At 38.2% G+C, this 288,358-nt stretch overlaps 9 protein-coding genes, 1 long non-coding RNA gene and 1 pseudogene across 20 annotated transcripts in view; 6 read left to right on the top strand and 5 right to left on the bottom strand.

Annotated features, from left to right (window-relative positions):
* The first annotated feature begins 13,595 nt into the window (after window positions 1–13,595).
* LOC141362929 (NAD(P)(+)--arginine ADP-ribosyltransferase 2-like) lies at window positions 13,596–14,857 on the top strand. The gene has a single exon (XM_073865209.1). The coding sequence runs from the start codon at window positions 13,626–13,628 to the stop codon at window positions 14,295–14,297; it is 672 nt and encodes a 223-aa protein (XP_073721310.1). The 5' UTR covers window positions 13,596–13,625; the 3' UTR covers window positions 14,298–14,857.
* A 5,275-nt stretch (window positions 14,858–20,132) lies between these two features.
* Window positions 20,133–26,172, top strand: LOC141362837 (uncharacterized; annotated as a pseudogene).
* Window positions 26,173–27,038: 866 nt separating this feature from the next.
* On the bottom strand, window positions 27,039–28,560 carry LOC129436571 (ecto-ADP-ribosyltransferase 5-like). The gene is made up of 3 exons (XM_055194780.2): window positions 28,459–28,560; window positions 28,069–28,184; window positions 27,039–27,997 (listed from the first exon to the last, which is right to left on the bottom strand). The coding sequence occupies exons 2-3, from the start codon at window positions 28,123–28,125 to the stop codon at window positions 27,254–27,256; spliced, it is 801 nt and encodes a 266-aa protein (XP_055050755.2). The 5' UTR covers window positions 28,126–28,184; window positions 28,459–28,560; the 3' UTR covers window positions 27,039–27,253.
* Window positions 28,561–67,440: 38,880 nt separating this feature from the next.
* LOC141362853 (NAD(P)(+)--arginine ADP-ribosyltransferase 2-like) lies at window positions 67,441–69,296 on the top strand. Its single transcript, XM_073865108.1, has 2 exons — window positions 67,441–67,573; window positions 67,658–69,296. The coding sequence occupies exons 1-2, from the start codon at window positions 67,517–67,519 to the stop codon at window positions 68,414–68,416; spliced, it is 816 nt and encodes a 271-aa protein (XP_073721209.1). The 5' UTR covers window positions 67,441–67,516; the 3' UTR covers window positions 68,417–69,296.
* A 3,464-nt stretch (window positions 69,297–72,760) lies between these two features.
* LOC141362782 (inward rectifier potassium channel 2-like) lies at window positions 72,761–74,316 on the top strand. Its single transcript, XM_073865016.1, has one exon. It carries the CDS (start codon window positions 72,943–72,945, stop codon window positions 74,251–74,253), a length of 1,311 nt encoding a protein of 436 aa, XP_073721117.1. The 5' UTR covers window positions 72,761–72,942; the 3' UTR covers window positions 74,254–74,316.
* Window positions 74,317–80,346: 6,030 nt separating this feature from the next.
* LOC129436574 (BTB/POZ domain-containing protein 17) lies at window positions 80,347–88,572 on the bottom strand. Its single transcript, XM_055194784.2, has 3 exons — window positions 87,747–88,572; window positions 84,359–84,644; window positions 80,347–81,739 (listed from the first exon to the last, which is right to left on the bottom strand). Exons 1-3 carry the CDS (start codon window positions 87,829–87,831, stop codon window positions 80,665–80,667), a joined length of 1,446 nt encoding a protein of 481 aa, XP_055050759.2. The 5' UTR covers window positions 87,832–88,572; the 3' UTR covers window positions 80,347–80,664.
* A 533-nt stretch (window positions 88,573–89,105) lies between these two features.
* On the bottom strand, window positions 89,106–98,226 carry LOC141362919 (coiled-coil domain-containing protein 137-like). Of its 2 annotated transcripts, XM_073865199.1 has the most exons (7): window positions 98,115–98,226; window positions 97,817–97,962; window positions 90,573–90,700; window positions 89,859–90,078; window positions 89,639–89,718; window positions 89,488–89,567; window positions 89,106–89,404 (listed from the first exon to the last, which is right to left on the bottom strand). In XM_073865199.1, the coding sequence occupies exons 3-7, from the start codon at window positions 90,619–90,621 to the stop codon at window positions 89,216–89,218; spliced, it is 618 nt and encodes a 205-aa protein (XP_073721300.1). In that variant the 5' UTR covers window positions 90,622–90,700; window positions 97,817–97,962; window positions 98,115–98,226; the 3' UTR covers window positions 89,106–89,215. The 2 variants fall into 2 exon arrangements, with proteins under 2 accessions (XP_073721300.1, XP_073721299.1); XM_073865198.1 differs by lacking the exons at window positions 97,817–97,962; window positions 98,115–98,226 and adding an exon at window positions 91,392–91,562.
* Window positions 91,639–220,891, top strand: LOC129436579 (uncharacterized). Of its 4 annotated transcripts, XR_008641865.2 has the most exons (4): window positions 91,639–91,776; window positions 92,222–92,384; window positions 162,773–162,831; window positions 163,026–164,656. It is a non-coding gene; the product is annotated as an uncharacterized lncRNA (long non-coding RNA). The 4 variants fall into 4 exon arrangements; XR_008641868.2 differs by lacking the exons at window positions 162,773–162,831; window positions 163,026–164,656 and adding an exon at window positions 181,073–181,708 and having other exon boundaries at window positions 91,641–91,776; XR_008641867.2 differs by lacking the exons at window positions 162,773–162,831; window positions 163,026–164,656 and adding an exon at window positions 97,872–98,103 and having other exon boundaries at window positions 91,643–91,776.
* On the bottom strand, window positions 105,442–132,168 carry LOC129436577 (platelet-derived growth factor subunit A). Of its 5 annotated transcripts, none has more exons than XM_055194791.2 (7): window positions 131,546–132,168; window positions 130,863–130,962; window positions 123,618–123,743; window positions 120,526–120,716; window positions 111,679–111,808; window positions 111,086–111,213; window positions 105,442–107,734 (listed from the first exon to the last, which is right to left on the bottom strand). In XM_055194791.2, exons 1-6 carry the CDS (start codon window positions 131,606–131,608, stop codon window positions 111,131–111,133), a joined length of 693 nt encoding a protein of 230 aa, XP_055050766.1. In that variant the 5' UTR covers window positions 131,609–132,168; the 3' UTR covers window positions 105,442–107,734; window positions 111,086–111,130. The 5 variants fall into 5 exon arrangements, with proteins under 5 accessions (XP_055050766.1, XP_055050765.1, XP_055050764.1 ...); XM_055194790.2 differs by having other exon boundaries at window positions 105,442–107,731; window positions 120,526–120,719; window positions 131,546–132,148; XM_055194789.2 differs by having other exon boundaries at window positions 120,526–120,719; window positions 131,546–132,143.
* On the bottom strand, window positions 146,881–250,416 carry LOC141362918 (cAMP-dependent protein kinase type I-beta regulatory subunit). Of its 3 annotated transcripts, XR_012368485.1 has the most exons (12): window positions 250,232–250,416; window positions 241,370–241,540; window positions 239,686–239,777; window positions 190,503–190,564; window positions 186,668–186,714; window positions 185,458–185,514; window positions 180,444–180,602; window positions 171,888–171,948; window positions 167,891–168,012; window positions 153,126–153,207; window positions 148,886–150,260; window positions 146,881–147,997 (listed from the first exon to the last, which is right to left on the bottom strand). XR_012368485.1 is itself a non-coding variant. In XM_073865196.1 (11 exons), the coding sequence occupies exons 1-11, from the start codon at window positions 250,406–250,408 to the stop codon at window positions 150,088–150,090; spliced, it is 1,203 nt and encodes a 400-aa protein (XP_073721297.1). In that variant the 5' UTR covers window positions 250,409–250,416; the 3' UTR covers window positions 148,041–150,087. The 3 variants fall into 3 exon arrangements, 2 of the variants coding, with proteins under 2 accessions (XP_073721297.1, XP_073721298.1); XM_073865196.1 differs by lacking the exon at window positions 146,881–147,997 and having other exon boundaries at window positions 148,041–150,260; XM_073865197.1 differs by lacking the exons at window positions 146,881–147,997; window positions 185,458–185,514 and having other exon boundaries at window positions 148,041–150,260.
* A 1,856-nt stretch (window positions 250,417–252,272) lies between these two features.
* LOC129436582 (dynein axonemal assembly factor 5) overlaps window positions 252,273–288,358 on the top strand; it is a 40,134-nt gene continuing 4,048 nt past the window's right edge. Inside the window, exons 1-12 of the mRNA XM_055194805.2 lie at window positions 252,273–252,839; window positions 254,769–254,953; window positions 255,236–255,360; window positions 255,631–255,749; window positions 263,512–263,744; window positions 267,726–267,956; window positions 277,147–277,290; window positions 277,369–277,537; window positions 278,068–278,215; window positions 282,243–282,393; window positions 282,789–282,945; window positions 286,792–286,983. Of these exons, the coding sequence (XP_055050780.2) occupies window positions 252,308–252,839; window positions 254,769–254,953; window positions 255,236–255,360; window positions 255,631–255,749; window positions 263,512–263,744; window positions 267,726–267,956; window positions 277,147–277,290; window positions 277,369–277,537; window positions 278,068–278,215; window positions 282,243–282,393; window positions 282,789–282,945; window positions 286,792–286,983 (2,386 nt within the window). The 5' untranslated portion in view covers window positions 252,273–252,307. The remainder of the gene's footprint in view (window positions 252,840–254,768; window positions 254,954–255,235; window positions 255,361–255,630; window positions 255,750–263,511; window positions 263,745–267,725; window positions 267,957–277,146; window positions 277,291–277,368; window positions 277,538–278,067; window positions 278,216–282,242; window positions 282,394–282,788; window positions 282,946–286,791; window positions 286,984–288,358) is intronic.

Here is a 288,358-nt window from a genome sequence, read left to right as displayed (position 1 = left end):
ATACGATCCCTCTCATTCATCTCATTCATTAGGTTGTAACTTGTACCAGTCATTCTCTCTCTCTTTCTCTCTCGTTCGTTCAGACTCAAAACAGCGGCTCGGTCAGTGAAGGGCGTATTCATTCAGTAGGTTGAGCCAATCATATGCTCGGCCACAGCTTATACTCGATTGCCATTGGCTCGTAGTTTTGTCACTCTTTGAAGGCGGAAAGAAAGCCGCGCTTCATTTGCCCGTGCTCCTCAAGAAGGGAGGGAAATTTCAGTGAACGAGAAATATGAGTCAATGGATGGCGTGAACGAGAACGATTCGTTCACCTAAAAGATTCGTTCAAAAAGAACGATTCGTTCACGAACGTAACATCACTAACTACAACAATTATTATCATTATTTTTTTTAAACATGCTATGATTATCATAGGCTAGATTACCAGTTTTGCTGTCCCTTTAAGAAAGTAAAAAATGATAAAAAAAAGTTATTGCATGTTTACATGTACTTTTCATTGTATTTTTAGCCTAATACGATTCTTAGTAATGCCATGCACAGCTTACTCATTCTCACCATGTGCTTTTTGAGAAAAGATGCATACTTAACACCATCTTCATCTGTGGTTTCCCTTTCACAAATTGTTAATTTAGCTGTGGATTGCACTCTCAGCATGTATTTTGACACTTTATTAAAAGTTTGTTTACCATTGAACCTCTGAATGTTATGCCTGCATTACACTAATGAAACATGCATTTAAAACAATACTTGAATGTATTTTATCTACATACAGGGAGTGCAGAATTATTAGGCAAGTTGTATTTTTGAGGATTAATTTTATTATTGAACAACAACCATGTTCTCAATGAACCCAAAAAGCTCATTAATATCAAAGCTGAATATTTTTGGAAGTAGTTTTTAGTTTGAGCTATTTTAGGGGGATATCTGTGTGTGCAGGTGACTATTACTGTGCATAATTATTAGGCAACTTAGCAAAAAAACAAATATATACCCATTTCAATTATTTATTTTTACCAGTGAAACCAATGTAACATCTCAACATTCACAAATATACATTTCTGACATTCAAAAACCAAACAAAAACAAATCAGTGACCAATATTGCCACCTTTCTTTGCAAGGACAGTCAAAAGCCTGCCATCCATGGATTCTGTCAGTGTTTTGATCTGTTCACCATCAACATTGCGTGCAGCAGCAACCACAGCCTCCCAGACACTCTTCAGAGAGGTGTACTGTTTTCCCACCTTGTAAATCTCACATTTGATGCTGGACCAGAGTTCTCAATGGGGTTCAGATCAGGTGAACAAGGAGGCCATATCATTAGCTTTTCTTCTTTTATACCCTTTTTTGCCAGCCACGCTGTGGAGTACTTGGACGCGTGTGATGGAGCATTGTCCTGCATGAAAATCATGTTTTTCTTGAAGGATGCAGACTTCTTCCTGTACCACTGCTTGAAGAAGGTGTGTTCCAGAAACTGACAGTAGGACTGGGAGTTCAGCTTGACTCCATCCTCAACCCGAAAAGGCCCCACAAGCTCATCTTTGATGATACCAGCCCAAACCAGTACTCCACCTCCACCTTGCTGGCATCTGAGTCGGACTGGAGCTCTCTGCCCTTTACCAATCCAGCCACGGGCCCATCCATCTGGCCCATCAAGACTCACTCTCATTTCATCAGTCTATAAAACCTTAGAAAAGTCAGTCTTGAGATATTTCTTGGCCCAGTCTTGACGTTTCAGCTTGTGTGTCTTGTTCAGTGGTGGTCGCCTTTCTGCCTTTCTTACCTTGGCCATGTCTCTGAGTATTGCACACCTTGTGCTTTTGGGCACTCCAGTGATGTTGCAGCTCTGAAATATGGCCAAACTGTTGGCAAGTGGCATCTTGGCAGCTGCACGCTTGACTTTCTCAGTTCACGGGCAGTTATTTTGCGCCTTGGTTTTTCCACACGCTTCTTGCGACCCTGTTGACTATTTTGAATGAAACGCTTGATTGTTCGATGATCACGCTTCAGAAGCTTTGCAATTTTAAGACTGCTGCATCCCTCTGCAAGATATCTCACTATTTTTGACTTTTCTGAGCCTGTCAAGTCCTTCTTTTGACCCATTTTGCCAAAGGAAAGGAAGTTGCCTAATAATTATGCACACCTGATATAGGGTGTTGATGTCATTACACCACACCCCTTCTCATTACAGAGATGCACATCACCTAATATGCTTAACTGGTAGTAGGCTTTCCAGCCTATACAGCTTAGAGTAAGACAACATGCATAAAGAGGATGATGTGGTCAAAATACTCATTTGCCTAATAATTCTGCACTCCCTGTATTAGGTTGCTGGGGGTTTATGATAATAGAGACACTCATGTCTCGCAAAACACTAACTTAACAGTAAACTGATAACACATGAGATTAAGCGAGTATCAAGCAAACGTGAGCGTCTCTTTTATCATAAACCCTTACAATGTGTCTTTAGCAGGCACGTATTTGCATGCACAATGCACATAGGTTCACATGACACACTGAACATATATTTTGACATGACGATCCACACACGAGTTTCGCATTCATGCCTCCTCGGAAAAGAAGTCACGAGCCGCCACTGGTGTCAGGGTCTGAAAATACCTCTTTGCAAGAAGCAGCATATTCAACATTATTATCTGATTATTGCTTCACTCCCTACAGTTGTCTCCCATTTTTACCCCTATTTATTTTGTGTGTTTCTCCTGTCCTGTGTCAGACCATTCTTTACTCAATGCATTCTACCTGACTTCTTTGTTGTCTTGTTCCAGTCTTGACACCATCTTGTGTTTGCTGTTTAGGCTCCAATGCTACTTTGTCTCGTACCTGATCTGTTTTACCATTTTCTCTTAGGCGCTGAGGTCAAGTTCAAATCAATCACCTAAGCATGCAGAGAGCTTTTACAAACATTTGTGAAAGAATGGGTCGTTCCCAGGAGCTCAGTGAATTCAAGCGTGGTACCAATGATAGGTTACCTCCTTTGCAATAAGTCTATTTGTGAAATTTCCTCACATTTGAATATTTCACGGTCAATTGTTAATAATTTTATAACAAAATGGAAGCAATTGGGAACAACAACATCTCAGCCACGAAGTGGTAGGCCACGTAAAATCACAGGGCGGGATCAGCGCATGCTAAGGAGAACAGTGCACAGAAGTCGGCAACTTTATGCAGAGTCAATAACTACAGATAGAGCTTCATGGAAGGGGCTGAGCAGCTCCATTCAATCCTTATGAACCTAGAGCAGTGGAGACATGTTCTCTCGAGTGATGAATCTCGCTTCTCTGTCTGGCAATCTGATGGACAGGTCTGGGTTTGGTGGTTGCCAGGAGGACGGTACGGACTGCATTTTGCCTAGTGTAAAGTTTGATAGAGGGGGGATTATGCTGTGGGGTTGTTTTTCAGGGGTTGGGCTTGGCCCCTTAGTTCCAGTGAAAGGGACTCTTAATGTTTCATCATACCAAGACATTTTGGACAATTTCATGCTCCCAACTTTGTGGGAACAGTTTGGGGATGGCCCCTTCCTGTTCCAACATGACTGTGCACCAGAGCACAAGTAAGGTCCATAAAGACATGGATGAGCAAGTTTGGTGTGGAGGAACTTGACTGGCCTGCACACCAATCCAATAGAACATCTTTGGGATGAATTGGAGCGGAGACTACGAGGGAGGCCTACTTGTCCAACAAAAATCCTATAAACATACTACTAAACCTTGTAGAAAGTATTCCAAGAGGAGTTGAAGCTGTTATAGCTGCAAATGGTGGGCCATCTCCATAATAAACCCTATGGATTAAGAATGGGATGTCATTCAGGTTCATGTGCATATAAAGGAATGCCCAATATTTTAATCAAAAGGCTGTGGAAACAGAATAATCAGATTTAAAACAGATGAAAGATAATTTTTAAACATAAGAAAACATCTCTAAACATATTTTCCTTCCTTGGTCAAAACCTCATTCACACCATATGTATACTTCATTCACACTATACTCATCATGATACTCAGCATACTCATTCTCACCATTTGTTTTCTCCAAATAACACTTTAAAACACTTTAAAATCCCCACATACATGACCAATGCAATAATGACCTGAATTCTTCTGATGCCCTGTTGCTTTCAGTGTTTATCTTTCTTTATCTGTCCTTTGCTGTCTATTTTTATACCTCTATAACATTGTATCTATCAAGCTCATTCAGGAAACCCTGTGACGTCAAAGCTGCAGTACTGCAATATGGCGTTACCATTTAATTGAAAACGGTAACAAAACCTTTGTATTTACATTTAATATAAAATGATTTATATAATAGAGTAGAAGTCCATTAACTGAAAAAATTAACTTGTCTGACTGCTTCATTTCATCAAAGCTCATTTCACCTTTAATTTGCAAAATATACACTTAAATTCTGAATGTTTATTTTAAAATACCCAGAGGTCACCGGTGCACATTGAATGTTGGGATAGCCAAGGCTGTGAAGGATACATCTATGGACCCCTGGTTTCATGGAAAAAAATGCCACATTTGGAGGCTTGCATGTGAAGGAGCCTTCGAATTGGGAAAGCCTTCGTCACAGCCTGGTGACGTCATTGGCCTTCAATACAACCTTGGAAGGTCACAGCCCCTGAACAGGCATTCACTCCCAGGATCCATAGATGGAGGCTGGTTGTTCACAGAGCTCTGTGTCCAAGCACATTAATAGAGAGGTGAAGGGAAAGAAAAGATGTGGTAGAAAAAAGTGTACAAGCAAAAGGGATAACCGCACCCTGGAGAGGATTGTCAAACAAAATCCATTCAAAAATGTGGGGGAGATTCACAAAGAGTGGACTGCAGCTGGAGTCAGTGCCTCAAGAACCACTACGCACAGACGTATGCAAGACATTGGTTTCAGCTGTCGCATTCCTTGTGTCAAGCCACTCTTGAACAACAAATAGCACCAGAAGCGTCTCAAAGACAAAAATGACTGGACTGCTGCTGAGTGGTCCAAAGTTATGTTCTCTGATGAAAATAAATTTTGGATTTCTTTTGGAAATCAGGGTCCCAGAGTCTGGAGGAAGAGAGGAGAGTTGGTCCACTGTGTTGGTCAACGCAGCCGTATACCAGGAAGTTTTAGAGCACTTCATGCTTCCTGCTGCTGACTAACTTTATGAAGATTTCATTCTCCAACAGGACTTGGAACCTGCAAACAGTGCCAAAGTTACCAGCAGGGGCGCCGCTAGCAATTTTGGGCCCTATGAAAGAATAGGGGGTCAGGCTCCCACCATACCCATTTCGCACCAAACATACAATCCAACCTACTGTAGCTATTCAAAATCTTTGTCTGTAATTTAATAATACAGAACTATTTATTTTGCTATTGTTATGACCACACTTATCAGTATTTATAGACACCTACAATGTCTGCAGCTAAGATAATTTATTGTGCAATGTAAATTTAATTGAAAAATACAGTACATTAATCGAATATTCAGAGAAAATGCAACGTTCTTAAAGATTAAAGATAAATGTGACCATGCCTGTGAAAACCCAGCTGAAGTATTTATTTGTGATTTACTGTTTTCCACATAAACTCATCCTGTATAATGTAAAGAACATTTTTTGAAAGTATAAACTTGATATCTGTAATGTCATGTCAGCGATTAAAATCATAGTGAAATTAATGCTTGAAATTAAACTGTGATGCTTTTTATTTCACAATAAGATTTGAGACTTTAGTCTGATTTTCACATGCAGTCTCAGTGACATACTTGAGCTGTTACACACACAACATTGTAACATTTAAAAATGGCGAACAACAACAATGCATCTTTTCTATACCTTATGCCTCAAATAAGACTGGGTCAACAATGCTTGACCAAAGTCTGTATTATAATTATTAGCATTATTTATAAGGTAAAGAACAAGTTTCACACACCAGCAGCTTCAGTAAAGCAAAAATAACGACAGATCATTGAAACTGTGAACTTTGAGAAAACAGCTATACTGTTATTAAATGATTCTTCAGACTGTTTTTTAATCAACGGGGCTCTAAAATGAAATGAATGACAACTATAGCAGATTACAACATAGATTTCCATTGATTTCTTAGCTGTTGCAAGGTGAGAAGCTTTAATAAACATAACTGGACTAGTTTAGCCTTAGTTGCATTTCAGTTTTATCACAATCAACTCGATTCACGACTGCATAAAAATCCTTCTTTGGCATATTGCGTTACAAAACATTGAAGTGTGTAACCGATCGCATTTCTAGTTTATGTTAATTAGCTTATACGGGCTACGTTAATTGAAACAGCTTATAAGGCCTGACTTCGCGTTAGAATCATAACACAAAACAGGGAACGTAAATCACCTTGTTTATTTTTAAACTGAGGTGAACAGAGCGAAGACTTTACAGTGGAAAGAAAACTGCATTGTATTGCTCCAGCGTCACATTGTGTAAACTGCATTTATAGTAAGGAAGTGCACATATGCAGATATCATAGCAAATAGCAGTAAATACACACACCTTGCTCTCTTGTGAAGTTCACGCGCACTGTGAGACCGTGGATTGAAGACGGCGCTAACACGCAGAGTAAAGAGGGGGGCGGAGCTAAGAGGGCTCAGCTTAAGGGGGTTGCGTTTGCGGCACAGTCCTTGGGTAGGGCCCTCAAAAGTTCATGGGCCCTTAGAATCGTCCTAACTTTTCCCCCCTTTACGGCGCCCCTGGCTACCTGGTTTAAGGACCGTGGTATCCCTGTTTTAAATTGACCAGCAAACTCGCCTGACCTTAACCCCATAGAAAATCTATAAACATTTGAAATATATCAGTCGATGTAAGAATATATTTAATAGACACGTTTCACTTTTGAATGGAAATAAATCAACTTTTTCATGATATTCTAATAATATGACCAGCATAAGTAGATGTTGTTTTACAGATGTTCACATTCAATATTCAGGGCTGATCATGTCTTTTTGTGTGTTAAGAAATTATGACGTTTTCTTAGAAACCTTTGGCCCGCCTACTACTTTCTAAAGTATAAAACCCCCATAGTTTCCTCCTTACTGTCACTCTTTGTTCTTGCAAATGAGATCAACACTCTAGGTACTGTTTGAGTGCATAGTGTCATTTGGGACACAGCTACAGCTACTTCGAAATCAAAGATGACGTATCATCGCTTCTTCTGGTGGCAGTTTTTGAATGAGTGTACACCTGATATTTACAGCGGTTTTATGATCACTTTTCCGTCTTCACATAAATTTATTGTTTGACCTCTGTACACTTTATGTAATATTTTAAGTACTTTTTATCATATCATCATAGCAAAATAATACCACAATATATAATTTTATACCCTAATATATTAAGTTTCACCTTCTGCCAGTAGAGGCACCAGTTCAATCTGTTGGTCGTATTTGGGGGAATGAACAAAACAACCAAAATAATCGTATGGGTTGAAGAATAAGTTTCACACAGTTCAAGTTCAAGTTCATTTATTTGCAGAACAGCCACAAGACTGACCAAAGTGCTGAACATTAAAATCAAACCATAAACACATAAAGCAGAAAGAAACATACATTTAAAACCAAAGGAATGACAGCTAAACAAAGACCAACTTCAGTATAATGGAATTTGAATAGGTCAGATCAAAAAAGTGTGTTTTTAAAGGAAAACTACACCGTTTTTCAATATTTTACTATGTTCTTACCTTAACTTAGATGAAATAACACTCATCTCTGTTTTTTTTTCAATGTGTGCACTTCATCTTTGTACAGTGTGTCGTGAAAGTGTTAGCATTTAGTCTAGCCCATTCATTCCTATGGCTCCAAACAGGGATGAATTTAGAAGCAACCAAACACTTCCATGTTTTCCTATATTTAAAGACTGTTACACGAGTAGTTACACCAGTAAGTATGGTGGCACAAAATAAAAATTGGCGATTTTTTAAGTGGATAAAAAAGAGGACTATATTGTATTGCGGAAGAACACTTAGTTTGCAGCACTTTGACCTCTGGCGCAGTAACATTATATACAGCAATAACATATACACCAAGGCAAGGTATACATCTACAACAGCAATAACGTTTGACCTCGGTTTATGTATTTAAGGGTTAAGAGATGATTTTGCCCAATGCCGTTATTTACTTGACAATCATACTCTTGTCTTGATTTGAGCAGTTTTAGTTTCTTATACACAACAGATCATGTGACTCACTGGTGTCTCTTGTACAGCATCCATTAGGGGGCGGGACTTCACATCAAGTGCTAAGCCTATGGGACGTTTCACAATTCAGTAATATACTGAGAAGCTTACCCACTCATATAAAGCCCTAAACATATTTCTAGTCGTGTTTACTCTTTGTCAACATTAGACTGGTCGATATGGCTGCTAACCATCCCAACATGACACTGCATCATAATGTATGTTTGTATGTCTGGTCTGTTGTCTTGAATTGCTGATTCTGTAAATAAAACCTCACTGTATCAACCAATTGATGTTGGGAAAAATGTGCACTTTTAATGCCAAATATCTAATGTGTTATCTAATGTAAAATGTGAAACAAAAATGTTAATCAAATTTGCTGATCCACTTCAGATACAGTTTGGAGTTAGACTCTGCTACAACAATGTTTTTATACAAAAGTAAGACTATCAGGGTTAAAAGTATCACAGGTTAAAAAGGTATTGTATGTTTACATGTACTTTTTACACATAGGCCTAATCTTTTATTGTATTACAATTCCTATTAATAGTCTCACCATACACAATTTACTAATTTCCACCATGTACTTTTTGAGAAAATGTGTAAAACTTAACACTACCTTTGTCTGTGGTTTTCCTTTCACTCCTCTGTTAAGCCCACCCCCTACTTTCAGCACAAACCATGAACAAATACTGAACTATTTGACATTGACAGCTTTTTGTGCCAATTGTGATATCTTCAGCAAGAAGACACTTGGGACTTTATTAAGAATTACGTTTATTAAAAATATAAATATAAATGTATAAATGTTTACATATTGTGGAATTGAAATGTTATACACAAAATATATTTCTGTTTTATAAAAAAAATATCTTATACATCCACAGCAAAGCAATGGTCTCAAAGCCGTAGTTCGGTAGCACTTTATTTCCAGTTCACCTCGGTAGCACTTTATTCCAGTTCACCAGTCTTGTGTAGCCAGACCTTCAGTACTGTTTGAGCTGTAAACTAATACTGACATCATTCAGATCTCACTGATTTAGTATTGGGATATCCAGTAATTTGGTGAAAAGGCTATGGAATATTGGAAAAAGAACAGATGAAAGATGTTACAAAATGTTAAATATTTTAACAGCTCAACACCTTTGCCTTCTTTGGTCAATGTGTGATTTAACCATCTCACTTTACTAAATTATGGTGTATTTTTATCACACTGTGAAACAACATTCACACCATACTCATCATGATACCTAGCATACTAATTTTCACCATTTCCTTTTCATTTGTGGTTTTACTTGCTCATCTTGTTAATGTTGCTGTGGATTTCACCAAGAAAGTGTTTTCGATGTTTAACAAAATTCAACATCAAGGAAGGTTAAGCAGATTTGCAGAATGCAATACAGGATGGACAGACACTCTCACCCCACTGCACACATGAATCAAATATCTACAGTATAAGGTTACTGATTTAATTACTTTTACCTAAACTAAACATTAAAGTCGTTAGTGCCGACATATAGCACCAATGTGCTCACGGCGAGTTTGATTCCCATCTCTGAGGTCCTTTGTCGATCCGGTTCCCCTATCTTCACCCAACACTTTCCTGTCTGCTATGCACTATGATGCCTAAAAAAAGTTTTTTGCCTTGCATTAGAGCTACAGTAACTTGCTCTAAATGGACTTTTGACGCCTAACCATATAAAACACACAGTGTTACCAATTTATATATTTCTTTCTCATTACAAATGTATTAACTAAAGAAGCCTTTTCCATATCATTTAATCAACCTGATCTCACAAAGTTCTGTGGGATAGTCACTGAATTTTTTGCGCATTTTTCCATGGCATTCTCACGGATCTCCACATTTTTCCGTGGCCCTGCTACGGACTGTCTTTTTCCGTGGCATTCTCATGGATTGGTTACTCAACTGCTTTTTCCTATTTTCAAACCATTTTCGCTTCGGTTTAGGGTTAGATTTGGTGTTTGCATTAGTATGTCACTTTAAGTATTGGTTTTTACAAATTTTTCTGATTTATTCTTTTATATTTTCTAAACTTTAAACAATTGTCGCTTGGTGTTGGGGTTAGAGTTGGGTTTTGGTAGGGATGTCATTTCATGTAAATCTAACCCTAAACCGAAGCGAAATGGTAAGAAAATAGGACAAAACAGTTGAGAAACCAATCCGTGAGAATGCCACGGAAAAAGACAGTCCGTAGCGGGCCACGGAAAAATGCGGAGATCCGTGAGAATGCCACGGAAAAATTCGCAAAAAATTCCGTGACTATCCCACGGAAATTCGTGAGATCAGGCTGGTTTAATAATGTAGGGCCAAATTTACTAACAGCTTAATACCATAATTTTGGCATTAAATAACGACTGTCAGGATTTACTAAAGACGGGCAGTGGATCATTAGCGCTGAAAAGCTGAGGTCTAGTTATTTTGGCAACTGACCTTATTTCATAAGCATTTCTAGAAGTTTCCCTTTCAGATGCAAAATTTATGGAAGGAAATTATTTAAAGTGCACCTATTTTATTGCTAAAAACTATGTTATGTGTTCAAAAAACACATTATTTTCCATATACCGTAGCTGCAGATTTCACTCTCTTCCTGAAACTAACAGATTTGAAAAGCTCTGTGTTCCTGATTGGCCAGCTAATCTGTACCTTGTGATTGGCCTGAATACCTCTGACGTCTCATGTTTGAAAGATTCGGTTGCTAACAGGAGTCAATTTACAGGCTGTGATTCCAAGCAAGAGGAACTATGATAATGTTGGTCTTGTCTACATCACCAATCCCAGGAAGTAAACTGTTGCCTACAATCCATGTGTTTGTTGTAGTCCAAGAAAAGAGATTTACGTTGGAGATGATAACTCACGCCATCGTTTACCTAGGGGATTGTACCTTTTGCATATCATTAACATGCACTAACACACACTTACACACCAAAGGAAATTTAAAATCATGAATTGGATAATTGACGGTCTTTAAATGATTCTGGAGGCAAGCAGAAATTATCAAAAACAATGCTTACAGCACGTCCCTCCTGCTTGACATCAACAGATGTGTTCAACCTCAAAGGGTGCCAGAAGAAGACAAGGTGATGGATGACATCAGATTAAAGGGAGAGCTATTTCATTTTTGTTTTTTCAAAATGTATGAGGGTCGCAAGAGAAAAAGTGTCTACGAATTGTATGATAAGAAGAGAAAGGCCTCTGAAGAAAGAAACAAGACCAGAGTGTTTTTGGGAGAATATTTCACATGCTGGCGTGCGCTAAAAGCAAAGGTTGGGCTTCCCACAAGAAGTTTCTACTCGACAGGTAAAGTTTGGCATGCTATTTGGAGAAATTCATTTAAAATCATGGCTAGTAAATGTTGATGTAAGCTATGATCTTCGATGCTAGCCCTGGCACAAGTCACGAACTGCACAGACTTGGTAAACATGCCAACAGCAACTTGTAAACAGAGCGAAGAGAAGAGGCTCGTGCATGCTCTCTCTCGTTCACGCTTTTCAAAAATTCTGAAAAATCTTCCGCTATACCTTTAGTGTTTACAGTGTTAGCTACAGATTTTTGATTTCTTGACTGGCTGCCAAACCTCTCTTCACACCATGCTCGCCATCTCCCCTCGTCTTTGAAAAAATATATAAGAATATTTTCGACAAAGTATTTGATTCAGAGGTCCATTTAACTGTAAAAAAAATATGGAAGTAGTGTCTGTGACATCACCCATACTGTAGGTTTTTTATTTAGCTATTAGTAAAAAACACTTTTTTTGTACCAGACTGTAAACATGCAAAGTTGGGCATTTTAACATGGGGTGGTCTATTGGATTGTACGGACTCCCTTTTAGAGCCAGTCTGTAGCGGCTAGTTGACGAATTGCAGTTTAAGTCACTTCAGTCACAAGATGTGTGGACTTCACAATATAGAGACCGGAAGGTTGCCCCTTGGTTTAGCCACTAGGCCAGACACGTAACCATGATAATCTGCATGCATTCAATGAAAGCGTGTATTGTCATCAAATAACAAGTTTTTACATTAAACCATGGTTATACAAATGCTGTTTTTAAACTATCAACCGATAAAATTGCTTTAATGTCCGATACAGATTATTAGCCGATATATTGGTGCATCTCTAATCATAGTTTATATTTCAGTAAGAATATAGTTAGGGCTTACTGCATTATTATTCATGTCCTGTTATTGTAACGTAACCAAATAAATATGTACAAAGTATGTACAACTAAAATAACCTGAAATAAAACTGCTTATTGACTGTTGCTGTGTTAAGCTGACTTCAGTCACTTATTAAATTAAAAGTTTATTTCACATTTTCTGCAGCAGGTAATAGTATTTTAACTCTCTCAATGTCTCTCTAAGTTATGCTTTGATCGCTGTCAAAGTGCAAAAGGAAAAAATGTTGCTTGTTCATTTCCTGTGATGAGGTGTTAAAGCCCCTCTCTACAATGCAGGCCAAATGAGTTTACCGTATATGTTCAAGCTTGTAGTTTTTAACACACTGATTTTACTTTTCTCTGCTCTTTTTGATGCTTTTTACAATTTTGTGCCTCGCAAATTTTATTTTAATATTTCTTACTTATTCCCATTTCTACATTATTTTTGTTGTTTATTTTTACATGCACCATGAAAACGCCTTGACACAAACAGATTAAAAAAACTGTGTGATATAGAATTCAGATATAGATGTTGTTATCTACAGATGTTCACATTCAACAGCTTAGAAACCTTTGCCCCTCCTACTACTTTCTATTGGTATAAAACCATGGTAGTTTCTTACTCACTGCCACTCTTTGCTCATGCACTTAAGACCTCAACATTAAATATTTATGTACTTTTGTACTTATTTAGCTAAACTTGTTACTGGAACAAAATCACCTGAAGGTCTGAACATCTGAAAAGGTTTGTAACTGTAAATGATTATGTTGGTGAATTGATTGTTAGCAGATATGATTTGATATTTCTGCGTTAAAGAAATATGTTTGTTTTTAAAAGTATAAATGTTTTAAATGGCTTTTAAGGCAAAATGTTAAATGCTTCCTTATTCCTCAACTGGAAACTATAAGAAGCTGTGATCTGCAGTTTTGTATTGTGCAAAGATTTTCGATGTAGGATTTTGGCTTTCTAACACAATGTTGTATTTATTGTCCTGCAGTTTCTTGACCATATTATATTCATACCTGATCTCCATTGGTTGTGCATCTATAGGAGTGAGACTACATCAGGATGTTGACCACTGCAGCTCTTATTCTCATTGTCACCAGTAAAGTTGTCCTAGGATGGGTAAGATTGTAAGATATTAGTCTGTATATTACTAAACAATTATGATTACTGATTATCTGAAATTATTATTTCTCATTGCTACAGGATGACAGAGAGCCTGTTAAAGGAGAGGTATATCCATTAGATATGGCACCGGATTCAGTTGATGACCGATATAATGGTTGTGCAAGTAATATGGAAATTCTAGTGAGAACCAAATATCTAATCAAAGAAATCACTACAAACATATCTTACTTTGGGGGAGCTTGGATGTATAGTACAGGACAAATCTCTGGACCAGATAAATTGAAAATGCACCATTTAGTTGCAATTTATACGTACAGTATTTCTGGCCTATATACAAAGTTTAATCCCGATGTTAGGACAGGTAGAAAAAAATACAAAGATGAGACATACACGTGGTATTCACTTCACTTTTTCTTGACAGAAGCAATACAGATTCTTAAGAAAAAAGAAAATAAATGCATAAAAACTTATCGTGGTACCAGACTTACATTTAATGAAACTGTTCTGAACAAACACATTCGTTTTGGCTCATTTGCGTCCTCCTCTACTAAACAGGAAGTAGCAGTGAAATTTGGAAGTGAATCATGTTTTGAAATCAATACTTGTTATGGTGCTGATGTGTCAAAATACTCCCAGTATCCTCATGAAAAAGAGGTGCTGATTCCTCCATATGAGACATTTCAAGTCACTGCTATTATGAAGAAAGATCAGAAGAAAAGTGCTTGGTGTAAGACTGTGTTCATGTTGAAGAGCTCTGGATTTAGAAGTGACTTAAACTGTGCCATGTATTAGTGAAACCCCAGATAAATCACAATGCCGGTTTCGCTGGCTGATTGGCTCTTACATCTTCACTGATTTAGCTTTTTTACATGAAGTGTTGCTGTCATACTAACATTTCATAAATCAATCCTGATGTTTTTTTAAAGGTCAAATCCTTAAGAGCAATAACATAATCCATGTTCAAAACTGTCTCCTTATCTTCCTCTGATTCACAGTGGTACGCTTATAATAATGGTCCAGCTTTCCTTAATGTCAGTATGACTTCATTCGATTTCAGCAGCATAAGTATTTAAAGTAACCTGCAACTTTATGTTTTAAACAGAGATGATAATAGAGAATCAAAAGATAAATATTGCAGCTTAAAGGACCTTGAATCAGGATTGTTTAAGTTTTTTATTTAGATTATATGCTGAATTAAATGCAGCTTAATACATTTGATGGATAGTTTATGTGTTGTTTTGTTGCATACTTTGCCATCCTGCTTTGAATACATGCTTATTATATAAATGTTTTAAATGTAAAATTTTATGTAAGTAGTTCTTATTAGGTGGGTCTCTGAAATAACAATTTATTTTGATGACTTACATCTATTTGTTTATGCATCACTTTGGTGTTTCTGTTCTCATGCCAGATTTGCATTTGTTACAAATGAGCTAATAAAATGTCTTAAATCAATATTATGTCTAATTTTATTTTTAAATAAAGTCTTGAAGACATAATTTTCTTGCCCTTAAGAAAATTAACCATGGTTTTATTAGACTATTAAATGACCATGTTTATTTGGTAGGTTGATTTGTAAATACCAGTCATATCTCACGCGCAAACATAAGTAAATCACGTTGCGTGAATAATTTAAATACTCTGAAAGGGAAACTCCTGCATATGCAGTAAGGTCAGTCGCAAAAATAACTAGATCACTAATTATCCACTGCAAGTCTTTAGTGTAATGGTTTACAAAGGATGGGACCCAAGTGCAAAGGTAAAGGTGAACTCAAGAGTTTTAATAACCAAAAGAGCCCACGAGGGGGAAAAAAGACAAAACAATAACAATGACCAACTAGACTAAGACAAGACAACAGCACAATGACAAAACTACACAGGATTAGACTTTCTTGACTTGACAACTATGTTTCACATAGCAACAAACCAGAACACACAAATGATACAAACGATTCAGCACAGGACAAGACACACTGGGGCCTTAAATAAGGGAAACTAAACAAGATAACAAGGGAAGTTCAGGTGCGGGGAGTTAACCAATAATGAATAACTAACAAGGAAACAAGGGGGCCATGTGCACAAACAAAAGGCCATGTGCTACAACACAAAACATGGGTACTGCCACAATCCTGCCACATGACCATGAATTACTATGAATAACTATAACAGACTGGCAGGATCATGACAGTACCCCCCCTTTAAGGGGACGCCACATGGCGTTCCCCAAGGGGTACACAAGACAATGGGCAAGACTATGACTAAACATGACCACAGATATGATGAATATAAACTAGAATAAACAAAGTCCAATGTGACAAACGTAACTAATAATACTGAAACAAAAGTTCATAAAGGTGAGCATAACAGAGTCCAAAAGAAAGTCCAAGGAGGCTTGGGCAAAGGCCTACACAGGAGTTGTCGCTGCTGGGCAGACTGCAGGAGCTCTGGCTGTGGCTGGGCAGACTGCAGGAGCTCTGGCTGTGGCTGGGCAGACTGCAGGAGCTCTGGCTGTGGCTGGGCAGACTGCAGGAGCTCTGGCTGTGGCTGGGCAGACTGCAGGAGCTCTGGCTGTGGCTGGGCAGACTGCAGGAGCTCTGGCTGTGGCTGGGCAGACTGCAGGAGCTCTGGCTGTGGCTGGGCAGACTGCAGGAGCTCTGGCTGTGGCTGGGCAGACTGCAGGAGCTCTGGCTGTGGCTGGGCAGACTGCAGGAGCTCTGGCTGTGGCTGGGCAGACTGCAGGAGCTCTGGCTGTGGCTGGGCAGACTGCAGGAGCTCTGGCTGTGGCTGGGCAGACTGCAGGAGCTCTGGCTGTGGCTGGGCAGACTGCAGGAGCTCTGGCTGTGGCTGGGCAGACTGCAGGAGCTCTGGCTGTGGCTGGGCAGACTGCAGGAGCTCTGGCTGTGGCTGGGCAGACTGCAGGAGCTCTGGCTGTGGTTGCGGCCAGGCAGACGGCGGTGACTGTGGCCGAGTTGACTCACAAGTAAACAGTCAATAAGTGTCCATGGTGAGTCCACCAATACCTGCTGGGTCCCTGACTGGCTGAATCGTTCTGTCATGGTTTACAAAGGATGGGACCCAAGTGCAAAGGTAAAGGTGAACTCAAGAGTTTTAATAACCAAAAGAGCCCACGAGGGGGCAAAAGACAAAACAATAACAATGACCAACTAGACTAAGACAAGACAACAGCACAATATGACAAAACTACACAGGATTAGACTTTCTTGACTTGACTATGACAACTATGTTTCACATAGCAAACAAACCAGAACACACAAATTATACAAACGATTCAGCACAGGACAAGACACACTGGGGCCTTAAATAAGGGAAACTAAACAAGATAACAAGGGAAGTTCAGGTGCGGGGAGTTAACCAATAATGAATAACTAACAAGGAAACAAGGGGGCGGGGCCAGAGACAAGACACTGCAGCACACTACACAAACAAAAGGCCATGTGCTACAACACAAAACATGGGTACTGCCACAATCCTGCCACATGACCATGAATTACTATGAATAACTATAACAGACTGGCAGGATCATGACATTTAGTAAATCCCAGCAGTTGTTATTTAATTATCAAAGAAAGCATTCCTGTTGTGATGTATCTCCATTGCGTGGAAAGTTTTATCGATGAGGAGGCATGCAAACATATTTTACAGACATCCTCATGAGAAACAATTTCTTTCCGAATACTGAGGGCTTTAGAAACCTCTGACCCACCTACTACTTTCTAAAGTATAAAACCCTTGTTTCTTTTCCACTGCCCCTCTCTGTTCATATGAGTGCTACACCTACATTGTAGGTGCTTAACTTATTTCCTAAAGGTTCACTTTAAACCTGGAACGAAAATCACTTTAAACCTGGAACGAAAATCACCTGAAGCCAGGCCTGGAGTGGGTAATCGAGAGAACCGGGAGAATTCCCGGTGGGTCGCTTCACTTTTGGGCCGGTCGAGGTTTTTTTTTTCACGTTAGTGAGTCTATCTTCTCTTAAATGACACTTCACACGTTTCGCATTGACACTGCAGCGCGCAGCCTCTGCATGGGTTGTACCATGTGAAGGAGTTTTCCCCTCCCATAGAGTTGGTTCGGTCCATAGCACGTCTTTTCCAAAACTTTTCTCCGGTAGGCTGGGCCGGCCCTACCGTAACAATACGCGTCTGAGAGGAGGTGGGCGTAAAAAAACAGGTTGAAGAAAAAAGCCATTGGAGGAGGATGCTGCCAAATGTGCCAAACTTACAGATTTATTTTCAAGAGGACAAACAAAAGTGACAACAGGTAACTTAAAGAGAAATAAGCCTAGTAATAATTAGCATTAGCAACGTAATTATTCGGCTAATACCATTGTCAAACTATTTACAAGCCAACATTTTTTTAGTTAAAATATTAGCCTTTTGTGTATACATGCGATTCATAGACTTTGCAAATATTATGCAAGCAGTTTCTGAGCAGCAGATAAGCCAGTTCCCCGCTGAAAACGAGGAGGCAATGAGTAAACAATATGAATTAAAGTTATTTAACCCTCAGGTTGTGTTCAGAACCCTATAACACCTTTTGTGTTCCCAGTCAAAAATGACCAGCCGAAAAAAAGCTTATAAACGACTTGTTATGCTATATATTTACCCAGTATTGGATTCAATATTTTTTGTCAAACTGTTTTCTTTTTTAATTAGGACTGGGTTTTATATTTCAATTTGCACCTGATTAATCATAGGCCTAATAGCATTAGCAATGCTAATAATTTATCAACCTTTCCTTGTGGAATAGACTTTAAACAGGGCTGGGTTATTTTTGACCCATAATGGGTAAATATTGGACAGAACACGCTGCTGGGTTAAAATTGACCCAATACTGGGTTGTTTTAACCCAACTGTTGGGTTATTATAATCCATTGTTGCATAACAGCAACCCAACATTGGGTTATTTTTAACCAAGCATTTGTTCTGTCCAATATTTACCCATTATGGGTAAAAAATAACCCAGCCTTTTTTAGAGTGTAGAGGAATATTTTTGTTAACTTCTCATCTTAAGTGAAAATTTATTTAACTTTTACCTTACTTGTTAAACCATGATATTAATAAAAACTATAGTAAGAGCTGAACTGTTGCTTTATTTATCCAATTTGAAAAAGTGCTAATTTGGAATAACACTATGGAAAAAGTGGGCTGCTCTCGGGCCTGAAACTCCCGGGCTGAAAAGTGGCCCCACTTAAAGGTGCCATTTGTAATAATTGAGGTAAAAGATTTTAGAAAGTTAGCTACACGCATCAAAAGAATGAGAAGAAATAAGGGCAAAGATGTCATTAAAAAAATGACAAGGTATAGTGCTGCAGAAATATCAATCTGAATTAGCATGCTAAATTACTAGCTACAGCCCGACTGGTGTTGTAATACCAGTTTCGACCATGGGAGGCGGTATGCTGGGCCACGCACATAACTGCCAGCCAAACTGCAATACACGAATAAGTCGCGTGTGTGGGAGTACAGCCCTCTACTACTACCGCTGCATCCGAAGCTGACTTGTTGACTTAAGAAGCATGAAGGCAGCTCAGAGAAATGCAATTCGGACAGCCATGGATTCGGACATGCCTTCCTGCCTTGCAATAGGGTTTTCGGACGTATTTCAGTTCAGGGAAGAGAGCGGAAGAATGGCTAAAGCAAGAGACATTTACCACTACCACAACCATTTGCTGCAGGGAACAACGCGCTCAAATAAAATATGATAAATAAAGGAACCGAACCAGAGTAAATACTGCCACTGCTTTTCATCGCTGGAGACAACTAATGGACATGAAAGAAATGAGGTTCGACTCCGAAATGACAACATTTCTTTTCGATTGGTAAGTAAGATGCTGTTAGTATTTTGCTAAAAGTTCACTTATAATAGGCATTGCGATAACCTATGCTCAGCTTGTACATGAACTACGGCTTTGTGCAGTAAATGTGGCTCCATCTGAAAGCAGCTAATGGCGATTCACTTTTAATCAAGAAACCGGCTTCACTGACGAGAAGCGCAATGACTATCGCATGCAAATTATCGCGCATCCTTAGCTGTTAGCGTTTAATAGTTAGCTCTATGGATCCGATCCGGTTTTCACCCGTTATCTACCAAGCTGATGCTAAAATGTAACATTAGCTAAGAAGCTTGAAATGTCTTCGATGATAATGAACACCAAATGGACGCACAACGTTTCGGCAGACCGCACCAGCAGGCCTTCAGCCTGTCCAGGTTGTGATCAAGATTCTGCTGCCAAGCCTCAATAATTTTTTCGCTCCGAAGATCGCCGCAAAGCAGCCTGCAATGCACTGCACGATGCAACACATCCCAGCGATACAGGTTTCCCATCCAGCTCAAGCATGTTTCCGCCAGCGGTGTTATAGCCCTGCTTTCACAAACCTTTCCGTCTAATTTCTAACCCTTTCCCCCGTCTGTGGCCTGCGGCTCCACAATCGGGCTCGAGCACGAGGCTGCCTCCGCTAGCAGCATATGCCCGGACGCCCCTACCTTTTCCCCCTTGTTTTCATATAATTATAAATCAAACCGGTATGACATACATACACAGCACACATTAATTCGTAACTTGCATCAATCATAGTTTAAAATAAAATTGGAATCGGCCAAAGCATGTATCAGCATGTCACAATTAAAGTAAAACTGAATTCTGAATTAGCCAAGGAAATTGGAACCAGTGCATCTTCACTTGAATCCCCCACCTCAAATGCCTCTTTAGATAACATCCTCCAAGCTGTATCCCCCAGAATCCTACAAACCTACCCAACCCCTTGAAAGAGCTTCAAGACCTTCTACTCTTCTTACAAACTGTTTTTCCTGATTTTGTCCCTACTCACCATCTCATTCATATCCTACCTCAATCACCACAAGAACCTCAAAGCCAGCTCCATTAAAGGATACCTAAGTGGAATCCAAAATTTTCCACAAACTTCTTTTCCGGCTCACCCTCTCCAGTAATAGCCAGCACCCAGACATCCACACTCGTTAGGAATCCAAAGAACCCACCCGTCCTGATGCAAGACAGCCAGTAACCTTAGAAATACTCACCATATGCATCTCCACCCTTTGTCAAGATTTCCACTCCACTAACACTACCCTCATACACTACGCAATGTTCATTCTGGCCATCACTTGCAACTTCAATCCAAATAATCACCCAACAGTTTCAGATCTATCACTTCTGGACAATGATACCATTTCTTATTCCATCAAACAAAGCAAGACGGACCAAATGAGAAAAGGCCATTCCATTTACATCTTCAACTTCCAAACACCAATTCAACCATACCAGACTCTCCTAGTATATCTACATTCCAGAGACTCCCAGGCTAGATCCACATTAAACCCACTCTTCACCGATGACTTAAATCGCCGGGTTACACGCTTCCGGTTCCAAAACACCTTAAATCTGTCCTACTCCTATCAGGCTTCCCAGCAGACCTCTTCTCCAAAACCTACATTCGATCGAATCGCTCCAACATCAGAGAAGCTCAACGAACTTTCATCAGCGGATCCCACCAGCTCCAAGACCACATAAACTATCAGACTTTATCCACTGCCGTAGCAGTGTAAGACGCCACCCAATTGGCATAAATTCGAAGTCCAATGGCGTGGTGAAGGTATCACGTATTCTTTTCGTCCGTAGCGCTTCTAGAAGAATAATTCCATTTATTTAATTTGTTTCTTTGACCTCTGCGGTTAAATTATAATCTGACTCCAATTTATAAGTTACCAATACTATTCTGATGCTGATCATAATTTATAAAATTATTATTATATTTATTTAGAATTAATTATATTCACATAGGGAATAAGGTGTAATTCTGAAGGTGCTAAGGCAGTTCCATACAGCTGGGCATAGAGGCATTCTCCTTCTAACTTAAGTTTAAGTTAGAGGTTTCTCCAAAACACATTGAAAATAAGAGGATCCATCTATGTTTTAGCTTGAGGTTTCTCCATCTAACCTTAAAACGGGGAGGCAATTACTCCAGTAATATTTTCAATAGAGGCAATTCTCCTAATCTATGCCCCCTTCAATACATAACTTAAACCCTGAAAATATAATAAAGATTTGACAAGTTTTAGAATGAATAAAGATTAACAATTTATTTTGCCAGACAGGTTACACTTAAATCAATCATTTGGTTATTCAAATCAACCAATTACAAATATATCAAAACATTCATTAAAAGATCAGCATAGAAAATGAAACAGTATACATAAAATACAATCATACCTGGCAATTCAAGACACACAGCAGTGTGGGAAGATCTGACTACAGAATGCCTCCATTATGTTTTAATACACACACAAAGTGTGGGAGCTCCTGGTTACAGGATGCCTCCAAAAGGTTTGAATACACACAGAGTGTGGGAGCTTCTGGGTACAGAATGGCTCCCAGAATATTTTGCCAGGCCACCTTTTATACACAGCTCGGGAAAACTACCAAAATCTAGTTTGACCTGTACCAAGTGATACTAAAGAACACCTGGTCAAAATCCAGTTTGACCTGTGCCAAGTGATACTAAAGAGCACCTGGTCAAACTAGCTAGGAGTATCTTGGCAACTGGTCAAACTAGCCAGAAATATCAAGGCAAAACCCCACCTCTACAAGAAATGCATCCTCTATCCAAAGTTCTAAAACCTTAATCTTATAGAAATTAGACCTTTTTACTCATCGCACCATGACCTTTAAAATAATACTAAACATTAATATAAAATTACAATCTTAGAACCACAAAATATGTATACATTACATCATATATTTCAGCAGAAACTCAGTGATATGAGCCTAAAGGCTAAATGTGCAAAAGCCTTTGTGATGAAGAGATTAGGAGCACCAAGAGTTTCATGTCTGTAACCAGTTCCACCTAAGAGTCAAATTTGGGTTAGCAACACCACCTGAGGTTTAATTGTTTTATAGTGTCTTTTCATATTATTTAACATCCAGTATTACAGTAGTGATGTTTCCTCTGCTCCCGCAGGAGCCCCCCCCCTTTTTTCCCTGCACTCTACTAACCTCCACTGCTATGGAAGTGGTTTCCCTCTGCTCCCGCAGGAGCCCTCCCTTCCACAATTTCTCCACCGCCACAGCAGTGATGTTTTCCTCTGCTCTAACATCAAACCGCTCCCACATCAGAGAAACCCAACAAACCTTCATCAGCGGATCCCACCAGCTCCAAGACTGTATAAACTATTAGACTTTATCCACTGCCGCAGCAGTGACATTTCTCTGCTCCCGCAGGAGCCCCCCCTTTTTTCCATGAACTCTACTAACCCCCACTGCTATGGAAGTGGTTTCCCTCTGCTCCCGCAGGAGCCCTCCCTTCCACAATTTCTCCACCACTACAGCAGTGATGTTTCCTCTACTCTCACATCAAACCGCTCCCACATCAGAGAAACCCAACGAACCCTCATCAGCGGATCCCACCAGCTCCAGGACAACACAAACTATAAGACTCTCTCCACTGCCACAGCATTGATTTTCCCTCTGCTCCCGCAGGAGCCAGATTTTTACTAAAATCCATTGCCGCAGTAGTGGTGTTTTTACCATCTCCCGCAGGAGATCTGTTCTCCATTGCTGCAGCGGTGTCATTTTCTCTGCTCCCGCAGGAGCCCTGCTTTTACTAATCCCCACTGCAATAGCAGTGATGTTTCCCCTGCTTCCACAGAAGCCCTACTCTCCACTGCCGCAGCAGTGACATTTCCTCTGCTCCCGCAGGAGTCCTGTTTTCCACCGCCGCAGCGGTGTTGTTTCCTCTGCTCCCGCAGGAGCCCTGCTTTCACTAACCTCCACTGCTATCACAGTGATGTTTCCCCTGCCTCCTGCAGATGCCTGTCTCTCCACTGCCGCAGCAATGTTGTTTCCTCTGCTCCGCAGGAGCACCGCTTTCACTAACCTCCACTGCCACAGCAGTGATGTTTCCTCTGCTCCCGCAGGAGCCCTGCTTTCCACAATTTTCCTACACTGTCGCAGCAGTGATGTTTCCCCTGCCCTCGCAGGAACCCTATTTTCACAGCGGTGCCTTTCCTCTGCTCCCGCAGGAGCCCTGCCTTCCACTAATCTCTACTACCATCGCAGTACTGTCTCCTCTGCTCCCGCAGGAGCCATACATTTCACAAATTCTCCACTGCCACAGCAGTGATGTTTCCTCTGCTCCCGCAGGAGCCCTAATTTTCACAATTTCTCAACTGCCGCAGCAGTGATGTCTGTACTGCTCCCGCAGGAGCCCCACCTTTCACAATCTCCACTGCCACAGCAGTGTCACTTTCCCTGCTCCCGCAGGAGCCCTGCTTTTCACAATCTCTGCTCCTGCAGGAGCCCTGTTTTTCCCAACCGCCGCAGCGGTACTATTCCCTCTGCTCCTGCAGGAGCCATGCCTTCTCACATTCTCCACTGCCACAGCAGTGTCACTTTCCCTGCTCCCGCAGGAGCCCTGCTTTTCACAATCTCTGCTCCCGCAAGAGCCCTATTTCTCCGCCACCACAGCGGTGCTGTCTCCTCTGCTCCCGCAGGAGCCCTGCTCTTACAATTTCCCCACTGCCGCAGCAGTGATGTCTCCCCTGCTCCCACAGGAGCCCTGTTTCTCCACCGCCGCAGCGGTGCTGTTTTCTCTGCTCCCGCAGGAGCCCTGCTTTTCACAATTTCCAACTGTCACAATAGTGATGTTTTCTACTATCCCGCAGGAGCCCCGTTACCTCCCAATTTACATTCAGCAATTTTTTGGGGGGGACACACACAGTTCCCGGCTGCTGTCCGATGCTAGTTTGCGATCTTTTGGGGGATTGTTCTGGGTTCGGGCCTAAGGCTGAGCCCGGAACACTCTCCCCGCCAGGAAGCGCTCTGGGCTCAGTCCATTAACGAGCTCGGAGCCCTGTCCTCGGACAGCACGCCAAATATGCATATTAATAACTCTGTTCTGAATTATTTGTAAGTGTGAACTCGTGAAATTATGTTTTATTAACAAAGTTTGGGAGGAACACGTTTAAATAATCAACCTAATCACCTCAACTATGACCAGCTGTTGACAATCAGCAATCAGCTATCCACCTGATCGGCATCAACAGAAACCTATATAGACTGGAAACCAACTCACCCTCATTCCTCGATAGTTTCAGCATCCCTCCACCTTCCCTTCTCCGCACGATTGCATAGTCACCTTACTAACCAGAACAGGGGGGATTGTTCTGGGTTCGGGCCTAAGGCTGAGCCCGGAACCCTCTCCCCGCCAGGAAGCGCTCCGGGCTCAGTCCATTAACGAGCTCGGAGCCCTCTCCTCGGACAGCACGCCAAATACGCATATTAATAACTCTGTTCTGAATTATTTGTAAGTGTGAACTCGTGAATTGATCGTTTTAAAAGTAAAACCAAATGCTCCCTCATTCCTTAACTAGAAACTATAACAAGTTGTGGTTTGTATGCACAAATTTGGTTGTACGATTTTGGCTAGTAACACAATATTGTATTTTTGTCCTGCAGGTTCTTCTCTGTACTTTATTCATATCTGATCTCCATTGGTTGTGGAATCAGGATGTTGTCCATTGCAGCTCTTATTCTTATTGTCAAGTAATGTTGTCCTATAAGGTCATTTTGAATTATAAGTCTGTACAATTATGATTACTGATGATCTTAAGTTATTTTTTCTCATTGCTACAGGATGACAGAGTGTCTGTTGAAGAAAAGAGATATCCATTAGATGTTGCAGTCAATTCAGTTGATGACCGGGATGATGGATGTACACAGTACATGGAAAACAGGGTGAGAACAAAATATTTAATCAAAGAAATCACTGCAAACATATCTGTCTTTGGGGCAACTTGGATAAGGAGTTCAGGAAGAATCCCTGGACCAGATGGATTGAAAATCCAGCATTTAATTTAACATTTAACAATACCGAAACAAAAAATTCAGATGGTATACACTTAACTTTTTGCTGACTGAAGCAATAAAGACTCTAAAGAAAACACAACATGGGTGTAAATTAACTTATCATGGTGCCAAAGTTATGTTTAACCAAAATGTTCTGAACAAACATATTCGTTTTGGCTCATTTGCATCCTCCTCCCTTGAACATGAAGTAGCAATGAGATTCAAAAAGGAATCTTGTTTTGAAATCGAGACTTGTCACGGTGCTGATGTGTCAAAATACTCACTGTCTCCTGATGAGAAAGAGATGCTGATTCCCCCGTATGAGACATTTAAAGTCACTGATATAAAGAAGAGAGGACAGAAAGGTGTCTGGTGTAACACTGTGTTCAAGTTGAAGAGCACTGGGATAAAAAGTAACTTAAGCTGTGCAGTGCTCGAACTGATTTTGCCAAGTGGTTGATGTCCTCAGGGCAACATATTGTGTTGACCCAGGGACAACATTTTTCTGAATAAAACCTATTTTTAGAGTGTACTTGTTGAAGTGGATCAAAAAAAATTTTTTAAGTTGTCCTAAGACAAAAACGGTATTGATTTTAAAACAACTTTTATGAAAGGTTTTGATTCCCTCCAAATGTTGACTATTGTACTTAATTCTGTTTGGTCAGTGGTTTTACAGTCTATTGTGGTGGTGACACAATAACAACTACTGTTAAAACTCCTTTTGACAGGTATGTACGGCTTACATGTTTAATGTGTCACTTTACTGTCTCTGTTCAGGTTTAAATTCATTACCAATGAGCTTATAAAATATTTTAAATCAATATTTTGTGTATTATTATTAAGTTGTTTATTATTCTATGCATGTTCATATACAGTACGTCTTGTTTATTGATATTACAGCAATATCCCACCAGATGGCAGTGTTACAAAGTTGAAGCTGGGTGAATTTGCAGTGTGTTGTGGTTTAATGAATACAGTCATGTAGCTCTCCACTCAGTGAAATTTGAATACACCAACATAAAGAAGGAATATGACACATATTAGAATAAATTTAGAACGGTTATTAAAGTAAATGTTGAACTCCTCTCATCACCATCATCACTATGCAGTATACAGTAGGCATAGTAATGTAGTGTGGAGTGCATTATACAGTTTCATTTTCCGAAATGTAGTGAAACTTGCATTCATACATACAGCAATGTCCCTCTAGATGGCAGTTTTACATAGTTTCCTGAATGCGGCAGTGTGTTGTGGTTCAGTGACTAAAAAGCTCATTATAGTTCTCTGCAAAGCCTCGACATGCATGTAACCCACAGTAGCAGCACAATCACCTAAGAAGATGCAGCAGCTTGGCTAATAAATCCACAAACAAAGAAGAAGCAGTAGCTTGTTGTGTACGATTTGAGAAGACCAGCAGTGATGAAGGTAAATAAACAGTGACTTTTGTTGCAGTTTCAGTTAAATCCCTGCTGAAAAATGTCCATGCTGGTTTGTGTACTGTATCAGTTCTTATGTCAACACATGGCAAATCTGTCTAGAGAAAATACAGGAGGTACTCTCAATAACTGATATTTGTTTATTTTTAACCAAGAAAAGTTATAGATTGCAGATTTAACAAAATTAGATGTTAGTACAGAAAGCAGCACAGTACAAAGATAAATGAATAAAGATGTCAAATACACAGTTGCCTGCATTTCCACCCTTGGAAGATTTTGCATAGTTAAAAAACACTTATTATTTTATTATAATCAAGTCATTTCAATTTACTAGATATTCATCCCTTTGTTTGTTAAAAACAGAGGAAAGCAGATTGTAAAAACAGCAATTCTTTCAGTAACACTTCTTTTAAAACAGCAATATTTTCTTATAACAACAGAAAGCCAGTGCCGTCCCTTCTATACTGGTTTCTCTTTGTTTTTGGTACCACTGCACAGTTTAAATTACTATATTTTCCAGTGCTCTTCAACACGAACACAGTCTTACACCAGTCAGCCTTCTTTATAGCAGTGACTTTAAACTTCTCATACGGGGGAATCAAAACCTCTTGCTCATGGGGAAGCTTGGAGTATTTTGACACATCAGCACCATAACAAGTCTTGATTTCAAAACAAGATACATTTCCAAATACGCTTGCTTTACGAAGAAGAGAGGAGGATGCAAAACTGCCAAAACGAATCTCTTTGTTCAGAACAGTCTCATCATATGTATCTTTGGTAAAACGGTATGTTAAGGTGCATTTTGTTTTTTTTAGAGTCTGTATTGCTTGAGTTAAGAAAAAGTGAAGTGAATACCAAGCGAATTTCTTTGTTTGGAATTTTGTTTTACCATTCCTAACATCCTGATTGAATTGCTTATAAACACTACCACCAGTGTACACATAAATGGCAATTAAATTGTTTCTTGACAAGTTATCTTTTGGTTCAGGGTATTTTTCTTTCCCATCATTCCAAGATTTTTTGAAAACATTATTTTTGGAGATTTCTTTCTTTAGATATTTTGTCTTCACCAGGTTTTCCATTTTCTCTGTACAACCATCATACTGGTCATCTACTGAATTCACTGCCATATCCAATGGATATATCTCTCCTTCATCAGCCCATCTTTCATTCTGAGAAATAATAGCATATCATCAGTAATCATGCTTGTGCAATAATTTACAGACTCATAATTCAATCTTACCTGTCCTAAGACAACTTTAGTGGTGACAATGAGAATAAAAGCTGCAGTGGTCAACATCCTGATTTAGTCTGAATCCTCAGATGAACAACAAATAGAAATTCAGTTCAATGAAGAAGCTGAAAGACCACAAATATTTGTAAAAGTGATGTAACTGCCAATGTAAAATCTTAAAACCAAAATCTATGCACAATACTAAACTGTGCACATCACAGTTTCTTATAGTTTCAATGTATAAATATTGAACAGCTTGTTTAAAAAGCATTTAATAAATTCTTACTTTTCAAAGCACAGACATTCAAACTTATCATTATTCTGTAAATATGTAATTGTTACATCAGTTACAATTTTACAGGTATCCTTTGTGAGACAAAAACATTTACAGTAACAAACCTTTTCAGATGTTGAGACTTCAAGTGATTTTCAGTCCAGGGTTTGATTTTCAAGTTTCAGTATATGAAAAAGTTCATATGTTGAGATCTCACATGCATGAACAAAGAGTGGCAATGAGAAACAATTTCATTGGGTTTTATATTATTTCAAAAAAATAGGCGGGTCAAAGCTGCCCAATGCATGTGCATGTTTCTCACAGTTAGTTTTTTGTGTCAGGATGTTTGAAAGCCACAAATAGATTTTTAGCTACATCGGTGAGACTAAGAGCAGTGACACAAGCTCATTAATATGTAGCAAACTGACTAAATTTGGGGTGCAACTTCTAAGTCTATCAAAAAGTAAAATTAAAAGTAAAAGTCACCCAGCTGTCCGACTCACAGTTACCAAGCGAGTCGAAGTCATCACAGATGATCTCTTCTCACAGCTTTTAAAAGACATTGAGAGTGCGGAGTATTTTAGTTTGGCATTGGATGAATGCACCGACGGCACAGGCATTGCACAGCTTTTGGTCTGGGTACGTTTTCTCAAAGGAGAAAAATTTGCCGAAGAAATGCTGGAGGAGAGGACATTTACATGCGCTAAAAAACTTTTTTCATGTCCAGGCAACAATATCAATCTTAAAAACCTTGTTTCTGTGACTACAGATGGAGCTTGTTCAAAGTCGGAGAGGTTTAATTGCTGTGCTCAGAAAAGATCCAGAAATGTCGGCATTCTTTTCCATATAGTTGCATTCTGCTTCAGGAGCAAATTATGCAAAAATTAAGAGCGCCATGCACCCAAAGAGACTCAAAGAGTGAACTTTATTCTTGCACATGCCCTAAAACATGGACAGTTCTGATCGCTCGTTGAAGAATATGAGAGTGCATATATGCATGCCGATGTCATCTGCAAGATAAAACTGTACTTTCCCACATAGTTTTTTTAGATGTGGAAATATAATTAGCATTTCATTGATTTCATGAAAAACAAGTATTGTGCTGTTTGTGCAGTATTTTATAAAGATGTAAACATCAGTGATGTTTTGTGCTTATTAAGCTTAGAAGTGATGTGCAGTTATAGTTTTCTCATACTCCTCTGCCATGCAATACCATGCTTTATCTAGAAGACCTGGAATAAAAAATGGTTAAATAAATTAATATAAGCGAGTGGCCCTCTGTGTCTTACATGGTCAAAATGTGGCCCTCTAGGCCCTTGAAATTAATAGTATATCACCATCACTTGCTTTCAGATGGAGCGGCATTTACTACACAGAGCCGTCAACATGATCTCACAGAAAGTCGTGTTGTAGTCACAAAAAATTATTAATGTCTTCATGTCCATGGCATGAAATTCAGCTTTTTTCGTGCCTTGAGCACGAACGTCTTTTTCGTGTCACCTACACAAATTTCTATAAATTGTTTTTTGTGTCCGTGGCAAGGTGGTAATGCGGGTGTGCATTATTTTCAAATAATTCAATTATTCTGCCTATATCACGGTTACTACAAATATTGCTCTGGTGCATATTTTGTAGACATTTGACAAGTTAGGTGTGCGGTTATCGAAAAAGAATGCATATCCGTGGAACATTTCTCAACCAGAAGAATACAGCATTCAACAGACCCGTGGTCTGAGTGATTTTAATGGCATATTTTTGATGAATGTTTTATTGTTTAGATACAGTATGAGGGTACCCGTTTATACTGAAGTTAGAATGTGCTACAACAGTGTTTTTATAAAAAAGACATGTTAACTATGACTATCAGGGTTAAAAGTATTACAGGTTAAATAGGTATTGTATGTTTACATGTACTTTTTACACATAGGCCTATTCATTTAATGTATTACGATTCTTATTAATAGTCTCACCATACACTGCTTATTCTCACCATGTGATTTTTGAGAAAAGATGTAAAACTTAACACCATCTTTGTCTGTGGTTTCCCTTACATTCTGTTAAGCCCACATCCTACTTTCAGCACAAACCATGAAAAAATCTGACATATAACTAAACTATTTAACATATAAACACAATCTTCTGCAAGAAGACACTTGGGACTTTATTAAGAATTAGGTTAAAGGTAGGGTAACAGATTTGATCCTGAAACATTTTTTGTTATGCTGGTTAAAAGTCTCCTGACATCCTGATAGCAATCACTGTGTTAAGTTGTTAAAATGTATTTGTAGAAATTTATGTAATCTGTGAAAGCAAAAACTGCCTGGATCAGCAAGAGCAAAAACCAAAATTAACATCGGTAACTTTACTTCTTTACCACGAGATGAAACAGCGGGGGGTCTGAAAGGGTCGTTGCACTGTTTATTTTGGTAAGGTAGGTACGCAATATGTTTGTATTGAGATGGATTCAGATATTTTACTTTGATAAAACATTGTGTTGCTTATGAAATTTGTGTTTGTTTACGGATTAGCGTAACAATATAGTTACTCCATCTACTACACAACCGAACGTGTGCTTAAACTAATTCTGATGTAAACCAGTTGTTTATGTTGGTTATTTTGGAAGTGTTATTCGACTTTGTACTGCAAAGTTTTCTCACTGGTGAATGAGACATGAGATGTGACCGTCTGATCTGTGCGTGTTCATGTGTTTTGAAAGAGGCGTGACTTTGGATGGCGATTGAACTTGAGGGTGGGATCGGGATTTCATTGCTAGACGGCTACCGTTAGCATTTTTCAAAATGTGTTACCCTACCTTTAACTTAAAAAGAAAGAAAGACATAAATGTATACATATTGTGGAACTGAAATGTTATGCATAAAACACATTTCTGTTTTATAAAAAATAGCTTACACAAAGCAAAGCAATGGTCTTAAAGCCATGGGTCGAATACAGTTTTTTTTTAGATTTTCTGTAAGCTTTTTACTTTATCATGACACATTATCAAATAAGGCCACCGACCTTCTCCAAATGCCCGTGGAATCCTGATGCAGAATGGGGTAGAAAAAGCTATACACTGTCAATTATCTGTTTACATGTGGCTATTACCTTTCTATTATTTCTAGTAAACATCAACATTTCATTTCACTTTGTGGACTTCAGAGGCTGCATCTTTTGAAGGATTCCAGCCTTCGAATTGCGATGCACCTAATATTTCGGAGTTCACTGCGTACCAAAGTTCAAGTCTGGTGAACTTTGACATGCAAATTCGTATCACGTAGAGATAAGTGACCAGTAGGAAACCAGTTCATCTTTCTCTCTACTCAGTGGCGGTTCTAGACCATTTCCACTGGGGGGGGGGATTCTGGGGCCAGTTGTAGTGTTGGAGGGGCCAGTTACATTTAGACCTTATTCTTGTCATATCATTTTTTGCACCGCACTAAAGGCATTAACAGGCAAAATACCATGTTTTTAATCATTTAACAATGTATTTGCATTTCAACTTTATTTTTTTATTAGGATTACATCATTCAGTATTAGTCACAAATTGAAATTGCATTTTAATTATATTTTTATATTTTCATTATATTTAGTATCAGTCACAGTGACTAAGAACATTTACTCATCCTCATGTTGTTCTAAACTTGTATGAATTTATTTTTTCTTATGAACACAAAAGAAGATATTTTGATAAATGAAAAACCAGAGGTGGACACTACTTGAGTATTTTAATTACATTTTCCAAGCTTCTGTGCTTTATCAGAGTGTTTGTTTTGGAAATTTTTTTTTTTACTTTTCTTTACTAAAAAATGTTCACTACATTCTAAAGCATAGAATCATACTGTGTATTTATTATATATTGCATATTAAAATTGATTTAATGCCTAATTACATAAAAATTGTATACTTTTACTTTATTGAGTAAAAAAAGTTAAAGTACCAGTGCCGGTCCTTCCTATACGCAAATTACGCAATTTGCATAGGGCCCCGCACCACTAGGGGGCCCCCTTGATCTCAGAATTATTTAAAATTATTATACCAAATAAAAATTATTATTATGTTTAATGAAAACAAGTCGCTATAATTAAAATAATTTGCAAACTTCCCAATTTATGCGGGTTTTTAAAAAAACTTAATGATTTCTTAAATCACTGATATCCTCGGACAACATGCAGGCAGTTTCTCAATCCGAAGGCTGCAGCCTTCAGAGGTCACATTTGTAGGCTGCATATGCGTCATAAAAACGTATTTCAGAATATTAAAAATTATAATGTTGACTATTATTTTTAGTTAATGGTTAATTGTTATATTATGCTTATGACTTGCAAATGAAATGCTTATTTAACTTAAATAAATCAGGCTTGATGACGTATGCAGCGCGCATATGCGACATCCGGAGGTTACAGCCTTCAAATTTAGAAACGGCCGCGTGCATGACGCAGAAGAGTGATGTGGTAACGATGTGCATATTATATGCCCACCATTGCTTTAAAACGAAGCTATCCGTCTGGGGCAGAATAAAGGGGAAAACGTGAAGCAAGGGAACAAGATAAAGGATTTGCGCGAGCAGATTACAGTCAATGCAAAGACGCATCCACACGCGCCCGAGCATGGGGCGATGCAAATAACGTGAATTGGGCGACGCAATTGCCGCGGAAACACGCGCTTTTCCCTTTGAACTTCAAGAACGCGCTCTCGCGCAGGATAATTTCACGAGAGAGAGAGAGAGAGAGAGAGAGAGAGAGAGAGAGAGAGAGGTAAGAATGGTGCCCACGTCGAGAAAACTTAATAGAAGACTTGAAATTTGTAAAGGATTAAAGTATATGTCCCTCGTTTAATTACAGTAATTACAGTACAATAATGTATTTTGATTACACAAATCAAACCTAACTATATGATTGTTTTAGCTGCTGACCAGCATAGGGAATCTCTATGGCTAATTTCTAAGACATGTTGCTGATACAGTACTGTGTGTTGTACCTTTTCTTGTTAATTGAGTCTTTTTGGGCATCTTATGCCTAGAATTATTCAAGGAGATTGATTCTTTTAACTTCCTTTAAAGTTTGGTCAATTGTGCATAATGGCATGTGCAACAAATGGATATAGGGTGTCAAACTCATAGATTTGCAATATTTAAAATCAGACACTCTTTTAAAAATATTTGGGGTCAACCTCTGGGACAGCTTTAAAGGGACACTTCACCCATTTGCATTAAGCTTTGTATCGTTAGAACCCCAGTCATGTTTTTTGAATGGTCATGCATAATTTTCTCAGTTGCCGCTGAAACAGGAGAAATACAGATTTCAGTGTTGCACTTCCTTCTTTCAATGATGTAAAAATCATAATTTTGTCTTTGTTGAGGGAGTAAGACTACAAACACCCCTTTTCTCGGTCAAATATGACACACTTTCAATAAAGATTAATGTTTCTATGGGTGAAATGCTCTTTTAAAGCTGAAACTTATTAAATCCTATCAGAGGTCCAGAATGTCATTGAAACACACCAGTGGCTTTGCTGTCATCAGTATTAAACATGTTACCCCTCAAAGTACCCCTCCCCACAGAGCCCTCCACCCACATAACAAATCCCAATTTAACCCCTGTGTATTAACAGTATGTATTTATATTTAATTTAATTTAATTTGATTCATTACATTCATTTAGATCAGGTAAATTTTTTAGTGTTTCTCACAACACATTTTAAATCAAAACAACTTTACAGCAAATACATGTTTCATGTTATAATCAGCAAGTTTATCAGTCAGGGTTTCAAAGTAATGTGCATATGGGAATAATATACAGCTATAAGATAATACACTATGTGGTTAGTTAACAACTACTAAAAGCAAGATTGACTGGGTTTTACCCAGATAGCACAGGTACGTCTGTAAGATGTCTGGTAAAGATCTGGAGATCTGGAATACATCTGGTGTGTAAAAACATCTTATAAAGGAAAAGAGCTGCTTTACATACATTCTAAATCAAAAACGTCTTGCAAACATCTTCAATATGTCTATATGACATCTTTTGGGAGACGTCTCACAGACGTATTGCAAATGAGAAAACAATCTAAATAAGACATCTTGCAGATGTAAACGCAGACATCAAATAGACGTCTCCGAGATGTATGTGTGCTATCAGGGACTGAATGCACACTAACAGAGGGCCCCTCACAAAGCTTTGCTTAGGGCCCCCCAGCATCTAGGACCGGCACTGTAAAGTACAAACAATTACTAGATGTTTAATGTACTTAAATATTAAATATAAACCAAAAACTTGAAATTATGAAATGCAGTGATAAGTAATGTAGTGTAGAGTAAAAATTATGATAATATGTTTTGGAATGTATGTTTTCCAAAGGAAAACACTAATAAAATACGAATAATTGAAAATGTACTTTTATGTAGAAAGTAAAAATACTTAAGTACTATACAACTCTGGTTAACAGACAGCTGATAGTGACCACTGACGTGCCTTGGGTTCATCCCACTTTAGCCGGCAGTGGGATGGGCCTTGTTAGGTATTGTAATTTGGAACACTTGTTCACTCCTATTTAAACCTGTGTGATGTTGTAATGGGTGCTCTTTGTTCTGTTACCCCTTTTGGCTTTTGGTTAATTTTTGCGGTCTCCGTTTTGTTTATTTTGGTATGTATTAATTTAGTTATTTTGGACGTTTGTGCTTGTGTTAATTATATAGTTTTATTTTAAAAGATTATATTCTCTTAAGTGTTTTATCCTTGTTTAAAATGTTTTGAAGTTTATTTTTGTTAAATAAATTCCCTTTGCAAAGAAATTGTTTTCGTTGCCTCCCTCATTTGTCACGGCGTGAGCCGGTCGTGACAAATATGGGGGCTCGTCGACCGATAATTAAGAACACCGGACTTTCATTATCTTTGAATTTGGAGTTTGAATGCGTGCGGGATTTGTTTGTTTAGGAGGCTTCGAATAACAATATTGTTTTGCACTACTTAAATTTAAAGCTAGATAACTAGAAGTTTTGAGGACTTGAGTTATTATTAGCCTATGTTGGTGGAAATTATGCCGCAATACCGCTATTAAATTACAACGAACGGTAAGTTACAAATTATTTGAATCCTGATTGAATGTTTATACTATAGACATTTATCAGCATTTATTTTTTGTAACATTGTGGTTATTGTTTCGTTTTGGTAATTTTTAAGGGGTAACAGAAATGTAAATATGACTTCCAATATTGAAGAGTTTATTCGTTATCCGTCTGAAGATTTGTTAAATGATTACTCGAAGGATCAATTGTTAGCGCTAGCAAGCCATTATAATATTGGTCTTTCTGTTGCTGATAAACGATTAAAGGAAAGTTTAAAATCAATTTTGATATCTGCGTTGGTAGAACAGAATGTCCTTAAATCGGATCAAACCGCATCTATATTTGAAGGTAGTACAATGTCTCTAACTTTTGAGCAACAAAAAGAATTGCTTTTGTTGGAAATGCAATCTAGGGAAAAAATCGAAAAACAGAAGATGGAAGCAAGGTATGATATTGAACAAAAGAAGTTAGAGCTAGAGCGTTATAAGTTGGATTTGATAAATGCGGGTAAGTTATCAAAAGCAGCTAAGAGACTTTCTATGGAAGGGGATGATCCGTGTCTCGACTTTGATGTAGTCACCAATCTAAGACTTGTACCAAAATTTGAAGAAAAAGACGTTGATACCTTTTTCTCTTTATTTGAGCGTATAGCTAATACGAGAGGTTGGGCAGACTCAGAGCGGGTTTTGTTATTGCAATGCGTTTTTACTGGCAGAGCGCAGGAGGTTTTTGCCTCGTTGAGTACTGAGGATTCTGAAAGGTATGAATCTGTGAAGTCAGCTGTTCTAAGGGTTTATGAATTAGTGCCAGAGGCGTATAGGCAGCGATTTAGGAATTGGCAAAAATCGGATAGACAAACACACGTTGAGTTTGTAAAGGAAATTCAAACTCATTTCAATCGCTGGTGTTCTTCCTCTGATATTAAGACTTTTGATGATTTGAAAGAGTTGGTTGTATTAGAACAATTTAAAAATTCAGTACCACCTCGTATTGCTACCTTTGTGACTGAAAGAAATGCCTGCACTGCTTATGATGCAGCAGTTCTAGCTGATGAATATACTTTAATTCACAAGAATCAATTTGGACAAAAACTGTTTCGAGATACAAGACGGGAACATGATTGGTTCGTAAATGACAAGAATAGGTATAATCCTGATAATTTTCCTAGGGGAAAAAGTGTACGACCATCTAGTAAGGGTGAATTATCAGATGTGTGTAATTACTGTCAGGCTAAGGGCCATTGGAAAAATGAATGTCCCGTGCTAAAAACTAAAGCTCAATATTCTACCCCAAATAAAAAGTCTAAAAATGTAGCTTTAGGGGCAAATTCGGTGGCATTAGTAACATCTATCTCCTCGTCTTCTGAGTTAACAGAGGTGGGTAATGATGAAATTATGGATTCTGGTTTTTCTCCTTTTGTTACAGAAGGTTATGTTTCATTAGTTGGCTCTAAAGAAGGAAGATCAGTTAAAATTCTTAGAGACACAGGGGCAACAGAATCATTTATTTCTGAAAATGTCCTGCCTTTTTCCAGTGATTCATACGCTGGTACTAATGTTTTGATTAAGGGAATAGGACTAAATGTTGTATCAGTTCCTCTGCACAAAGTTATGATGGTCTCTGATTTGGTGCAAGGAGAGGTAATACTTGGAGTACGGCCCTGTTTACCAGTGGTAGGCGTGGATATTATTCTGGGAAACAATTTGGCTGGGAGTAAAGTGTGGGTAGATGAACCACCAGCTTTGGTGGTGTCTCCTTCGCTAAATTCAGATACATTAGACGAAAATGCTCAGGGTTTTCCAGATGTGTTTGTTTCTTCTGTTGTAACTCGGGCAGGTAGTAAGTCCTTATCTGGAACTGAGACAGAAGTTAAGAGAGAAGGTAAAACATTGGCTGAGGTACCATCAGTTTTGAAAATATCTCGTAGTGATTTTGTGAAAGAGCAAAAGGCAGATGTATCCCTTGTGGACCTATTTGACAGAGTTCTCCCTCTAAATGTACTAGTGGATACTCCTTCAGGGTATTTTTTAGATGGGGAGGTATTAGTCAGGAAGTGGGTGCCTCATGGTAAAGACTTTGTGGGAGACCCAATTATTCAGGTTGTGGTTCCACAGCAATTCCGTGCTCTTGTATTGAAAACTGCTCATGATTCCTCAGGACATTTGGGGGTCAAGAAGACTTATCAATTAATTTTGAGAAATTTTTTTTGGCCTAAGCTGAAGCGGGATATATCTGCATATATTAAAACCTGCCACACTTGTCAGTTGACTGGCAAACCAAATCAGACATTAAAACCAGCGCCACTCTATCCTATTCCAGTGTTGAATCAGCCATTTGAATATTTAGTTGTGGATTGTGTGGGTCCATTGCCCAAGTCTAGAGCTGGTAGTAAGTATTTACTTACCGTAATGTGTCAGACAACCAGGTTTCCGGCTGCTTATCCTTTACGTTCCATTACGGCAAAAACTGTGTTAAAACATTTGACACAGTTTATTTCTTTGTTTGGAATCCCTAAAGTCATTCAGACAGATCAGGGATCAAATTTTACTTCGAAGATATTTGCTCAAATTTTACAGCAGCTGCAAATCAAACATCAGAAAGCTAGCGCCTACCATGCGCAAAGTCAGGGGGCACTAGAGCGCTTCCATCAAACTCTGAAGTCCCTTTTAAGATCTTTCTGTACACACATGAAGGCGGACTGGGAAGATGGTTTACCCTGGCTTTTAATGGCTGCTAGGGAAGCTTCCCAAGAGAGCACCGGGTTTAGTCCAAATGAACTTGTGTTTGGGCATTCAGTGCGTAGTCCGATGTTACTATTGTCTGAGGATTTGAAGGGTGTTGATCCACCAGAAAATTTGTTGAACTATGTGAGTGATTTTCGCAGGAGATTATATGAATCTTGTGCACAGGCTAAAGTGAACCTTGGGCGTTCACAAGATAAAATGAAACGGCTTTTTGATCGAAGAGCAGAACTCAGAGTTTTTCAACCAGGTGACCAGGTAGTGGCTTTGATTCCAGTTGTGGGATCCCCTTTTCAAGCAAAATTTCAAGGCCCTTATACTGTGTTACGACAGATTTCAAATTTGAATTATTTGATTGAAACTCCTGATAGGAGGAAGAAAACTCGTGTGGCTCATGTAAATCTTTTGAAACCCTATTATGCACCTGATGGTGTTAAAGATTTAGTCTTACCCTCTGAAAACTTAAAGAGTTTGCAAGTGAAGCCAGTACTCTCTGCTGAAGTAGAGAAAAAAGCATGTTCAGTTGATGTTGTTTCTGTGCCTCTTGTGGATGAGGAACTGGAAATTGATGAGTCGGTGACCCAAGGCTGTTTAAATAACACAGAAACCCTTGGAAAGTTAGGGTCGATGTTAAAGCATCTCTCTGTTGACCAATGTTCTGATATTACTACTTTAATAAATGAATATGTGACTCTTTTTCCAGATACTCCCACCCAGACAAATCTCCTTCAGCATGATATTGATGTGGGGGATGCCAAACCGGTGCGTCAGCAATATTACCGGGTACCCTTCGACAAAAAGCGAAAGTTAGAGTCTGAGGTTGAGTATTTGTTAAGAAATGGTTTGGCAGAGCCGTCTTTTTCAAGCTGGGCATCCCCTTGCATACTGGTTAATAAAGCCGATGGCTCTTATAGATTTTGTACAGATTATAGGAAGGTGAATGCATTAACTAAACCTGACTCGTTTCCGTTACCGAGAATCGATGATTGCATCGATCAAGTTGGATCTGCCACCTATGTTAGCAAATTTGATTTGCTAAAAGGCTACTGGCAGGTGCCTTTAACACCTAGAGCCCAAGAAATATCTGCATTTGTAATTCCATCAGGATTATATTCCTATAAAGTTATGAGTTTTGGTCTTAGGAACGCTCCCGCAACATTCCAACGGCTAATGAACAGAGTTATTGGAGGCATAGAAGGGTGTGCTGTATACTTAGACGATGTAGTCGTCTGTAGTGATACTTGGGCGGAACATCTAATTCGGATTAGGGCTTTGTTTGATCGGTTGGTTGATGTTAATCTTACTGTTAATTTGCGCAAATGTGAATTTGCTAAGGCCACTATTACATATCTTGGAAAGGTTGTAGGCCAAGGTCACGTCCAACCGGTCCGTGCTAAAGTGGTTGCTATCGATCATGTCCCTACCCCTACCACAAAAAAGAAGCTTATGAGATTCCTTGGGATGGTGGGTTTTTATAGGGGATTTTGTCCAAATTTCTCTACGGTGGTGGCTCCACTTACCAACCTCCTTCGACACAAGGTCAAATTTGATTGGTCCACTGTGTGTCAGAGAGCATTTGAGGATGTTAAATCTCTCCTCACTGTGTCCCCAGTGTTGGCTGCACCCAAGTTGGATAAGCCATTTAAATTACAGGTTGACGCAAGTAATGTAGGAGCGGGATCGGTCCTACTCCAAACCTCAGATGATGGTGTGGATTGTGTTGTGGGGTACTTTTCCAAAAAGTTTAATTCTTACCAACTGAATTACTCTGTGATAGAGAAAGAAGCTTTGGCTCTGATCTGGGCACTGAAGCATTTTGATGTTTATGTGGGTTCCTGTGGAGAACGTTTGGTGGTATATACCGATCACAATCCTCTCACATTTCTTCATTCTTTACAGAATCCAAATCAGAGACTCATGAGGTGGTGTATCTTTCTGCAGGGATATCACCTTGATATAAGACACATTAAGGGAACTGACAACGTGATTGCGGATGCTCTGTCACGGGTATAATGTGAATTGTTATGCTGTGGTTTTCCTGTTTTCTTTCTCCTTCCCAATCTATCTCTGATCCTAGGGCCCGAGGTTGAGGAGTGTGATGGGGACGGAATCCTGAAATTTGGAAGACTCCATGACATCATTGTATTTGGGAGTTATTTCTGTAAAGTCTTGATGTTAATTAATATTTATGGACATCCCAATTTAGTTAGTGGGGGGTTTTGGGTTTTTTGTTTTGGGTGGTAATCCTGGGTGGGGGTACACTTCAGTGTCTCTCTGCAGTCCTTGTTTTGGGGTTGTTGAGGATGCTGAGTTCAGTGTTTAAAGTTGCCCCGAGCTCGGCAAGCCACTGAAGACTAGAGAGGCCAAGGTAGAGTTTCTATTTAGGTAGGAGGTTGGGGTGTTCACTTTTGGGATTAGTTTGTTTAATTATTTTGATGCGTATATGCATCAATTTTAAGGGGGAATGTGTGACGTGCCTTGGGTTCATCCCACTTTAGCCGGCAGTGGGATGGGCCTTGTTAGGTATTGTAATTTGGAACACCTGTTCACTCCTATTTAAACCTGTGATGTTGTAATGGGTGCTCTTTGTTCTGTTACCCCTTTTGGCTTTTGGTTAATTTTTGCGGTCTCCGTTTTGTTTATTTTGGTATGTATTAATTTAGTTATTTTGGACGTTTGTGCTTGTGTTAATTATATAGTTTTATTTTAAAAGATTATATTCTCTTAAGTGTTTTATCCTTGTTTAAAATGTTTTGAAGTTTATTTTTGTTAAATAAATTCCCTTTGCAAAGAAATTGTTTTCGTTGCCTCCCTCATTTGTCACGGCGTGAGCCGGTCGTGACAATATGTTTTGGAATGTATGTTTTCCAAAGGAAAACACTAATAAAATACGAATAATTGAAAATGTACTTTTATGTAGAAAGTAAAAATACTTAAGTACTATACAACTCTGGTTAACAGACAGCTGATAGTGACCACTGACTTCCATAATAGGAATAAAAAATATGATGGAATTTAATGGGTACTGTCAATTGTGTGCTTACCATAATTTCTTAAAATGTCTTCTTGGGTTCATCAGAAAAAAGAAAATCATACAGGTTTAGAACAATGTGAGGATGAGAAATTGACAGAATTTTCATTTTAAGGTGAACTATCCCTTTAAGTGCACTTATTACTTTGCCTGTCTATCTTAGTATTTTTCACTTTTCCATTATTTGCTGATGAGAATAAATTTATATATTTATTTTACCACCTTCATTTTTACACTTTGTTATGTCTTTATGTTGTTGTTATTAGTACTGTTTCTGTTTCGCGTTGTTTTCTGTTGCATTCTCACTGTCTATTAATGGATATAAAAAACAACAATCGCAAAAAATTTTTTTTTTAATAATTTAACACCCCACATTTAGTGGGGCCACAAGGAGGTCCAAGCTTGTTGTCACAGGGGCACTGGCCCCCGCTGGCCCCTCCCTAGAACCGCCACTGTCTCTACTGAAAAGCACAACTGAAAAGCACAAATGAACGAAGTGGTATTGACGAACTGTTCCCTGCCTATATTCACAGCAACGTCCGACAAATATCTGCATGTTTAAAGTCGACTCTAGTGTAACCGCTCCTTTATGCATGGACATTAGAGCTGCGCAAGCTTGTCTGGAGATATGACGGACATGCTGTTTCATAATAAAATAATTAATGTCCAAGTTAAAATATGCAGTTGTCCCACAAAAAAGTATCAATGTTCCTAGACCATTTATTTTATAAAACAGCCTTTAGATATCAAATCCAAGCCCATTGACCCTTGTAATGATATATAGTTTGACAAGTTTCTTCAACAATATAATACATGGTAGCCTTAACCTACTTTAGGCTACCAAAAACACCTCAGGTCCGCCCATGTGGATCTGTTGGCTTAACAGGTTTGGCTGTGGATAGCACCCTCTTATCATGTATTTTGACACTTTGTTTTTGTTAAGGGTTTTTCCGATTCTAGTATCCGAAATGCCGCCAATACCACAAAAAATCAATTTCTTAAAGAAGACCTATGGCCCGCTTTTCCACCCCGCCCACTTTTTATTCTACGCTCTTCCGCATTTTGAGTTTATTTCCGTTTATAGTTCACTATGGCTGTTTCTCAATACCAAAAATGCAAAGAACAGACGGCGTTCTCGTGAAGACTGGTCTTGCCAGGCGACCTTGAAAGAACAAACTCAGAAGGTTGCAATACACAGAACGCACTTGTGAGAATTTGGACTTTGAAAACGCGTCTTACAGCCATTAGAAAAACAGGTTTCCCTCGCAGAAGGTTTATTTTTCATACAAATGTGCTAATAAAAGATATTAAATAAAATTGTGTTTTTATATTTACTCATATAGAAATAGCCGTAAAGTCACTACTTTTGTTGTAGTCATAAATAAAGTTAGTTTTTTCGTCAAAAGAGTAACTTAATTTAGTTACGACTCAATGCGAAATGGTAACGTATTGTGGTAAAACTGCTGACCAATCAAAATGCAGAGGGTAAAGATCTCTGGACCTGGATCCAACCCCACCCCCTGGATCTGGATCCAACCCTGCCCCCTGGATGTTGTGTTCTACAGTGAGGTGCTACTGAATTAATTTGCAAGACTTAGGGGCGGTTTCCCAGACAGGGATTGGCTTAATCCAGGACTAAACCTTAGTTTAATTAGGAAATATAACTAGCCTAGGAAATATAAACATGCCTTACTAAAAACATTACCTGTGTGCATTTTAAGGCAAAACAAAGGGCACTGATGTATTTTAAGATATGTAAGTGCCAGTTGTTTTCAATTTGGACAGCTCTTAAAAATGTTTTAGTCTAGGACTAGTCTAGTCCCTGTCTGGGAAACCGACCCTTATTCCTTCAAATAAATCTTTTAAGTTTTAAGGGGAATCTGCAGAGCTCACAAATAGTTTTATAAGAAATTCCTGACGGATAACATCTGGTCACATTGTAAAAGTTTATAAATAACTATTCACAACAGGTAACATCTAGGGGCGGTTTCCTGGACAGGGCTTATCCTAGTCCCAGACTAGAGTGCATGTTTGAGGTGCCTTTATTTAAAAACATTTTGCACTGACAAATATCATTGCCATTGTTTTGTCTCAAGATGCACACCAGGATTGTTTTTGTAAGGTATGTTTGTAAAAAACGACTTAAATGTCCTAATATGATTAAGACCAAGTCCTTGATTAATCTAAAACCTGTCCAGGACCCCCAACCCAAAAAAAGGATTATAAAATAACTATATGGACTAAGAAACCTTTTTTTTTTGTTCTTCAGAAACAAAGCAAGTATTGTTTGGGTTTTGGTAAACAGTAATGGATTTGAATGGCATATGAAATATTTTTACATACAGTATGAGTGAACCTGTTTATTCTGCAGTTAGACTGTGCCACAATGATATAGTTATTATTTTAAAACATGCTATGATTATCATAGGGTAAATTAACAGTTTTGCTGCCCTTTAAGAAAATACAAAATAATACAAAAATATTGTAACCGGTTAAAAGGTATTACATGTTAACATGTACTTTTTACACATGTATTTCTAACCTATTACAATTCTTATTAATCGCCTCACCATACACAGCTTACTCATTCTCACCATGTGCTTTAAAAAAAAACAGATGTAAAACTTAACCACCTTCATCTGTGGTTTCCTTTCACGTCTTGTTAATTTGCACTCTTAGCATGTTTTTGACACTTTGTTTGACACTTTCTTAAAAGATTGTTCTTATGAAATGATATCTGATATAAATCCACAAACTATGAAAAGATGACCATTTAACCTTTGAACATTTAGGGGCTGGACACACCAAAGCTTTTACGCCCGTGGCCGGCGCATGTTTTTAACTGTTTCTAATGGAAGCTCAGTGTTTTTCAAATAAGCTAGCAGCTAGCGGTTTTCTTCCGCGTGCTTGCCTGTCATTGTGGATTTTTCTCCATGTTATCTTATTAATTATCTGATTAATTGCCTCCCTGCACCTGTCTTTGATTTCTTTCATTATTTTTTCCTTGTTTTTCTCCTGGTCACTCAATGCATTCTGCTTTTTCTTGTCACAGTCTTGCATTTATGCGGTTCAGGCTCCAATGCTAGTTTGTCTCGTACCTGTGATATGTTTTTAATCATTTTCTCTTAGGCTTCGCAGTCAAGTTCGCTGGCTACATCTAAATCTAAACTAAATGTGTAACTAAAGCCCAATAAATACTTCTGCGTCAGTTGTACTAGGTAGCCTACGCATAAATGGGAATCATATAGCCCAATTTATACTTCTGCATCGGTTTTACGCTGTAGGCTACACATAAATGTGAATCCTACAGCCCAATTTATACTTCTGCATCGGTTTTACTCTGTAGCCTACGCATAAGTGTGAATCCTACAGCCCAATTTATACTTCTGCATAGGTTTTACTAGGTAGCCTACACATAAACGTGTATTCTACAGCCCAATTTAACACTCTGGGGTCGACGGCGGCGCAGGCGGCGCAAACTCTTTATGTTTCAATCACTCTGCAAAGAGACTTAAATTACTCTGCTGATTTTGGACATACAGATATGATTTATACATCATTTAAAACGTTAAAGTGTCTAGTTTTTTTCTGTTCACTCCCAATAAAAACAGAATGTTGTGTTTTTCGCAAAATTAAGAAAATAAACATGATGCGCATTTTGTTCTCTCTCCTTCATTGAAGTCCTTTTAGAAACGCGTCAGAAAAATTTACTGTAACTTAACGAATACTTGTCCTAGAAACAAAAGATAAATGTCTACATAATGCTTGGAATGTCTCCTTTTAAATTATGTAAATGAGATCGAAAACATATATTGTCATTTGGTGTAAACTGTATGAGAAGGAGGAGAGGTACCGTCTTTCTCCTGTTACCTGTTTAACTGTAATGAGATGAGATCGCCACACCCCCCCGCTATTGAAGTGAATGAGCAGAGACATCCATATGCATAACTCGTGCCTCCTGCAGTCAATGGATACGCAATCCACAATCCAGTCTCTCCATTCCAAACATGACATCTAAATCCTTATTTACTTGCGTTTGTGTGTCAGTATCTCCAGACGCGAGTGTTTTCTTTGTTCTTCCGTCAAACAGTTCACGCGATTGGAACGCACATACACAAACACATGAGTCAGGAAACTCGACGCGCTTTTTGGTATTCTTATAAAATACGCGATTGCAAACAGTACAATCCTTATTTAGTTGCATCTAAGCATATATCTCTGCACAGCAAGTTTATTAAACACAGGATCACTCGCATGTGCACACGTTCACTGCTTTCATGATCAACACGTGAGGTTATGGCGGCGGCTGTAAACAAACATTGATAAGTTTATCACGCGTGTCCCTTGTTGTGTTTCTACTATAATGATTACAAAAACACAAATAAGAGTCCAGACAACGATAGGCAGTTGTTCTTTTGAGCTTTAACTAACCCTGTGTTCAATTTACGATGGCCAAACAGTACCTTTACCATGATAAGGCTACTATGGTTTTTAAAAGGTCACTTATACTTGTGAAATTAATAGAAAATATTTCAATAGAACTATATATATATATATATATATATATATATATATATATATATATATATATATATATATATATATATATATATATATATATATATATATATATATATATATATATATATATATATATATATATATATATATATATGTGTGTGTGTGTCCTTTGCTTAACCCACTATTCTACAGTGCAACAGTTACTGCGAAAGATAAATATATACAAGTGTAATCTTCATCATACCTAACATTATTAACATGTTTGGAGGCATAAATGGCATAAAATGTTTGGAAATATTGACAGCAGAGAAATATTTTCTACATTAAACAATGATAGCAATGATTAATAAATTTTTTTTACAAGAATATTTTAAGAAACCAATCATTTTATGACTGCTATACTATATAATCTCAGTCACAGTTACTGCTAACTGTTTATGTAGTGTCCTAGAGTTAAATATTAGTAAACTAAATATTAATTTCATATCTAAAAAAATACAGAACAGTATAACACATACATCTGTTGATTTTCTCAGCAACAATGCAATTCTATAGACTTGACAAGAGGTTTTCCTGAGATTTTTCTTCTAATGTTTGAGACCTGACAGGGTGAGGATGTAGTTTGTCTTACCTCCCTTAAACTCATCATCTCTCCTTTCTGCTTCCCTTTCCCTGCTTTGCACAAAACATTTCTGATGTCCATCTACAGAAGCCAATAATGATCGAGTCAAAATAAGATTATCAATATTATTTAGAAACTTACTTCTCGTCATGTTTTCATAATTACTTACTCGCGTGGCGTCACGGATGAACGCAAAGACGCGCGTGGACATGGATACATGCGTGCAGGCGTCATTGCGACTGCTTCGCTTTTAAAAGCGTAAATTGGGTAACTACATTGCATATAGATCTGTTTTTGCCGCTATTATCTTTGTAAAGGAATACACTAGTTAACTGCTAAAATTTTAACTTGAGATTTACACCTGGGCACAAAAGATTTACACTGGGGCACCCAGTGGCGGTTCTAGACACATTTCAGTAGGGGGGCCAAGGAGGGGCCAGTGTTTCACCAGAGGGGCACATTAAAAATGGCAAGAAATGATATTTAAAGATTATAGGGGTGGTTACAGGAATTAGTTCAAGACAGGACTAGGTCTTAGTTTATTTAATTAGGAAATATAACTAGTTTTAACAAACATGCCTTACTAAAAACTTTACTTGTGTGCATTTTAAAGCAAAATTAAGGGCACTGATGTATTTTAAGATATGGCATTGCAAGTTGTTTTCAGTTTGTACAGCTCTTACATTTATTTTAGTCTAGGACTAGTCTAATCCCTTTCCGGGAAACCACCCCTTAAACTTTATTTTACTTTACAATCATATAAATAAGAGTGAGTGCAGGTGCAATCAGCTCCCTTGTTCAGTCAGGGCACTGTGATTAGGGAGTCTGCCATTACACCAAACGTTAGTTACCTAAAAATTCCATGCAACACAAAAAACAGTGAGCATAGATGGTCCCTATGTTCCCTTACCGGAAATCACTTGACCTTTTCTAAAGCCCTCCAACCGAAAAACATGCAAGCCTACTCAATAAACTTTATGATATGCAAACTTTTATAAAGAAAAATTTTTGTTTTAGTTTACATATAAACACACATTGTGCAAACATTGCATTTCAAATATGTTTGTGATATGTTTGATAAACTGTAATTAAATAAAGGTTGTATTGAGCAGCTGCACTCTGATTGATTGATTCGTTGTTATGGAGTTATTAAATCATTATTTTTAATTTTGTTGTCATCAATTAAATGTTTCATAATAGTGATTTTACTAGGATTTCTTTAGTCCATGCAACATTTAAATTGTCAATTTTACACAAACTTTATTAGTAAATACAACTTACATTTTATTTGTTGACATTACTTAACAAAGCTATGTGGAACCCACTTGACAAAGTTTTTTTTAAGTAAATCCAACTTTTTATTTTTTTTAGTGCAGATGCATTGGTTATAGAGTTAATTTGATCAATACCACATTTTCAATGACCTTGTTCTTCTAATAGAAAAATGTAGTTTTCAATTTTTAACTAAGCTTTTATAATTTGTTATAGTGAAGTACAAGAAGGAAAGTTTGTGTTTTGATGTCACTGATAGTATATTATTTTACTCTTTTTTTCAGTGGGTAGCCGTCAAACCCAAAATCTTCCTTATCAAAAATCCACCACATGCTGTATGTGTTTGTCATGAATGTAGACCATGTATGGGCCGCTGTGTGGAATGGACTCCTTACCGTTATTTCCTCCTATTTTAAGACTTTTTAAACTATTTAAACGGTTATGAGAAACTGTTATTAGTGTAGTCTGATGGGGTGCAGGAGTGCAGCAGTTATGAACCAAAAGATGCTCATTGTAGTCACTGTTCAGTCCAGCGATGTGTGAAGCACAGTAGTCCCTTTCACACATACAGTCTTTACTGGTAATTTACTGGTAAATTGCAGTTAACATGTCATGTGTGAACAGAACCTTTCCGGTAAATCAGTGCTCCCAATTTACCAGTAAGACAGGTTGTAAGATTAACGGTAATTTGCCGGTAAGCGCTGTGTGTGAACGAAAAATATAGCATTACCGGCATTTAGATGACGTCAGACCGCACGGGCCAATCAGAAAGTTTTTTATACAGGTGACGCGGTTTCCCCCAGACTGTTTACAGACGTTTCCACACACATGTTGCTTAAAAGTCGAGCACACCTGAAGTTAACATCCACATTTCTTCACCAAAGTTGTTTAAAACAGCTTACCATCTAATTGCCAAATTGCCGACGTCCTTAGCACACCATCTGTGAAGCCTAATGTGCAAACGCGCAGGTTCCGTTTGACGCCGCCATGTTGTTTGGTCACGAGCAACTTCGCGCCCGTTTGCCACTGGCCACAGATGTGAAAACAACAAAATACGGACCGTGGATATTAAGTCATAACCCGCCGTTTACAAATACGACACGGACGGAGCTCGCCGGCCGCGAGCCACAGGTAACTTCCGCTTTCTCTCCGAATTTACCGGTATTTTGATACTGATGTGTGAATGATGTCTTACTGGTAAAAAGACGGAACGTCACTGCATGTGTGAACAGCACATTTTTGTATTTACTGGTAAATTCATTCTGGTAAATTCATGGTAATTTACCAGAATTACTGTGTGAAAGAGGCTAGTGAAGTCGTCTTCTGCTTTAAATACAGAGTCAAGGGGCTCTGACCAGGAAGATAAAGCTGGAAATTTATCCATGCACCAAATTCAGATCAGTTTATTTCATTTAACATTGAAAAGTGCTGATCTTCAGCGTTTGCTGATTTATCATGAAGTAACCACACTTATGGTGATAAGACCAAACATGCAATATCCAATCTGTCTCCTGGAAGACCACTGACCAACCCTAATCTGATCCAAACATATCTGCCAGTAATGTTTAATCTCACAGATCTTTATTAACTGATCGAATTTAAGAGTTTTTTTTTTTTGTTCTTATGTATGTAACTGCAGTGGAGTAAAATGATACTGAAATAAGATAAGTCAAGATCTGATGAGATGTGCCTGTATGTGTCATTTATAAAAGAGATCCATAAAATGTTGATTTTTTTTAACTTAATTTCTTTATTTATTAAGAAAGTAATATATTACTTTTTTGCATCTTCTGTATAATTAAAAAAAACTTTTTATTTTTCAGTCTATAATGCTGAACATGCTGCTAGTTTGGAGGTGGAAGCAAAACTTTTGTGATGGCAGTGATGGTAAAATGTGTATTTGCTGGTAGCATTAAATCAATAATTTTTTTAGGTTAAAACTAAATTGACATTAACAAGACACCGAACACCGCTTTGGTATAAAGACCAGAATACATGTTTGGAAAAAAAAGTTCTGTTTGTGTGTGTGTGTTGTCTATAAACAGGGATGGATAAAGACAAAAAATCAGCCGACAATAAAATAATTCAAAAAATAATTGAAGGAATACATATTTACAATGAGCACTTAACTCAAATTACTAGGGCGTAATATTTGAGCAAGTGCAGAACCAATTCAAATGACAACACTGTACAGTACTGTATGTTTATAAACTTCTTGTGGAGTTTTGTGTGGGAGTGAAGGAAATCATATTGCAATCGGTATTTGCCAGTCCAAACCTAAATGTTTTTTATCATGGAGCTTTTCAGCGCCACCTTTCCTTGTTGGTTTGTTCAACAGGCAAACTTCCTGATTTCAGATCAGTTTATTTAAAGGGACACCATGAAACTTTTTGGCCACTAGGGGGTGCTAGACACGTATTTTTCACTTCTAGCGCCCCTAGAGCCCACAAGCACCGCAGCACTGTCGCAAAGGAAAGGAACTGGCCAACCTTAAAACTAAACTAAAAACTAAACATTTAAAACGCTAAACGATCAACATTTTGAGACAACAGGGAGAAACGCAGTCATGTTACAACTTTCTGATGAGGAACTCGTCGTGGCAGAAGCCATGTCTCAATCTGAAGGTTGCAGCCTCCGGATGTCGTATTTCTAAGCTGTATACGTCATCAAGACTGTCTTATTTCACAATATTAACAATTACAAAGTTGACTATTATACTTAGTTAATCGTAAATTGTTGCAGTATGCTTATGACTTGCGTATGTAATGCTCAGTTTACCTTAATAACCCAGGCTTGATGACGTGTGCAGCCTGCATATTTGACCTCCGGAGGCTGCAGCCTTCCAATTCAGAAACGACCAGACGTATTTCCTTGCCTTTTTCCAAACAAATATTGTTGCATCCTCTCTCTCTCCCTCGCCACCAGGATTTTCCGCAATGGCGCTCGTTATTCCTCTTTTTTGTGTGAAAATCGCTCCAAATCCAAGTAAACCGATGCGTTTAGGTCTGCCGCTTTGTAATACGTCACGCGAGTGACAGCGGAACGCAGCAAATGAGGAAGAGAGAAGAGAGAAACGCTCGGATCTGATTGGTGAATGAATAGGGTTTGGTTTTACACTGTGAGCAAGTTTGAGTGCTATAGCATCCTGGATTGTAATGTAAATATCATAGACACAGTAAAAGAAAGGTAAATACGTGAACACAGCATCTGAATACAGGGAACTATATGCAATATAATCGCCGTAATTTATAAAGAAGATCGCATTTATGTATGAATCAACAGTTTATATAAAAAATTGCCTTAAAGGGGAATCGAACCCGGGTCGCCCGTGTCATAGGTCCGTGACACTAAAGACTGTGCCACAGAGTCACATAATAGAAACTGCTCTCTACACTCCTTAAGTAGCCTCCAGCGAAATTCACGTTAAAAACAAATTGTGTGGAGGAAGTGACGTAGGCCGTAAAGCAGTCGAATTTTGTAGTTTTTTTTTGTGCTCTGGTTACTACCAGAAACCCTAAGTTTTAAAATACGAGTAAAAGTGATACAGACCCCGTCAGGCTATGGTAGACATGTCATTCAACCTATTTAAAGTCGATGTACTATCACAAGGGTCTTGAAAATTTATTATGAAGGTTGAAAAATTACATGGTGTCACTTTAATATCTAACTGCATTTAAAAGGAAGTGTTGATCATCAGCTTTTACTGATCTACACTCTTAGAAAAAATGTGTTAAAAAACACATCAAAGTTGATTCTGGGACAACACATTAAATGTGTTTTCCCGGAATCCACCCATCCCTGTGTTATTATTGAAACAACAAATTTTGGGGTGGTTTCACGGACAGGGATTAGCTTAACCCTCTGGGGTCTAAGGTGTTTTTAGGGCCCTGGGAAGTTTTGACATGCACTGACATTTGTGCTTTTTTCAGTTGCTTAAAAACATATTAATGGCAAAAGTCTCATAACACTGTGTTCAGCACAAACTGGGCTACAATATTATATAATCAACATGTATGTACATGTTTGTATTTTTGAGAGAAAAAGGTTTATGCGTGGTTTTTGAAAAAGCAACATTTTTAAGTCACTGATATAAGTCCACAAAACTCATTCTAAACATGTTTTCCCAAGACTTTTCAAAACAGGATCTAGTAGTCTAGAGTTTTTTCTTCAAAATGATGTGAAAAATCATTTGGCCTGCTCATTCACATAAAACAATATATTGATTTACAATTTCTAAGACACTTTTGCTTGGGAAAGGCTGTATGCGTGGAGGCGGGAAAGCTCCTGAATAATCAGTGATTGACAGCTGAGAAACAAAAGAGTTGAATAATGAGCCACATAATGAACCTTGTGGGGATGTTCAACAGGAATGTAACTTTCTCTGTAGTAAAACCATGATAAGGTTTACTTTTCAAAATAATGTAAAAACACACACACACACACACACATTATATATATATAATATGATGCCGGTGATGCATTGCATGCATGATACATAAAGCTCTGTTCTCAGTCATTTATCCCTCTGGCAGTACTTCCTACATTTCCCATCACTGTGCCGTAATGCTACGTGATGATGTTTCATACGCCAATTGGCTGCGCGCCGTTTGCAGTGAAACCAGCGTGAGAAACCATGGAAATGAACTGAGCACGTCCACAAAAGAAGAAGAAGAACGAACAGGCAGAGCAGGGAGGATAGACAGGCTGCGTCCGAAAACTCTAAATTGCTGCCATCTGAGGCAGCTTTCCAAGGCAGGAAGGCATCAAGGCATATACGAATTAAATGTTAGGTGCCCCCAGTGGCGGTTCTACACAGAGGCCAAGGGTGGCCCGTGCCTCTGTAGACATGTCCCTGGCCACCCCTGTGGCCACCCCATGCTGACCAAATAAAAAAGTATAAATTTATTTTGATTTTACACGCGAGCGCCAAAAGCGGAACTATTGCGACGCAACGTTCTACACGGGCAAATTAGAGCAGCGCACCCAGCCTCTCCCCTAGGACCCCGATTGGTACCTAGCACTAATGCCTGCTCAAAAATGTGTGATTGCGATATCTCGTCTGCGTAAGCGGTCTAGCAAGTTAATTATGTTGTACAAAATAGAAGCATAATTTTTTTTAAATAAATGTTAATAAAAAATAATATAATAAACTAATATTCATGTTGCAGACACGTCAGTACTTTTGTGTCATCATCTGCTTTACGAAAACCATACTTTTATTTTTACAAATTAAAAATGTACATACCTTACGGAATATATTTTTTTAATAGTAAAAGTGTAGTAATCATGGCTTATAAATTATCATTTAAATGTGTGATTCAACTATGTAGTAATTAGGTTTTGTATAAGTAATTAATGAGTAAGTAATTGTATAAGTAGACAGTAAAAAGTGGAAATGGTACAGAATATAATATTTAAATAATATGACACAAGCAATGTGTCGATCTCCCACCTATAGCCTCATTTATATAGGCTACTACTATATGAAACATCATTTAAAAGACATCAATTGTCATGGTTAGTTCATGTTATTTAATACCATATCGGTATACAAGTAAAGTCATGTTCTTTGGCTAAATGTTATATTCTTGTCCTTATTTCTTTTATTCTCCTGGGGGGAGTGGCTGGGTGTGTGGAAGGGGTTTTCAAGATACCTCCTTGAAATGACTTTTTGCAGGTTGGGATGTCTGCATCATACACAGCTCACCACCACAAACAGCATCAATGTATAAAAGCATGTAAAACTGAAAACAACTTGCAGTGACATATCTTAAAATACATCAGTGCCCTTTGTTTTGCCTCAAAATGCACACAAGTAATGTTTTCAGTAAGGCATGTTTGTTAAAACTAGTTATATTTCCTAATTAAACTAAGGCCTAGTCCTGGCTTAAGATCTCCCTGGTCATGGCACAAGTTGATCTAAACACAAAGGACAATTAGTCATCTCCAATTCACCTGACCTGCATGTCTTTGGACTATGAAAGGAAACCGAAGCACTCAAAATAAAGGCCTCTAAAGTTGTCTTGTACCAATACACACTGTGAAAAAAGCTACTGAAATAAAGTTAAATATGAATGAAAAGGTGACTGTTAATTTGTTAAACTCAACTTCTTAAGTCACTTTCATTCTGTTTAGTAAAGAAGAAGCTAGTTTCAAATTTGCTAACTTCTTAGTGATAGTATTACAACTCTTCCACGTTCTTTTGGTATTTTATTTGTTTTTTGTTAGTCATCGCGCCTGATATAAAGCTGTCAAACCACGGACAGAAACTGTTGCTCAGTCATGTTCTTGTAGTAAACTAGAGGATCAATGTGTCAGGTACCACAGAGATGGTCTGATTAAAGCACACGATTTAATCTTGCATTTGTATGGGCACAATGGTGAAAAGTCTAAAATTACAATAAACCAAACCAAATGTCATGTTACTAATGTCATGGTCCTGTCAGACATCCGTGCTAGATTAGGTCTGAGTGCATCTGACAGGACCGTGGCAGTATCATGTTCTGTGTGGGGACATGTGGGATCACATTCTGTGTGTGGCTGCCACATGTCCCCGGTGTCTTGTTGCTGTCGTGATCTTGCCAGACCTTAGTGTAGATCAGGTCTATGTTCTGTGGGCAAGGTCAGGACAGCAGTGTGTGTACGTGGGAACACGTGTGTTCACATCATATCTGTGTGACACGTGTTCCCAGTGTTTTGTGGCTGTCATGGTCTTGCCTGACCTTGGTTATTATCCAGAGGGCAGGACCAGGGCAGCAGTGTTTTATGTGGGAATACGTGTGTATTCACATCATATCTGTGTAACACGTATTCCCAGTGTCTTGTCACTTTTACCCTACTCCCTTATGTAATCATGTCTTAAGTGATTTATTATGTTCACCTGTTCCCCATTGATGTGGTGTCTTTATAATGCCCTTGTGTTCTCTGTGTGGTGTGCGTGCGTTGTTCGATGTTTGTAGTTGCTGTGTTTGTGTTCACCAGTTTCAAATCCGAGTTCTTCTCGTGTTCTGTTTATTTTGTGTTACAACACAGTGTTTCTGTTTCCCTTCTGTTTTTACCCCCTCGTGGGTGTTTTAGTTTATGTTAATAAATCATAGTTATATTTTCTTACATCATCTTGCGTTTGGGTTCATCTTCTGTTATTTTCCATTATCCGGTAAGACCAACCGTGACATAACGCACGCACCCAACAGAACCCAGCGAGATGTTTGCTGGCAGCCGCCTGGCGATACGGGGAAGGAGATCCCGCCCCGCATACGAGTCGGGGTACGAGTGTTATGACCCACTCGTATGCGGGCCCGAAGGTAATGCCAGGCGGCGCCCAACCGGATCGGCTGAATCCCGCCAGACTCAATCAAACCCGAGAGCCATCTGGACCGGGGCTGTCAGACTGGGGAGGTCGCCTCCCGTCTCTTCGGCACCGGAGACCACGCCTTCACCAGAGGTCCGTCCAGTCTCCAGACGGAGAAGGAATAGGACGAAGGGGGCTTCGGAACCGGCACAACCGGAGACACGTCACACGCCGGTGCAGCCGGAGACTCGTCACACGCCGGTGCAGCCGGGGACTCGTCACACGCCGGTGCAGCCGGGGACTCGTCACACGCCGGTGCAGCCGGGGACTCGTCACACGCCGGTGCAGCCGGGGACACGTCACCCGCCGGTGCAGCCGGAGACACGTCACCCGCCGGTGCAGCCGGAGACACGTCACCCGCCGGTGCAGCCGGAGACACGTCACCCGCCGGTGCAGCCGGAGACACGTCACCCGCCGGTGCAGCCGGAGACACGTCACCCGCCGGTGCAGCCGGAGACACGTCACCCGCCGGTGCAGCCGGAGACACGTCACCCGCCGGTGCAGCCGGAGACACGTCACCCGCCGGTGCAGCCGGAGACACGTCACCCGCCGGTGCAGCCGGAGACACGTCACCCGCCGGTGCAGCCGGAGACACGTCACCCGCCGGTGCAGCCGGAGACACGTCACCCGCCGGTGCAGCCGGAGACACGTCACCCGCCGGTGCAGCCGGAGACACGTCACCCGCCGGCGCAGCCGGAGACACGTCACCCGCCGACGCAGCCGGGGACAAGTCACCAGTCGGCTTCTCAGCCGCAGGACTTTAAGACTTTTGTGCCCCATGGACATTTTGTTTCCCCTGTTTTTTCCCCACCTCCCCTTCATCATTTATTGTTTTTGTTAAATCACCCCAATCCTTTTGTCACCTATGTTTGTTTACCTCTGTTGTTCGTTGTAATGTTGTTGTGGTTGTCTTCTGTTGTTCAGTCTTTCGTTCCTCGTGTTTAATGTTTTTGTTTGTTTTTGTTTGTGACGTCTTGTATCCGTCTTTTAAGTGGGGGGTACTGTCATGGTCCTGTCAGACATCCGTGCTAGATTAGGTCTGAGTGCATCTGACAGGACCGTGGCAGTATCATGTTCTGTGTGGGGACATGTGGGATCACATTCTGTGTGTGGCTGCCACATGTCCCCGGTGTCTTGTTGCTGTCGTGATCTTGCCAGACCTTAGTGTAGATCAGGTCTATGTTCTGTGGGCAAGGTCAGGACAGCAGTGTGTGTACGTGGGAACACGTGTGTTCACATCATATCTGTGTGACACGTGTTCCCAGTGTTTTGTGGCTGTCATGGTCTTGCCTGACCTTGGTTATTATCCAGAGGGCAGGACCAGGGCAGCAGTGTTTTATGTGGGAATACGTGTGTATTCACATCATATCTGTGTAACACGTATTCCCAGTGTCTTGTCACTTTTACCCTACTCCCTTATGTAATCATGTCTTAAGTGATTTATTATGTTCACCTGTTCCCCATTGATGTGGTGTCTTTATAATGCCCTTGTGTTCTCTGTGTGGTGTGCGTGCGTTGTTCGATGTTTGTAGTTGCTGTGTTTGTGTTCACCAGTTTCAAATCCGAGTTCTTCTCGTGTTCTGTTTATTTTGTGTTACAACACAGTGTTTCTGTTTCCCTTCTGTTTTTACCCCCTCGTGGGTGTTTTAGTTTATGTTAATAAATCATAGTTATATTTTCTTACATCATCTTGCGTTTGGGTTCATCTTCTGTTATTTTCCATTATCCGGTAAGACCAACCGTGACAACTAATGACTATACAGGAAATTATGCCATGAGAGCTCTAATTGGCTGATGGCATACAAAGTCCTTAACATAGGACGTATATGTACAATTTAATTAAATATCTGAGATTGAAATATTGTTTGAAAAAAATGTATTGTGTAAGAGGACACTGATATGTGTGAATGGTTGTCGCCAGTGCTCTGTGCAGTCAATTGGTTTGGCAATAATCTCTACCACCAAGGGTTAACAGAGATATGATAACCAGATAAACATGAACCTTACAGTAAACTAATACTTTCAACATTCAACTTCACTGATTTAGTATTGAAATGTTCAGTATTTTAGTAAAAAGGCTATGGAAACAGAATAACCAGATGATTAAAACAGATGAAAGATGTTACTGTAAAAATGTACAGAAGAAAACAGCTTTAAACACCTCCGCCTTCTATGGTCAATGTGTGAAGAACATTCACACATACTCATCATGATACTCAGCATACTCATTGTCATTATTTGCTTTCTGAGAATAATTTTCATTTGTGGTTTCACTTGTACATCTTGTTAATGTGGCTGTGGATTCCACCAAGGCAAAGTTTTCAACATAAATTTGACAAAATTCAACATCAAGGTAAGATACGCAGATTCTCAGTGTGAAATATAAGATGGACAGACACCCTCAGCCCAATGCACACATAAAAATATCTACAGTATACAGGTGCTGGTTTGGAATCGGGTTACTTTTAACTAAACTAAATTGAACTATTGCTGCAAGTTGTTCTTACTGCATTATTTTGTCCCTCGCAATTCATAAATTATTTTTAGATCTTGTGTATGAGAACTTAATAATACTACTCATTTGCATGCCTACATTACTTTTCTACTATTGTTTATTTTAGTCTCATCTACAAGTCTATCTCTGGAAACATCCAGACACAGACAAATGAAAACGTGTGATATATAATTAAGATGTTATATAGATGTTGTTATACAGATGTTCACATTAAATATTCAGAGCTGATCAAATGTCTTTAGAAATGGTGAGGTTTTCATAGCTTAGAAACCTTTGACCCGCCTACTACTTTTTAAAGTATAAAACCCTCATAGTTTCCTCCTTACTGCCACTCTCTTTTCATGCATGAAATCTCAACATTCTAGGTGCTTAACTTATTTTACTAAAGGGTTAACTTTGAAATTGGAACAAAAATCACCTAAAGCCCTTAACATCTAACAAGGTTTGTTTAATGTTTTCATTTCATAAAGGATGTCTGTGAAAGAAATATCTTATCTTTTAAAAGCAAAACTGAATTCTCCCTCATTCCTTTACTGGAAACTGTAAGTTGTGGTCTGTATTAGGCCCGGTGCCACGAGGGGGCAAAAGGGGGCATTGCCCCCTCAGATCTGATTTGTGCCCCTCTGTTTCATTTTTGTATTCACGGTTACAAATAAAATGTTTAACCTTTTGAGTTAAATAATAATTTAACCTTATCCCCATATCAGATTTAGAATGTGACATTACTGCCAGATTCAAACGTCTTTCGCATTGGTTGGCGCTGAGCCAGACGGACGAGCTCAGCGCTGCATATATCAACACTATGCAGTGTTTTTAACCTCATAATGTTTATTTTATACACATAAGCACTGGTAAAACAATGGCCTACATTTAGTTTATAAAATACACACTGATGTCTGTGGAAGCAGCGATACAAATCTATTCAAATAAGATAATAATTTGCAAATAATAAATAAATATTATTTTCAAATAATAGTAATTTGCCGACGTGTGTTATTCATATCAGACCAACACAGTGTAAGTAACTATAAAGTTTACTCTATTGATATAAAGCATATAATGATACCTGTTTAAAAGAAAGCAGCTACTTAACAGAGCAAGGCCAGAGACAAACGTGCTCATAAATAGGAAATAATATATTGAATAATTTGTGCATCTTTGAATAACTGTAAGAATATTTCCTTTAAATATAATTTTGTCATATAAAGTTTTAAGAGATATAATGTTTTTCCACTTTTATTGCTTGGACTTGTTAATGCGGTTTACAGCGTGTTTGACGCATTTCAGTAATATTGCTGTTTTTCCGGTAATAATAATTCAATTTACATGTCAATCCTGCTTCCTCTTCAGTTTTATTAGTTTCATTATGTTGTTACGTTAAGTTATATGTGGATATTTATTGCCATATAAGACGTTCATTGCCGTTATATGAATAGTCTCATCTAATATTCAAATCAGATGCGGAATAATGTGTGCATCTTTGAATAACTGTAAGAATAATGTTGTGAGGATATTTATTGCCATATGACTATGAGAGGTTAATTGCCGTTGAATAGGCCTACTCTCGTCTATAATATGGAAATCACATATTAGGAAATATATAATGTGGTATACTGCAAAGTTACCCTGCTAATTTTTATTAATGATATATTTGGAGATAAATAAACCTTTCCATTCATGTCCTGACCACCATGCTAGAGATTTTAAACATCCTTAATCCACACTTACTAGTCTATTAAATAATATCTCATGATCTATCATCATTACTTTGTTTAAATTTTGCTAGTCAGTTTCCGTACTAAATATCTTTAACTTATCACTAGAATTAGGATACGTTCCAACAGCTTTCAAACTAGCAGTTATTAGACCGCTCATTAAAAAACCACACCTTGACCAGGGAGATCTTAATAACTTTAGACCAAACACAAATCTACCTTTTCTTTCTAAAATATAAGAAAAATTAGTGGCAAGCCAGCTACGCACATTCTTAGTGAATAATAGTACATATGAAAAGTTCCAATCGGGATTCAGGCCCCACCATAGCACAGAGACAGCGCTGCTTAGAGTTACAAATGACCTCCTATTAACATCCGATCGTGGTGGAATCTCAATCCTTATATTACTAGACCTTAGTGCATCCTTTGACACAATAGATCACACAATCTTACTCAATAGACTAAAAAACTATGTTGGTATTGTGAAGAACTGATGTCGAATGAACCCATATGCAAATGATATCGGGGAGTGAACATTGAACATTTATTACATGAAACAAAAGCCCACGAGGGGGCAAAACTACATAAAACATGGTATACAAAACAATGACACAACTTGAATAACAAGACTAAAAACTAAAATAAAGAACAGCATGACATACAGCATAACATGACACGAATGATCACAATGAACCAGCACAAGACAAGAGACAATTAAATTAAATAGGGAAACTTAACGAGGGCAACACAGGTGCGAGGGATGAACTAAAAATGAATAATTAACAGGGAGAACAAGGGGGGCGGGGACTAGAGACGAGACACCAGAGGCACATGCCACAATAAACAAGGCATGAGCCTCCACATGAAACAAGAGACTGTCAGAACCCTGCCATCACTATAAAACATAAATATAAAACAAGATTCTCGTGGCTGAGTCCTGACAGGTATCAGTGGTCAGGCGTTAGTCTGGTTTAGATCGTATCTAACCAATCCCTATCACTTTGTTTATGTAAATGAGAAAGAGTCATATCGCTCCCCGAGTTAAAAATGGCGTACCACAGGGATCAGTTTTAGGCCCTATCCTAATCTCGTTATATATGTTCCCTTTAGGAGACATCATCAGGAAACATAACATAAGTTTTCACTGCTACGCAGATGATACCCAGCTTTACATCTTGTCACATCCTAGCGAAACCCACCAGTTCTCTAAGCTAACAGACTGCATTAGTGATATTAGTGACTGGATGGCACGTAACTTTCTTATGCTAAACTCCAATAAGACAGAGATACTTATTATTGAACCAAATCGCTCCAAACATAATATGTCAGATTACAAGTTGCCCATAGATGGCTGCACTGTGGTGCCATGTTCCACAGTTAAGAATTTAGGCGTAATGTTCGACAGCAATCTATCTTTCGATAGTCATATCTCCAATGTCTGCCGCACAGCATTCTTAATCTTCCATCTTAGAAATATCTCAAAAATATGTCATATGATGTCTGCATCAGATGCAGAAAAGCTTATCCATGCTTTTATGACCTCTAGAATAGACTATTGTAACTCGTTACTTGGGGGATGTCACGCAAATCAGGTAAACAAGTTACAGCTGGTTCAAAACGCCGCCGCAAGAGTGCTTACTCGATCTAAAAAGTATGACCACATCAGTCCAATTCTGACATCTTTACACTGGCTAGCAGTTAAATATTGCCTACAATTTAAAATATAACTAATGACCTACAAAGCCTTAAATGGCCTGGCACCCTCATATATTAAAGAATTACTATCAGAATACAATCCATCACGCACACTGCGATCACAAAATTCTGGCACTTAATTATCCCTAGAGTACCAAAATTGTCTAAAGGTGGTAGATCCTTTTCCTACTTGGCCCCTAAGCTCTGGAATGATTTACCAAATAATGTTCGAGTATCAGACACAGTCGATCAATTTTAATCTAAACTTAAGACATTCTTCTTTAACAAATCATTCACATAAAATGTCCAGTAAATGTTCTTATCCCGCAATAGTTAGTTTGTCCAGAACAAAGCATTCACATAATTCATCTGGGTAATATACTTATGCCGCAATAGTTTGCCTGTCTGGAACCGAGCTGATTTAAACCACAATACTGTATGACACTTGCATTACATGTGAACGGCCCCTACGCCAATAGGATTCTGAGTCTCTCTCCCTGTCTTGTCCTCGACCCCGAGGACGAGACAAACAGACCCAGTTCCTGTTGCTGTGAAGGTCATCACACCACTGATCTACTGACCGTCCTTCATGCCTGACCAACGACTTGTCACGGTGCTGATGTGTCAAAATACTCATTGTTCCCTAATGAGAAAGAGGTGCTGATTCCCCCGTATGAGACATTTGAAGTTACTGATATAAAGAGAGAGGAGGAAGGTGCCTGGTGTAAGATTGTGTTCAAGTTGAAAAGCTCTCTGGATATAGAAGTGACTTAAACTGTGTTGTGGTATAAAGTACAGTCCCAGATATGCATGTAAAAAATGAAAGGTTGGATCAATTTTGAAAAATTACTTGGTTTTTGGTAGGTTTGTTTGAATAACTATAATTATAATCAAATACATGTTTGTATAACCATTTGCATGACGTCAATGTTTGAAATGGACACTGTATTTAACGAATCAAAAAACTTAGTCGGAGAGGTTGTAACTGCAGAGGTAAAATGACAATAAATCAAATTGTACAGGAAACTGATCTCATGACAGCTCTGATTGGTTGATAGCAGTACAGACCACATGTATCCACACAGTCCTTACTAAGGATTATTAAAATACGTACAACTATTTCATTAAATATCTGAGATTAAAATATTACTCATTAAAATGCATTTGATTAGAATACACTATCATATGAAGTGTGAATGATTATCAATGATTAAAGATGCTTTGTGCAGTCAAGTGGTGTAGTTATGATCTTAACCAGCAGGGGGTTACAGAGCCATGATGGCAAGATAACTATGAGCCTTGCAGTTAAAGGGATAGTTCACCCAAAAAATAAATCTGTCATAATTTTCTCACTCTTCATGTTGTTACTAACCTGTATAAATGTCTTTGTTTTGATGAACATTTTCGTGTTGTCTACTTTTTAGCATGCACACCAGCTCTCAGGGTCTAAACACCCAGTTTATACTCTGTCCCAACTATGCCCCCTAGTGCCCAAATATGCAGTTTCACCACATAGATTATTCCACAAACACGAAGGAAGATATTTTGAGAAATGTTTGTTACCAAACTGATAATGAGCCCCATTCACTTCAATAGCCGGAAAATTAATATTAAGTGAAAGGAGCTCATGAACGGTTTGCTTACAAATATTTTGCTAGAGCATGCATCCCCAGAAAAAAAAGTATATTTTCCGGCTCTACATATATGCATTTTAAGACAGCAGAAGACCAAAGAATCAGATAACTATAGATTTAAACCATGTCAGTAAATTGGGCCAAAGAACAAATATACAGTGCCCTCCATTGGGACAATAAAGGCAAAAAAAAAAATCCTTGTCTAAAAATTACAAGGTAAATATGAGACAAAAGTACAGAATGTCACATTTTATTTTTCACCTTTTTTAACAAGACTACACAATTTACAAACTTAATAGAACAACACATTTGGATTTTACAAATGTGATGAAGAGTGAAAAAGTCCTGATCAAGGGGCAACCTTCCGATCTCTCAGATGAAGCCAACATGGAAGTCTCTTAAACTTATAGTTGCCATCATGTTTCTATCTCTGAGGTCCTTTGCCGATATCCGAGGTCCTTTGCCGATCCCGCTTCCCATTTGCCGAATTTTAACGAATACAATGTTACAGATCCTTAAATTTTTGCCTGGCTGCCAAACCTCTCTTTACACCATGCTCACCATCTCCCCTCATTAAAGTAATTGTTTCAGAGGTCAGTTTAGCCACTAGCCAAACCGTTAAAGACCAGAAGTTAGCTTCAGGCCAGGTGCGTAACCCTATCAACGTGCATGTGCCCAATCAACCCGTCTATGGTCATCAAATATATAAAGTATGCATACACACTGAAACTGTGTCCAGTTATAAATTGGGGCCAGCGGACTTGCCTTGCTTACAAAAAAAACATAGAGACCGCAATTGGGTTTGCCCATGCAGGGCCCACATTAGTTTTGACAAGAGTGTGGTTAGATTTAGCCAGATAGGGTGGGACCAATTAAATACCTAATGGAATAAATCATAAACTATTCCTGTTGTTGTTGTATGGTTGTCATATTGCGAGTGACAGTTTAAAAACAACTAATATTATGCTGATAAAAATATGTTGGGTTTATTAATTCTGCTTCCATATTATTACAAAAATGCAATTACAGTACAGTACAGTACAGTACAGTGTATATATATATATAACTGTTTATTAGTTAATGTTTATTATAGTCCTTAATGCATGTACTTTTGTTAAGGAAATAATTTCTTAAGCTCATGTCTCCCTCTAGTGTGTAAGAAGTGATATTATATTTATATTTTTCATAAATTAATATTTTTCATAAACAATACTGAATACATCTAATTGTTTTATGTGTTTATCATGGTTTGTTCAAATAACTTTCATGATATGCCTCTGTGCTTTTTTATTTGCGCATCGAAGACATGTCACCCCTGAAAAACAAAACAAAATTTTTGAAAATTCTTCATATATATATTCTCTTCATATATATATATATCAGGACACTTCTTTATTTCATCCTCCCACTGGGTTATACATTGGCAGATGTAAATATTTACTTTTTTTTATTCATGTTTTAAATCAATGCCATTGATTTGTCTCAAGATGCAAACCAGTAACATCTTTTTCCAAGGCATGTTTATAAAAGATGCTTAAACATCTTCATTTAAATATGGCCTATAGTAGTCCTGGCTTTAGCTAAGCCTTGTCTGTGAAACCAAGACAATATGTGTTAATTAACAGGCATGAAATGAATAAGAAAATAAGGGCCATAAGTGAATAGGGGTTTTCAGCAATATAAAAATATTCCCAGAATGTGTCGGTAATGTGTCAAAATACAACACAGATCTTTCATTATGTGATGTTGAACATTTGTGGCTGCAATGAAAAACGCGATGTTTTTGTGTTTGTCTCTTTAAATGCAAAGAAAGCTTCTGTTCCCCTCCCCGTAAGTAGGGGGTAGAGCGCTTACACATGTGCTTTGGACTACATCAAAACATGTGTCACTGGCAGAAAGTTAGTCATGGGTGGGGCGTAATCTCATTGTGACATGAAGTTGATAGCGGATCCCCCAACAGCCTGTTTTGTGTGACTGTTGCTGTTTAAAGGAGATTACCTTATAAAATACCGTCATCAAAGACACCATTTGAAGATAAACGTATGTGTTTATGTTTGCACTTAAACTGGCAGACTGGAGTGATGAAATAATCTGGAAATCTATTAATAATTAGAATAGAAAATAATTAAAGACGATGTCCGGTGTTCCCTCTATGTGTCTCTTATAGTGTTTTCATCACGTTACGTTTATAATTTATTTAGAAAGATTCAAGATTTGAATGGGTTATACTGAAAAAGCAATAATATCACCATTATTTATCCGTTTTCTATTATTTCTTTTTAACTTATATCTTAACCTACGTCTTCCTCCTGTTTGTTCTAAAATTATGATGTTTACATACTTAATAAATATATAAATATAGCACACACATGATGTAATGTGTTATTAATATATAAACAGGCCTATGCATATTAATTTGTATGTAAACAAATTAAAAATAATAGTTTTATAATAGTTTTAGAACAAATAGGTAGGCTATAAATATAAAAAAACAGGAAAATGCTGAAATATTTAGAATACATGATAGTATTGCTTTATATGTACTTTAGCGATTTAATTATACTGTAAAAATAATTGATATATCAATAAAGAACAATACATATACATTACATACATACATGCACATATATCAGTAGCCAAGCCATTTAAACTTTTTATTTATCTAAAAAAATAAACTTAAAGCAACACTAAAGAGTTTTTGCTCTTTGCTCCCCCTACAGGTTAGAAGTGTAATTGTCCATTAACACTGTCGTGATTACTGCAGCATAGCTGGCTCTGATTGGATTGTAGGTCTGCCGTAAAGCAAGTTTTTGTAGTTTTCACTCGAACTACAGGACCGCGACCCGACTGTTGGAAACTTCTTTAGTGCAGTTTTGGCCGATAGATAGATAAATGTTTCGAGTGGATGAACGACTGAAACTTTTTTGGAAATGTTATTTTAAGGTTAAAAAACTCTTTGGTGTTGCTTTAACGTGATGAAAACGTTATAAGAAACATTACACTGAAGGGAAACAGACTTCGACAGAACACAAAATCAAAGTTTAACGCTAAAAAAATACTGCAAAGCTGTCACTTTCTGCCCCCAGTTGTGCTCCGCCCACAAAATGCGTCATCTCTGTTTGCAAACACGCAAATGATCTATTGATGGATTTGTATAATAACAGGATGTTCCTGCACACACACTGGCGACTCATTTTCTGCTAGAAACACATTTAAAAGTGCATTTTTAAGGATAGGGGGGCTTTAGCTTTTCATTAGTAGAGATTAACCGATATAAAATTATTCAACCAATTGATGATTATTCAGAGTGATATCTGCTAAAACCGATGCCAATACCGACAGTTTGGTGGTCTTTTGACCAGTCGCAATGAAATTAAAATGAAAAAACTATATATATAGTTTTTAATATTGTGGTATTATTAAAAAATGACTTATCTGTGAGCTTCATTATTTTAAAAAAATGTGTGTGTGCTCATAATCTTTAATCAAAAATGCAAATCTCCTCCCCTCCTCAAAACGATTCTCTCTTCACTTCCGGTCATATGGTATGGCAGGTGGGCGGGGTCCGGGAGAATATCACAGCGATTAGCAATTAGCAACACGACCCAACTTCAAACAATCCAATCAGATCTCGATGGGCCAATTCAAATTCAGCCCTGCCTTATTTCATTTCAGAAGCCGTTTCATTCGGATATACGTCACTACGGGGAAAATAAGGCAATCACTACTTCCGTTTCATGGCGACTTTAAAGTGTGAAATGCTTGTCAAATATGCAACACATATTCAAAATGTGACCTCTGCATTTAACCCATCCAAGTGAGTAGTGAACACATGCTTTGCAAGCCGTGAACACACACACAGACACACACAGCAGTGAGGGAGCAATTTGCTCAAGGGTATGTCGCAACCTGCCGGTCGCAAGATTCCAATTATTAGCCCATATATCGGTGCATCTCTAATCATTAGTTCATATTTAACTAAGAATAAAATGTAGGGGTCTTACTGCATAATTATTTATGTCCTGTTATTGTAAAGTAACCAAATAAATGTATGCACATACAAATAACTCAACCTGAAATTTTTTTTTAACTCTGTTGCTGTGTTAAGCTGAATTCTGTCAATTTTCATTCTGTTTATTAAAGTAAAGTTCATTTTTCATTTGCATCTTAACTCTCTTAATGTCTCTCTGGATTATGATTTGACAGTTGTCTTTGACAGTACAGTATTTTAACAAGTGCAGACAGAAACTGTTGCTTGTTCATTTCCTGTGATGAGGTGTTAAAGCCCATAGCAGGGCAAATGAGTTAACCCAAATGAAAAGTAAAACCTAATGATTTTACTTTTCTCTTTAATGCTTTATACCATTTGTGCTTTGCAAATCATGAATGATTATTAGTTCTGGTTTATGAGAACTTATTTTTACTTATTCCCATTTCTACATTATTAGTTGTTTATTTCTCCATCGGCGCAATGAAAACGCCCCGACACAAACAGACAAAAAATGGTGTGATATGGAATTTAAATATAGATGTTGTTATCTGCAGATGTTCACATTCAATAGCTTAGAAACCTTTGCCCCTCCTACTACTTTCTATTGGCATAAAACCCTTGTAGTTTCTTTCTCACTGCCACACTTTTTTCATGCACATAAGATCTCAACATTATTTATTTAAGTACTCTGAAACTTGTTACTGGAAGAAAAATCACCTGAAGGTCTCAACATCTGAAAGGTTTGGACCTGTAAATGTTCATGTTGGTGAATTGATTGTTAGCAGATATGATTTGATATTTAGAGTCAATGCTTGCATTAATATGCTTGCTTTTAAATGTTTTAAATGGCTTTTAAGGCAAAATGTTAAATGCTTTCTTATTCCTGAACTGGAAACTATAAGAAGCTGTGGTCTGCAGTTTTGTATCGTGCAAAGATTTTGGATGTCTTTCTAACACAATGTTGTATTTTTGTCCTGCAGCTTCTTGACTGTATAGTATTCATACCTGATCTCCATTCTTTTGCAAATCAGGATGTTGATCAACGCAGCTCTAATTCTCATTTTGACCAGTAAAGTTGTCCTAGGATGGGTAAGATTGTAAGATATGAGTCTTTATATTACTGTACAATCATGATTATTGATGATCGGAAATTATTATTTCTCATTGCTGTAGGATAACAGAGTGCCTGTTGAAGGAGAGAAATATCCATTAGATATGGCACCGGACTCAGTTGATGACCGATATGATGGCTGTACATACAAGATGGAAAACCTAGTGAGAACAAAATATCTAATCAAAGAAATCTGTGATTATAAAATATCTTACTTTGGGGAAGCTTGGTTGTATAGTACAGGACAAATCCCTGGACCTGATAAATTGAAAATGCACCATTTAGTTGCGATTTATACGTACAGTATTTCTGAGCTACACAGAAAGTTGAATCAGGATGTTAGGACTGGTAGACAAAAATACAGAGACAAGACTTACACGTGGTATTCACTTCACTTTTTCTTGACAGAAGCGATACAGATTCTTAAGAAAACACAAAATAAATGCATAACAACTTATCGTGGTACCAGACTTACATTTGATGAGAATGTTCTGAACAAACACATTCGTTTTGGTTCATTTGCATTTTCCTCTCTTGATCGTAAAATTGCAATGGGATTTGGAACAGAATCTTGTTTTGAAATCAAAACTTGTTATGGTGCTGATGTGTCAAAATACTCCCAGTATCCTCATGAAAAAGAGGTGCTGATTCCTCCATATGAGACGTTTGAAGTCACTGCTATCATGAAGAAAGAGCAGAAGAAAAGTGCCTGGTGTAAAACTGTGTTCATGTTGAAGAGCTCTGGATTTAGAAGTGACTTAAACTGTGCCGTGGTCTCAATTAAGCCAAAGATATATCACAATGCCAGTTTCTATGCCTGATTGGCTCTTACATACATTTCATTCATTCAATTAATTTCTTTCATTCATTTATTTTTTATATTAAGTGTTGCTGTGATTTTAATAACATTTTATAAACCAATCCTGATGTTTTTAAAGGAACACTGTACTTTTTTGAAAATATGCTCATTTTCCAACTCCCCAAGAGTTAAACATTTGATTTTTACCGTTTTGGAATCCATTCAGCCGATCTCTGGAGCCGTTTCTCAATATGCGTTCTTGTCTGTACTTGCGTTCTTGTGGACTTGTGAAACGTCATCAGTCGCGGCCCAAGTACTGTTCCAATTCAAAGTTCGCATCAAGCCCAAGTTCACATAAAATCCCCGGATGTGTTCTTGATCCGCCCATTTTATCGAGGATGCATCAGAGGAGACTTGTGTGGACTTATGACAGCGAAGTTTCCCAGAATGCATTTCGCGTCAGAAGTTCGTTCTTCCGAGTCTGAACTTGCAAATTCGAACTACGAAGGACACAAGTCCGAGTTTGGCGTACTTGGTATTGAGAAACGGCTTGGGTCTGGCGCTACCACTTTTAGCATAGCTTAGCACAATTCATTGAATCTGATTAGACCATTAGCATCATGCTAAAAAAAGTAACCAAAGAGTTTCGATTTTAAAACTTGACTCTTCTGTAGTCACATCGTGTACTTAGACTGACAGAAAATTAAAAGTTGTGATTTTCTAGCCAGATATGGCTAGAAACTCTACCCTCATTCTGGCGTAATAATCAAGGACTTTGCTGCCGTAACATGGCTGCAGGAGGCGCAATGATGTTACGCAGCACCTGAAAATAGTCTCCTTGGTAACTTTCAATAGCAGGAGACTATTTTGGGGCAAATAGGAAAAATGGGAACAATATTGAAACTCTTTGGGGTTTTTTTGCGCATTGATAATGGTCTAATCAGATTCAATGGATTATGCTAAAAGTGCTAGCGCCAGACCCGGAGATCAGCTAAATGGATTCCAAAACTGTAAAAATCAAATGTTTAACTCTAGGAGAGCTGGAAAATGAGCATATTTTCGAAACAAAAGTCCCTTTAAGGACTGTAATAAAATGTTTGTTTTTTTTAGATTATATGCTGAATTAAATGCAGCTTAATACATTTGTTGCATATTTTTTGATTTGTTTCATACACAACTTTGCCATCCTGCTTTGAAAACTGAAATGTATTTTATTATAATTTATAATAATTTATTTATTATAACCAATATGGCCATCATTTTCTTGCCCTTAGGAAAACTAACCATGATTTTATTAGCCTATCAAGTTTAATGACCATGGATTTTGGTAGGTTGATTTGTATAACTGAAGAGTTTCGTTGCAAAACGAAATAACCACCGTTTTGTTAATTGTTCAGAAATCTCGTTTTTTGGTTGTGCATTCCAATTAATTTCAATTCAACTGCAGTTGGTTTGTTTTGATTTAAACCTTCATAACATGATAAGATAATAATAAACATGTTTTGACAAAAATGTTAAAAAAATTGATTTATCTCGTTTTGCAACGAAACTCTTCAACTATTCTTATAAAATTATAAATGGTTGTATAACATTTATATAGAAAATTTTAGTTAAACCATGGTTAATTTGTATGGTATTATAACAAATAAAACCATAAAAACAGATCAAATGGATTAATTGTGCACCACAGATATTTATAAATAAACATTTAAACAGGTTAAATAACAGTATGTATTCAGCAGAAAGGTGTTTGTGTCTCGGTTTTAGTATTATATTTGACGTTTTGCATTAATATTACTGCTACAGTATAATATTGTGTTGCATTTTATTTTTCTAAGATTTAATTTCATGTAATGTTGGTTTATTCTGCAGCAGAGCATTGTACCTAAAATGAAATAAAACTTTCTGTCTCCATAAACTTCTCCAAAGTCAAAAACATCTTTGCTCTTATCTGTTAACACTGTTGATTGTGTAAGAGTTTTTCTGTTGTCGTCTTCTCAGTGTTTTGTGTGTGTTTGTACCAGTAAAACTTCCATCCAGTCGACTGATCAATGTGACACTTCAGAGTCACTGTTTGCTTCCTGTCAGTACAGATCCTTCAGTATCTGATCTGAGTTTAGGTTTTGATCCTGCAAGATAATAAAATACATTCAGATCCTGAAGAAACTTCTCTTTGAGTCTTTATTACAGTAATTACTGACCTTTAACAGAGAGAGTCACATGATCACTGTACTGTGAGGATGAGAGTCGTCCATCTCTCTCTCCTCTACACCAGAACTTATCCTGATCTGATGGTGACCTGATGCTCAAGATGTTTTCCTCAAACACTAAAGTCCCAGTTGTGTCTTCATACCACTGATATCTCCGGTTACTGCAATGAAAAATCAATCAAAATAAATCACCTTTAGTTCGTTTGAAGTCAATATTTGAAATGGAGTATGTATTAAACAAAGCAAAAAACTTGGAGATGTTGTTACTGCAGAAGTAAAATAACAATACATCAATTATAAATTTAAATCAAATGTCTATTGATTGTACAGGAAGCTGATCTCATGACTGATGTGCACATTTCAGCCACTAATTCAGTCCTGTCTGCGTGTATCCTCTTTCTATCTTGACCATTTACATGAGGATGTGGCGGCAGTATGATGGTACTTGCACATGTGTATTATAGGAATAAATTAAATGCTTATTGTTTGGGCCAGATTGCTGTCTGGATGTTTTTTGTATCGCCCATCACTGCATGAATGCTGCTGCCATTTGCACTGATTTCAGAACAGCCATCAGTATGAATGGTACATTGCAGATGCAACTGGAAAATGGTACTTTGGTCCTTTGGAAATCACCCTAGAAATTGTTTTGGTAAATTAGTTTCCGAACTAATCGGTGCTTTTGTCATTTCATTGTCTGTAAAACCATTTTTTTTAAACATTCGTGACCCTGGACCACAAAAACAGTCATAAGTAACACGGGTACAGTATATGTATTGTATGGGTCAAAATATAGATTTTTCTTTCATTCCAAAAATCATTAGGATATTACATAAAGATCATATTTTGTACCTACAGTAAATATATCAAAACTTTATTTTTTGTGAATGGATGTAGTTGCTTAAAATACAATTTTCTCAATATTTAGATTTTTTATATACTAACAAACCATACATCAATAGAAAGCTTATTTATTTAGCTTTCAGATAATGTATAAATCTCAATTTTGAAAAAATGACCTTTGGATGTTCAAGGTTGTTTATGGAACCATACAGTCAGACATAAAACATTTAAGTTTTTTTTTAAGAGATTGTATTTCTCAATGCATTGTGTTATCATGAGGGCAGGTTGGGCTGAGGGATGCTGTCAACACAACACCATCACAGCTGACATTACAGCATCACGGGGCGGAGATTCAGAGGATTTTGTGAAGTATTTATCGATCTGTTTGAGCTTTGGCCAACACACGGCTGTCCTTCCCTAGAGAACAACTTTAATCTCTCGAAATGTGCTAATATAAACCAGGTTAGGGACTGAACTCTTAAAGGTAAGTACTCTTTAGGTGTTTTTAATCTTTGTTTACTGGATAACTAAATGTAAATGTTATTGGGATCACTACAGACGAGCTATTTGCAGAACGCTGATTGTTAAGGTGCAGCTTTTTTGGCCATCTATCTATCTATCTATCTATCTATCTATCTATCTATCTATCTATCTATCTATCTATCTATCTATCTGTCTATCTATCTATACTTTTGAATAATATAATATAGAAATACATAAGCTATGCTCAGTGTGCTCTTGCTTTTATGTAATTTCTAAATTTAAAACCTTTTGCCCAAATTCTCTTAAATTTTGTGGCATTGTTTTCAATATTTACAATTAAAGAGTCCCATTGCATCTAAAAGTCCATACTGATTTAGCTGGCAGTAATAGAATAGCAGACAACATTGTATTGATCTTTTCAGATCAAAAGAGGAAATCCAAACGGTATCTACATGTGAAACATATTTCCATTTTCCTATATATAGTTTTTATTTTATTAAGCAAACAAAATAAGTCTTGTCTTATATTTTAAGGCTGAATGTATATAAATAATCTGTTTATTGTAATGTGCAGTGCTTTGAAAAAAACACTTTCTGATGTCAAGCTATGTCAAGTGTTACATCACTCGTGATATTCATGTCATTCAAAAGAAAATGGCTCCACCCACACAGAAATTTCTTGATAGTTAAACCTTTTAAACCCTCAAAAGTCAAAAATATAAATGAACAGATTTGCATGCCAATATAGATTAAGTGATTTGAGATGCTTGCTCTGTAATATATTTATTTTTGTCCATTTGTGATTCCCACAGCCCTGTTTTGAAGATAAGATCCGATGATTTGGTGAAAGATGATAAGATCAGATTAGCCTTCACTTGCTTGCCCTTACTCTGGAAACGTATTTTTTGCTTGTTGTTCCACGCAACAGTTCAAAAGTGTTTCTCCAACGCGTCCTCCAAAAACTCAGACTGTTTTCCGAAGCAGACGAGGTTCAGCCAGCTCATGCCGAAGTTATGGGAAGCGTGAGAGCGCACCGCTACAGCATAGTTTCATCAGAAGAAGGCGGTATGAAGTTGTCGCCCATCGCCATGCAAAATGGCTTCGGCAATGGAAACGCAGGTGGGAAAGTGCCCACGCAGAATCAAACGCAAAGCCGCTTTGTAAACAAAGACGGCCGCTGCAACGTACAGTTCATCAACATGAGCGAGAAAGGTCAGCGTTACCTAGCTGACATCTTTACGACGTGTGTTGACATTCGCTGGCGTTGGATGATGGTCATCTTCTGCCTCTCTTTCGTGCTGTCCTGGCTTCTTTTCGGAGTCATATTTTGGCTAGTCGCACTTTGGTCGGGCGATTTGGAAAATCAAGAGCAGATATGCATTTCAAACGTAGACAGTTTTACGTCCGCATTCCTGTTTTCTGTGGAGACGCAAACGACTATTGGCTACGGTTATCGCTACGTGACGGAGGAGTGTCCCTTTGCTGTCTTTGTGGTGGTCTTCCAGAGCATTTTTGGATGCATCATTGATGCTTTTATCATTGGTGCAGTCATGGCCAAGATGGCCAAGCCCAAAAAAAGAAATGAAACCCTCGTGTTTAGCTATTACGCCACGATAGCCATGAGAGACGGCAAGCTGTGCCTGATGTGGAGAGTTGGGAACCTACGAAAGAGTCACCTGGTGGAGGCTCACGTCCGAGCCCAGCTTCTCAAATCTCGCACCACTGCTGAGGGAGAGTTTATCCCACTGGATCAAATAGACATTGATGTTGGGTTTGACACTGGTATTGACCGGATATTTTTAGTGTCCCCTATTACCATTGTCCATGAGATCGACGAGGACAGTCCATTTTATGATATGAGCAAACAGGAACTGGAAAATTCTGAGTTGGAAATAGTTGTGATTTTGGAGGGGATGGTGGAGGCCACCGCCATGACCACTCAGTGTCGCAGCTCGTACGTGACGAGCGAAATCCTGTGGGGCCATCGGTTCGAGACGGTCCTTTTTGAAGAGAAAAACCTTTACAAGGTGGACTACTCGAGGTTTGAGAACACCTACGAGGTTCCCAGCACTCCACAATGCAGCGCTAGAGACTTGGCCGAAAAGAAGCTCATGAGGTCCAGTTCAAACTCTTTCTGTTATGAGAATGAAGTAGCCTTCATGGATAAAGAGGATACGGAGGATGACGATGAAGACGAGAAACAGAGTAGCGTTACAAGGGACAGTGTGGCCATGAAGGGATCCAATGTTGATGTGGCCACAGTTTCTAGTCAGGATACATTACCTTTACAGCTCACACCTTTTAGACAACAACCTGAAATGTGACAGGCTGATTTCATATTTGAATGAAAGGATGATTTATATATATAATAATGATGATGATGATGATGAAGAGTTTGGTCTACAGCATGCACGCAATTGAAAATGCTGGGGCAAGGCTATAGACTAAAACATTGTCGTTGGTTTTCAGGAGAACCCTAACGATACTGTAGCTGCAGGTGAAGGTTGGGTTGCAAAAAACTTCTCGGACACTATACAAAAGAAGTAACACACATTTTATATACAGCTCTGTTACAACTCCTAAGTTGCTTTCTACTGCATACTTTGGAAGGTATATTCTAAGACAGCATTCTTACTAAAATGGCCCCTATAAAGTGAGCAATTCAGTTTAGTTAAAGGGGACCTATCATAAAAATTTGACTTTTCCATGTTTAAGTGCTATAATTGGGTCCCCAGTGCTTCTATCAAAGGCGCTCTAAGCGAATTGACGCGTTTTAGACCATAAAACATTTTTTGTTACATACAGCAAACATCTCCTCACTATCTGCTTGCTGCCTGTCCGCTGATCAAACTGTAAAAAAACGCAATCTCTGTAGACAGCGTTCAGGCTCGACAAATGGCAATATCAACATAGTGGCCAAACCTAGCACAACAAAACATAACAAAGTGTTCCAGCCAATAAACGACAAGAAGGATTTGGGGGTGGGGGTTGGGCGCGTTCATGAAAGCACGGACGGGAGAGGGAGGGGGAGGCGTTAGCTAAGCTCCGTTTGTTTGAAAACAGTTCAAACATCAACAGGAAGTGACGTCGCACATTATTCGCTTAGAGAGCCTTCAACCTAGACAATGTGAAAAGAGCAATCCAGTAACTTAGTTTTGGTAAAGGATGTGAAAAAATTAGGTCATTAAAATTTTGCTCCCCTGATGATGTCAGAAAAGGATAATACCGCCCCTAAATCTGCACTATCCAACCACGGCACTGCCATTTAGTGCAGAGATCAACTCATTTGCATTTAAAAGGACACACCCAAAACTGGCACATTTTTGCTCACACCTACAAAGTGGCAATTTTCACATGCTATAATAAATTATCTATATGATATTTTGAGCTAAAACTTTACATACATACTCTGGGGACACCAAAGATTTATTTTACATCTTAAAAAAGTCTTGTGAAATGTCCCCTTTAAGTTTGGTTTTTGGAGGCTGTAATGACAATGAGATTGAACAGCAAATGTTTTCTTGTCATCTTATATCAACTATGCTATTAAATTAAATTAAATTAAAGTATTTAAAATACAATAAGGATGTATTTGTTAACATTAGTAAATAAAATAGCTAAGATTAATTAATAATGAACAACAGAGTTTTCAACTTTTATTAAATTGTGTTATGTCAGTACAATTGTTCATGTCGCATTAACTAATTTACAACTTTACATTTTGAAAATAAATTAGAAAATGCTGAAATTTAGATGAACTAAGATTAATAAATGCTGTAGAAGTATTGTTCATTGTTAGCTTAATGTATGTAAGCTAATGCATTAACTAATGTTACCAAATACAACCTTATTAGAAAGTGTTACCTAAAACGCTGTAAGTACTTACTGTAAGTAATATAAATGTTAACATAACCTCCATATTTCCATACACCATGTTGGGTCAAAAATGGGCCGGACCTAACACGTTGGGTTAACCTATGGTGGGTTGTTTCAACCCATCATTGGGTAAAATATAAACATTTCCTGGTCAATCTAACCCAGCGGTTTGAGTTTGTCCCGTTTTGATTTATCATTGGCTTAAAAAATAACCCAGCATTTTTTTGTGGTTGTTGATTAAAGCGAATACGTTTTTCAATAATGGCATTATTTAATTTATAATGTGAAAAACTATATGTTCACATACTGTTTAAAGAAACTTAGTTCTAAATCTGTTTATTTAGCTGGTCTCCTAACAGCTGTGACACTTTTAGGGCACTTCATAGTGTACTTCATAGTGTAGATTTACTGAAAATCATTGTGAGACTAGTTACTACGAGTTAGAGGAACTGCAAAAATGAATCTAAAAAGTTTAATTAAATCTCTAGCTGTTTGTTTGCGTTTTGTTACATTATGCAATGAAATTTGTGTTATAAAGTGTGGATATTCAGGCCACTTACAGTATATTTAAACATATACATATAACTAACTTGGTTATTGTGTGTTATGATATCAGTATTGAAGATTAGACCCACATCTCTGCTAGCTAATCTAGGCAACTTCATGTTGTTTTGTAGGAAAACAGAATGCTCCTCTTTTCATGTAATGCACTTTTTATACAAGCCCCAGAAATTATAATCATCTCAGGGTTAGAATCAAATCTGACATTCATAAACAAGTCAAAGATGGTAAGCTATACATCATAACTAATCTTTGAATATGTTGAAGGGTTAGTTTACCCCAAAAAGCTTGTCAATATTGTCTCGTCATTATGTTGTTCAAACCCTCTAACTTTCTTCTGTTTTATTATTTTTATTAGTAAAGCGTTGTTTACCTTTTATAATGGGAGTGGATTGTAGGTACAGAGAGGGTTTGAATGACACAAGGTGAGTAAATTATGATTTTGGGGGGGGTGAATTAACCCTTTAAGAATGGCAAAACAGACAGTGTGTGTATTTTATGAGCTTAATCTGCTGCTATTAAAAAATATATAAGAAAATACAAAAGAATGGAAAATATTTATATATTTGATAGTAAAGGTATATTGTTTAATTGTATCATATGTGTTACAATGCAGGCAAGAAAGACTTTAATGGTGGCCGGTTTTTAAAACTATAAACAGTGGAGCACAATTATTTTCTTGGTTTCTTTAATAGAAGTCTGTAAGTTACTGTAAATTATCTTTATTTTTTTGATATCCCAACACAGTATTCTGTAATATTTGTGCAAAAGCAGCCTGTTCAAGACCTCTATTAAAGGTTAAACATGTAATGATAGGATTTGTTTTTATATTAACTGTTTTGTTTGTTTTCATTTCCAATAAAATAACACTTTATGGAAATAATCAGTCACTAATCTTTTTAAAAATATTACATGCAGTGTAAGAAATCAATATGCATTTAAATACACAAAAAAAGGTTGGGTTGTTTTAAACCCAGTGCTGGGTAACTATTGGACAGATATCTGGGTTAAAAATGACCCAAATAATGGGTTGTTTCAACAAGGTTGATTAACAATAACCCAGCAGTTGAGTAAAAACAAGCCATTATTTGGGTCATTTTAATCCAGAAATGTGTTCTGTCCAATAGCCCTGGGTTAAAAACAACCCAATATTTTGTAGAGTTAAAACTAAATGTATCTTTAAAGCTGTCCACATGAGTTTATAACAATTGAAATTTGATCACATGGCAAATTATGTAATCCTAATAGCATTCCAGAATAACATCATGTACTGTGTGTTTGCCTGTTGACATGGAGTCAACTAGACATTCATTAATTTTGGATAAACTGGTTAATTGTCATTATGATTAACCATACGGTTGACTGGCTTGACTAATTTGAATCCCTGGCCCCAGTTTGTGTGAAACAGGAGATCGATGGTAGACTAGAGGCAATGAGAGGATTTAATTTCGCTCTGCTGAATCTCTAATTTCTCCCTAAGGGATTTTTCCACATTATTCAGAGACAAGTTCAAATTAATCCTTAAAAATGCAGTCAGTTAAGAAAAATTGGTTATTGTTGTTTTTTATTGTTCACACCAACAAATGTGACCCTGGACTACGCTGGCCATTCATGGCAGTTCCGCCGGACACGTCCCGAACACATTTTCGGGTTCGTTCTCCGGAAGTCGCGTTGGTCGACCGCATACGTCATCAAGGTTTAATATTTCGGGTTTAATTTCAGAAAAGCAACCGTTACATTTCAAGGTAAGAATGAAACTACAATGATTTTATGTCTATTTTAAGAAATAAATCTTAATTTTCTAATGTATTTTAACTGAAATGTGAGAACCTCGATGACGTATGCCGTCAAGCAACGCGTCTTCCGGAGAACGAACCCGAAAACATGTTCGGGACGTGTCCGGCGGAACTGGCACGAATGGCCACCCTACCCTGGACCCAAGTAGCGTGGGTACATTTGCAGCAAAAAATATGGGTCAAAATTATTGATTTTTCTTTTATGCCAAAAATCATTACGCTGTAAAACCCGATAAGTTCAGAGTACTTAAACATTTTGTGGACACAAATTACCTCAAAACATTTAAGTAAACCAATTTTTAAAAAAGTAAGTAAATAATATTTATAAATCCAATTTAATTAATTTATACTTAAACGTTTATATTTTATTTGATTCAATATTTAAGCCAATAAAAAAGTAAAAATTTGACCTTTATGACTGGTTTTGTGGTCCATGGTCACAAACAGGCATTTTCAGTTATGTAGTGTAGGTAAAAATTGTTTATCAAATAATGTTTTAACGCTGTAAATTTCTACACTGAAAAAAATGATTCATTGAATTTAATCATTTTTTTTAAGGTAAGTGGTTGCAATCAATTTATTTAAGCTACATTTAAACAAAAGTTTTATATTTTATTTAACGATACTAATCTTTGTTGTTTAAATGTAGCTTAAATAAATTGATTGCAACACTTACCTTAAAACATTTTATTAAATTCAATGAATCATTTTTTTCAGTGTATAGAATATGGGGAGCATATCTTCATGAAAAATTACTTGGTTATATCACAAACCAGTAAATTCATGCATTTGTCACAAAAGCTATCTGTGCAGAAATAATGACAATGGTCACAGTCTGATAGAAAAGTCACCCTCACTTTTAAAACAATAGTTCAAAGCCTTCATAATCCAAAAACACGAGTTAAGATGAAGCAGCTGTTGCATTGGTGTGATTAAAGGTGCTGTATGAGTTCAGATATAGATTTAATCTATGATCACATTCCTGATGAAAGAAATCTGTTTGTGAAAATCAGATTATCCCTCTTCAATGTCCTACAGGGCACAAATAATGACACACATTTTTACGGCTTTAATGGAAGACAAAAACAATGAACAATGGTTACATAATGTTTCCAATAATGACCTCTATATACGGTTCTTCTACCATATTGCTTTCTCTTTCTTTTTTTCTTTCTTTTTTCTTTCTGTTAGTTGACTCAAAGTGCTATACAATGCGGACAACAAAAACAGAACTGAAATCTTATTTTTTAACAGATGTTTGAAAACTGGTAGGGAGGCCACAGCTCTAACAGACATTATTAAATCACTATATCTGATGTATGCAATATGTACACTGCCCACAGTGAGCCTACCCTACAAAATTGAACCATGGTTTTAGTACAGTTAAAACCAAAAAAACATGGTTACTGTAAAACCATTGTAACCACAAAATAACTATGGTTTTGACAACCATGGAATTCATAAAACACAGTTAAACCATGGTTAGTGTAGTAAAACCATAGTTTTGCTGATCAATACACCAAAAAAAACATGGTTACTACACTTTTACCATAATAAAATTAATTTCTGTAAGGGTATAATAGCCAGATTTGCCTGAATTTGCACTTGAGTAGAGAATTGAATGTATCAAAAAACCAATCAATGGCACATGGTAGTACCCTTTAAGAAGGTCCTCATTTGAATTTGGTACCCAAATGTGCCTTGTAGATACTAATATATACTGTACCTCTGAGGTACTATTATGAACTCTTTAGGGACAAAGGTGATTTTTTTTTAAATGGTACAGCCCCAGTGACAGCTGGGGAACATATTTCCCATTTTTTATGACGTAAATTATAAACGTAAATTGAATCGCCTGTAAAAACATCAGGGCTTTGTGAATTATTTGCAAAGCATACAAAATCAGAAAAATGGTCCAAAAAAGGTCCCAAGCTGTCACTGGGGCAGTATCTATTAAAAAGGTTTGTATAAATTTGGTACCAGTGTGTACCTTTGATGTACTAATTTGCACTTTTGTTACCAATATACACCTGTGAGGTCATTTGAAATGTTGAGGTGCAAATGTCTACTTTTTGAAAGGGTATCACCCCAGAGGGGACAGATAGGAATTTTTTTTGACCATTTTGACTAATATATATTATAATAAATATATATTTATGATAAATACACTCAGTAATCTTTGAAGTAGGGATTTTATTTAAATGTTACAATTATTGCCATACAGCATATAAATAAACCAATACATTGAAAACAAAGATAATGTGTGTAAATGCATCAATTTTATAGGACAGCTGAAAGTAATCTCACTGTGTGTAAGAGCAATATAAAATTCAACGATAGTGAATTCGTTTCATTTGATCATGCAACATTTAAGATTCACCCAAATTTAAGGACATTAAAGAACTGAAGAAAAAAATTAACAATTAAACCTGATGCTGGGTCCAATTTCAATTTGCATTCTTAAAATTATGGCACCTTCATTTGTAAGTACTGAAAGTATACTTATTTCTTTGCTACTATGAGGCTGTGGTAGAGGGGTTTGACGATAATATGCAAGTAAAGCGAGCTGTCTATGAGGTACTCGGATGTTCTGCGCTGCAGGTCAGCATCTAACAAAAAGTCGCCCACCTCCTCTGTGCTCTGGTGAAAGTTGTAGACGTGACGTACCACAACCTTCCCCTGCTTCCGGGTGGATACGATAACGGTTTTTTGAAAGGTAACACCGGCAAAGTCCGGACTCGAGGTGGCAGGTGTGATGATGATGCGCGGACGCCCACCATCTGTACGAGTGGGCTGCATGGAGCCGTGCTCAGGGTACGAGGATCTCACGCTAAGTGGAAGCCATCGGGGGGAGAACAGGGCGTTCCACGTCACACGCTTGTTGGCGTCGTGGCCGCTAGGTCCAAGCTGAGTGGGAAAACTAAAACTACGGTCGTCTCTTGTAGGGTTGTTGATCACCCACGGTGATCCCCAGGCGGGTGACAGGTAGTTGCGTGGCGTAAAGAGGCTGCAGTTGACGTCGAAGTACTTTGCCAGTTGCACGGGTGAGGATGCGTGGAACTGGAAGGCGAGGAAGAGCAGATCCCGTACAGATTCGTAATATTTCCCCATCAGCGATGACTTCTTCTGCAGGTGGAACAAATGTTGGGGTGAGATCATGGCATAGCGTATTGCCTTCAGTGCATTTTCAGCTGTTGTGGTTGAAGGCTGGTTCTGGTTGATCCAGGTTTCCAGAGCTTCGTACAGCTCCAGTTCGCTCTGCAGAACCAGGTCCGAACGCTGCAGCAAATTGAGCAACAGTTCCTCACCGACAGAACTCCACTCAGCGCTGTGAAGGACCGATGAAAGATTCCAGGACAGATATTGCAGACAGCTGTTTTGCAGAGCAACATCTCCGATCTGCATTGCATATTGATACCAACCAACCACGTGACCTGTTGGGGAATCACTTGACAGATGGTGGGTCATGTATTGGGTGAGGCCTTGTTGCAGGTCCCAAACGTGATACTTGCTGGCAAGCTTGTGTAAAGCGATGGCCTGGTTCAGACGTACAGTGATGTCCCCACAGTATAAATACCTGTACAGAGAAACATTAACTATAGATAACCAATATTATAGTTTCTCTGTGCACTGTAAAAATATGCAGCATGAAGTTAAAACAATTTGGTTTTGCAAGTTAATTTAACCTACTATTTTAAAGAGACATTCCAATTTTCCAGATCATTTGATTTTTACTTTTTTGGAATCCATTCAGCTGAGCTCCGTGTCTGGTGCTAGCACTTTTAGCATAGCTTAGCATAATCCATTGAATCTGATTAGACCATTAGCATTGCGCTAAAAATAACCAAAGAGTTTCAATATTTTTCCTATTTAAAACTTGACTCTTCTGGAGTAACATAATGTACTAAGACCGACAGAAAATTAAAAGTTGCGATTTTCTAGGCCGATATGGTTAGGAACTATACTCTCATTCTGGCATAATAATCAAGGACTTTGCTGCTGTAACATGGCTGCAGCAGGCATAGTGATATTACACATTACCCGAAAATAGTTCCCTGCCATTGAATGTTACTAAGGGAACTATTTTCGGCAGCTGCATAATATTATTGCGCTGTTAACTACTGTATAGGGGAGCTGGAAATGAGCATTTAAAAAAAAAAAAGTTGAGTGTCCCTTAAAGTTTTGACTTTTGATAAGTTGACATAACTTATAAAAACAATTAAAATTGTATAATTAAATTTGTTAAGTTATTTTTTGGGGCCATTTTTTGCCAGACCGTATTTGAGGAGACAACAGGAAGGTATAGAGTGTATAGAGAGGGTAATGGGATTTTCAAAGGACCGTTCGGGATTCGAACTCGGGTTGCCGGAATTGTGTCTGCACCATATGTTGGAGCATACTTATGTTGATTTAACATAATTTTTTTACAGTGTGGGTCTCTACACAGATTGCCAAGTTTACTTTTTGGCCATTTTGACGTGGGCTGTTTTTCATGTCCGTGGGTTGAAGCGATAATTACCCCCGGGAATGAGAATTGTAGCGGATAAAACTTGGCAAAAACAAACAAATTTACTGGATGACCCCCTCCCTGAAACGTGATTAGGCTGGTTTTGAGTAACAATGGGGTCTTTCTAACCCTGGTCTCTACTGATAATACGTTTGGTTTTATTGGTGAAATGTTATCTGATGTATGAAAACCAATATTAAATCTTTTTGGAATATGGACCACAGCCCAGTCTCATGAAATTTCGTTATATAATCATGTAAATTTTTGATTCTTTTTTCGTGATATTATCAGGAATTTCCACATTTTTTCGTGATCGTACAACGAATTCCTGTTTTCGTGTGATTATTACGTATTGGTTACTCAACAGTTTTTCCCTATTTTCTTACCATTGTTGCTTTGGTTTAGGGTTAGATTTACATAAAATGACATCCCTACCCAAACCCAACTGCAACCCTAACGCCAGGCGACATATAAAAAATAAATCAGAAAAAAATAGTATAAACCAATTATGAAGGGACATTCTACACTCTAAAAACAAACGGTGCTATATAGCACCAAAAGTGGTTCTTTGCTCGTAATCATAGAAGAACCGTTTTTAGTGCCATATAGCACCGGTGAAGCACCAGTGAAGCACCTGTGTAGAACCATATAGTGCTATGTAGAACCATATGTGTTGCTACAGTGGTGCTATATGGCCCCTATATGGTTCTACACAGGTGCTTCACTGGTGCTTCAACGGTGCTATATGGCACTAAAAACGGTTCTTCTATGATTACGATCCAAAGCAACAGTTTTGGTGCTATATAGAACCGTTTGTTTTTTTAGAGTGTAGTGCTAGCACCAAATCTAACCCTAAACCGAAGAGACAATGGTTTAAAAATAGAAAAAAAGCAGTTGAGTAACCAATACGTGATAAATAGAGATGCACCAATACCACTTTTTAAGGATCGAGTACAAGTACCGATATTTTTTTCCCTTGTACTCGCCGATACCGATGCTTGTTGTAGCCTCCTGTTTTTTTTTCATGTGGCAATTTTCTAAGAACAACACAATGAAACTAATGAACATATCGCCATCTTTATTTTTAACAACTTCAACTCATATTATAAAAACAAATCATTCTTATGTGCTTATCATCACAAAATTTAAAAGCCAAAATTTCACAGTGTCCAATAACCTCCAAAGGGCAAAACCAAAGACGTAATGCATGTAATTTTTTCCTGCCTGTCACAAAGCTGGCAAAGTGCTTAAGAAATCACAGACAACAAGATAATCAAATTGGTCATAAAGTACGTCACGTGAGCTATCGGTCTTTGGTATTGGGGCATTTTTACGAGTACGAGTACAAGTACATGAGCTTGGTATCGGGCCCGATACATCGGTGCATCCCTAGTGATAATCACACGAAAACAGAAATTTGTTATACGATCATGAAAAAATGTGGAAATTCATGATAATATCATGAAAAAAGAATCAAAACTTTACGTGACTATATGACGAAACCTTCTGAGACTGTGTAGCAGCCATACGCTACATAAAGGATATCTGTAATGGTTTTACTGGTAAACAGCTGATGGTTCTTAATAGTATTTCTGATGGAGAATTTGTATCGTTTAATTCAGCAGGGAAATCACTTTGTATAATAACATCTGTTGATCGATGACTATGAAGACAACTTGAATCGCTCACCTTATGAACTTATCAAATACAGCTGCACACTCTGCTGTCTCTCTGAGCGTCAGTACGCTTGAGTTACGAGTCTGAAGCAGCTCATCGAACACATCGCTCTGGAGACTCAACACCAGCGTGTGGACCTGGATGACTTTAACTTCATCCGTGTTCACCGTTTGAACATGCAAGGTCACGTCGCTGCCATTCCCGTGGTTCAGCAGGGCCTCCATGCGCTGCACCAGCGCCATTGAATGGTTGATGGTTGCAGCACTGATCTCCAAAGTGGCCTCATGTTTTAATGCAGCTGAAGGACAGAAATGCAATATATATCTCAATTTACAAAAATATTGTCACAATGTTATTCAAAAACCTTTTCTAAATGGTTGTATAAAGAACCTATGGCATCGCTGTAAGAACCTTGTATGCACCTTTATTTTTAAGAGTGTCCATCACAAGCGCACAATAGTGATGCAGAAATGGTTTTCAAATAAAAACAAATTTAGACTTAAACAGTAGTATTAGAAGAGGTTAAAGAGGTAGTTCACAGCAAAATGAAAATTTGGTCATCATTTACTCCACCCCTCATGTTGTTCTAGACCTGTATGAGTTTCTTCAAATATTTTGATAACCACATAGCTTACGTTAAAGGTGTCATCATGCCCAACTGGATTTCTGAGCCAAATGGATTTATGCAACCTTAAAATCAATGAAGCATCTTTTCATCTGTCTTTTTTATCTTGTTTTATAGGGAAGAAATATGAGCAGTTCTTCACTATGAGATCTTTGTTGTTTTAATCACATGCTTTTTTCTGAACGCAATGAATTATTAATGAATCATACAAATTCAGACACAACTGGTGCCATCATTGTGCACGCTCGCAGACACATTGCTCCTGGTGTTGCATTTTGTTATCTGATCAATTTAAAAACACCATCACAAATGCTCGCAACACTTTCAAAACGCATAAGATCCCACAATGTTTACTTGACCCTACATGTGTTCAAAATGATGGTTCAAAGTCAATTTCTTAATGTTTTTATCTAGATTCACTTCCAGAGCGGGGCACAGAATCACATGTGGTCAAATATGATGCCAAAAATGTGTTCCTCTAATAATTGTATATAAATATGTTGGCTAGTCAATGCAATTAAATTGAAATGTAAAAATAAATAAACAATTACAGCATTACATCGAGATCTATTTACGATGCATCAAAGGTTTCATTTTATTCCCTGTTTTTGTAGTGTTGATCATTAAAGCAAATCACAGACATGGCCGATGAGCGTCTCAATGTAACTTTTAAACGAGTTGTTGATGTTAAAGTGTATTTTTCCACTCAGTTTTTTCATTAATTTTCATTAAATTAACTAAACTATTTTTACATTTTGGTCTGTGTAGTCCATGAGACTATAAAGTTTTTGATGAATTCTATTAATGGATGTTAATAATTAAGATTAGACTATGAAGTGTGCCCCCTTAAACAAACTGGTGCATGACGCCCCTGCTCATTGTACCTATTAATACTATCACTGAAAAAAATGATTCATTGAATTTAATCAATTTTTTAAGGTAAGTGGTTGCATTCAATTTATTTAAGCTACATTTAAACAAAAGTTTTATATTTTATTTTACGTAATAATTTTTTTTTTTTTTTAAATGTAGCTTAAATATATTGAATGCAACCACTTACCTTAAAAAATTGATTAAATTCAATGAATCATTTTTTTCAGTGTAATATTTGCTTTTCCTACCATGAAATTTAATAGGTACCAACAACTGTGCACTTACCATAATTTATCAAACAAGGTTCCCATGGGTCCTTGAAAGTTTGTGAATCTGGGGGGGAAATTCAAGGCCCTGGGAAGTTTTTGAAAATATACATACATAGATAAGGGTCATTGAAAGTGCTTGAATCTATTTTATGCAAAACGTTTTCTGAAAAAAAATCCATATTATTCCATGTGTAGTTTTGGATAATATCAAATTTTAGACTTTTTAAGCACACGTGCTAAACTGTTAGTTTTAAATGATTATATCTTCTGTATGCCAATGTTGATTCATACCAAAATGCTTTTTTGCATAGTTGTGTTTGACACACTGAAAAAAATGATTCATTGAATTTAATCAATTTTTTTAAGGTAAGTGGTTGCAATCAATTTATTTAAGCTACATTTAAACAAAAAAGATTAGTAAAGTAAAATAAAATATAAAACTTTTGTTTAAATGTAGCTTAAATAAATTGATTGCAACCACTTACCTTAAAAAAATTGATTAAATTCAATGAATCATTATTTCAGTGCACATGATAACATCTTGATTACGTATGTAATTGTTGTTCCCTGAGAAAGGAACGAGACGCTGTGTCTCCCTTGCCGTAGCGATATACTTCCTGGCTCCCGCGTCACCCTGCCTTTGTTGTTTAGCCTCACCATTGGTTGAATTTGATACACATTCAGACGCACTCACCCCCTGGAGGCGTCCCCAAAGTGTCACCGCAGTGACGCAGTGCGAGTTCCCTCGAAAGTGAACTGTAACAATGTATCTTAAAAGGTAACACGATGTAACCTTGCTCTCACTTGAAATGCGTCCCAACATTTATTCTTGAATTTGAGGATATTGGACCTGGAAAGTCCTTGAAAGGTCCTTGAATTTGACGTTAACTAAGGTGTGGGAACCCTGATAAAATATCTTCAAAATAAATAATCTCATACAGGTTTAGAACAACATGAGTGTGAGTAAATGATGACAAGAGTTTTCATTTTTGGGTGAACTATCCCTTTAAATACTCATAGTTCATATTTTCTTAATTCTTTTTAGGACATTTCTTTTTGTGAATAAACTAAATCTTTCATTAAAGAAATTAAGTCATCATACAATTATAAATATTAAAGCAATTGTGTGACAGCTCCCAGAGGCGCTTTCAATATAAAGAGTCTTAGTTTAGGCTGCATTCTGTTATATAAAGGAAGAAAAAGCGAACTGAATACGAAATCAATTTGGATGAGGGGTAGAAGAAAGACCTTGTAGTGAAAGCCACTGCCGCTCTTCAAGTCACGTGACACATCATGTTTAGTCATTTGATTGCTACTCCATCATTTTGGAAAAAAGATTGCCAAATCAAAATTAAATTGTTTATTAGTAGCTTTTTAGGTCAGTGTATGTTAAACTTTTGCATTTGAGATCTTTTGATTCTGCAAAAGAAAAATATTCCTATGTAAAAACGACTATAATATATGAAGAGACACTAAATCATCTCGCATCACCAAAAAAACCAACAAAAGGAGAAACAGCTGCATCACTTGAGCATCAACATGTGAGAATGCAGCATACTGCATAACACAAAAATGCCTACACACCACTCCAGGAACTATTACAGTAACAAAACCCAAATATCTATGATCTTACCTCCATCCACTGACCCATTGAGAAAATGCACCGCAACACAAAGGTTCGCCAGATAGATGATGCTCTTTCCAAAGAAGTTCACCATGTTTCGTCCTGTATCGACGTCTTTTTCTAGTCAATCTGCACAGTGATGCCCAGTTTCCCTGTCCCACACTCTTTATGTAGGACGCCGAGCATCTCTCTGCCTCATTGATTGGTGGAATCCGGCTGGGCCGTTGCTATGACGACCACTTTGATGGTGAGTTTCTTCTCTTTCAATGTTACATGATATTGATTTGGGTTTGGAGCGAAGTGGGATGCTGCCTACACATCGCCTCTTTTCTGACTGTATTTTTATGAACATCATTGCGTGTTGTTGCAATATGCTGGCTCGCTCTAATATGCGAGATCGAAAGGAGTCTGAAGCTCATAATTTAATAAATTCACACAAAGGCATTCAGAAAAATATATTTAAACTTAAAAGGATAGTTTCATTTTGTTTCAACCTGTATACATTTCTTTGTTTTGCTGAACACAAAGGAAGATAGCAATGTTTGTAACCAATATTTTTCTTTCCTACTATTGAAGTCAATGGTTCTCCTGTTTCCTGCTCGATTACAAATATCTTCCTTCGTGCAAAACTAAGTTACGATTTATACAGGTTTGTAACACCTTAAAGGGATAGTTCACTTTAAAATGAAAATTCTGTCGTCATTTACTCATCCTCATGTTGTTCTAAACCTGTATGAATTTCTTTTTTCTGATGAACACAAAAGAAGATATTTTGAGAAATGATGGTAAACACACAGCAGTAAGTGACCATAGACTTCCATAGTAGGAATAAAATTGGTACCGTCAACTGTGTGCTTACCATCATTTATCAAATTATTTTCTTCATCATTTATCACAATACTTCCAAAATATTTTTTCCTACTATGGAAGTCAATGGTCACTTACTGCTGTGTGTTTACCATCATTTCTCAAAATATCTTCTTTTGTTTTCATCAGGAAAAAAAAATCATACAGGTTTAAAACAACATGAGGATGAGTAAATGACGACAGAATTTTCATTTTAAAGTGAACTATCCCTTTAAGAGTTAGTAAATCATGACAGCATTTCTGGGTGAATTATCCCTAACTATCTGTTTGTACTGTCAAGTACTTTTCTCCTTTATCTAATGTTTTGAATATGAGTCATACGCCGTTTTAAAGGACCAAATGTTTGTGAACATACTGTGGATAACACGTAAGTGTGAACTTCATATTTTAAAATCACACACCCACAGTCCTGCTAAGCCCATATGTACCATGACAACAAAATCTCTTTTATATGTATTTGCTTTTAACAGATTTCAGATAAAAAACACAATAATCAATTACTGTAGTCGATGCAAATATATTTTAGAAAATTCGCAAATACAACAGTGAAAGCAAGAATCTACATCCGAAAATGTATACACGATATACACTATATAAAAACTATTACAGGATCACATGAAAATCTTCCCAGCTCTGTCCTTCTCATGTTTGTCTCTCTGTTTCTTTTTCATCTGTCTGTACAGCTGCACTACTCTTTCTCTCTCCTCCTCCATTATCCTCTTCCTCGCCATAGAGGGTTTATTTACAGACACGGGACTGTGACCGAGGAGGGAGTTCAGAAGAAGACCTTTGGATGCCCCCTGGAAAATGGCATCAGGATAAGAATTATGGAGAACAAACACTACAACAACATCTCAGGGCAGATATTTAAGGTAACGGTTACCTTGGGTTTAACTGTGGCTTTTTTGGGTTTCACACTTAGTGATGGTGGCGCCATGGCGACCTCTCCAAATGGTACTTCATCTTTAAGAGGAAAGCAAATGATGCTCAGTATAAGTTTAGAAATAGAATGATGAAGTTAAGGCATTACAAACCTTTAAACATGTCCTTCTCCTCTTGTTTCTCCCGCTGAACTAATTTTTTCTTTTCTAGTTTTAGTTTTCCTCGACTTAACCTAAAAAAAAAAGAATGATGTATGAGTATATAAATCATCTGTAACCTAATGATCTCTTATGATGCAACTCCGACATTTTTCAAATATGACTGAAGATGTTGTGAATCTTTAATGAATTAAAAAAGGCATCTAACACTAACCCTTTCTTTTTAGCCGATTTCTTTTCCTCTGTCTGTTCTTCTTCTTTCGGCAGCTCTGTCTCTGGCTTGCGGTCTATCTGGTTGTTGGTAAGGAAGAGTACGTGCTCGCTCTCCTCTGTCATGCGACGGACATAAGCTTTCTTTGATTCGTTATTCCTTTTGCGGAAGTGTGGAACCGGAATGTCTCCTTGTTGTCCTGCTTCCAGCTTTGACAAAGATGCTAGTAGACAACAACATATTAACATATATCAACACAATGCCATAGTCTCTGTTGTCCTTGCCACTGGCCATGTCTTTGTGGAAGAGGAGTGTTAGTGACCCACAAATAGAGTAAGCAGACAGAGCCCAGACAGTATTGGGGTGGTGTTTATGTGACTGTTTTTGTTTCTTAGAAATATCTTACAGGTTTAATGCTTATATTGTAGATCCATTGCTTCACAATAACACTACTGGCATCCTATGCATCTGCATTTATAAAAAATAATACAAAATAATAAATATATGAAAACATAATTATTGATTGATATAATGTACCGAGATAATATGTAAGTAGATTAAAGATTTAAGTTTTAATAACTTTCAGCATATTGATCTCAAGCCCTCTGGTATGAAAGTAGTAGACCACTATTCAAAAGCAAATTACACTGAAAAACTTACATTTCTCTTGCATTTTCATTCTTGTATACTAGCAATAAAATAAATGTTATTCACTACCTTTCTTTCTTTGTCGTGAGGTCATTTTCATCTTTTCTTTACTCTTCATGATTTCACGCAAACGGTGAGGGATCTGCTGGAGGTGGTCATCTGATTCTGGGTTAGCATTCTTCTTTAGCTTCTTTGTACTAATAAAACAAAAGAGAAGATGCTTTAATTGGATGTCAGTTGCAATAAAATTTAATTGGATGTCAATTGCAATAACATTTAAATAAAAATGTATATCAGTGTCACTAGAACAGTCTCTGCAACATAACACAGATACACATTACCCAGACACATGGTAAACTACAATTAATGAGAATCAAAAAGAGAGCAATTTCAAATATTATTAATGTTTGCTTTGTGCCCTGACAAAATCTAATATTTAAATCTATAAAGGACCATACTGGGAAACTGCTCACTTGTGCAAAGGTAGTACTAAGTAAAGTCCATTATCTTCCTGTTTAGTTTTAGATTGAACACATCTACGTTAACTACTAAAATGATTTTAGTTTTATAGTATACTACATGTTTTATATAATAAAATATATTAGAAATTCTCTGATGTGGAGTTAATATCATTTAGTACACGTGCACAACATTCACTAGTGTTGTGTTCTTCGCTGCGCATGCGCCAAATGCAGAACGGAAAAGCAAAATAGTACACTTCTAATCTACTGTAACTTAACTTGAAAGTGCTTGATTATTTAACGTAAGTTTAGTTTTTAAACAGGTTGTCCCGCAGTTCAATCAGTCGTATATGGTAAATGGTCAAATGAAATACACCAACTTAAACAATACATATCTCTGTAACACGTTAACTAAAGATTGTATTACCCGATAGACTTCTCATTCTTCTGTTGTTTGTGTTGTTTTTCTGTTTTCATTGTGTATTTTTATATTTAAACAGCGTATCTCGTGTCTGACTGTAAACTCGTGTTGTCTGTGTTGATCTTCTTCTGTGAGATGAGATGCGGAACACATCAGCGCGTTACTGCCGCCTGCTGACATATCAATGAAACTACACACTGTCATCGCACTGAGGTAAATCATTTTTGCTCTGTAATCCAGTTAAAAAAGCGAATTGTATGTTTTTTCTGTTGGGGGGCACACGAGAATCTTATTTGCACACATTTCTTAGATTAAATATCGTTTTTATTTATATTCTTTGCATATTTACAACGGCTGTTATTTCCCAAGTCCATCGACACACGTGCCAATGGTGAGTAGGATTTGAAAAGATGCACTCCGTTAAACATTATTTTGCTTTTTTCTATAAAAAATATATGTTTTTGTTAAATATCAACGATGTTTATGTAACGTTAGGAGGTGTTTCATTCCCATTTAAATTAAATTAATAATGTTTTAGTAAGTGTAGTAAAACGCGTTGTATTACTATATTTTTACGACAAAAAACATAAGTTATAGCAAAACCATGGATAATTTTCATAAGGCTAAAACTCAAAAGTTTCTAATATTTTAATATTTGTTTTGGTAATTCAATGCAATGCAATGAATATTACACGTCGCCACGTGTAGTTCTTGAGCTTCTTCTGAGGTAACAGTTGTTTTTTTCCTAATGTTAATGGTTTATTTTAAATTGCTTGTTTTGCTTACCTCACCGGTTAAGTCATACTAGTCAGTGGATTGTTTTCTAATGTCTACAGACTCCCAAAATCAGCTGACTAAACCTTTCCAAGAGCCGGGGACACCCGGATGACCCTCGGCCTTTACCGAGGGAACAACACGGTCTTTGAGTCCAGAAAGCAGACACATTGACACATTCAGAAGGCCCTGACTCACTGTTTCCTGAGAAAGCTCCACTCCCAGGTACCCACAGTGACCTGTTAACACAGCAGCCTCTTGTGACCCGTTTACATGCTTGTTCCCCAAATATACTGTATGTTTTTTGGATAACACTGGTTTCCTTTAACTGTCTGCGGGTCAATGAGGGTCAGGTCATTATGTTCAAAAGTTGACACGTGAAGCTTAGAAGAAACAAAAGCTTGAACATGTCAAGAAACCTAAATATTTTACACTTATTACACACTTCCTGACAAAATAATTTACGACAGCCCCTAACCCCCTCGCGACACACAGCACAGCGAGGAAGGGGAAACGCACACCAACAGAGGTCATCAAGTTTCACCCAAGCTAATCCAAGTTTGGCATGGGTTTTATGACTGGCGGAGCACTTGCGACAGTGGTGTATTTTGACATACTGGTGGATGGCTTTAAACATTAGCTTTTGAGCACATTCGGAACATATATTATGTTACTAACATTGTTATGTATAACCGTATAGACCTGCTGGTAAAACATGCTTTCACTTTTGTCCTGACAAATCCTGCTGCTGCGAATGATGATATAGCGTTTGTGCAAGAGAGAAATGTATTTCTTGTGATCTGTTAATCGGACCTCTGACCACTTGTAGGAAGGTTTGTTTGGAAAACGAGGCAGACCATTTGTGTGCAAGCTAAACATGCCTTTTTGATTACAGTGCTTGAAATTTTGGCCCCTCCATTCCATTGAGTCAGTATTGAATCACTGACAAGCACTGAGACATACAGTCAGCACTGGCATGAGTCAGTAAATTCACTACTTTCAGAAAAGCTGACGTAGCTTTGTCTATGAACTTTCATTTGGACATTTCACCTGACTAACAATCTTATCTTAAGCAGACATGTGGGATATGTGCTGCCAGCTCAGAGTCACCATTGGGCAGTCTGGAAACAAACCTTCAAGGAAATACGAATTTAGCATGAGTACATGGGCTAGACATCCGCCTGAATAACTCATCAGTTCACAAATTGCACACATTCACGGTTTAGACATAAGAAAATATGCATTAAGAAAAACAATAAGCACTGACTTCATTTTATGTTAAACTGATGCATGAGCTCATATTAAAAGTATAGTTCACCCCACCAAGTCCTCTGAACACATTTTTAGATATTTTTGATGAAAACCGTCTGTCATAGACCGCAATTTGATTTTCCCAATTCTTTTTCCAGAAAAGAATGAAAGACATCGCCAAAAAGGTCCATGTTCTAATAATAATATTATGAAGCAATGAGAACACGTTTGGGTGATTCTCACCAAATCCAGATTTAGAAGGTGTCCAGCATCAGAATTAAAAAAAAAAACCCTTGAAGCCAATTTTTTGCACATATAAGATTAAGGCCTGAACTTACTATAACCATTATTTTTAGAGGATTTAAAAATATTTCCTATAGAATTATTTGCATTTTTAGATTATCATTATCAAAAATTATCATTACCGCCGCAACAAGATATTACATTAATCATATGCATTTACAAACTTATGTTTCGGTAAAGAGAACTAAAAAGTTGTCTAGGTACTATGACAAACAAAATTTCAACTTTTTCTGGAGAGAAAAAATAAGAACTGCTAACCTGGTAGCCATCTTGAGTGTGACAGTCAATTATGTCCCTTACAACAATTTTTTTTTAATGTTAGTTCCTTGAGGGCTTAAAAATGATTGAAAATTGTTGCGGAGGATGAGAAAATTGGTCTTGGACACATTTATATTCCTTATTGTCTCTACATTTACCAATGATCACCAAATACCACATGTTTCTTTACTGTAAATGTTTATAGTAAAAACATGCACTGAAGCTTTACATTTATTTAGATTTTTTAATTATAAATATTTGAAAATTTAATGAAAAATTTCCCCTTAAATGTGAAAAAAATTGGTTTGTATGATGTCATTTGAAATTATGTGCAAAATAGTACATGAAGAGATGTTTGTTACTACTCTTTTTGCTATTTTGCTACTCTTACTTTGCATTTACTTTTTTTTATCAAAATGTTTCATGACCTCATAAGTCTAATTTCGCGAGAATCACCTGTTTGTGCGCAAAGAAAACAAAATGAACAATTTTATTCAACAATTTGTTCTCCTCCTTGCTCCTTTATTGCGTGTTCATGAGCAGACTACCTGCTGATGTAGTTGCCAATGTTTTTTGATTTTTCCTTCTTTTTTTATTTAATCCATTATGCAAACATTTATACAATACTTAAACACCCCATATAAATGTACAAATTACTTGCCAGCAGATTCTGTGTTTGAATGCTGGCAACTACATCAGCAGGTCACCCACCAGCATGTGAACAAATTGTTGAATAAAATCTTTTGTTTTGTTTTCTTTGCACACAAATGTGTTCTCTCTTCTGGGTATATAAATTATGAAACAAACTGCAGTCTATAGACCGTTTCATCGGCGCACGTGCGGTGACGCGATAAGCGTCTGGTCCCAGCTTTACTTCCGGTTTCCGATTGTTTAATGGTCTGACTAGTTGCTGAAACTGAACTCTTAAACAAATACCTCGTTGAAAATAACAAATGTTTTGTGTTCCTATGTAATCTACGTGTTGTTTATGTCACGGAGTGACTAAAAGTAAAAGGGGCTGAACTAAAAAAAACGGCAAAGAATGGTTCCACCCGGACGATGATCCGTGATGCACCCTAGAGTTCTCAACGGGTCGGGCCAGCCCGACAAACCCGGGTTCGGGTAAAACATATAAGCAAATGAGTCAGGTCGGGTCGGACCTCGGGCTTAATCTTTTACGCTCAGTGAAAAAAAATTATTAAACATCACACTGCTGTTCACCGCTGTAACTCTAATGCACCCCGTCACTTCCTGTAACTCTGGGCAACCAAATTTGGGGCTTATCACGCACAGGTGCGAAAATGAACGCGGCGATTGAGGATTGGACAATTCAGTGTGAAGGAGGAACATAAATAAGGCACTCGGAGAACAATGTAAGGGGAGAGTTGGCACCGTGAGTTCACGCTGGGCGCCCGCTGGGCTTGCTACAGGAAAGGGGCGGACGCGGGGAAGCACGCGCACTGAAACTAGAGAGGAAAACCGAAACTGTAATCAAAGACGAGCGTTTGGAGGACGAGGCCTATGGCCGAAAGTGACGTAGCCTTCAAAGAAGTGCGGAGTTTGAATTACAGTGGCGGTTGTTATTCCGGTTGAGACTAGAGGTGAGACGGAGCGACGAGCGGGCTGACTGAGAGAGACGTAACAAGGATATTGTGGATTTGGCAGCATGCACGAAGAGGATTTGATGGAGAATTGAGCTGAGTATCGAAGAAGTTTCCTTGGGTCTTGTGTTTACATGCACTGTTGTTCTACAGTCTCCCGTATTTATCGACGGCGCCACTGAGGGACGTGTTGGAGGAAATAAGGAGAGTGTTGCAACTGCCTTGTGTTTAGTGGGCATCGGAAGGAATACACTCCCCTGTACATCGAAAGCTACAAGCCCAGTGTAATTGCCCCCATACACTTACCTGTACATCCAAGTTGCAAGCCCAGTGCATCTGTCTCATACACTCCCCTGTACATCGAAAGCTACAAGCCCAGTGTAATTGCCCCCATACACTTACCTGTACATCTAAGCTACGAGCCCAGTGTACCTGCCTCATACACTCCCCTGTACATCAAAAGCTACAAGCCTAGTGTAATTGCCCCCGTACACTTACCTGTAAATCCAAGTTGCAAGCCCAGTGTATCTGTCTTATACACTCCCCTGTACATCTAAGCTACGAGCCCAGCGTATTTGTCCCTCGACACCTACCTGTACATCCCAGCTACGAACCCAGTGTATCTGCCCCCTTACACTTACCTGCACATCTAAGATACGAGTTCAGTGTATTTGCCCCTTGACACCTACCTGTAAATCCAAGCTACGAGCCCATTGTATCTGTCCCTTTACACTTACCTGAGCATCCAACACTACGAGCCCAGTGAAATTGCCCCTTCACTCCTACCTGTACGTTCGGAGTTACGAGCCAGTGGAAGTTGCACAAAACACGTGGTGGTACGCCCAAAACCCCGAGTCCAGTGTACTTACCTTGTTCCTCTGCTGCATCGCCTGAAGCTGAGAGTTCAGTGTACTACCTTACATACTTACCTGTAGAATTCACCCGGATGTCGGGAGATGGAACGCCTGACCCATTGCACTCTCCTCAATAGCCGAATACTCACCTGTGTGTTTTCTAGGCCTTCCTAGGCTGACCCTCCGGGACCCCGCAGATTCGCTGGACGCCTCAGTGAACGACCACAGGACACGTATTTTAACGTAGTTTAAATAATTTAATAACGTTTTTTTAATTGATACTTACTCTCTCGTGTGTCTGGTCATTGGGGTACTTTTGGGACCTCCTCGAGGTGGAAACTGGGAAGGGGTGTGACTCACAACATTGGTGGTCCGCTCCGACCTGTGACATTTATTTTGCTTGTTATATAAATAAACTACTTTGAAAGGACTTTGTTGTTATTTATTCTTCACGGAGTTTACCGGAAGTTACGTGATGACCACGAAAGCCGCTTGTTTATGATGTTACTGCTGAAACCGTCTATAAGACAGACACATGCCTCTTGGTTTTCATTAAAAATATCTAAAAATGTGTTCTGAAGACAATCGGAGGACTTGGTGGTTTAGAAAGACACAAAAGTAAGTGACTTACGATAAATTGTACTTTTAGGGTGACACACATGCTGATGTTTACCTTGTATGTATACACTGGAAGTCGCTTTGGATAAAAGTGTTTGCCAAATGCGTAAATGTAAATGAAATGTCTTTCTCTTTTGTCTTTCGTTTTAGTCTTAACTTTTGAAGGGCCCCATGTCCACTCTTAATTTAGACAGCCACAGGAATGCTTTAACCGAGTCAGTTTTGCTTGCTGTGCAAATAATAAATATGTGCCAGGAACTTCATTTAAATGGATTCCTTATCTTTGGCAGTGGCTTCCCTTAATTCCTACTTTTTTTATTTCTTAAAATAATCTTGAGCTAATATTTACGCATGCTAAAGAAGGGATTTGTGGTGAAAGAAAGCAAAGGACGAGCCCGCGCTCTGAATGAAGCCTCCAGATGAAAATGGTTGAAATTGGGCCATTGACGCAAATCCTAAGAGCTGGTCTGCAAGACACCACCACATATCTCCCCAACCCAACTGTGTCCTTCCGGTTTATTTAAAAAAGATATATACCCTTACAATGTGCCATTTTTTTTAAATAACGTCCAGCATGCATTTTTGTTTATGTGTACAGTATGTATGCTGGTCATGTAAACGGCATTAGGAAACCAGAAATAGAATAGCTGTTATAATATGCTACTGATTGATCATCTACTACAGTACGTCTCTATTCAGAATATTTTGGCACCAGGAAAGTTATTGGCAATAAATAGTTGTCGTCACTGTGTGAGGTCTGGGGAAATGATACCTCTGTGTGTGTGTCCGTGCACATTTACACACATGTGCTCATATTCACATTCCAGGTTTCATACAGAAGCCCTGGAGCCAGGATGTCTTGACCAGAGTCTCATGCCCACTGTCCACTGTTCCTAGTTTGGGTCAGGCCAAAGCCAACTGCAGGGTGAGAGAAATGGATTAGCAGAATGAAATGTTGCAATTCTCGGGATTTCATTTTTATAACTACTGAATCATTCAGTGCTCATGGAGCAGGTTTTTGTTAAAGCATGAGCCGCTGTATTCTTTACTAATTAATATAGTTAACTCACCTGTCTGAGATTTCAACTCTTGGCCTCCTTCGTGCATTTGAGGTTGCCATGATCTCTTAGCAGCTGGAGAGGGTTTAATCTTTCCTCATCCAGTGTCTTAATTCTTGAAAGCATTTCCTAGTTTGCATATCATAATTATGGTTAATGTGAGTTTCTTAAAATGCATTGATGTGTAAATTGGCTAGGTGAGATACAGTAGTAAGTCTTGCACTATAAGGGTAGTCATAGGATTGCTTGTATTTGAAACTTGTAATAGATTTTGGCCTTACATACCCATAATATTGCCAGAACAGTAGATTATGGAAATATGTTGTTCGAACTATGCTCCTACATAAGACACGCTAAGGGTCTAAAAAAAGGATGTGCCGGTTAGTGAGTTGATGGCAAGGTTCCATGGGCAAATTGGAGATAATTGTGAGGCTTTTTGTCTGACTGAAAGACTTCTTTATTACCACTTCAATACTGCTTTAACCTTTGGGATCTCTGCCGTGGTTGCGTGGCAGGTAATTCCTATCCAATCTTCTGGACACAATAGACTCCACTTACAAATCTTTCCAAGCTTCTAACAAATTATAGGATTATTGGAAGATGGCCATTGGTAACCTAACGCCCCAAAAGTGGTGAATGATGATTTAACATTGAACAATCAGACGTCTTGTCTCATATCGTGCATGTTTTTCCAACTTTGTTACTCAAATTATTTACAAGAAGCATACTTTGAGATTTCAGATAATGCTTTAGACTTGCAATACATTAATATTTCAATTTAATACCTTGTTAGGGGCGATTCATATTTCGCATCTTTTGCACGCTCAAGTTCGTTATTTGAAATGTTTTCGCGCCTTGAGCGCAAAAGACGCAAAATGTGAATCGCCGCATCAAGTTAAAAACATCTCAACTTTTCAGAATGCCGCAAGTGCAGGTCATGTGACAAGAACCAACCACTGTCGCGTTTTCCACGTGTTTTAGACGCGAAATGTGAACCACCCCTTATATAATTTGTTACTTGTTTAAGTTGCAATCTGTACCTTATATGGTTAAAAATACACAAAAATCTGTTTTAAATCTATTGCCAATAATAAGCTTGTAATTACGATTTTTTAAATTGAGCTGTCAGGTAAGATTTTGCTGACATCATCCTCTGACTTTTAAAGCACATAAAGGAAAATTGGGAAAGTAACATGCAATGTTATGTTTTAAACAGAGATGGCGATAGAGAGGCAAACATTACGGATTGCAGTTTGAATTGTATTACAATTTATTTTAAGGCAATGGCTATTTACACTAGGTGCACATAGCAGTAGTTACTAGTTGTATTAGTGGAAAAAGCAATAGATGCTATTTACACTAGGTAAAAATATAGATATTTTCTATTTTTACGTTAACTCTTTCACCGCCAGCGTTTTTAAAAAAAGTTGCCAGCCAGCGCCAGCGTTTTTCATGATTTTCACAAAAGGTTAATGCCTTCCAAAAAATGTTCTTCTTCAAATATATAAACATGCAATATACCAAATGAAAGAACAGACCCTCTGCTTTCAAACAAAAAAACCCGTTTCATCCTACCTTGAGCAGTTCTTTTGTAATCAGCTTTTGAATATGGGTAGGTTTCTGCAAAAACACCACATTTTGAGCAAAAAGATAATTCCATTTTTGTGACGGACTTTTCATAGAGATCCCATTCAGAGCGATCTTTAAAACAGACACGGACATGCAGCAGCTTGCCATAGGGCAATACTTCCGGGTTTAAAAAGTTGCGGAAGGGCGCCACCTAGTGGATAATAGCGATATTGCGGAAAGACGGAAATACTCGTCATTGGCGGGGAAGCGTTTTCTCTTGATTGACGAGATATCTCGTCAATGGCGGGGAAAGAGCATTTTCTTAGCGATATGCTATTTTCAGTTGGTGAAAATTTTTATTTAATTAATAAAATGATAAAATTTGCAATAAGTGTAAATAGTAATTAGATGTAATCTAAATTGGCAGATACTATTTGCATCCAGTATTTTTGTAAATTAACAGGATGCAATAATAACTGATGTTATACTATGTAATACTAGGAAAAGGGAGATTTGAACCAGCGACATCGCCGTTCGTTTTAAACATAGACTGTAAAAAATATGGACGTAGTGTCCGTGACGTCACCCATTGGTTTGTAAAGTTTTTAAAGCTTAAAGTAGGCATTGCCTGCCGTCGCCATCTTGGCCGTGCTTCACCGTGAATCACTCGCGGATAACCGAAAATCGGTATAGAGTCGGGACACGGGGAAAGCTGAGGTGGCTGGTTGCACAAACCACACCCGCCTAGCTCGATTCTAGTGACAGCAATGGCTGTTCAAACTGTCACTCAAGTGGCCACACCCTTAATTATGCAGAACTTTAAGGCTTAATATAATTTAAACGGATGAGTTACAAAAAGATCCACCCTTCCTCACAGTTCTCATGAGTGCAAAATTTGCAATATAGACCAAAAACACGTTATGTACCAGGCAGTAAACATATTATTTTCTACTGTAAAGCCGGCATTTTAACATGGAGGTCTATGGTAATTGACTCCCTTTTGGAGCCTTTAGCGGACAGTCGTTGAATTGCAGTTTAAATCACTTCCGTATTGGCTTCATCAGAGATTGGAAGGTTGCCTCTCGATTTCAACTTGCTCCAACAGTGCTCCAACTAGACATTGGTGGGCGGAGCTAGTGCTAATAGTGTTTGCCAACAAGGGACGCTATGTACGCTTAGTGTAAACAGACTTTCAGCTATTTTAATTAGGCACTGGCATTTATATTACAATATTTAATCTCACAAACCATTGGCCATTCCATCATAAATCCACTAGGGGTAATAAACCTGTTGGGAAATCTTGATATAAAGATCATAATTTAGATTATGGTGTTATTATGGAGAATGTGTGATTCGTTATATTATACGTAGAACGTCTCTAAATGTCTTTATTAACATCATCTCTAATCCATGTCTCGTTAGACTTTGTCTTCAGATTAAGTTTTGTCTTTTACACTTTATAATGTTAATGTACAACTCCAGATATGCAGGATATTTCATGTACACTGTCAGATAATATGGTACAAAACTATCAATGGGAGGGTACCATATTGAAGGTCCTATGTACCATTTAGCAATAGCAATATGTATCTCTGAAGTATTATGTGACCCTGGACCACAAAACCAGTCATAAGGGTCTTTTTTTATTAAGATACATCAATAAATTAGCTTTCCATTAATGTTTGGTTTGTTAGGACAGGACAATATTTGGTTGAGATAAAACTGGAATCTGAGGGTGCAAAAAAGCAAAATATTAAGAAAATCGCCTTAAAAGTTGTCCAAATGAAGTCCTTAGCAACACATATTACTAATGATAAATACATTTTGGAACATGATCTTTACTTAATACCCTGATTGATTATTGGCATAAAAAATCTATAATTTTGATCAATACAATGTTTTGTTGCCTATTGCGGTAAAATAACTTTGTACCTTATTTTCTAACAGTGTACATAAGATATCAGACATGTCTTTCTAATTCCTGAGAGTGCAGGTATAAAATTATGAAATTTAAAAATATTTAAGTTGGAAAAGAGATGATAATGTATATTTCCTGTTGGGATATGGCCAGAGACATTGGGGAATCCTACAAACATTTAGTACAGAAACACTGAACAGACTTCCAGGTTCCAACAAGTTATGAATATGAAAAACAAAGTAAATCATTTAGCTGCCAAAGAACAAAAACAGACCAGCAGGAGCTACCGAGCCAAATCCGGTCATGCTTCAGCACACACCATCGGTTTTAACCACTAGACAAACAAATACACAAGAAATATTACACCCATTATGCTTTAGAAAGTTACCATGGGTCGTGCCCGACATACTACTGTACTGTATGACTCAAGGAACAAAACAAACATTTTGTTACAAAGTACAATAAAACACGTCGAAGTTTTGCTCCCCTACCTCGGAACCGTCTCTGATTAATGGCGATTCGAACATCCAGGTGCCACAAGGTAGCCAAATGTGCCACCCGAGGGTCTTGTCTTACAAAGTGATCTACATTCTGTTAGAGGCGGTGCCAGAATAGCTCTGTTTGTCTGGCATGTGTCAAAAATGACAAGAACTATTGGAGTCACTGTAGCTCGACTTTAGCCAGAGTCAACAACCAGCCTGGAAGAACATAAAGAGTTTTGACCGAGGTGAAGTCAGGCGAGACGCTGACCTGAAAAGAGTGACCAACAACTTTTCTCAGGTTCTCTGGAAAAGCACAGACAACTTTGACCGTCTGACTATGTGTACTGACTCAGTCTCAATTTACTACATGATCACTTTTACAGCAAACAGTAAACAGAAACAGATTTTCCCTATAACCTGTCGTCTAGTGCAGTGGTCTTCAACCTTTTTTGGTTGGGGACCCCTTAATGGATTGAAAGGAGGAGCAGGGACCCCTAGTACATGTTCTACAATTTGGACTGTATTCCATAGTGTACTTAAAGTGCTTTATTTTCGCACACTAATTTTGTACTTAATATACTAAAAATTAATCTTTAGTACTTCTTAAGATGTTCTTAAGATCATCTAAGTGTACTTCACTGTGCTATTTTGAGACACCATGAATATGAACTGAAATGTGCTAAAAAGTTATTTTAAAATGTATCCAGGTACCACTTGTAGTAAACTTGAACCCATCTTTGTATGAAAGTAGAATTGAAGTTTAATACAAGTGTTAACTAAATACATTTTTTGATACAGAGATAGTATGTTAAAAGTGCATTTTAGTTTATATTAATAGTGTCTCAAAATAGCACAGGGAAACACTTAGATAATCTTAAGAACATCTTAAGAAGTACTAAAGATTAAATTTTAGTATATTAAAGGGATACTTCACCAATTTAGCATTCAGCTTTGTATCTGTAGAAACCCGGCAGTATTACTGAATGACCATGTTTCCCTCCCTCATTTCCCCCTGAGAGGAGAGATATCTGCATTTTGGTTCTGCAAAAAAGTCCTCCGATGATGTAATATGACGATTTTTGCATCATCGGAGGACTTTTTTGCAGAACCAAAATGCAGATATCTCTCCTCTCAGGGGGAAATGATGGAGGGAAACATGGTCATTCAGTAATACTGCCGGGTTTCTACAGATACAAAGCTGAATGCTAAATCGGTGAAGTATCCCTTTAAGTACAAAATTAGTGTGCGAAAATAAAGCACTTTAAGTACACTATGGAAGTGTACTACTTTTTCACCTGGGATAGCCTATTGATGGCTACTTACATTTTTCCAGTTTTTTTTTTTTTTTTTTGCATTCAAACAATATTTGGAGGACACGCGGTTATACCACCAAGGGTCCCCGGACCCCCTGTTGAAGACCCATGGTCTAGTGTGTAGAAGGTCCCATTACACTCTTAAAAATAAGGTGCTACAAAAGGTTTCACAGCCATGCCAGAGAAGAAAATTTTTGATTCCCAAAGAACCATTAGTTATTTTTTCTCACCTTTTAAGAACCCCTTTGGACCAGTGGCGGCCGGTTCCTTATTTTTCAAGGGCGCACGATGCGAAGTTTGTCAAAACATGTATGTAGCACGTCGTGTGTGGTTCGTAATTTCAAAATATGTGTTCGGCGCGTCGAGTGAACCTATGTGTCTTGCCAAAATAAGTGCCTGCTGCTGCAGACACGTCTAAAGGGTTTATAATAAAAGAGACGCTCACGTTTGCCAGATACTCGCATAATCTCATGCGTAATCAGAGTTTACTGTTAAGGGAGTGTCTTGCATGTATTTTGTGAACATGAGCATATCTTTTATTATGAATGGTTTTGATGCGTGTGCAGCAAGCACTTGTTTTGACATAACACTTGATGCACATAGTTCACATGACGCAACAAACACATATTTTGACAATACGAGCAACACACATGACACTCCGAACACTTGTTTGGAATTTGCGCCCATCGGAAGAGCAGTCACAAGCCGCCACTGCTTTGGACATTAAGGGGCAGTTTCCCAGACAGGGTTTAGATTAATCCAGGACTAGGACTTAGTTATTTTAGGACATTTTAAACACCCCTAACAAAAAGCATTACTTGTGTGCATTTTGAGATAAAACAATGGCACTGATTTATGTTATGTCAGTGTAAGAAGTCAACTCAAATATGCATTTTAGTCTGGGACTAGGATAAGCCCTGTTCAGAAAACCACACTTTAAAGGATTAGTTCTTAAAAGAAAAATACAGATAATTTACTCACCACCATGTCATCCAAAATGTTGATGTCTTTCTTTGTCTTTCAGTCGAGAAGAAATTATGTTTTTTGAGGAAAACATTGCAGGATTTTTCTAATTTTAATGGACTTTAATAGAGCCCAACATTTAATACTTAACTCAACACTTAACAGTTTTTTTCAACGGAGTTTCAAAGGACTATAAACAATCCCAAACAGGGCATAAGGGTCTTATCTAGCAAAACGATTGTTATTTTTGACAAGAAAAATGACAAATATACACTTTTAAAGCACAACTTCTCGTCTAGGTCCGGTCGTTATGTGCCAGCTGACCCCACGCAATACGTCATGACGTCAAGAGGTCACAGAGGACGAACCCGAAACTCCGCCCCAGTGTTTACAAGTGTCTTGAAAGAGGACCGTTCCTACGTTGTTGTATGTCAACTGATACTAATTAATGTCTTTGTGTCAGTTTATTGTTTACAATGTTCCGCAAATGTGCGTTTTATATATGTAACACGTGACCTCCCTGGATTGGATCTAGATGAGAAGTTGTGCTTTAAAAGTGTATATTTGTTATTTTTCTTGTCAAAAATAACAATCACTTTGCTAGATAAGACCCTTATGCCTCGTTTGGGATTGTTTATAGTCCTTTGAAACTCCTTTGAAAAAAACTGTTAAGTGTTGAGTTAAATGTTGGGCTCTATTAAAGTCCATTAAAATGAGAAAAATCCTGCAATGTTTTTCTCAAAAAACATAATTTCTTCTCGACTGAACAAAGAAAGACATCAACATTTTGGATGACATGGTGGTGAGTAAATTATCTGGATTTTTCTTTTAAGAAAATGGAATATTCCTTTAAGGTTCTTAATGGAATGACACAGCCAAAAATCATTCTTCTAATCAATGACATCATGAAGCGCGTTTATTTTTAAATGCTGTACTAGTATCTTAAACATTTAAAAAGTGGTAGAAAACAAAATTAGCTGATTACAGTAAAAAAAATCTTTCATGTGCAATAGTAGTGTGAATACTGTAGTGTTTATCCATTGCGATACTTGTTTTGGTGTCTTGTTTAAGAACATGATACAATGAACTCTTAGTTTGTTCAGAGCTTTTTATTTGTTACATAGCTTTATACGTAAGGAAATTGTTTACTGTCTAGTTGAGTTGTCTATGTGTATGCAGGTTATGGTGAGTAATAGAAAATAATGAACCAACAATGTGACAGATGGTCCCTTTAGTACTTACTACAATGGCCATACTGCAGATCCTGTACAGCAGGGCAAGTCAAGTCCAGTCCTGAATGCCCAATGTCCCAGAGTTTAGTAACAACCCTACACACCTGCCTGTCAATCTCAACTTTGGCTACGTCCCAAATGGCGCACTTCAAGTGGACTTCGAGTGAGTCCACATAGGGTGTCTCATTTGTCATTTTAGGTTTGATGTGAACTTTTCCTGAGCCTGCACTTTTGCGAGCTTCACAGCAGACTTTACGTCATTAAAGTGCCGACTTCTAGGAAGGTCATAAGTGTTAAGGGCAGCATTTGGGACAAAGTCTTTGATTTGCTTCTGCAGGTGCATTGGTTTAAAGTTGGAGGTAAACTTTGAGGGACAGCAAGCATCCAGGATCCAGACAGACTAGCCCTGCTGTGTAGCATCTCTTTAGCATCAAGGTCAAGACCATTCCTTCCCATTCCTTGCAATCATGACATGTACAATAAGTTTTAGCCAAGTCATACTCCTGATTGTTGCTCCTTGTACAACATTCCCATCAAACAATCACAGCACAAATCACGAGTCTTTATAACCTCAACCTTGTGACCTCTAAGAATCAGAGAAATAAAACAGGTTGACAATAACATCTGATTGGTTGATAGAAATGTCTTGGCAGGACCAACAAGGATGTTGATTCAGGAATATGTCCTCTTGAGCAAATCACATTAACTCTTTCCCCGCCAGCGTTAAAAAAGTTGCCAGCGCCAGCATTTTTTGATTTCCACAAAAGTTTAATGCCTTCCATAAAATGTTCTTCTTTAAATATATAAACATACAATATATCAAATGTAAGAATGTGTTGCTTTAAACAAACAAAAAAATCCAATCAAAAATCCTTTTATCCTATAATTTTATTATCTCTCAAATATGGGTAGGTTTCCTTAAAAAATAGAAAAATTAAGCAAAAAGCTGAGATAATTGTGTTTTTGTAAAGGACTTTTGATAGAGATACATAACGATGATCAAAGCATACACAGTTTTTACTGTTTTTTGATCCGTGAATGCGTCAGTGTTTATATGTTGTGTAAGAGCGCCACCTAGTGGATAATAGCGGAAATATGGATTGCCGTAAAAACTTGTCATTGGCAGGGAAGCATTTTCTCTTAATTGACGAGATAACTCGTCAATGGCGGGGAAAGAGTTAAGCACCATTACACCACAATTAATAAAAATATACATACACATACTTCCTGCTTGATTCTACGTACACATTATAAATATATTTTAACAAAAATAAAGCATCTTTCCATAATTGTCTTACATAGACAAAAGCTAGTTTTGTGACATGCTGTAAAAAATGCAACAATAAAACTGAAATTTTGAGAAAATGGTACTGATAATGCTTTTACTGTACATTGAAGAGGAAGAGTCCTTCTTACACTGGACATAGAGACAGAGAGGTTATGAGAGGGTGAGATAGAGATCACATACATAAATACTTTATTCTGGTACTGAATTACACGTCGCCTTCTGTACTGTATATACTCAAGTCTTTCTTTATTCATGGACAGGCAGTCAAACTCAATGTTCTGGACTCAGGAGGGCTAACGGAGGGATGCAGATCCGCAGATAATAGTGTCTTCTGTTTAGCAAGATTATATGACAACATTTGTGCTTTGTCCAAACATCCCTTTATGCGTTTTTCCTCTTTCCTCGAGTTCATAGAATCCATTCCTCGTGATCATCTGTATTCCCGCTCGAGTGGATCCGAGCCCGAGAGTGTGTTGTTCACGCCACGGTTTCTAAAAACTTAGTGTTCTTCAACAGGCTCCTCTTCATTTACATCTTTGACCTTTATGAGATTCTCGCGTGAACGACAAAGAAACGATACAAATGACTTGCTTGTCAGTTTCATCGTTTCTGCCCAGTGTGTGACCACTTAATAATTAACTGAATACATATCTTGCCGTCTTCAGTGTTTGACAGAGTACATCCTAGCAGGAGTAGAAAGCACCTTTGGTGTTATTTTGTCGTTTTTGAAGTTCCTCTGGATACAGTATCTTTATATAACAGAGATGGGTCAGTAGGGTCAGAGGTCAAAGTCTCAGGTGTGACGGAGCGGTTCGTAGCCACTGATGTCCTTCGATCGGCATTTATTACGGTTTCACCTCATATCTACTGGAGGGAGAGAAAGAAAAAGTGGTTGTAAGCATTCCAGATAGCTTCTCTGTGAAATCCGTCAAAGTGATTTTCTTTAGTAAGACATGCGATTTGTGCTTGAGCAATGCACATCCACCACACAGTGATTTTATTACCGGACAAAGTCTGTGCACATTTCAGAAAGAACGAGTGATGTGAAAGTAAATTTTTGTGATTAAGTTCAACAAACCATCCACATATATTTTATTTTACACAAGCACTCAAAATTATAAAAAACATACAGGCTCCGTTCCAAAACCTAGTGTGCTGCCTAAATAGACAGCATTTTAAGATATTATAGGCACACTGTTGGTACAGAATGCTAGCACTTTAGGAGCATTTCTGTGAAGTCTAGCTAATAGCTTGCGCTATCACCATGTTAACACCTAGTATGCTAACACGCTATGTTAACACCATAACACTTCAAGTGCATTTCTGTGAATTTTATGCTAATAGCTTGCATTATCAGCATGTTAACACCTAGCATGTTAACACGCTATGCTAACACCATAACACTTCAAGAACATTTCTGTGAAGTTTATGCTAATAGCTTGCATTATCAGCATGTTAACACCTAGCATGTTAACACGCTATGCTAGCATTCTAGCACTTTAGGAGCATTTCTGTGAAGTTTATGCTAATATCTTGCGCCATCACCATGTTAACAACTAGTATGCTAACACGCTATTCTAACATCATAACACTTCAGGAGCATTTCTGTGAAGTTTATGCTAATAGCTCACAGAATCAGCATGTTAACACCTAGCATGCTAACACGCTATGCTACCATCCTAACACTTCAGGAGCATTTGTGTGAAGTTTATGCCAATAGCTTGCACAATCACCATGTTAACACCTAGCATGCTAACACGCTATGCCATCATCCTAGCACTTTAAGAGAATGTTTGTGAATTTGATGTTAATAGCTTGCACTTTCACCATGTTAACATCTAGCATGCTTACACGTTATGCTAGCATCCTAGCACTTCAGGAGCATTTCTGTAAAGTTTATGCTAATAGCTTGCACTATGAGCATGTTAACACCTAGCATGCTAACACGTTATGCTAGCATCCTAGCACTTCAGGAGCCTTTTTGTGAAGGTTATGCTAAATAGCTTGCACTATCACCATGTTAACACCTAGCATGCTAACACGCTATGCTAACACCATAACACTTCAAGAGCATTTCTGTACATTTTATGCTAATGGATTGCATTATCACCATGTTATCACCTAGCATGCTAACATGCTATGCCATCATCCTAACACTTCAAGAGCATTTCTGTGAAGTTTATGCTAATAGCTTGCACTATCACCATGTTAACACCTAGTATGCTAACACGCTATGCTAACACCATAACACTTCAGGAGCATTTCTGTGAATTTTATGCTAATAGCTTGTAGTATCAGCATGTTAACACCTAGTATGCTAACATGCTATGCCATCATCCTAACACTTTAAGAGTATTTATTTGAATTTTATGCTAATAGCTTGCACTTTCAGCATGTTAACACCTAATATGCTAACACGCTATGCTAGCATCCTAACACTTTAAGAGCATTTTAAATTGGTAATTTATTAGATTATATTTAACTCCTTAAGTGGCGCTGTCCCTCTCACGGGACACCTAAGTTTACGTCAATATTTTCCATATAAATTTTATGTATATCACAATAAACTATATATTGTTGGAAAGGTCTAAGCCTCTAGAATACATATATCAACAGTGTTTTATAAAATAAATTATGTAGGGAGAGTAATTGATTCAATTTTAAAGAGAGTGCGCCTCAAAACATTTATATCCTGATAAATGTCACTGTCCCGCCAGAGGGACACCAACATTTACTTCAGAGTTTTGCATATGAATTCTTATCCAATCATGACAAACTATATATCATTTGAAAGCTCTAAGAGTGTAGATTTCATTTATTATCACTATTTTGGTAAAGGAATGACATAGTGAGAGCTATTTTCTAAAATGCCACTGGTATACAGGTGGGCCCACGTTGTTGTTTTATATTTGTAACACTAATACCCTGTTCCAAACCTAAACAATCATGACAAACTATATATCACTGGAAAGCTCTAAGAGTGTAGTTTTCATATTGCATCACCATTTTGGGAAAATAATGATGTAGTGAGAGTCAGTTTCTAAAATGTCACACTGCCACAGTTGGACTCAATTTGTTTTTGCATATGTATAGCACTAATACCCTGTTCTAAACCTAAACAATCTTGACAAACTATATATTGTTGGAAAGCTCTAGGTGTGTAGTTTTCATATTTCATTGCCATTTTGGGAGAATTATGACGTAATGAGAGTCAGTTTCTAAAATGTCAAGGGGCCACAGGTAGGCCTAATTTGTTTTTACGTATTTATAAGACTAAAACCCTACTCTAAACCTAAAAAATCATGACAAACTATATATCACTGGAAAGCTCTCAGAATGTAGTTTTCATATTTCAAAGTCATTTGATGATAGAAATAATGTAGTGACAGTTTTTAGTTACATGACCCCACCCCCCATAGGAATGCATATTAATTTTATATATTCATAATTCTAATATCATATTATAAATCTTCAAAAATATTGACAAACTATATATTGTTGGAAAGCTCTAAGAATGTAGTTTTCATATTTCAAAACATTTTTGCATTAATAATAATGCAGTGATAGTAATTGAATAATTTGTCACAAGTGTATGCTGCAAACCGTTGACACCTACTGGCCGTTGTTGGCAAAACCACTAAAAGTGTGACACACACCTCATTTTTTGTGATTTTAACTTGAAATTTGGATCAGAACTACTTGAGACTTATGGCTTCATGTTTGCATTATTACTTTTCTGAAACATTTAAATTTTTGTAATTTTATTCATAAAACTAATATGTTATGGAATTATTTTTATTTATTAAAACAAATGTAAACTCCTATAACAATTGAAATATTTAATATTTTCACCTCCTTTCACCTCTGTGAAAACCCCCAAGGTGTCTTCTTTAAAACAAGACCAAGATTAGGCCTCTAGACCAAAAAATGCCAGAGTTATATTAATTTGAAGATGTATATCACAATTTCACCCCCCCACTCTAAAGGTATTTGCGCCACTTAAGGGGTTAAGTTAGGCTGCTAACTAGATTTTGGAACAGAGCTAATTTATACACATGATTATATATTGATTGATTTCAGCAAACAAACAAACCCGTGACACATGCAGCAAAGTGAAAGCAAGTTGTTCTTATTTAGTGTTGTGTGGTTTTGATTGGACAACTCTCTCTTTAGTGATTGGTTACGAAAGAAAAGGGTTTTTTCCTGCGGCTGTCCTACCTGCAGGATATTTTGGTCCTCTGAGTGTTAGGAAACGTTTACTTTTTATTGAACGTCCTTGTTCATCTGTGGTGCCATTGCTTGCTTACTGTGTTTCCGTTTTTTACCTTTTTTAACTGTGCGTGGCCCTGGAAACACAGATTTGGCGTGCAAGCGGATGATAGACAGAGTGTTGTTCAGTGGAAAGAAAAAAGAAAAAGAAAGAATTTATGGCCTCTGAAAGGTGCAAGCAGACTGTAATTGCACTTCATAAATATTTGAGTCTTATGAGTTTCCAACGCTTTTATCTCAGCACGTGGTTGTCTAACACGTGACCAGAAACTTGTTGACCCTGAAGGACGCACACTTTAACCCATTCAAACAAGGAGAGGCACACCTGTGGTCTTTTTTATTCACCCAATTGCATCATATCTTCGACATGGACAACAAAGTAAAACGTAAGCGCATGCGAGCGCTGACGTGGGCAACAGTGGACCGGCCGACAGGTGTGTTTGCCTTTGGCGGCAGCAAAACAGGCCAGTGAAAGCACACTCCAAAATAACATACTGTATTCATTCATGCCATTCTGTGTGTACGTGTTGTACGAGACATACCTGTGTCTGATTCCACATGCTCTGTCACATGATGCTGTGATGTGCACACGCATTCAAGGTGATCCTCTAACCGGACGAGCACCTCCTTCAATTTTGCTTTTTTACGGGATGCAAACTCTACCTTTGCCACCTGGAGGAAGAGAGAAAGGGAACGAGTTGTGATTCCGTTTACCATGTGTTTGTTTAGCCAACCCATTGTCATGATTTGCTCACAAATAGCACAAAATTTTGCATGCGCATGACACACAAGTCCTTCCTGTTCACTTAATACGCCGCATCTTTTCGTGACGTTTTATGTATTGGTTTCTAATTTTTTTCAGTTTTTTTTGTAATTCTAACCCTTACTGTGGGTTCACGCCAGATGCGAGTTCAACGATTTGCGCGAGTAGATTACACATTGCAAAAAATGATTTTCAAGAAAAAAATTCTTAGTATTTTTGTTTTGTTTTCAGTAAAAATATCTAAAAATTCTTAAATTAAGATGCTTTTTCTTGATGGGCAAAACTACCCAAGAAAATAAGTCTAGTTTTTAGACCAAAAATATCAAATTTAAGTGATTTTGTGCATAAAACAAGCAAAAAAAATCTGCCAATGGTGTAATCAAAAAAATCTTGAAATTTTTCTTAATCACTAAATTCAAGAAAAATTTGCCCACCCCATTGGCAGATTTTTATGCTTGTTTATGCACAAAATCACTTAAATTTGATATTTTTGGTCTAAAAACTAGACTTATTTTCTTAGGTCGTTTTGCTCATCAAGAAAAAGCATCTTAATTTAAGAATTTTTAGATATTTTTACTGAAAACAAGACAAAATACTAAGAATTTTTTTTCTTGAAAACCATTTTTGCAGTGTACAAAATCAATGCAAAGACACGATCAAACGCCTCCTTGGGTGGGGCGATACGAATGAATCGATATGGGCGACGATTTTGCTGTGAAAACATGCTATTTGGCTCAAACACGTCTTCGCCCAAATTGAAAATATTCAACTCGAGCAAAAAATTCGCATGATGTTAAATCCCGCGAGTAATCTACAGCGGGAAATGCAATTCCCCGTGTTTGGTGTGTACATAGCATAACTCCAAGCAACCATAGTTTAAAAATAGACAAAAAAATCCCAAATCTAACCCCAAACCCAAGCGATAATGGTTGAGAAACCAATACATAAAACGACACAAAAAGATGTGCCTCATTAAGTGAACGGACTGGCGTATAATATGCGGGCAAAATTGTAATTTACCGTATGTATTGCATGACTTATCACATTATAAAATATATAAATAAATATCTAAATAAAACACTTACTAACAAAAATATAAACATAAACAAAATTAGAAACAAATTATGGAACCATATAGTCAAAACTGTTTTTCTATAACATTGTGAAGCACCTTTATTTTTAAGAGTGCATATTCATACTTTACAATTCTGGCATTCACACACAAAGTTAACTAGGCTAAATGTGAGACGAGGTTAGGCCTACACCTTCCAGACATACAAATTAACTAAGTGGAGGTGGGGTTGGAAAGTCTTGTGTGTTACTGAAGCTCAAACATGTGGTGGAAAGTAGTCTGCCCCATTGGAACGAATTATTATCGCAACTGCCATACAGAGGAAGAGATCTGGAATAAACCAGCTCTGAATCTTCCTGACCTGCCCTCATAAAGACGGATTAATGAACACACAAATGAATACTGTGGACTTTCTTCCTTCCGATTGCCATCGGGCACCCGATGAATGTTTACCCCTGCTATGATACAGCCACAAAGTTTCCTTTCCAAATCAATGGATGCCATGTGCATGTGATACACGCACATAGCAGACACAATCACAAACTTTAAAAAGCAAATAAAGCCTCTCTGCAAGGGCAAATATTGATTTAGCATTATGTAACATGTCACGGAGCACTGAGCTAAGACAGACATACATAGTGTCACAATAAAGGTGGGAAGAGGAAGAGAAAGCGAGGTCGGCCTGTTTGTGTCCTCTGTCCACCCTGTCAACCCTGTTACTCTGTTCGGCTGCCCGGCTCTCCCCCCTTTCGGACATTCTTGCGCTTGGTTATATTTACAGAGACGAGACTAAAGCAGCCCATGGCATGCAAGAATGTCTTGCCACCGAGGATGAAGGGTGAGACAGACTCTGATGGTCTTGAGAAGGATGGGGGTGGAGGTTCATCGTAGGGTCATAATATGAAAGAAGAACCCCTAGATTCCTCTGCAGCATGCGTTTCTGCCCCCACCCCAACATTTCTATTGAAATTCAACTTAATCTTTGCTATTGCTGCTTTTCGATCCTCACAAGTGCTTTCACTCAAATAGGCTTTATAAAAAGACCCTTTAGGAGCTCCTCCGAGTCCTATTTGGTAGAAACCACTGTGCTTTACGCTGCAACGAAAGCCCTGCAAAATCCCAGCGCTATGGCGTGACATCTGATCCAACTCCCCATAACACACACACACAGAAAGAGAGAGAGAACGAGCGGACCTCTAGAAATCCATCCCAACCCCCTCTCGCTCGCCCCGTGCACTGTGAGGACTATTGTCCGAGGTTGAGATAATTGGCACTGGGATTTCCCCGCAAAAAAGCAGAAGAAAGGGTGAGAATACCGAAGAAAGAAAACACAGAGGTGCATCATGGGTAATTAGCATGAGCACAATAGAAATTGAACGTGAGTGAGTTTTGCTGCACATCTGTCAGTGCGTAAATTCGACAACAAAATGCAGAGGCGAAACACAGCCGGGGGAAAACGCAAGGTTCAATGGCAGATGACTGGTGGGGCAACCTGAAAAGAAAAAGGGGTGTGGGGAGCAAGTGTTCTTATTCAGCGAGTGACAATAAGAGCTGAAAGATGCAGGGAGGAGGGAAAAATAAGGGAACTTTTATCTCATGACCTGCATGTCTAGAATTACCATCAGAGGACGAGCGAAATCTCTGTTGTGAAACGCATGTACTTACACAACGGCACCCGGACAATTACACAGAGATCACAAGAAAAATCTAATCTGCCCGCTTTCTGTCATGGCCCTTTAAAAATGTCCCCAAACACCAGCAGCAAATCTCAGAAGATAGAAAAAAAATATAGATATGACGACAATTACAGTTCACCACATGCTAAGAAAAACAAACACGCAGGGGTGGAAAGCGAGAAATGCATTTTTTTGCATGCTGGATTGCGAATACAGGATGCAAACAATTAAGTTCTCAAAGAAAGCTTCATCTAAATCTACATAAATAAGCAATTTCTGCATTTACTTCAACCATTGACTTCCATAGTATGAAAACAAATATTATGGAAGTACTGTGATAAATGATAAAGAAGATATTTTGATAAAAGATGAAGAAAATAAATGATGTTAAGCACACAGTTGACGGTACCCATCCACCATATTTGTTTTTCCTACTATGGAAGTCAGTGGTTACAATTAGATGTGTGCTTACCATCATTTATCAAAATATCTTCTTTTGTGTTTATCATAAAAAAGAAATTCATACACTGCAAAAAAATGATTTTCAAGAAAAAAAATTCTTAGTAATTTTGTGTTGTTTTTAGTAAAAATATGTAAAAATTCTCAAATAAAGATGCTTTTTCTTGATGAGCAAAATGGCCTAGGAAAATAAGTCTAGTTTTTAGACCAAAAACATCAAATTCAAGTGATTTTGTGCATAAAACAAGCAAAAGAATCTGCCAATGGGGTAAGCTAATTTTTCTTGAATTTTTCTTGAATTTAGTGTTTAAGAAAAATGTTTAAGATTTTTTTGCTTACCCTATTGGCAGATTTTTTTCTTGTTTTATGCACAAAATCACTTAAATTTGATATTTTTTGTCTAAAAACTAGACTTATTTTCTTGGGTCGTTTTGCTCATCAAGAAAAAGCATCTTAATTTAAGAATTTTTAGATATTTTTACTGAAAACAAGACAAAAATGCTAAATTTTTTCTTCTTGAAAATCATTTTTTTGCACTGTACAGGTTTAGAACAACATACACTGCAAAAAAATGACTTTCTTACTTAGTATTTTTGTCTTGTTTTCATTAAAAATATCTACAAATTCTTAAATTAAGATGTATTTTCTTGATGAGCAAAATTACCTAGGAAAAATAAGTCTAGTTTTTAGACAAAAAATATAAACTTTAAGTAAATTAGTGCTTAAACAAGCAAAAAATCTGCCAATGGACTAACTTTACGTTTTTCATAAAAACTTAAATCAAGAAATTTTTTCTTATTCCATTGGCAGATTTTTTTGGCCTGTTTTAAGCACAAATTTGCTTAAATTATATATTTTTTGTCTAAAAGCGACTTATTTTCCTAGGTCAGTTTGCTCATCAAGAAAATGCAACTTAATATACATTTTTTAAATATTTTTACTGAAAACAAGACAAAAATACTAAGTAAGAAAGTAATTTTTTGCAGTGTAGGATGAGTAAATGATGACACAATCTTTAGGTGAACTATCCCTTTAATGCAACTTTAATATCTTTGAGTCCACATTCATTCGATTCAGCACTATTTATGTTTCCTCAACGTTTGCGTCATAGTTGGGCCCCGTGTCCTCACTAGCCGGGGCCACTTGAGGGTCTTTAGTGCCCCAAAACCACACTCTTAAAAAAACCCTCTGGCTTCCAGTGCCAATATAAACCATGTCTAATTTCCCTTCGTATCAACCTCTAAAGACGAAATCCAAACCCGGATCATCCAAACACATAAACACTTGCTATTTAAACCACATGACAGGCACCCGTGTGGAATTGTTTTAATAGCGACCGCAAACATTCCGAATCGGGAATATCCTCAGTTAGTCTCTTCATTCCCAGTCAACAGTGGTGTGCCTGATTTAGTACGTGTAGCAGTCCGATTACCAGCGATGAAAGTTAAATAAACAACACTCGCACGCTCTCTGCTGCCAATGAAGTGACTTATCTAGATATTCCTACTTCAAGGAAACCACAGCTGCCTTGTTCATTGTTCAAGTTGACCAACTTTTCCACCTGGGCCGGAGATAGAAAGATCTAATGCTCTCAGCAAACCACTTCAAATGTTTATTCAGATCTAAACCGAATCAATGTTTATGAATCGCTTTAAATAAAAAGCAACACATAAGTTTACATAACCATTACAGAAATTTAATTTTTGGATAAACTTTATAGAATTTAAGAGGCTAAATTGGAGATTTATCAACCTGGACCCCAAAACTTTAAAAGGGGATTTTCTCAATATTTTGATTTTTTTGCACAGATTCCAGATTTTTAAGTAGTTGTATCTCGGGCAAAATATGGTCCTATCCTAACAAACCATGCATCAATGAAAAGCTTATCTATAAATTAAAAAAATGGAAACATATGACTGATTTTGTGGTCCAGGGTCACATTTAAGTAGCATTATAATTTTGCAATTAAATCCTAAAACTAACATTTTTAGTTTTTTGAACCAGCACACGAAGGCGACTGCCGTTTTCAATTGTTTTCAATGGAAGAACTGCACTTTTCAAAAATGCCAGCAGCTGGTGAGTTTTGTCTGCGCCGAGTGCGCCACTCGCCCGTTTTTCTGCGCTCAGCTCTGAGCTCCGAGAGTTGAAAAATGTTTAACTTTGGTTGAAACGCTCAGCTTGTCAATGTCATTCTCACTTGGCCATCCAATCACAGTTGAGGAGGGACGGGACAAATATCACAACAACCAAACCGTTGCATCATTCAAGCAGAAGTATGAATGGTTGTTTTACGGAAGCCAACATCTAAACTATGGAAGAAACTTTGTGTTGCAGACAAATACGTCTGAACTTAATTTCAAGAAAACCCCTTTTACCCTTCGACTAAGAAGTGAACAGAAGTTTAAAATGTGGTCTTTCTCACACACGGCAGCTTCGAATGTCTTCACTGTAACATGAGTTTTTACTGTCCGCGGTCCAACTTCTTCCCCTGCCCACAGCAATCTGGAGCAGCACCTGTTGTTGTAGTACTGCGTGATTATGTTTGCATGTGTGAGAGTATTCGAGTTCTGGGAAAACCATCAGTACTGTACAAGGGGAGATGAGGTGAACGAGTAGGAGGTGATGCACACCTCTCTATAATAGATAACTTCATCGGACGCACACGTGTTCTCACGGTTACGCGCATGAACCGAAGTGAACGTCTGGTTTGTATTTATTTATCGGTCTGGCTAGCGGCTAAACTGATCTTTGAAACAAATACCTTGTCGAAAATAAATTGTTTTGCTAAAGACAAGGGGAGACGGCGAGCATAGATCACAACTGTGCGGAGAGTTTTGGCAGCCATGGACTCGTAGCTAACATTGTATACATTCATTTTACACAGCTCAGAGTAAAAGTTAATATGCATTAGATATGATATATGCACAAAGGTAATTTAGTGTTAACGCTTGACAGAAGGCTTGTCTGAAGAGTGGCCAACAGCCAATCACAGCAACCACAATACATGCTCCGGTTTTCCATAAACGTAATTGGCTGGCTCTGCCTAGGTTATTTGCATATGGCGATCTGATTGGCTGACATACGCGCTGCTGCTTGAAAAGTTGAGAAATGTTCAACTTCTGCCACGAGCAAAGGCAGTGACGTGGCGCTGATGCTTGACATTACCCATTAAAGGAATAGTCTACTCATTTTCAATATTAAAATATGTTATTACCTTAACTAAGAATTGTTGATACATCCCTCTATCATCTGTGTGCGTGCACGTAAGCGCTGGAGCGCGCTGCGACACTTCGATAGCATTTAGCTTAGCCCCATTCATTCAATGGTACCATTTAGAGATAAAGTTAGAAGTGACCAAACACATCAACGTTTTTCCTATTTAAGACGAGTAGTTATACGAGCAAGTTTGGTGGTACAAAATAAAACGTAGCGCTTTTCTAAGCGGATTTAAAAGAGGAGCTACATTTTATGGCGTAATAGCACTTTTGTGAGTACTTCGACTCGGCGCAGTAACACCCTCCCTCTCCCATTATGAGAGTGAGAAGGGGAGCGGACTTTTCAGGGAGTCGAAGTACTCCCAAAAGTGCTATTACGCCATAAAATATAGTTTCTCTTTTAAATCCGCTTAGAAAAGCGCTACGTTTTATTTTGTACCACCAAACTTGCTCGTATAACTACTCGTCTTAAATAGGAAAAATGTTGATGTGTTTGGTAGCTTCTAACTTTATCTCTAAATGGTAGCATTGAATGAATGGGGCTAAGCTAAATGCTATCGAAGTGTCGCAGCGCGCTCCAGCGCTTACGTGCACGCACACACATGATAGAGGGATGTATCAACAATTCTTAGTTAAGGTAATAACATATTTTAATATTCAAAATGAGTAGACTATTCCTTTAAAAGTGAATGGGCTCTGTTGTTATTGATTCTACTGTATGTTACCGGAAGTTGTGCTTAGTCCACAAAAGCTGTGGTCCCAACCTTTTTGTTTAATGCGGGCACCAAGTTGGAGACCACTGGTCTGTTATAGGCTTCCACAAAATTGGAACGCCTATCATTCACAAAGCTGTACACCTCCTCTTTCTGCGTTGATTTATTAAATATTTTGGTTAATATGATGATGAAGTAGAAAGGAGCTGTACGTGCACGACTAGAAAATAGCTGCCCGGAGGCTTTACCAAGATGAACCGACCTGCCTGAAAAGTGCACAAGAATCCATCAAAGAAACATGCTGAGCATCGAGCGAGAGACAGGTATTGACTAAATGCCAACAAAAACATAAAGAAAGATAAAAGCACAAGAAGTGCAATAGAGAAAAACATAAGGCAACGTGCTGAGCAAAGAGAGAGAGAAAGAGGAAGAGAAGTTAAACTCCAGTAAGTGTTAGTAGTCTCATTATCCGCTGTTATGATCCACACCCAACAGTGTCTCCTTTGAACAAGCTTATCACTGCAATGAACCAAAGTACACCAGACACACACACACACACACACACTTCCACATTTCGCCTATTTACAGTCTGTGTTTTTCTACAGCATCTCTGAACAGCAGCGGCCTGTCCAGGTCTGCTCCTTTTTTAGGATGAGAAGGAAAAACTGGGCAGGGTAAATAAATCTCTTAAGACTATTTGCTCGAATATACACTACACCGCCATCGCTGGAAAGAAACACACATAATATATTCTTGTCTATCCCTGTATCCCTGTCTGTCTGTGCTGGAAAAACACACATTTTTATTCATTTTATGTGGAAAGAGTGGATAGAGCTATACAATACACTGAATTCAGAAGATCAGGAAATATAAATAAATGAAGAAATACAGAAATAAGGAAGTAAATATGTAGCTATCCACGGTAGGGGTCAGAAACAAGCAGCACGGTGAAGACCGTGTGGTTGTCTCCAGGTATTTACGTATAAAGCAAATATATAAAACGTGACTTTCCAAGATCAGTGACTGGAAAAGTGACACATGCATAAAGCCGTATCGCACAATGCAATGCACCTGACTGTAGTATTGACACTGCTTTACTTGAGTATGAGATTATATGCAATAAAATAATTATTTATAAAAAGGTGTAGTTTTGAAGTGGGTTTGGCACCAGTTTCTATATCTTTGCCACCGTATCACTGTGAGCAGTTTTTACCACTTGGCCCTGAGCTGAGATGGTTTTGCCAAATGTACGTCTGCACGTACAATATGCGTCTTTACATGACTCACAGTACACACTGCATGGGTCATTTTTCCATTTGCATTTACCATCTGGTAATAATTGGCTCTTTCTAGATGCATAGTCCATATCGTTGATAGTCCATACTTTAAGAGAACGGCTTATTGTACATCTGGACACAAAGTTTGTGTAAACACAGCGCTATGATCTCGGTTTCTGTACCCGTAGAGATGGTGCAAGATGCAGTACTTTACCTTGACAGTACGGTGGTGTTTTTTGGACGGGTGACAGCGCATGTTGCCGGTGTTGCAGCAGCCGGTACAGCGTTTCACCTCCACGCAAGGAGGCCATATTAGGAAGTTTGCAGCCGTGGGATCCACTTGACTGCGAGGGATCTCGTAGATCACTGTCCTTGTCTTGCACATGGCTGGCACCGCCTCCTCTACTGCTGCACATAACAGATGTGTGCACGGATAAATTAATACATATATACTTATTAGCATATTCATTTATACTAAAATGTAAAGATTCTGTAGATTCCTACAATAATGAACTGGAGCATAACACAATGAAATATGTACACTTACCTAAAGGACTATTAGGAACACCTGTTTAATTTCTCATTAATGCAATGGTGTAATGGTGTGGGATGTTTTCTTGGCACACTTTAGGCCCCTTAGTGCCGATTGGGCATCATTTAAATGCCACGGCCTACCTGAGCATTGTTTCTGACCATGTATGACCATCCTCTGCTGGCTACTTCCAGCAGGATAATGCATCATGTCACAAAGCTTAAATCATTTCAAATTGGTTACTTGAACATGACAATGAGTTCACTAGGGCTGCTCGATTATGGGAAAAATCATAATCCCGATTGTTTTGATAAAAATCTTAATCTCGATTATTTAACACGATTACTTAAATGACTGTAAAAACATGCATTTAAACATGGGCTTGACATTAACTTTTTTGCTCACCAGCCAAAGTGGCTAGTTGTTTTCCAAAGTTACTAGCCACTCAGCATTTTCACAGGCCACAATTTTGTTGCTGGTAAAATAAATGTTATATGATTAAACTTGACTTTGGCATCCTAAAATGACTTTAATTTGAGCAAATTTACTTGGTTTAGCTAAATTAGATGCAGATTGAATTTCAAATGCAGTCTGACCACCCAAATTAGGACAACATTAGCTGATATACCAGGTATATCAGTATAGATCATATCATATATTTAGGTGCATAAAAACAGTCTAGTAAGGCATAAATAGATTTACATTGAATGAATATATTAAAAGTGGAGCAGGGGTGTAGAAGATTAACTGAAAAGATATACACAAAACCCCTCGACAACCACTTTAAATATTTATTAACAACAGCAGTCAAGAAATGTACATGAATTTTACTTTCAACTTGTTTATGCAGATTGTATTTTATATGCTTGATCATGTTTTCTGTTAAAAGTGATTTAAGACTTTTAATGACAACTGTCGAGAGGGCATTATTGTTGCCCAAAGTAGCTTACATTAAAATGATGCGCGAACCTCTCAGCTGGCGGGTTTCATTTGATTTCGTGTGCATTCAGGAATGCGCTGAATTTCTCTCCGCTCTTGCCCTGAGAATGTGCACGCAATATATATCTCTCCAATCACTTCCATGCAATTGTTGTATCTTTCCCGAAGTGTGTATGCGCTCAGACTGCGTCCTCTTGTCCATCACCTCTCGCGCGATCTCTGGGAGGTGGCGCTTTGGTCCGCAACGCTCCGCTGAACGCGCGCGCGTCTCCACAAACGGTCGCAGCCGAAATATACCCGCATTTGGCGGGTGTTAATGTCAAGCCCTGCATACATTCAATGCATTGTTTAGTGTTGCTGCAGAAGGCTACACGTGTCAAAGCAGTAGTGTTTAAGTGCCAGCAGAACGCGATTCACATTTTAAACACGATCGCTTGAAATGCATATAACTTTACAAACATAAACAGGATTATTACCTAGTGACCTGACTTTAAACAGATGACTGAGCGCGCAGCTCTCTGCACGGAGAGCGGCGCCACCATCCAGCTGATATTTTAAACGTGAGGGATAGTTTGCCTCCGCTCGCTTGAAAAGCATAAAACTGAACAAATACATGAGGATTTCTACTTTGTGTGCGAGGCGCAGCTGCTTATGACGCGTCGGATTAATGACTCAAAACGAAATAACAGAAATGCGGCACACTAATCGATCTCCCTCGATTATCTTGTTTTTGCAATCGAAATGTGCAAAAATTGAAATTGAAATCGAAAAACAATTAATTGCACAGCCCTAGAGTTCACTGTACTAAAATGCCCCCCACAGTCACCAGATCTCAACCCAATAGAGCATCTTTGGGATGTGGTGGAATGGGAGCTTCGTGCCCTGGATGTGCATCCCACAAAATCTCCATCAACTGCAAGATGTTATCCTATCAATATGGGCCAACATTTCTAAAGAATACTTTCAGCACCTTGTTGAATAAATGCCACGTAGGCAGTTCTGAAGGCGAAAGGGGCTAAAGTAAAATTCACAGTATTTGTATGGTGTTCCTAATAATCCTTTAGGTGAGTGTATATATACAAGATTCAACATACATTTTGTCCCATTAGTACCAAAAGTACTATAGTCCTACCATAGTTTTCGGATGGGTATTAAGTAATCTAGCATTTTTTTTAATAACTTGGACTGCCATGTAAATGCAACGCTTTAAAATTTGATAATGGCACCATTTCATGGCATCACCATCCTATTACTGTACTACAGTACCACCACAGTACTTTTTATATTTTATATATAAAGTTTATTTTGGGTAGTTATATAATCCAACACAGGTGCTCTGTTTGCGTGCTTTTCTGTAACTGATCCCACCCAACCAAACCAAAAGGCTCTTAAAAACGTCCTGAGTCACAAATATTAAAGAGGGTTTTAATATCTGCGAGCCTCTGTATTTACCCAGCCAAAAATAAGAGCGACCGCAGCGCCGAGATCCCGAGTTCGATCCCGGAGTTCAGCGAGACACAAAAACACCACACAGCTATTCTGAGGCCTGAAGCCATTTCTGTTTGTGATCGGTGGGCACGGAGGGGCCGAAATATCCCGGCACACACAAAGACGCGGCGCTGAGTGCCATGACTGATGTGAAAGGGAAGGAAGAGTGGATGTCAGTCTGAACTGTGTTCAGCTCGACGGGCCGTGACATGAATTCTGAATGTTTGGAATTTCCTGGCTCCGGCTATCGAAATGCTCTCATGTATGATAAAGTAAAGAAGTGTCCTCTAAAAATAATATATACCAGAAATGGACTAATCATGTAATGTAAAATTGAAGTCTCTTACTAATGCTCCTCTTTCGTCTGTGGGACATTTGGAGACTCTTTAAATCCGAGGAAGCAGGGTGAGATGGGTGATGGTTCTTCTGACGGTGCCTGTGTTTGACCTCCTCGATCACCTCATTTCCAGGACCTTGTTGAAACAAAAAGGTTATCCTGATTACTTTAATGTTACTCAACAAATCCCGCTTTCCCTTTTTAACCCAAGATGAATTCACAATGAGGCTATTCAAACTTTTCAGTAGGTGCCCCGCAGCATATAGAGACGGGTGCTACACCAAAGCATGATATAATTTCCTTCTTTAGGGGTATTCAGCAACTCATTTGTCAACCAACAATGGACGCTTTATGCAGGCGCTTAATTGGAAACTCACCATAATGGATTTCTGAAGGAACTACGTCATGGTTATGGTTACCCGAGTTTGTATTTATGTCTTGTGTACGGCTGACATAAATGTGAACTTCTAACAACCTCTGGAACGGTTTCGCCACTGGCGTGGATGAGTAAGACCAAGTGTTTTTTTTACTGTTTAAAGAGGAGGCGGGGATGCAAGTAGCTTCTATATAAAGTCATTTAGCTTATTATGTGCTGTTTATTCAATTCATGCTTGATATAAAAGCTTAGTCACTTTAACAATGAGGTTTTCATTTGTGTTGTTCCATAACCGAGTGTCAGTCAAGCACCATGTACAATTTCAATGCAAAGTGCTTAAAAAAGCTTAAAAGCATAAAGGGATACAGTAGTTCAACCAAATAAAATACATTTTTGTCTAGAGATCGACTGATATGGATTTTTTTGTGCCGATACCGATTTTTGTTTTATCAGTCTTAGCCGATGACTGATACAGGCTGCCGATATTTGGGGCCGATACTGCTTTTGCTCACTCAATTAACATCATAAAAATGACATGAGGATGCCAAATGTTACAAGTCTCAATTTTAAAAAAGTAACATTTATTGAACTTAAAAAATATATATTTACCAAATAGAAAAACAGGTGAGGGTGCTCTCATATATATATATATATATATATATATATATATATATATATATATATATGAGAAATAAAAACCCGCTTTGTCCAGCTATTATCAGCTGTTAGGCCGAGCTTTCGATGTTGTCATGTAAGGGTGGTTGTTTTTAGTCACATGACCTGCAATCGCTTCAATTCCATCCCTTTGTCTGTAAATAATGCCGGAAAAAATCACCGAACACAACAGCCACGTATCGGCCAATAAAAACTCGCAAAAATCTGTCCGATATATCGGCTGGCCGATAGATCGGCCGATCATTAATTTTGTCATCATAGCTTGCTTACTCTCATTTTGATACCGAGCTGTATTCATTTCTTTGTTCTGCTAAACACAAAGGAAGATTTTGAGCAATTTCTGTAACCAAATCATTTTGGGGCACCATTGACTTCCATAGTTTTATTTCTATATAAAGTAACTTCCCTTATTATGTGCTGTTTAACCAATTCATGCTTGATATAAAAGCTTAGTCACTTTAACAATGAGGTTTTCATTTGTGTTGTTCCATAACCGAGTGTCAGTCAAGCACCATGTACAATTTCCATCCAAAGTGCTTAAAGGAATACAGTAGTTCAACCAAAAAATACAATTTTGTCATCATAACTTACGTCCTCTTATATTGTTTTTGATCTGTATTAATTTATTTGTTCTGCTGAACACAAAGAAAGATTTTGAGCAGTTTCTGTAACCAAATCATTTTGGGGCACCATTGACTTCCATAGTATTCTTTCTATATAAAGTCATTTAGCTTATTCTGTGCTGTTTAACCAATTCATGCTTCATATAAAAGCTCACTTTAACAATGAGGTTTTCATTTGTGTTGTTCCATAACCGAGTGTCAGTCAAGTACACTTTTAGACTTAACTGTAATTTCTACAGTTACTTACCAGAAAATGCCCGGTAAAATACCATCATTTTCTTTTCCAGTTCATTACTGTAATAGGCATTGCATTATGGGTATTAACATTTAATTAACAGTGATTTACTGTATGTTTTGCATTTGCGGTAGACTGCTGTGAAACAACAGCAGTAGTGCTACTGTAGTTGAATAAAATAGTGTTATAAAACGGAAAAATAAAATATATCTATGAAATGAAATACATTTTATTTGTTATGCTTTTAGCAGTGAAGCAAATTTCAAAATGTGAATTGTTTTGCAGCACATACCGCATATATACAACAAAAAGTCTAACAGTTTACCATGTACAATTTCCATGCAAAGTGCTTTGAAAAAGCTTAAAACCATAAAGGGATACAGTAGTTCAACCAAAAAAATAAAATTTTGGCATCCTAGCTTACTTACTCTCATGTTGTTTCTGAGCTGTATTAATTTCTGTGTTCTGTTGAACACAAAGGAAGATTTTGAGCAACTTCTGTAACCAAATCATTTTGGGGCACCATTGACTTCCATAGTATTTTTCTTTCCTACTTTAGAAACCAATGGTGCTCCTGTTTCCTGCTTCATTACAAATATCTTTCTTTGTGTTCATCAATCAAAGACATTTATACAGAATATAACTTGAGGGTAATTTATTTAATTTTTGGGTGAACTATCCCTTTAAAACTATAAATGTGTACTAAAATACAAAAACAGAGCTATATAAAAAGTGGTCCAAAAGTGGTCCCTAGTTGTCACTGGGGTGGTACCCTTTTAAAAAAGTACACCTTTGCACTTCAATACTTCATAATAGTAAGGATATTGGTACCAAATGTATACATATCTGTACCTTAATGGTACATATTAGGACCTTTATAAAGGGTTGTGCCCCAGTGACCATTTTTTCTGAGAGTGTACGTTACATTGTAATGACTTTAGTCTTTGCAATCTTTATCTGATATTGTTCAGTTGTGTTTAATCAGGCATGTACTTTAGTTAAACATCAAACTATATGTGATGTACCAGAGGAACTGCACCCAGCACGGGACGATGAGGGTGGGTCCGTCAGGAATGCAGAAATAGAGAGAGAGAAAGAGAGAGAGAGAGACAGACTCGCTGAACTTAAAAGACTGCGTGACCACACACAGTTCTGAAGCAGGAAACACAAGTGACATGTAAACAAAAGCCCTCCTCTGTTCTGTGTCTCTAGTTCATCTCATCTTTCCTACCAAATGGAAAGGCATTGTTTTTCGCTGTTTTTCAGACACTAAGCGTTGACCCGCACCGAGAGCCAGTTCAGCATTTGATCCTGCAAAACATGCCTTATCTCATGTTCACATCAAACCTGTGTGTCATTCTGTCAAACCCGAGAACTTTGTTCTTACAAACTTAAAAGCGCAAGAAGGCACCGCAGTCAAAGTGTGACTTTGCCAAACTAAATTTTAAATCATTTACTCGTTTACGCGTGGCTCCATGCGTACAAGTGCAAACGAAATTCGAGATCAGAGGCGGATAGAAAGATTTTCAGATAGTATCCTACATTTTGGTCACGCAAAGGTAACGCTCGGCTTCTGAATACTTTGAATACAGGAATACACACAACTCGTGTGCATTAACATATAATCTGTAAATGTTGGAAAAGATATGGACCACAAAACCATAACCAATCATAAGTCGCACTGGTATATTTGTAGCAAAACAATACATTGAATGGGCAAAATTATTGATTTTAATGCCAAAAATCATTAGGATATTATTAAATATATTTAGTAATACTGTATCACTGGTTTCTCAGACAAGGCTTAAAGCTCACATAACACGCGCTGTTTCTGCATTTCTGATGTTAATCTGGAGTACCTATAGAGTAGTATTACATCCTTTATATCTCCAAAGAGTCTTTAGTTTAATCAGATTTATAAAAGAAAGATTAGCTTTACCGATTCTTTCCGATAACGTACAAAAAAATGAAGAAGGAGGAGTTACTACCGCGGGAGGAGCGAGTCACGAGTCATCCAACACTATACAACACTGTTTAACTTTTGATTCACTACATGTTCGTGTCATTTATATAATATGCACGCGCCTATTTCCAACATAACATAGAAGTCTTACTTACAGCATGCAACTCATGACCCGGTTGGGACTTTTCAATGAAATCCAGCATTAAACAAACACACACGCAAAACTTTGCTGCTACCCCGGATAATAAACTATATCCATTGTTTCCATAAGCCTGACTTACATCCAAAAACACACTTCTTCTTTCGTGCCATTGTTAAGTTTTGAAATGAAACAAAGCTTGTCGCGTGATGTGATGTTTGTAAGTTCTAGCGTCTCCCGTGTATTGATGGGTGGGCGGGATTTTCCGGGGGAAGTGCCCATATAAAGAAGAGTGATACGTATAGAAACCCCTGAAATGTCAGCTGGATCTGTAATCGAAAAAAAAACTTTCCGAAACTTGTACGAACCCTGGCGAAGTACATTCGGCACAGAAATACTCTGTAGCACGCCCAACTGCTTTTTTGACACTTTGTCTACGTTTAGCATGAGGAAACAACTCTATAACGGTGTTAATAAGTCAGAATGCATGAAATACCATTGAACCACCCCTTTAAGGTTAGTCCTAGACTAAAACCCATGTTTAATCTGTCTTAACTGAACATAACTTGCACTGACAGATCTTAAAATGTGCCATTGATTTGTCTCAAGATATACAGTAACATCTTTACTAATGCATGTTTATAAAAGATGCTTAAACATCTTACTTTAACTAAGGCCTAGTCCTAGCTTTAGCTAAGCCTTATCTGTGAAACCAGGCCTAAGTATAGCTAAATTATTAATATTTAGATTTTTTTTGCACCATCAGATTTCAGATTTTTAAATAGTTGTAGCCAAATATTGTCCTATTCTTACAAAAAGTCAATGCAAAGCTAATTTATTCAGCTTACAGATGTATTAATGTCAATTTAAAAAAAATTGACCCTCATGACTGGTTTTGTTGTCCAGGGTCACATGCAATGTACTATATATATGTACTTTGGTTGTATGTAGGGATGCACAGATACATACATTTCTGTGCTAATACCGATATTCAAATATAGGCTGATATACATCTCTAATTGTATCAAAAGTGACATTCCTAAAAAATTCTCCTTTTGCCACCCATGCAAGAAACATCTAAATAATAATAGTTTTCTTTAATAGAAGAACGAACGAAACACAACTAACTCGTCTCTTTCCAACACTACAAAACAGACATTTTTGTCATCAAGTATCATTTGGCAGGTGATTTTGATCCCCATTAGTCTACAGTGCTTTAATAACAGGGCCGATCTACCAGCAGCTACCTGGTTTTATGAACCTTCCTCGCCGTTGCACAATGCTGATGAAAGCATTCTTCCAGTAACTGTGTAAATTGCTGCCTCCAAACGTATAATCTTTGCATTACCGACGCAGATCTGTAACCGCTGGGCCACCCAAACCCTCTTCATCTTACATGTCACTCATGAAGAGCTTTCAGCTACACCTTTCCTTTCCGTGCTTTCTCCGAGCGAATTACAAAGGGGCCTCCTTCACGGATTGACAGCTGTCCTTTCATCAGACAAAAAAGACGCTCCATCTGTGCCGTTTCCCTTCGGACGTGAAAGCGCGGGGCGATGGGAGACGTAGACAGATGGACCGATAGAAGTTAAAAGGCCGCTGCGGGCCGAGGAACAAGTGCGGCCTGTTCCAGGTGAGCGGTGAGGTCACGCGCCGTGACTTCACTGAAAGAGAGACACCGTTTCCTCCCTAAATCACTGTCGCTGCTTTTCTGACCTCTAATTATGCGTCCATTAGCAGGAGATACCTATCTGATCCTTCCTGCGCTCCTCTTATGGACACTTGACAAGGTTAGCGGTCTGATCTGAGCAACAACAGACCGTTATTGCTTCCTAAATTAAGACTATCCAGACAGAAAACAGGAAAGCGTTTATAATTAAATAAACAATGCATGTCGATAATCATGTAAATTGAGAATGATGCCGTGCAGATGAATCTTTCATTCGTGATGGGAGGAAATAGATGATTGATAATACTGATCTTTGTAGTTTGTTAAAGGGTAATAAACTGAATTTTAAACTTTATATGCATGTCTCTCTCTATTTGATTGACATGTGATGACTTTAAAGCGCAGTTGCCTACTGCAACAAACATCCAAAATACACCATCAGTGGCGTCAGTCATCTTTCACTGGGTTTAGCGTGTCTGTCAAGCCGTCTGATTTATGTCGACGCCAGGAATAATTAGTAACTACAGCACTATGAAATCAACGTTGACTTCATTTTGAGCACATACAGGTGAATCTCCATGCACTTTTCACCCAAAGATCAAGACTATTTGAATTATTTGGTTAAATTTGACATTATTTTATAAATCACGTTTTTGCATGACAGCAATGGGAATTAGGTTTGACCCCATGATTTACAGTTTATATTTGTTGGGAAAATACATACATGCATATTCATCTAGCCATAGCCGTTTTCAAAGACCAAATGTTCAAATAACCAAAGTCCAAATGTTACAGCGGTTCAAATATTCGAAGCTTCAAAGGAAATCTTGGGTTTGATATATTACGAGTGCCTGTGCAAACAGCAGCTCAAGTTGTCTTGAGACAGCTCATGTTAGTGATCCCTGTAATATTATCCAGACTAAAGTAGAAAAAAACCTATTTCAGCGTTGTTCCTGTAAACCACATTTCCCTGTACTTTACTGTTAGCGCCGACACTCTTCCATCATTAAATACCCCGAGGACTTTAAAACAAACACATCCAGACTGCAGCAGAAGCATGCATTTATGACACACGGTTATCATAACTTTTTCCATGTTCACCCCTGTACACCTATCACACCTATGGTCTCGCCACAAAAACCAGACCGGTTATAGTCATACCCCAAATTATACCGTCTTGTGTTTTTTGTTTGTGTAATTACCGGTAATTTGCCTGTAAATGAAATTATAGTGGGCAAATGAAACCATTTGCGGACAGCTTAAGTGTAGGAAAACTTGGCCGGAGCAAATCTACCAGTTGGCTGTGACGCAAGTATGGACATTAGATACGTGCTCTAAAAACAGAAACAAAATCTAAAATGAACTATTTGCGGCCCGTCAGCCGGCACAAACCATTACCTTTAAATTCGTAAAACGCATTACAGGCTATTCCGTCATATACATGCTATACACTCAAACCAACTTACTTAGCAACTGGGACAAACACCTGTAAATAACCATGACATTGTGCACACGAGATTAGGTACTGAACAAAGTCCAAAAAGGTGTCAAGAAAACAATGAGCAGAATTTTTACCTGGGGAATTTACCTCCAGTAGCCGCTGGAGGTCGCTGATGCTGTTGATTTCACTGTGCGATAGTCTGTCGATGAAATCTTGAGGGATTGCGAATTCCTTCTGGCAAAATTAAAAATTAAATAAACATCAAATACACATGAAGGTATTTACGAAACGATTTATGACGTGATTGCACAAATATTTATGGTGCGGTGACGTGAGCGCGTCGCGCGCACAGGTGCATCCGTGCGCTCACGCGAATCCAGTTATTTATTACACTATAAAGAATTCAGTGTTTACAATTTGATCAGTGAGTTTAGTCAAATAAACTTTTTAAGAGTTCACAAACAGCTAATTTTATCATCACGTGTTCACACAATGTGCGTTACACACGAATAGAAAGTATTTCAGTTTGGGACGATACTGTATTACAATTTTAACCATATAGGTGATATAAGTAAATTATATTTAACAGATATATTTAGTTGTAATTGCTACAAAAAACAAATACACCTGACGTCATTAAGCTGTGTGACAATTAAATTTATGTACAGTAAACATTTCAACATACAACGTGATTTATAAACTTGCACTTTGACGTCTCCTTAGACAACATGTTAAACCCCGTTTGTAAATAAACATATTATGTATGTATGGCAATCCAGAACTTTCTATGCTTCAAAAGATTTTGTGAGATCTTTACCTCAGCAGCTGCTGGCAGGAGGTGCGAGGTGAGGAGCAGAAAGCAGCAGAATAAGGTTCTCATCTCCTTCCAATGTCAGTTTTCCAGCCAGTAAGAAAGATGAATAGCGTAGGAGCCTTGGAGTCGCTCCTGAGCGCGAGGAGTCCAGAACCATACCTTGAAGAGATCTGCCTTTAAACGAACCCGCGCACCAGCTCAAGTCTACATAGGAGAAACCTAGACCTGGTGCTGGTCCAATGCGTCCTGTACTGGATCTCACACGTGATTTATCTTGCAGAAGGTCGTCATGGCTGTCCAAGCCTAAACAATCCAAATACACAAATGTTTTGCACTGCCCAAGTCAATATAAGTTATAATTCCAACGCAATAGTGTTATAGGAACTAACAAATATGCGCACTGATATTTAACGCTGTTATAGTGTAACTAAGTTTTGCTGTGCGTTCACTTCGCGTAGAGCTGAAAAGTTAAATGTGGTTGTACAATCCCAGGTTAGTATCCTTGAATGAAGCAGCGCTCTCGTGAAGTCTCCTTCGCGCACTGACTGCTCTTCTGATGCGCGCAATATATGCGCCTCCCCTCGCTGCCGGTATTCACCGAACAGCGCGCGAGCACCCGGTTGGCTGGAGCTGCTGTTGAAAATTTAACCCTTAAAACCCTCAAATGTATTACAATACACGAGCTGACTAAAATCATTTGTGCATTTTATAACAACTCTAATAAATCTCTGGCCACAGTGAGATTTTAAAATAGTTATAAACACTAAGCATTTTACAGTTTATGCCTATACTTAAGTAATTTGTAGCTATGTGGGAATGACGTTAATATTTAAACTGAGAAATATCATAACACACTACCTGATAATTAAAAGAGAAAATCTTGTCTTCATGTCAAATCTCTAATGATGTTGTCCACTTGGAGAAGCCACTTGTTTTTTTGTGTTTAGTTTTGGACAGATGAGCCGCTTCCTGAATTATTGCATTTCCGCTTGAATTCAGCAGAATTATGACTAAATGACATGAGAAAAAAACAAAAGGGCTAACTTTCTCACTTCGTCATGATTCATGCAGTGTTGTTTAGATGTTGGTGGACTGTGACTGGAAAAGTAGCACATGTACGAGTAAGGAACAGTGAGGAAAAAAGGAAATGAAAGTTGAAGAATGAAAGAAGGAAAGAGGAACAGCAAGTGTGAAACTGCAGAATACAACAAGCAGAAATCAAAAACTGAATGAAACTGAAAAAAGTATTTAAAGAATCTATTTTAGCATTGATTCACTTTTTAGTTTTTATTTATTCACTTGGCTGGTGCTTTAATTCATAGCGACTTACAAATTTTGCACTGAGTATCAATAAATGGTATATAAAAAGCTTTACCATCTATTTGGTTTGTCTGATGCATATAATTTTTGTAGTTTTTATCTGTTGTAAAACAACTGTGTTTGAGAAAGGTATTTATATAAATCTTATTTAGAAAAAGGCAAGGGAGAAAAGTGATGGCTCTGGCACCTGAGAGGAATCCCTGTCTTGCAGTTTCACAGGAGACTGTGTTCTTCACAACATCATGCCCATTAAAGACTTTCACTAAGGCTGGCATGCAGTTAAAGGAGCCATAAAGCTGGGCAATATGTTCCACAAGTGCATGACTGTTTGTTTCCACCATCTATATTGCAGCTCAGAATAAGTTCAGACCTACAAGACATAAAGAGTGAATAATGACTGTAGCCTATTATAAGCTAAAATGTATTTAAAGTCATGAGTGCAGGTTTTTGAAACAAAGCCAAAGGAAATACTGTAGAGGGTATATCCTTATTTTGATGATATAAAACAGACAGACAAACAGATAGAGACAGTGTAAATTATGACAGTGTGGCAGACAGACATACAGAAGACAAAGCAAAAGATGGCAGACAGACAACAGACAGAGAAAAATATGAAAGACAGACAGACAAAACAAAAGATGACAGACAGACAGAGCAAAATATGACAGACAGGCAGAGCAAAATATAACAGACAGAGAGAAAACAGAGAGAGTAAAAGATGATAGACAGAGCAAAAGATGACAGACAGACCTACAGATAGACAACAAAGCAAAAGATGAAAGACAGACAGAGCAAAAGATGACAGACAGATAGACAGAGCAAAAGATGACAGACAGACACCAGACAGCAAAAGATGACAGACAGACAGACAACAGACAGAGAAAAAGATGACAGACAGACAGAGCAAAAATATGACAGACAGACATACAGATAGACAACAAAGCAAAAGATGAAAGACAGACAGAGCAAAAGATGACAGACAGATAGACAGGGCAAAAGATGACAGACAGACCTACAGATAGACAACAAAGCAAAAGATGAAAGACAGACAGAGCAAAATATGACAGACAGATAGACAGAGCAAAAGATGACAGAAAGACACCAGACAGCAAAAGATGACAGACAGACAGACAACAGACAGAGAAAAAGATGACAGATAGACATACAGACAGAGCAAAAGATGAAAGACAGACACCAGGCAGCAAAAGATGACAGACAGACAACAGACAGAGCTAAAGATGAAAGACAGACAGACAGACAGACAGAGCTAAAGATGAAAGACAGACAGACAGAGCAAAAGATGACAGACAGATAGACAGAGCAAAAGATGACAGACAGACACCAGGCAGCAAAAGATGACAGACAGACAACAGACAGAGCTAAAGATGAAAGACAGACAGACAGAGCAAAAGACGACTGAAAGAAAACAGACAGAGCAAAAAATGAAAGGCAGACAGATCACAAAATTACAGACAGACAGACAGAGCTAAAGATGAAAGACAGACAGACAGAGCAAAAGATGACAGACAGACACCAGGCAGCAAAAGATGACAGACAGACAACAGACAGAGCTAAAGATGAAAGACAGACAGACAAAGCAAAAGACGACTGACAGAAAACAGACAGAGCAAAAAATGAAAGGCAGACAGATAAAAAAATTACAGACAGACAGACAGAGCTAAAGATGAAAGACAGACAGACAAAGCAAAAGATGACAGGCAGACATACAGAGCAAAAGATGACAGACAGACAACAGACAGAGCAAAAATGACAGACAGACAGACAGAGCAAAAGATGACAGACAGACAGGGCAAAAGATGAAAGACAACAGACAAAGCAAAAAATGAAAGACAAACAGACAACAGACAGAGCAAAAAATGACAGACAGAAAGACAGACAGAGCAAAAAATGACAGACAGAGCTAAAGATGAATGACAGACAGACAGAGCAAAAGATGACAGACAGACAGACAGAGCAAAAGATGACAGACAGACAGACAGACAGAGCTAAAAATGAAAGACAGACAGACAGAGCTAAAGATGAAAGACAGACAGACAGAGCAAAAGATGACAGACAGACAGACAGACAGACAGAGCAAAAGATGACAGACAGACAGAGCTAAAGATGACAGACAACAGACAAAGCAAAAAATGAAAGACAAACAGACAACAGACAGAGCAAAAAATGACAGACAGAAAGACAGACAGAGCAAAAAATGACAGACAGAGCTAAAGATGAATGACAGACAGACAGAGCAAAAGATGACAGACAGACAGACAGAGCAAAAGATGACAGACAGACAGACAGACAGAGCTAAAGATGAAAGACAGACAGACAGAGCTAAAGATGAAAGACAGACAGACAGAGCAAAAGATGACAGACAGACAGACAGACAGAGCAAAAGATGACAGACAGACAGAGCTAAAGATGACAGACAGACAGACAGAGCTAAATATGAAAGACAGACAGACAGAGCAAAAGACGACAGATAGACAGACAGAGCAAAAGACGACAGATAGACAACAGACAGAGCAAAAAATTACAGACAGACAGACAGAGCTAAAGATGAAAGACAGACAGACAGAGCAAAAGACGACAGATAGACAGACAGAGCAAAAGATGACAGACAGACAACAGACAGAGCAAAAAATTACAGACAGACAGACAGACAGAGCTAAAGATGAAAGACAGACAGACAGAGCAAAAGATGACAGACAGACAGACAGACAGACAGACAGACAGACAGAGCAAAAGATGACAGACAGACAGAGCTAAAGATGAAAGACAGACAGACAGAGCAAAAGATGACAGACAGACAGACAGACAGACAGACAGACAGAGCAAAAGATGACAGACAGACAGAGCTAAATATGAAAGACAGACAGACAGAGCTAAATATGAAAGACAGACAGACAGAGCAAAAGACAACAGATAGACAGACAGAGCAAAAGACGACAGATAGACAGACAGAGCAAAAGACGACAGATAGACAACAGACAGAGCAAAAAATTACAGACAGACAGACAGAGCTAAAGATGACAGACAGACAACAAACGGAGCAAAAGATGACAGACAGACAGACAGAGCAAAAGATGACAGATAGACAGACAGAGCAAAAGACGACAGATAGACAACAGACAGAGCAAAAAATTACAGACAGACAGACAGAGCTAAAGATGACAGACAGACAACAAACAGAGCAAAAGATGACAGACAGACAGACAGACAGAGCAAAAGATGACAGATAGACAGACAGAGCAAAAGACGACAGATAGACAGACAGAGCTAAAGATGACAGGCAGACAACAAACGGAGCAAAAGATGACAGACAGAGCAAAAAATTACAGACAGACAGAGCTAAAGATGAAAGACAGACAGAGCAAAAGATGACACACAGACAAACAGACAGAAAGACAGAGCAAAAGATGACAGACAGACAGACAGAGCAAAAGATGACAGACAACAGACAGAGCAAAAAATGACAGACAGACAGACAGAGCTAAAGATGAAAGAAAGAAAGACAGACAGACAGAGCAAAAGATGACAGACAGACAGAGACGTTTAGTAATTTCAGTCTGCAAAATGTTATTAATTCAGGAGATAAATCAAGAGAATGTTCCAGTCAGGATATAATCAGACAGTTCATAATACTCCCCTGTCCACATGAGATACAGCAGAGGGAGGTGGGCACCTCCTCTCTACCATTAAACCACTGTGTTAAACTATTTTTAGCTTTACACTTCATTAATGTGAATGAACCACGCAACCAGTAAACAAAACAGAACCTAAGCTTCAGACAGATAATCCACACTGTAACTGTAATATCACGAGAGTGTACAGTAAGTCAAAGAATTACCTCTCTCTTTAAGCTCAGACCAGATGAGGTGCAGTGTTCACATTTTGTGCTGACACGACAGATCTAAAAGCAAGAAGCCGACACAATATCACGCCGCATATCTGAGCAGCCCAAACACCTTACGTGAAAACAGACACAAACACATACGTTTATACTGAGGTAATCAAATGATTCGTGTTCAAAGGTAGATTATTTTACTCCACCAAGGAATCTGACCTCCGTTCACTTTGTGCTACATAGTCCAACCGATCACTTCTTTACATAGCAGTATGCTCTTAGACGCTATCACACCGAAACTATAGACTTTATCAACTTTTCCAACACAGCTACCAGATCCGTGTGCTTTAATGGAGTGGATAGAAGACGTTAGCAGATGGCCAGATATAAATATACGTATATTAGTATATTATATTAGTGCAATCAAAGGCAACAACCTGACGTCTTGTTGTGGGAAAGTTTTTATAAACTTTCTGACACGTTAGAACCACTGGGGAATAACATCACTTCTGTTGCCAAAATGCATGCGCAGGCTATTTGATCGTGTGAGCTGTAAAAGGGTCTATAAACCAATCCTTATACCAAAAGCAGAATTAAATATTCTGTGATTTAACTGAATTCTATATAGGTGGTGCTTAAGGCAAACATCACTATTATTAATACTGCCCAAATCAAACTTGATAAACCCAATGTTATTAAAATATGATTTGATAAAACAAAATCACGCATATATTTCTAAATAATAACAATATTTTTCATGGCAAGCCCTAAAACACAAGAAAAACACATTAGACCTAAAGGAGGGATCTGAGCCATATATATTTCTATAGAGACAGGAATTAAAAGGACCTCGCTTGGAAGAGTGTCAGTGAGGACACTGGGCAACCTGGTACGTGGTAAATACACATTTCACTTTTGAGCCACGTGCCGTTTATCGACCTGTGCTGTTTATCGACCTGCGCCATTTATTTTCCCCCTATAGTAAGGTGACTAAATACAAACCGGTAATTCTCTCAATAAATGCACAGTCAACATCAGCCATCTTACAAACAGACAACTGCATAGCACTTGCCCCTCCCACAAGAAGCTAAGTGATTTTGAAGCCTCTACCGCGGCTGGTGTAACGGTGCGTTTACACCTACCGCGTTTCAGGCGTCAAAATTGCATCTACCGCGCCTAGTTTGCCATTGAACAGTTTGAATGCATTCGCGCGTGTAGAGCAGAGTAGACTCGCGGAAAAAGCAAGCATTTGACGCGCGTCAGAGGCAAAATCCGCTTCTTGTGGGAGGGGCAAGTGTTATGTGGTTGTCTGTTTGCAAGATGACTGATGTTGACTGTGCATTTATCGAGAGAGTTACCGGTTTGTATTTGGTCACCTTACTATAGGGGGAAAATAAACGGCGTGGGTCGATAAACGTCACGTGACTCAAAAGTGAAATGTGTATTACCAATTACCAGGTTGCCCAATGTCCTCACTGACACTCTTCCAAGCGAGGTCCTTTTTATTCCTGTCTCTATAGAAATAAGAACTTGTGTCGTGTAGCTCCGGGTGTTTACGAACAATATCAAGTGTTCCTTCAGGTTGAATGAATGACTCCACAGCAGCAAGCAGGCTCCTGATTGGTTAATGCGGCGCAAAATTCCACCTAACTTAAAAAATTCTTTAACCCGGGCGTCAGCCGGCAATTCGCGTCAAACACAAAATGCACAAAAAGCACCATTCGCGCGTACCACGCACGACGCTCAATTCGCGCCTTTTGCGCGAGGTAGACGTGCGAATGAGGCGAAAACGCGTCTTCTGCGCCACGCCAAGCGCCTAATACGCATCTTCACATTGACTTAACATTGAAATCACTCGCGCTTCACGCCTCTACCGCAGTTGGTGTAAACGCAGCATAAAGGCAGCATTATGCTGCATTTACACCAGCCGCGGTAGAGGCATCAAGCGCGAGTGATTTCAATGTTAAGTCAATGTGAAGACGCGTTGACTCCCTGCTAATTTTTCAACTCGCTCGTTTCCCGCGGCAGACGCGATTCCGCGGGAAACGAGCGAGTTGAAAAATTAGCAGAAGTCCCTCCCATGACATGAATTTCCGTGTGAATGTCTCGATGACTAGAATTTCACGCGCGAATGACGCGAGTAAACTCAAAATGTTCAAGCAGCAAACTAGACGCGAATTTGACGCCTTAAACGTGGCTGCTGTGAATCCACAGTAACAACCACACAGCTCATTAAAATGCAGAATTTAGTGATATAACATTTGTTCCAGCTTTCGTGCATTGATCAGAGGTTTGTCAGGGGAGGAGATGGTGGTACGAGGCACCAGACAGGTTCACTGATATCCCACTGTGGTCTAAGAGCAGCTGAGAGAGAGAGAGAGAGAGAGAATTATTTCAGATGATAATGTGAGTTCAATAGGTATAACATTGCACTAGCAATGTAAGGAATATGGGTTCGATCACAATGAAGACACATATAAAAAAATCTATGTGTAGCTGTTAACCTGCATATTCCAAAAGCACCAATAAGATGTTCTGTGTACTTAAAGATGAAACAGCATGACATTGCATCACAGACATGTAAAGCACCAGTTTATACAAGGATCTTGACCACAAGTTGCTGTAGGAACACTGTTCCTATCTTCAAGTGGCTTTGGATTACAAACGTCTCCACTGAACTCCCATCCACATAAAACAGAGGCCGGCCTGAACATGCTTTCGTCTACCAGATCTGTAGTAAAACAGTGCCTCTTTATTTTCCCTCTTTAAAAAAAGCCAAGGAAGCAGAGAATTTCGGGGAGGAGGTGTGTGGGGGGTAATTGCCCATCATACGCTCGACTTTTTAACGTGTGTGAGCGGCGCGGAATGTGGGAAAGGAGAAAAGGAAGACAAGGGTCTTACCGCGTCGTGGTGGTCTGACCTTGGCCCTCGCCCGGAGGCCAAACACTGTCAGCGTCCATCGAGGAGGATCCATTCACAGAATATACGATTTCTCGACCCTGTCTTTCTGAATGGCTGAACGTGTTTTGGAAAGGAATGAAAAGAAAGAGTACGTCTGGAGCGACGGTCTTTTCTGTTTGCGTGGAAGCGTAACGGGCTTTCTTCACATTTCTATTAGAGCCTTGAGCTCTTGATTGCGGCAATTGGCATGACAGATTTCTCTTTCACCTCTCGCTGGTCATTTGTTCTAGATGACAGAGGTGAAGCAGAAAACTAGGGAGGAAGAGGAAAAGCAGGTGAGCACTGGCAGTCCTAAAGGGATCGCGGCTGAGAAATAAAGAGATTATTGAATATCTATTAATATTTTTATGTTTAACGTACTTTGCATGTGATTAGTTGCCTTCTAGTTTCTAAAGATGCAACAAATGTTCATCCCACAGTAGCACTTGCATGTTCTTGTATTAACTTCTTCCCATTTACTGCCAACATTCCTTCATTTGTAGACCGATAAACAACCACCTAACTATAAACATGGCAATTAAAAGAAACACTCCAAACCAGACACTAAAAATCACAAACAGGTGTTTCTTGGCTCTAATACTTGCAAAAGTTTATATGGCATTTTGTGAGAACGGGGAGCTCCTCTGCGGCTCATTTTCATTAAGTTACTCTATGAGTTTGTGTGTGGTACAGTAACATCACATCGTGCCGCGCCCGATGTAATCACACCGCAATAGATGTTCACACACATCGAGGTATTCGTACAATGCTTTTTAAAGCCCCCTCCTATAATGCATTGCAGCTTCTCTGGAAGCCACAGGCTGGCCGCCAGCCTTTAAAAGAAAATTAGTTTGGCTGCTCACTGCTATATGAAGCAATAAAACGACAGGTCCAGAAAAAGTTGAGGAATTTGTGAGTCAGATAGGAGAGGATCATAGTAATTGGTAAGGTAATTTGATATAGGAATCGATTACAGCAGCGCTTACGCTGTAAGTGCATCGTCCAAAAGCGATGATGATTTAAGGGCAGGGCGTATACAGTAGATATACACACAGTAAAAAAAAGATTTGTTGTTTAAACTAAAAAAATTTGAGTTAATTGTCAAATATTAGTTTACTTTAACTAATATTTTAAGTTGAATTAAAGGCGGGGTGCATGATTTATGAAAAAGTTGGGCGAGTACCAAAACACACTTGTAGCCAATCAGCAGTAAGGGACGTGTCTAACTGACATCATTGCCTGGGTTGCCATGGTTCCCATGGGTCTTTGAAATCCTTGAAAGTTTGTGAAAAATTTAAGGCCCTGGAAAGTTTTTGAAAATATACATATATAGATACAGGTCATTAAAAGTGCTTGAATCTATTTTATGCAAGAAGTTTTCTGAAAAAAAAAATCCATATTATTTCCTGTGTAGTGTAGGATAATATCATAAACATTCTAGACTTTTTAAGCACACGTGCTAAACTGTTCACTTTAAATGTTTATCTTCTGTATGCGAATGTTGATTCATACCAATATGCATTTTTGCATAGTTGTGTTTGACACATAAAACGTCTCGGGTTACGTATGTAACTGTTGTTCTCTGAGAAGGGAACGAGACGCTGCGTCTCTCTTGCCATACTTCCTGCGTCCCTGTAACGCCGCCTTTGGCAATATTTCAGATAGCGCGTCACCCTGTCTTTGTTGTTAAGCCTTGCCATTGGTTGAATTTGATATACACATTCAGACGCACTTACCCCAAAAGTGCCACCGCAGTGACGCAGCGCGAGTTCCCTCGAAAGGGAACTGTAACAATGAATTTGAGGGTATTGGACCTGGAAAGTTTTTGAAAGGTCCTTGAATTTGAAATTAACTAAGGTGCGGGAACCCTGGGTTGCGTATGTGTGGGGCGGGTCTATCAAATGAAGGTCCAAATTCTATTGGGGTAGGGGCGTGTTTGTTTAGGTGATTTCAAATATCAACATTGGCTTTCAGAGATCATGCACCCCGCCTTTAACTTACTTTTTAAAGCTGAAACAACAAATCTTTTTTTTAAGATAAAGATATACAAAAACATTAATTTCGTAAGCTAGAAGGGTATTGCACGTTTTAGTCTCTGTGACGTTGGGGTTAGGGTGGGGTAAAAATTTGTCCCCTAATAATCATACAGTTTTGTAAGATTCACTTCATACGAATTCAAACAAATTAGCCAACTCATAAAATATGTATGAACTGCCATGAGATTGTGTTGGATGCTATACAGTAGATTGAAGCCTACAATTGAAGAGTTTCGTTGCAAAACGAGATAAATCAATTTTTTAGCATTTTTGTCAAAACATGTTTATTATTATGTAATGATGTTATTATTTTGTTTTATGGTGCTACTTAGCTGTATTTTTTAAGTTATGAAGGTTTAAATCAAAACAAACCAACTGCAGTTGCATTGAAATTAATTGGAATGCACAACCAAAAAACAAGATTTCTGAACAATTAAAAAAACGGTGGTTATCTCGTTTTGCAACAAAACTCTTCAATTATAATCTAAACCAGGAAATCTCCTTCTTTTAGAGACATTTTGGCTTTAAAGCAATATTCCAGTCAAATATCAAAATTACCCCATGATGTACTCACCCTCATGCAATCACAAATACATATGTCCATCATCTTTCAGACAAGCACATTATTTTAGTAAATGTCTTCTTTTACAAACTTGTAATGGGAGAAAACACGTACAGTATCAGGGAACAATTTTAAAGCACATAAAGTGCATTCATCCTTCACAGAAGTAATCCACACGGCTCCAAGGGATTAATAAAGGTCTTCTGTGGGTAATCGATGTGATTTTGTAAGAGAAATATCCATATTTTAAACTTTATAAACTATAGTGTCTAGCTTCCAATAACAATGCCATCTTGGACAACAAGATGGTGGCGTACAAAATTGCACCGATTACCTGCAGAAGACCTTTATTAACCCATTGGAGCCATGTGGATTATATCTGTGATACTTAATGAGAGGTTTAAAGTCAGAAGTTGTTCCCTGATCCCTATTTTATACCATTAAAAGTTTGGACAAGAAAGAACATTTACTAAAATAACTTCAAATGTGTTTGTCTGAAAGATGACGGACATATTGAAGCCTACAATTGAACTCAGATTGCTTGAGGGTGAGTACATCATGTGGTAATTTTGACTGAAGTATCTCTTTAATTCTGGAGGAACATAAATGACCATTCAGTTTATCCATTCAGTCAAATGACAAAAATGATCGAAATCAGGTATTTTAGATTGTATTTAAGTGGCTTCGATTAGCTTGGTCACATGTCCTGGCGACTGATGAAAAAAGTCCGTCCTGCATACCACAAATCACATAAGTCCCCTGGGGTCCGAATTATCTTGTGACCTGAAGTATGGGTCAAATGTGATTGAGGACAAAGAGCCATCGATCAGAGCATTGAAGAGGCATTTAGCTGAAGTAATAATTGAGTGTTCATTTCTCATGCTTGTGTTACGGCACAATACTGTCTGAGTGCTTGTTATTGCTTAATGACACCCGAGAGACCTCTCCATCCTTCTCTAGAGGAGATTAAAGTGTGGGTGTGTTTCTGTCACTCACTCTCAGGGCCGATGAATTGAATATCTACTCAACACAAGGTTTTTACAAGTGTGAAATGCACACACTGAAAAAAATGATTCATTGAATTTAATAAATTTTTTTAAAGTAAGTGGTTGCAATCAATTTATTTAAGCTACATTTAAACAAAAAAGATTAGTAACGTAAAATAAAATATAAAACTTTTGTTTAAATGTAGCTTAAATAAATTGATTGCAACCACTTACCTTAAAAAATTGATTAAATTCAATGAATCATTTTTTTCAGTGCACTGGTTACTGCACAATACATACTGTATGCCGCATATGTGAACCAGCTTAAGCTAATTTTTGTGAATTACATAAAATCATCATAAATGATTTAAAGAAAATTATGTGAAAAATCACCTTGATAGCTTTAATATTGACTGAGTCAAAGATTAAAATCAAACTTTGATGCTACTAATCTTATCATTACATATAACCTTAATTTCACAGGTGGGGTCACAAATTATTTTGAAAAAATATACGTGAAACAGTATGTAATAAACATTTTAAGTTGAAGTACAGAAGGCAACATGGCTGACTCCCTACAATGCATGTTCAATGCATGCTAATTTGCATTTGATTTTCCCTTGCGGTTCAGAAAAGCATATTTCTACAATATACAACTCTTACTATTTATGCAGAATGTACACAGTGAATTTTGTGAACACCAGAATGACTTGCACTTGCCAAAAACTGCAATTTGACAATGCATTTTGTGTGCATTATATCCCAGAATGCACTTTTTTAATGTGACAAATAAATAGAAGATGAATGAATTACTTGCTTAAGTCATGAAATATTTCCTAGTCAAAGCTGGCATTTACTTTATGACTGACCTTGTGCGTATGTGATTTACTTACTTAAAGGCGGATGCAATGTCGCTTTTTGCAATTTCTTCTCTGTTAATCATCTAAGTGCATGATGTCCTTTGGGAATTTGATTGTATGTTATAATTAAGGAACAATATGCCTTACTGTAGATTTTACATTATATAGTTTTATTTTAGCTACAGTAACAAAACAAACACAGTGCAATTTTTACATCCGTGCTGGCCTTGCACTGGTAAGCTTATGGGGGAGAGTCCAGACATTATCGCTAATGGGATAGTTCACCCAAAAATTAAAATTCTGTCATCATTTACTCACAACCATGTTGTTTAAAACCTGTATGGGTGATTCTCGCAAAATTAGATTATGAGGTGTCATGAAACAGTTTGGTAGTAAAAGTAAATGCTAACAAAATAAGAAGCATACAGTTACAAACATCTCTTCATGAATTATTTTGCACATGATTTCAAATGACACAAACCAATTTGTTTGTTTTTTCACATTTAAAGGGAGAATTTTCATTACCGCAACGTGTCCATGACCGGATTTGGGTTCTTTGACATGGAAATATTTATAATTAAAAAATCTAAAAACTAAAAAGCTTCAGTGCATGTTATACAGTACTATGAACATCTACAGTAAAGAAACATGTGGTATTTGGTGATCATTAGTAAATGTAGAGACAATAAAAAGGAATATAAATGTGTCCATCATCATCCACAACAAATTTCAATCATTGTTTAAGCACTCTAGGAACTAACATTTTCAAAAAGATTTGTTGGAAAGGACATAATTGACTGTGACACTTTCTCTCCAGATAAAAGTTGAAATTTTGTTTGTCATAGTACCTAGACCACATTTTAGTTCTCATTACCGAAACATGAGTTTGTAAATGCATATATTTAATGTAATATGTTGCGGTAATGATCATTTTTGATGATGATGATAATCTAGAAAATGTAAATAATTCTATAGGAAATATTTTTTAAATCCTCTAAAAATAATCAGACCTTAATCTTGTATGTGCAAAAAATTGGCTTCAAGGGCTTTTTAAAAATTCTGATGCTGGACACTTTCTAAATCTGGATGTCATGAGAATCACTTGTATGAGTTTCTTTATTCTGTTGACACAAAGGAAAATATTTTGAGCAATGTTTGTAACCAAAAACGTTTGAAGCACCATTGACTTCCAATAGTATGTTTCCTACTATGGAAGTCAATGGTGCTTCTGCTTCCAGTTTGAAAACAAATATCTTCCTTTGTGTTCAGAAGAACATAACATTTTATATAGATTTAGAGCAACATGAGGGTCACTAAATAATATCAGATTGTTCATTTTTGGTTGAACTATTATTTAACTTAATTTACTGACCAATAATCTCACTAATAACTAGAAGCATAAGATAAAAAACATAATGCAGATCTTTGACTAGAGATTGAGAACCACACGACATATAATAATAATTGTGGCACCTGTGTAATACATAATCTACTCGTGTTGTATGAGTGGCCTGCACAAACCTGCTATTAACTTTTCTGCTTGTACTTTACAAACTTGGAAGATTATCTAAACTGACCGTCTACGGCTTTTCCTATTCCGGTTACTCTTTTGAAATCTTGGAATTCCATTAATCAGACAAATACTGATCTCCTGACCTGATCTGCTGCTCTCATGTTGACCTCAGCTCCTCCTTTCCTGCAAATCCAATTCGTTTATTCTCGTTTTCTCATTTGATCCAAACCATTGTTTAATCTCGACCCGTTTGGATGAAGTCCATATACAGTAATAATAACATGGTAAGACAAGGTTTACTGTAGCTCAAATCAGAAAAACGGCATTTTAAATGTATATCTTTAAAGATGAATATCAAAGCGTTCTCACACTAATGGTCGGGGGGGCAAATCTGTTAAATGATTCATGACAGGGTGGGGTGTGAAGGCGGGTCGGAGGCAATCAAATCTACTCCAGGAACAAATCTGATCCAAATCTAAAAATAAAAACACAGCACAAGAAAAGAGAACAGAATGGTGACGTAAAGACAAAAATATAATTAAATAAAAATATACGCTGTAAAAATTGCACTTAAATATAATTATATTGGATTTACAAGTCATTTTAACTTTCATTTTTTATCTTGACTAGTATAGATGAGTTGCTGTAACTTATAAAAATAAAGTTCAATTAGCTTAACTTATTTTGATTTAGCATTTTTAAGTTACAGCAACTGATCACTAGTCAGGATAAAAAATTAAAGTTTAAAATGACTTGTAAATCCAAGTTGATTATACTTTTAAGTAATATAAATTAAATATATTAAGTAAATATAAATTAGTATAAATTTAAGTAATTGTTTTACAGAATTTAAACAAAAATGTTAGAAAAATGCATTCTTCAAAGAATTAAAAGGCTTAAAACATGATAAACACTCAAACATGAAACACTAACAACAGAAACATTAGTAGATCTGATTACAAAAGGTCATTAATTGGTTTGGGGGTCTCTTTATTGAAGTGTGTTTGTATTTAAAAGGCTTGAGTGCTGGACTTCAGTACATTCCCCAGTTGATTTAGTGTTGTTAAGATCTGATGGAATGTGTCAAAGCCAAAAGCCCGAGTTTAATCTCACAGGCCTCCCCTTCCACTGACAATACAAGCTGACATCTGACTGGCAGCGAGAGAGCGAGAGATCCGGGCGAGTCCGACAGGAAGAATGATAAGGTGATCCAGAGAAGATCAAAGCCTCTTTGAGAACAAATAGCGGCATTAAACAGCAGCAAAGCATTTAATGGTGTTCAGAAGCTTTTCTTTATTGGCCTGAAGAGCAGAATGTGTGGAAATGCTGGTGTGTGTGTGTGTTTGTGTTAACAAAGCATGCACAGTCTCCTCCCAAACGCACTCATAAATTCACTCATTTAAATGAAGTAGATTGCAAAACTCATCCTCTTTTTAAATATTACAAAAACAACATTGGTTGTGTCTCTAAACCTAGTGAGCTGCTTCCCCAGACAACATTTTTTTGGGTCGTGAATTGTCCGACATTCACATATGTAGACAGCTTATTAGATTTTGAGACACGGCCAATTCTATCATTTCATAAGCGATCATTGGTTACATTGTAAAACATATTACAGTACCTTCTCAAGTAAATGTGTCAAGAGTTCATGTGTATTATTTGTAATACAACGGCAATTTGAAAAACAAAGAAACAGCAAGATTTTTAAAATGTACTCAGACGTTGAGCATGAAAACCCCTTTTATAGCGGCCTTTTACTAAACCACATCTCTTAAAATGTAACAAAACCCCCTCCCATTACAACCAGCACTAAAAGCATAATTTAGATAAATGTAAGAATTATCATCATCACAGAAAGGCAAAATATGCAGGTTTAACCTCACGAAAACATGTCTGGCGTAAAGAAAATGACATTAACTTTAGGATAGTAAAATGCTTTTTTTTCGTAACAATTAAGCACCTGTAATTTTTCCTTTGTTAGATTCGCATTGGTGATTTCTATTTAGTTTCAGTAATACAATATTTTTAAGGGCAGTACAACAAATATTACCATGGTGTATAAATATGGTATTTGACTACATCATCGTACCGACCCCCTAAGGTGACAGAGTAAAAAAATCGAAAGTTTAGTTTCATGTGCTCACGTTAAACTTTCCCGTGCTCACGTGAAACTTTCATGTGCTCACGCGCAACAGGTTTACGTCCGCACGCGAAACCAAATGCGATAGTTTCATGTGCGCACGCAATAGTTTCACGTGCGCACACAAAACTAAACTTTATTTAATTTTTCTCCATGTCCCTCTAGGGGCTCATCGTTTATTTCGCATCTTATTTTTTTGCATAAGAGAGAATTTAGGTTTTAAACTTTCGCGTGCTCACGTGAAACTTTCGCGTGCTCACGTGAAACTTTCGCGTGCTCACGTGAACCTTCAAAGTTTAGTTTCGCATGCGATTAATCACCCGTAATTTTTCCTTTGTTGAATTCGCAATGGTGATTTCTATTTAGTTTCAGTAATACAATATTTTCAAGGGCAGTACAACAAATATTACCATGGTGTACTATACATATGGTATTTGACTACATCATCGTACCGAGCCCCTAAGGTGACATTAGAGTAAAAAAAATCAAAAGTTTAGTTTTATGTGCTCACGTTAAACTTTCCCGTGCTCACGTGAAACTTTCATGTGCTCACGCAAAACCTTCATGTGCAGAATTTTTAAAAAAAGTTTAGTTTCGAATGTGCACGTGAAACTTTCACATGCGCACGCGCAACAGTTTTACGTCCGCACGCGAAACCAAATGCAATAGTTTCATGTGCTCACGCAATAGTTTCATGTGCGCACGCAAAACTAAACTTTATTTCATTTTTTCTCCATGTCCCCTTAGTGGCTCATCGTTTATTTCGCATCTTATTTTTTTGCATAAGAAAGAATTTAGGTTTTAAACTTTTGCGTGCTCACGTGAAACTTTTGCGTGCTCGCGTGAAACTTTCGCGTGCTCGCGTGAACCTTCAAAGTTTAGTTTCGCATGCGATTAATCACCCGTCATTTTTCCTTTGTTGAATTCGCAATGGTGATTTCTATTTAGTTTCAGTAATACAATATTTTCAAGGGCAGTACAACAAATATTACCATGGTGTATAAATATGGTATTTGACTGCATTATCCTACCGAGCCTCTAAGGTGACATTGGAGTTAAAAAAATTTTAGTTTCAAGTGCTCACGTGAAACTATCATGTGCTCACGTGAAACTTTCATGTGCTCACGCAAAACCTTCATGTGCAGAATTTTTTTTTAAAGTTTAGTTTTACATCCACACGCGAAACCAAATGCGATAGTTTCATGTGCGCACGCAATAGTTTCACGTGTGCACGCAAAACTAAACTTTATTACATTTTTTTCTCCATGTCCCCTTAGGGGCTCATCGTTTATTTCGCATCTTATTTTTTTGCATGAGAGAGAATTTAGGTTTTAAAGTGCGTAACTGTTACGAAAATAATAAAGAAAAATTTAATGCTCCTATAAACAGGTTTTATTTTCTTTAAGCAATAAATAAATATTTCAGGATTCATGAGATTCAGCACAGTTGTCATATAAATAAAAAACTGCGCATCGCAGGGTTAAACAGCACGCTAAACACACAGCTTAAAGGGATAGTTCACCCAAAAATGAAAATAATTTTATCAGTTTTCACTCTCATGTTGTTACAAACCTGTATAAATTTCTTTGTTCTGATGAACACGAAGGAATATATTTTGAGAAATGTTTGTAACCAAACCAATCATGAGCCCTATTCACTTCCATAGTAGGAAAAAATAATACTATGGAAGTGAATTGGATTCATGAACGGTTTTGTTACAAACATTCCTTAAAATATCTCTCTTAAAATACATTTATACAGGATTTATAACAATACGAGAGTGAGTAAACGATGACAGAATTTTCATTTTTGGGTGAACTATCCCTTTAAAACATGCGCTCTTCTACACTATGTAAACGTATAGTTGTGCCACCGCAATTTCTTTTCACCGTCGATTACAGATTTGAATGGCAAGTGTATGAAATGCATTCTGGTTTGCATGCATCACATGTTGTAACACATTTACACATGCCACATAGATATTCATTTCAGTCTGTCTGGACACATCATTTCCAGCACAAATAAAGCTTTGTGACAGCGCTGGTCGATTCCAAGTGTACACACGGAAATAAAAATCACATAAGTAAAAGAGCAGAAGAGTGGAGCACTTGTGCTTCTTGCAAAATAAAACGACAAATTGCTTGGCTGCATAAAATAACTTAGGTGTTTAATATCGACAGCGTGTTTTAATAAACAGAGAAACTCACTCAATTATAATTAAGCTAGCGATTTAAGCAAAACCGATGAATTACTTTACAAATCGTTTTATGCAACCAGGCACCCGAGTCACCTGATGGAGGTCTTTGACCTCAGACACACGTTTCAGATGGTCGGGTTAGACAGTGAGAGAAATGAAGCTGTTGTATCTCTGGATGTTTCTCTTAAGGATCTCGGAGCAAGGCCCAAGGACGCGCTCGAAACGCGGCCGGTCCAGCTTGACGCACTTGAGCGGTCCCCTAGCCACAACAGTGGCTGCCCGAGGTCTGTTCAGCAGCAGGGCTATCTCGCCTATGAAGAGAAAATAACCACAATATAGGTTAGCTTAATGCATGGATTTCATTTAAAGAAACTGTAGTAAGTCATAAATTCCTAGTACACAGGACAATATGTGGAAACTTAGCTGCAAAAATCATTCAGAAATCATTGTATGACATCAGGTCTGACGTCTAGGGAGAAGTCTGCCTACATGTACATAGTCACCAACACTTATTTAAAACCAAAGACCCTTTAGGGAAGTCGCGCCACTAGACAGCCATGTTTACAACGCCTCCGGACTGTTATTTCAGTCATGCCAGAATAATGTCCTGAAATCACAATTAAACAATATATTTTTGATAATTGGTTCTTTTGATGATTAGGTATTTTAACTGTAAGGCGGGACTCAATAGGCGGGACCATATTAAGCATTGCATTGTCCCCTGTTCGTAGTAATGGGAGTGCTCAACTGGTTATATTTAATATCTTTGCTATTACTCAGCAACTTGGCCTACCTTAATAAGCAACATAGTGAAGTTCATAGCCAAACATTTTTTCAAGATGTAATCTAAGTCTCAGGTGTGCCTAGAATGTATCTGTAAAGTTTCAGCTTAAAATACCGCACAGATCATTTTTTATAATGTTGGATGATATGCCCCATTTTGAGATCGCTGAAACATGATAGTATTGGGGGGCGGGGCAGTAGTTTACTCATTTATTTATTTGTTCATTTTTACTTATTTATGACAAGTCACTTGTTTGATGGACAAAAAAGAAGCAAGGGTAACACTTTCATGACCACAACCTTCTTAAAACTGATGCCATTAACCATCTGCACGCCTAACAACCTCTATAGTGCAAGGAAATGTCAGAGCCGCGCGTATTACAAGTTCAGGTACTAGAAGGAGTCCAAGCCGTATGCATTCAGGTCCGAGCAAGAGCGCATTGAGTCTACACTCTGTTTTCGTGTGTGTACCTTTAAATGCAAATGAGCTACATCTAATCACTCCCTTACCAAAAGAGACAGTGAATGCTTTCAGTTAAAATAGATCCGATTCCTGTTAATACAGTCTCAGACAATAGTATCTCACTTTTAAGATATGGTGGTTAGCGTACAATGCGCTGAGGGCGGAGAAATTATTGGAATTATTGACTGTCAGTCATTGGCCGTGGGTGGGGCTTTATCAGTGTGACATCACATTAATAAGAGAATCAAAACAGCATGTCTAATAATGAGACTGCTTTTGTTGTCATGGGGTCTATAAAGGAGCGGGTGTCCACCTTGTAAAAGTGGATTTAGCATAATAGGTGCCCTTTAATATACCAGTCCTTCCAGAAAAACGCAGAGTTTTTTTGTGATTGTTGCGAGCAAAAATCCTCGATTTTGCGGCACGTTTTCTTAAAAAATGCGATGGAATATGCGGGATATTTATGCAATTTATGCGATGGAATTGCGGGAATTTGCGAAAATCGCGGAACTTGCAAAAACTGCAATGATGTTCACGTCACATAATCACGTCACTGCATAACGGTTCCCATGGCAATAGAGGACACGGCTGCGCTTTTGGGAAGTAAATGCAACATTTTTCAACTTTCTGCTAATATATATGTGACTTTTTGCTACGAAAATGCGGAGATTATGAAATCACGCAAGCCCTGCATATTTTGTGCGCGGAAATATGTAATTAATGCGGCGAAAGTGCGTCGTATTTGGAAAAAATGCAGCCCCGCATAAATATGCGGACTTTGGCTGATTATGCAATATATCGCGCGATTGCGTTTTTCTGGAGGGACTGATATACTGTTCACTTAAAGGGGCCATGCCACAATAATTTTTTAAGATGTCAAATAAATCTTTGTTGTCCCCAGAGCACATATATGAAGTTTTAGCTCAAAATACCATATAGATAATTTATTATAACATGTTAAAATTGACACTTTGTAGGTGTGTGTAAAAATGTGGCGTTTTGGGTGTCCTTTAAAATGCAAATGAGCTGATGAAATTCAAACACTGATCGCAATGATGGTGGTTTGTTGCAATTGAAACCCAACTGTGCTGTGAATTATTTTCACTCTCTTTTTCTCTGCACTAAATGGCTGTGCCGTGGTTGGATAGTGCAGATTAAGGGGCGGTATTATTATAATAAGATCTCCTTATGACATCACAAGGAGAGCCAAATTTCAATTACCTAATTTACTGCGTTTGTATCAGCTACATTAGCTGTAGTGGCTCACCGGAAGTTTACCCATCTGAGCTCAAAGATGGCGGCGCCCGCATTTAAGTCAGGACTAAGGTGGATAAAATGATCAGATCAAATATAAAATGTATTGCAGCATATAAAAAAGATTTTTCCTGATTTATTAGTTTAAAATCATTTATAAGTGACAATTTTTTAAAAGGTTAAATCTCATGGTAATTTGAGACAACTGAATACATTTAATTAAAATAAAAACATTGCGTTTTTTACTGTTCTGACAAGCTCAACATTAACTGTTTTTTGACCAATGGAAGACGATGGAAATGTTTGGAGATTCCCGTTTGTAAACAGTCATCATTTTTACAACTACGTGTAGCACACTCCACTTTTAAACAATCATCTCCGTGTGCCGATAACATACACACAAAGCTTTAACGTTATACAGTTACAATACGAAAAACAGCAGCTCTCTATATAATGTAAATATTATCACAGTACACACACCGTGTAGTGTCAAAATCTAAAGAGCAGCGTGTCTGTGGTGCAGCAGTCTAAACCACACAGAGTAAACAAGCACATAGATCTACATTCTGCATGCTCCGCACATGACGAAGTGCCACCTGTTATGGGGCGGCTCTTCCTGTCTGATTTTGGCACAACACTGCAGGCAGGCATCATTTACAGTACAGTACACACTCACCAAAGTAGTCAGACGGACCCAGGCGGCCCACTTCAACGTATTCTTCGTTATCAGACCTGCGCTGCAGAACAGACGCTGTGCCCTGAGAAAAGAGAAAGAGAGAGAGAAAAGAAAAAGAAGAAATACAGGTTAAATATGGAGCAAAAGTAAAACACAAAGAGAAAGGGAGAGAAAAGCATAGCTCACGGTGTCAGAAAGTTTGAGACGTGTCAGAAAGATTAGTTTCAGAGAGATTCTTTACTTTATATGCCTGCAGGTGTGCAGGATTTAGACAACTCAGCACACATACATACACACAAACAGAACGACACACACACCTGGGCTTGTCAGTGTTGAGATTTTTCAGCCTTTATCAGGTTACGCTGTACGCAGCGCTTCACGCTGTACTCCAAAACTCAAACACATTTACAAAGAAAAATAAGCAGACACGCAGCGCTTGGTCACATTTGTCACACAGAGAACAAACACACTACCGCTACCCACAATACAGCAGTAAAAGATGACAAAAGTAAGGTCAGGATTGCGCAACTCGTAATCACTTTACAGTGGAAAAACGTTTCGAACACAAACAATGGTTAATGAATATAAACGAAAGAATGTTACGGCGCAAGACGAGCAGGTAAAACAATAATTTGGAAATGATAATAAAAACCTAAAACATTTTAATCTAGATCAAATTGATGGCCTTAAAAATGAAAAATAACACTTTAAATCTGATTCTCATTAAAAAAGCTCATTCCAAATAAACATGTTGTGCTTTCAACAGATCGTCCTCATTACTCTCCAGATTGTGTGTAAACTTGTATCTTGTGAGCAAATGTGGGGGTTGCTAGAAGGTCACGAGGTCGTTTAAGGGCTTTGCAACCTGATACACATTGCAAATATGACAAAGCAGGTGGTTTTGGCGAATACTAATATTTGCATTAAAATGTCTCTAATATAATGCATGCAGAATATTACAGACCAAAACAAATAAACAAATGAGAAAGGTCCCAAAACCTTGCGGCACCCCATACCTGACAGCTTTTGTCCTAAAAAACGCTACACTGGCTTCGCAGTAGTGCTGGGCGATTTTTCTCGATTTATTCAAATGTACATTTTGACGCAATTTCAATTTTATTTAAATCAGGGTATTGAGATTTTGAATGGAAGTTCGTTATAGTTAAAATGAAATGGCAGCCATCCAGGCAAAATTTCGGAACTATATATGAGTTTCGTTGCAAAACGAGATAACCACCGTTTTTTTAATTGTTCAGAAATCTCGTTTTTTGGTTGTGCATTCTAATTAATATCAATGCAACTGCAGCTGGTTTGTTTTGATTTAAACCTTCATAACTTAAAAAATACAGCTAAGTAGCGCCATAAAACAAAATAATAACATCATAACATAATAATAAACATGTTTTGACAAAAATTGTAAAAAATTGATTTATCTCGTTTTGCAACAAAACTCTTCATATATATACACTAGATGTCGCCTTGGGGTTCTAAGCATGCGTCAAAACCGCCGCCATCTTGGAACAGGGGTCTTGTCATAGGAAGAAGCTAGGTAATGCTGCTATCTCCGCCTGTACTTCGAATTCATGGACCATGCTGGAATTTTGTGCTGCGTATGGATGTTAGGCTTACTAGCACTATGCATTATAGAAAAAGTAGATTTTCATAATTTCAAAACTTTACATTTTCTCTAGACTCAATGCTAAATACATGTCTGACTGTTGGAAGAACCCAAAACAAAACCTAGAAAATCACATTCATGACGATTTAGGGTGATTTTATTTCCGTTACACCATTGCCTACAATGACGCTGATGCAATGCTCCCCTGTTTCAAGATGGCGCATTTCACGCATTCGTTCTAATGAACTGCCGTAGCCAAGGCGACATCTAGTGTACATATCTATGGTGCTGTTGTCCTTTTTCGTGCGTGTTCCCGTGCTCGCCGATCTTACCGTGGGTTCACACCAGCCGCGTTTGAGGCGTCAAAATGGCATCTACCGTGCCTAGTTTGCCGCTTGAACAGTTTGAATTTACTTAAATTCTAGTCATCGAGACATTCATGTGGAAATTCGCATCATGCGAGGGGCTTCTGCGTAATCACGTCACTAATAGAGCAGGCTCCTGATTTTTTTAACGCTGCATGTTTTCCCACCAAAGTTCAAATTTTTCAACTCGCGCGTTTGCCACGGCAATGCTCAATTCTTATGCAAAAGAGGCGGAATCGCGTCTACCTCCAGATGCGCGTCAACACGTCTTCACATTGACTTAAAATTTGAAATCACTCGACCTTGACGCCTCTACCGTGGCTGGTGTGAACCCAGTATTACTCTCCCTTCAGAGATCGCGCTCTGCTCGTCTGAATAAAATGCAACAGTCTGAGCAAATAATACAGTAAATAGCCTACACAAAAAGTTGGCTAGGTGAACAGCGTGACTAGAAATGTATAATTCGAAAACTAATAATGACTTAAATAATTAATTTTAAAGAGTGGTTAAAAGAAGTCAATCATAGCACACATCCAAATTATTTACAAATTATTAATGAAAAATCTTATCAAATTTTAAACAAATTATAGGAGAATATTGTGAATAGTTAAACAGATATAATAGTTGAATTGTTTGGGTTAACATGTGTTGTGAGATTATGACTGTGTACTACTTAAGCAATATCGCTCGAGTAGGAGTGTGATATAGCTCTATATCATCACGGCTGTGATTAGGCCAGAGGCACGAGGCCGCAGGCCGAGTGCCGGAGGCAATCACAGCCGTGATGATATAGAGCTATATCACCCGACTCCGAGAGCGATATTGCTTTTATACAACAGTTCGACGGCACACGTTTGAAAAACGAAAACTAGAAAACAACAACGGAGTTATTTTAAAAGCCTCTTTGTTTGAGAACTACTTCTTCCGCCACGGATTTGAGGGCGGCCAGAATGACAGGTAAAACTTTCGGCTGCTTTGAAGCTCATAACAACTCAATGGACGGAAGAGCCGTTTCTTTATATTACCGTTTCTTGGTCACAAAGTGTAGTTTTAAGATTAGTTCAGTCGAGAATGTATATGTATTATATTTAAATCTGCAGTCGATTAGTAAAGATAGCGCCTGTTTGAACGTTTGCTTAGTGAGATTCGGTACGAATGAGAACCAAAGCATGAGCGGACATCAGTGTTCACTCGCCCCGCTGACCACCGCCCTCTCTGGGCTACATCTCTAAAAGAGATACCCTGGCTCTCATGTTGGCCTTGTTTGTTTATGATCGTCAAAATGAGATCAAATCAGCAGTATTTGGTGTCATGATCAAACTATTACTTGTTTTTTAATTCATATTTAGTGTCTTTTGTGTTGTTATTGTTTTGGCGCGAGGTAAAAGTTAATAAAACTATACTTGTATAACGTTACTATTGCTTTCTCATTTATTCTTAACGTGATACGAGCACTCGATTATTATTATTAAACTTTGTTCTTGTCAGTACTATACAAAACTGTTTTTTATAAGTGTCAGAGAGATGTTTTTGCATGCTGCTTATAAATATATCAGTGGCGATATCTCATAACATGTTTTAATAGTCAGGTCACGATAAAGTAAATGATCAATGTCCACATTTAAAAGCTGCGGTGCTTACCTGCAGTTTCACGGTGTTTTCGCGTTCTGATAAGAAATATAGCTCCTGAAAAAAACGAGTGTTTATATTCCTCTTTCCAAGTGTTAATAATCCACACGATGTGACAAGACATTTCTCCCATTAACTGTAACGTAACATCCAAGAGCGCTGATCTTTGACGGAATAACTTCCGATTGGGGATTCACAGACTGATTTATGAGCTAGTAAACTAATGAGACAAACGGAGAGTGATTCAAAACAGCGCGTCTGTGTTTTTCCATTCAGAGATGAGCCTGCTTAGGACCTCCATTCACTAGGTGGCGGAATGATACGAAAAGTGAAGCGGTTACAGTGCCGATATCAGCACAATATCGCACAGGTCTTAGCCAATCAGATTCGAGAACCAGAAAGAACTGTTGTATAAAATAAAATAACAAAACATTATAAAAATTCCTGAACATCGGTTTTACAGGTCTAGTTTTCATTATATTTAACGATAACAAAAATATATAAATTAATTTTATATTTATACCATGTTGATGACTCTCTAATGCATTTGGATTAAAACGTTTCTTTAACCAAATCGTGAATCTGTGAAAATAATTTTTTTTTACATATCGCCCGGTCATACTTCGCAAGCACTGATTTGAACCAGAGCTAATCCACTGTTGCAAAGATCAAAACCAGCACTTATCAGTAGTCAATAACGCATCACAGTCCACTGCGCAGAGCTGTATCTCTCTCTGGCTTTCAACACACAGTTGACCCCATTAACCTTAACATCCTGGTAGGAAGACTTCAAAATCACAGGTCAAGTACAAAAATCAAGAGTCAAGTATGGCGTCACACTTATAAAACACAATTATGTATAGCAAAGAGGAACAAAGGACTTCCTGTAGAATATATTAGCAGAATATTGCTCTCTATAAATGCTTTTCTGTGACACTTATACCTGCTGAGATTATCAATTTAAACGAACCCTTATCACTTAAATGTAACTCAACTTTCCCAGTCTGTGCTACAATAATAATCTAATCATGTGGTTTACTGAGGCTGGGTGAGCTGTTACTCTTTTCGAACTGATTAGACTTCTTCAATCACAGGATACATGCCTGTTATCGCCTTCATATAGAGTCAGAACATCTGCTGACGGAGGACATGACGTTACAGAGCTCCACAGCTGCCATCTTCACCTCTGCCAATACTGAAGATTCAAACGTGCTGCCAATATTTTAGAAATAAAAACATTCCTGTTCAGTCAAGCATACAGTTTAGGGAAGTCTTGCATACAGGTCACTATTGCAACAAGCTGCATTGGACTTGGTTTGGGTAAACTCACGTGTGGATATTTCTGACTGTTAACTAAAGGCTCTTGACAGCATCTGGGATTCTCAAGTCTCCTTTAGGCAGTTTACTGGTTGATCTGGTGGAGCATGATGCTATTTAATGAACTAATGTCTCATCTTTTCTCCACCCCTGCATTGATGTGTGTTTGGGGGTTTTATGGGATGCCATGGGCCGAACTTTATTTTATTTCTCAGCTGCTCTCTCTCTCTCAACACACAAACCTTTTAGAAACGGAGTACAACACGGAGACTAAATTTTTACATTTTCTGAACAAAGTCTGATTAGTGCTTTTATGTATCACACTTGGGTGTTCTGATCTGTAGGGCTGGGCAAACAAATAGATTTTTCGATTAACCTTTTTTTTATGTGGTTGATTCAAAATCGATTCTCAAAGGCCACGAATCGATTTTTCTCCCATATTTATTTTCGCAAACATTGAACGTAAGATTAACTTACATTTATTTACTAGTCTTCTCTACTATATGTCACCCTCTTTGTTGCCTTGCATGATGTTACCAAGGAGCGAGAGGCGAGCCTGTCATTCATTCATTCATTCAGTCTATATTCTAATATTTTCTAATTTAATATAATATAAATTCATTGAGTTGAATCAAGAATCGAGTATAAAAAGCGTCAAAATTGTTTTTAACCCAAAATCGAATCGATTTGACAGCTTGTGAATCGAAATCGAATCGATCTGGAACATTTAAATCGATACCCAGCCCTAGAGATGCCAAGGCTTTTCTATGCAGCTGCTAGGGTATTTGGTGTGGTTGCAAGGGTATTCCCATGCAGTTGCTAGGGCATTTCTATGCTGTTGCCAGGGTGTTCTGGGTGGCTACCAGGGTGTTCCTATGCAGTTGCTAGTTGATCTTGGTTTTTGCCAAGGCTTTCCTATGCAGCTGCCAGGGTGTTCTGGGTGTTTTTTAAGGCATTGCTATGCTGTTGCCATGGTGTTCTGTATAGTTGCTAGGGCATTTCTATGCAGTTGCTAGAGGTGATTTGGTGGTTGCCAAGGCTTTCATATGCAGCTGCTAGGGTGTTCTGGGTTTTTGCCAAGGCTTTCCTATGCAGCTGCCAGGGTGTTCTGGGTGGTTGTTAAGGCGTTCATATGCTGTTGCTATGGTGTTCTGTGTGTTTGCTAGGGCATTACTATGCAGTTGCTAGAGGTGATCTGGGTGGTTGCCAAGGCTTTCCTATGCAGCTGCCAGGGTGTTCTGGGTGGTTGTTAAGGCGTTCATATGCTGTTGCTATTGTGTTCTGTGTGGTTGCTAGGGCATTACTATGCAGTTGCTAGAGGTGATCTGGGTTTTTGCCAAGGCTTTCCTATGGAGCTGCCAGGGTGTTCTGGGTGTTTTTAAGGCATTGCTATGCTGTTGCCATGGTGTTCTGTATAGTTGCTAGGGTGTTTCTATGCAGTTGCTAGAGGTGATCTGGTGGTTGCCAAGGCTTTCCTATGCAGCTGCCAGGGTGTTTTGGGTGGTTGTTAAGGTGTTCATATGCCGTTGCTATGGTGTTCTGTGTGGTTGCTAGTGCATAACTATGCAGTTGCTAGAGGTGATCTGGGTGGTTGCCAAGGCTTTCCTATGCAGCTGCCAGGGTGTTCTGGGTGGTTGTTAAGGCGTTCATATGCTGTTGCTATGGTGTTCTGTGTGGTTGCTAGTGCTGTGTTCAAAATATCGATATGACGATACATCGTCGTGGACGCCTGACGATGCGTGCATCGATACAGCACCTTCCGTATCGATTCGGATACACTTTTGAAAGTAACGTGACGAATCGCTGTTGATCCGTGATCCATATGGAAAGGACGCATGTGTCCCGCGGAGTAGGCTACGTAGAGTTAAAGGTAGCGGGGTATACTTTCACTTTGCGTGTCTGTCTCGCTAGCGCACGTGTCTGCATAGCGAGCTGCATACCCGCGCTCATATTTAAAATCAATGAGTTCAGTATGAAAGCGCAGATATCTTAGCCTATACTACTGCAAAGGGCTTTATTAGCCACTCTCTTACAAAACAGTCCTAACGCATTTGAGAAGAAAAACGACAAAGATTTGCATGTGAAAAGTGTACATCTAGAGAAGAGATACAGAGCTACTTCAAACTATAGCTGTCACATTAATAATCTGATTTCTATTAAATAGTATTAAGTCTGACTGCATGTTTATAGATATATACATAGATATAGAATAATGAGAGACAAATATAATGCCTAGAGTAAGGCACTATCTGCTTTTAAAAAACATAAGTTAAGTACTAACTCTGGGATTTTAAGTATTTCTATGAGTTACCCAGAAGCTAATAAATGAATGTCAAAAACACAATTGTAACAACACTGCTTATTCAATGTACAATAAACAGATGATGATAATAATAATAATAATGTTACTAAATTCTAAACAAAAATGTAATTCAAAATAGTCTTGTATCGTGATGCACATCGTATCGGGAAATTGTTGGCGATACACAGCCCTACTGGTTGCTATGGCATTACTATGCAGTTGCTAGAGGTGATCTGGGTGGTTGCCAAGGCTTTGCTATGCAGCTGCCAGGGTGTTCTGGGTGGTTGTTAAGGCGTTCATATGCTGTTGCTATTGTGTTCTGTGTGGTTGCTAGGGCATTACTATGCAGTTGTTAGGGCGTTCTGGGTGGTTGCCAAGGCTTTCCTATGTAGCTGCTAGGGTATTATGTGTGGTTGCAAGGGCATTCCTTTGCAGTTGCTAGGGTGTGCTCCTTGTGGTCGTTATGGCATTCCTATGCAGTAGCTAAGGTGTTCAGTGTGGTAACTAGGGAATTCCTATGCAGTTGGTAGGGTGTTTCATGTGGTTACTCGGGCATTCCTATGCAGTTGCTAGTATGTTCTATGTGGTTGCTAAGGCATTCCTATGCAGTTGCTGTTCTATGTGGTTGCTAAGGCATTCCTATGCAGTTGCTAGGATGTTCCATGTGGTTGCTAAGGCATTCCTATGCAGTTGCTGTTCTATGTGGTTGCTAAGGCATTCCTATGCAGTTGCTAGGGTGTTTCATGAGGTTACTCTGGCATTCCTATGCAGTTGCTAGGGTGTTCTATGTGGTTGCAAATGCATTCCTATGCAGTTGCTAGGGTATTCCATGTGGTTGCTAAGGCATTCCTATGCAGTTGCTAGGGTGTTCCATGTGGTTGCTAAGCATTTCTATGCAGGCGCTATGGTGTTCCCAGTGGTTTCTAGGGCCTTCCTATGTAGTTGATAGGGTGTTCTGTGTAGTTGTCAGGACGTTCCTATGTAGTTGCTAGGGTGTTCTGTGATAAGGGCGTTCCTATCCAGTTGCTAGGGTGTTTCTTGTGGTTGACATGCTGTTCCTATGCATCACTACGGTGTTCAATGTGGTTGTTAGGACATTCTTATGCAGTTGCTAGGGTGTTGTGTGTAGTTGTCAGGGCATTTCTTTGTAGTTTTCTAGGGTGTTCTGTGTTAAGGGCGTTCCTATGCAGTTACTTGGGTGTTCTGTGTGGTTGCTATGGGGTTCTATGCAGTTGTTAGAGTGTTCTGGGTGGTTGCCAGAGTGTTCCTATGCAGTTTCCAGAATGTTCTGGGTGATTGTTAGGGCATTCCTTCCTATAAATGAATCACATTTTATTTGATATGGACATTGCTAGGGCATTCCTATGCAGTGGTAGGGGGTTCTCCGTGTGGTTGTTAGGTCATTCCTATGCAGTTGCTAGGGAGTTCAATGTGGTTGCTAGGGCATTCCTATGCAGTTGGTAGGGTGTTCTGTGTGGTTGCTAGGGCATTCTTAAGGGCGATTTATAGTTGTGCGTAGGTTCTACGCCGTAGCTACGGCGTAGGCTATCCGTAGCCTGTGTGTAGCTCTGCGTAGCCTGACACGCACCTCACAAAAAATTTAACAGTGCGTCAGATCTACGCGGACCGCAAGCGCTGTGATTGGTCCACCAGAACCCCTCCCGTCAGGTAAAAAAACTGTGTCATAGGTATTTCCGTTTGTGACGGTGAAAACAAAGATGAGCCAAGTTGAGGAGTGATTTAACTCAAACTGCATCAAAAGTCGCTGTTTATTTACTTCCATCATTGCTGGTCTTCTCAAATTATACACAACAAGTTGCTGTTTCTTCTTCGTTTGTGGGTTAACTTGCTAAGCTTCTTCTTCTTTGAAGACGCGGACGACGACGATGCAAAAGTATAAATGAAAACCGACGTGAACCCTACGCCGTCGCTGCTACGCCGTAGGACCTACGCACGACTATAACGAGCCCTTTATGCAGCAACTAGGGTGCCTGAATGGTTGCTAACTGGCCCATGTCAAAAGCGCTTACCCTTCAGCCTCTATGATATTTTGGTCTATTTCTATGATATGTATCAGTGTAAATCTCTGAAATTTTCTCACCCATTTTATTGTGTGTTTGCTAAGAATAAACGAAAATGTATTTTAAACAAGTCACATGATCCGTTGTAATGCATGCCCATAAAACAAATGCTTCAGGATAAGTAAGCTATGCACCAAAGGTTATTCCATGAGGTTTGATCAAAGCACAGTTAAAAACAAATTTAATGGGAAAAGACCTTGTAGGAGTCAGAACATTAAATTTAATATGCCAGCCCTGCCTTTCATCTCATTCTAATCCCAATGTGCAACCACTGCCTACAATTATGTGGTACATAATAACAGTTTCTTCTGTTTTCTACTTTCTTTTTTCTTAAGATTCAAGATTTTTATTTGTCACATACACAGTTATATGCATATACAACCTGTAGTGAAATGTAAGTCTGGTATGCTCCTTTAGACTGCAATTTTTAAAAATATATATACAAAATATTCAACTACGTTAAGACAATATATATATTAATTTCTGATTCCCTTATATATATAATTAATCAGAAATTAATTTAAAAAAATGAAAAAAATTAAGCTTAAAGCTTAAGACTTAATCTAAACGCTTTCTTTAATGTTTAAGGGTGACCCTGATGGATCAGAGTTTCGGTATGCACAGGATCTTGGCTGCAGAATCACATTATGACATCATGGGGATGCCCTGAGGTTGTTGGTTTTACATCAGTAGCAAATTGAAAGTCTCGCGATGGGCGGCAAATTGTTTCAGCCTCTGTGGGAAAGCCTGTTTAACATACATTCAATAAAAACTGTTTGTACCCTGGGGGAAGAGAGAGGAAACACAAACAGTCGAATGTAAACAGTTTGATTCGTTCAGTATGTTGTAGAGCAGGGCTGTCTCACTCCGGCCCTGATACTGACCCAGGGCCAGTATCCGGCAAAGTTTAGTTTCAACCTTAAACATCCTTGCCTGTAATCAAGTAATGCTTGATTAGCTTATTCAGGTGTGTTTAATGAGGGCCGGAGCTAAACCCTGCAGGCCAGTGGCCCACCGGGACCGGAGTAAGTGAAGATCTCTCATTGGTCCTGGACTCTTGCATTTACATTTATGCATTTGGCAGATGCTTTTATCCAAAGCGAAGATTTTATCAGTATGTGCTTCCCCTGAGGATCAAACTCGGACCTTGCGATGCTAACACTGCGAACACAGGAACACGCGAAAGATACACATTTAAAAACTGTGAGAGCAGGTGTCCTTACAACTTTATGATCATCACATTTACCATTTTCAAAGTTAGCAAGACGAAAAGTCTTAATAAACATAGTTGCTCTGTGACACAGTCAACAAGCAACAAATGTGTAGTGAATAATATATTCATGCGAGCACAACATGTGGTTGTGAGACAGACAGATCACAGGAATACTTCACAGGAAACATCATTCTTGATTTTAGATTCCTAGCTTTATTAGTCTGAGATCAGCTAATTAATTTATAATCTCCAGATGTTTTCATACAAATTTAGATTTTCTACAATCTGCATTTCAGTGATCTGTGTAACCCCTACAGTGGTCAATATGTGTCCTTTAATCTTCATGCTAAGTGTGTAATTAGACAAGTGTGTGTATATGTGTGTGTGTGTGTTTAGGCCGAAACCATACAAAGTGCAATAAAGGGCCATAAAAGCACAGATCTGTCAAAATAAAGTGAGTCGGACAGCAGACACACTCGGGTGCCCTGAAGCAAGCTATCTTCCTTCCCAAGCTGTGTGTCACCGTGTCTGTTTTCTGGTTCCCTTGCTTGGGTCTGGAGTCTGGGCCTGACCCTGTGTGAAAGTTTGGAGCTCACATTCCATCCCTGAACCGCTGGCGCTTTGCTCTGGGAATCAGGCGGGGACGGAGGAAGAGAGAGAGACAAACATGCGCGAGACAGGATGATGTCTCATGCAAAAGTCTTCTTTGCTTATTTTTATCTGTGACTCTGACCTGCTTTCACTTGACCCATGACACATGAACAGATGATAGTAATGTAAACTGGTCTGAGATTAATGCAATAAAACTAGAAAATAGAACGGAACAATTTTAATCAAATTGAACAAAAGAAACAGAATTCAGAAATTGATTATTCAATATCATTTATAGCAGGGGTCTCCAACCTTTTTGTGAGCAAGGACTACCACAATAGATAAATCAATCTGGGGGGCTACTTTTTGAAACACTCACCTAAAGGATTATTAGGAACACCATACTAATACTGTGTTTGACCCCCTTTCGCCTTCAGAACTGCCTTAATTCTTCGTGGCATTGATTCAAAAAGGTGCGTATTGATAGGATAGCATCTTGCAGTTGATGGAGATTTGTGGGATGCACATCCAGGGCACGAAGCTCCCGTTCCACCACATCCCAAAGATGCTCTATTAGGTTGAGATCTGGTGACTGTGGGGGGCCATTTTAGTACAGTGAACTCATTGTCATGTTCAAGAAACCAATTTGAAATTATTCAAGCTTTGTGACATGGTGCATTTTCCTGCTGGAAGTAGCCATCAGAGGATGGGTACATAGTGGTCATAAAGGGATGTACATGGTCAGAAACAATTCTCAGGTAGGCCGTGGCATTTAAATGATGCCCAATTGGCACTAAGGGGCCTAAAGTGTGCCAAATAAACATCCCCCACACCATTACACCACCACCACCAGCCGGCACAGTGGTAACAAGGCATGATGGATCCATGTTCTCATTCTGTTTACGCCAAATTTTGACTCTACCATTTGAATGTCTCAACAGAAATCGAGATTCATCAGACCAGGCAACATTTTTCCAGTCTTCAACCGTCCAATTTTGGTGAGCTTGTGCAAATTGTAGCCTCTTTTACCTATTTGTAGTTGAGATGAGTGGTACCCGGTGGGGTCTTCTGCTGTTGTAGCCCATCCGTCTCAAGGTTGTGCGTGTTGTGGCTTCACAAATGCTTTGCTGCATACCCCGGTTGTAACGAGTGGTTATTTTAGTCAAAGTTGCTCTTCTATCAGCTTGAATCAGTCGGCCCATTCTCCTCTGACCTCTAGCATCAACAAGGCATTTTCGCCCACAGGACTGCTGCATACTGGATGTTTTTCCCTTTTCACACCATTCTTTGTAAACCCTAGAAATGGTTGTGCATGAAAATCCCAGTAACTGAACAGATTGTGAAATATTCAGACCGGCCCGTCTGGCACCAACAACCATGCCATGCTCAAAATCGCTTAAATCAACTTTCTTTTCCATTCTGACATTCAGTTTGGAGTTCAGGAGATTGTCTTGACCAGGACCACACCCCTAAATGCATTGAAGCAACTGCCATGTGATTGGTTGATTTAATAATTGCATTAATGAGAAATTAAACAGGTGTTCCTAATAATCCTTTAGGTGAGTGTAGTCTAATCAAAACATTTTTGTTTTACTTGTTGATTTCATTTTATTTTACTTGTTGATATGTTTTAGTATTGTTTAAAATGTTAACGTACATAAAAGAAGCCAAGCCAATAAAAATATGTAATAAATAAATAATACAATTGAGACTATTAATAGAATGTGCTTTGATGGGCACCTCACAGACTCAGGTTGGAGACCCCTGATCTATAGAATACAATATAAAATAGAGTAAAGGCCAGTGTTGCCAACTTGGTGACATTGTCGCTAGATTTAGGGCGCACTCACACTTTCCAAACCAAACCCCCTCCCTACTCCTCAGACGCATGTGGAAAAAGTATACTAAGCCCTTGAGAGAAACATGAAACAGATTTGAAGTGCCAGTGTAGTCAGAATGCAAATACAACATGATGACGTCACTGATATGTATGACGTAATCTAGCGACATTTAGCGACTTTCCAAGCAGGCTTTAGCTACTTTCCATTGAAAATAGTTGGCAATGCTGATAAACTACAGGATTATTGCCCCGAATTTACCCCAATTTTCCCCTACCGACAATCCGAGAAACAATCGGTTCTGATGCTTTGGCTCAGATTATTATGTAATGTGTAGAGTTAACAGATCAAATCTTATGCTATGTACACACCAAAGGCGGGGCATCGCGTTACTCGCGGGATGTAACTTGTCATGCAAATTTTTCGCTCGAGTTGAATATTTTCAACTTGGGCGAAGACGCATGTTTTTTCGCGGGAAAACACGTCGCCCATATCGCGTCATTCGCATCGCCCCACATGAGGATGCGTCTGATCGTATCTTTGCATTGACTTTGTATGTAATCTATTAGCGCAAATCGTTGAACTTGCATCTGGTGTGAACCCACAGTTTCACTTTACGATGTGCTCGCAAGCAAATCAGGGCCACCCCAATGATATCAAACATGTTTTATATTTAGGATTTTCAACTGGGATAATTACATCATTACTTTTACAACAGCCAAAGAGAGAGGGAGTAGAATGACACACCTTTTAAATAGCGACTGCAAAACAAGTGCTGTATGGGTCACACTTGCAGATGTGTGTGTATCTTGCAGATTCTCCAGTGACCGTCTAACCTTCCGGCTACTGATGTGTGCTTTTCCAGTGTACTTTACATGGGTCATTAATCGCAGATTTAAACTTTTCCCAAAGGAAGAATTCATACAAAGCCCTTCTCCAAATGCACATATTTGTGAGTTTACCTGAGCGTCTTTACTCTCAAATCTGCAGTAAATCTGTCCTAAGAATGGCTTTCTATGTCAAGAGAGATGTAGTATTGAATATCAACATCAGCTCTTTAGAACAACCTACAAACTTTTTGATGAATTGTCTGTACAAAATTGTTTGTTTTGTATATTGTGGGTGTTTGTCAAGGCATTGGGTGGTTGCTTGTTGGCCCAGATTACAAGGTCAATCAAGAATCGTATTCCTTAGAAAAGTAAAAACCCTGGGACATTATTCATGTCCATTGCACAAGTGCTCCACAATGAGTTTAATGGTGATGGTTAGGGGTTTTCTTTATTCCCTATTCTCAAGTATGAGCAACATTTCATTGCGAACATCACTGATAAGCAAGCAATAGGCAGGTGGATACATAGAGAGCATCTTGGGAACGCAGGTTGAGAACAAGGGCAGCCAAATGAAGGGGAAGAGCAATCACTCAACAGCCTGATTATATTAAAAGAGCAATTGTGATGAGTGCTGCTAAGAAGAAAAAGAGGGAGAGATTTGGATAGAAAGAGAGTAAGAATAAGAGCAGACATGGGAATGAGAATAGTTAAGAATCCCCCCAGACTTTTTAACTATGAATGTGGAGTTAATCAAAATATTGTTCATAGATCTGGCAGAAACTGAGCGCTGAATAAGCACTGCCGAGGGGTTCTGAACATCTTAATGCGTTCGGTATTGTTGACAGCAGCAAGATGTCTGAAATTGAGCGTCTATGGCATAATTAAACTCATAAGGAACCAAGAGAACCATTCTTCTCTTTTCGGCCTGCTGGAAAAGATATACGAGACGACAGGCCAGCCTTAAATATTTCCTGTACACACCTCTGTTATTATGAAGAAGTCATCTCCAGGTTCTCCCTGAACGACAATCTTCTCTCCATCTTCAAACTGCACAGGCTCCAGGGCATCGGCCACCGTCAACCTCTCCCACTTATCAAGAGATTCTGCAGAAGACAAAAAAATGAACGTTAAACCGAGTCAAACATTTATTCACCAAGCTGGAGCAAAACTTCAATGTCGGGTCGTAATCTCAAATCGGTGATGCCAAAAGTAAATCCTCACAATTTAAGATCTACAACATACTGTGAGAAATAAATCCCCAAAGCCATTATTCAAGAGACCCGTCACATTCCAGAGGTTATTCCCACCTTCCAGCATCCATCAACAGGCGTACCACCCACAAACACGACCGCGTTAAAACGTGCCGGACTCCTGCGCCGCCCGCCTCATTCTACAGCTGTAAATAATAACGAAGGCCTCTGCAGGGACTCGATTGTTTATTCCGTCCGTCTATTTTCATTTCCCTTTCTCCCTGTTTCCCATCATCTCATCACATTAGAATGCAGGATGCAGAAATACAGTAGCGGGCGATCAGTCCTCATATTAACATGTTAATAGTTAAAGAGCGATGTGTGTGTGTGCACGGCTTAGGCGTGTGTGTATGTGTGTGTGCGTGTTGGGGCCGGCCTGTCTGCATGCCCCAGACTAATGGTCACTTTATCAGGCTGGCTAAGACATCCTCACGCCCGGGCAGACGTCCACCTGCTTTAGTTGTAACACGAGCCGCTAGCTAGAAAACAAAAAAATCAACATGTGTCTATGTTAACACATTCCTCTGTCGGGATACTGTAGCGTAAAAATGTAACAGGGTTTACAGGTTTTATACATAAGACGACTTCATATTATGTATAAAAGAAAAACTCACAAAGCTACCTAAAGTATTATATAGAAGTGCCTGTCTATGTAAGCGTCCCCAGTAGGGTTGGTAAATGTGAAAATATGACTTTAAAGCATTTTTTTACATCAAAATACTTTTTTCAAAGACCTAAGATTACAGATTCATTATAATGTTGTATAATTTGGGGAGTCTGTTTGATGACAAAATGTCAAAATATAATAAAATATGCTTTATCATTTTGTAATGGTAAATTAAAGGCCATCTATTATGGTCTTTTAACAAGATGTAATATAAGTCTCAGGTGTGCCTAAAATGTGTCTGTAAAGATTCAACTTAAAATACTCCACAGATCATTTATTATAACATGTCCAAAATGCCGCTATTTGGGTGAAGCAAAAACGCACAGTTTTAATGCCTGTACCTTTAAATGCAAATGAGCTACAGCTCCTCACTTCCTTACAAACAGAAACTGAGCGCTTTCAGATCTAATAGATGTGATTAATACATTCTGAGACAATAGTATCTAGTGGACAGAGTACAACTCGCTGAGGGTGGAAACTATGGTAATGCAGAAGTGTAAGTGGGTGGGGCTTTATCAACGTGACCTCGCATTGATAAAAGAATCAGAACAGCATGTCTAATGAGACTGCTTTGGTTTAATGGGGATTAAAAAACAAGGAGCGGGTGGATTTTTTTCATCGTAGGGTGGTTGTGTTCACACACTGCCATCACACATTGTGTCAGAACACCTTGTAAAAGTGGATTTTGCATAATAGGTGCCCTTTAAGTATTAGGACAGTTTTATTATAATAATGAGAAAATTTAGAGATCGGTGTCACATATACATTCCGGGTCACTAAACGCCCAAATATGTGACCAGGGACCACAATACCAGTCAAAGGGTAATTTTTTTGAAATTGAAACTTATACATCATCTGGAAGCTAAATTAAAGGCACTCTAAGCGAATCTGTGCGACGTCACTTTTTGTTGATGTTTGAACTGTTTTCAAACAAACGGAGCATAGCTAACTCCTCCCCCAGCTCCTCCCTTCCATGCTTTTATGAACGCGCCCAACCCCCACCCCAAATTCTTCTTGTCGTTTATTGGCTGGAACACTTTGTTATGGTTTCTGTTTGTAGGTTTGGCCACTGTGTTTTTATTGCCGTTTGTGGAGCCTGGGCTGTCTACAGAGATCGCGTTTTTTAACAGTTTGATCAGCGGTCAGGCAGCAAGCAGATAGTGAGGAGATGTTTGCTGTATGTAACAAAAAATGTTTTATGGTCTAAAACGCGTGAATTCGCTTAGAGCACCTTTAATACGTTTTTCATTAATGTATGGTTCGTTAGCATAGGACAATATTTGGCAAAAATCTGGAATCTGAGGGTGCAAAAAAATCTAAATATTGAGAAAATCGTCTTTAAAGTTGTCCAAATGAAGTACTTAGCAACACATATTATTAACTAATTCGCCGCCAGACATTTTTTAAAAAGTTGGCCGCCAGCATTTTTTGTGATTTTCACAAAAGTTTTAGCCTGGGTTTCCCCATGCTGCCTTGCACGCAAATGTATTCACGCTGCTAGTCTAGCATGAAAACTATGGACCTATTTTGCCCCTGAAATAGGGAACCAATCACAGAACGGGGAGGGGCAGCAAGACAACGATGACATCTATGCGACACACCGATTGGCTATGAGCTACATTCAGACGCATTTGATAGACATTCATAGCACCCAATAAATGGCATAGGGAACCAATCACAGAACAGAGAGGGGGCAGCAAGATGACGACGACGTCTATGCGACACACCGATTGCCTATTAGCTACATACGCATTTGATAGACATTTGTAGCGCCCAATAAATGACTCTGGGCATTCGTAAACCACGCCTCTATGAGACTGGTCTGGTGTTAGCCAGGCTACAAAAGTTTCACTAAATGCATCCAGGAAATTTTTCTTCTAAAAATATATAAACACACAAATATATCAAATGAAAGAACAGACCCTCTGCTTTCAAACAAACAATAAACCAAAAAAAATTTTTATGTATATTTTTTCTCTGTTTATAAACTCTTAAATATGGGTATTTTTTATATTTTTTTAGCAAAAAGCTAAAATAATTGCATTTTATGAAGGAATTTTGTTAGAGATCAGAATTAGAACAATTATCAAAACATACACCGAGTTTAGTAAATAACATTTTGGCTTCAGTTTTTTCATAAATTGGGTAAGTTTTGTATTGCAGATTAACATAAAAATGCATCAGGAACACTTTTTTTATTCAAATGTTTTCTCTTAATTGATGCGATAACTCGTCAATGGCGTGGAAAGAGTTAATGATTAATACATGTTTGATAGGAAATTTACAAAATATCTTCATAGAACATGATCTTTACTTAATATCCATTTTTTTGCTATTGATACAAATATACATGTGGTACTTAAGACTGGTTTTGTGGTCCAGGATCACATATGTAATAATGATTGCATTTAAGGGGTTAAACAAATATTTTTTGCATACACGTTCCCAATGTTGTATCTCAATGCGACACAGTACAAAACTCTCCGTGTCAGTATATATCAAAACTAGAATTTCATCAGTACATAAGTCCTACCAGTATTCGTAACACTCGCAAAAACATTGCAAAGGAACTCTTACCGATTTTGCTGCAATCATAAAAATCTAAAACAAACAACAACATGCCCCCCCCCTTAAAAGCCAGAAGAAGAGCAAAGAAAAGATGTTTGAAGAGCGAGAGAGGTGGGCGTTTGAAGACAGGCCGTGACAGGGCTCTGAAACAGAGAATACAGGGAGAAAGAAAAACAGAGGAAACCGAGAGGAGGAGTGTGTTTGTTCAGGCATTTAATAACCCCATTTAGAGGGACGAGTGACCTCAGGGTGCTGAAGGACGAGGGGTCACTGCCAAACTGACCATCTTAATGTTTCTCTCTTGCTCCTCTTTGTCTCTCTCACCAAACAAAGCTGCTGGAATGTAAGTGGGTTTGGAACGGGCAGTGCGTACCACAGTGGTGTTTGTCAATCAAGAGCCATTAGAAATAAAAGTTGTCGTAGGTTCTAACGAGTTTGGTCCACCAAATTGTCTAATGCACGGTAAATGATCTGAAAGGTCATAATAACTTACCAAGTATGGACACTTTACTCAGAAACTCTTCATACATCTTCCTCTTCCTCAGCGTGCTTCCCTATAAAAGACATTGAAGCAACAGTTACAAGACACGTGGAGGATGGCTACAGATAGCAAAAGCTTTTGCACTTTAATCAGACTTTCAGTACTCCAATACGAAACACAGAATAAACTTCTGGATAATATAAACTTCTAGATAAAAGGAAATAGTGGTCTTTCCGCTTTGCTTAAAGTCTTTCTCAGTTTTTAATTCTTTGAAGAAAACTCATAGAAACACATCAGCTGGTTGCCAAGGCATTGCTATGTGGCTGCCAATGGTATTAGCAAGACAAAAACGAGACCAAAGACAGTTGAGACTGAGACAAAACCATCAAAAAATGGATGGAATTGTTGTGGATGGATATTGTGGGCCTTTGTATTAATTTGTTGACAGATATTTTTTTTTTAATCTCTTACCAGCACAACATAATAAGTTTTACCAAAATACATTTTCATCCAATCACATTAATGATGTTAACACATAAATCAGACTTATTTAGTCCAATTCCCGGAGTTGGGGTCTTGAAATAAAATCCAAAAACCACTTAGGGGCTGGACACAGCAAAGCTTTTACACCCGCGGCCGGCGCATGTTTTCAATTGATTCCAATGAAAACTCTGCGTTTTTCAAATAAGCAAGCCGCTAGCGGGTTTTTTCCGCGCTGAAACCCGGCGCTCAGGGTTTATTCGCGGTCAGCGCTGAGGGCCGAGAGTTCAAAAATATTCAACTTTGAGTGAAAAGCTCCGCTCGTCAATGTCAGTTCTCACACGGCTGTCCAATTACAGTGGAGGAGGGGCGGGGCATTACCACAGCAACCAACCTGCTCACAGCTGAAGTATCACAGCTACCAAAGCGCTCGGCTGAAAAACAGCTGGCATTCGGCGTCCTCAAGGCATTTTCAGCCGCATTTAAAAGTTTTGGTGTGTCCAGCCCCTAATTCTTAGACCAAGACCAAAGACAGTCGAGACCAAGACAAGACCATCAAGAAATGGTCCATCGATACCAAGACCGGTCTTGAGTACTACAACCAGTGTTAAGGGTAACACATTACAAGTAACACGCATTATGTAATAATATTACTTTTCTGAAGTAACGAGTAAAGTAAAGCATTTAAAAAAGGAATGCGAGTTACTTTCATTTTAATTAATTCAATTTAAAAATAAAATAATGTACTGAGTTAAACCGAACATATTAACGTAGAATTACGCACTTCTGAGTGCGCCTGAGCGGAAACAGTTTGAGTCAAAACAGAGATGGCAGGCCAGAGCTTGATATTTTTTCGATCATAAAAAACACCTGCAAGGCCTGAAAGAGATCAAGCCTCAGCCAAGTAAGAAAAAGTAACGCAAAAGTAACGTAAGCATTACTTTTCAAGTATTGATGGTATCGATGGACCAAGACCTTTAAAAAAAAGGGTCCATCGATACAAAGCCGGTCTCGAGTACTACAACCAGTGTTGAGGGTAATGCATTACAAGTAACGTCCATTACGTAATAATATTACTTTTCTGAAGTAATGTACACATTAATATTTGAGTTACTGTTTTAAAAAGTAATGCAAGTTACTTTTCAGTTTAATTAATTCAATTTAAAAATAAAATAATGTACTGAATTAAACTGAACATATTAACATAGAGATGGCAGGCCAGAACTTGACATTTTTGTGATCATAAAAAACACCTGCAAGGCCTGAAAAAGATGAAGCCTCAGCCAAGTAAGAAAAAGTAACCCAAAAGTAACTTAAAAGTAACGTAAGCATAACGTAAATAGTTACTTTTTTGGGGAGTAATTTACTATTGTAATTCATTAATTAAAAAGAAAGTAACTTTACCCAACCCTGACTACAACACTAGTGATTACTACCGTAGATGGTTTCTAGGGTGTTTAGTAGGGTTGCTAAGATGTTGCTCTTTAACATGACTCTCTATGGTGATCTGGTTGCTAGATATAGCTTGGGTCCCTTTTTCGATGTACTTATTAACCTATGAAGAAACACCTAAAACAAAGCTGATAGACCTACTTAAAATATTACTAAAAACTTAATGGGCAATGAAAAAACAAACTTGAATTAAAAAACATTATTAACTACACAGCATGCAAATCTGAGAAAACAGATTGTATCTGTAAGCTGGGCGGTGAAGACCATCTCTCTTACGAGGTCAGTGACCCCTCCACCCCTGGCGTTTAAGAAGATACAAAAACATCAGGACATCTAAGCTGTCCTTAAGTGAGGTATGACATCATGATCTACAGCGTTCCGGCAAGTGTTGGTCAGGCTTAATGGATTAGTTCAGCCACATTTCCCAAATAAACAGAATATATTTTCTGTAAAGACGGATTTAATGAAGCCGAAAAAAGTCTGTGAGGAGATTTCTTTACTAGACACAAGAAAGAAACATGATATCTTTAACTAATGCACTTCAGGTAAAGAAACGCACACACATACATACAGTATACGTGTTATCGTCTCTTCAAATAACTGAGATAATAACGTTTTTTTTGGAAGTACAAATTGGTGAAGTGTGTAACGTGGAAATGTATATGACTTAATATGCTATAACTACGTTTATACGGGTTATAATACAATATACTATAGCATGTGGTAATCTAATCCATCCATAAGATGAAGAAACTAAGAGTGTGTATTTTCTAAACAATTAAACACAGAGATTATAACACAGACACACATAGGTCAATTTTGACAGAACATAATACATTTAATAAACAACTGTATGAATTACTGACGTCTCTAATTGACTGCAGACACACACACACATACACACTATACACAAAAACACACACACACAAATCATTCAAAAGCTTAATGAAGAGCAGCTCAGCATAGCTGAATTGTGACAGCATGTCTCTTGTTTCACTGAACTGTGTGTGTTTGCATAAGAGAAGACAACAGCAACAGAAAAGAAACCGAAAGAGGAGACAGACTTCTGAATTCAATTCTTGTGTTAAAAGCAGTTACCACGGAGGCTTGTGGAGCATTAGAAATATTCATTTACTCATTCCCACAACACACACACATACACAGCTGCAGATAAAGTACTTCATTCAGATAAAGCCGGATTCACACTGCAGATCTTGATGCCCAATTCCGATTTGTTGACTATATCTGATTTTTTTTTGACGACCCACTTACATCATCTTTTAAAAGCGACTCGTATCTGATTTACACTAAACGCTTGGTGAAACAACTCAAGGTAGACATACTGACCCAGAACAGTTTAAAACACAGAGAAAACAAAATGTCGCGATATCCAATGGACACAGATGAAATGATCAATATTTAAAAACAAGGTTATACCGTTTTATTTTTGTAACAAGATATGAAACTTCAGCATTATTCCACTAAGAAGAGCCATCATCCTACATTGCAATGGTAAGAAAAGTCATGTTATTGTGAGTGGTATCCACCTGAGCATCGCTTTTTCAATGACATACGACACGTCTTGACACAAGTATATCCGATCTGTCCGCTTACACTGCGGATGCGAATGCATGTATCCGATTCATATCAGATTTTTTTACACATGTGAGTAGGTACGTTTACATGCAACCAAATAATCAGTTTGTAATTGTATTGATGGCTCAATGAAAACACATGAATCGTATTTTCTAAATCGTATGCAAAAATACATTGTGCACATGCGCAAAACATTTGTGCTCCAAGTTCACGTCTTATATTTACCTCTTATATCACATGATTCTCCTCACAGAAACACGCAATAGCATCACGCATTATTAAAGGAATAGTCTACTCATTTTCAATATTAAAATATGTTATTACCTTAACTAAGAATTGTTGATACATCCCTCTATCATCTGTGTGCGTGCACGTAAGCGCTGGAGCCCGCTGCGACGCTTCGATAGCATTTAGCTTAGCCCCATTCATTCAATGGTACCATTTAGAGATAAAGTTAGAAGTGACCAAACACATCAACGTTTTTCTTATTTAAGACGAGTAGTTATACGAGCAAGTTTGGTGGTACAAAATAAAACGTAGCGCTTTTCTAAGCGGATTTAAAAGAGGAACTATATTTTATGGCGTAATAGCACTTTTGGGAGTACTTCGACTCGGCGCAGTAACACCCTCCCTCTCCCATTATGAGAGGGAGAAGGGGAGCGGACTTTTCAGGCGAGTCGAAGTACTCCCAAAAGTGCTATTACGCCATAAAATATAGTTCCTCTTTTAAATCCGCTTAGAAAAGCGCTACGTTTTATTTTGTACCACCAAACTTGCTCGTATAACTACTCGTCTTAAATAGGAAAAACGTTGATGTGTTTGGTCACTTCTAACTTTATCTCTAAATGGTACCATTGAATGAATGGGGCTAAACTAAATGCTATCGAAGCGTCGCAGCGCGCTCCAGCACTTACGTGCACGCACACAGATGATAGAGGGATGTATCAACAAATCTTAGTTAAGGTAATAACATATTTTAATATTGAAAATGAGTAGACTATTCCTTTAAGGTAACGTTAATGGGGTTACGCAATGTACTAAATTCTGCAGCGTTTATGTATACTTTTAAAAAATTAGGGGACTTAAAGTAATAAAATAGCATTGTGCCTTCTGAAAAGTGTGTTTTCATTACCTATATCTGAAAACTTCTTAAGAACAACTTTCTCCAACTCAGTTTTGACTTTTATCCAGAGATAAAGCGTGAACTCGTCGAGAGATGCTGTCCGCCACGTAGCATAGCCAAGTCCTCTGCTTTTTTTCCGAGTTTAGATTTGGGCCACTGTTTAAACTGTTTCCACCAGTTTTTTTTTTTTGCGGGTTAAAGATTAAATGATTTTGTTGCTTAGTTGTTGGTATTTGGGCTGTGAATAGTCATTGGGGTGCTTTTGGGCTAATTTTGAACGTCCATTCCGATGGTTTTTTAGACACGAATCTGACAACCCTGGCTGTGCGCTTGCGCAGACTTTCGGTTCGGATTCTATATAATGTACATGTAAACGAACATTTAAATTAGATTGCAATGTTTAGGGTGCATGTAAATCGTGTATCGTCGTAACCTTCAACCGTATAAAATTCAGTCGGATTGACAAATTTTTCAAATGTGACCTGAATCCGATCTGAGAATATCAGAATCTATGCGCTTTTTCTGCTTACACGTTCATAGGTATTCAATTCAGTTTTATTTATATAGCGCTTTTCACAATTGTTAATTGTTGCAAAGCAGCTTTACATGAGTAGATGTAGGGGAGAACACAGAAAATCAATAGATAATATAAGAAGTAGAATATAGCGGCTAAGGTTAAACCGTACAAGCGAACGTATTAATGATGTAACGTATACAGTAAAGTGCTAAGTTAAGCCGGCTGACTCTCCCGGGGACGAAAACCCCCTAGGAGAAAACCCGGTGGGAAAAACTCCTAGAAGGACAAAAACCCTTGGGAGAAATTAATATATATTTATATATATAGACACGGTAGGGATATGAAGCGGGTAAGCGGATTAAACTCATATTTATATTCATATTCAATCTGTGCCACAAGAGTAAAAAAACGGTATTGAGTCACTTTAAACTTGCAGTGTAAATGGGTCCTAAGTAGCTAAAAGATACCAAAGGATAAGGAGTTTTGTAAGTTGGAGTATCAAAAATTTCATCCTGGAACACCACTGCATCTACACTAATCAGCAGAGAGCTTATAAAGAAAGATGAAAATTATGCCTTTATTAAGTACCATAAAAGAAAAAGTACAAGTATTGTAGTATAAAGAATTTCTGTAGTCATATGATAAGTTTGCATGAGGAAGAGAGCACATTTGGTTAAAATTACGAAAGAATCTTATTTGACTGAATCACGACTTCAATTTCTGTCTTTTACTGACTTCTATTAATAGGCCATATGAAGAGTTTGGTTCCAAAACGCAATAAATCCATTTTGACTAATTTCGGTAAAAACGTGTTTTCTATACAAATGAAGTGACAAGATGAAAACCACTATTTTCTATTACAAACTTTCACATAGCATCTTAATTATAAAAACTGATTATTTTTACCACAAATGCAATAAATCCATTACAAGTTTTTATTTTTTCAAAATGCTATAAATCTATTGAATCAATAAATGTGCATTCATCTTTGCCATGTTATATTCATTTAGTTGACTAGTCGTATACACTGATTTAAAAAAATTTACATTAATGGCATTAATCCAAACTGCTGTAATCCTCGGGACGTCGTCGCTAAACTTTTTTGACAGCAATCAGCTGTAAAATGTTTTGGCCCTGCTCGATTTTCGTTGGCTTCAAGTAAAACAATGGAAAGTTTTTCATAAGATTCCCTGGGGTCAATGTGTTAGCATGACAGAAGCTTGATGCTGTCGGGAGAACAATTAACAGCCGACATTTTTCTGTCTCCAGAGTGCCTCTCGCGTAAATAAAACCACCACAGGTTTATCAGTGCCATCAAAAGTATTATTTTGTTTTTGTTTGTTTGTTGATCACGAAGTACAAAGTAGATGAGGAAAACAAGGATTCTGTGTGAATTCAATGTGCCGCCATTGTTGTTTACAGTGCATGGAATGGTGCGCTCTGATTTGTTGAGTGGATTTATTGCATTCTGCAGAAAAGGGGGACTGGCGTTTATCGCGTTTAGGGAAAAGATGACAGAATAACACAGTGGATATTGGATTTTGCATAAAATTTGCCCAGCTTTGACTCACAAAGTTGCTCAAATCCCTGTTGCGTCCAAAGGGCCACTCACATAGTTTAACATTAAATAACATCATATTTGTCCCAAATCATTAACGATTAACATTGGCTGCTAAAGTATATTTTGCATTTTTAAGTAGACGCTATCTAAATAAGCTCACGCTATTTAATGTGCACTTCCGGTTTAAGATACCTCCAAGTTGTCCTAGACGCGACTCGATGCGGAGCTGCGCGTCTGGTGTGCGTCCACCTTAAGAGTGTGATCATATTGAAAAATGTCAGAAAACGGCAACGCGGCTCTATTCAGGTGTAAATATATAAGGAAAACAGTTGATCGTTGTGGATAAATTGCACTTTTTTTAACATCATCCAAGTTAACGCTCAGTTGATGTTATGACGAGACGACGTATGTCACGTAATGATGTACTACGTCCAAATTCACACTACCCATATTCATACCATATAGGACGTACTGTTTTAACGATTGATGAGTATAGGTACTTCATCCGCAAGTCGGGTTGGGGCAGGTAAATACATTTTCACTTCATTTGCGCGGGCTGGTCATTAAAAACAAAATAAAAAACATGTATGTTGCGCGCAATTCCCCATAGCCCTAAATGTCCCTAAACCTTTGGCCTCACGTCACGAAAGCACCAAGCAGCTTTCGCTGTCAGCCACAACAACAAAAGTGAAGATTGAAGACAAGGTGCAGGGAAGTTAAGGTCGGGAATTTACATAATTAAAAAAATAGGGTCAAGCTGTTAAATCTATTTATAGTTCTTCTATACAGATGAATACAAACGCTGCTTTGTAAATGCGAATCATTATCCTATCTTGTTAATAATATGACCATGCTGGTTTCTATGTTTCATAATTGTATGTTGTGCCAGTTTACATGGCAATGTAATCTAATGGCTGTTTCCAAGCACTTTTAGGCTGAATAAAGCCTATTTTCATTTACATTGCAATGCCTAGTATGTAGGGCATGGGCGGGTTGTAAAAATAGATACAGTGGTTTTCAAACTGGGGGGCTGCAAGATGGTGCCAGGGGGGCCCCAGTTTTATGACATTTTATAAAATACATTAATTTATCATGAATTCTGTGTAACTAAACCTAAAAAATAATAAGCCCAACTAACCAACAGCACTACTAGGTATAATTTTATATGTTTTGTTTAATTAAAATATTGCATTTTAAAACTGTTTTTGTCATAAATTTTCTTTAGGGGGGCCACAAAAAAATGCACTGTACATAAGGGGGGCCGCACGCTGAAAAAGTTTGGGAACCACTGGGCTAGGGCAGGCCAAATAAAATGGGGCATCACTAGTCCAAAGTATGTGGATACAGGGATAGTACAAGAAAACACATGACATCATGAAATGTGCATACACACTGATTATTGGAAAATGTATGGCATCATAAAGAAATGCGCAGGGCTCTCAGGAAAAGACTGCAGATTCAAATTCACATGACTACATCCCTTACACTTGGTACTCACAAAACAATCAATCTGTACTAACTTTAAACCAAATTTTAAGAAAAAACACTGAATTGTACAGAACTGTGCTAGTGTAACAAAACTATGTGGGTTAACTGTTGGTTAACGTCATAATTCCTAACACTCCAGACCCAACCCAAAGTGTCGCAAGGCAACTTCGAAATGTTTCAACATCCGCAAATATGCACCTCAATGCAGAGAGCGCCACTCAATTTTATTTGCCTAACTCTATACAAGCACACACACTTTCGCTCATATACACAGGGACAGTTTACATTTGGGCATATGTGGATATGAGACAGTGTAGACTATGTAATTTAAGTGTGTAAGTGTGTTTATACCATGAGGATCCGTCGATAGCTGTCTCTGTCTATACCCCATAACTTCAGGTCAGTCTTTGCTTTAACAGTGGCAGCTCTGGGTGTCCCGTAGATCAGAGCCAACTCTCCGAAACTGCCCCCCTCTCCAATGCTGGTCACCCATTCTCCGTTTACATACACCTGTGGAGACAAAAAGAACTGCTGTTGTGTTCTTACCAGCAAGAGATCATGTAGGTATAGATGTGATTTGAACTGTAAATTGGGATGACAATCTTTAAGGATTGCTGGATCTCTTATTCATATAACTGACAGTCGAGGGCATTCATGGTGGTGAATACAGGTGCTCTGATAACACACTGCTCAGGGCGTCTATCTTCCCAACCTCCTTAGATATTCTAGTGTGTCTTAAGTGGAATAAGATAACACATTCACCCTGAGATACTTTGGCATGACCATCAGAAGTTAGTGAAGAAACCCAGAAACATCTCAGTAAATCTTTTTAACAACCACACACAAAGAGCTCATTTTGCACCGGGGGTACTTCGGTTACGCCTGTTGATATACAAACCACTTGTAGATTTTATGAAAGCAGATAAAAAATGTTAACGCAATGGACTGAAATAAATCATCCTATGCTTTGCTTGGGTCAGGCTCTTCGCCAGCCATCTGAAGGCACATTCCTCAGGTATCTCTGCTGTGGCCACTCGAGCAGGTTTGGGTCACGGCCTCATCAGAGAGAAAAAAACGCAGAAGCTGCCAGAGGGCTGAAGGAATGAGCAGGTGAGGCGATCTGGATTTTCGTTTCAATAAACCTTCTGTCCTAAAGTTGGCTATTTTACAGGTTTACATTCAACCCGAATGTCAGCAGGCATCTGTGAAAACCTGCCGATAGCTGCAGATGCTAATTTTGGTCTGTCCCTTGGAGTGCATATTCTCTAAAGGTGCGAGTGGCCGCTTGATTTGCTCTGGGTAGATGCCAGGAGGTTGCTATGGATTTGTTAAATGGTTGTTTCTGAATGGTTGCCAGGAGGATGCTATGGGATAGTTAAGGTGTCTTGAATGGTTGCCAGGTGGTTGCTGTGGGAATGTTAGATTGCTGGATGGTTGCCAGGAGGATGCTATAGGCCAGTTAAGGTGTCCTGAACGGTTGCCAGGTGGTTGCTGTGGGAATGTTCGATTGCTGGATGGGTGCCAAGAGGATGCTATGGGATTGTTAAAGGGATACTCCAGCCAAATATCAAAATTATCCCATAATTTACTCAATCTCAAGCAATCCTAGATACATATGTCCATCATTCATCTTTCAGACGAACACATTTTGGAGTCCTTGCTCTTCCAAGCTTTATAATGCTGGAATATAGGGAACAACTTCTGACTTTAAATCCCAAGAAAGTGCATTCATCCTTCACATAGGTAATCCACACGTCTCCAATGGGTTAATAAAGGTCTTCTGTGCGTAACTGATATGAAAAAATATCCAGATTTCAAACGTTATAAACTATAATAATTAGCTTCCAGTAACAGCGCCATCTTGGACTCACTCTTGCTATGGGAATTTTAAGGTGTTCCCAATGGTTGCTAGTGGTTACTTACTGGCACAAATAAAAAAACAAGGGCTCTGTACGAAATAGCCCTCATTCATTATTCCCTACATTAGTCCACTCGTATAGGAGTAAATGAAAACCGAGTGAGCAAATTTGGACACTTGAGCTCACCAGAGCGCTGCGGGAGCCATCTTCTGCCAAGACGTGAGAATTCATTTGGCGTGAGCAGTCGTGGACGAGAAGCGACTAGCTGTGAGTGTACTTCGGTTGTATACTCATTATTGTGGTGCATTGTGGGGTGGAATGAGTGCACTTAATAATGTCCACTTTGATTTCCGATATCACTAGAAATGGATGTCCCTCTAATAGTGCACCATTTAAGGGTATAGTGTACTATTTCGAACACAGCCAGGGTTTTTATAGTATTCTGATCCTAAATTAGGGTTTGGGCCTCTTCTTAAAGTAAAACTATAGGATTTTTTGCTTATTTTTGTCTCCCAAATCCTTAAAATCCTCAAGTCTGAATGGCCTGTTTAGGTAAGGAATAATTGTTGGTGGGGCGTTGAATTATTAGAAAATAATGCACACCCAAAGTGGTAATGTGGCATGACGTGAAGCGGGCGTCTTAGGGGCGGTTTCCTAGAAATGGCTTATCCTAGTCCTAGACTAAAACGGATGTATGAACGGTCTTAATTGGAAAGTATGCGGGGTGCATGATTTGGAAAAGGGAGTTGGGCCGAGTACCAAAACACACTTGTAGCCAATCAGCAGTAAGGGGCGTGTCTACTAACCAACATCGTTGCCTGGGTTGCATATGAGTGAGGCGGGTCTATCAAAAGAAGGTCCAGATTCTATTGGGGTAGGGGCATGTTTGTTTAGGTGATTTCAAATGTCAACAATGGCTTGAGATCACGCACCCCACCTTTAATATATATCAGTGCTGTTGTTTTGTCTCAAGATGCACACCAGTATTGTTTTTTGTAAAGTATGTTTGTAAAACTACTTAAAATGTCATAATATAACTAAGCCCTAGTCCTGGATTAATCTAAAACCTGGCTGGGAAACTGCCCCTTAAAGTTTTAAATCTTGATATTTTTCTTACAAAAATAGCATTAATTGTCCTCAGAAGGCCTTTATGAAAACCCTGGAGCTGTGTGGATCACTTCTGTGAATGATGGATGGACTTTTTTGGGCTTCAAATCAGAAGCACCATTTGCTACCATTATGAAGCTTGGAACAGCCAGGACATTTTCACATTTTTGGGTGAACGATCCCTTTAACTTTGAAAGACAGTGGATTTTGTATTGTTGTATGATGCAATCGAAACAAACCGTACAAGTTAAGTTAAGTTTCTTTATCTGACTGTGTTTGCTGTATAAGAGTGCACAAGCAGTAATGAATCCCAAATGTAAGCCTGCACCCAAATAGTGCGCAATACGACGTTCTCCAGCATCATAGCAGATTTATCCCTTTTTCTAATTAGAGACATTACAGTCACATTCAAGGAACATCTTGACATTCCAGTCTGTTTGTGTGTGCAGTCACTTGGGAGGTTTATAAATTCAGGCTACCTCGATAACAATATCACAAAACCATCTTAATGTCTGTGAATATGTATTTTGTGTCCGTACAACTAGCTGACCGAGACGAGAGGTCTTCTCAGGTACTCGGGTCTTAGCACGCTGGCCTCGAATCAAGAGCTTGATACATAGCAATCTGATGTGGCATTGACCCAGCGCTGACTCAACACGCCCTCAGCGCTCATCCAGACCACAGGAGAAACATTACCACTGATATATCAGTCCGTAGACCACTCATGCAAAAAAAAACCCTTCTATATACAGTAGTGTTGCCTGTGTGAATCCAACAGAGTCATTTTTATGAGCATCCACACAGACGTTTGAGGGTGGAAGAATTCAGGCAGGTGGGTGAAATGACCCCAGTTAATGCAGCCATACTAAATAATATGACTGTCTATGTCAATATAATGAAATGCTTTATCACACATACAGTGCATCCAGGAATAATTTAAACATTGCATCTTGTTGAAATAAAGAAAAAAATGACTTCCTGTAGGTAAACCTCAGCAAAAAAATAAAAACAATAAATCAGACATATGGCCTGTTACTAGAAAGCTCATTTTAGTAAAAGTACACAGGTTGAACGGATGCCCTGGATGATTAAATCAAATTCTGAATAAAACAGATGCACTAACAAAGAAAAGCTATTTTAACACTTTCCTCTAAAACAAAACAAATAGAGAGATATCTGAAGAGATGATGGCATATGATTTCACACTAACTTTATCTGTGATCTTTGGGGAAGTAAAACAATACTTACAATAAGTAGGTCTGATTGTCTGTAGTGTTAAGAAAAGCCAGTGTCTCTATTTTAAATCATAAACAGTATATCTATGAGACTTATATAAACAGCCATATCAGAAAATCTGAGCATGTTATTCAACATATTCTTTGTTCTCATTGGCATCAACATCAACAATGTCACCCTGACATTAAAGGGACATTTCACTTTTTTAAAAAATATACTAATTGTCCAGCTCCCCTAGAGTAAAACATTTAATTTGTACAATTTTGGAATTGTCTGGCGCTAGCACTTTTAGCATAGCTTAGCAAAATCCATTGAATCTGATTAGACCATTAGCATTGAGCTAAAAAATAACCAAATAGTTTAGATATTTTTCCTATTTAAAACTTGACTTTTCTGTAGTTACATCGTGTACTAAGACTATATTCTGGCGTAATAATCAAGGACTTTGCAGGAGGCGCAATGATATTACGCAGCAGCCGAAAATAGTCCCCAAAGTAACTCTCAATAGCAGGGGACTATTTTCGGGCAGTGCGTAATATCAGTACGCCTGCTGCAGCCATGTTACAGCTGCAAAGTGCTTGATTATTACACCAGAATGAGAGTATACACTCACCTAAAGTATTATAAGGAACACCTCATTAATGCAATTATCTAATCAACCAATCACATGGCAGTTGCTTCAATGCATTTAGGGGTGTGGTCCTGGTCAAGACAACCTCCTGAATTCCAAACTTAATGTCAGAATGGAAAAGAAAGGTGATTTAAAAATTTTTGAGCATGGCATGGTTGTTGGTGCCAGACGGGCCGGTCTGAGTATTTCACAATCTGCTCAGTTACTGGGATTTTCATGCACAACCATTTCTAGGGTTTACAAAGAATGGTGTGAAAAGGTAAAAACGACCAGTATGCGGCAGTCCTGTGGGCAAAAATGCCTTGTTGATGCTAGAGGTCAGAGGAGAATGGGCTGACTGATTCAAGCTGATAGAAAAGCAACCTTGACTGAAATAACCATTCGTTACAACCGAGGTATGCAGCAAAGCATTTGTGAAGCCACAACACGCACAACCTTGACGCGGAGGGGCTACAACAGCAGAAGACCCCACCGGGTACCACTCAACTCCACTACAAATAGGAAAAAGAGGCTACAATTTGCACGAGCTCACCAAAATTGGACGGTTGAAGACTGGAAAAATGTTGCCTGGTCTGATGAATCTCGATTTCTGTTGAGACATTCAGATGGTAGAGTCAAAATTTGGCGTAAACAGAATGAGAACATGGATCCATTATGCCTTGTTACCACTATGCCGGCTGGTGGTGGTGGTGTAACGGTGTGGGGGATGTTTTCTTGGCACACTTTAGGCCCCTTAGTGCCTATTGGGCATCATTTAAATGCCACAGCCTACCTGAGCTTTGTTTCTGACCATGTCCATCCATTTATGAACACTATGTACCCATCCTCTGATGGCTACTTCCAGCAGGATAATGCACCATGTCATAAAGCTCGAATCATTTAAAATTAGTTTCAATGAGTTCACTGTACTAAAATGGCCCCCACAGTTACCGGATCTTAACCCAATAGAGCATCTTTGGGATGTGGTGGAACGGGAGCTTCGTGCCCTGGATGTGCATCCCACAAATCTCCATCAACTGCAAGATGCTATCCTATCAATATTTCGGGCAACATCTCTAAAGAATGCTTTAAGCACCTTGTTGAATAAATGCCACGTAGAATTAAGGCAGTTCTGACGGCAAAAGGGGGTCAAACACAGTATTAGTATGGTGTTCCTAATATTCCTTTAGATGAGTGTATATTATCAGTTAAGACCCTACATGATGAACTGTATTATTTTTATTACCTTAGAATGAGCCGTTTTATCTACATACACCGCGGAAAGTCATGAAAGTCGCCAAGAGCTTTTCATCCCTACATTGTTTTAGGCGTTGAGATGGCGGCTACCTGTGTGACTGTGGCGGCTACCATTAAGGAGTGAGCTGTTGGTTGCAATTCACATTCTCACCGAAACAATACAAAAAAAAGGAATACAAAGCAGAAGATAGTGTTTCTGTAAAACACAAACATCCCAACCTACTTCATGTGGTTCGTAAGTTTCTATTGATCTTTGGAAGTGTCCATATTTTGAAATCCTACATATTGTTTCATGCAAATTACACTTATGCAAATAATTCCTTTTTTGGCTTTTGATTTTATGGTGAAATATGACTGCGGCAGTTTTCATGAGGTACCTTAAAGTCAGTGCAAATGAACCTGCTGGCCCAGGTGATAATAAGGGGCAGATTCATTCATTTAGATAAATTAGTATTATTCACACCAACCGATGTCTATGAGAAATGGGTATAAAACACTGAACTCACATCAACTTCTCCTTGATCAATCACGTAGAAGTTATCTCCTTCATCACCTGATAAAGGGAAAAAGAGACCATTATCAGTTTCGTCCAATCAATCAACTTTAGTAACAAAAAAATATTTTTTCTGTCTTTTCCCTAAAACCTACATAAAGTTTTTGTCACTCATCTAGTGTTTGACTGGTTTTTTTTCAAGCAATATCTACATTGACATTTAATAGCAAAAAGGAGGGGGGCTGATGGTCAATATAGCGCTGCAATATAATACAATTAAAATGTATGTTAATCACAGGTTTACCTTATTTGGCAACCCATTAATATGTTTATTAGCACCACAAGCCCAAAAAGGCATGTTATATAAACTGCAATTGTCATTTTATATAAACTGTAAATTCAGGATAAAAAGATTCAGTTCCAGATTCAGTCTCTTTCTATTTCCCAAGAACACACATACGTATAAAAGATAAAAGATGGCACACCACTTTAAAACCCCTCAGCACCTCCCAGAGCGATGTCATATAAATGATTCCCAGATCTCCTGCAGCCCATTTGAGAGTTTAATGGACGGTTGGGCGTGCCAAAATCCACGAGCTCTGATTTCCAAGTTAAAGGCCGTTGCGTGGAGCGTTTCTTTCGAGGTTCAGAAGGGCTTTGATGTGTAAGTGCGTTGAAGTTGGTGTTTGGGATTCTGGTAGCAAGTGTGTGTGTTTGTGTGTGTGCTTAAGAGTTTAAAGAGTCTGTGATCCGTGCTCTGCCGAGTTCACGCGGGTTCACAGGTCTAATTAACGCCCAACGCACCGAGCGCTCGTAAATCACACACGCAATTCATCTTAACACACTCACCGGGCGCTAGTGCCCTCTCTCACTCGCCGTGTCTCTCTCTTTCAACCCATTCAGCTCATTTTTCTTCGTATTGTTCCTGTCTTCCTGTCTTTTATCACCTCGGCTCTGAAGTTTCTGTTTTTTGGCCAAACGATCCTCGAGTCACAGAGTGCAGTCAAATATTTGACGAGAACAAAAACGCACACATACACGCTTGCGCACACACGAGCACATTCCTAGTCTTACTTTTATGGGCAATCTGCCCGTGTTAGATACATGCATCGAAACTCTTTCAACATTTGCATTGCAGAGAGAACATGCACGACATGTATGTACGCTCTCTGTATGACTCTATGCAAAACTAAATGTCTCACTGTTTGAAATATTACCTTTTCATAACTTAAATAACTGGCACTCCAACTGTATTGTATGTGTACGGCAATACTTCACCACGAAATGATATTGGTACAATATCTGCTGATTTGTATAGTAAGTCTAACTTTAGTACCTGACTTGCGTTAGTCACAAATGTAATATCCACAATTATCGAAGAACAAGAAAGTCTGTAACGCAAAGGGGATACATTGCAAAAAATGACTTTCTTACCTAGTATTTTTGTCTTGTTTTCAGTAAAAACATCTAAAAATTCTTAAATTAAGATGCTTTTTCTTGATGAGCAAAATTACCTAGAAAAATAAGTCTCGTTTATAGACAAAAATATAATTAAGTAAATTATACACTGCAAAAAATTATTTTCAAGAAAAAAAGTCTTGTTTTCAGTAAAAATATCTAAAAATTCTTAAATCAACCCAAAAAAATAAGTCTAGTTTTTAGACCAAAAATATCAAATTTAAGTGATTTTTGAATAAAACAAGCAAAAAAATCTGCCAATGGGGTAAGCAAATTTTTCTTGAATTTAGTGTTTAAGAAGATTTTTGCTTACCCCATTGGCAGATTTTATTGCTTGTTTTATGCACAAACTCGCTAAAATTTGATATTTTTGGTCTATAAACTAGACTTATTTTCTTGGGTCATTTTGCTCATCAAGAAAAAGCATCTTTATTTAAGAATTTTTATATATTTTTACTGAAAACAAGACAAAAATACTAAGAATTTTTTTTTGAAAATCATTTTTTTGCAGTGTAGTTAAATAAAATTAAGTAAATATATATTTAAGTAAATTAGCGTTAAAGTAAAACAAGCAAAAAAAATCTGCCCATGGAATTAAAAAAAAAAAATTCTTGAAATAAGTTTACTTTTTCATAAACACTTTCATTCAAGAAAAAAAGTATTCTATTGGCATAAAATTAAGTAAATATATATTTAAGTAAATTAGCGTTAAAGTAAAACAAGCAAAAAAAATCTGCCCATGGAATTAAAAAAAAAAATTCTTGAAATAAGTTTACTTTTTCATAAACACTTTCATTCAAGAAAAAAAGTATTCTATTGGCATATTTTTTTGCTTGTTTTAATCACAAAGTCGCTTAAATTTTATATTTTTTGTCTAAAAGCTAGACTTATTTTCCAGGGTCATTTTGCTTATCAAGAAAATAAATTTTAATTCAATTTTTTTTGATATTTTTACTGAAAACAAGACAAAAATACTAAGTTAGAAAGCCATTTTTTGCAGTGTACAAGAAGGGGGGCACCAACATCCTAGGTGGGGGTGCCGTAAAACCTACTGATGTCTATAGGCTTGTATGAGGATTAGGTTTAAGGGTAACCCTAAACCTAAAGATCATTACACTGGTATGACAACAATGAAGGGTTATCGCTAATACAATGAAACAACCCTGTGTGTTTGTGTGTGTACCTACCTACATAATAGGGCTGGGCGATTAATCGAAAAATAACCGAAACCGAAATTCAGAACCTCTAACCGACATTATTTTATCATGTCGGTTATTTCGGTTTTTAATCCTGTTAATACTTTCCCTTTAAAAACAAACTGCTGCGTGTGATGTTGCGTAACTCCGCCCCGTCCTGTCAGTGGCACAGCGAAACATGGAGGAGAACTCAAACACTGTTTAACTGAGCAGCAGGATCATCTAGTGCCCAAAAGAAGCACAGTACTTTTTTTTAAGAAGTACTCGCGAATGTGCAGGCACCTGTGACAAAAATACGGAATGCGCGATCGGGTTTTTACCGCACACGCGCTCAGTTTAATCTACCGATGGGTCTCTAAGCAGCCCGGGTAATGTCATCACATCTCACTCACTCAAAACCGCGAAAAGACGCGCCCGCGTGAGTTTAATTAGACACTTCAGAGATGACGGAGAGAGAGAACGGGAGAACTTCTAGTCTACATTAACACCAAAAGCATTACAGATGAGAATAAATGGCTTAGACATCAGTGCCCAGTTAAGAAAAAATGGATTGAATACAAGAAACGTGTAAAGGATACAGTCCAAGTATGTATTTTGCCCTACTCATCTCATTACAATATGCTATCTGGATACAACTTATTATGTATGTATCTTATGTCTATAATTAGTCATGGGGGTTGTATGATTCTTTGGTTCATAACTTCCCATTCTGAAAGTTTCATCAATTGTACATAATGACATGCAACATCTGCATAGAGTTAAGTCTATTTAATATTTTTCAGTAATGCAGTTATTTTGGGAAAAATGTGAATAATTGCATTGCAGGCTGATTTAAGGTGTGCCCTAAACTTTCCAACCTTGTCAGTGAACTATGAGGCAAAAAATAATCGTTTATTAATCGTAACCGATGTCAAATGTTAGATTAACCGAGGTTTTGATTTTAGGTCAAATCGCCCAGCCCTACTACATAACAAAACTTTTTGGGGAAAGTTTACAGACGTCTACAGCAAATCGGACAATATTTTCATTTGGAGACATTTACGAGGTCCTCGCTTGGAAAGCATATTTAGTCACAAAAAGTTTTTAATAATGCACTTGTTCGATGTAAGGGTAGAAAAAACATCTATGGTATATCCCAATTTACATAGCTTAATAAACTGTGTGTGTGCTTAATGTCAATCTCATTGTTTTTACCTTGTTGGATGACCGTCTCCCCAGCAATGTGTGTGACCGGGAACATGGCATCAAATATATCACTGCAAAAAAAAAACATATACATTTTCAATTTTAAACTGGAATCAGACAAATAAAACAGCCAGAATTAATTTCAAGTGTAACATCAATGCAATCTTTATGACATCTTTAGTACAGTAGATGCTAAAACCAAATGCCTCATGACCCGGTCAATGCTACTGTATTGCACCCTTCCTGCCATCTATGCAGTTGACAACGTATGCACAGAAGCACGCGTCCGCCCGCCATACAGACAGCACACAGATAATGAATGCACATATTGTGAACTTCACGAAACACGCCCCTTAAACAAAATGACACAACTGCGCTTGTGTGAAAGAGTTTATGACCCTGATAATGTACTTCCACTCGTTGTGTTGCAATAGCTACTGATGTGTCAGTCACTACACACGACCCCTGACTCCTTTCCCACAATACACCTCTCCGGTTACTGCAATAGGTCATAACAGTGTTTATTCACTGCTGCTTGTGTGGTGTCGTCAATGCCCCTGCATGTTGTGTTTATATTAATGTTGTGTTTGGGTGCAGAGTGAGTAAATGTATTTGTTGAACAAAAGACTGTGTTTGTGTTTGTAAAAGAGAGAGAGAAAAAAAGAGAGAGAGAAAGAGAGAGAGAGAGAGAGAGAGAAATGGATATCATTCATTGGAGAAATGGTCTTTGCTGCTATAATATATACATTGTTACATTGTGGTCATATACGTTGTTATACAGTATCATTGGTGTTCTAAGCGGTTGCTAGGGCGTTGCTAGGAAGTCCCCGATCACAAAAACCCAAACAAAATCATCACGCACCAGTGAAAATGAGTTCCCCTTAGTTCATATTTGTGAATATAAAAATAAATTGCTTGGAATAAACATCACAAGAAAATGTATAGTGATGATTAAAGATGCTAAAGCTCGTAATCCAGTCGTAAGTAAAAATGAGAAAGCGTCTAGTAGGTGGTCTTCTTGGTTTCTCATTTGTTTTAGAAGTTTACCAAGTGTAAAGGATGTTTGTTTAAAACGTTCCCCCGCTCACACGAGAGCTCTCATCAGTTGTCTGAGCGTGGGGATTCCCCGCATTCAAACTGATTCACAACCCGCGGCGGTCCGCCACTTACAGGGGTTACAGGATGATCTTCTCTGGAAAAGTGAACAGAGAGACAATCTGCCACTATAATGTATTTATAAAAGTAGATGATGAGGTAAAGCCGGATAATTCATCTTAAAATCTGATGTCATATGACAATTTCCATTTTTATAAGATCAGAGGAGACATGTTTGATGTACAGAGGGATGGAGAAGGTTGAGAAGGTGGCCCCTTAGGAAACTTTAACTTCATTGGTTTACAATCTTGCAGACAAATATTTTACACAGTTATGTGCAAATATGCATCTTGGAGAATTTGATATGCATATTTGTTTAAAGGGGTTACATGATGCGATCATGTTTTCCTTTGTCTTTGAAGTGTTAAAAGCTATTTGTGCATATAAAAGATCTGTAAAGTCGCAAAGATTAAAGTCTCAAACCCAAAGAGATATGCTTTCATAAAAGGCACCTAATATGGCCTTTTTACAAGATGTAATATAAGTCTCAATGTGTCTGTGAAGTTTCAGCTCAAAATACCCCATAGATAGGGTGGGGCTTTATCATTGTGACCTCACATTGATAAGAAAATCAAAACGGCATCTCTAATGACACTGCTTTCGTTTAATGAGGATTAAAATGAAGGAGCGGGCAGATTTTTTTCATTGTATGGTGATTGTGCCAACACACATTTATGTCCAAAAGTGGATTTTGCACAATAGGTGCCCTTTAAAGTGAAGGTTCATCCATGCCTTTCTAAAATGCTTCATTTAAACAAGCCCCCCCCCCCCCCCCATATATTTATATCACTGTGTGGGAAGATTTGCTTCACCCAAGTGTATATGCAAAGAAAGAAGGCATAACTTTTATTCTTGCTATAGTATTGTTGCCGTCACCACCATGTCGTATAAGGGTAAGGGGTGTAATATTTCCGTCATACGGTTGAGGTATTCGGCTAATCACAACGCACTGGATAGCTGGTCAATCAGAGAGCACCACACTTTTCAGAACAATGAGCTTTGTAAAAATCAGCACATTTCAGAAATGTGGGGCATAGAGGAGCAACAATAATGTACAGTATGTGGAAAATAAAGTGTTTTTTGAACCACGTAAAGTAGGGATGTTAACAATTAATCGATCTTCAATTAATTGTCGATAAGAATTAAATCAATAAAACTGAGCGATTGTCAAATAAGCAAGATCACGCACATGCGCAAAACACATACAGCCGGAGAAAAAAAATGAAGCGAGCGCACAGAAACAAAACTAGCCATGATCACAACGATGCTCGATGCCAAACACACACCTGGGCTTTTTAACTTCATGCGACTATTGCAGAGTGCCCATGTGAGGCAGGGGTATACACTGTGTCTATTACTCATTTTTCATTACGAGATAAGTTTCAATTGATGATTTTATCAAAACACTAACTACATTGACTCATTTTACAATCCAACTAGCATGTTTTTTATACAAAATTAAATCTTTTAATTCGAGTGAGGAAGCTGTTGTTTCAAAGAACACTTTTATGTCCTTGGCTATATGCCACTGCAGTAAAGGCTTATTGCACTATTACTTTTAACGATTATTTGATTGATTGTTTGTTAATTTAACCTATCATCGATTATGGGAAATTGCATAAATTGACATCCCTAGCGTAAGACACTGCATTACATCAAATGCACAAAATAATTTTCTTTTGCAAAGTCATATGACCCCTTTGAATAGCACTATAAACATCCTTTCTCCTAATCCATGCTTCTTTATACCTCAGTGGTAAAGCAATGTGTTAGCAGCGCAAAAGTTTGTGGGTTCGAACCCAGGAAACACACATGCTGATAAAAAATGTTTACATTGTGATCAATTAAAGCATCTGCCAAATGCATAAAAAATATAACGTCCTGATTACAATCCCTTAGACAATTGTCCATCTTTTGTAAAAAAAAAAAAAAAATGCAATAATATCATCTATTTTATATATTATCTTTAATAATATGCGTTTACTGTAAAGCTGCTAAAAGTGTGATAAAAATAAACTTGAAATGAATCGATTCCATTTCCAGTAAACACATAATTGTAAAATAGATGCACTGAATGCACTGTAATTCGTTTTGGTAAAAAGCATCTGGCTGTTTGATTGATGCTGTCATCCTCTATGTTGCCCCAATGCCATTTCTAATGTAGGCCTCAGAAAGCCACTGCAGTGCAAAGAGTGTAAATAATATACATAATATAGAGAATATGTAATATAATATTTTGTATTATTTTACAAAACAATAGTTATTCGTAAAGATCTTAAGGGGAAAATCACCAGACATTTGGATTGGATGCTGATCTCCATATAATGGGATACTGGTTTTCCTGCAAGGGTTCTTCACAGCTAAAGAGCACCTATTTCATTGCTAAAAACAACGTTCTTTTGTGTATTTGGTATAATATAATGTGTTCGCGTGGTTTATGGTTAAAACACATTATTTTCCACATACCATATATTTTTATAGCTCCAGATTTCACTCTCTTCCTGAAATGCACGAATTTGAAAAGCTCTGTGTCCCTGATTGGCCAGCTAATCTGTACATTGTGATTGGCCTGAATACCTCTGACGTCGGCCGGAAATGTGACGCTCCTTACCATGTTTGAAAGATTCGCTCACAATGCAATGCTAACAGGAGTTAACTTACAGGCTGTGAGTCCGAAGCAGGAGGAATTAAGATAATGTCGGTCTTGTCTACATCACCAATCCCATGAAGTAAACTGTTGCCTACAATCCGTGTGTTTGTTGTAGTCCAAGAAAAGAGATTTACATTAAAGACGATAACTTGCGTCATCGTTTACTTTGGGGTTTGTACCTTTTGCATATCTTTAACATGTACTAATACACACATAAACACCAATATAAATATAAAATCGTGAATCGGACAATAGGTGCTCTTTAAAAAAAACTGAAAACCCCTCTACAAGCACTCTTATTGGCAATAAGCCTGAAAGTAATATGACAAAAACAGACATAAAATCCTATGTTTATGTGACCAGCACCAAACCATCACAAACCAGACTGGCCCAACTGTTCTAAGCTGGTCATGTCACCAGGGGAAGGAATTAAGAACTGAGGAGGTACAGAAGAACATGAGAGGGTATGAGGGTTTCGTCTGGACCTGTCCATGAATGGGTGGGAGGAGGAGAAGTTGGCGAGTTTGATTCAGAGATAACAACACATGACCCTTCATTTAGATTGTTGAAGGATTCACCGCAGAATTGGGGTGGGACAGACCAAACAACATAATGTGTGTCAATTGAGGTTAAAGTCACCATGAAGACTGAGTGCAGACTTCTAAGAAAACCTTCAGCAGAGTATTTACTGTTCATATCTAAAAACCACAATCTGATGGGGTGTGTGTTCACATCACGAGTGACTGAAGCGAGTCTGATTAATGACATACTACACGTGACGCACCTCAATGCAACAGCATACACTGCAAAACTTTGGCATAAAGTCTGGTGTATGTTAAAGCGCAATCAAGATCTGTCACTTAAACAGGAAGTTATCAAGACAACACAAACAACTACACTTAAGTTAAAGATACAGAGCTATCACACAAAGAAAGACATGATGACATGACAAAGAGCATTTACACAGTGGTTTGTAAGTGACTTTGTTCGTGTGCGTGTGACCACAAAGCTTTTGAAATTACTAAATCAGTATCTTGCTTTGATTTCTTTAATTGGTTTTTACACTTTCAAAGGGAAAGTGTTAAAATCACAGACATAAGGTCTCTTTTATACGTCCTTACAAGCCTGAGCCTGCCCTGTGCTGTCAAACCTCAGGAAGCACACAGCTGAACAGATTGTGATTTCAATTATATCAAGCTTAAAATGATGTATGAACAGTGAAGAGAGAGAGAGATAGGTTAGATGATGTCATATAACTGGTTGGGGCCCCTGTTCCTATTCGCTGATTTAGTTGTGTCAATCTTTACGTCCCCTGAAGGTCCACAGAGATGAGTTGACTGACAGAAAGACCTGTTGAACTACATGGCCCTTCCTAAAAAAAGTATGTTCAACTCATTCACAAAATGATCATTTGACTGCTGCATACTGGGTAATCATAATCATAAACATATACTTTTTACTAATTAAAGGGACATTCCACTTTTTTTTAAATATGCTCATTTTCCAGCTCCCCTAGAGTTAAACATTTGATTCTTACCGTTTTGGAATCTCCGGGTCTGGCGGTACCACTTTTAGCATAGCTTAGCATAATCCATTGAATCTGATTAGACCATTAGCATCGCACAAAAAAATTACCAAAGAGTTTCAATATTTGTCCTATTTAAAACTTGACTCTTCTGTAGTTACATCGTGTACTAAGACCGATAGAAAATTAAAAGTTGTGATTTTCTAGACAGATATGACTAGGAACTATAATCTCATTCTGGGATAATAATCAAGGACTTTGCTGATGTTACATGACCGCAGCAGGTGTAGTGATGATATGCACTGCCCGAAAATAGTTCCCTTGGTTATTTTCAATAGCAGGGGACTATTTTCGGGCAGTGCGTAATATACGCAATGTAACTACAGAAGAGTCAAGTTTTAAATAGAAAAAATATTGAAACTCTTTGGTTATTTTTAAGCGCGATGCTAATGGTCTAATAAAATTCAATGGATTGTGCTAAGCTATGCTAAGTGGTAGCGCCAGACCCGGATATCAGCTGAATGGATTCCAAAACGGTAAAAATCAAATGTTTAACTCTAGGGGAGCTGGAAAATTTGTATATTTAAAAAAAAAGTGGAATGTCCCTTTAAAGGAAAAAACAATAACTTGTAAATTGCATTCTTCGCTAAATTATTTTGAATCTGCTCAGAATAGCATACTACCATACTATTCGTACTGTGCATCCACACCAAATGCGGTAGAGGCGGCAAGTGCGAGTGATTTACTGTACATGTTAAGTCACAAACGCGAATAGCCTTCCTGCGCGGATGGTGCTTTCCGCGCAAATTGAGCTTGCCGTGGAAAACGCACAAGTGAAAAAATCGGAACTTTGGAGGAAAATTGTGACGCGTTAACCAATCAGGAGCTTGCTCTAGTAATGACGTGATTACAGGAAACCAGCAGAGTCGCAGAAGCCCCTTCCATGACGCAAATTTCCGTGTGAATGTCTCGAATGACTATAATTTCACGCGAGGCCAAATGTTCAAGCGTCCAACTATGTGCGAATAGCGAGTTTTTGCTGCATCTACCGCGTCTGGTGCGAATGCACCTTGAAGACCTACATTTTGTACATTTGCAATATACAACAGAGAATACTGCACTGGCTACTGCATCCCTTGATCCTTTGCGATTGACTTTACCTTCTATATAAAGTGTGAACTTTTGATTGACTCATTATTCGGGATGTATGCAGTGTTCAGAACATACTGTGATCAATGAGTTGACAACCGAAAACAAGAAATGTCTAGTAAATGACATCTAACTATGAGACACACCCTGGATGTCTGTGTGTCTTGTGGGTGTTTGTTTCATGAGTGGAAAAGTGTGTGTTAAACAGATGATAGAGTCTGACATTCAGTAACACACCTGTGTACTTTTACAAGCGGCGTAAAGCAGAATCTTCAAGCACGAAACTTGTTAACAACAACCGTCGAACACAAATACCTGTTTACAAATGCATCCTCTCGAGCAACCAACCCCTATTCTGCTGCCTCAAGTGCAAAAATCAGTTGTGAAATGGTTGTGAAACTGGTTTATCTCAAAAGCAATAGCAAATGTTAAGTAAAGATTTCGAATACAGTACTATCTGTAAGTTATAAAAAGTATAGCAAGTTGTATTTGAAGAGTTTGGTTCTAAAACGCGATAAACGGCAATTAAAAAAAAATGTACCGCCAAAATCAGTATTGTATCCTCCTTCTCTGCAGAATGCAATAAATCCGCTTAACAATTCACAGCGCACCAATCCACGCATTGTAAACAACAATAGCAGTGCGTTGAATACACACTGAATCCTAGTTTTCCTCATGTACTTTGTACTTCGTGATCAACAAACAAACAAAATAATACTTTGATGGCATTGATAAACCTGTGGTGGTTTTCTGTGGCGTGGAAGAAACGTAAGCCATCAAAATCGAATAATTTACGTGAGAGGCACGCGGGCAAGGGAAAAATGCCGTCTGTTGCTTGTTCTCACACGACAACATCAAGCTTCTGTCATGCTAACACTTTGACCCCAGGGGATCTTATGAAAAACTTTCCATTATTTTACCCAAAGTCAACGAAAATCGAGCAGGACCAAAACATTTTACAGGTGATTGCTGTCAAAAAAGTTCAGTGACGACATCCCAAGGGTGACAGCAGCAATGACAGTGTTCCTAATATGTTTTGAAAAAAGTTTTAAAAATGTTTTGATTAATGCCATTAATGTTATTTTTTAATCAGTGTATACCACTAGTTAACTAAATGAATATAACATGGCAAAGATGAATCACATTCATATATTGATTCAATAGATTTATAGCATTTTGAAGAAAAAAAAACTTGTCATGGATTTATTGCATTTTGTGAAAAAAATTATCAGTTTTTATAATAAATCTTTAAAGGTGCAGTGTGTAAATGTTAGCGGCATCTAGTGGTGAGGTTGTGAATTGCAACCAACGGCTCAGTCCACTGCTCACGTCTTGCTTTTGAAACACAGAGAAGCTACGGTAGCCACCACCGGACAAAAATGTCATGGCCACATACAACTTAGTAAAAAAGTTTGTTCATTAAAGGCTTCTGTAGAAACATGGCGGCACAAAATGGCGGCTTCCATGTAAGGGGACCCCCGGTGTATGTAGATAAAACGTCTCATTCTAAGGCAATAAACACCTAACGGTTCATTATGAAAGGTCTTTATACACCCCTGATAATATATTTTTGTATATTATTTTGCATTTCTGTCAAGAGATCCTTCTAAAAATTACACACTGCACCTTTAAAAATGAAATTATGGATTTGAATTTCTTATGTTTCTATAACCTAAAGATGCTATGTGAAAGTTTGGAAAAAACAGTGGCTTTCATCTTGTAATTTTCTTGGTATAGAAAACACATTTTTACCCATAGAAAACACATTTTTATTAGTCAAAATGGATTTATTGCGTTCTGTCTCAAAGCTCAACATGCAACAAATATTTTCTTACATGGAAATGAAAGAGTACATTACCAGACAAAATATTTAGTAATTTTAGAATCAGTTATACAAACACAGGAGCTTTCCTACTGTTTTACCCTCAATTTACCCATCTAAACAATGGTGAATGGTGATGTACCATCCATTTATCTGCATCCCAGAATTCAGAATAGTGTTCATGTCAAAAGAGCGAGGACGTATGTGAACGACAAATCATTGACCGCATTTGTAAATGAAAAAGTCAAACAGAGAAACTGTCCTAAATCAAGGTTCCCACTCTTTTTCAGAGATCAATTTCCAGGACGTTCCTCAACTTTCCAGGACTTTTCAAATATCATTAAAGCAAGCTTTATTCAGACAGGATATATTTTACAAATAACATGCACACAGTAAAGTCCCTCTCCAAGACCCTGCAACATCCAGCATGTCAGCATCACTATGGCGTAGGGAGAATTAACAGCGTAAAGCTTGCTACAGACAATGAAATTTTAATTATCTTATAAGATCATGACAGGTCACACTCCATGACATAGATGTACACTCTCAGAAATAAAGGTACAAAAGTTGTCACTGGGACAGTACCCTTTCAAAAAGGTACACCTTTGTACCCAAAGAGTGCATATTAGTACTTTGAACTGCCAAAATGTACCTTTAAAGGAACATATTTGTACCTAAATGGTACATATTAGGACCTTTTTTAAAGGGTACTGCCCCAGTGACAGCTTCGTACCTTTATTTTTGACAGTGTAATAAACATAGGTATGACATGTATTAGAGATGGGACGGTATGAACATTTCATATCATGATTATAGTGACCAAAGTTATGACTGTTATCAATATTATCATGGTTTTGTTAAAATTAACTGATACACACACTTAAAACAAGTTTTATTTTAGAAAATCACAATTTAATATTTCATGTCCCTGAAATTATTTTCTGTGGTAAAAAATAAATAAATCTGTCTAATAAGTTTACCATGAATGAATACAATACATCCTCCCTTAAATGCCTTCTTGTGCAAAAAACTATGTGTCATGTACGCGCCTGCGTCAAACTGATTCTGGCTGTACTGGATTTACCACAAGTTTTCAAATTCATGGTAATCAAACACGGTTGTAAATAGGGATGCTCATATCAGTTAATTTTCCCGACCGACAACCGTAGCTTCTAAACCGAACATTAACCGTTAACTGATAAGATTTTCATATGAAATTGTCATTGAGTAAAATACAGTTGACGGTTGTCTGTGAACTAGTAAAAACAAAACATTTAATTGAACGTGCAAACAGCAGCCACAGATCAACAACAGAACCAGGATTCATACATTATCTGATATTCACGCAACATTACCTTATTAAAAAGCACGCGATCGGTCCAGTGGATTAATATCCAAAGGACAGATTGTTTCCGTTTCATCTACCACAGTGGTCATCTCTAAAGCAGGACGCTTTTCAGAAAGTTTTGGTTTTCCGTCGTGCAAACAGCAGCCACAGATCAACAACAGAACCAGGATTCATACATTATCAGATATTCACGCAACATTACTTTATTAAAAAGCACGTGATCGTTCCAGTGGATTAATATCCAAAGGGCAGATTGTCTCCGTTTCATCTACCACAGTGGTCATCTCTAAAGCAGGACGCTTTTCAGAAAGTTTTGGTTTTGCGTCGTCTTTCTCCGTTTGTCCAAAAAGAGCTAGATGTTTATGGTTAGGGTCAGAGGCCATCAGCGAACGTCTGTCCGGATGTGCGCAAGACGGACGCGTCATCTTGCGCAGACACGCGCGCGTCTCCGTTCAGCTTCCAAACACGCATACAAATGATTTCTCATACAAATGATTACTTTATCAGACCGTCAGGGCAGCAATCATTTGTGTAATTTACAGGACATTCACAAATTAAACATTCGGACGGGATTAGTTTTACAGGGGTAGATGGCGTAATGTAATTTTACCACAGGACGTCTGTTATATTAATGGTCAATTCGGACGGGATTAGAAATCTCAGTAAAACATTCAGAAGTGGGAGGGATAACTCGATTGCGCACCTCCCGTCTTCACGTGCACATTACCTTGCTTTCTGATATCAGATGTGCAAACAACATGACACAGACGAGGAAAACGCGAAACACTGTGTTTAATTTCAGTTTGGGGACAACGTCAGTTTCATAAACAGTTCCGTGCCTCTGAGAAGTAAATGTGACTTTTTTTTTTTAAAGTTTATGTCGTGTTATTCAGGAACTGACTTGTAACTCACTTGTTTTCCGCCTAGAACGCAAGTAAATGCTTCTTTAAGCGCTTTTATATTTAAAAGAAACCCGCAAATTAAAAGGAAATGACGCGATTTACGTGGATATTTACAGCTGGTCTATTCGCACTGGATTAGTATTACCTGAGGTAATTTCTCCGGACCTTTTTACAGAAGGTAAAAGTCGCCGTAATCTTTACTGACATTGTCCGTAATGATTACTGACATGGAACATTCGGACTGGACTAAAATCACTGAGAAGCTCTGATAAAAATTGCTTTACCCCACCTTCCTATGTAAAACTAATCCCGTCCGAATAGTACTTAGAAAAATGGCGAAATGTCTGTCGGCTCATGAGGACACGCACCATGTATTAACAAATATTTTTTTATTTTAACTGATAATGTTAATCGGTCATAAGTTCTTACCTTCGGTTAACGGTTAAACGGTCAATGTGAGCATCCCTAGTTGTAAAGAATAAAATTTTGAACGATAATATTTTTAGACAAACTCTAAATGTTATTGCTTGTTACTTAAGAGGATAGTCCATTAATAACAAAAATTCTGTCATCAGTTATGTAACCAAACAGACCTAATTTTACTGCTATCGTATTTAAAATAATAACTGATATAATATATAATAAATAAATAAATATGTTTGGTTACTCACATTCTTCCAAATATTTTCCTTTGTGTTTAGCAGAACAAAGAAATATATACAGGTTGGGATCAATCTGCAGGTCAGTGAAGGTCAGGTAGAGTCGGACTGGTAACCAGGTGGTCACTGGTTCCAACTAGGGATGGGTAGTTTTCATCTTCTAATATTTGAGCTCATAAAAAGCGAACATTCGAATATTTATTATAAAACGGTTAGTTCCAATCCTTGATTCTGATTGGTCAATAGGTGTGCTTTATTCACAATAAAACACTGCTATGACCGCTTCACCCAACGGTTCTATTTAATATCACTGCGCCCTTAGCAACACCCTTAGCAACACATAAACATATAATGAGACAAAGGCTGAGAGCAGTTTGTTGTTTTTATTTGAGCTTCCATGTTGTTGTTTGCATTCAGGGACTATTTTTTCTAGCGGAAGGAATCCTTTTATTGATTTAACTTCATGAAAGTTGCACTAATATTTTTTTTTACTTTAATATTGTGTGGTAACCGTTTTATAAAAGCAATAAGGTACTCGAGGCAAGTGCTGTATCGTGAATAAGTAACGGCTGAAGGGGTTGCAGGCACTCCGCTTCGCGTCGTGCCTAACAACGCCCTTCAGCCGTTACTTATTCACGATACAGCACAGCCTCTCGTACCTTATTGCTTAATTTAAATTAAGCTAAGATGTCATTTTTTAAATTTTTATTAAGTCACAATTTAACATCAAGCTTATAATTATCATTGAATAGTTTCAACATAAACAAACTATATAGAGAATATAATATTGGTGTATACTGACACACTGTGGTATATAATTCTCTTGTTTATTTCATTTTGTTGATAAGAAAAATTTGCATATAGGCCTATTAACTGAAAGTCTGTTCCTCAGGCAGAACAAGCCAACGGATAAAAGGCGCTGCCAACTCCCTGTGACAAACCTGATCTGACAGGAATATCTGCATTTATAATGACAATAAAGCAAGTTTGCTACTTTCATGACGACTGTTGAGATCCTAAAAACAAATTGCTTGTTGTCCTGTTTATTACGTGACCGTCAACTGAGGAAGATATTTACTAATCCTGGTGATTACTGCACAAAAACCGCTCCAGTTGGTTATGGTAATACATAAAGTTAAATATTATATTTAAAGGAATAGTCTACTCATTTTCAATATTAAAATATGTTATTACCTTAACTAAGAATTGTTGATACATCCCTCTATCATCTGTGTGCGTGCACATAAGCGCTGGAGCGCGCTGCGACGCTTCGATAGCATTTAGCTTAGCCCCATTCATTCAATGGTACCATTTAGAGATAAAGTTAGAAGCTACCAAACACATCAACATTTTTCCTATTTAAGACGAGTAGTTATACGAGCAAGTTTGGTGGTACAAAATAAAACGTAGCGCTTTTCTAAGCGGATTTAAAAGAGGAACTATATTTTATGGCGTAATAGCACTTTTGGGAGTACTTCGACTCCCTGAAAAGTCCGCTCCCCTTCTCCCTCTCATAATGGGAGAGGGAGGGTGTTACTGCGCCGAGTCGAAGTACTCCCAAAAGTGCTATTACGCCATAAAATATAGTTCCTCTTTTAAATCTGCTTAGAAAAGCGCTACGTTTTATTTTGTACCACCAAACTTGCTCGTATAACTACTCGTCTTAAATAGGAAAAACGTTGATGTGTTTGGTCACTTCTAACTTTATCTCTGATTGGTACCATTGAATGAATGGGGCTAAGCTAAATGCTATCGAAGCGTCGCAGCGCGCTCCAGTGCTTACGTGCACGCACACAGATGATAGAGGGATGTATCAACAATTCTTAGTTAAGGTAATAACATATTTTAATATTGAAAATGAGTAGACTATTCCTTTAATATTAAATTTTACATTGTATTAATTTTTAACGTAATTAAGTAATGTTATTGAATTCTGATGCTCATCATACGTTCGTTGCAGCCCGCTGTGTGTAATACGCATTTGGCAGATATTTGAACTATAGCTTGAGATGTTAATGAACAAAGATTTATGAACACATAGCCTACAAATGATTTTTTTATATTCTGTATATTATAAGTCATTACATATAAAGTAAAAAAAAGAGTTAAATAAGACGAGACATTTCTAATAAATGCTTAACCCTGGTGACACAGTTTTCTTTTCTCATGAAAAATACAGATAATGGATATGGATGCACCGAATCCAGATTTTTTTTGGGTTCGGCCGAATACCGAATCCACTGTTTAAGATTCAGCCGAAACCGAATACCGAATCCTAATCGCATCCTTATGCTATTAACACAGTAAAACACATTAATAAAGTAAACAATGTCCACAGCAGTGTATTTTTCATTTTATTTGATTTTAACTGTAAAAAAAGGATAGGCAGCATTATGCCAGGATGACAAGTGGGAAAAACTATTTTGACAATTACCATAAGCCTATGCATAATGAAAGCAATGTGGTGCGATGCGCTAGTTTTTTCCAGGTGCGTCCACGAAATGTGAACCGCCCCTAAGGCTCACCGAAAAAACACCCGCTTATCTCCACGTCAGCACCCGATGTGTGTAATCAAAGGCCGCGTGACGTCGACCAGCGTAGCGCAAGCCTAGGGTTCGGTTTGGTGGAAAATAAATCTAAGATTCTGCCAAACCCAAACCCCGTCAAAAAGCCCAGTATTCGACCGAATCCAAATCCTGGATTCGGTGCATCCCTAATAATGGAATAGCATTTTTAATTTTCTAATGATATTTTTCAGAAACAAATATTCCAACATTTGTGCACATTAGGGGTGGAACGGTACATGTATTCGTTTCGAAACGAATCGGTACGGGGGTCACGATTCGGTGCATTAATTTAAAATGGAGAATACACGGTATGAAAATAAAAAAAACTTGCGTGCAAAATAATTAATGTAATGCGGAACTACTGTTAGATACGCGGGTTATTTATGGACTGCTAATCTGTTGCCCCGCTTTAGCTCTGAAGCTCTGATTGGCACCGATGCAGCCGAGCTCCGCCTATTTATGCGCTCTATCAGAGCCCGTCTACATTCTGGCACTCTGCATTTTTTTGTCAGGTCGACGCCGGTCCAGTCAGTTAGTGAGCAGCGTTAGCGAGGATGGCAAGTGGTGTTCCACAAGAGTTAGACGCTCTGTCGGCCTCTTTAAGATTGCAAGTTTGGCAAAACTTCAGTTTTCCAGTCAGTTACAATAGTACAGGCGAGAGAGTGGGGAAAAGACGAGGACTGTGCATCGGCGTTGTTCAGCAATTGTTAGGTATGTGAGTGGAAATACATCTAATCAGGGCTCTCAAGTCTCACGCATTCACCTTGACACACACGCATTTCAGTCAGTTCACACGCCACACTTTGTATTTCTCACACTGAGAAGTAGGATATAAATTGTCCTGCTAATATACAATTAATGGACGAGGCGCAGTTCTGTCGAGTTCAGCTGCTTTTTTAAAGTGTGCTCAACGCTACGCAGCGCCATCAGCGTCAGAGTACCGCGAGAAATCTTGCGGAGGAGGCTGACTTCAAATCGCTCTCGCGTTACTCTGACGTCATCCACTTGTCGTTTCTTGCAGCGCCTCGTTTAGTCGTACACACCTATTAATTCATCCTACAAGCCTATTTTTTTGTTCTTTAGTACATTAATATGAAATAAGGCCAAAATGTAATTTTAAAATGTATTTAGGTAACACTTGTAATACATTTGAACCCATATTTGTATGAAAGATGAGTACAAGATTACTTAAAGTGGTATACATTTTTGAATACGAGATAGTATGTTAAATGCATTTCAGTTCATATTCATGACATCTCAAAATAACACTGATGAGGACACCTATGTTTTTAAGATTATCTTAAGTACTAAAAAAATGCCTTCTTCATTTTTGTTTTGCTTTTCCCTCCATTGTACCGAAAGTGAATCGAACCGTGGCGCCTGAACCGAGGTACGAACCGAACCGGGACTTCTGTGTACCGTTCCACCCCTAGTGCACATCCAGTTCGAACTGGACTGACTGAAGTGCCCTTAAATGGTTTGGTTTAATTTGAGTTAACTTTTAGGTTTTACAGGATTGAGATAAACACATTCACTATCACCCTACCTAACCCTGGTAGTGACAATTCTCTCAGACCAATCAGTGATCTACGGTGTTTTCGCTTCACGTTTGGTATCAGCTCGGATCGCTTGGAACCCCAACCGAGGTGGTACTAAAAAAATTATTGGGTACTATGTACTGCAGCCAATGGAAAAGCTCCCAAAAGTAGGCTGACTCGACCCAAACTAAACCAATCCGTGGGGTACTATGCAATGGAAAAGCGCCAAAAGTGTATACACACACAGTGCTCTTATACAGTACAGTATGTGTTTGTCCACTCTGCGTAAGGTTTGCTATGAAGCAGGGAAATCCCAATGTTGCTTTCTGTTGCAGCTGTTTTGGACCAACTTTTCCCTTTAGGGATTTCATCTCTAAGTCTGGGCTCTGAGTATGCAGTCTGTCTGTCTGCCTGTCAGTGATTGACAGCACACCCATCAAAAGCCAAGCTGTAAAGCTTCAATGAATTCCAGACTGCCGTCAATGTCAGAAATAACTTATGCAATCTACCTCATTAAATTAAAACTAGATTTTGACATCTGAAGAAACCCGCCACCAGGGTGTTGCAATGACGTTACTAAAGGGTTCTGGGTGGTAGACTGACTAGCCCGAACCCACCCTTAACTCTCTATAACCCCATTCACACAGCACTTGTTCCCAGAACAGTTCAGTAAAATTGGCAAAGAGGCTTCAGTGTGAACACAAACACATCTCGTAAATGTTCTGGGATCGTTCCTGTGAAGAGGACCTAGTAGCATTGCCATAACATTTACAGAACACATTATATGTGAAAAAAAACCCACAGAAACAATGCCGTAAGAGGTGTGTCATAGTGTGGACACGCTTGTCATCGCAACAAGAAGTTATGTGTCAACTATTTGACACAGGGATTTAAACGCAGACCAACATTCACCACAAAGTGGACTAAAGCAGAGATCAGGCAGCTCATTCACCAGCATGACAGAACAGCGCATCACATGCTCCTTATGGTCTTGTCATAAACAATAATGCAAGCGCATGGTTTCTCGGAAGAAAAATCACGGAACATTAGTAAACTTCAAGAATTTACGAATGCAAGACTTCAAACACATCACATATCTTTACAGGATCTTTACAGTATGTGTGTGAATGCACGCACAGATTTGGGAAAATCATTGGCAATGTGAATGAACCAAAAAGCAAAATATAGCTGCAAGCAGCAATGCCGGGGTCAAGCCGAAAAGGGCACAAAAGGATGTAAAATTGAGATTGGATAAGCAGATTGAAGAACCTAGGTAAACCTAATGATTTCAGATGAAGAACGCAAAAGTAAGCAACAAAAATAATCTATGTTCTTGTCTACTGCAATTGTCCTTCTGTTATTGACAATCATGGAACATTAGAGCACTGAAAGTCACGTGAGTGATGTTTGCAGTGGCAAAACATGGGTCACCACATGTTACAACAAGTCAAATGAGTCAAAAGAGACCATCCCCATGTCTTTACGATGTTCTGATGCAGAGAAAAAGCTCTTGCAAAAAAGTTGATATGGTATTCTCATCGGTTGCTAGAGAGTAAATTGACTTCCACCAGTGATTATAGTCAAAGCCATGAAAGGAATAATCCATGATGACTCATGGTTTTAGATGTGTTGTTGCAGTAGTTTTAGGCAAAAATAGCCATTTTCTATCTCAAAACCAGTAGGTGGCGCTATGACAAAATCGTGCATGCAACCTCAGGTCATGACTGCGTTACATCTAGCTAGTTTCATGACTATACACTTTAGTTTAGTTAAGAAATAGTTGTATGACCATAGGGCTGGCTTGTTATCAAAGGTTTTGTTCAATTATAAGGCCATCTAGTGGTGCAGGCATACCAATTTTATTGTGTGGCCTCAGACTCTGCTCATACATCAGCGTATCAAATCTGGTGAAAAAATATATTTTTGTTACGAAGTTACAATCATTCATGTGTAAAAAACACAAAATTTGAAGGTAATTTTTCATTTTTTGCAATTTTCGGCCATTTCTGATGAAAATTTTACTATAACGCCAATAGAACTTTTTGTTCAGAAGGTAAGGTTAGTTTCTTCCTATGGTGTTTTCGAGTCAATCGGAAAAACGCTCGCGGAGATATTCACGCGTGTTTTTTAAGGGTTGTTTTGCTGCGCAGGGTTAACCGTAAGGCGAATTCTGGCATGTTTGGTATCGTTGGACTCGGCAACTATTCAGAACTCCAAAGAAACAAGTCCCATGAAAATACGTCAATCGAAGCCAAAGTTATAGGCATGTAAAGCATAAGTCTGGCCACTAGGTGGCGCTGTGACAAAACTCAGCATGCACCCTCAGTTCCTGACTGGCATCTCAAGTACCAAGTTTCGTGTCAATAGGTTTAAGTTTGGCGAAGATACAGCCTAAAATCTGTTTTTTTGCGCTCTACGTAAAATTCAATAAGGTGGTATACGACAACGGATTGCTGTATCGAAATTCTTTTGATAACTTTTTGCCATGAGTGTCTCAAGATGATGCATACCATTTTTGGGGGCAATCGGACAAAAGCTCTAGGACGAGTTCGAAAAAGTAGGTTTTATGAATAATTCAAAATGGCAGAAAGATTTTCATGACGGAAAATGACATCATAGGGTACAATCAAATCGTCTTGAGCCAAGGAATCAGAGGAAACAAGAATTTTGTTTCTAGGCCTCACGGATCAGAAGTTATAAGCAAAAACATAAGTGCAACTTTGGACTGTTGGTGGCGCTAGCGGGTTAGACATAGAGACTCCAAATTTGCTGTGGGGACACATTGGAGTGTCCTTTATCAGTGTGCCAAATTTCATAACTTTCCTACGTACGGTTCTATGGGCTGCCATAGACCGCAATGGCGGAAGAAGAATAACTAATAAATATAGCTGCAAGCAGCAATGCCGGGGTCAAGCCGAAAAGGGCAAAAAAGGATGTAAAATTGAGATTGGATAAGCAGATTGAAGATTCTAGGTAAACCTAATAATTTTAGATGAAAAAACAAAAAAGTTATCAACAAAAATAATCTAAGTTCTTGTCTACTGCAATCGTCCTTCTGTTATTGACAATCATGGAACATTAGAGCACTGAAAGACATGTGAGTGGTGTTTGCAGTGGCAAAACATGGGTCACATCATGTTACAACAAGTTTAACTAGTCAAAAGAGACTATCCCCGTGTCTCTACGATGTTCTGATGCAGAGATATAGTTTTTGCAAAAACGGTTGATAAGGTATTCTCAATGGTTGAAGGGGAGTGAATTGGCAAACACCAGTGATTATAGTCAAAGCTATGAAAGGAATAATCCATGATGACTCATGGTTTTAGATGTGTTGTTGCAGTAGTTTTAGGCAAAAATACCATATTCTATCTAAAAACCAGTAGGTGGCGCAATGACAAAATTGTGCATGCAACATTAGGTCATGATTGTGTTACATCTAGCTAGTTTAATGACTATACACTTTAGTTTAGTTAAGAAACAGTTGTATGACCATAAGGCTGGCTTGTTATCAAAGGTTTTGTTCAATTTTAAGGCCATCTAGTGGTGAAAGCATACAATTATTTTTGTGTGGCCTCAGACTGTGCTCATACATCAGCGTATCAAATCTGGTGAAAAAATCTCTTTTCATCACAAAGTTACAACCATTTATGTATAAAAAACACAAAATTTAAAGGTAATTTTTTGTTTTTTGCAATTTTCGGCCATTTCTGATGAAAATTTTAATATAACGCCAATAGAACTTTTTGTTCAGAAGGTAAGGTTAGTTTCTTCCTATGGTGTTTTCGAGTCGATCGGAAAAACACTCGCGGAGATATTCACGCGTGTTTTTTAAGCGCTATTTTGCTGCACAGGGTTAACCGTAAGGCGAATTCTGGCATGTTTGGTATTGTTGGACTCGGCAACTATTCATAACTCCAAGAAAATAAGTCCCGTGAAAAAAAGTTGCTCACAGCCAAAGTTATAGGCGTATAAAACATTCGTCTGGCCACTAGGTGGCGCTGCAACGAAACTGTGCATGCACCCTCAGTTCCTGACTGGCATCACAAGTACCAAGTATCGTGTCAATAGTCCTAAGTTTAACGAAGATACAGCCTAAAATCAGTTTTTTTGCGCTCTACGTCAACTTCGTTAAGGTGGTATACGACAACGGATTGCTGTATCGAAATTCTTTTGATAACTTTTTGCCATGACTGTCTCAAGATGATACATACCAATTTTCGTGGCAATCGGGCAAAAGCTCTAGGACGAGTTCGCAAAAGTAGGTTTCACGAATAATTCAAAATGGCGGAAATTTTTTCATGACGGAAAATGACGACATAGGGTCCATTCGAATCGTCTTGAGCCAAGGAATCAGAGGAAACAAGAATTTCGATTCTAGGACTTACGGGTCAGAAGTTATAAGCAAAAACATAAGTGCAACTTTGGACTGTTGGTGGCGCTAGCGGGTTAGACATAGAGACTCCAAATTTGCTGTGGGGACACATTGTACTGTCCTTTATCAGTGTGCCAAATTTCATAACTTTCCTACGTACGGTTCTATGGGCTGCCATAGACCGCAATGGCGGAAGAAGAATAACTAATAATAATAATTATTATAAAAAGAAAACTAACAAATACAATAGGGTTCTACGCCCCTTCGGGGCTTGACCCCTAATAAATATAGCTGCAAGCAGCAATGCCGGGGTCAAGCCGAAAAGGGCACAGAAGGATGTAAAATTGAGATTGGATAAGCAGATTGAAGAACCTAGGTAAACCTAATAATTTTAGATGAAAAAACAAAAAAGTTATCAACAAAAATAATCTAAGTTCTTGTCTACTGCAATCGTCCTTCTGTTATTGACAATCATGGAACATTAGAGCACTGAAGGACATGTGAGTGGTGTTTGCAGTGGCAAAACATGGGTCACATCATGTTACAACAAGTTTAATTAGTCAAAAGAGACCATCCCCGTGTCTCTACGATGTTCTGATGCAGAGATATAGCTCTTGCAAAAACGGTTGATAAGGTATTCTCAATGGTTGCTAGGCAGTGAATTGGCAACCACCAGTGATTATAGTCAAAGCCATGAAGGGAATAATCCATAATGACTCATGGTTTTAGATGTGTTTTTGCAGTAGTTTTAGGCAAAAATACAATATTCTCTCTTAAAACCAGTAGGTGGCGCAATGAAAAAATTGTGCATGGAACATCAGGTCATGATTGTGTTACATGTAGCTAGTTTTATGTCTATACACTTTAGTTTAGTGAAGAAACAGTTGTATAACCATAAGACTGGCTTGTTATCAAAGGTTTTGTTCAATTATAAGGCCATCTAGTGGTGCAAGTATACAAATTTTGTGTAGCCTCAGAATTTGCTCATGCATCAGCGTGTCAAATCTGGTGAAAAAATATATTTTCGTTACGAAGTTACAACCATTTATGTGTAAAAAACACAAAATTTGAAGTTAATTTTTCGTTTTTTGCAATTTTCGGCCATTTCTGATGAAAATTTTAATATAACGCCAATAGAACTTTTTGTTCAGAAGGTAAGGTTAGTTTCTCCCTATGGTGTTTTCGAGTCGATCGGAAAAACGCTCGCGGAGATATTCACGCATGTTTTTTAAGCGCTATTTTGCTGCGCAGGGTTAACCGTAAGGCGAATTCTGACATGTTTGGTATCATTGGACTCGGCAACGACTCATAACTCCAAAGAAACAAGTCCCGTGAAAATACGTCAATCGGAGCCAAAGTTATAGGCGTGTAAAGCATAAGTCTGACCACTAGGTGGCGCTGTGACGAAACTCTGCAAGCACCCGTAGTTCCTGACTGGCATCACAAGTACCAAGTATTGTGTCAATAGGCTTAAGTTTGCCGAAGATACAGCCTCAAATCCGTTTTTTTGCGCTCTACGTAAAATTCGTTGACGCGCTTTACGGAAACGGATTGACGAATTGACATGAATTCCATAACTTTTTGCCGTGAGGGTCCGTAGATGCTACATACCGATTTTCGTGGAAATCGGGCAAAAGCTCTAGGACGAGTTCGCAAAAGTAGGTTTTACGAATAATTCAAAATGGCGGAAAAATTTTCATGACGGAAAATGACGTCATAGGGTCCAGTCGAATTGTCTTGAGCCAAGGAATCAGAGGAAACAAGAATTTAATTTCTAGGACGTACGGGTCAGAAGTTATAAGCAAAAACGTAAGTGCAACTTTGGACTGTTGGTGGCGCTAGCGGGTTAGACATAGAGACTCCAAATTTGCTATGGGGACACATTGGACTGTCCTTTATCAGTGTGCCAAATTTCATAACTTTCCTGCGTACGGTTCTATGGGCTGCCATAGACCGCAATGGCGGAAGAAGAAGAAGAAGAAGAAGCAGAATAATAAATATAGCTGCAAGCAGCAATGCCGGGGTCAAGCCAAAAAGGGCACAGAAGAAGGTAAACTTGAGTCCGGATGAGCAGTTTAAAAAACCTAGCAAAACCTCCTGATTTCAGACAAATTAATATAACAGTAATCAGCAAAAAAGCTGTGTTCTTATTCAGTGAAATCTCTCCCTCACGTCTTGAGGAGCATTGACAACTAGAACACTGAAGGAAATGTGAGTGGTGCTTGCAGTGGTAATACTCAGCTCACAAAATGTTACTGTGGTGTTAATGAGTCAAAAGAGCCCACCCCCATGTCTCTACGCTGTTCTGATGAAGAGATATAGCTCTTGCAAAAACAGTTGATAAGGTATTCTCATTGGTTGCTAGACAGTAAATTGACATCCACCAGTGATTATAATCCAAGCCATGAAATGAATAATCCATGATGACTTGTGGTTTTAGATGTGTTGTTGCAGTAGTTTTAGGCAAAATTTTCAATTTTCTATCTCAAAACCACTAGGTGGCGCTGTGACAAAATTGTGCATGCAACTTCAGGTCATGATTACGTTACATCGAGCTAGTTTTATGACTATACACTTTAGTTTAGTGAAGAAACAGTTGTATGACCATAGGGCTGGCTTGATATCACAGGTTTTGTTCAATTATAACGCCAACTAGTGGTGCAAGCAAGCAATTTTTTTTGTGTAGCCTCAGACTGTGGTCGTACATCAGCGTATGAAATCTGGTGAAAAAATCTCTTTTCGTTGCGAAGTTATAACCATTTATGTGTAAAAAATACAAAATTTAAAAGGTAATTTTTCGTTTTTTGCATTTTTCGGTCATTTCTGATGAAAATTTTAATATAACGCCAATAGAACTTTTTGTTCAGAAGGTAAGGTTAGTTTCTTCCTATGGTGTTTTTGAGTCGATCAGAATTACGGTCGCGGAGATATTCGCGCGTGTTTTTTAAGCACTATTTTGCCGCACAGGGTTAACCGTAAGGCGAATCCTGGCATGTTTGGTATCGTTGGACTCGGCAACTATTCAAAACTCCAAGGAAACCAGTCCCTTGTAAATATGATGATCATAGCCAAAGTTATAGGCCTATAAAACATTCGTCTGGCCACTAGGTGGCGCTGCAACGAAACTGTGCATGCTCCCTCAGTTCCTGACTGGCATCTCAAGTACCAAGATTTGTGTCAATAGGCCTAAGTTTGGAGGAGATACAGCCTAAAATCTGTTTTTTTGCGCTCTATGTAAAATTTGTTGACGCGCTATACGACAACGGATTGGTTTATCGAAATTCTTTTAATAACTTTTTGCCTTGAGTGTCTCTAGATGCTGCATACCAATTTTCGTGGAAATCGGGGAAAAGCTCTAGGACGAGTTCGCAAAAGTAGGTTTTACAAATAATTCAAAATGGCGAAAAAATTTCATGACGGAAAATGATGTCATAGGGTCCAATCGAATCGTCTTGAGCCAAGGAATCAGAAGAAGCAAGAATTTTGTTTCTAGGGCTTACAGATCAGAAGTTATAAGCAAAAACATAAGTCCAACTTTGGACTGTTGGTGGCGCTAGTGGGTTAGACATAGAGACTCCAAATTGGCTGTGTGGACACATTGGAGTGTCCTTTATCAGTATGCCAAATTTCATAACTTTCCTACGTACGGTTCTATGGGCTGCCATAGACCGCAATGGCGGAAGAAGAATAACTAATAATAATAATAAAATTAAGAAAACTAACAAATACAATAGGGTTCTACGCCCCTTCGGGGCTTGACCCCTAAATATAGCTGCAAGCAGCAATGCCGGGGTCAAGCCGAAAAGGGCAAAAAAGGATGTAAAATTGAGATTGGATAAGCAGATTGAAGACCCTAGGTAAACCTAATAATTTTAGATGAAAAAACAAAAAAGTTATCAACAAAAATAATCTAAGTTCTTGTCTACTGCAATCGTCCTTCTGTTATTGACAATCATGGAACATTAGAGCACTGAAAGACATGTGAGTTGTGTTTGCAGTGGCAAAACATGGGTCACATCATGTTACAACAAGTTTAACTAGTTAAAAGAGACTATCCCCGTGTCTCTACGATGTTCTGATGCAGAGATATAGTTTTTGCAAAAACGGTTGATAAGGTATTCTCAATGGTTGAAGGGGAGTGAATTGGCAACCACCAGTGATTATAGTCAAAGCTATGAAAGGAATAATCCATGATGACTCATGGTTTTAGATGTGTTGTTGCAGTAGTTTTAGGCAAAAATACCATATTCTATCTAAAAACCAGTAGGTGGCGCAATGACAAAATTGTGCATGCAACATTAGGTCATGATTGTGTTACATCTAGCTAGTTTAATGACTATACACTTTAGTTTAGTTAAGAAACAGTTGTATGACCATAAGGCTGGCTTGTTATCAAAGGTTTTGTTCAATTTTAAGGCCATTTAGTGGTGAAAGCATACAATTTTTTTGTGTAGCCTCAGAATGTGCTCATACATCAGCGTATCAAATCTGGTGAAAAAATCTCTTTTCATCACAAAGTTACAACCATTTATGTATAAAAAACACAAAATTTAAAGGTAATTTGTCGTTTTTTGCAATTTTCGGCCATTTCTGAAGAAAATTTTAATATAACGCCAATAGAACTTTTTGTTCAGAAGGTAAGGTTAGTTTCTTCCTATGGTGTTTTCGAGTCGATCGGAAAAACGCTTGCGGAGATATTCACGCGTGTTTTTTAAGCGCTATTTTGCTGCACAGGGTTAACCGTAAGGCGAATTCTGGCATGTTTGGTATCGTTAGACTCGGCAACTATTCATAACTCCAAGAAAATGAGTCCCGTGAAAAAAAGTTGCTCACAGCCAAAGTTATAGGCGTATAAAACATTCGTCTGGCCACTAGGTGGCGCTGCAACGAAACTGTGCATGCACCCTCAGTTCCTGACTGGCATCACAAGTACCAAGTATCGTGTCAATAGTCCTAAGTTTAACGAAGATACAGCCTAAAATCTGTTTTTTTGCGCTCTACGTAAACTTCGTTAAGGTGGTATACGACAACGGATTGCTGTATCGAAATTCTTTTGATAACTTTTTGCCATGACTGTCTCAAGATGATACATACCAATTTTCGTGGCAATCGGGCAAAAGCTCTAGGACGAGTTCGCAAAAGTAGGTTTCACGAATAATTCAAAATGGCGGAAATTTTTTCATGACGGAAAATGACGACATAGGGTCCATTCGAATCGTCTTGAGCCAAGGAATCAGAGGAAACAAGAATTTCGATTCTAGGACTTACGGGTCAGAAGTTATAAGCAAAAACATAAGTTCAACTTTGGACTGTTGGTGGCGCTAGCGGGTTAGAGATAGAGACTCCAAATTTGCTGTGGGGACACATTGGACTGTCCTTTATCAGTGTGCAAAATTTCATAACTTTCCTATGTACGGTTCTATGGGCTGCCATAGACCGCAATGGCGGAAGAAGAACCAGAATAATAATTATTATAATAGGAAAACTAACAAATACAATAGGGGTCTTCGCCCCTTCGGGGCTTGACCCCTAATAATTATTATTATTATAAAAAGAAAACTAACGGATACAATAGGGGTCTTCGCCCCTTCGGGGCTTGACCCCTAATGATGCCAGACAAATCACGTGTGCATTTTCCGTAATCACTGTGTAAAAAGGGCTTATAATAAACTGGTCCCTAGATACAGCTTGGATCTCTCTTTAATCATCTGATGCTGCATTCACACCAGCCGCGATAGAGGTGTCAAGCGCAAGTGACTTTAATGTTAAGTTAAGGTAAAGACCTGTTTACGCGCGTCTGGAGGTCTCGCAGCACGAATGAGGCGTTTAAAGTGGCGCGTTATGCTGCATTTACACCAACCGCGATAGAGGCGTGAAGCGCGAGTGATTTCAATGTTAAGTCAATGTGAAGGCGCGTTGAAGCGCGTCAGGAGGTCCCGCGGCGTGGAAGAGGTGTTCGGCGCGGAAGACGCGTTTTTGTCTCTTTCACGCGTGAAGCTCGCGCGAATTGAGCGTTGTACAAGGTATGCGCGAATGTGCTTTTTGTGCATTTTGCGGTTCACGCGACTTTGCGACTGACGCCCGAGTTGAAAAATTGGAACTTTGGCGGAATTTCGTGCCGCTTTAACCAATCAGGAGCCTGCTTGCTGCTGTGGTGGCAGCCCCGCCTGGAGTCACTCATTCAACCAATGCTTGTTATTGTCCATAAGCAGTCACCCGGAGCTATACGACACAAGTTCTTATTTCTATAGATGAGACAGGAATAAAAAGGACCTCGCTTGAAATCTCAATCGCACGAGTTGAAAAATCTGAACTTTGGCAGAAAAACGCGCCACGTTAACCAATCATGAGCTTGCTCTAGTAGTGACGTGATTACAGGAAGCCAGCGGAGTCGCAGAAGCCCCTCCCATGACGCGAATTTCCGCGTGAAGGTCTCGATGACTACAATTTCATGCGCGGCTTTCACGCACGAATGCAGCGAGTACACTCAAAATGTTCAAGCATCCAACTACGCACAGTAGACACGAATTTGACGCCTCAAATGCATCTGGGGGTGGTGATGGCGCAGTGGATAAGACACACGCCTTTGGTGTGAGAGACCCAGGTTTGAATCTACTGTGACACACCATTGTGTCCCTGAGCAAGACACTTAACCCCTAGCTGCTCCAGAGGCGTGCAACCTCTGACATATATAACAAATGTAAGTCGCTTTGGATAAAAGCGTCAGCTAAATGAATAAATGTAAATCATCCGTAATTTTCATATGAGTTTTTTCGTATTTGTTATCTTACAAATTTGTCACGCACACAAACCTTGCATGCTGTATCCCATGCGTATTAATTAATCCCTTAACTAACAATCATATCACTTACTATCTGTCTTTATATTTCGTCTCTTTGTATTCCTCACTTTGTTTGCTGTGCTGTTGGACCTGGACGATGTGGATCAACCCTTCAAACTCTATTCTTGATTTGGCTTTCGCTTGTATAGTGGCTGTGATGTCAAAACACCTCTCAAAGTGCTTGCTACGGATGCAAAAAAAAAATCGAACCTGATCTGAATATTTTCATGATAGACGAAAGTTTCGGATGCAGTGTTTAAACGTGATTGACACAAAATTTATTTTTTACGCGAAAACTTTTGAGTATTTCGTTATCAATATGCAAAGAACCTTACTGTAATCAGTAATCAAACACCTCCATTATTTGAGTCTGTAGCATATAAATGGAGTTACTCATCCAAATTTAATATTTAAAATGCCTAACCCCAAGTATGAAGAATAGTACTAGTGATGCTCGATCTAGTAAAACCACCAATGAATGAATAAATGAATGCATACGCCTACATGTGCCCACATCAAAGGAGATCCTAATTAAACCATTATGTGGATGAATGAAGACATCTACTGACTCATGCACACCTCAAAAGACACACACACACACAAATGCCCTCACAATACAGAAACAGTGAGTGTGATGACCTCTCGTCCTGCACAACATGCATACAGTGTTGAAAGAGAAAGAATGTAGGAATGTTTGGGAGGGAGGAAAAACAGCAGAACAACAGGACAATGCCAGAAAAGAAGAAGAGAGGAGAAAGAGATGTGGGGGCAATAATTGTCCATTCAGGATAAAGCCTTTGTTAACCTTTACCATAGAAAAGAAAAATCACAAATTAATCTCATTCATTTATCCATGTCATGCAATAACAATATTTGAATTACATTTATGCATTTGACAGATGCTTTCATTCAAATCGACTTATGGTGCATTACAAGTTAAGCCCGGCGTATGGTTTGTTTTTTATGTGTGCTCGAATGTATGTGTGCAATCGAATGTACCGCCTTGCAAATATTTTTTTATTTGATGTGTACACAGACCATTGACGCATGCGCATTGCAACAAAATAAAAAAATCTTGAATTAAGCATTTAAGAAAAAAGTTAACATTTCAAGATTTTTTTTTCTCACCCCATTGGCAGATATTTTTACTTAAAGCAAAATTTGATATTGGTTGTTTAAAAACTAGATTTATTTTCTTAGGTCATTTTGCTCATTAAAAATACACCTTGATTTAAGAAATTTTAGACATTTCTACTGAAAACAATAAAAATACTAAGTAAGAAAGTCATTTTTTGCAGTGTACAGTGCGTGCATACTATTCTGATGACAAATTTGCATCACATGCATTGTATGTGGACCCTTGCGTATGAATAAAAACTGAACTATACTTCTAGCTTTATTCAAGTTTTATCGCTATATGTGTTCCCTAGATTCAAACCCATGACCTTTTGCGCAGCTAACACAATGCTAAACCTGTTTTAAACCAGGATGGACATTATTGCTGGAGAAAAAACTGAGAAAAGCCATAATAAAAGATTTTAACAATGCCTTAGACAATAAAGTCTCCAATCAAAAGTCAGACAATTCAAAATTCCACTCCCCACCCTTACTGTAGGTCAGCAAATTGTTTCTATTGTCACCTCGCCCTAGGAACTGTAGGAGAAATATCTGAGACAAAGCACATAACTTTATTCTCCCGAGTAATATCTACGAGCAATAAAATGTTTTTTCTGGGTCAGGAAGAACTAACACAGCATACTCGCATTTGGACACGGCATGCAAAAATGGGATTAATGATAAGCGTCTGTATGTTCTCACATAGTTGGCCTGCACTACCAACTCCCAAAGTCAGATTATGACAAAAGTCTGATAAAGAAACCAAACGAGGAATCTGGGCAAATGATGTACCCACAGAAAAATATTCAGTGACTGGATAAGGAGAAAATTAGATATATTTACTAATCAGTTGGATAGCTTGTGGTATAAATGTCTGAATGTACATGCACGGTCGAACGCACAGCCTTGTTTGACTCCTACGTGTACACAGATGTTCAACGCATTGCAGCAAAATGCAATGCCTCTTATAGGCTACATACGAAATTCTCCTGTACATGCTTGCGCGACCTACGCGCAGCTACAAAAATTCAGCGGTGCGCGTACAACAGGGGTGTGACAGATCACAAAACTCACATTATGGTTTTTGAGGCACGATCAGATCATTTTGTGGATCAGCAAAATGTTTTTCTCTTTGTTTTGGATTGTTTGATTAACTTTAATGACACAGACTTGAGTAGGTTAATTGAGGCTACTGTCTCTTTAAGAGAAGCACGGACTGGTTTTATAGATGAGAATGCTGTGGTTTTCATGATCATTTTGTTTGTATGTGTCCTGTCAAGTAGAGAAAGATTTTATGTTTGCTTGCTTTTTGAAACGCGTCTCTCCATGTATGCACTTTTGAGTGCACTTAAACTTTAGTGCACTTAAAGGCGCATGCACACACAGATGGAAAGCAAATTTCATATGCCTTTGAAACACATGCAAATGATAAACTTTCCTATTTAAATCGCATAAGAGCCGAACCGTGGGTCGTGGTCCATATGAATCCCGGATCAAATGCAATCCGGTACACCAGTGTTACCCAACAAGGGGGCCGGGGCCCACAGGGAGGCTTCGGAAGATTTCCAAGGGGGCCTCAAGATGACTTAAAAGTATTAAAAATTGAACAAAACAAGGATTAAAATAAGCTAAAACAAGCAAAAATCAAGTTGTTTCTTTTTTTGGGCATTTTAATAGCAAATATACATCTGTCTAGTCATTCCAAGTTCTAGTTAATTTTACTTGGAAAAAAATAAGTGAGTGGAGGGCTTTAAATATTGTTGTGGGAAACTAAAAGTGAAAAACGCTGGGAACCAATGCGGTACACCCATAACGTACAATGCGCGCATACAATTCTGATGACGAAATTTTATCATGCACGCTATACAGGGACACTCGCCTATGCATTAAAACAAAACAGAACTTTACAACCAGCTTAAGCCCAAGCTCCCCAATTACTCCCAACTCAATCCTCCCTTTCTTCAATCCGCTCTGAATTATTCCTACAAACATAAAAAATAAAAACTTTTTTCTCTGTGAAACTCATTGGGTTCTCTTTGACCATCAGAAGAAAGGAAGCAATGTGTTTGCAGAGGTGAGCTCAGCACAAATATCTCACCCTTCTGTTCTGGTGTTAACAGGAAAAGTTGTTTACCCTGCTCACGGGAGGAGCAGAGAGGAAAAGAGAGTCTACAAATGCTGGATTTGCACTTACTGGAACAAATTTAGAGAGGCGGCAGAGGTCAGCCGAAGGTTTAACAGACAAACAGACGTTCAGAAGGAGAACCAGACGGCACATAGATGGGAAATGAGGTGGGATCCATGCACACTGATCTGCCAATAAATCCAAACCTTACATAACATGCAGATATGAACATTAAATTATATAGTTATAACTGCAGAGAACAAAAAGTCATGGGTTTGATTCCCAGGGAATCCCTTTATCACTTACTGATAAAGGGGCGGTCACACTAGATTTTAAGCATAAAACTATTTTTTAGATGTTACTTCGAATATGGGCGGGGAGTGCTTTGTCAATATAAGTTCTTTGGCTTTGTCCATTTTCGTGTTTCAGTAGAGAGAAAGGTCACACTATGATGTACAGGTTTGCTACTGGTTACATATCTCCATGTGATATGAATGCAGCTGAATGCGAAATATCTTTGCACGACACATTTGGTCTAAAGGTCAACCGATATGGTTTTTTCTCTGGCCGATGCCGATATTTAGATATCAGGGCCGATATATGTATATATATTATTTGTACATAATAATCAAAATGTCCTCATGATTAGCAGATATTTTTAATGTAAAAATTTCACTATTTAAGCCAAAGTATTTAAAAAAATTATGACAGGTCTTTCTGAAGATGACAGCCTTCTCCTACACATAAACGTCTATGTTTTTTAGTTTAGACTGTTATTTAAGGCAAATCTTTTTAAACACATTTACATTTTCATTTCTGAGGCGCTACGAGTGACTGATTGTGCTGACAGTGACGTCTTGTGAGTTCATTGTTGGACAGATCTGTGTGTTTCAACCGTTTATTTAAACGAATCGGTTCAAAGGAGTCAGTTCGCAAATCGGACGTGTTGTGTGCTAATCCAGGCTGAGCAACAAAAAAATGTATACAAAGTGTTACTGTAACAACACAAAAAACATTTCCTCTCAAGATATGATTTGGTCTTACGACCTTTCGCCATCGTGTCAGTTTTGTTTTGAGTAATATGCGCAAGGGAGAAAGCAGAGAGACAGATTAAAGACAGAAAGGGTGCGCACGCCGATAAATCCGTTGACCACTAATTCGGTCTGACACATTCGTATGCATATGAATAGAAATCAATAGAACGAAAACTCTTGTGTGACCATAGGGGTGTAAATCGGACAGTTCATGGTGAAACAATAAAGTATCGATTATCGCTGCCAGAAATGTTTGCCAATAAATCAAACATTTCTTTGATGCAATTACGATTCAATTCGATTAATTTAATGATACTTTATTATTACAAGCATTGTTAAGCAGTAACTTTATTAATAACTCACTAACGCAACCAAAATATATAACAAAAAAGCACAATCTCTGTCCCAATTGGGAAATTTAAGAAAACTAAGAAAACAATACACTTTTTTAAATAAAGAAAAATAAATAATGAGCGAAAAAATGTTACATCAAATCAAGCTTATGACGGCAAGGTCAAAATCTTTAGTGTTTTAGCTGTTGCTAACAAAGGTTTTCTGCCAATGTGTTTGTCCAAATACAAAATATTTTCAAACCCACGATTTGCGTACGATAGCATTCACAACGTCTTCTGCCGCTTTCGCTCTGTTTTCGCAGCTACAACTGCTTCGTTGCTGCATTGCATTCACTTGCTGTGACTATAGCACACAAAAAATACATGAAAATGCCGAAGTATAGGTCTCTGCGGAACAAAAAAGGGGTGATTCCCAATTCTGAGGCGTTTTCAAACTCAGATTAGACATCTGAAAAAAAAAGTACGGAGTACATACATAATTATTTCAGTTTGAAAATGCCCCAAAATTGGGAAACGCCACTTTTTGTTCCGCAGAGACCTCCTTCTCAAAAATGCATTTGGGAATCGCACACACAATTTGAGCCAATCAGACAAAGAGGTGAAAAAAACACCTTTTTCAGTTTGAAAACGCCCCAAAAAGAGGGAAACGCCTCTTTTTGTTCCGCAGAGACCCCGGTCTCAAAATGCGCACTGTGGCGGAAATGCGTAGATGGACATTACGTCAAGGAATAAGGATGCGGAGAGTGTCCTCCTCATATCCATATTTTATGAGTGGAATCGAATCATTAGAATCTCGATGTATTGTTACACCCCTAAGTGACCACCCCTTAAAACAAGTTCACCTTGTAAGTCGCTTTAAATAAAATGGTCTGCCAAATTACGGAAATGTTATACGAAAATAACTGACCAACCAGAATCAGGAACCATGTAATAATGTGCTATATATATTTTATTAGCCTATTAAAGAATGCAAAACTGAATGCCAACTTAAAACAGCAATGCTCACAAATATAGTTCCAGTAAATTCCACAAGACTGGTGGGGAAAGAGTGACTGGTCAAAGGTCATGTCAGGGGATCCAGATGGGTCCAAACAGCCCATTATACACTGTATATCTGAATAAACATGTGGGAGGATATTAGGAATTTAAAGACATGGAAATACTGTAGGACACAACAAATGTACAGGAAAAGCGTGGTGAAGTCTGTGAGAAAGAAAAAGAGAGACAGAGAAAGAGAGAGTGACCTCATTACCAGAAACTTCCTTTGTGACAACACAAAGCTATGCTAAACATTGACCACACACACAGACTCGCAATTTACAACAGGCACCTTAAACCTCAAGTAGCACTTGCAGGGCAAATCGCCGACATTAATTCTGCGCCAGAATGAAAGGAGCGTAACATCCAGCTGGGATAACCTTCATTGCACCAATACGCACACAAAAGCTGTATGACTGCCCAGACAAACACCCTCAGGCCAAGTCAATTAGGGCTACTCATAAGCCAACAACGTTATTTCCTCCTTCCCTTTCCATTCGAAAGTGTGTGTATGTTTATACGAGCGTGCTTACGACACCGCTGCCAGAGCAAACACACCTGTGTGAAAGTTGTCAAGTACCTCCATATACGACCCACATTGCAGGCAAACGCCACAACCTTCTGTGGGCCAAAGTTTACCAACTAACATTGCAGTAAAACATTGGATCTGAATAACAGAGTTGATATAACGCCGTGTGCTCTCACGCTGATGTTCCTCTGCTCTGCTAAACCACTTCGACTGTTAATCATCCCGCTCACAGCGTGAATTGGAGAAACAGCATCTCTTACAGGATGGTGGATGGTAGTGCAAGGTCTCACGACTATTGTGTTTCATATGCATTTGACAGATGCTACAGGAGGATACCTTGCTTTTTGAGACGTGCCGTTCTTTTAGTTTCTATCCAGATTTTTATCTGGTAAAAAGATGACAAATGTGTGGGATTTGGTGGACTGTGAACTTAGCAGAAAGCAGATTTAGTGAAGACCAAAGAGAATTGTCGATTATTGTGATCCTGTCTGTGAAAACCAGGTTGAAGTCTCAAAGAGCGTGAAAGTTTGATTTTGCATTGATTTCAATCTTTGTCATTCAGATCATTCATCCAAAAAAAGTGTCGAGCTTCTGAGCAGGTGTCGTCTGGTAGTCTGTTCATTCAATGCGGCAGAGTTACGTCACCTGCAACTTCCTCTGTATCCCAATTTCATCTGCCTAAAACAGACCGGGACAAAATAATCTCACCTCACAAGACCTCGGCTGCATGTGTGGCCTATCGATTCGCGCTATTTAAAAACACTCAAAGAACCGACGACAGAAACGTCCCGCGTGTTATTTCACTCCGCACCTTTCCGTAATCTGCGTGTGGTGAATCATCAATGAAAAATTTACTTTAAGGAGTTTATTTCTGATCTGATTCACCTTGTGGCTTCCAAAGATGTTCACTGTCCATCAGCGCTAAGTTATAAGAGTAAAGGGCAGAGGCTGCTGGGTCAAGGGTCATGGGTCAAAGGGCAGAAGGGTCATTACTTGCCACTTAATTGGTGGATTATCTCAGCTTCATGCTCTTCCTTAAGTGAAGACAAGGACACGCATACGTCAACACACATTTGAGAAACCAGCACTGGATTAATGAAATCTTTCAGTGTACGAAAAGCAATTAACAGTTTTTATCAGTAAACCAATTTGTCATTGTATTTAAATTCATTTACAACCCCCAATGTGGCAAAACTATTCCTTTACATATGCATGCGCTCAATTGAGCTATTCAGTGGTTATATATTTCTGTTAAATTTCTAGTATGTCACAATATTTTATTTCTATTTACAAAATGTCACTGCAGATGGCAGGAAGTAAATCCGCTCAGTAACTTTCACAGCATCACATTACGACCCGTTTATTTCTGTCTCGGACAGAAGAGTCTATCAATGCAGTCAATGCACTCGCAGTCTCAGTGTAGACTGCTACAAGAATTTCATCTCAAATCCGAAAACATCCATGTGCCATCTCAACAAGTAAGTACATGCAGTTTTATGCAGAACTTTGGCGGCCAATGTCAGATAAATCATCAAAATCTTTGTAATCGTACCATGAAGTGGAAAAAAATCTTTGGTCATACATAAATAAAACTTATCTTTTAGTATTTAGTGCGAGCAAACAACTAGACCCAGCTATGAGTAACCCACTTCTAGCCAAAATAATCTTACATTTGGTTACATGTCATTTTTACTAAGATGTATGATATCCCAACAGGGATTAAAAGGTGTTTGGTTTCATTTATTTATTTATTTCATATCATTTATGTTATGATTAGACTTCTATAAAGGTTTCACTGACAGACAAATTTTGCATTGTTTTAGCCTAGATGACTGGGGTGTGTTTGACCTGCTATTAGATGCAAAATTGCTTGCTGGGTAGTGGGGAAAAAAAGCCCAAAAAATGTATACACATTCACTATCTGGAATTATAGCGCATGCATAACAATAAAGATAGCTGCATGATCTTAAAGAGATAACAGTGAAGTATGTTAAGATGTGTCAGTGCAAGATGTTTTTCAATTAAGGCAGCTAAGACATGCATTTTAGTCTGGGACTATAAGCCCTGTCTGGGAAACCACCCCTTAATTGCTTAATAAAACACAGGCAAAAAGAGAAACACTGCAAGCAATGCATAAAAAATATAGGCTAACGTACAAAGGCTGCTAAAAATTGAAAACAGCGATGTTTAAATTGGCTAAATTAAATTTAGATAACCGTGTTTAGGTCTACATTAATGTTACGTTGTAGTTTAGATTGCTAGCTGTTAGATAGCATAGGGCATAGCCTAGCAATCTATTCTGTATAGCAACGTTAGCTTACCTTGTCATTGCTGGTGTTGACAGGGATTTTACTGACAAGCTTTCTAAAAGTCTCTTTACTTTTCGGGGTTCAAGGCAGCACCATGGGAGACTGATAGAAACTCTTTTGCTTTCTGTTGCTTTGACTTGCTCGCCCTCTTATTCGCCTAATTCTTATTAACACTGCATTCGTGTGCGGCGCATCAACGCTGCGACACGGCTACTGGAGCTGATCGCGCCACTTTAGTTAGTGTTTGATACAACCGCTCCGTGGCATGTCCCAGAAGTATTCTCCAAATGAAGAGTTTGGTTCCAAAACGCAATAAATCCATTTTGACAAATTTTGGTAAAAACGTGTTTTCTATACCAAGAAAGTGACAAGATGAAAACAACTATTTTCTGTTACAAACTTTCACATAGAATCTTTAGGTTATAAAAACATAAAAAATTCAAATCCATAACTTGATTTTCAAAGATTTATTATAAAAACGGATTATTTTTCCACAAAATGCAATAAATCCATGACAAGTTTTTATTCAAAATGCTATAAATCTATTGAATCAATCGCCTATATAAATGTGCATACATTTTTGCCATGTTATATTCATTAAGTTGACTAGTTGTACACACTAATTAAAAATATAAACATTAATGGCATTAATCAAAACACTTACTTTGTGATATTTAGAACACTGTCATTGCTGCGGTTATACTTGACGTCATCGCTTAACGTTTTTCACAGCGATCAGCTGTAAAATGTTTTGGTCCTGCTTGATTTTCGTTGACTTTGAGTAAAATATTGGAAAGTTTTTCGTAAGATCCCCTGGGGTCAATGTGTTGATGCTGTCGGCCCGGGCAAACAAGCACTCGTCTCCCGAGTGCCTCTTGCGTAAATTATTAGATGTTGATGGCTTACGTTTCTTCCCGTCACAGAAAACCATCACAAGTTTATCAATGCTATTAAAGTATTATTTTGCTTTTGTTTGTTTGTTGATCACGAAGTACAAAGTACATGAGGAAAACTATATTCCGTGTACTCAACGCACCACCATTGTTTGTTTACATTGCGTGAATGGCGCGCTGTAATCTGTGGAGCGGATTTATGGCATTCTGCAGAAAAGGGGGAGTGGTGTTTATTGCATTTTGGAAAAAAAGAGAGAAAAGATGACAGAATAACACGGCGGATATTGGATTTTGCGTAAAATTAAAAATTAACTTTTTAATACTGACCTGATATAACACTGATTCTGGCAGTAACTAATTTTTTTCAAAAATGGCGTTTATTGCGTTTTGGAACCAAACTCTTCAAATATACGTGCCTATTCTATTTTTGACGCGCACCTAAGTTGCAGTTCAAATACAAAATAAAAGTCAATAATGAACATGCTGCATACAGCAACCGGAAACAGACTATTTTACTCGTAGCTTTTTCCTGTGGCATTGGTCATTTCTTAAAAATAACACCTAATTTTACAACATTTTTGTAAAGCGCATTACTGAAGATTGTAACGGGTATAATATTACCAAATGTTTTTAGTAATGCATAATATTACTATGTTACAGCAAAAAGTACTTTTTACTTGCCACTTACTTTGATAATGCGTTAAGGGCCCTTCGCATTATAACGGTAACTGTAACGTTAACTATAACAATTAGGGATGCTCCGATCGATCGGCCGCAGATCGGTATCGGCCGATAACGGCATTAAATGACTCGATCGGTCCTCGTTAAATTTGCCGATCTCGTGAACCGATCTTTCTGTTTACTTTTGTCTGTCATGATATGGCTCCTCAATGCGGCTGCACGTAGAGACCATTTTTACGCAGTGAGAGCATTTTTATAACCCGTGGCTGATGAGCGACGTGTAGATTTGCATTTCTCTCTTTGGCTTTACAGAGATATGTGTATTTTCTATGAGGCCGCGGTCCGGTCCTAACATCGCGACCCGTCTTCACATCCCCATCAAACAGCGTATACAACACATATCTATTGCATCCTCATGTCAAAAAATTATTATTTGCATTCGTTTTAAAGTTTTGAGCGTTTAAACTTTAATTTTCCTTACAGCTGCTCTCGTCTGCATACACCCACCCCGCGCACACACAGCAGCCTGTCATCAGTGCACGTGAACAGGGCGATCTCTGTCAAGTCTTAAAGCTACAGTAACCTAATTAATCTCTCAATAAAATCACTCTTTGCTCTTCACTAAAGAACTGTTGTACTTCATACGAATGCGTGTATATTTAATTCATACAGTAAAGACTGTTAACTGTTTTATTTTCATTAGTTTTTACAGACATAAGCCTTTTTAAAGGCATATTAAATTTCTCTTTGCAGAAGAAATATTTGTTGTGCTAATTTATTTTATTCTCTATTAAAACAATAATATACCTAATTACTGCAAGTAATATAACAAAGGCAACATCTGTGGTTTTACTTTATCTAGAAAAAAATTTAAAAGTTACAGTCATCAAAGAGCTTGCATATCAGCTTGAAAAATCGGTATCGGCATTGGTATCGGCCGATCACGAAGACAACAAATCGGTGATCGGTATCGGCCTGCAAAAAACCTAATCGGAGCACCCCTAATAACAATAAATATATTAGCGTCCACATTATAACGGTAACTTTATTTACGTTTCGCATAAGTCTAAACAGTGAATCTAGTTTGTGTAATCTTAAAAGTCAATACCTTTTGGCGTAGTCAGTGTGGTAGGAAAAAAGCATTACATAGTACAAAAACTGCTTCAGCGCTGGATACCCGAGGTAATTTCATGTTATAGACCTCTGCTTTGAGCTTTTCCACTGTCAGTTGAAGTGCGCGTGCACTTGAAGTTCAAATAGATTTGATTGGCTGTCAATGGTTTATCGTTCATCAGGTGGGGGAAAAATTGCCCGGAAAGTGATGCCAACGATATCTTTATGGTTATAGTTATGGTGTGAACTCCGCTTTTGTCTTTAATATATAACGATTTTCAAAACTATATTTTTATAGTTATCGTTATAATGTGAATGGCCCTTTACTCCTAACACTGCGTAGAACTGATGCGTTGTTACATTTTGAGGGAGGTGCACATCAGTCACCTCTCGGGTTCGCGTCTCTGCATACTGTAGGCTATGCGGTACAATCAATGCAGAAGTATAAATTAGACTTTAAGGTGCTGTGGTTGGTTGTTAGTATGTTGTTATGCGGTTAAGATGAGGGTGCTGCTATACATGTATGTGGCTGCTGGGAGAGTGGGTAGTTACTAGGATGATGCTATGTGGCTGTTGGGGTGATGCTGGTGGTTGCTAAGCTGTTGCTTTAGTATGTGGTTGCAAGGGTGCTGTGAGTGCTTGGGTACTGACCCAAAAACCACATCCTCAAGTTTTTACGATTTCTGGCCTTAAAACATGAAGTACTCGGGTAACATGCCAAAGTTTAAAAGTGTGAATAAGGATTTTTTCAAATCCATAACACAAAGTATGCAGAGTAGTAACGCTTGCCATACCAAGCACCACAAATGAAGGAATGCAAAAGAAAAGCATTGTACGCAGAGCACTAACAAATTAACCATAAATCACTTATTTTGGCTAGAAACGGCATGTTTGCCCTGATGCTTTGCTTTCTTGTTTTTACAGTTTGAACACTTTTCATTCATTTTAATCTATATTAAAACCAATCGTCCTTTCTTCTAATCTACTTTGTTGAGACCTGAAATGCATTTGAAACTCAATAGCCACACTAGCTACCCGTGACTGTCTACTTTAAAGGTCATTTTTAATAGTGCTGTCTGGTCTGCAGGTGTGTGAAACAGCTGTTTCTTACAATCGTATGAAGTTTATATCAGATTTGACCAGGAAACCAGATAGCCATTATGCTAACAGCAGGTTTACATTATAAAGGGAAGCAGAACAGATGTGGTTGGACACGATAAAACTACTCTTATCTGGAGACATTTATCCTTCATCGAAAGTTTCAAAACTAAACTAAAAGTCTTTTTATGTTTTTAATTGCACTGCACAGCTTATGGTTTGGATGGAAGCCTATTGCTACATTTAACACCTGTTACAACGGGCTTATCTACATAATGAAAGTGTTTGCTTGAAACTAATTTAGTTTTACTTAAGGAAAACCTTTAAATGAAGATTAATAGAGGCCACGCTAATCTTCTGTGTAGGCGTTGTACATGCACGTTGTGACTTACGTCATGTATTTTTTTTTTTAGAAATATTCATGTGCCAAACCTTAAATTGATGGTCAGGCCCCTTGACATTAAGTCGCTCAGTTAACTTGATAACCTGCGCGAGGACGTGGATGTACTGAAGAGCTATTTATTTACATAATTTAAATTACTGTTAGTTTAATCTGTTAAGCGTCACCGTCCCGTATACGGGACACCTAAGTTTACTTCAATATTGTTGAGGTAAATGTTAATCTATCACTACAAACTATATATTGTTGGAAAGGTCTAAGCCTCTAGAATACATATTTCAGCAGTGTTTTATAAAATAAATTATGTAGGGAGAGTAATTGATTCATTTATGAAGAGAGTGCGCCTCAAAACATTTATATCCTGATAAATGTCACTGTCTCGCCAGTGGGGCGCCTACGTTTATTTCAGTGTTTTCCACGTGAATTCTTATCCAATCCTGACAAACTATATATCGTTTGAAAGCTCTAAGGGTGTAGTTTCCATTTATCATCAGAATTTTGGGAAAGAAATTACATAGTGAGAGCCATTTTCTAAAATGCCACAGGTTCACAGGTGGGCCCATGTTGTTATTATATATTGGTAACACAAATACCCTATCTAAACCTAAAATATCTTGACAAACTATATATCATTGGAAAGCTCTAAGAGTGTAGTTTTCATATTTTATCACCATTTTGGAGAAATTATAACAGAGTAAGAGTCAGATTCAAAAATGTCACCGGGCCACAGGTGGACCCAGTTTGTTTTTACATATGTATAGCACTAATACCCTATTCCAAACCTAAACAATTTTGACAAACTATATATCATTGGAAAGCTCTAAGAGTGTAGTTATCATATATCTTTACCATTTTGAGAAAAAAATGACGTAGTGAAAGTCAGTTTCAAAAAGGTCACTGGCCCACATGTAGGCCCAATATGTTTTTACATTTTTTTAACACTAAACCCCCACCCTAAACCCCAAAAATCTTGATAAACTATATATCACTGGAAAGCTCTCAGAATGTAGTTTTCATATGTCAAAGTCATCTGATGATAGAAATAATTTAGTGACAGTTTTTTGTTACATGCCCCCCCTCCCATAGGAATGCATATTATTATTATTTATTCATAATGCCTATATCCTATTATAAATCTTCAAAAATGTTGACAAACTATATATCATTGGAAAGCTCTTAGAATGTAGTTTTCATATTTTAAAATGTTTTAGCAGTAATAATAATGCTGTGAAAGTAATTGATTCATTTATGACAAGAGTATGCAGCAAACCGTTGACACCTACTGGCCGTTGTTGGTAAAACCACTAAAACTGTAACACAAACCTCATTTTTTGTGATTTTAACTTGAAATTTGGATCACAACTGCTTGAGACATCTGGCTTCATGTTTACATTATTACTTTTTTAAAAAATTTACCTTTTTATAATTTTTTTAATAAAATGAATATGTTATTGGATTATTTTTATTTATTAAAATAAATGTAAACTGCTATAACAATTTTTCTGTTAAATATTTTCACCTGGTTACACTTCAGTCAAAAACCTTCAATTGTCTTCTTTAAAACAAGACCAAGATTAGGCTTCTAGACCAAAAAGTGCCAGAGTTATATTCATTTGAAGATGCACTTCAACTTTTCACCCCCCCACTCTAAAGGATAGGACGACGCTTAAGAGGTTAAATGTACTTACATTAAACAACTATACATCATTAAAAAGTGTTTTGATTTAAGATTTAGTTTTTGACCTTTATTTTAATCTGAGAATCCTAGTAACAGTAATTTCTTCATTTTTGTCAGACGTTATGAAAATGAAAAACGGTATATACCTTTAATTTGAAATATAACCCTCAGCCGCACTCATTGATAAAAATACCCCTCCGTGATCGTCATGAAAGCACTCGATAAAACAACATCCATCGGGGCTTTTAATTCAAAGTATGCATATTTGGAGAAATATTACTTCAATTTTATATGTTTACTTCAAATTTCTGCAGGGGGGGTAATATTTCACCCATTTTTATTCCAAAAATGGCGATATGAGCAAGTTTGAGTCTGCAGTCATTCCCACTCAGTTTGTTTCATTCATACGTGAAGCCGGAGGGCGCTAAAGTCTCAATATGAAACTTTCTGAGAAATAATCAGACGTCAGAGCTCAGCAGCAGCTGTCAGTCAGACGTGAACTTGAACAGTGACCTGCAACGAGCGATCGCTGTTTTTATAATAACATGCAAATAAAAATGTTTTGATGTTTTAAAACCATGGAGACAATAAACACGATTAAGATTATATATGGTTTGTCTGTATTTTTAACGCTATGTTTGGTATTTTCATAACAGTACTATATATTATAATGCTATGCTAAGCTAACAGCATAAATAACATAAAATTGTTTATTTTCGGTCTTATTTTATGATCCAAAGCCACATCAGATCAGGCATGATTGTTTAAGCACTCGACTTTTGATGTTATAAAGTGAGTTTTATTATAAATGCTTTTATTTGTCGTGTTTTGATGGTATGCTAAGCTAACGTACTAGCTGTTCAGTAAACATCTGCTGTCTGGAGATATGAGATATATGTTTCTAGGAATAATTTCGACTGGTAAAGCTTCTTTAAGGTAAGTTTCTTTTTGTAAGAAAGGAATTTAATAAAAAGAAAGTGAATTGAGACAAAAGGAGGAAATAAAACACTAAATAGAATGTATGAGTAATTATTAATAATAATAATAAAATAAACATTTAGACAGCCATATCCAGGATTAAAAGTTGTTAATGACTCATTCGGATGCTTATTTAATGAGTCTGTTTAAAACACGGAGCAATAGGACAATAAACTGAAAGGATGTTGTGAGATATAAATAAACAAATATTAGCTTAGCATTTTTGCTGTTTTCTCTAAATAAATTTACATGACATGGGTCTAAAAAACATTTAATAAAATACAGAGTTTTAGAGGTATCATCTTCAGATTTAAAACAGAACATGGTCAGACCTGTGGCTTTATCTGCAGAGCATTTCTAGATTGCTCCAAGGCCATTTTTATTTAGTTTTTCATAACAATATTTCATAAATGTTTGGTGGAGTTAATAAACAAGTATAATTTAAGCTCTCTATAACAACTTTTTTCATTATGACAGTAACTAATGTTCACCTCTTAATAAACTTCCAAGTGTCTGCTTTCAAATGAGACCAAACTTATGCTTTTAGTGCAAAGACTTCATAAACTGTATCTATTTTAGTTTAGCTATGACATTTTTTGTGGGGGGGTTCAGAAAACAAAAAAAGGTTAACAGGTTAAATGGTTCATTGCTGCTTAATTGCTGGTTACTGCTGATTGCTGGTATCATGGGTTTTTAATTAGAACACAATAGCTTGTTGTTTGAGATGCGGAGGGTCACTGTGGAGAGAGGGAGAGTTTGGGGACACAGAAAACAAGGAAGAGGATATTTATGGAAAACAAAGAGAATCTTTTTGAAATACACAAAAACATAAATTATAAACTCATGCTAGATATAATAAATTGGTGAATTTTTTTGTCATAGGTCACCCTAAAATCTATTCTTTTAATTTTCCTCCCTAATCAATTAAGCTGCAAATAACACATTTGTTAGCCGTACAAAAAACTCAAACATTTTACTGTGCAACAAATGACTGCAAATTCAAGACTAAATGAAACATTGTGCAATAATGCTGCTTCATTTTTATTTAAATGTTTCAAACAGACTAGTAGCAACATTTTTAGTTAGTCAGCACAAAAATTCAAAATGAAATTTAATGTGTAACTTTGGACAATTTAAAGTGCAACTTTGTGCAAATTCGTGATGCTCAGCAAGTCGCGCTTTACCCCAAGTTGCCATGACAAGGTCTGTGTTGGTATTGGATCAGATTGTACGCCCCGACTTCTACAATATTTGATCTGGCCATTTTTGCCAATATCAGACTAATATAGTATACTGAATATCGTATCGGCCCACCCCTAAAAAAAGCATGCTTATTTAATTTCACATTAAAACGAATAAGAATTGCTGCTATAAATCTGAACGACTCAAATACATGGACACATCTTGGAGACATACTGTATATATACAGTTTAAAAATGCCAGGTTATTTTCAACCTAGTGTCAAATAAAAAAGGGAACAAACCCTGCCGTTGGGTTAAATTAAACAAGGAAGTGTATTTGACCTAACAATGGATTAAACCACCAAGCTTTTTGGGTTAAAACAACCCAGTTTATCCCTTTTTGATCCAATGCTGGTTATGAATTTAACCCAACATTTTTAGAGTCTAATGCTACGTACACACCAAACGCGGGGCATCACGTTATTTGCCCTAGATTACTCGCGGGATTTAAAGCAACACTAAAGAGTTTTTAATTTTTTACCTTAAAATAACGTTTCCAAAAATGTTTCAGTCATTCATCCACTCGAAACAGGGTGAACGGCACTTTCACATTCGCTTTGCAGCCCTCTATCGGCCAAAACCGCACTAAAGAAGTTTCCAACCGTCGGGTCGCAGTCCTGTAAAAACTTGCTTTACGGCAGACCTACAATCCAATCAGAGCCAGCTTTGCTGCAGTAGGCTAAATTATTTACGACAGTGGTAATGGACAATTCCGCTTCCAACCAGTAGGGGGAGCAAAGAGTAAAAACTCTTTAGTGTTGCTTTAACTTCGTGTCATGCGTATTTGTCGCTCAAGTTGAATATTTTCAACTTGGACGAAGGCGCGTTTGAGGCGAATAGCACGTGTTTTCGCGGCTGTTCGCGTGTTTGCATTGACTTTGCATGTAATCTACTTGCGCAAATCGTTGAACGCGTCTGGTGTGAACCACAGTAAGAGCCCGTCCACACAGAGACCCGTTGTATACTTACAAATTTTGAAAGTGACAGAAGCATGAAACCGGGTCCCATATTGGATATATTTGAACAACACCCTTGCATTTTCATATGTACAGCCAATCCGTGTACAGACACATTTTGTCACCTCAGCCACCTCAGATTCACCCAGGTCCCGGCTCTTTACAAATTTTCAGCTATACGCAAGTGATGCACGGCCTACTATTTGAACCTATGGGTGACGTCACGGACACTACGTCTATATTTATTACAGTCTATGGCCTCGACACTTGTCAGACACCACTATGTCACTTAACACGCGTAGCAACATGATTTAACACAACAACAAGATTTATGTGCATGCTCCAAGTCGTCTTCTCCATTTTTAGAGTAGCTCTCTTTTTAGTAGAATTACAGTGCCACATACTGGTCTGGCATGTATACTACATCGATATGAGTGGTCGTTTCAGTGGTTTCGTGTGCATGCAGATATTTCTTGAGAAGACACCCTGTTTATGGACTTTTATAGAAGGAGTAAATAAAAGATCGAATTGGGAAAGCTCTGGCTTCGTTTAGATGTGGCCTAAGAGCATATCAAATGTCTAATTGTCTTGAAACACTAACCAATCATGGACTATTTAGCCATTATAATCATTGAACATTAGCTTTGCAGGTCTAAACCTTCACTAACAGACAACCACCCTGGTCACCAACATATAGTGAGTAGTAACATAATCAATCACATTATATTTAGTTTACTAGCTTGAGCTGAGCTGCATCACATTTGCCAGAGGGCATTTCCCATGCAGCTATGAGGTCATTACTTTCATTGCCATAGCAACAAAACTACATCCCATATACAAACAACCTGTACATCCACACTGCGGGGTGGGCCTAAGGGTCACATGCCAGACACCCCTTTACAATATCTGCCATCTGGTTGTAATGTTTAGCTCCAGCAGTGGTGATTATCATCACATCTGGCCTTGTGTCTCTTATGATAATAACAAGAAGCTCCGACTGACTGCGGTAATAAAGCAACCAACGCATGGCACATTCCACTATATATGGCTGTACGCGTCCACGCCTGCGAAATCTCAACCCAGAACTATGCCAATGGTGACTACGCTTACATTTACAAAACATGTGTCTTTGGGGCACCCGTTAGGACATTAAGTTTACTGCAAAGAGCAATTTAGGGGAGGTGCACCCTAGTGCTGAAAGATCTGGGCCGATAACTGAATGTTCAATCCATAAACTTGGATAGGGAACACATGGTTACTCTAAGGGGGCTGGGTCTTTTAAAGTGTAATGCACTGCCATGTTCTCAAAAAACATTCATATTGTAGAACAGACACAAAATCAAACACACCTGAAACAGCTAATTTGTCTTAGTAAGCATACTAGAAGCTACTAGAAACAAGGCAAGTTGGAGCTAAACTCTGCAGGACACCGGCACTCCAGGACCGAGTGTGGGTACCCCTGTTGTATATCTATGATACACTACAGACAGACAGGGCCATAACAACCATAGACATTAAAGCTGTGGTTTGTACCTTTTGCCACTAGATCTTCTTCTCTTTTTGAAAAATAAAATTGCAAGTTACTTTACGTACTTACCGGTATCTTTACTTTGACTTTTAACATTCTCTATGAAATCCAATCGGACAGCTTAAATTGTAATAAGATTATGGTTGTAAATCAAGGTAAAGGCCGAAGTATGGTCCATTTTTTGCAAGTACACGAGGGTCCGTGTACAGTGCTTGTAACGCATATTTCGTTATCAAGAGAATCTATTCATTTAAATGGAACATTCACAAGACTTTTTTAAAATGTAAAATTAAATCTTTAGTGTTCCCAGAGTACGCATGTGAAGAGCTATTTTCTCACATGCTTGCAAAGAATGGTTTACCAAAACTAAGTTACTGTGTTGATCTTTTTCACATTTTTTAGGTTGATAGAAGCACTAGGGACCCATAGCACTTAAACATGGAAAAAAGTCTGATTTTCATGATATGTCCCCTTTAATGTCACTAGGGGTGTGCCATATCATATCGTTCACGATAATACCGGTATAATTTTTCGCATGATTAAAAAAGTCATATCATGATATCCATGATATAGCGACGTGATGACGTATGGTGCATTTACGTTCCCTACCGCGCAGTCGCGCACAGCAACAACACCTGAGAGCAAGAGCAGCATGTCAGCAACGTGAGTACAACCAAGGTGTAGTGTAAAGGTACATGAGGAGGAGATACTAGCAGACAGCAGCGGGTGATGTGCGGCCAAAAAATAAACTAATGACTCAACCGAGCATTGCTGTGCAAATTACTATAGTCACTATTAAAGTAAAGTGTTAAGGAGTTGCGTTATATAGGGAAAATACTGCCAACTCGTACCACTGGATGACAGGAACTTATTTTAATGACTGAATTTAAATCCAAAAAATGTTCACAAATGTTCACCTACTAGTTGTACTGACGCACGTTTACTTAATATTTATTTAGACAGGTCCATCTTTTCTATTCACTTTCCATTAAATTATGCGATTTGATGAGTTTAAAGCTCCGTTTTACCCTGTTTGTTCCTTCAGCGCTACTGGGTCCTAAAGTACACCCGATTTCTCAAAATAGACAGATGCCTTGCTGATTTCTTCTGTGTTTATATGAAAATCTGATTTATTCACTTGATTTTTGTCTGAACTACATGAGCATTTCTCTCACAAACCCAAATGTGCCATGATTAATGTTAATGTTATTTATTTGACGTTTATGCAAACAAAAGTGCACTTACATGTAAAATTATTTTGAAATCAAAATTTTAAATAGTTAGCTAATGACTTAAGTTACTGGGATCTGTGAAGATTACTGGTAGTGTCATAGTGATGTAAAATTTCCATACCATTTCATCTCTAGTTTGTGTGATTGTGTCACTACTTTTGCACTTTAATACTATTTTTGACACTAGATTAAGATTTACACTTTGAATTAGGTAGTCTGTCATCAATGACAGCTCATTGGATGGAAATTGCCCTTCCTTTTCCATAATTTTTTATACCGTCATAAATATCATTACCGCAAAAATTCTTAAAATATCATGATATAATTTTGAGGCTATATAGACCCCTTCAAGGTTTGTAAACATTGAATGACTATCGGGTGCGCGCGCAGCATGGGGTCGAACTGTTCATACCATTTAGGCTTTATAATTTAATCTAACAGGGCTGAAAATGATGACTTACCTCAAATGAAGTGAGCACTACAAACACAAGCCTCTTTGATATTTGCATTGTCCCAGTCTGCACGTTAATTGCTTGCAGACGCAGATGTTGTATTTTTTTGTTTTTGAGATTCTGCAGGAATCGCGAAAACTTAACGGAAGACCTGGTGCGATTTTCACAGCCCACAACGTAAGTAGGCATTTTTGACGATACCGAATAATACGCAACTCAATCTGCTGTAATGACTTTTCTGACCCCGACATGCGCAGTGGGAACAGCCTGTGACGTGAACCGTGAAGGGGTCTATTGCCCACCCCTAAATGTCACTATATAAAGTACAGCGAAATTAGAGTCAGAAGAGTGAGTGGGTACTGTATGCGCACCACCAGATTTTTGAAACCCCGTATACATTGTATGCGTAGGTCGCGCATGCGCCTACAGAAGAATGTAGTATGTGGCCCAGGAGATGCATTACATTTTGTTGCAATGTGACAAACTAAAATCAAGATGTATTTTGTGATAAATTAAACTTTGCAAGGCTGTGCATTCGACTGTGCGCATGCGTTTGCATACACCTAAAAAAACAGACTATACTCCAGGCTTAAGTAGCATTCAGACTATTAAAAAAATTACAGTAACAAAGCCTACAAATGCAGATGCCACAAAGACAGATACTGCAGGCAAAAAAAGAAACACTTCCTAGCAACCAACAGTGCATTGATTTAATTCCTCAAGTTTAGATTTAATTACCCCTCCATCCTAAAAATACGATAACAGTCTTGCTATATCATACGCCAACATAAAACAGTTTTGCGATGTAGGGCCAACATAACTCTATAAACCAATAAAATGACTCTGACATAATGTCATTACCTCATCATTTACCAGAAACCGCAGTGTCATATTTCGCAAAAATCAACCCTGTCTGTCTACGTCAACCCTGTTGCTCTGATTTACGGATAAATAAGCAGATAATTGAACACTGTACGTGGCTGTCGACGGGGGCGAAGAACTGTAACCATGGAAACAACAATAATGTTCCCTGAATTAGAAATAGAAAGAGCTTTCTGGAGCTTTCAGTGAAGTTTTGCCTTTACATCATTAGGGAGCTACTCGTGATATCGGTCTTTGCCCAGTGAATATTCGTGTCATTTTGATAAATGATGACTATATGATTATCAAACAAAAAAGATGTAAACACTAACACATAAAAACACACATCTGCTACGCCTGGCAAGAAACCCTGTTGCCTGATAATAAGTGTGGTGAATTTCCAGGACGGAATCGCTCAATGTTTCGGGTACTTTGTGTATTTTGGGTGTTTCGAATGTTCTCACACAGGGTTTAAAAGCAGAAAGTTGAGATTTTGTTCCTCTTCATGGTGGATCTAAACGGATAATGGATTTTCTTCAGTTGTGAAACAGTATTCCACGCATAAAGACGGAGGAAACCTAAAAGAGGTTTTCCCCCTCGGTGTTGTTAGGGTTTGTGGCATCTCCCAGACGCAAAGTCAAAGCAAAACAATCCAAGTAGCACCGTTTCCCCACACCCACATTAAAACACACTTTCCACTACTGTCCTTCACAATGCCTCCTCTTTAATTTCGTGATGGGTTGCCATGGTAATGAGAGAAACAGAATGAATACAGTGGCTACGCAGAAAGCCCCTCTCGACAAGCACATAAAAAACCCTTTGCTTGAGGTTTACGAATGTTAGATTCAAAACGTACGCACGTAAATTACGACAGAAGCACTTTTACAAATAACTACTTAGATGTGCATTAATTGAAGTCATATTATTTCATCATGTAGTATCTCAGGATTGTGCCAGTCATTTGGAAATGCTGGAGCATAAAAGTTTGTATACGTTTGCAATTATACTTAATGTATCAAAAACAACTACATCAAATAAACTACATTTACCTTCTTTCATTGTCATCCAGGTGGGCGAAAAGCACATTCTTAGAAATGGCTTTAGCCAGGGCTGTCATAGTCTTGTAGTCCTTAGGAATGACCTACAAATGTTGCAGCAATGCACAATACAATACATTAAAGTGTACACCAGGTGTTATCTAAAAATAAATCATTAGATGACAACACTGCAAAACACGACTTTCTTACTTAGTATTTTTGTCTTGTTTTCAGCGCACATATAAAAAAATGCTTAAATCAAGTATTTTCTGGATCGGGGTCCCCAACCTTTTTACACCGCTGCCCAGTTTTAGCTTAAAAAAAATTGCGGACCATGGGGGTGAGGTGGGGGTCACTGAGTTGCTGTTCGAATACAGTATAACGTTTTAAACTGAAGTTAAGATCAAACAACCATGCATAAAGAAAATGAATAACTGCTTTATTTATAGTATATATTCTATAGACATAAAACCATATTTTGGCGGATTGTTTTTTTTTACTTTAGTCTTAATAATTAACGGTAAATGTTAAACGTTAAAAGTTTACCCGTTAAAATATTATTACTGCAGTAAAAGAGTTTATTTTGATCATGGTACCACGATCGCTGGATCATTTTAAAGTTGTTTTGAAGAAGCCTGCAATTACTTTTAATTTGCTATATCACTTGAACGTCTTCACGTATTTACATGATTTGTGAGGTACATTCTTGCGACCCGGTGGCAACTTGTCCACGACCCAGAACTGGGTCGCGACCCGGTGGTTGGGGACCTCTGTTCTTGATGAGCGAAATGACCTAAGAAAATATGTCTACTTTTTATTAAAAAAATATATATATACAATTGAAATGAATTTGTGCAAAAAAAAAATCTGCCAATGATTTTTTTTCTTGAATTAAGTGTTTAAGAAAAAAGTTCAAGTTTTTTTTCTACCCTACTGGCAGATTTTTTTTTTTTTTTTTTTTGCTTGTTTTAAGCACAAATTCACTTAAATGTTATGTTTTTTGTTTTTTTTGATAAATACTAGACTTATTTATCTTAGGTCATTTTGCTCAAGAAAATGCATCTCAATACAAAATATTATGCAGTGAAATTATTTCCTTCCAGAAACCAAAATAAATTTGAATGACTATGATTAAACCATTACTATGATATTGGGACACACTAATTTTAATCTGGCATACTACAGCTTACAATGTACAGTAGATAGTATGTGAACTGGGATGAATTTAGACCCCTAAGATGAAGTGACCAAACAACACTCAGAGGCATAAACCAACATCACAAATCAGGAATAACAAAACTAATTGTGACCCTGGACCACAAAACATAAAAGTCAATAAAAAAAGATAAAAAATAAGCTTTCCAGTGATGTATGGTTTGTTAGGATAGGACAATATTTGGCCGAGATACAACTATTCTGAAAAATCTGGAATATGAGGGTGCAAAAAAATCCAAATGTTGAAAAAAAATCGCCTTTAAAGTTGTCCAAATGACGCCCTTAGCAACACATATTACTAATGATAAAATATCTACATGGCAATTGCTGCAAACATACCTGTGCAACTTATAACTGGTTTTGTTGTCCAGGGTCACAATTGTGGTTTTATTCAAATCTATTAATATTAAACTACATATATAAAAAATGTAAATAAGCCAATGTTTACTGTGTATATGATATATTTGTGTGTGTTTGCAACCTTTCTAACGTAGCTGACGGCATCTTCCTCCGTGTAGACCTCAGCACTGACCCCGCCTCTCCGGCGTCGGGCCTTCACCACCGGATTTGGAGGAGGAGGAGAAACTTCATCATCGTGAGAGTCCGACTGCGAGTTGGACTTCTGACGGGCCATGATCTGCTTGCATTCTTCCTGTAGAGAGAGAGAGGGGAAGTCAATGATATGCCTGATTTAATATTCATACAAATTCTTTCCAACAACTGCTTGCTTAGACAGGAAGGTGCCATCGGAGTGACATGTAACCAATCACAGTTTGTTTTCTTTTATGAAAAAAGTTACAGCATAATAACAAACTGGGTGGAAAGATTATTAAGTGATCAGAAGATTTCACAACACATAAATAGGGGTGTAACGATTCATCGTGCAAATGCGCGTTTTCTCAATGAATGAATTTGAATGAATTACGGTGGAATCCCGGCACATCCGAACGCCAGAGGGCGCTCCCGTGCAGAAACTGCCTTTGTGCCACACAAGAAGTAGCATTACAAACGCTATTCCAGGAAATGTCTACACATGAATATTTATACGCTGTTCTTCAAATTGTTTCAGGTATTTTCATGATAATAAAGAATATTTTGAATGATTTTGTTTAACGAGTGTTGCTTTTTTAAATGCATGTTATAAACGACTCTGACTCATAATGATTTTAGATTGATAAGGACTTCCTACTGACCAAATGCCGTAATACAGGCACAAGCTGTGCATAAAACAAAGAATCGCAGCCTTGCGATTCAGAATCGATTTCAGACAGGCATTTTTAATGAGGACCGCGATTGAATCGTGATTGAATCGTTACATCCCTACACATAAATCAGAATATACAGCTGGTTTTAGCGCTGACATCTAGTTAACTTGCTAATAAATGCCTTAAAGGGACACTACACTTTTTAAAAAAAAATATGAAAATTTTCCAGCTTGCCTAGAGTTAAACATTTGTACCGTTTTGGAATCCATTCAGCTGATCTCCAGGTCTGGCGCTACCACTTTTAGCTTAGCACAATCCATTGAATCTGATTAGACCATTAGCATTGCGCTAAAAAATTACCAAAAAGTTTGGATATTTGAAGAGTTTCGTTGCAAAACGAGATAAATCCATTTTTTTACATTTTTGTCAAAACATGTTTATTATTATGTTATCATGTTATTATTTTGTTTTATGGTACTACTTGGCTCTATTTTTAAGTTATGAAGGTTTAAATCAAAACAAACCAACTGCAGTTGAATTTATATTAATTGGAATGCACAACCAAAAAACAAAATTTCTGAACAATTAAAAATACGATTATCTCGTTTTGCAACGAAACTCTTCATTTTTCCCATTTAAAACTTGACTCTTCTATAGTTACATCGTGTACTAAGACCGACAGAAAATTAAAAGTTCCGATTTTCTAGGCAGATATGGCTATGAAGTATACTCTCATTCTGGCATAATATTCAAGGACTTTGCTGCCTTAACATGACTGCAGGAGGCACAATGATATTACGCAGCAGCCGAAAATAGTAGGGCCCTATCAAATCCGTTTTATTTTTTCCCAAATTCCGTTTTATTTTTTCCCAAATTCCGTTTTCTCCGTTTTAATTTTTGCAAATTCCATTTTATCCGTTTTAATTTTTGGCAATTATATTTTTTACCCTTTACTGTTATTTTAGTCATAAAAACAGTGTGCCTTTAATGTTAATGATTAAAATGTAAATGATTTAGGGAAAAACTGGATAACAGGATTACTTAATGACTTTAAAAGATGCATTTACACGCGCGCACACACACACACACACACACACACAACTCAATTCAATGCATTGTTTAGTGTTGTTGCAGGAGGCTACAACAACGTGTCAAAGCAGTGGTGCCTTCAGAAGTGCCTTAAACACATCAATCCAGCGGAACGCGATCCATATTTTATACACAATCGCTTGAAATGCATATAACTTTACAAACATACACAGGATAGTGATCTGACTTAGGAAAGCATGAGCACGCATCTCTTTGCACGTGCGAGCGAAAGAGAGACGGAAAGCGGCACCATGATGCAGATAAAACTGAACAAATACATGAGGATTTGTGTTCGCACTTCGGACAGATGCGTGAGCTGCACGTGAGAGAGGTAGGCTACAGTGAGACAGACGTGGATGAGAGAGTGCATGTATCTTTGAGCTCACCGTGAACAGAGTGTTGACAAAACTTCCAAAATAACAGTTCTCCGTTCACATAAAAGTCATGTGAGACCTGCTCGGAACCAAGTGCTTAGCGTCGAATTTCTTACTTTTTTCGCTGACGAAAGCAGAGTCGTGGAGAGCCGCTTCACCATGGTTTCAGTGTTTTGGAGGGGGTCTGAAACGACGGGAGGGGGCGTGTCGCCCAGATTTACTTTCCCGGTCTGCATTTCCCCCAGACATACGTTCGTCTCCCACACAAAAACATCATTTTATTCAAAAAATGTAAAATTCCGCAAAATTCCGCGTTAATACTAGATTCCGTGTTAATTAGCCAATTCCGTGATGCCGTCCGCGATTCCGTGATCGCGGAAATTATAGGGCCCTAAAATAGTCCCCTGCCATTGAAAGTTACTAAGGGGACTATTTTCGGCTGCTGCGTAATATCATTGCGAATCCTGCAGCCATGTTACAACAGCAAAGTCCTTGATTTTTGGTTATTTTTTAGCGCGATGCTAATGGTCTAATCAGATTCAATGGATTATGCTAAACTATGCTAAAAGTGGTTGCGCCAGACCCGGAGATCGGCTGAATGGATTCCAAAAAAAATAAAAATCAAATGTTTAACTCTATGGGAGCTGGAAAATGAGCATATTTTTAAAAAAAGTGGAGTGTCCTTTTTAACCTTAAATCTTTTAAAGAAGATTTGCTGCCATTAACTTCGAGATACAGTAATTATTTCGTCTTCTGAAGGGCTTGTTTTATTGAAAACCATGACTTGTCCAGTGTCCAGACAAACTGATAAACTCCCACTCTTTTACACTTGGATGTTGGGTAGTCAGCCAATCAGATTAGAGCTTCTCAGACCAAGGAAGTTCTTTCCTATTTACTGTGCATTATACATCTGACAGTTGCAGTGTGGGCAGTCTGTGGTCTGACATTTTTAAAGTAGGTTAATTTAGTAGATGTCCCAAACAACACGAAAGGGTAGTTAATTAGCCCACGGTGTATTGTAAAAATGTTGAAGCATTTTCCCAAAATGTGTGTCAATATAAGATTTGTCACCAAAAATCACTGGATTTACTAAAACACTGAAAAAGTTGTGGCAATTAAGACAAAAACATCCCCAACAATACATAAGGGGTTAAAAACCTGGATCTTCTTATTTCTGGCAAAAACCCTTTAAATAAATAAACACTGCCCTAATGATACATTTTTTCCTTTGTAGTACTCTTAAAGAACATCACTAAACAAATCTGACCTCATCCTGTTAATCCCATTATCAAAGCATCTCTTTTAAGGATAAAGACACAATATTTGGATTGAGTAGTAAGCATTAACATCTTTCTCTGGAATATCCCAAGACACAAATACCAAAGTGACGGCAGATGCAACAGAACAGCTGGGTTGATTACACACACACACACACGCACGCAACAGCTATAGACAGCCATCAACAGGCCTGTGTGCGAAACAACACTTTAAGTGTCCAAACACACCTGTGAGAGAAAACATGATCATGCGCCTGACTAATGCATGGAGGAAACCTGACACTATAACAGAGAAGATAGAGACCCACCGCAGACACACAGACTAGATTTATCTTAACATCTGTCTGACTGAGTCCCATTATAGGATCAGCACTCTACATACACGACTACACAATTATGAACAGGTTGAAGCCATAAATACACCAGCAAATGTGCTCAGACCTACAGAAGCAGAACTATAAAAAAAAATGAGAATACGCAGATTAATATTTACAACCCTTGTGAATACAAAATTCAGATTCATAATGAATTTTGTACTACGGTATGTTTGCTAACCAATACGACTACCCTGAAAGCAATTTTATATTTAAAAGACATCTAATAGGCGTCCAAACACAGTCCAGATGTCTAGGCTAAAACAAGCCAAACTTTGGGCTGTCAGTGACAACTTCATAGCCTGGTAATACCATCCTCTGCTATTTTGCTTCGCTTCATAGACAGAGTCTGGCTGGGCATAATTGACAATCGTTTTCCTTCTCGTGGGAGGGGCTTGTCTGAAGTTTAAAATCATTGGTCTAAACGTAAGCCAATCACACATAACATTTGGATATGATGTGCTTTATGCGCCGGATCAGCCGCATCGAATCTCTGCTGTAAAATACACGTATGATGTGAAAACAAACCCATCGAGCGAAATACCAGAGTTAACATGGCTATGAACGACTTTTGCAGATTATGTAAAGTAAATCGGGCCAGAGCTAGTTGAACACTATCCTTATGGTGGCTTTCCACTCACGTCTAACGGGAGGAAAGCCCCTCTCTCCTCTCAAACTCTTCCACCAGACAACAATAACCATATGTAAATTAAATCTCCCTACCTTATTTTCTGGTTAATCAGGAATGTCACCAAATAATGCTTGCCCACGCGTCCTCCAACATTAACTGTGAACAATATAATTCCCTTCCATGATTTCTCGATCGTTGTGCACGTCAAGCTGTGCTGCACACAGTTTCTCGCTGACGATCGGTAAAGTTGATAAATTAAACTTTTCCAAAAACTTGTCGGGAGCAGGGCAACAACATAATCTCCATTCAAATGTTTAACAAACACTTTTCTTGTTCGGGTTTAAGTTGGCAAGTGCCGGTTCTCCACAACAGAGCTTTCTGTAGGCTTGTTCGACTTCATGCGGCGCCGCTAGAACTGACAGACGGATGACGTTAAAGTGCCGCGAGAGCGAGACGAAATTACACTTCGTATGATTTCTCGAATCGTTCTCGCGTTACTTTGACGTCATCCGGCTGTCGGTTCTTGCAGCGCCACGTGAAGTCGAACAAGCCTTGTGTCTTCATGTCCACAACAGACTACAACCGTGATTCGGCGTTTAGCGTCTACGTCACGGCTCTCAGCCCGCCCTCTGTTCGTTGATTGGACGGTCGTTTTGAGACCGGTGGAAAACGGTTTGAATGGGAGGTATCTCAGACTGAGTACAGAAGCGTAATGAAATTTAGCGGAAGTACGAAGTCTGACGTAGTCAGGCTAACAACTTCATAGACCATAGCCCAAAAATAAATGAAATTACATAAATAAATGAAACCAAATACCTTGCAATCACTGTTGACTTATCTTGCTTCTTGCAAATTATTTTGGTAAACATTATAATTTACAGTGAAATGGCTGTTTAATATTGTAACAAAGTTCACTAAAACATGTTAAAACAAAAACTATCAAAGCTATATTTTACTATTACATGAGCAAATACTACTGTTTATCAACAAAGCAGGCCCAGCTAACACATACCAGATGATACATGAGTCTGTCTTTAATATAGTGCATCTTAAATTGCATGTCTAGTCACTCAAAAAAAGACGCTGATTGTGCCCTACAAAAAAACATTTTAATCCTGTCCAATCTCTAACACACATTCAGAGGACAAACACAGGGTGGTGTATTGCTTTTTAGCACACAAAGATTTGCATCAGTCTAAACAGAAGGTGATAGACTTTTAAAAAATCTGGGTCAGTAAACAACCCAAGGGGCTCAATGAAATGTCTACCATGACTCAAACTATCCTACAAACACACTTCTTCTCTGATCACGAGACAAGGATGCCCTGTGTTGCTTATCTTCCCATTTGATCGTGTCTTTTGAATACACAATCCCATCGGCTGTTTGATGCTAACATTAGAAACCAAAGCATCTGCGAGTATAAAACGTCTGTTGTTCCTACACCACATGATCATGTTTGTTTTAGCCGGATATTAACACCTCCAGCTAAATGTATGACCATTGAGACGTGCAAACGGTGCCGACTCGTGACTGCTCATCCGAGGGGCGCAAATTCAAAATATGTGTTTGGACTGTCATGTGAACGATGTGCATAATGTGTTTTGTCAAAATATGTGCCTGCTGCACACGCGTCAAAACCGTTTATGATAAAAGAGACGCTCACGGTCACAAAATACACGCAAGACACTCCCTTAACACTAAACTCTGATTAAGCGTAAAATTATGAATTAATGCGAGCGTCTCTTTTATCATAAACCCTTTAGACGCGTCTGCAGCAGGAATTATTTTGACAAGACACGTGATGCACACAGGATCTCTCAAAGTACAGAACATATATCTTGGAATTACGTACCACACACATGATGGGCTACATACATGTTGCGACAAACTTCGCATCGAGCTCCCTCGAAAAAATATACTGGCCGCCACTGCGTGCATACGATTGGTAGTTGAAATCAGAAATTGTACAAAAACATCAGATAGCATCGACACAACCTTTAGAATGAAATGGTCTATTATTACCTTATTTGAAAGGGTCATGAATAATAATGTTGAGCTCTGCTCTGATTGGCTCTTTCAAAGAGCAGCTTTTTCAGTAGCTCTATGTGTGTGTAAACGGACTTTATGTTTGAGCCTGTGTCAGATGAAGATATGGAATTTGAAGAATAATCAATTGTTTTGTGATTGTTAAAGGGACAATAAGTAGGATTTACCCCCATCTAGTGGTGAAATTGTATTTTGCATTCAAACGAATAGTGCTCTCTAGCGCCTCGCTTTTCAAATGCGTGTTGCAACTACAGTAGCCGTTATGTAATCACTGATCTCCTTGTCCGTTTCAGCTAGTTCACGTGTTCTGAATGAAAACGCGTTGTGGAAACGCGTTGACAGGCTAGTTGCTTTTAGTCCCTCTCTGCTATTATAGTTTATCAATATGGCGGACTGACAAGAAAGCTTCTTGGACTTCAATGTAAGTAAAGAGAAGAAATTCTAAGCTTACAAAGAAAAGTCAGATCACTGGCAGAGGTCATTTGACACCAACGAGGACATATTTATGAATAAAGACATTGATTTTGATTAATAAAACACTTAAAACCCTCCTTACTGTCCCTTTAATGGGGGTTTCTGAGTGGAAAAGTTGTGTGTTTCCCAGTATGGACCTGCAAAACATAACTGCAACATCAATAGTAGAACTTTAGCCTAAAAGATAGCATTAACTAGCGTAAAGTGCTAACTCAGCAGTCACAACTTTGTTTTTTAGCATTATAACAACATTTTACTTAATCTAATGTGTAATTTAAGTTGGGGCTACATCTCGACTGTAACGTCACAGTTGGTGTTATGTTGAAATTGGCCTGTTTTCCAGCTTTCTTTTGCATGCACAAGGTTTTACATAAGAAGGAAACGATCATGTTTGGTAGTGATGTCATTACCATGTGAAGAAATCTTAGTATTCATCCATGCTTCAGTTTTACATGCTACAGCGCTTTTAATGATGAAGGTGTTGCTATGCATTTGTTCTGGGCAGGTATATTTTGAATGGCCAGGGATTGTCCAAGAGGCCATGTGACTGACATGTAAAGCAACCAATCAGATTTCGCTTTGTGCCGCGTCATGTTTAGGGGCGTGGAGATTTTGCCACAATAACAGACACACGTCTCGTGTTTAATTCAACCAATGAGAGGACGACTTCCTGAAGTGTTTCCGGATAAATGTTCTGTATTCATCAGATGTTCAGCCAACAGTCCGTGGGTATGACGTCTGAGGCTCAGACTAGGTGGTTACTTACTACCACCGTCCCACAATTAAGAATTTAAGCCCTACTCGGCAGTTTGTAGTGTAAAACATACACATGTGTACATTATCAAAACAAATCTAAATGAATGTATGAAACGATAAGTTATTCAGAGTACAAGAACACCTGAGGGTTATAAGTAGGTCGGTATGATGCATAAATTGATAAATTCATAAATAAGTTCAGTTGCTCACTTTAATCTGGAAGCACCCCTCGAGCAGTGTCCCCTTCCCGCAGTGCAAAGGTGCAAAAATGCAGTTTGGAATTCTCCCAAAAAAATTAAAAGGTACAAGAACTAGCAGTAGGAATTTTCTACATAAAGCCTTAATCATATTCTAGTTCTTAGATAAAGTATTGCCCAGGTCCCTCATTTAATGTAGGTCTATGAGATCTTTTGAGCATTTTGTGTTTTAGGACCAGATATGAGAGCTTGAACAATATTGATGCTCTTTAAAAATAAAATAAATATAAATGACCACAAACGTGGAATAAGGAAAACATATAAAACATATTTTTTAAAAACACAATACTTGTATGTAGGACTGGGCAATATTGACTAAAATTCAGGATTTCAAACCACACATGAATGTAGCTTGACGTGGATTTGTAAAAATCAGATTTAATGTGTTTTTGTCATTCACACTTGCTAAGTTAGATCGGATATGTAGAAAAATCTGAAAAATCGGATTTGGACTGATAGTGTGAACACGGATTTCATTCTTTGTGGAATGAAATGTGTCAGAAGTTAATAAAAGCTCATGATAGTTAATGTTAATGGAGAGATGACTGAAACTAAAAGCCAGTCATTACCAATATCACAGCATATTCAGCTCTCAGCAGATACAGTTTCCTAAAGCAATGTACAGTACATTCATTACAGCAACAATCCCACTGGTGCAAAAACTAAGGTTAAGTGCCAAGTCAAAAGGGACGGCAATGATCTCAATAACTCTCCAGATCCTACTTCACCAGTTCCTTGGGAATACATCCACATCCTTTGTGCCAGTAGCCACGATCCCAAACCATCATCCTTTACAAACTAAATCTGTAACCCATACGACTAGAATGGACAACAAAAACATATAATGACAGCAAATCACCTTCTCCAGCTTTTCGAAATGTTCCCGCAGGAACTTCAAGGGCCGCTCCGGCTTGGCGATGCACAAGTTGACGATGCACTCTTTCAGGATCTGCTGTATGTTGTGTTTCTGCACAAAAACCTCGCAGCCTTTAAGACTTTCGTCTTCTTCCAAATTGGATGAGGAGGAGGTGGCCATCTTATCTTTAATCAATGCTGCAGGAGATGGAGGGAGGGAGATGCAATGAGAGATGTTCTTTACTAAAGCAGAGTATCACCGATAAAGTCAGCTTGCTAAATGAGTCACATTTAAAAAGACACACATTATATCCATATAAAAGCGTACACACAGCCAATACATACAGTACACAGTTCATTTTATGCAAGATTCAATAGTTTCAGTCCATATATTTGATAGTCTACATAGCTAATATTTCCTAAAGACAGAGACGCTTTAATATTTGTGCATTTTGTACGTCTTTCATTTTTCACAACAAACACTGCAAGTGATACAGGCCATTCCTGTTACATTGACTATTGCAGTGATTCGTTTCATACATTAAATATATGTTGAAAATTCACGATTCATTTCCCAACGTCGACATATACCTTCATAAAACAGATAACTCGTTTCAGAAACACCTAATATGTCGTGAGTAAAAATGAGGCGTCGGTGTGTTTGGCTCTCGAGCATCACTCTGTCATCACCTGTTTACGCCTTTATCACGTATTGATATTCTTGTTCTAGATAAAACACGCGTAGTGTATAAATGTGAATGGTTTTAAATTATCTTAAAGTTCGCATCTGTCTGTATATCATGCCAGAAACATTTACATGCGTCATTGTATTTAATAATAATATTTCTTACCGTTATTTGGCGGCTTGAGCTCAGGGATGTTGCTCGTTTGGTGCTGCTGTTCACGAGACCCTGTGACGTCAATGCGTCTCCCTATTGGACGTTGGCCTTCATGCAGGGATGCGCAGACTGATCGTCGTTTGACACCAGAATATCGCGAGAGCTTTTCGAAAAGTGTGTTTTGGAATCGCTCTCGCGGTACTTGATGTCATTGGCTGATTATTCGTCATTCGTCAGAATAGAGTTAGATGACATACGTTAATATTACACTACACAGTATTTATAAGAAATAAAATACAATGTGTTGTTGTTCTGTGTTTAAAGGATTGTGTTGCGCGTGGCTTTTTACGGGGTTTTAATAATCCTCCGTTTAGCCAATCCCCGTCATTATAGATTTGTGCGTCAAATAGAATGACGCGCATACTTTCACGTGCTGTAAGATCACAGATCTGACCTCTGTAAACAGTGGCTTTTTGTGATTGAATACACACTTATATGTGGAAAGGACTGTGACCATGTCAGATTTTATAATGAGTGACTAGTTTAACAAACACCAAAGGCACTATTCTTTAATCATACGCAGATTTTTCTTGAATTATTCATTTAATCGTTGCAAGGGAGAAGATTACTTATACCGATAGTTCACAATATATAAAAGGTTTTGATTTAAAACCTTCTATAACAAATACTTATTTAACGGTTATTTAACAAATACTTAGCCTACAAACTCTGGGGCCTAAATTGAAAAGTATGGTTTGATTTGCTTGATCATGAATATAATAGGAGTTTAATTCTGATAACGTAAATAAATAATATCTTTACAAATGTCTTTAAAATGATATTGTCTCAGTATGTCATTATTTTTATTCAGCAAATATAAGGCAATATTTTATTATAACAATTTTTCAAACTATCTATTATTAAATCATTTTATTTTACAATGATTTCACCCATACTTACCAAATGTGGGTTGAGCACTGCTAAGATTTTGTGCCATTTAATTAATTAATTAATTTTTATTTTTTGTTTTTTCTTTGTTTAACTGTGTCGGCTTTTAGATTACAGTTTTTTTGTTTTTTATTTGTTTTGTAATCACATTATTAAAGTAAATATGATACAATTAAAGTTTTAAAACTTTGAATGTACAACAGCCGTAAAACTAGTTGAAATGTCGTAAAAGCAATTGTCGCTATGACAACTGTGGTCTCCAACCACAACAACAACTCACGTGTGAAGCAGCAATGGCGGCCGCCAGCGATGAACGAGCGGCAACGGATGTTTTAAAATCGCTGTCTCGGCATTTAAACTGTTTAAACGACGACAATAAAAGCGCAAGAAGGCGAGCTTTAGATGCGATTAAGAGAGAAAGCGTCGATCAGAGTTTGTCCAGCGCTGTGCTGCAGGAGGTGTTTGAGTGTTTGTTAAAATCGCTGTTAAAGTGTCTGTCAGACCCGACGGAAGCATGCAGAGACAAGACTATTCAGATCATAACAGCCTTTATTAGATCTGTCCCCAAACCAGAGGACACCCTGCCCTATGTCATGCCCGCTCTGGCGCAGAGACTCGGTGGGAAGGAGATCCTGGAGCCGGCGGAGGAGCTTAGACTGGCTCTTATAGAGATGCTGGCCCTGGTGGTGGAGGTGTGTGGCAGACATCTGGCGCCCTACTTGGACGACGTGATGAAGGTATTGCAGAGGACCATTACAGATCCTTTCCCAGAAGTCAAGAAAGAGAGCTGTAAATGTACCATCAGTTTTGCCAAGTGTGTTCCTGGTAAGTGAGCAGAATTGACAGCTAAAAGGAAGTCACATTGCACAGACGTAGTGTTAAAAATCATGAATAAATCAATATACGACAGAATAGCTTGTTTTTTGATTTATTATGCTAAAGGATTTGGGTTTTTTTTTACTGTTTCCTGATGTGTTGTTGGTAGTCACGGTAACTGGCAATGAGGTTGTGGCAAGAAAGGTTACAGCATCGGCCAAAATCTCGCCGAATGAGCGCTGTTAATCCCAAACCTAACCCTACCCAACGTCTCACGAGATTTAGGCCGTAGCTGTATCCCATCTAGCCAAAACTGCAAAAGGATGCTCTTGTAACTTATTTTGCAGAGCACTGGATTCACAACAAAAGTTCATAGGTTCAATCCCATGTGACATACTAATAAAAATGTATAGATTTAATGTACCCTAAGGATAAAAACATTTATGCACAAATGTAAACTAGGGGTTTTCATAATTATACTGTGGGTATGGACCTTCCTGTGGGTCACACAGTGGGATAAAGTCACTTTATAAAGTCGCAGTTGCAAACAAAGTAGCGCCAACAAATGACACAAAATCAGCTTAGTCTAGTTGATGAATATCAATGATAATGGTTTTGATATTTTATTTAGTTAATGCGTGTAGGGCAGCATAACAATTAAAGGCGGGGTGCATGATATCTGAAAGCCAATGTTGACATTTGAAATCACCTAAAAAAAACCCACCCCCCTACCCCAATAGAATGCAGACCTTTTTTTGATAGACCCGCCTCACACATACGCAACCCAGGAAACGATGATGGTTTGTAGACACATATTAATATATGAGAAATATTTACATGTGTATGTATATACATTTTTATATTTTAAATTTATCATTTTTTTTATTCTTAAAATTATACATGCATGTGTGTGTGTATTTATATATACATAATTATTATACATAGTACACACACACACACACACACATATATATATATATATATATATATATATATATATATATATATATATATATATATATATATATATATATATATATATATATATATATATATATATATATATATGACATAAAAAAAGTTTATTCTGCAAACGATTAGTTGCGATTAATCGTTATGCAGCCCTTATTGCATGGTATTAAACTTTTATTCATAAAATGATAATGTAAACATGAACTACTCTCTACATACAGAGTATGAATGTTTTTCCATTTTAAATGCAGCATATCATGAAAATCTGACTTTTCCATGTTTAACCCCTTCAGACCCTGTGTCCACTGGAATGGACATCACATGTTTTGTAGTATAAACCAATATAAATCCTGATCAACCAATCAAAATAATTCACACTGATAAAACACCTGAAAAATCAGGTCTGAAGGGATTAAGTGCTACAATTGGGTCCCCAGTGCTTCTGTCAATCTAGAAAATGTAAAAAAGAACAACCCAGTAACTTAGTTTTAGTAAACCATTCTCTGCAAGCATGTGAAAAAAATAGGTAATTGAAATTTGGCTCCCCTTGTGATGTCAGAATGGGATCTTATTATAATAATACTGCCCCTTAATCTGTAACTATCCAATCACGGCACTGCCATTTAGTTCATTAGCTCATTTGCATTTAAAAGGACACACACACACACATTTTGGCTTTGAATGTGGCAATTTTAACATGCTATAATAAATTATCTATATGGTATTTTGAACTAAAACTTCACATGCATACTCTGGAGACACCAAAGATTTAAAAAAGTCTTGTGAAATGTCCCCTTTAAAATATTTTGGTAGGTCTTATATAGATTATACCTTTCTAGGTGAGACCTGTAATAAAAAGTTTGCCGATCCATGCCCTAAAATACAAGAAAACCATATTGGAATGCAGCCAGTAAATGATGGGGCCAGATGTGATTTGTTTGTCTAAATTTGTTTGTTTTTGTTCAGATCATTTCCATCTGCAGGCAGAGAGTCTACTGAAGCCCCTATTGCAGACTGTTTCTCACCAGCATTCCCAAGTGAGGGTTTCTGCCACACAGGCTATCGGTGCCCTCATTCAGTACAGCGCTGGCAAGAATGTGGACGATGTTTTGTCCCACTTGGCACAGAGATTGTTTGACGACTCGCCACGGGTAGGCTGGTAGCTGCTTTGGCTCGTTTTACTAAAATACGTATATTAACTAAAATAAATTTTTTACTATATAACTGAAATGAATTCAGTTCTTGGTGCAGGGTTTATTTGATTAGGAATGTTTATTTTTATCCATCAAATAAGTTGATGTACAGCAGTTAAAATAAGTATTGAACACATCACCTTTTTTTCAGTAAATAATATATTTCTAAAGGTGCAATTGGCATGAAATTTTGATGATAAAAACAGGACTTTGGCTCATGTGCTATGCTGCTCTGTTTAGGTGAGGAAGGCAGTTACGGTAGTCGTAGGTGATTGGCTTTTGCACCTGCCGGATAGATATTCCTACTTCCACAAACTCATCCCACTTCTTCTGAGCAGCCTCAGCGACGAGATACCTGAAATCAGGTGAGATACTATATAACTTTTTAAAAGCTGTAATCTCAGTCTTAATATATTTATATCCTTGTGATCTTTAAAAAAGACTAATGGCATTGTTTCCTTGTGTTTTTAACTGGAGGGTAGTTTATGCAACAGTAGGTCACATCATGTTTGCAAAGAGCATTTAGATCATTTAAACGTTTATTAAAGTTAATAAATTTTTTGTTGTTGTTGTTGTCCTCAGATTTTTGGGTACTTTGCAAATGTATGTTTTTTTAAATGTTTATTTTTTTCAAGGTTACTTGCTGAGGATTTATGGAAGCAGATAGGAGCTCAGTGGGAGAAGGAAAATGAAGATGATTTAAAGGATAAGATGGACTTTCAGTTGCCTGCACCTGCTCTCTACACATCTGATAGTAAGTCTAAATTTGGCAATTATTAAAAAATAGACAATTATAGACCGAACAAATCATGAACAACCGATTAACTGTAATCAGACTTAAAGGATTAGTCCATTTTCTTAAAAGAAAAATCCAGATAATTTACTCACCACCATGTCATCCAAAATGTTGATGTCTTTCTTTGTTCAGTCGAGAAGAAATTATGTTTTTTGAGGAAAACATTGCAGGATTTTTCTCATTTTAATGGCTTTTAATAGAGCCCAACATTTAATGCTTAACTCAACACTTAACAGTTTTTTTCAACGGAGTTTCAAAGGACTATAAACGATCCTAAACGAGGCATAAGGGTCTTATCTAACGAAACGATTGTCATTTTTGACAATAAAAATAACAAATATAAACTTTTAAAGCACAACTTCTCGTCATGTAGATCCGGTCGTGATGCGCCAGCTGACCCCACCCAATACGTCATGACGTCAAGAGGTCACAGAGGACTGTTACGTCCCAATTTGTCTAGGGATGCGGGACTAACAAATAAATAAATAAAATACCCAGGATGGAAAAAAAACCAAGGATAACTCAAAACACGTGTCAAGTACATATAATCATTTATTAATAACATATACTGAATAGAAAATGTGCAGCACAATACGGTCTCCACGGCTCCCGCCACGCTACCGCAATACGGTCTCCACGGAGATTACCCGCCGCTCACCACGCCCACTTTCCGCTGATCGATTCGGGAACACTGATCCAACAGCTGCCTCCACCGAATCACCAGCCAGGCGGCGCGGGGAAAACTTAAGATCAGCACCCAGCAGATCGCCCTTTAACCACACAGCTATCCACACAGTAGTTCACACAGTAGTTCACACAGTAGTTCACACAGCAAGTCACACAGTACCACGCGGCCGCCCAGAAAGAGTGAGAGACCCCGCCAGACACTTCACTGGCTCAACTTATACACCCCACTAATTGCCACTGATCAGCTTCAGCTGCGAGGTTCTCACCGCGTCAAACTTCAATCCCGGAACCCCTGTGGGAGAAAGTCAGAAAAAACACCCACAGCAATACAAACACAACACACAGACCTCACGGGTCGTAACACCCCCACCCATAAGAGCAAACCTATTACATAGTTTGTTTACCACTATCAAAATCCCAATTCAAAATTTGTAATTATCGGAGGCCCACTAAAGAGGAGGTCTTACCCACGAGACAAGGCATCAGCCAAGATGTTGTCCACTCCCCTCTTATGTTTGATATGAAGATTGTAGCCTTGGGCCAGAAGGGCCCAACGCATCAAACGCTGATTACTGTTGTACATGCGAGCTAGAAAAACAAGAGGGTTATGATCGGTGTAAACAGTGATTGGCAAGAAACTTGAACCCACGTATACTTCAAAGTGTTGTAGAGCCAGGAGCATGGCCAATGTCTCCTTCTCTATGGTGGAATAGTTCAGCTGATGTTTCTTGAATTTAGCTGAAAAATAACACACAGGTTTACACATGTCTTCATCCCCCTTCTGCATCAATACCGCTCCAGCCCCAGTGGCACTAGCATCGACCTCTAAATAAAAAGATTGGGAAAAATTGGGTGCCGCCAGCACAGGTGCACTGCAAAGAAGAGATTTGGCAGCCTCAAAAGCCTGGTTACACACATCATCCCACAGAAAGGGTACCAAAGGGCTACATAGTCTGGTAAGTGGAGCAACCACGACCGAAAAGTTTTGGCAAAAACACCTATAATATCCAGCCATACCTAAAAATCTCCTAAGCTCACGTCTAGTAGTAGGAATTGGTAAAGCAAGAATAGCAGCCACCTTGGCATCTAAGGGACGGACCTGCCCCTGACCAACCTGTTTACCAAGGTAGGTAACCGTAGCTTTACCAAATTCACATTTCGCCAAGTTCAGAGTAAGAGAGGCATCAGTTAATCGCTGGCACACAGTTTTTAAGCTGGACATATGGCTATCCCAGTCTTCAGAGTACACAACTACATCATCAAGATAGATGCTACAGTTGGGTATCTCCCCCAGCACAAGTTGCATTAGGCGTTGGAAAGTGGCAGGAGCATTTTTCACCCCAAAGGGCATCACAGTATATTGCATAAACACATCTGGCGTCACAAAGGCTGAGATCTCTGAAGCACGCTGGGTCAAAGGTACCTGCCAATATCCTTTTAGTAAATCTAACTTTGTGATACATTTAGCTGGGCCAACCCTATCAATTAAGTCATCCATGTGAGGCAGCGGAAAAGAATCAGACACAGTAACTGCATTCACCTTTCTAAAATCAGTACAGAACCGAAAGGTGCCGTCAGACTTAGGCGTTAGCAGACAGGGTGAGCTCCACGGGCTGTAACTAGTCTTGGCTAGGCCGTGTTTTACCAGATACTGGACTTCTCTTTGCATTGCTTCTCGTTTGGCTATCGGAGAGCGATAAGCATGCTGTTTAATAGGTCTTGCATCACCCACATCTATATCATGCTCCAGCACCGTGGTACGGGATGGAACGTCATTCAAGATGGAAGGATGAGCACGAAGTAAGGCTATCACATCCTGCTGGTGAGATGTGGGTAAGTAAGACAATTGTTGAACTTAAGTAGCCATAAACTCAGAGTTAGCCAGCCTACCACACATGTGATCCTCACAAGGCGTTGCTAGATCATGCTCAGACCAATCATCCACGAGAGTTGTAGCTCCCACCACTGCCACTGTTGGACTCTGTACCGGTTCCATCAGATCAACATCTCTAGAATGAAAAGGCTTCAACATGTTTACATGACATAAGCGTGTTTTTCGTCTACGGTCAGGTGTACGAAGGATATAATCTGTCTCTGAGACCTTCCTTTCCACCTCATATGGCCCTGAGAATTTGGCAGTGAGGGTAGACCCAGGAATGGGCAGCAAGACCAACACCTTGTCACCTGCATTAAACTGCCGGTCGACTGCTTTTTGGTCAAATCGCTTCTTCATACGGGTCTGCGTGGAAGAAAGTGATTCCCTTGCTAGCTCCACAGCACGATATAACCGCTCTCTACACCGGGAAACAAAATCCAACACATTAGTTTTGGTAGGCTCCTCATACATCATCTTTTCTCTCAGCATCTTTAACGGACCACGCACATTATGGCCAAACACAAGCTCGGCTGGGCTAAACCCTAAAGACTCCTGTTTTGTGTCACGAGCAGCAAAAAGTACAAAAGGGACTCCTTCATCCCAGTCTTTACACGTTTCATGACAGTATTTTTTTAACATGGACTTTAACGTTTGGTGCCAGCGCTCCAAAACTCCCTGTGACTCAGGGTGATAGGCACTAGATATGGAGTGAGTGATTCCCAATGAGCTAAGTGTTTGTTTGAACACCTTGGAAAGGAAATTTGTTCCCTGGTCAGTTTGTACCACCTTTGGCAACCAATATGTAGTAAAAAATTTAACTAGTGCCTTGGTTACTGATACGGCTGTGATTCTCCGTAGCGGAATAGCTTCTGGAAATCGACTAGCAAGACACATCATGGTAAGCAGAAACTGATTACCAGCTTTGGTTTTTGGTAACGGGCCTACACAGTCAACAATGACATGTTCGAATGGTTCACCAACTACCGGAATGGGCTGTAACGGGGCCGGTGGAACACACTGATTCGGTTTGCCGACAATTTGACAGGTCCTGCAGGTTTTACAAAACCGGGTCACATCACTTTTTAGGCCTGGCCAAAAGAACTGTTTTAGTACATGGTTGTAAGTTTTACTAATGCCCAAATGACCTGCCCATAAATGCTCATGTGCCAATGACAATATCTGCTGTCGACAATCAACAGGTGCAACTACCTGACAAACCACCTTCCAATCGATGTCGGATTCTATACCTGCATCATCAGTCTGAGAAACCCACCTGCGCATCAGTACCCCATTATCCAAAAAGAAAGGTTGTCTGCTGTTACACTCGGTTTTATCCTTGACCACTAAATCAAAACACTTAATCAATGAAGGGTCACTTCTTTGAGCTTTTATCAGAGCCTTGGGAGTGAGCGCCAAAGGTGCAAGATCCGATTCACCCACAGAGTCCACTGCCTTTTCAGCCTCATCCACCTTACAGCCCACAGGGTCAGAGAAAATAGAAGCAAGAATTGAGTCAGACAGGTTAATTTCCTGGGACTTTTCACGAGATTGTGCTCTTGTAGTAACACTGGCTACAAAAATATGAGGATGACTTTTCCCCAACTCATCCTGCTCAGGCTCAAGGATGGGATTACTAACCACCCTTGGGACAGGAAACACCTTTCCCCCAGCGATATCGTTCCCAATTATTAACTCAATGCCCTCTATCGGAAACCCTGTACGTACGCCCACTGTGAAAAATCCAGTCACTAGATCAGACTGGACATAAATCCGGTGCAGTGGCACTGGTACGAAACCCATCTCAATACCCCTCACCACTGCACTTACATCAGAACTGTCACACACAGGGAGAGTGCCAGCCAGCATTAGTGACTGCGAACAGGCTGTATCCCGCAGTATTCTCACTCGTCGCTGGTCTTCTGGTTTTCCTGTCAAAGAAACAAAACCTTCAGAGATAAAAGGTTTAAAACAATCGTCAGTCTCATGGATCACAGTCTCTAGCCCCTGGAGCTGGGAAGACATGTTAATCAACCCCACCCCCTTTGGTTGTTTTTGATTTAAACTGGGTTGCTGACCCTTCCAAGCTCTACACTCCGCAATTAAATGTCCCGGCTTACGACAAAAAAAACATACTCTGTCTGCCTTTTGAATGGGAGCTACACTGTGACGACTGTCAAGGGTCTTATGAACCACTGGTTCAATTTTTTGAGCACCTACTCGTAAAGGAGCGTCACGCCTATTAAAGGTGGCCTTATGCAGAAGCGCAAACTCATCTGCGAATATAGCTGCCTGTTGTAGGGAAGTAATCTTTTGTTCACCCAGATATACAGCAGTTGTTCTGGCAAACAGTTTTTAAAATCCTCAAGCAAAATCAGCTCACGTACTGAGGCCACATCATCTGCTCTACAGGCCATGCACCATCTATCAAAAAGGATTGCCTTTTCTCGCGCAAAATCTGTAAACGTTTGATCGTGTGCTTTCCGTAGGCCACGAAAACGCTGTCGGTATGCTTCCGGCACTAACTCATAAGCTCTCATAATAGCACTCTTAACCCGTTCATAATTCAACCCGTCCTCCACAGACAGTGCTGCGCATGCTTCCTGGGCCTTACCCGTTAATTTACACTGAAGTAAAATGGCCCATACCTCCTTAGGCCAGCGTAAAGCTCCAGCAACACGTTCAAATGCACCAAAATAGGTTTCCACTTCAGCCTCACGAAAAATAGGCACCAGAGAAATATATTTGCTCACATCATACCCACTGGCAGACTGTGCAGGTAACACACTAGCCGAAGTATCAGGACGACCAACTTCAATATTTGTCTGCAATTCCAGTTGTCTCATTTTAAGGTTTGTATCTGCTTCTAATTTCTTTAGTTCCAACTCTCGACGGAGTTGAAATTCTCTCTCCCTCTCTTCCTTCTCTATCTGAAGCCTCAATAAACGAACTTTTAACCGGCCATCCTGCTTAGAACCAGGAGTTGACTCGACTGAGAATGGCACAAATTGGGGTATCGTTATGGGTTTCCCGACTGGTACCCCCTGTTGACCAGTAGGAGTCCCATTACCAAGTTGGTCCCCTCCCACACTCTGCTCTGGGTCAAGATTGCTCATTATTACTGGTAATGTGATAACCCCTTTACTGATAAGTCCATTTAAAATTATAGCTTTAAGTTCAGCTTTCCTTAGGGACTTGGATACAGTGATATCATAATGGTTTGCGATGTCATGGAGTTCAGTTTTCTTGCATTTATCAAACTGGTTCAAATCTGGATTAAACACAAAAGCATTTAAATTAAACTCTGACATGAAAAAAAACCCTAAAAAAAACCAATAATTGATATTAACCCCTCCAACAGTCAAATTGCCTCCTTCCACAGAACAACCCTCTCAACACCTGCCTCACCAAACTTACCTATCTACCTTCAGAAGCGTGCCGGGCTCGAGGCGACTTACAGGCAATACATCAGCGGTTGAAACCCTGAAACGCCAGCCCCCTTTGGAGAACGTAGTCTCCGCCCAGGATTTACTTCCAAAAATAAAAAAGGCAAAATAATAAACTAGTGCCCGATGGAAAGGCTGTTTCAGCCCAGCTGGACACTACCCTGTGCTAAGCTGAGAAAGCAGTTCAAGTGGAAATTTACTCGGGGTAAGATCAATTATTATACTGCCATAAACACACAATATATATATATATATATATATATATAATATATATATATATATATATATATATATATATATATATATTTACACATAAATATAAATAATAACCATTATGATATAAACTGAATCACCATACATACATGAACATGAAACATGAATTAAGCATCCTGGTTTTCCAAAGAAATCTCGGACACGCCCCCACTTTTGTTACGTCCCAATTTGTCTAGGGATGCGGGACTAACAAATAAATAAATAAAATACCCAGGATGGAAAAAAAACCAAGGATAACTCAAAACACGTGTCAAGTACATATAATCATTTATTAATAACATATACTGAATAGAAAATGTGCAGCACAATACAGTCTCCACGGCTCCCGCCGCGCTACCGCAATACGGTCTCCACGGAGATTACCCGCCGCTCACCACGCCCACTTTCCGCTGATCGATTCGGGAACACTGATCCAACAGCTGCCTCCACCGAATCACCAGACAGGCGGCGCGGGGAAAACTTAAGATCAGCACCCAGCAGATCGCCCTTTAACCACACAGCTATCCACACAGTAGTTCACACAGTAGTTCACACAGTAGTTCACACAGCAAGTCACACAGTACCACGCGGCCGCCCAGAAAGAGTGAGAGACCCCGCCAGACACTTCACTGGCTCAACTTATACACCCCACTAATTGCCACTGATCAGCTTCAGCTGCGAGGTTCTCACCGCGTCAAACTTCAATCCCGGAACACCTGTGGGAGAAAGACAGAAAAAACACCCACAGCAATACAAACACAACACACAGACCTCACGGGTCGTAACAAGGACGAACGCGAAACTCCGCCCCAGTGTTTACAAGTGTCATGAAAGAGGACCGTTCTTACGTTGTTGTATGTCAACTTATACTAATTAATGTCTTTGTGTCAGTTTATTGTTTACAATGGTCCGCATATGTGCGTTTCATATATGTAACACGTGACCTCCCTACGTCACTACGCATTTACGTTAGGTCGCGCTGGACCGGACCTAGACGAAAAGTTGTGGTTTAAAAGTACATATTTTTTATTTTTCTTGTCAAAAATGACAATTGTTTTGCTAGATAAGACCCTTATGCCTCGTTTGGGATTGTTTATAGTCCTTTGAAACTCCGTTGAAAAAAACTGTGTTGAGTTAAATATTAAATGTTGGGCTCTATTAAAGTACATTAAAATGAGAAAAATCCTGCAATGTTTTCCTCAAAAAACATAATTTCTTCTCGACTGAACAAAGAAAGACATCAACATTTTGGATTACATGGTGGTGAGTAAATTATCTGGATTTTTCTTTTAAGAAAATGGACTAATCCTTTAAACTATCATTTCCTAGTATAAAGCCACACAAATGATCTTGTTTATTTTTATATCTAGGTATTGTATTACTTATACAACCAAAAGTCTTATAGTTATCAAATATTTGACTATGCTCAAAAGCAACATTTATTTTATTGTCTATCCAACAGGTGTGCGTCCTGGTCTGGGCTGCAGGGAGCTGGTGGTGAGGAATCTGTCTAAGCTGCTTCCTGCTGTGAGTCGGGACATGGGCGACTGGTTAGTCCAGACGCGGGTGAAGACCGCCCAGCTGCTGCGTGTTTTACTGCTGCACGCTGAAGATCACAGCACGCAACACCTGCAGTTACTGCTCACAGTTATTTACCACGCCTGCGCAGATGCAGAGATCGATGTTAGGACGCAGGTACTGGTGCAGACAGTCAGGGTCATTGTTTCAGTTTAGTAATGGAGTAGCATTGTCTTTAAAAATCTGGCAGGTCATCTGTGCTCTTCCAAGGTTGTGTATACTATATAATGATTTTTTTTAAATAAAAAAACTACCAGCCGCAAAAACATGGGTTATGGCTTCCTCCCCAACGTTTCAATAGGCAAAATGTTCCCTATCAGACATTTCCATTTAGACACTCAGGGGTTCAGAACCAGAAAGTGTGTTGTTCCCAATCCATGGTGCGTAAGAATTTTAGAGGGCCTGGGCTTTAATGACGCCCTTGGATTAATGGCAGTAGTTGTGGTCGTGACAGTGTTGCCAGCAGCCCTTCGAGTAAATCAGCTTTATTTTTTGTCCACCAATCAAGTGGCTTGTCATAAGTGAGTAACACATGAACAAATAAATAAATGAGTAAACTATTGCCCAGCACAATACTATCGTGTATGGCTGATCTTACAGGCTGATGATAGGACGATCTCACAATGAAGCATATCGCCCAACACCACTAGCAATATTCCATAAAATCATATTTTCTCTGCAAGACTTTCACACAATGTTTAAAGGGGAAGATCACTGAAAACATTAAATTTTCAGGGTTCCCACGGGTCTTTGAAGTCCTTGAAAGTTTGTGAATCTGGGAAGTTGTTTAAAATATACATATATAGATGCAGGTCATTGAAAGTTCTTGAATCTATTTTATGCCAGATGAAAAATTCATATTATTCCCTGTGTAGTGTTATAATATCATACATTTCTAGACTTTTTAAGCACACGTGCTAAAGTGTTCACTTTAAATGCTTATTTCTTTGTATGCGAATGTTAAAGGAATAGTCTACTCATTTTCAATATTAAAATATGTTATTACCTTAACTAAGAACTGTTGAATCATCCCTCTGTCATCTGTGTGTGTGCACGTAAGCGCTGGAGCGCGCTGCGACGCTACGATAGCATTTAGCTTAGCCCCATTCATTCAATGGTACCATTTAGAGATAAAGTTAGAAGTGACCAAACACATCAACGTTTTTCCTATTTAAGACGAGTAGTTACACGAGCAAGTTTGGTGGTACAAAATAAAACATAGCGCTTTTCTAAGCGGATTTAAAAGAGTAACTATATTTTATGGCGTAATAGCACTTTTTGGAGTACTTCGACTCGCCTGAAAAGTCTGCTCTCCTTCTCACTCTCATAATGGGAGAGGGAGGGTGTTGCTGCGCCGAGTCGAAGTACTCCCAAAAGTGCTATTACGCCATAAAATATAGTTCCTCTTTTAAATCCGCTTAGAAAAGCGCTACATTTTATTTTGTACCACCAAACTTGCTCGTATAACTACTCGTCTTAAATAGGAAAAACATTGATGTGTTTGGTCACTTCTAACTTTATCTCTAAATGGTACCATTGAATGAATGGGGCTAAGCTAAATGCTATCGTAGCGTCGCAGCGCGCTCCAGCGCTTGCGTGCACACACACAGATGACAGAGGGATGATTCAACAGTTCTTAGTTAAGGTAATAACATATTTTAATATTGAAAATGAGTAGACTATTCCTTTAATTCATACCAAAATGCTTTTTTGCATAGTTGTGTTTGACACATGAAAACGTCTCGGGTTACGTATGTAACTGTTGTTCCCTGAGAAGGGAACGAGACGCAGCGTCTTCATTGCCATACTTCCTGCGTCCCTGTAATGCCGTCTTTGGCAATATTTCAGATAGCGATATACTTCCTGGCTCCTGTTTCACCCTGTCTTTGTTGTTAAGCCTCATCATTGGTTGAATATGATATACACAGTCAGACGCACTTAGAGGCATCTCCAAAGTGTCACCGCAGTGACGCAGCGCGAGTTCCCTCAAAAGGGAAATGTAAGGGGCTAATTACACCAAACGCGCTTTAAACGTTTGGAAATGCAAGGCGCGAGTTTTAAAAAAAAATTAGCAGTGCGATGCGGCTTTTTATATTGCTAAGCAACCACCAAGTCAGCTGTCTTGTCAATCAAATATTGAAGCGTGAGCGCTAGGGTTGTGCCGATACGATAGTATCGTGTATCGACGATCTTCAGACATATCGCCAATGGCAGGCTTTCATGGCGATAGTCACGACGATAGTTGGCGAATGGTTATTATTATTATTATTATTATTATCATCATAGTTTCATATTAACACCCACAATGCATGCTTTTCCTCACATGAGGGTTTGGCTTCACTTTACGTGGAGAGCTTGTAAAGAGAGAATTCCTTCTTGCGCGTACCTGCATTAATGCGCGCGTCTTGGTCTCCTTCTACCACTAAAAGCGCGCCGCGTCATGAGCAGCTGCGCTTCTCTCTGTCTCACGTGCACGCGCTCTCGCGTCTGTCCGAAGTCTTAACATAAACTAAAGTAGTAATCCTTATGTATTTGTTCAGTTTAATGCGTTTCATGCGAGCTGAGGCAAACTTTACTTTTTGTTTAAAATATGACCCGCTGCATATTAGCGCCTGTCTCTCACTCTCGCGTACGTGCAGAAAGCTGCGCTCTGTCTGAAGTCAGATCACTAATCCTGTTTATGATATGCATTTCAAGGAGTTGTAGAAACACGTCCCTCGTGTTTAATATATGATTGTGTTTAAAATATGATAGCGTTCCGCTGGACCGATGCGTTTAAAAAGGCACCTCATGAGAGCACCACTGCTTGACACGTGTAGTCTTCTGTAACAGCACTAAACCAATGCATTGCATAAGTAATCATGATAGGGTTTTAATGACGCGCTCGCATTAATGGCATCAGGTTCAAGAAGGTTGCGGTCATGACGGTGTTGCTCTTGTTTTTTTTGTCCACCCATCAAGTGACTTGTTATAATGAGTAAAAAATTAACAAATAAAAAAATGAATAAACTACTGCCCCGCCTCCCGATAATATCGTCTATCGCCGATCTCACAGGCTGACGATAGGACGATCTGAAAATAGGGCATATCGCCCAACACTAGTGAGCGCTCTTTTGCTGTTAACTAACCCATTCTTTAAAGCAACTGTAAACTTCCCTCACCACAACGTAAGGCCCGCCTCTCCCCTCATTCGATTGGACCATGGAAAGACGCGAATGACGTTGGCCGCTTCTCCACTCTCAGCGCTCCTTCAAAAGCACGTGCTGTGGCTGGCGGCAAAAAACGCAATGCGGCTTTCACATAGGACGCAGTGCGCGCTGCGCTGCGCTATGAAACCCATTTATTTCAATGGCTTGCGCCGCGCGAGGGCGGATTGTTGTTGCGTCGAGCAAAGCATGAGCGCAAGCCGCGGTCAAAGTTCAAAATAGTTTAACTTTTGCGCTGCGCTCTGTGACGATTGAGCACAAGCGGCAAGCACAGCGCACACCGCTTCCTATGTGAAAGCCGCACAAGGCGTTCGGCGCGCATAAACAGCGTGCAAATGCTCCCTGCCCATAGAATATCATTCAAAAAGGCGCCTGCAACTCCCATAAACGCTTTTTGTGTGATTGGCCCCTAACAATGTATCTTAAAAGGTAACACGATGTAACCTTGCTCTCATTGAAATGTGTCCCCCCATTTAATCCTTGAATTTGAGAGTATTGGACCTGGAAAGTCCCTGAAAGGTTCTTAAATTTGAAGTTAACTAAGGTGTGGGAACCCTGAATTTTGTCATAATTTAATCACCCTGAAATTGTTTTAAATTTATTTTAGTGTCTTTGTTTTGCTTAACACAAATGAAGATATTTTGTAAATCAGATCTGGGGCACCATTTACTTCCATAGTATTATTTTTCAGTGGTGCCCCAGATCTGCTTGGTTACAATTTTTTTTAAGTATCCTCATTTGTATTCAGCAGAACAAAGAGATTTCTACAAGTTTGAACTTCAGTGTAAATAAATGATGTTTTTCCAGTAAACTATCCCTTCAAGTTTGTCTTAAAAGATGCACTTCAATCCTTAATTGAAAGGCTAAGTTCTGTATATCTCTTTTATGGCAGTGTTTAGAGTCGGCAAAGCTCTTGGGGGTGTTTGTCAGTCCGGAGGTCTACCTCAAGTTGCTTCTACCTCACGTTACAGACTCCACTTCCTGTTCGTCTGCCTCTCCTTGGGCTCCTCTTATGGTTCTGGCTGCTGTATTGCGAGGGAGTTCAAGAGAGGCGCTACGCCCCCACCTGTTACTGATCGGAGAAACAATCGCACACCCTGATGTCTCACAGGGCTCCCAACAGGTGAGACACATTGACATTTCCTCTAGTTAGTTGCTCTTGGATTTTGAGTTTCCATCGTAAAGATTTATTTACACAGAGAGAGATTTACACTGACAAAGTGCCCACAGGTTATCCATTTTGAATAAGAGCTGATTTCTGGTGACATCAGCATTGGCAACGGTGTGACCAGTGATGCAACAAAGTTACAAAATTTGTATCAATGCACATGCAAGCATAAATAAATGTAAGAAATATTTTTAGTGTAGTAAACTGGATCAGAAATCGTCTGCATTTTAAATGAGATGGTTCATTTATTCAACATTGAACACCAAAAAAAAAAATCATTTTAGCTACAGTTCATCACATTTTTAAAGCTGTGGTCAATTATGCAGCCCAACAAAACATGCACTTTAAACTTTTGTTGTCCTGTTCTTACATCAGTTCAATGTAATCATTGTTTTTCTAATTCGTTTGCATTAAAAGCCACTGATGCCACACAAATTGGCTAGTTTATTTTTCACCACATTTTCAAGTGGGTTTTCCTAAAGAATGTTTTTATGACACATTTCCAGGCCTTCACACACACACACACCTGCTCATGTTTCAGATGTGTTTGAACAGATCTCAGTCACAGGGCTCAGATCGAGTGGAAAAATCCCACCCAGACCCAAGAGTCGTTTTCCTCAACCCACATTCGGTTCTCTTTGATATCAGAAATAACACTATATTTTCTGACTTTGCCATCTCCTCTGTGCCAAGTCACCACCCATGTGGGCTTTGCAGGAATTTCCTCTGTAGTGCAATAAAAGAAAAATGGCTAAATTCACCCTGACCCCCGACGTCTGCTGCGATCCTGCAACACCCCGTTTGATTTGTTGAGCCTTCAGACGGGGTTTGGCCCAGGTGGCCCTGTCTCATGCCAGACAGCCACAATCTCTTGTCTCATCCACCCACCAGAACTTTCCTTTCTTAAAATAAATTGTTTTTTAAAAGCATTTCCACAGACACAATGACAAACTGACAGAGAAAAGACAAGGTCTTTCACAGATGTTGCAGGACCTTTAAACCTCCCCTAGAGAGAAAGGGCAGTGCAACAGTGACCGATGTCGGTGGTTCAGAAGAAAATGAAAACATGTGGTATTAATAACGCAGTAATTAACAAGGAAGAAAGGATAATACACGAGCAGCTGTTTAGCTTTGTGACAGTGTTGTTTTTAATTATATTAAAGAGAATTAATCCAAAGTCCCTTTAGCAAAATCGCACCACTAGGCGGCCATCTGTGCAATACTTTTGTGCAGTTATTTCAGTCATGCAAGACTAAAGTCCTATCTACTTAAATGGTGTTAGACAGACATCCCTGAAATCACAATTAAACAACATATTTCTGACCAACTTGACATCAACTGTACCATAAATTTGTTTCTAAGCTTCCTAAAGACATTCCAGCTACTGTGCATGCGCACAGGTTGGAAAGCAGAGCTCCTCCCCAAAAAAAGCATCAATCTTTATCAATTGATGATTGTTTTTTTTTTAACTTGAAGGCGGGACATCCATTGCCACAGCAGGCATATTGAATGGTGCATTATCCCACATTCATATTAATAAGAATGCTCAATATTGTCATATCTGATATTTTTTTATTAAACTGCCGATTTTTGCTATTGTACCTTTTAAGATATCTGTATGTGAATGATCTCTATTCTGATTGGGTAACCTCTGTGTAATGTCGGAGTAGTTTTTTTCTAATCACCAAAGTTGCTGAATACTAAAAAGTGGGGCTGCACCGTATTAAAGGATAGTTCACCCAAAAATGAAAATTTTGTTGTTACACACTGCAAAAAATGATTTTTAAGAAAAAAATTCTTAGTATTTTTGTCTTGTTTTCAGTAAAAATATCAAAAAATTCTTAAATTAGGAAATGAGTCTAGTTTTTAGACCAAAAATATACAATTTAAGTTATTTTGTGCATAAAACAAGCAAAAGAAATCTGGCAATGGGCACATTTTTCTCTAATTTTTCTTGAATTTAGTGTTTAAGAAAAATGTTCAAGATTTTTTGCTTACCATTGGCAGATTGTTTTGCTCGTTGTATGCACAAAATCACTTAAATTTGATATTTTTGGTCTAAAAACTAGACTTATTTTCTTGGGTCATTTTGCTCATTAAGAAAAAGCATCTTAATTTAAGAATTTTTAGATATTTTTACTGAAAACAAGACAAAAATATTTTCTTGAAAATCATTTTTTGCAGTGCAAACCAAATTTCTTTGTTCTGATGAACACGAATGAATGTATTTTGAGGAATGTTACCAAATGTTTGTGAGCCCCGTTCACTTCCATAGTAGGAAAAATAATACTATGGAAGTGAATGGGGCTCACAAACTGTTTGATTATGAACATTCCTCAAAATATATTCATTCGTGTTTGTCAGAACAAAGACATTTATGTAGGGTTGTAACAACACGAGAGTCAGAAAATGATGACAGAATTTTCATTTGAACTATCCCTTAAAGTAAAAATTTGATAATTTGCTATATAACGCAATATGCGATACGATAATGCTTTAAATTTGTAAAACCTTTTTAAATTATAATAATATATAGTTAAAAACTCACAGTTATATAATCATAATACATGTTTCACATTATAAAAAAAAAGAAGACATTTCTCTGTCTTGCCAGTCTCTGTGCATCTCCATTGACCTTAAATTTTGACTACACAACTTTTTGAAGTAAAATTTATGAGTTTATGTAAATTGGGGGTTTCCAGACTTTTTGTCAGCCGAACCCCCTTTACCTGAATTATTTATCTGAAGTTCCCCCTGAGATTTTAATAAATGTGACCCATGGTGGCAAAATGAGTCGGAATGAGCACGGTCTAATTTTGAGCTACATATTTTCTAAAGAAAGTATAAATATCGATTTTGGTCGAAATTGAGGTTTTCAAAAAAAGTAATTACATTAAAGGGACACTCCACTTTTTGAAAAATTTAATTTTCCAGCTCCCCTAGAGTTACACATCTGATTTTTACAGTTTTGGAAACCATTCAGCTGATCCACTTTTAGCTTTGTCTGATTAGATAATTAGCATCGCACTCAAAAATAACCAAAGAGTTTTGATATTTTTCCTATTTAAAACGTAGTGATATTACGCACTGACCTTTCAAAAGCAAGGGACTATTTTTGGTAATTGCGTATAATATTATTGCGCCTCCTGCAGCCATGTTACAGCAGCAAAGTCTATGATTATTACTCCAGAATGAGAGTATAGTTCATACCCATATCCGCCTAGAAAATCACAACTTTTAATTTTCCATCGGTCTTAGTACACAATGTATCTTCAGAAGAGTCAAGTTTAAAATAGGACAAATATCCAAACTCTTTGGTTATTTTTGAGCGCAATGCTAATGGTCTAATTAGATTCAATGAATTATGCTAAAAGTGGTACCGCCAGACCCGGAGATCAGCTGAATGGATTCCAAAACTGTAAAAGAGGAGCTGGAAAATGACCCTATTTTTTTTTTTAAAGTAGAGTGTCACTTTAAATGAGTACTTCACCAAAAAATGGTCCGCCTTGATTTGACAATAGCAATTTTTATTCGTACTAAGAAAAGTCAATGGACCCCAGTTTTTGGGGTAGACTAGCCCTCGTCCAGCGATTTCAATGCTCTAAATAGTCATTAAACACCTAAAATGATCTTTATTTGGACTTTTCAGAGAGGTGTACCATACTAAATGCTTAATCAAATACAAAACTGCGTCCATCCACATGCGCGTCTTTTTGGTTTCAGTTTTAAAACATGCAAGATTTAGAAAGTGCGGGACTTGCTTAATGTTAAAAGAGTTATTAAGAAAGTAAAAGTTCAGTACCTGATTGATGTTAAAAAGGTATTATGAGCGACTTGAAAACATTCTTCGTTGCGCTGACTGACAGATTTCAGGCCGGAGATCCATCTAAAAGTTAATGCACCATAATTGTAAGTAATTATTTGAATGTTTCTCATCAACTCACAAACCTCCTGCAGTTCCTTCACGAACCACTAGGGGTTTGCTGACCCCAGTATCGGAAACCCTGATGTAAAACATTGTCATGCATGTTTGCGATATTTCTACGGTTTTGGTATATCTTGCAGCCCTACTAATAAGGTGTGGGTTTGTTAACATGCGCATGGTTGTGACAGTCAATTTTTGAAGTGCACTTTCAAAAAATTGGTCTGTTGCAAGCTTTGAGTTGCGTATACACTGAAAAAATGATTCATTGAATTTAATAAATTTTTTTAAGGTAAGTGGTTGCAATAAATTTATTTAAGCTACATTTAAACAAAAGTTTTATATTTTATTTTACTTAACTAATTTTTTTTGTTTAAATGTAGCTTAAATAAATTGATTGCAACCACTTACCTTAAAAAAATTGATTAAATTCAATGAATCATTTTTTTCAGTGTAATCGAGCATTAAACTTTTAATTTGCACTTTAAAAAAAGATATAAACAGCACACTACCTAGGGAACGCAGGTGTTGGCAGACAGATGTTGTAGCCTGTGTCCTGTACAGGACAGCTGATATCAGCCGCCACTTTGATGTTGTCAGAAAGTCATTGGAAAAGAACGCCTCGTAGGAACAAGAGGTAGGAAATAATACGCCTGCATTCTTCCTTTGAAGACGTGTTAAACGGAAAACTCAGATGTCGTCTTTATTAGAAGACGTGTGTCCGTGTAATGGGTTCGTGAATTGGCCCTGATACAGGATAGTTTTGTCATGCCTTCAGGTCATGGAAAAACAGCATCTTTTTGTATGCGTTTTGTTTTTGGGTTGCTATAGGGGGACTGTGTGCACGCTCATGAATCTCAGAGATAAGCAGGTGTCTCAAAGAGAAGAAAACGTAAAGGTTTTGATCTATAGAGAGACGTTTCCTGCAAAGGGTCATATCATTGTAAACCTAACGTTTAACCCAAAGCATCCTCCAATAAGAATCGTTCACAGATAGTCAGGCTTGGGGTCCATCTACAATCAGAGAAAACGAACATGAAAAACGAAATCACGACCATGTTTTGGCTCAAGAGACCTCAAAAAACATAACATAAGTGGGCTTCAGGGAAACGATTGAAATGCAAACCTGTCGGCTCATGTCACTGCTGACAGCTGTGGCCCTCCTCACCTCTGTCCCGACAGAAGAGAGGCTGGAGACGGCGTCGAAGCGAGACAGATTTCTGCCGAGGGGTTGATGTCAAGGCAGCGGCGTGTTTATGGACAAAAATGATTGGCAGGGAGCTCTGGTTAGGACGGTGTGTTTGAAACAGTTGTCAGATCTGTCAAACACACTGTTATCGTGCTGAGAGCCTCAGGCGTGAACTGGAGAACGTGTTCCTGTTTTACAAGCATTGCTTCTTATCTGGAAATCTGCTCATAAAGTCTTAAAAGTAGTCATGTGCATTACATAATGGAAGATCTGTATGGAAAAAGATTTATAATTATTGTTCGCACATTATCGGAATAATAACCTTCATGTTTAAAATGAGTCGGGTGCCCTCTTTAGGATCTGTCGGATCGAATAGTGTTATTTGAGACTTTTGAGGTAAGCCACCTTGAGTATCAGTAACAGAAAAGCCCTAAACGCGTTTCTTGAAGTGTTTCTCAGTTTTGTGTTTGTTTAAATGGATTGTAAATGTATCCCGCACACACTGTTCCTGTAGGCCGCTCCAAACATCTGCAGGTTAACCATTCAGCCTCTGTTAATGACAGAGCTGTGAAGCAGAGGAAACCATGTCATGATCTTGTTGATGCTCTGAATGTGAAACTTTGTCTAGACATGTGATCACTTTTCAGGGGATAAGAGCTGTAGGAAGGGGAAATAACAGGGAGTAATGGAAAGAAAAACTCATAGTTTTGGGAGATCACCAAGTTTAGGTGTGTGTATGTGTGTAATGCAAACTTTCTCTCACACATATACACACACCCCGACGCTGTACATTTGAATTGAAATGCAAATCAAATTAGATTACATAATTTAACTTTTTTTTAAAGCTCACGTAACACACGCTGTTTCTGCATTTCTGATATTAATCTGGAGTACCTATGGAGTAGTATGACATCCTTTATATCTCTGAAGAGTCTTTAGTTTAATCAGATTTATAAAAGAAAGATTAGCTTTAACGAATCTTTCCGATAACGTACAAAAAAATGAAGAAGGAGGAGTTATAACACGGGAGGAGCGAGTAGGAGTCATACAACACTATACAACACTGTTTTAACTTATGATTCACTACATGTTCGTGTCATTTATATAATATACACGCGCCTATTTCCAACATAAGACAGAAGTCTTACTTACCACGTGTAACTCGTCATGACCCGGTTCTGAAAATCCACCGCATCAAACACACACGCAAAACTCCACTGCTAATCCGGATAATAAACTATATACATTGTTTCCATAAGGCTGGATGTCTTCTCCTTACATCCAAAAACACACTTCTTGTTGTGCCATTGTTGACTTTTGAAATTAAACAAGGCTGAGTGGCGTGATAAGCTGTTAGCAAGCTCTAGCGTCTCCCGCTGACTGACGGCTGGGCGGGGTTTTCCGGGGGAAGTTTTCCGGCGGAAGCCCATATAAAGAAGTGATACGTATCGAAAACCCCTGAAACGTCAGTTAGAACCGTAATCGAAAAAAATTAGCCGAAACTTGTACGAACCCTGGCGAAGTGCATTCGGCACAGAAATACTCTGAAACACGCCCAACTGCATTTTTGACACTTTGCCTACGTTTAGCATGAGGAAACAACTCTATAACTGTGTTAATAAGTCAGAATGCTTGAAATACCATTAAACCCCCCCTTTAATGCATTCGGCAAATGCTTTTATCCAAAGTGACCCACAGTGCATTTAAAGTCCCCATGAAATCAAAACTTAAACTTTTATTTATTTAATATTGCAGTGTTTATTATAAACAATTATACCACGGGGCTGTTGAATGCTGTATTCTGATTGGCTGAGAAATGTTTCATTGATGTTGATTATTTTTCAATAACAGCACACCTAACCTTTAAAATGTCTTAAAAATAGGCACCAGAGCAATGTTTGTAGTAACCGTGGTACAAGCGGAGTAATTGAATCCGGTCCTTTGAATTATTTGAAAATAATGCAACCCCACTCCGAGCATTACCACTTTGGGTGTGCATTTTTTTTCCTTATAATTCAACGGCCCATTGTCAATTATTCCTTACTTAAGTCACTATATATATATATATATATATATATATATATATATATATATATATATATATATATATATATATATATATATATATATATATATTAGTGATGCACCGATGTATCGGCCACCGATATTTATCGGCCGATTTTTGTGGAATTTGAAACCATCGGCATATCGGCAATAGCACGAGAAAGGCCGATACCGATTGTTTATTAATTAACTGCATAAAGAAATCCATTATATGTAAAAAATGAGTTGATGTTTTTAATAAAATAAATGCTAAATAGCTAAAACCACCTTTGAAGATTGTCATGCTGTCTTATTATATTTGTTTTAGCTTAATTTGTGCCTCTCTTATTATGTTGGTCAGTTGAATGTTAATTAGATCCAATCCATGTTCAGTAAAAATAATTTGATGCAGAAATAAACTAGCTAATAGACCAACTGTATAGTATTGTATACAAGTGTTTAATATTCGTATCGTCATCGGTATCGGCCAGAAGTCGTCTGTTTAAATCGGTATCGGCCCAAAAAAATCCTATCGGTGCATCCCTAATATACACGCACACTCACCTAAAGGATTATTAGGAACACCTGTTCAATTTCTCATTAATGCTATTATTTAATCAACCAATCACATGGCAGTTGCTTCAGTGCATTTAGGGGTGTTGTCCTGGTCAAGACAATCTCCTGAACTCCAAACTGAATGTCAGAATGGGAATGAAATGTGATTTAAGCAAATTTGAGCGTGGCATGGTTGTTGGTGCCAGACGGGCCGGTCTGAGTATTTCACAATCTGCTCAGTTACTGGGATTTACACGCACAACCATTTCTAGGGTTTACAAAGAATGGTGTGAAAAGGGAAAAACATCCAGTATGCGGCAGTCCTGTGGGCGAAAATGGCTTGTTGATGCTAAAGGTCAGAGGAGAATGGGCTGACTGATTCAAGCTGATAGAAGAGCAACTTTGACTGAAATAACCACTCGTTACAACCAAGGTATGCAGCAAAGCATTTGTGAAGCCACAACACGCACAACCTTGAGACGGATGGGCTACAACAGCAGAAGATCCCACCGGGTACCACTCATCTCCACTACAAATAGGAAAAAGAGGCTACAATTTGCACAAGCTCACCAAAATTGTTGAAAAATGCTGCCTGGACTGATGAGTCTCGATTTCTGTTGAGACATTCAGATGGTAGAGTCAGAATTTGGTGTAAACAGAATGAGAACATGGATCCATCATGCCTTGTTACCACTGTGCAGACTGGTGGTGGTGTAATGGTGTGGGAGATGTTTTCTTGGCACACTGACCCGCACCAACAGTGCTTATGTGAAACCCCCCTATGCTACATTTTACATTTGATCAGTATGTGCATTCCCTGGGATCAAACCCATGACCTTTTGTGCCGTTAACGTAATGCTCTAACAGTTGAGCTAAAGTAACAAAATGGCTAAAGTGCAATCGAACAAGTATTTTCAAAACACAGATTAGGGATGCACTGATATGGAAATTTTGGCCGATAACCGATAACTCTTTATATTTGGGGGCCGATAACCTATATATATATATATATATATATATATATATATATATATATATATATATATATATATATATATATATATATATATATATATATATATATATAATATAGGCCGATAAATATTCATATTATTTTCGCAATGAAAAACTCCCAGACCGCGGACATCTTGTCTTTGCGCTAGACTAGCATACTCTTCTTAAGCCCGCAACACGTGTCATCTTCGTGCTATGTCACAGAAAGCACCAATCAAAACTCCACATGGCCAGCAATGAGCAAGTGAAGTGGTTCAACAAACCAAAATAATCCATCATTTATCGGCTTTCATTTATCGGCCTAATTTTGTTATCAGACCGATAACCGATAATATTAAAAATAAGCAGTTATCGGCCGATAACGATATGTCGGCCGATATATCGTGCATCCCTAGCACAGATGTTGTCTGTCTGTCTCTCAGGTGCTGTATCTGGATCAGTTGTTGGCGTGTGTGGATGCTGTGCTGCATGTAAGTCAGGTGGACTGTGATGTCATCAGTATACAGCTCTTGAAGGTTCTGGTGTCCGTTCAGAGTCTCTCATCGCAGCATGAACAGCACAGTAAGGTAAAACACACACGCACAGATTTCCCACGATATGGCACATCACAGTTTCGGATAGATTGAATGTCATTTGTCTTTTAGGCTGTTGAGTTGGTGAAATGTCTGTGTGAGATTCAGAGTCTCACAGGAGTGTACGAGTTGTACAGACGGCACATGGCTGATCTGTTGCAGTGGCTGTTCGAGTCGCATCATACCTGGACGAGTTACTCCATTCAGAAAACACAGCTGGAGATCATCGCCGTCCAATCAGGTTTGAGTTTAAGCACATCATACTAGGTGCACTGTCAAAAAAATGATCTCTTGCTGTCACTGGGGCGGTACCTTTTCAAAAAATACACAACAACCTTGCACCTAAAGAGTTTAAATTAGTTACCTCAGAGGTACATTTTGGTACACATATCAAGGCAGCCACCATAAGGGCATCACCCATTATGCATACAATACAAGGCTTAGTCCCCTCTGATTTTAATAAAAAATTACTTTAAAATGATATTAAAAATTTACTTATCTAATATTCTCCCACACATGGTAAAAACGGTAATTCAATTAAAATATATATATATATATATATATATATATATATATATATATATATGACAAAAAAAATTATGCAGCTTTTTTGAATTCATTAATATTTCTAAGTTGAATTAATTTAAAATTTTAAGGCAGACAGATAACTTACTTTTTAAGTTGCCTTTTTACGTTACAGTGCAGTGGCGGTATTTTTATTATGAATTTATTGGTTATATTTCTTCTAATCTACATGAGTTTTTCATTCAGGTCCAGTAGTGGGAGAGTTCCTGTCAGCCTTCCTGCCCTTGCTAAAGAATTGCGTGGAACCCAGTCGAGACCCAGAGATGAGGCTTCAAATCTTCACCATGCTGTCCAAACTACTGCTTGATGCCAACAACACATTGGACTCACAGGGGTCTGTTCATCACACAAACACAACTTTATGCAGTTCCTGTAGCTCAATTGTTAGAGTATTGCAAATATCGTGGGTTTGATTCCCAGTGAACACACACATAGTAATAAAATGTTTAATTTAAATGCACTTTATGTTGCTTTGAATAAAATATCTGGCAATTGCATAAATATAAATGCATCAAAAAGATGAACAATTTAAGTGTGCAGTTATACCCAATAGCATTAAAGGTGCAGTGTGTAACTTTTAGGAGGATCCCTTGACAGAAATGCAATATAATATACATAACTACATTATCAGTGGTGTATAAAGACCTTACATAATGAACTGTGTTGTTTTTATTATCTTAGTATGAGCCGTTTTTTATCTCCATACACCGCGGGTCCCCTAACATGGAAGTCGCCATTTTTTGCCACCATGTTTCTACAGTAGCCCTAAACAGACAAACTCATCTACAGACCGTGTTTCGTCACTACTGTATTTTGTCTTAGACAACAACATATTTGTCCTTTTACGGCTACCATAGCTTCTCTATGCATTTCGGTGAACGGTGGACTGAGCTGTTGGTTGCAATTCACAATCTCACTGCTAGATGTCGCTAAAATCTACACATTGCACCTTTAAAGTTGCAAAACAGCACTATTTTTTAAAGAATTACTCCACTTTCATAAAAATCAGATAATTAACTCAACTCATGTCATTCGAGGTGTTTATGTCTTTCTTTGTTCAGTCGAAAAGAAATACGTTTTTTTGAGGAAAATATTCCAGGATTTTCTCCATATAGTGGACTTTGGTGGACCTCAACAATTTACAGTTTCAATGCAGCTTCAAAGGACTCTAAACGATCCCAACCAAGGCATAAGAGTCTTATGTAGTAAAACGATCATCATTATCACCTAAAAAAAAAAAAATGTTAATCACAACTTCTCGTCTTGCACTAGCCGTCTGATGCATCAGCGTGACCTTACATATTATGTAATCACGTCGAAAGGTCATGTGTCACATATATGTGAAACACACACTTTAAAACAATAAACTGACACAAAGACATTAATAAGTATTATTCCACATACAACAATGTCGGAACGGTCCTCTTTCTCCACACTTGTAAACACTGGAGCGGTAGTTTCACACACGTCTTGTGGGACCTTTCTGCGTGATTACGTAATATGCAAGATAAGATATTGTGGTCTAAAAGTACTTTTTTTGTCTGAAATTACAATTGTTTTGCTAGATAAGACCTTATGCCTCGTTTAGGAGCGTTGAAGCTGCATTAAAAAAATGTAAACTGCATTGAAACTGTAAACTGTTGAGGTCCACTAAAGTCCACTATATGGAGAAAAATCCTGGAATGTTTTCCTAAAAAAAAATGAATTTCTTCTGGACTGAACAAAAAAAGACATAAATATCTTGGATGACATGGTGGTAAGTAAATTATCAGATTTTTATTAAAGGTGCAGTGTGTAAATTTTAGCGGCATCTAGTGGTGATGTCGTGAATTTCAACCAACGGCTCAGTCCACTGCTCACCTCTTGCTTTTGATACACATAGAGAAGCTACAGTAGCCGCCACGGGACAAACATGTCATCGTTGGAGACAACTTAGTAAAAAAGTTTGTTCGTTAAGGGCTTCTGTAGAAAAATGGCTGCACAAAATGGCGGCTTCCATGTAAGGGGACCCTCTTTGTATGTAGATAAAAACGTCTCATTCTAAGGTAATAAACACATAACGGTTCATTATGAAAAGGTATTTATACACCCCTGATAATATAGTTTTGTATACTATTTTGCTTTTCTGTCAAGAGATCCTTTTAAAAATTACACACTGCACCTTTAAAGTGAAATATTCCTTTATCTCATAAACTTAGATGAGCTCAACTTGGCTCATAGAAAGTAGATGAATTTACTTTTTGTCTGTACCCACCACTATTTAAATGATATGATTTAAAGTGATTCATGGTGACAGTGATAAATATGCATTTTGAGATCTTAAAACTTTGTGATGCCTAAATATCATCAGTTTCAAAGATGAACCTTTAAAATTATTAATATTAAAATGTCAGTAAACTACTATACTGTAGTAAAATCCCCTTCTCTTAATGTGGTATGACATAGTTAACCTCAAACAAAATCATCTGTTTCATGTGCCTCTTTGATTTGCAAAGTGAAATAAGAAGATGTAAAAGAAGATGAACCACACACATATATACTCATATATTTTTCTCTAGCCACACTGAAAAAAATGATTCATTGAATTTAATCAATTTTTTTAAGGTAAGTGGTTGCAATCAATTTATTTAAGCTACATTTAAACAAAAAAGATTAGTAACGTAAAATAAAATATAAAACTTTTGTTTAAATGTAGCTTAAATAAATTGATTGCAACCACTTACCTTAAAAAAATTGATTAAATTCAATGAATCTTTTTTTCAGTGCATCTACAGGGTAGCTTTTACTTAAAATTGAACTCTCTTTTAACTCACTTATCCTGACAGTACGTTCTTATTTTGTGTGGTTTTATATTTGACTTGTTTTATGTATTGTTTGTATAATTGTTTGTTTCTTTTTCCCTTATGCAGCGTTTTGAGATGCTACCCAATGTTTCCCGCAGAAAATTTGTTAGTTAAGGTGGTAGGGTTGTGCAGGTGGGCGTGCCGGGGGCGTGGCATTTAAAGGGGAGGGGCGTACGCGTCATGATGAAAATATTTTTATTTAAAACACTCAATTTTGAAGAAACTATGACAGAAAATGAACACATACTAGATTATGAATAAATTAAATGTTTTATCAACAGGCTAGTTATCCTCCAGACAGTGACGGACCAGGTCTTTCTCTCATTTCGGCCATGTGGCGCGTTCCCGCTCGCGGTGTGAAGCGTGTCCACGCTATTCTCCGAGATGCACTTGACAGCCTTTTGTGCAGCGATTTTTTTTTTTTTTTTTTGACGACCTAGTTAACTCATTCACCGCCAGCCTTTTTGAGAAAAGTTGCCCACCTGCATTTTTGTGATTTTAACAAAATTTTCACAAAATTCCTTGCAGGAAAAATTATTTTCTATAAATATATAAACATACAAATTATATCAAATTAAAGAACACATCCTCTGCTTTCAAACAAACAATAAACAAACAAACAAAATGGGGAAAAAACGTTTAATTATATATATACTTTTTCTACTTAATTTAACCACTGAAATATGGATATTTCTCTTCAAAAAAAACAACATTTTGAGCAAAAAGCTTAAAAAATTGCGTTTTTTTAAAGGAATTTATGTTAGAGATCAGACTCAGAATGACTATCAAACATAAAGGCAGTTAAAATAAATCATAAAATCTTTTAACTTCCGTTTTTGATAAATTCGTTTTGGCGCCATCTGGTGGATAAAAGCGTATTACACTTTAACTTTGAAATTCGTCCAGAAAGGCATATTTATTAGTTAAATATGAACTCATAAATGACGAAATAACTCATCAATGGCGGTGAATGAGTTAAGGTGGTAGGGTATCCCAGCTTAGGTGGGCCGCCTGAACTGAAAAGTGCTGCGGGAAACCCTGCTACCTTTAAAGGCGCTATAGAAAATAAAGTTTATTATTATTATTATTATTACATACATACCATAGCCTTCTAGAGGCAGGCGGTTTCCCAGACAGGGTTTAGATTAATCCAGGACTAAGGACATTTAAGTAGTTTTTACAAACATACATTACAAAAAACAATACTGGTGACAAAACAATGGCACTGATATATGTTAAGATGTGTCGGTGCAAGACATTTTTTCCCTCTTGGGAAACCAACTCATATTGTTAAAATTTGAAGTTAAACTTATTATGATTACTGCAGACGAGCTACTTTTTAGTATTAAATACTTTCTTTACATATTTTGGTGAACACCAGACATATATGTAGTCAATAAGAAGAATATCTTCTTTAGGAAGGGTCAGGTCATATGATGATAGAGAGCTGTCCATCGTCAGATAAATAAATGCTCATAAAGATAAATGTGTCCTCTCTCGGTTTCTGTGTCACTATAGGAGATTTAGTGAATGTGTGGAGATGGTCTTACAGGATTTATTGTTGCCTAATCTGGTGTGGCGTTCAGGTCGGTCAGCTGCGGCTGTAAGGACTGCTGCTCTCAGCTGTCTATTGGCTCTCCTTCATGGGGCGACTTTCCCGGCCGAGCAAGTAAGACTTAAAAACACACTATACCATGATAACACAATAGTATTGCATTAAATATCTTTAATGTGACTTTTTAATGAAAGATTTTTTAACAAACAGCAAACATGAAACTATTCATAAGCCCTATTTGGACAGTAATTGCTTCTCGTGCGGATGAGGTCTGTAAAAATATATTTGCATGCCTCCTCTACAATAAAATTTACCACACGACATTGGTGTTCATCAAAATCCGTAGGTAATTCTGGATTCTGGGTTCGGATGGCGATAAAAACACACTATCCCCTGAAATTATGAAAATCTCTTACGTCCTCACGCGAAACAGTTATCGTCCGAATAGGGCTTAGGGCTATAGAATGCGTAGTAGTAGTATTTAGTGTGAATGATGATGTTTAATGTAGGTACTTTCAGTGGAGGAAACCCTCAGGACTCAGCTGATCTCTGCCCTGGAAGAAGACTCCAAACTGGCCCGGTTATTGGCCTGCAGGTCACTTCACTCACTGCTGAAGATCACAGCACATCAGCTTAACACAGACTCACTCAACAAGATCTATCCAGGTAATACTAGTTAAAGAGAAGAGAGAGACTTGAGCCGGAGGAGATGGGATGTTTAATTTGACATGGATGAAAGTTAGGCTGAGATCTTAAACAAATATTTATTTGAATATTTAGTTAAATATAAAAAACTAATATTTATGGTTTTCTCCGATTAGCTGATTAATTGAAAAAAATCGTCCGATTAATCGATTAAGAAAATAATCAAATTAATTATTAATCAGTGTAGTATAAGATTTATGCATCAGTATTCCTGATAACATAATAATACTTAGGTACTGATACAAAATGTCTGTGTCGTTATTGATATTCGATGCCTATAGATGTCGACATTTTTGCTTTTAACTTAATTATGTTGTGAAATGCAGAGCGTACCATTGTAGCATTGGTGTCTGCTCAAATTTTAAATAATATTAATGTGAATATTTAGTTAAATATAAAACAAACATTTATGGTTTCGTCCGATTAGTTGATTAATTGAAAAAAATTATCGCCCGATTAATCGATTAAGAAAATAATCAAATAAATTATTAATCAGTGTAGTACAGTGTTGGTCAAGTTACTTGGAAAAAGTAATTAGTTACTGATTACTGATTACTTCCCTATGAAAGTAATCCCGTTACTTTACTGATTACTTATTTTCAAAAGTAATTAGTTACTTTACTAGTTACTTTACTAATTACTTTTCAAAAACATGATGCACGACCTGAATATGCTACACAGTATAAAGCAACAGGGCCCGGTTGCATAAAGTACCTTAAGTGTAATGTTCCCTTAAATTCACCATTATGTTTCATTTAAACTTAAGGGTGTTGCAAAAAAACCTTAAGCTTTTTCTGTTGCATCTCCATGGCAACAATAGTATTTTATAAACCTGGGTCGCTGTCGTGAAACATTTAACGATTACGCTTACCTAAGAGAACCATTTCAGGGATTATACTGTATGCAACACCTTTAAATTATTCTCTAACTGTGGGTTAGTGTCATACTTAAGGGAAAAACTTAAGGTGCTTTATGCAACCGGACCAAGACCTTTCTGCCTAATTCTATTCTTTCTGCATCCATCATCTGAAATTGAATCAAATGAAACATTCTCTGTTTTAACCTCTCGACGCGCACTAATTCGTTTTTTTAAGCCTGCTAACATTAATAATATTAATATCAACATTACTATACATCGTTTAAAAGGTCTACGGGTTTAGCATCAGAGTATGGTCTCTGTTTTGAGATACATATCATAGGCTAACGTTATATGCTATATAGCATCATAAATGTAGTAAGTTATTTTGTTACAGAAGTCCAGATGACAACATGCAAAATATAAACGGGACTTCTTACCTTATAACGACCGCGAGTCGAATCCGGTCTGTTTCAGATGAATAACACATGAAATATAAAATTCATCAAATGACAATTTTTGTCCACAAATGCGTATAATCCATGAAATATAGTAGTCTGTTGTTTACATCAGATTTCGCGTGAACGTGTATGAGATGGAGCCGCAGCGGTCACGTCAGCTTGTCCACAAATGCGTATAATCCATGAAATACAGATATATAGTCTGTTGTTTTAAGTTAAATCAGATTTCGCGTGAACGTGTATGAGATGGAGCCGCAGCGGTCATGTCAGCTGGGGGTTCAGGGATATTTTCAGTAAGTTTCACTTTCCTGTGCCGGCTTGCTAGGTGTTTGCTTAGATTTGAGGTGGAATCTTTCGCTGTAGATAAAAGTTTTATTCCCACGCAGAGTGTACAGCGGACGCTGATGTTTTTGTCACCTTTAACTGGGTTAAACTCAAAGTAATGTCGCTACTTCCAAGCATTGAACGCTGCATAGTCTTGTTCTCTTCCGCGCTCCATGTTGTCTTCTCACGTTCAACAATACACTGACTGACGGCGCGGCGCTTATACGTCATTGTCACTCGACTCGCGTCACGACACGAGAGAGTCTCACGAAACAAAATCAAGATTAAAAAATAACGCAGTAACGCAGCCTGCTAATGGGAAAGTAACAGTAATCTAATTACTGGTTTTGCAATTGTAATCCCTTACTTTACTCGTTACTTGAAAAAAGTAATCGGATTACAGTAACGCGTTACTTCTAACGCGTTACTGCCCATCACTGGTGTAGTATAAGATTTATGCATCAGTATTCCTGATAATATAATAATACTTAAGTACTGATACAAAATGTCTGTGTCGTTATTGATATTTGATACCGATAGATGTCGAAAATTTTGCTTTTAACTTGTTTCAAATAATTATGTTGTGAAATGCAGAGTGTACCATTGTAGCATTGGTGTTCTGCTTTAAATCTTAAATAATATTTATGTGAGTATTTAGTTAAATATAAAACAAACATTTATGGTTTCGTCTGATTAGTTGATTAATTTAAAAAAATAATCGCCTGATTAATCGATTAAGAAAATAATCAAATAAATTATTAATCAGTGTAGTATAAGATTTATGCATCAGTATTCCTGATAATATAATAATACTTAGGTACTGATAGAAAATGTCTGTGTCGTTATTGATATTCGATACCGATAGATGTCGAAAATTTATCTTTTAACTTGTTTCAAATCATTATGTTGTGAAATGCAGAGCGTACCATTGTACCATTGGTGTTCTGCTCAAATCTTAAATAATATTTATGTGAAAATTTAGTTAAATATAAAACAAACATTTATGTTTTATCCGATTAGTTGATTAATCAGAAAAAGAATCGCCCGATTAATCAATTATGAAAATATTCGTTAGTTGCAGCCCTAAATTGATCGTTAGTTTATTTTTAGAATTACGCATCAGTATACCTGATAATATAATAATTAGGGATGCACCGATACCACTTTTTAAGGATCGAGTACGAGTACCGATATTTTTCCTCTGGTACTCGCCGATACCTATGCCTGTTGTTCTGGTTTTTTATGTGTCAAATTTCTAATGGTGCATTCCCACCAGCCATGGTAGAGGCGGCAAAAACGCGCTATTAACGCGTAGTTGGACCCTTGAACGTTTGAGTTCATTCGCGCGTGAAATTCTAGTCATTCGAGACATTCATGCGGAAATTCATGTCATAGGAGGGGCTTCTGCGACTCTGCTGAGACTCCGCCACTCCGCTTGCTTCCTGTAATCACGTCACTACTACAGCAAGGTCCTGATTGGTTACACGTGCAGAAATCTGCCGAAGTTCAGATTTTTCAACTCGCTCGTTTCCCGCGACAATGCTCAATTCGCGCGGAACATGTCATTCGCGCTGCGCGTTCCGTGCCATTTGCACCGCGATTACTGCGCGTCTTTGCATTGACTTAACATGTAAATCAGCCTCTACTGTGGCTGGTGTAAATGAACATATCAGCATCTTTATTTTTAACAACTTCAACTCATATTATGAAAAAATAAATCTTTCTTATGTGCTTATCATCACGCATTTTCAAAGCCCAAATTTAAGCGTCCAATAACCTCAAACAAAGGGAACAAAGCATGCAGATTGCCTTGCGTGGGTCGTCATTGTGTCCGCTGCAGCTGGTGTCTCTGTGTGCACTGGAAGGGTCTTTGGTATAGAGTATTTTTACGAGTATGAGTACATGAACATGAGCTTGATATCGGTCCCAACCCTGATACTGGTATCGGTGCATCCCTAATAATAATACTTGGGAATACACTAATACAAAGTTTCAGTGCCGTTAGCAATATTCAAGCATTCCCTGTTAATAGGATGCCAGATTTAATCTGACTATCCAGCTCAATTGAAATATGTATAATAAGTATGGTCATTGTGTATTCAGTATCTTCAGAAGTGTTTGGTGTGCTAAAGCTGCAGTGCTTTCACGATTACGTATGTGTTTCAGAGTTGCTGAAGCGTGTGGATGACAGCAGTGAAGACGTCCGTATTGAAGCTCTGAGGTCTCTCGGCACGTGGTTCTCATCTTTGGGCAAAAACTACGACGTTCACTCGTGCCGGCCGCACCTGGAGTTCCTGTTTCAGCAACTTCTCCTCTACATGGACGACCCAGACGGCAAAGTCCAGGACTCTGTGCTCGGTAATAGTTTTTCGTTTCTTCAGTAATTATCTGCTATGACTTTGACCTGGATCTCAACCCATGGCAGTCATACTGGCGTTGACACTTTCGTGGTGTAAGATAAATCTCTTCTTGCTCCAACAGGAAGTGATTCAGATCTTTGTTAATGGTGTAGCGCTGGCCTGCGGTAGCTCCGCCGAGCCTCCTCGTTCGTCACTTCAAAGCGCCTCATTTATCCTGTGGTTTTACACTCTATCCATCACGCATCTCTCTGCTACTGGCCTTCAGAGAGTCATGAGCTGTCGACAGCTCTCTATAATCACATGCCAGTGTGCTGGTACACATAGACACACACACAGAGAGAGAGAGAAAGAGAGCGGTGCAACTGTAATGTTCAAAGACACACTTTCTTAAGTCAACATGAAATCTAAATAAACCCTATTACTTTCTTAGCACACGTTTCTTGTCTTATTGTGCAAGTTTTGTAGAGCACCGATGTTCATCTTGCGCTAAACAGATGAAGTCATTTTCGTTAGAGGGTAACCATAGCAACAATAGCATCCAAGCCATTTCTCACATCATCCGTTTATATTTACAGATGCTGCATTGAGAAAACAACTCATTATGCTATATAATCATTTAATTATTCATAAGTTTATTATTAGATTTAAACATCAGTATAGCTGATAATATAATAATAGTTAGAGATGCACCGACACAAAATTTCTGTGCCAATATCGATATTCAAATACTTAGATTATCATCTACAGATACCGATAGTTTTGGTTTTTACATTTTGTTTCGATGTTGTTCTGATGTTTTTCCACCCCTTTTGATTGCCAGGATATAATCTGCCCTGATCATCGGCTGTATTTTAACAATCTGCCAATGTACCATAATGGGAACAAGTGAAGAGTTTCGTTGCAAAACGAGATAACCACCGTTTTTTTAATTGTTCAGAAATCTCGTTTTTTGGTTGTGCATTCCAATTAATTTCAATGCAACTACAGTTGGTTTGTTTTGATTTAAACCTTCATAACTTAAAAAATACAGCTAAGTAGCACCATAAAACAAAATAATAACATGATAACATAATAATAAACATGTTTTGACAAAAATGTAAAAAAAATGGATTTATCTCGTTTTGCAACAAAACTCTTCAAGTACTTTTATCTGCCTATATCGATATTTGACATCAATGGATACCGATAGATACCGATAGTTTAGCTTTTTACTCCTTGTTTAAAATTATTATGTTGTTTTGATGTTTTTATCCCTTTTGATTGCCAGGATATAATCTGCTCTGATCACCCACTTTTTTAAACAATCTGCCAATGTACCATAGTGGAAACAAGAGCTTTTATCTGCAGATACCAATAGTTTTGGTTTTTACTTT

Source organism: Misgurnus anguillicaudatus, unplaced genomic scaffold (genome assembly GCF_027580225.2).
Source record: "Misgurnus anguillicaudatus unplaced genomic scaffold, ASM2758022v2 HiC_scaffold_29, whole genome shotgun sequence".
NCBI classification, from domain to species: Eukaryota; Metazoa; Chordata; class Actinopteri; order Cypriniformes; family Cobitidae; genus Misgurnus; species Misgurnus anguillicaudatus.
This window is presented reverse-complemented; position numbering and strand designations above follow the sequence as displayed.

What these genes read in the sequence shown, in the direction of transcription:
- LOC141362929 (XM_073865209.1), top strand. Translation starts at nt 13,626, where the DNA reads ATGGCACCGGATTCAGTTGATGACCGATATAATGGTTGTGCAAGTAAT.
- LOC129436571 (XM_055194780.2), bottom strand. Translation starts at nt 28,125, where the DNA reads ATGTTGACCACTGCAGCTTTTATTCTCATTGTCACCACTAAAGTTGTC. An exon ending in CTAAAGTTGTCTTAGGACAG is followed by an intron (nt 27,998 to 28,068) that starts GTAAGATTGAAT and finishes ATTATTTCTCAG; the next exon opens with AATGAAAGATGGGCTGATGA.
- LOC141362853 (XM_073865108.1), top strand. Translation starts at nt 67,517, where the DNA reads ATGTTGATCAACGCAGCTCTAATTCTCATTTTGACCAGTAAAGTTGTC. An exon ending in GTAAAGTTGTCCTAGGATGG is followed by an intron (nt 67,574 to 67,657) that starts GTAAGATTGTAA and finishes TCATTGCTGTAG; the next exon opens with GATAACAGAGTGCCTGTTGA.
- LOC141362782 (XM_073865016.1), top strand. Translation starts at nt 72,943, where the DNA reads ATGGGAAGCGTGAGAGCGCACCGCTACAGCATAGTTTCATCAGAAGAA.
- LOC129436574 (XM_055194784.2), bottom strand. Translation starts at nt 87,831, where the DNA reads ATGGTGAACTTCTTTGGAAAGAGCATCATCTATCTGGCGAACCTTTGT. An exon ending in CAATGGGTCAGTGGATGGAG is followed by an intron (nt 84,645 to 87,746) that starts GTAAGATCATAG and finishes TCTGTCCTTCAG; the next exon opens with CTGCATTAAAACATGAGGCC. An exon ending in GTATTTGATAAGTTCATAAG is followed by an intron (nt 81,740 to 84,358) that starts GTGAGCGATTCA and finishes TTCTCTGTACAG; the next exon opens with GTATTTATACTGTGGGGACA.
- LOC141362919 (XM_073865198.1), bottom strand. Translation starts at nt 91,441, where the DNA reads ATGAAAACAGAAAAACAACACAAACAACAGAAGAATGAGAAGTCTATC. An exon ending in AAATCGGCTAAAAAGAAAGG is followed by an intron (nt 89,719 to 89,858) that starts GTTAGTGTTAGA and finishes TTTTTTTTTTAG; the next exon opens with GTTAAGTCGAGGAAAACTAA. An exon ending in GGAGAAGGACATGTTTAAAG is followed by an intron (nt 89,568 to 89,638) that starts GTTTGTAATGCC and finishes TTCCTCTTAAAG; the next exon opens with ATGAAGTACCATTTGGAGAG.
- LOC129436577 (XM_055194790.2), bottom strand. Translation starts at nt 131,608, where the DNA reads ATGAGAACCTTATTCTGCTGCTTTCTGCTCCTCACCTCGCACCTCCTG. An exon ending in ACTGGAGGTAAATTCCCCAG is followed by an intron (nt 123,744 to 130,862) that starts GTAAAAATTCTG and finishes TGTTTCAACAAG; the next exon opens with GTCCTGGAAATGAGGTGATC. An exon ending in AACACCACCGTACTGTCAAG is followed by an intron (nt 111,809 to 120,525) that starts GTAAAGTACTGC and finishes CTCTTCCTCCAG; the next exon opens with GTGGCAAAGGTAGAGTTTGC.
- LOC141362918 (XM_073865196.1), bottom strand. Translation starts at nt 250,408, where the DNA reads ATGGCCACCTCCTCCTCATCCAATTTGGAAGAAGACGAAAGTCTTAAA. An exon ending in CCGTCAGCTACGTTAGAAAG is followed by an intron (nt 239,778 to 241,369) that starts GTTGCAAACACA and finishes CAACATTTGTAG; the next exon opens with GTCATTCCTAAGGACTACAA. An exon ending in TTGATCAAGGAGAAGTTGAT is followed by an intron (nt 185,515 to 186,667) that starts GTGAGTTCAGTG and finishes ATGTCTCAACAG; the next exon opens with AAATCGAGATTCATCAGACC.